We start from the raw sequence: 288358 nt of genomic DNA, 5'->3' as shown, positions 1-288358 counted from the left end.
GGAGACTTGTTACTTCCACTCCTTTACTCCCGAACGTGTTGTCCCCAGCATGTGGTGTCCACTTACCATAGGCTTCAGAGCTGGAGGATGGATAAGCTGCCCATTGTAATCAGGAGAAAACATTCCACCCACAGAATTCACTAATTGGCCTGCTCTATAATGTTTACCCTCTTACTGGCATTGCTAAAAGCACCTACTTTCTCTATACCACCATAGAACAGGTGGATTTTCCCTTGTCTGCCTTTGCTCGCTTGCTTGTCAGTTTATTGGTCCACCTGTGGCTTTATTCACCACTAAACCGAAAACTGAGGGACTCTGTGTGCCAGGCTCTATTCTTGAGGTATACCCCTGCCTCCGTAGTGGTGGTGGGTAATTCTTGACCTCTGGGCTTTCAGCTACTACATCAGGTGGGACTCTCCATCACCTTCTGTTGCTTTTTCATTGTCATTGGGAAAGTGTCTGCCTGTTTCTTCTCTCTAATTATGTACACGGTAGAAATCAGTGCTTTGGGGATATGGATGACTGCAGTGAAAAGACCCCTGGATGTGTCTTTTCCCTTGGGGAATTTGCATATTTGTGCATATTTGTATCTCAAAATGTAGTTTATCCTAGAGGTAGACATTTTAAACAAAGCAAACACAGTCCAGAAAGGGCTCAAGAAACAAAATTGTTGGATGTGTCCCCAAGCCTGGTAGCAATGCAGGTGGGCTAGAGGCCTACAGATGTGGAGCTAGACTGTTGTTGGATGACAGCTTCACTGTGCATCTTCAGCCAGGAAGTGGTATGGCTGGAATGAGAATTCTCCTAGTGTGATTCTTGGCCTGGTGTTTTCCTGCTGACTCACTGGCCTGGGAGGGCTGAGACCTGTTGGAACTTTGTTGCGTTTTGCTGCAGAATCAAACACTAGCTAGGTTTGTCAGGTAGTTATAGAATGGGCTTTTACAGCAAGGTAGAGTTGGGGTCAGGGTTACCTGGCAGGAGGGAGGAAACTGCACAGGCAGGAGAGTGGGACTGACAGAGGCTGTTTTCTTCCATTTTGTTTGGGCAGACCTTAGTGAGGATGTCTAGTCCTGAGTACTGGTGAAGTTTATGTACTGGCCATGGAATTGAGCGGGCACCTTAGAGAGATTCCTGACAGTCTGGGGGAAGTGTGTGTGTGTGTGTGTGTGTGTGTGTGTGTGTGTGTGTGTCAAAGAGAAGGAGAGTGAGAAAGAAAGAGAGAGAGAGAGAGAGAGAGAGAGAGAGAGAGAGAGAGAGAGAGAGAGAGAGAGATGGAGAGAGAAGTCCCAGTAAGGGCATGTGATATTTATTCGGATTGCCTCTTCAATTCATTTTCAAAGGATTCAAATCACAGGGAATTTCTCTTAAAACTAAAAGTATGTACTGAGTTTAATACTAATAACATTAATAAGAAAATAAGATCTAGAATTTGATGTCCATCAATTTATAAATAAATCTTTCTGGGGCAGAGGGGTCAACATGGTGGAGAAGTAGGGGGATCTGTACATCCCATGTCTCTCAAACAAAGTGCTGAAGCCAAAGTATTTTGAACCCCAAAAGTCTGCGAGGAAAACACACTGAATACTCCTGAAGGAAATGAGACAACTTAAGAAATGACAGGTGGCTGATTGTGAACTGGGGTACATAAATTGGGCCAAGTAGGAATGGAGGGAAGAGATCCCCTTCTGCGGAGAGACAAAAGTAAGAGAAAGATTGGCTCCGGGAGTGTAGGGCTGTATGTGGATAAGAGGAGAACTTCGGACTGGGACTGAGAGGGATCTTATCTCTAACTGTGGGGCTTTCTTGGGTCTGGGGCTAGGCTCCATGTTTGCGCACCTGGGGAGGAGAGGAGCCAGCATTGGTTTGAGGGGTAGATCAGGGGCACAGTCCACAGAAGGAGACAGTAGCCCCTCCCTGGAGGGCTGTGCAATAGAACAAAGGCTGCCTGCATCCACCACCCCCCCGGATCAGTGGCTGGGTCTAGGGCGCAGTCTGCAGTAGGAGAAAGTGGCCCCCTCCCTGGGGGCGTCGCTGTGGGACAAAACAATGCCTGCCTGCATCCACCATGCCCAAGCTCAGCAGTGAGGTCAGCAGGGCAGTCCAAGGCAGGAAAAGGCGGGGCTCCCTGAAGCACAGCAGCACAAAGATAGCCAGGAAGACATTTGTAGCAGCACAGAGAGGCACTTCCCCAGTGCCAGAGCACACGGAACGTGTCTGCGAATCCTAGACAAGCGCTATGCCAAAGGAGTCAGCGGAGCAAGAAGGACCACCCTGCGTGTGCCCTCGGCACAATGAGGACAACGGGAACGGAGTACACCAGGTCATGGAGAAGAGGCTGGGCATCACCATTTCCCCACCACCACCACCACCGCCACCACCACCAGCACAAAGGCGGGGCCTCAGGGATCAGTCCGAGGGTCCATAGCGGAGGTGGGACCAGCCTACCCCAAACCACGCCCCTCTGTGCTGGGTACCTGCTTATCTGATGGACCAGGGTAGGCGCTGTGGAACCAGGCAGGTCCGTCATCCGGACCAGTGATGCTGCATAGACTGGATTAATTCCGGGACAACTCTTGTTAGTTAGACATATTCTCCCTTCCTATCTCTTCCCTCTTTTAGGTTGATAACTCTGCTTGTTGGTTCGTTTAAGCGGACATTTATAATCCATTCCCTTGATACATTTCCTACCTATATTTCTATAATTTTCTTTCTCTCTCTCTGGAATAATCAAGCCATCTAGTTTCTCTGTCTGGGTAAACTTATCTTCCTTTTGTTCCCACACCTCCTTCCTTATTTTCCTTTCTCTCTCTCTCTGCATTAAGCCATTTGGCCTCCCATTCTGGTCAATATACATATATATTTTTTTCCTTTTCCCCACTCCTGTCATTTCCCTCTTTATATGTGTTCTTCCAACAGCAACACCTCTACCGTGTTCTTTACTTGTAGCTGGTGTTTCTGGTTTGTTTGTTTTGTTTCGTTTTTGATTTCAGACTGTTTTTCTGTGTGTGAGCGTGTGTGTGTCCATTTATTTCTTTTAGTTGCACGTTTCCTTCCATGTCTCTGTTTCCTGTGTGTTGGTTTGTTTGTTTTCCTTTCCAGGGCTACCTCAAGGGACAAATAAAAGCACACCTTGTGGAGGGTCAAAAACATCATGAGTAGAGAACTCAAAGAGCCAATGCCACAACAGAGAGCAAGTAACACTCTCCAAGAAACACTACGTGCAGGGCTAGAACCTGCACAGGGTGTGACCCCCATTTCATATAGCAATTCTTGCAGGTGCAGAGCAAATAACAAGCTTTTGAACCTCATAAGAGAGAGAAAACTAGCCAAAATAATGAAACAGAAGAATTCCCCTCAAAAGAAGTTCTGGGAAGAAGTGAACAGCTAATGACTTGATCAAGACAGATATAAGCTACATATCAGAATTTAGCATAACAGTCAAAGGATGAATCGTTGGGATTGGCAAAGGCATAGAGGACAGCATGGAATCCATTATTGCAGAGATCAAAGAAGTAAAAAGTAGTCATGATGAATTCAAATGGTATAAATGAGGTGCAATTTAAATGGAGGCAGCCACAGCGCGGATTGAAGAGACAGAGGGGAGACTAAATGAATTAGAAGATAAAAATATGGGGAAAAGGAGGTAAGAAAAAGATAGAGAAAAAATTGAGGATCGAGAGGGGAGAATAAGAGAACTAAGTGATGCAATCAAATGGAACAATATCCATAGCACAGGATTTCCAGAAGAGAGCAAAAAGTGGTGTAAAGATGACCTTGAACAAATCATAGCTGAGAACTTCACAATCTGGGGAAGGAAACCGGCCTTGAAACCAAACGGGCACAGAGAACTCCCTTCTGATGTAACTTGAGTTGATCTTCTGCACAACATATAATAGTGAAACTGGCAAAATACAAGCATGAAGAGAGAATTCTGAAAGCAGCTAGGGATGAATGGACATTAACGTACAAAGGTAGAAATATGGGGATAGGAGCACACCCATCTACTGAAATCAGACAAGCCATAAAGGAATAGGGGAAACTTCAATGCGATGAATAGGAAAAATATGCAACCAAGATTCCTTTATCCAGCCAGCCTGCCATTCAGAATCGAAGGAGAGGTAAAGGTCTTCCCAAACAAACCAAAACTGAAGGAATTCATCACCGCTAAGCCATCCCTGCAAGAGATCCTAAGCGGGATTCTATGAGGGAAATGTCGCAAGTATCACAAACTGCCACAGACACCAGTACAAGCATGAAAAGTACAGACATCACAGTGCCTCAGAACCATAGCTTTCCATAATAACACTGCATGGAAGTGGAATAAATGCTCCAACCAAAAACATGGGGTATCAGAATGGATAATACAAAACAAGACCCATCTATTTGCTGTCTTACAAGAGACTCCTTTCAGACCTGAGGACACCTTACTATTGAAAGTGGGGGATGGAGAACTACCTTTCACGCTACTGCGAGTCAAGAGGAAGCTGTATTAGCCATACTTATATCAGACAAACTTGACCTTCAATTAAAGTGTGTAGCAAGAGATATTTAAGGGCATTATTAAATAATTACTGTGTCTGTCCATCAGGAGGAGCTAACAATTATAATGACTATGCAGTGAATTCAGAAGCACACAAAGATTTAAAACATTTAATCACAAACATTAACAATCTCATTGATAAGAATGTGGTAACTGCAGGGGGCTTTAAGACTCAACTTACAAAAATGGACAGAAAATCTAGACAGAATCAGGAAAGAAACAATGGTCCTGAATGATACATTGGACCAGAAGGATGTGACAGGTATTTTAGAACTCTACATCCCAAAGCAGCAGAGCATACTTGCTTCTGGAGTGCACGTGGAACATTCTCCAAGAGAGACAACATACTGGGTCACAAAAAGCCTTCAGTAAATATAACAGAATTGAGATGACACCATGCACACTTTCAGATCACAATGTTTTGAACTTGAAATAAACTACAGGAAAGAGTCTACTAAACCTCTAAAAGCATACAGGTTAAAAAACATCCTAGTAAAGAACAAATCAGTCAACCAGACAATTAGAAAAGAAATTAAAAGACATAAGGAAACAAATAAAAATGAAAACACAACAATCAACTTTTTGAAAAAAAATTTGCCTAAAAATATGGTAAAATGGTTACTGAAGCTGAGTTTTGCATACTTGGGACAGCATGTAATGCACTAAGGAGTCAGAGTGCTTGGGGTAACGGCCATTTCCATAACTTTCTTAGTCCTGTGACCTTGAGCAATTATAACATCTCCTTCAGCCTCAATTCCTTCTTCTGTACACAGGGTCAATTGAGATGCTTTATCAGGTAATGTGCTTGCCACAGGGAAGTGATGGGTAGCTGTAAGTTCATTGCTTTGCCCCTGGTATTCCCAGGACTCCTGCCAGGGAGCCTGGAGGCCTGTGTGCTGGCCTGAATCTGCAGCATTTTGAGGCCAATTGTTCACTTTGTGATTAAGTCTTCCGTTTCACTGAGCCCTTGATTCACCCCATGTGTTCTGGCATCTGCCGCCCTGCGTGGGTTCCCTCCTCCTTTTTAAGACCCTTACTTGGTTTTGTTGATACAGTGATCACACCACCTGAGCATCAGTTATTCGCAATAAGCGTGACTCCTCTGAGTAGCTATGGTATTCTGATTATTCCCACATAAAGCTAGTTTCTGCAGCTCTGATTATCTGCTAAATTATACCAATGCATATTTTAGAAGACTGTTTTGTTGTTGTTTTTGCTGTTTTTGTTGTTGTTGTTGTTGTTGTTTTTGTTGTTTAGAAATCATTTGCTTCAGGTTCATCTAGTCTATCCAGGAACACCTGCAATAACATTGAGATAAACCTTGGTGTTACCTGTTTTCACTTTTTAACGCCAGTGGATTTTGTTTTTGGTTTTCTTTTTCAGGCTCCCTTTGGGAAGTTCTATTTCTTCCATCTTCTCGCTCATGTTTCCTAAATAGACAACGGATTGTTTGCTAGTTGCTGTCTCTGGGACGTTGTTGCTGTTTGCCAGGTGTTAATATTGGCATGCCAGGCCTGGGGTGTTCATTCTTTCACGGATTTTTGTTGCAGGTCTTCATGACAAAGGCAACAGAATGAAGAAGTTACTGAGTTGAAGCAGTTAGAAATTCACTTCAACTAGGACTGCCGGAGGAAGTGGGCACTGCATTTAGAGCAGGAGACACAGAAATGAACCACAAGTGAGCAAAATGAGTTGGGTATAAGAGAAAAAAAATAATTCCAGCACGATAGTCAAGTTTTCTCTGCCTTTTTTTTTTTTTTAATTTTTTTTTTAACGTTTATTTATTTTTGAGACAGGGAGAGACAGAGCATGAACGGGGGAGGGTCAGAGAGAGAGGGAGACACAGAATCTGAAACAGGCTCCAGGCTCTGAGCCGTCAGCACAGAGCCTGACGCGGGGCTCGAACTCACAGAGTGCGAGATCGTGACCTGAGCCGAAGTCGGCCGCCCAACCGACTGAGCCACCCAGGTGCCCCAAGTTTTCTCTGCTTTTATTTGAACTATAGGATAAATGTGTAACGTACTACAAACCCTTACGATTTGGGCTGCTTATTTTGATTTTAGTGTTTGTTCGTTGGTTGGTTGGTTGCGTGGGGGGGTGGGGGGGGGGGGGTGGGTGGGTGGTTGGTTGATTTGCAGTTTGTGTAAGGAAGGGGAGGGGATGAGAGAGGGGGAAGAGAAAATTCCAAGCAGGCTGTGTGCAGAGTGTGACCTGCGGCTGAAACCACAAATGGCGAAATCACGACCTGAACTGAAACTAAGATTAGGTAACTCAACTGACTGAGCCCCTAGGCTCCCTTGTCTGCTTACTGTATTTGCACTTTGGGTCTTCATGTTACAAATACCATAAGGAGTGGTGTACATACATGCATGATCTAAGGAAGGTGCACCTATTTAGATCCGGCTTATTTTTTTTTTTCCTTATAACACTTTATTCAGGAGTAATATTTCATAAGTTTATTAGAAAGACAGATTGAAGATTGTAATTGGGAGGAAATCGGTAAGGAGTCATTGCAGTTGACCAGGAGAGGTGAACATGACAGGAATTAGTGTGGATGCAGGAAATGGAGACATGAGGACAGATGTGGTATTTTTTTGAAAATGCTTTTTGTTGTGTAATTAACATTATATAAAATAACTCTTTTGGTGCATAGTGCTTTGAGTTTTAAAGATTGTATATACTCATGTAAATGTCACCCCAGTGATAATACAGAAGAGTTCTGTTCCTGGGGCACATAGGTGGCTTAGTCACGTAAGCATCCCACTCTTGATTTCGGCTAAGGTCATGATCTCACTGTTCTTGAGTTTGAGCCCCTGCTCACGAACTTCCCGGAGCCTACTTGGGATTATCCCTCTCTACCTCTTTTTCTGTGCCTCCCCCACTCTCACTCTCTGCCTGCCCCCCAAAAAAATTAGACACAAAGAGAACAATTCCATCAGCTCCCAGAATTCCCTCATGTTGAATCACTCTCACCCCACCCCTGAGGCCTGGCAACCATCTATCTCCAACTTTAATAGCATATAAATGGATCCTTATTGTAGGTAACTTTATGAGACTGGTTTCTTTCATTCAACATCATGCCTTTACAATACATCTGTTTCTTAGTGTTTCCCTGTACGGATATACCAGCGTTTATTTAACCATTCATTTCCTGAAGGAAATTTGTGTTTTTCCATTTTTGTCAGTTATGATTAGAGTTGCTGTAAACATTTGTGTGCATATTTTTTTGTTTTTGTTTTATAAACATAAGTTTTCAGTTCTCTAGAGCAAATGTCTAGGAGTCAGATTTATGGGTCACATGCAAGTATTAGGTATTGTCTTTAAAAAATGTATATATATTTCATGGGCTCCTAGTTGGCTCAGTAGATTGAGTAGCTGACTTCAGCTCGGGTCATGATCTCATGGTTTGTGAGTTCAAGCCCCATGTTTGGCTCTATGCTGACAACTCAGAACCTGGAGCCTGCTTTGGATTCTGTATCTCCTCTCTCTCTGCTCATCCCTGCTCACACTCTGTCTCTCTTTATCCCTCAAAAATAAGTAAAGATTGAAAAAAACATTTTCAATATGTGTATAGCAGTATCTCAGGGCAGTTTTAATGTGTTTCCCTGAAGCCTAGTGTTGTGGAGCATCGTTTTGCGCACTTCAATATATGATATTCTGGACACAAGACCTTTGCTGGATATATGATTTGGGAATATTTTCTCCAAGTCCATAGATTGTCTTTTTGTTCTTTTCACAGAGTCTTTTACCAAGCAAAAGTTTTAGTACTAATGAAGTGCAATTTAGAGATTTTTTTTTCTTTTTTATGAATCCAATTTATACACCTTATAACTTCAGATGTAATTTGTACTCCTTGTTCATATATTTGCTATTCTATACCAGCATCAGAATGTTTTCAGTTTGTTGCTATTTGTTGCACAAGTTGTATACTGCACAGTTCTAGGGGGCATGATTTATATGAACTATAGTGCGAATGGTAACCCTCAAATCTGTAAAATGTACAACTTGTACACACATGTATTATCTCCTGGAGGGTCTTTTCTACTGTACAGATTGCAGTCATTGCTGTGGTTCTGTTTTACTTTCCTTGTCATTTATTTATTATGTGGAGTGTATACTGAAGCCAAATTTAAGAAGGTCCTGTTTGTGAGCTATCTAAAGGTAATTTATTCTCACTGATTCTCAACTAGCTGGGGCCTATCCTTGGGGTACAGCAACATCTGGCTTTCTAGCTTGTTCCCTTAAATGAATCTATTAATTTGCATTCATGGAAACTGGAAACTCTCTTTAGCCAGCCAGTTTCAGCTAGATACCGATGATTTTAAAATTCACCTCTAAACAAATGACTAAAACTTTAATATTTGTAGAATCATCGGGATTTGAAAAAAAAAAGGAACAATATAAAAAAACTGGAAAAAATCAACAGAATATAATATAAAAACAAAAATATCATTTGCAGGGAATACTTTGGCTCCATGTAATTCTGCATTTACTCTGAGTAGCTCTAAGTTGGTGTATGACGTCCCTCTGACAATATGAATGTACATTCAGTGTTACAAGATGTTTGTTTTGTCAATACTTAGTTCCTCTAAAGATGGAATCACAAATTATTAACTGATCAACAGTTAGTGTTGTAGCAGAATCAGGAACAATTCAACAGAACAGGCCTGTTCTGGGTGTGTTCTTATAGAATTATATAATTATGTCCATTATTACTACAGGTGTCTTCTCCTACCTGGCCTCTTCGTAAACAACTACAGTAGCATTTCAGAAAGCATCCAATTCTTCCCCACTGAAATGGTGAAACATTTTTTTTTAATTTTTGTGTCTACATTTATTTATTTTTGAGAAACAGAGTGAGACAAAGTGTGAGTGGGGGAGAGGCAGAGAGAGAAGGAGACAGAATACGAAGCAGGCTCCAGGCTCTGAGCAAGTGGTCAGCACAGAGCCTGATGCAGGGCTCAAACCCATGAACTGTGAGACCATGACCTGAGTTGAAGTCGGACACTCAACCGACTGAGCCACCCAGGCACCCCATGAAATGGTGAAACTTTTGTGATGCTAGTTGTAGGCTTTTTTGGTGGGGATTTATTTTTGTTTGTTTTATAAAAGTCCTTTATCAAGTTGATGAAGTCTCCCTGGACTCATAGTTTGCAGAGAGAATGTTTTCTTTATTATGAATGGAGGTAACAATTGCCTTGTCTGCATCTGTTTTTAAGACCATCTGATCATTGTCCTGTCTTTCTTCTTTAGCCTATTGTTGTGAGGGGTTAAACTAATTGATTTTTGAATATTGAACCAGTCTCCATACTGGTACTAAATCCCTCTTGGTTATGGATGTATAATTCTTTTTACACATTGTTGGATTTGATTTGCTAACATGTATTGGGTATTTTGTGTCTATGAAAATGCAAGACATTGGTCTCCAGTTTCCCTTTCTAATAATGCCTTTACCTTGTTTTGTCAATGCTGGCCTCCTAGAATGAGGAAGTTTTCCCTCTGTTTTTATATTCGGGAAGAGATTATAGGACATTAGCATCATTTTTTCCTGTAAATGTTTGCTAGAATTCTTCAGTGAAACCATGTGGGCCTGATGCTTTCTTTTGGGAAGGTTATTCGTCCTTGACTCTATTTACTTAATAAATATAGGCCTATCCAGATAATCTATGTTTCCTTATGTGGGTTTTAGGAGTGTGTGTCTTTTATTTGTTTTCTATATTTTTCTAAAACGTTTTCATTTATTTCTGAGAGAGAGCTGTAGAGTGGGAGGTGGGAAGGGGCAGAGAGAGAGGGAGACACAGAATCTGAAGCAGGCCCCAGGCTCTGAGATGTTAGCACAGAGCCTGACTCAGGGCTCAAACCCATGGGCCAGGAGATTATGACTTGAGCTGAAGTCAAACATTTACTGACTGAGCCACCCATGTGCCCCATCGTGTGCATCTTTAAATAATTGATCTGTTTCATATAAGTTATGAAATTTGGGGGCATAGAGTCATTCATAATATTTTCCATTATCTCTTGATGTTCATGGAATTGGTAGCGGTTATGTCTCTTTCATTTTTGATATTAGCCATTTGTGCCTACTTTTTTCCTTGGATAACCTAGTTAGGGGTTCTTTGCCTTTATTGATATTTTCAAAGAACCATCTTTTGATTTCTCTATTGATTATCTCCAGTATTTTACTATCTTTTATTTTATTGATTTCTGTTCTAATTATTATTTTTTAATTATTATTATTTCTTTTTTTCTACTTCAGCCTTCAACTGTACCTCCTCCCCTATTTTCCTAAGGTGGAAGTTTAGGCTACTAATTTAAGGTCTTTCTCCTTTTCGATTTTGTTACATTTATTTACTTACTTTGAGAGAGAGAGAGAGAGAGAGAGAGAGAGAGAGAGAGAGAGAGAAAGAGAGAGAGAGAGAAAGAGAGAGAGAGAGAGAGAGAGAGAGAGAGAGAGAGAGAGAGAGAGAGAGAGAGAAAGCATGTACGTGAGCAGGGGCATGGCAGAGAGAGGGAGAGAGAGAATCCCAAGCAGGAACCCAATACAGGGGATTGATCTCATGACCATGATAGCATGACCTGAGTGGAAACTAAGAGTTGCATGCTAAAACGACTGAGCACCCAGATGCCCGAAGATCTTTCTACTTTTCTAATAAATGTATTCAGTGCTGTTCATTTTACTGGAAGCCATGTCTTCAGTGCCCCCCTCACCACGCCCTGCACATTTTGGTAGGTTGTATTTAATTTTCATTGAGTCCAAACTACTTTGAAATTTCTCTCAAGATTCCTTTTTTGTTGTGTTATTTAGAAGTATGTTCTTAAATCTCTAAACATTTGGGGATTTTTTCTGCTATCTTTTTATTATTGCTTTCCATCCAATTCAATTCCAGTGTGGCCTGACAGCATACTTTGTATGGCTTCTAGTCTTTGAAATTTGGTAGGATGTGTTTTATGGCCCAGAACATGTTCTGACTTGGTGCATGTTCTGTGTGAACTTGAGAAACATGTTTATTCAACTACTGTTGGAGAAAATATTCCATACATATCAGTTAGATCTAGGTGATTACTGCTACTGCTTAGTCCAGCTGTAGCCTTACCTATATCCTTCTAGACCTGTCAGTCACTGACAGAAAGGTGTTGAAGTCTCCACTATAATAATGAATTTTTCCCTTTCTCCTTGAAATGCTAAAAGTTTTTCCACCATGTATTTTCATTCTCTGTTGTTAGACATAGAAAATTAGGGATTGTTATGTTTTCTTACAGAACTGACCCTTTTATCTCTCTAGATAATCTCTTTATATAATGACACTCTTTATCTCTCTAGAGTTTCCTTGTTTGGAAGTTTGCTTTGTCTGGAACTAATGCAATTACTCCAACTCTCTTTTGATATGCATTAGCATGATAAATCTTTCTTCATCCTTTTACTTTTAATCTATCTGTACCTTTATATCTCATGTGAAGTTCTTATAGACAATATAGAGTTGCATCTTGTTTTTGGATCTCCTGTGACAATCTCTGAGCTTTAATTGGTATATTTAGACTATTCACATTTGATGTGAGTATTGATATAGTTGGAATAATATCTACCATGTTTGTAACTGTTTTCTATTCACTGCATTTATACTTTGCTTCCTTTCTATCTTCACCTTTTTCTGCCTTCTGGATGTTAATGCCGCAGTGGGTATATTCCATTTTCTTCTTTCTCTTAGCATATTCATTATACTTTTTTATTTTAAAAAGTTGGAGTGGTATCCCCTTTATTTGCATTTGCATTACTCATTTATAACTAGTCAAATTCCTCTTTCAAATCACACTGTACCACTTCACAGGTAGTGCAGCTACCTCATAAAACTTTCTCAATTCCTCCATCCCATGCCTTCTAATATTGAGGTCATCTACCTCCTTATCCATATGCTATGATCAACCGAGTATATTGTTGCTGTTATCACTTTAAACAAATTGTTATCTATCAGATAAGTTGGGAATGAGAAAAATAAAATATTTTATCTTAACTTCCCTTATTCCTACTCTAATCCTCTTCTTTTTTAAACATAGATCTGAATTCCTTATCTATAACCTATATCCATATTCCTTTTTCTAAAGACCTTTCTCTTGAGAGAGAAGGGGGCACAAATGAGCAAGGGGCAGAGAGAGAATCCCACGACAGGCAGAGAGAGGGAGAGATAATGGGATCTCACGCAAAGCATGGCTCATGCTCACTTGCAGTGGGGCTGGAGCTCACTTGATGTGGCACTTGAACTCACAAACTGTGGGACTTGAACTCATGAATGATGAGATCATGACCTGAGCTAAAGTCAGGTATTTAACCACTGAGGTATCCTCCAAGGAAATTTTTTTTTTTAATTTCTTACAACGCAGATCTACTAGTGATAAAGTCCTTCCTTTTTTGTTTGACAACGTATTACTTGTTTTTGGGTTGTTGTTGTTTTTCTTGTTGTTGTTCTTGTTGTTTACAAAGGTGAGGGATTGTAAAATTCAGATGCTTTTGGGAAGAGTAACGCACTCCATGCCTAACGTCTTTTTTTAATGTTTATTTATTTATGTTGAGGGAGAAAGGGGCAGAGGGGGCGGGGGAGAGAGAATTCCAAGCAGACTCCATTCTGATAGCAGAGAGCCCTATGTGGGGCTCAATCTCATTAAACATGAGATCATGACTTGAGCAGAAACCAAGGTCGGATGCTCAACCGACTGAGCCCCACAGACACCCCAAAAAGTCTTTTTTCTTCAGTTTGAAATACACTTTTGCTGGATATAGAATTTTCAATGGGTGTTTTTTTTTTTCCTTTCAACACTATTTTTATTTTTATTTTTATTTATTTTTATTTGTATTTTTATTTATTTTTATTTTTATTTGTTCTTCTACCCTGGCTACGAAGAAAGGGATAGATGGGGTAAGAGGAGAGAGAGTGATGCTGGCTGGTGGAAGGGCATGATCTTAGCCTGGCTGGTGAATTGCTGTCTGACAGACACACTAAATGGAGCATTGAAGCAAACGTGCAGTCATCTGAGGGAAGATGCAGGAAGAGCTGTAAGTGTAAAAGGACAGTGGTATCACTGAGGTATTTGAGAAAGGGGATGATGTGAAACACGCCAGTATTGTGTTGCCTCAAAAAGCACATCTGCAAGCAGTCTTGTATATTCACAAAAACACTTTCTACCTACCTGGCATTGTGGCTCTCTGAAGTTTTATGATGCCTGTAGTTTTCTTTCTTTTTTTTTTTTTTTTTTTTTTTTTTTTTTTTTTTTTTAGTAATGAAAGGAAAATGTTGAATTCTCTAGTTTCCAAACTCATTTCTGGGACATCATTTTTTCTTGGAAGTTTTTGAAAACCACCCAGTACTACTCAAGGGAAGGTGAGACTTTGCTTCTATGGTATAAGGTGAAGGCCCCAAAGCCAGACAGTGGGATGATGTATTTTTTTTTTTTAAGGTAGTATATCAGCTCAGAGGGGGCACATGGCAGAATGGCTGAATATGAGCCTGGAGCCAGATGACCTGGGCTTGAACCCTGGCTGACTAGATGTGTGACCTTGGGTAGGCTATTTAACCTTTCTGTTCCTTAAGTCTCCATTTGCAAAATGAGGCTAGTGATTCTATGTCCAAATGTTCCTGGATTGTGGCCGTGCCTGGCACAACTGCTAATGACTTTCCGCTTTGATTCCCCAAAGTATCTTTATTTGGACAATAAATTATATTGTTGCCCTCATAATAAGCAAACCTGTGTCAGAAGATCCATTTTGACGATTAAAAGCATTAAAAACAATACCTGCTCATAATATGTGCTAAGTAAGTACTAGTTGCTATTATTAGCTGTGACAACCAGAATACACGTTTTAACTATCCAGTTTCATGCATTACCCCAGAGGCAAGGATTGTTACTGTAGACCTTGAACTCTGAAAGTGACATGTTTTGTTGGAAAATGGAGAATCACCACAGTGTGAGCAAATTTAATACAGTTTTGAAAAATTCTCTTCCAGTTTAACCTAGCATGGTGAAACCAGTAGCTTGAAAAAAATGGCCGTTTTCTTTCATTTCACTAACAGGGTAATCACCACCCAGGACATGTTGGTGTTACAGAGAAAATACCATGGGGGTTGTTAATTTGGGTTTTGTGTTTACTGTGCTGTTCTTTCCAGTCTGATCCCTAGTTTTCTTTCTTTGATCTTTCTTTGGGCAATACCTTCCTTTTCCTCCCCTCATGTAATGTCTAAAGTCAATTGCTGTCCCTTCTTCATACATCCTTGTGCTAGGGGATAAAGAAATTATACATAACTGAAAAAGCTTTATTTGCAGTAATGGTTTCATGGGCCTACTCTTAAAATCCTTTGACGTGTTTGAGATTGGGTAGAAAAAAGTGGGTTAATTGGGATATGACTTTTCTTCATATAGGCATCTTGATGAGAGTTTCTGCTAAGCTTGTGAGGTAGTCACGCTAGACAGGCACAGAGGTGGGACGGACCTCGACTCCTGGCCCTGCCACAGGCTAGCTGTGTGACCTTGGGCACTCCATTTGTTTCATCTCTCTGAGTTTCAGTATTTAGCATGCTTAAAAAGGGGGGTAAAGACATGTGCTGCTTCCCAAGGTTAAACATGAGGCTCAAATGAGATGATGAGTTAGTGTGCTCTAAGCAAAGAGTTCCTTTCTTTAAAAATTGGTTCATGTGATTGGGACTCCTTTTGTAAGATCCATGAGCAGAGGCTTGGAGGAAAAGAAGATAAAAATGCTGCTTCTGTTTGTGTGTTTCTGAGTCGCCTGTGGCTGTAGTACTTGGCTATCTAACCAGGTGCTGCTTCAGCATGCATGAAATACTTCAAATGGGTGACAAGATGGTTTTTCTTTTATCCTAAACTTCAGGCTGTTGGAAGCATATCTGTGGAAGCCTGTGTGGTCTGACAGCTTGAAGGCTCCACGAGAAGTCAAGTGTGCAAGGGAGCCCAGATTTGAGTCAACCTGGGAAAGGATGGCTTAGCTCTCAAAGGAACATGCACGTTTCTCAGGTGATAGAGTAGAGGATAAAATGTGTCCCTTTAAACTCCACATTCCCCTGCTTTTCCACTTCTAAGGAAGTCTTTGGCTACTAGCAGTCTGGGCTCTGGAGCCAGCATAGTATTTTTCTTCTTTTAGTTTATCCTGGTTTATGATTTGCTCCCCTTTAACTTAAAAATTGTTTTTATTATAGAAAATGTCACATATGTAAAAGTCAAGAAAATAGTATATTATACCCCCATGTGCTTAGGACCCAGTTTTAAAAATTATCAAAAACTCATGTATAATCTTGTTTCATCTGTCTTTCTACCCATTTTGTCCTTGCTCCCCTCTTCCCCTGGTTTATTTGAAGCAAATCCCACACGTTGCATTTTATTAAAAATATCATCCTGTTTGTTTTTATTTTTAAAAAGTTTTATTGTTGTATAATTGGCATAACTTGCAGGAAGCTAAAGTGTGCTATTTGATAAAATTTATACCTCAGTGTGGATGAGTATACACACAGATCAAAAAGTATATACACACACATATCCATGAAACCACCACAGTCTAGATAGTGACCATATCCATCACCGAAAAGTTTCCTTGTGTCCCTTGGTCATCCTTTCCTCTTGCCCCTCTCTGCCACCCATTACTGATCTGCATTCTGTCACAATATCTTAGTTTCTATTATTTAGAGTTCTTGATGAGTGAGATCATAAAGTAAGTACTTTTTTTTTTGGTCCAGTTTTTTTGTGTTTTCTTTTTGTTTTTGCTTTTGTTTTTGTTTTTGGTTTTTTTTCCTGCCATGGCATAGTCTTTATCTATTCTTCCAATATCATCATGCTGTGACTAGGTACCATTTAGGAAGCTGCACATCTGGGATGCAGACGGGATACCTGATGAGACCTAGACTAGTCTTACAATCAGTGTTAGAGCTGTAACTTGGACCCAGGCAGGTAGTCTGGCTGCAGTGCTCATGCTTTCATTAAGAGATAATATTTTCATTAAGAGATGGTACTCCTGGGTGGCTCAGTTGGTTAAGCCTGCGCGGGATTCTCCTTGCTGCTCCCGTGCTTGTGCTCGCATTCTCTCTCTCTCTCTCTCTCTCTCTCTCTCTCTCTCTCTCTCTCTGTCTCAAAACAAATAAATGTGTTCTTTTTTTAAAAAAATGAGATAATACTTGAGGTGGATCTTGCAAGATAAAGAGAAGCTTAATAGACAGTAGGGAGTGGTGTATAAGGTAGAAAGAATGTAGTATCAATGCGGGGACATGAGAAACTTATTGTCCTGGGGGCTGATGATGAGAAATAATGTTGGTAATGCTGGTATGACCAGAAAGATGTAGGGCCTAAAAAATACCTGTTTTGGTTATCCAGAGCAGCTTTTTCATTGATAATATTAATGAGGTCTTTAAAAAGTCTCCTTGATATGTTGAGTAAGTGCAGGAGATCCCATTTCTGTTTTCTCAGTTCCAAGGATCTCAGATGGGGAGCTTCTGAACAAGCTGATCTCAAAAGCATTTTCTGATTTCAGCCAACCTAGGTTTTGCCATCCAGGAGTAAATTCACTGCTCCCACCTTTTCTGCTCAGCTCTGAGTCCCTTTCGTGTTAAAAGAGATCTGCTTGCTACTTTTAAACTGAATAGTATTTCCAAACCTGTCCCCACTCTCAGTAGTTGAAAAGCTAATAGTCAGGTAGCATCTGAATACCATTGGAGTAGTACCTCACTTATTTGGTTCATAAAAGGATGATGGTTGTAAAAAGGAAAGTGTATGATGTGGTGGTTTAGCCATGTTTTGGAGGCTAACTCTTGTTTCCTGCTTTAAAAATGCATTTTGCTATTTCCTAGTTAAGAATCGATTATAATGAGAAGGTAGTAAATGCAAAATAAAAGGTGCTTTTAGGTTTTAATGCACAGTGCTGTTGCTGAGTATCAGTGCAACAGATTGGTTTTTGTTTTTGTTTTTGCTTTTTAAATGAATAGGTAGTTTGTGGATGTGAATTTCAAAAGGTACAAGTGTTCAAATCCCTTCTTTCCTGCTCAAGCAACTTTAATTTTTCTTTAGTGGCCCCTTTTATAAAGGGAGTCTATGCTTGTATTAGCACGTATGAGTGTGTTATTGTTTCTAGGATTTTGTTATGGAAATGCTAATTAGAAAGAGTAGAGAGAATACTATCTCTTGCCAGTCATGATAGCAACGAGTGTGTGTGTACATGCGTGCCTGCCTGCGCGTGCGCACGCAAGTGAGCAGATAATCTAAATAAGTGTTTACTTTTCACCTAAAAAATAATAAACATGCACATTAACAAAGTTTAACCCATACTGAAGAAAAAGAGTAGTTAAATAGAAACTGACTAGGCCCACCTTTGGATTTAACAAAGACTTCAAGCAGCTACTATATTTAAAGAACTAAAGGAAAATGTATTTGGATTTAACAAAGACTTCCAGCAGCTACTATATTTAAAGAACTAAAGGAACATGTATTCAAAGATACAGTAGGAAACATGATGTGAGTCCACCGAGAATCACAATAGACAAATGGAACTGATTTTTAAAAAAGTGAAATTTATGGAATTGAAAAATACAATAACTCAAATAAAATTTCACTAGATTAACTCAGTAGATTAGAAATAGAAGAAGGAATCTGTGAACTTGAAGGTAAATCAAGGGAAATGTGCCAAGCCAAAGAATAGAGAGGGGAGAAAAATTGGACACCAATCAGTAGAGCACTGTGTGACAATATCAGGTGCTCCAACAGAATTATGTAACACATGTATAATAGGTGCCCCAGATGGAGAGGAGGGAGAAAAAGGGACAAAAATATTACTGAACTAGTTGTTTACATACCAAATTTGATGAAAATTATCTGAAAGATCCAAAAACTTGAAATAACTTCAATTTGGATGAACACAAAGAATAACACACCTAGACAAATCATAGTTACACTATTGAAAAATAAAGATATTATTTTGACAGTAGAAAGGGGAAGCTCCTTATCACATATAGGGCAAGAATAATGTGATTAATGGCTGATTTCTCATCAGAAACAATGGAAGCCCGAAGATGGTGTACTGATAAATCCGAAGTGCTGAAAAAAAAACATCAACTAAGAATGCTGTGCCCAACAAAACTCTCCTTTAAAAATGAAGATGAAGAAATTAGGCTGTTTCGGTCGGCCTGCTACTCTTCGCTGGCTAGGAATTCACCACGTGCGGAGAAATGGTCTTGGCGGCCAGACAGCAGGCCCCAGTTTTCCAAACTGTGGTCGAACTAGGAGGCTGAAGAATTGTACTTCAGGTGTGATATGGCAGCTGTACTGTTGAACTCCATCATGGGGAAACCCGCAGCAATGCACTGGGGAGGCAGTGTGGGGTGCGTCTGTACACTCTGGGAGGAAGCCGGGTGACGTCCCGGAGGAGGAGACTGAGCAGGTACCCCGAGGGTCCGAGCTGACTGTGCTAAATTCTGCCTGCTTGGCTACACACCTGGATTTCACACATTGGTCCTCGGCACATTGAAGCTCTGTGTGGCCAGCGTCATGGGACACCTGGATCAGAAACTGTGGCAGTGGGGACACCCTTCCTGTGCACTTGCCATGTACCGGGCTCTGGGCTGAGCATGGCACAGAGGTGATCCTCACTTTCAAACTGATGATGGGCAAGCTGAGACATCAACTGCCCTCTAACATCACCCATGCACTTGAAAGTCGCTGAGGTGTTGTGCCTCGTCTGAGCATCTGCTTCCCAGATCACTGGCTGTGCCGTCAGGCAGTCTGGGAACAAAGCCTGGTGTGGGCACTAACGGGTGACAGGGGCTTGGACACCTGCTTGTCCTCTCTGCACCTCAGCCTTCTTGCCCACAGGTGACACCATAGGGGTTCCGTTGGGAAACAGAGACGGTGTGAGTCTGTGGGCTCTAAGGGGTCCTTTTTCTTGTCTGCACCCCCACTCCCTTCCTGGGGGTCTTGGCCCTTAAGGAGATCAGGAAGAAATGGAGAGATTTTGCCGTGGGATATGATGGCTTAACAGGGCAGGATTCGGAGACTCGGGAGTTTGGCCCTAAGTTTGGCCACGTGCCGACCAAGGGGTGCAGGCCACCTTTCGAGGTTCTGCCTCTCCCTGCCACCCTGACCACGGTGTGAAATCCAAGAACAGGCACAAAGTCATTATCAGGACTTTCAAAATAAGATCATCAAGGAAGTAAATAAGACTAAGTCTCCAAACAGAAGAACCGCATCCCCTTCTCCACAGCCTTTGGGGTCTTAATGGCCAGGTAAAGGGGTTCGCCTTTGGGCAAGCTTGACCTCCCGCTGCGCATGGACCATCGAAGAGGCACAACCACACAGCTTGGAATCCCTTACCGCCCCTGACACTCCACACTGGGTGCCCCCAGTGACTGGCTAGACAGCCGAGGGTCACCGTGGCCACGGGTTGAACACTTCTCAGTATCGGGCCATTGTTGTGTCTGGGATTGAGCCACCAGACTTAGATAATCTGCTGGAAGTCAGGAAAAGCAGGATGTGCGGCCGAGGGCCTTACACGGAGCCCTGTTACTGCCTTGGAAGACGCGATGAGCTGACATGTCTCAGCACAAAGAAAAGAAAGCCAGGAGAGAGAATGGGCAGAATCTCTTAAAAGAACCAGTGTGGCCCCTGGAAACAGTTTCCAGTAGTGCCACAGTCCTTCAGCCTTGTGTTTTGTCCTTCTGGTTTGTTTATTTCCTTACCTGAAATTACAAAAAAAAAAAAAAAAATTTCCATTTTTGCATGAAAATAGCCTACAATCATCCATTTTTTGCAGAAGGTAATTGTTCTCTCTCTGAGAGAGCACATAATTAGCCCATAAGCTGAAGGAAGATGCAGGATGGTTAACTTCCCTGGGTGAGAGTTCAGGGGCAAGTTTGGGTTTTTTAAGTTTATTTATTTATTTTGAGAGGGGGAGCCAGGATCAGGGACGAGGCAGAGAGATGGAGAGACAGAATCCCAAGCAGGATCCGGGCTGGCAGCACAGAGCCCATCGGCAGGGCTCGAACTCGTGAAGCCGTGAGATCATGACCTGAGACGAAACCAAGAGTTGAATCATCAACCCACTGAGCCACCCCGGTGCCCCCAGGTGAAAGTTTTTAAAACATTTCTTTGCATTTTCCTGTATGGCTTGAATTTTATATAATAAGTTGTATCGTTTTTACCAAAATATTAAAGCCATCATTCTTAAGTGAACAGAATAATTTACAACTATCCAAACATATAATGTACATACCCAGAAACACTTAAAAACCTAGTTACCCCAAAATGTTAATAATGGCTGTCTCTGGGTGACAGGATTATGGATCGGTTTTGGTATCGTTTCACGTTTTTTGGTGAGTGTTCCATACTGTCTGCAATTAGCATGCATTACACTTACATTTAAAACACGAAAATGGTATTTCTTCACAAGAGACTGAGAACTGTTGCCACACTGAGATTCAGGCACAGCCTCTGGGTCTGACCTGGCTGTAAAAGGTGGTGAGCAGGGAAAACTTCTCGGTTCTTTGTTTCCTTTAATGATCCTGCTGATGGCTAAGATGCCCAAGTCGCCCTAAGAACCCATTACTGATTCTAAATGGTCCCACATAGATCAATAAATATGTCCTTTTTACGAAATTTCTTCAGCTTTCTTCCCACCTACCCTCATTTTATTTGGAGAGACCAGAAAGCTTCTGAAGCCGTCCTCCCTCTTGAAGTGAATGTATTCTTTAGTTATTCATTATAATTGCCTTCGGAATGTGCTCACTAATCTTAGTCTCCTAGTTACTTATTGGTTTTGATTGGCTGGAGAACACTTTTATCTGGGTTAATTTACTATTCATAGTACAACGATGGAGTATTCATTTTGCTACCCAGATTACAGCGGTAAATGGAGTTATATATCATCCACAGGAAAGCTACATGGGAGGTTAGTGTTAAAACACCTTTCAGGCATCTTAAAGTAGAAAACAACATTCCTGCCCAAACTTTGTCACGTGCCGCATTTTTGCCCGAACTTGAAGCTGTCCGTGGCCCTTCTGTGAATGCATGTGCTTCTCAACGCCCGGGAAGTACTTGCCCTGACCCCTTAGAGCGTCTCTCTCTGATTCCAGCAGGTGTGGGATCACAGGGAAAGCGTGTCCCGAAGGAGGCAAAGATGGGAGCAGCCAGAACTCCTGGGAATGACCAGGTTTTCTTCAACATATTCCAAATGCCCTTGGAATTTCCTGCAACCCTTGCTCAGAACCTGACCCCCTGCCTACCAGGCTTTCCAGAGTCTGGACCCCCATCCCAGTCCAAAATCTCGTTCCTACCTTCCTGACTTCTGATGTGCAGGCTCTATCTAGGGATTCCATTCTGCCAGCACTTAAGACCTGTCCTGGTCGTATCTAAATGTCATTTTCCCCCCAAACCCCAAAGGACTTGGCCCTCCTGCCTGTGCTCTGAAATCAGAATCCTCTACCTAAAATTCTTTAGAAGAATGGAGACAGACGGTGTGCATAATTTAACCGGTTGAAACCGGCTTTCTCCAATCCCCACCGGAACTCCTAATACTTCCACTGGAGGCCACACCATGAAATTATGACCCCCTTCTGCCTGTCGGGTATATCAAAGTCTGGACCCAGGAACCCTGCCTCCTCCTGGCCCTGGAAGGCTATCTGCTTGATGTTGTGAAGCTAAATAGGAATGGGGAAAGGTCTACTTGCAGAGGTAAACAGAGGCTGGGCATCCAGGAGGGACCTAGACACACTTCTACAGACTGTTCGCCAACATAGAGAGTCAGTCACTCATTCCTGGGGACCTCAGCAAACCGCGGGAGGTACGGCTGATACGGGCTGGGGAGCCAAGAGTAAATGGGATGGGAGCTGAGAGCCTCACACATCTGAGAAGATGACCCCAGGCCTCAGGTGTCTTCTGTGCAATGGGAAGAAACTCTCTTCCAGGACAAGGTGGCAGTGGAGCTGAAAACAGCGTTTGCTTTCCCCAGAGATAGGCTCTGCAAACAACCACTTGCATTCCTTATCAGTGCCTAGAAGCCAGAGTTCACTAGGAGTTAAAGACTGAGCTGGTGCATGAGGATAGGTACGTACATCAAGCACATTGTAGCACTGCTGCCTGGCCAGTAAAACCCCCCACCCCCAAAAACAAAAAGAACTAGAAACTAAGTGGATGTTCGTCACTGGAGCAAAGGTTGCTAAGTTATTATATAGCCACAGAGCAATGAGTGTGCAACAATTTTTGTAAAGGGTCTTGACTTGGAGAGACTCCTAAATGAATACGCTGTCCAGCCCATCCCTCAAAGAAATGGTGGAGAGAAGTGGAAAGAAATAGTAAGTCGAAGGATTTGAATAAAAACGTCGAGTCACCATTTGCCACTGGTTAGACCAGGCCAACAGTGACTCAGGAGACTTTTACTTCCTCCGTGTTATTTTTGTGTGCTCTTATGACTTTTAAGTGATCAACACAAATTATTTATAAACAGAGGACAGCCACTGAGGGTGTGGGAGTAAACACAAGACATATCTAACAAGAGGGCAGAGAGGAGCCCGTGGACGGGGTCTTACACCCCTCAGGCTGGGCCCCCAGAGCTGTGTTGTAGACACAGGTGTATAACCTGTCTGTCGGAGGCTAGGGGGTGGGGGACTCTTCCAGAGTGAGGCTCTCCGGAATTCTGAATATTCAAGAGACAGAGATAAAGGGCCGGAGGCCCATCATGAGAATACAGAATGTTCCCTGACTGCAGAATGACCATTTTCCCATCCAACCTCTTGCCCTGAGCTGTCAGCCTCTCTACCAATGATCTGGGTATGTGGGGGACCTAACATCTTGCACAAACTGAAGTACGGTCTTCATTTTGCAAACGAGAAAGCCTGATTCCCTTCGGGATAGCAATCTGAAGCAAACAGAAACAGCTGTTTGAATAATGAGCTCTGTTGTTGGCATGTTCAGGAGGCAGGAGGCAGCTGGTGATCAGATACGGACATCCCGGACCCTGGCTTGGCCGCCGCAGCCAGTATGGGAGAGCAGTGGGTGGGGGTGGGTTGTGTTGATTGGCATCTGGGAAGCCTGCACACATCTCCCCGAGGCCTTCCAAGGTCCCACGCCATCTCGGTGCCAAGATTAGGTCACCGTGGTGAGAATGATGGTGCTTTCTTGATTTTCAAGAAACCACTACCTCAGACCCGACTTGTCCGAGGTCCCCTAAGCCAGCCCTCCCACCTTGGGGGAGCGATTATGGGTCTGAAGATGCATCTCAGTGGATGTTAACTGAGACAAATGTTCCGCTCTGTGCATTTTCCAATTTTAATCGAAGGAAAGTAACTAATTATCTCGGAGAAGCAGCCATTATACACTGGCTGCAGGCTGACCTTTAACAGGAGATGCCTTAGGGCTTGTGGGGGCAGTCGATATGTTAACCAGTCATTAAAGCTCGAGATTTCCAAGGGAAGCAGAACAGCTCCAACCCAGGATGGGCCCCAGCACTGGCTGCAGCTTGAGGGGAAGAACGAGCCTGTCATATTCCCAGAGAAATTGATCGGACTCAGTGTTGATAGGTAATGACGTACAGCATCTCCCGGGGACCCCATGTACAGCATCTCCCGGGGCCCCCATACCCGAGGGAAGCGGGAAATGTGTCTGTGCCCTGCAGTCAGAGTGGCATGTCAGCTCATTTGCACAGCGGCCTTCGTTGGCCCAAATCAGACAGGTGTGGGGGTATATGGAGAACAAGGCACAGCGTAAACAGATGTCTCTGGCACTTGGAGAGGCTGTGATACTGCGTGTGTGTGCAATACTGTACGCGCACATACATTTGTGATGCAGGTGAAGGGCCAGGCCCTCCTGCCGGGCCCATAAAACACAAGTGAACTCACACAGCCTGGAAACACACCCCCAGGCCAAAATACAGAGTCACTTCTAACACTCATGAGACCAGTATTGCCTAAAATGATTTCCAAAGCAGAATTCCATGATCGCAGCAAAGGACAGCATTAACAACAATAAAAACCGGGGGACTGAACATCAGCAGGGCTCATGTGTCCCCTTGAGTGTTGCGAGCCCTTAAAGGGGGTGACAATGGGTGGGGAATGAAGCAGAGCAGTGCCCGGGCCTGGCTGGTTTGGCAACGGGCGACAAGTTCAAAGGGCACTCTTGCATGGATATGGGATCTACCCAGTGACCAGAGCCACCCACCCCATAGTCAGCAACTCCAAGGGAGGGTCCCCAGGCTTGGCACTTTCTTCTGAATGAGGTGAAATATTTCCCCCTCCTCCACACAGTTAGTGCAGGCCAGACCTTCCATGAGAATCACCTGCTTCTGAACCAAACCAACCAATCAGAATCACCAGAACCCCTCCCCTCCCCCCAGGTCCCTGATCACATGGCCCAAATCAACCAATTAGAATCGTGGGAACCGCTTTCCCCTCTCCTTTAGAGAAGTGATTATATTTTTCTCTCCCTCTTTGCTGTCTGGACAAAAGCCAGTCTCTTTTAGCAGAGAGGGAGAGGCACAGGGTAGGGGGAGTGGAGGGGGTAGATATAAACCCTTATCCGAGGGAGGCACCACACAGGAGCCACAGCCCCTCAGCCCAGCTCCATCTGTAACTGCTGGGGCCGCTGCTCTGTTTTCTGGAGTCAGATGCCCCTGATCCCTGAGCGACAGGACTGGGTCTGTCTCTTACATCCAAACTGACCCCAAGAAGCTGAAAGAAAGTGGAATGTCGTCAGGTTTGTCCTCATCGCTCGCCTGTGCTGCACAAACCCTATCCAGGAGTTTTAATCCAGCTTTTCTTTTCTTTTCTTTTCTTTTCTTTTCTTTTCTTTTCTTTTCTTTTCTTTTCTTTTCTTTTCTTTTCTTTTCTTTTCTTTTCTTTTCTTTTCTTTTCTTTTCTTTTCTTTTCTTTCTTCTTTCCTTTCCTTTCCTTTCCTTTCCTTTCCTTTCCTTTCCTTTCCTTTCCTTTCCTTTCCTTTCTTTTTTTCTTTTCTTTTCTTTTTTTATTTATTTATTGATTTTAAGAGAGAGAGAGCAGGGGAGGGGCAGAGAAAGAGGGAGAGAGAATCCCAAGCAGGCTCCATACTGTCCGCACTGAGCCCAATGCAGGGCCTGAACTCACGAACCCGGAGATCATGACCTGACCCAAAACCAAGAGTCCACCACCTAACGGACCGAGCCACCCAGGCGCCCCTAATGCCGCCTTTCTTGTCCCTGACAAAGCCTCCAGGCCTTACTGTGTTCGCCCCACAAATGAGACCTCCCTCCGAGAAGGGAAAGAAAACACAGGAAATAAAAGACAGCTAGTAGCTGTGGGAAGGGAGCAGGTAAGTGTTTCAACACTGTGGGACCACAGAGGGCCTCCTGCCCTGGGGCTCTGTCAGGTCAGGTGCCAGAACCCCTTGGTTGTGCCATGGGATGCGGGCCACTAGACCTGTCTGCTGGCTGGTTTTCTTCACTGCTCTGAGGGGACTGGACCTTCCTGCTTAGGCCAAGTGCACAGCTTTCCCGAGAGAAGTTCTACCATGACATGGATTCTCAAGTACCAGGAGTTCACGTGGTCTCATTTTTCTCCCCGACCGTTTTACTGAGACAGGCTGTGTATGCCACCCCGACCCTCACCCTGCAGGGGACAGGCAGGATTGTCATCCCCGTCACACCAGAGGGGAAGCAGGCTGGCCCCAGCTGTTGCAGCACTCGGTGTCTTTCCTGGTCACGATGCAGAAATGGTGGTGTCTGCTCTGGCCACTGTCCTGCCCAGATCGGCACCAGCAGGTGTGGCCCCTGCACACAGTGGCCAGAGATGGGAGTCAAGATCCTGTATCTGACATAACGTTATCTCCCCCAAATTAAATCTGTGCATAGCATGCTTGCCCTGGTTGCAAAACTGTTTCTACAAGTGTGCATTCGAATCATGTCTTCCCCTTACAAAATCAAGAGCAGCCTTTCTCTTTCATCAGTAACTAACACTTGTGACCTGAAGCGGTGCACAGTGCTTGGTTAGCTAACTGAAGAGGAAATGAACAATAGTAATATCTGACCTTTAAAGGATATCGGATGCGTCATAAAAAACATTCAGCAAGAAAATACAGCACAAAACTGTCTGCCTACAATTTCACCACTTTGTCTGTCTTTCACTGTCTCCTTCATTTGAAATGCAAAACAAAACAAAATGTTTTCTCGGGTGTGGAAATGTGCCAACAATCTTCCAGATCGGATGTGTTCTGCTGCCTAGGGACAGGCTGGCCGGGGAGACGGGGGCCCGAGGGGTGTGGGCTCCAGGCCCGATGCTGCAGGACTCAGGGACTGTGGTGTATATGTTCCCAGCACAACTGTGGGTTCCTACCCTGTATGGTGATGACCCGGGTGCTTGTGGCTGAGCAGCGTCATTTGCAGAGTGAAATGAGGCCATGCAGAGTCTGGCCCCCTGAAAACATGGAAGCCATGTGGTCTCCGCGACATTCAGACCCCAAACACCCAGGGGAGGGCCCGGGACTCCCAGCTGGAGAGCCAGAGCCCAATCCGTGCCTCTCAGCCCATGGGCTTGGGAAGCAGCTGGGGATCTTATGAAAATGCAGATTTTGAATCAGAGGCCAGGGCTGGACCACAGTGGGATTTCTCATGGCTCCCAGGCGAGGCGGGAGCTGCCCAGCCTCTGGACAGACTGGGAGCAGCTAGGCTGGAGACAAGTTGGAGCAGGCCCTCCTCCATCTCAGGGACACTGGCTGGGCTGCACGGTCCTTGCACTGGAGCTGAGCTGGGGACGCCATGTCCGAGTGAGCCTCAAACACACTATCTCCCCCTCGCTCCCCCCTGCCATGCACCTCCTACTACTTGTTGTCCCATTTCTGTTCCCTTACTTCCCCTCCGCTCCTCACCTCCCAGTCCCACTCAGGTCTGGGGGCCTCTCACACTGCCAGCACCAGTGAAGCTCTGCAGAAGGTTCTGGATGGCACAACAGTAGGCTCAGGTGGTAACGTTCACCATGACCCCAGATCCCCACGTCCCCAGGTGGCTGTTCTCACTGGGATGCCACCACACCATCTGGATCCAAGGTCACAGATGTGACTTCGCAGGGTCACTCTGGTGTGACTCCTGGGGCCCCGGGTGTGCAGCAAGAAACGTGGGACTAGGGTCTCCTAAATGTGGGGACCACCACTAACCCAGCCACTGCCCCGCAGTGCACGCTGTCCCGTTCCAGCCGCCCCATCTCCCCACTCCCCTGCTCCCCCACCCCGCCAGCAGCAGGGCCGGCCAGAAATGCCAAGCAAGGAGGGGACCTGGATCACGCCCCCGCCAGGGATGAGTGGGCATCAGGGACTGTGCACCCCTGCCTCCTCACCCCTGGGATAGCTTGGAGGTGTTTCACAAGGATCCCCGAGTCTGGTAACAAACACACCCTTCGTTGGCCCCTGCCCAAACCCTATGATTCTTCTGGCATCTCCTTGTAAGTGAACTCTTGGACACAAGTCCTTGTCTGAAGGCTTGCGCCTGAGGGCCCCAATCACAGAGCCCCTGGGGCACCTGTCAGCCCCCGAGCTGCAGTGATGCTTTGTCCTGGGTCCCCCAATGGCAGGTGCTTCTTTCTGACAAAGGTTCTCTAGAGAAGCACCTTTGGGCACCTGCTTCTGGCTCATGGAGTCCTCATGTCTCCCAGGGGTGGGGGGCTTCCCTGTAGGCTGATGCAGTCTTCAGGCCCCAGAGCAGCGTGCCAAGATGCAGACAAGAGGAGAGTTTGCATGTCTGCACATCCCCTAATTTCCTCACCAGGGACATGCTGCCCAAACCAATAAACCCATTTGCTCCTTCAACGTGTTGTCACATACGCGGGGCTGGCTGCGGGTTTCAGAGGAAGGGTGTTAAGTCCACGTTTGCAGAGCATGAAAGGGATGTGGAGGCTCCGTGGCAATCAATTTTTTGTAAATAAATACACACGTGCAGCCTCATCATGTATTCAAAGAAGCAGTCAAGTGGTCGGGGAGAATGATCATTTATTCTGTTGGATTTCTTCAGAATGAATTCTGGGACAGATCAAATAAAAAGGTTGTAAAATAGGAATTATAGGAAAATAGGAATTATTGTTGCCCTCACAATAAGCGAACCTGTGTCAAAAGATCCATTTTGAAGATTAAAAGCATTAGAAACAACACCTGCTCATAATATGTGCTCAGTAAGTACTAGTTGCTATTATTAGCTGTGACAACCAGGATACACGTTTTAAATATCCAGTTTCATGCATTATCCCAGAAGCAAGGATTGTTACTGTAGACCTTGAACTCTGAAAGTGACATGTTTTGTTGGAAAATGGAGAATCACCACAGTGTGAGCAAATTTAATACAGTTTTGAAAAATTCTCTTCCAGTTTAACCTAGCATGGGTGAAACCAGTAGCTTGAAAAAAATGGCCGTTTTCTTTCATTTCACTAACAGGGTAATCACCACCCAGGACATGCTGGTGTTACAGAGAAAATACCATGGGGGTCGTTAATTTGGGTTTTGTGTTTACTGTGCTGTTCTTTCCAGTCTGATCCTTAGTTTTCTTTCTTTGATCTTTCTTTGGGCAATACCTTCCTTTTCCTCCCCTCATGTAATGTCTAAAGTCAATTGCTGTCCCTTCTTCATACCTCCTTGTGCTAGCGGATAAAGAAATTATACATAACTGAAAAAGCTTTATTTGCAGTAATGGTTTCATGTGCCTACTCTTAAAATCCTTTGACGTGTTTGAGATTGGGTAGAAAAAAAGTGGGTTAATTGGGATATGACTTTTCTTCATATAGGCATCTTGATGAGAGTTTCTGCTAAGCTTGTGAGGTAGTCACGCTAGACAGGCACAGAAGTGGGACGGACCTCGACTCCTGGCCCTGCCACAGGCTAGCTGTGAGACCTTGGGCACTCCATTTGTTTCATCTCTCTGAGTTTCAGTATTTAGCATGCTTAAAAAGGGGGGTAAAGATACTTGCTTCTTCCCAAGGTTAAACATGAGGCTCAAATGAGATGATGAGTTAGTGTGCTCTAAGCAAATGTTGGCCAAGAGTTCCCTTCTTTACAAATTGGTTGATGTGATTGGGACTCCTTTTGTAAGATGCATGAGCAGAGGCTTGGAGGAAAAGAAGATAAAAATGCTGCTTCTGTTTGTGTGTTTCTGAGTTGCCTGTGGCTGTAGTACTTGGCTATCTAACCAGGTGCTGCTTCAGCATGCATGAAATACTTCAAATGGGTGACAAGATGGTTTTTCTTTTATCCTAAACTTCAGGCTGTTGGAAGCATATCTGTGGAAGCCTGTGTGGTCTGACAGCTTGAAGGCTCCACGAGAAGTCAAGTGTGCAAGGGAGCCCAGCTTTGAGCCAACCAGGGAAAGGATGGCTTAGCTCTCAAAGGAGCGTGCACGTTTCTCAGGTGATAGAGTAGAGAATAAAATGTGTCCCTTTAAACTCCACATTCCCCTGCTCTTCAACTTCTAAGAAAGTCTTTGGCTACTAGCAGTCTGGGCTCTGGAGCCAGCATAGTATTTTTGTTCTTTTAGTTTATCCTGGTTTATGATTTGCTCCCCTTCAACTGAAAAATTGTTTTTATTATAGAAAATTTCAAATATGTAAAAGTCAAGAAAATAGCATATTATACCCCCATGTCCTTAGGACCTAGTTATAAAAATTAACAACTCATGTCCAATCTTGTTGCATCTGTATTTCTACCCGTTTTGTCCTTGCTCCCGTCTTCCCCTGGTTTATTTGAGACAAATCCCACACGTTGCATTTTATTTAAAATATCATCCTGTTTGTTTTTATTTTTAAAAAGTTTTATTGTCGTATAATTGGCATAACTTGCAGGAAACTAAAGTGTGCTATTTGATAAGTTTATACATCAGTGTGGATGAGTATACACACAGATCAAAAACTATATACACACACATATCCATGAAACCACCACAGTCTAGATAGTGAACATATCCATCACCGAAAAGTTTCCTTGTGTCCCTTGGTTATCCTTTCCTCTTGCCCCACTCTGCCACCCATTACTGAATTGCAGTCTGTCACAATATATTAATTTCTTTTTTTTAGAGTTCTAGATGAATGAGATCATAAATGACGTACTTTTGTTTTTGGTCCAGGTTTTTGTTTTTTTTTTTTTTTTTTTTTTTTTTCCCCGCCGTGGCATATTCTTTGTCTATTCTACCAATATCATCATGTGGTGACTAGCTACCATTTAGGAACCTGCACGTCTGGGATGCAGATGGGATACCTGATGAGACCTAGACTAATCTTACAATCAGTGTTACAGCTGTAACTTGGACCCAGGCAGGTCCCAGATGGTACTCCTGGGTGGCCCAGTTGGTTAAGCCTGCTTGGGATTCTCTCTCTGCTGCTCCCCTGCTTGTACACTCTGGGAGGAAGCCGGGTGACATCCTGGAGGAGGAGACTGAGCAGGTGCCCCGAGGGTCCGAGCTGACTGTGCTAAATTCACTAAGAGATAATATTTTCATTAAGAGATGGTACTCCAGGGTGGCTCAGTTGGTTAAGCCTGCTTGGGATTCTCTCTCTGCTGCTCCCCTGCTTGTGCTCGCATTCTCTCTCTCTCTCTCTCTCTCTCTCTCTCTCTCTCTCTGTCTCAAAACAAATAAAAATGTGTTCTTTCTAAAAAAAGAGATAATACTTGAGGTGGATCTTGCAAGACAAAGAGAAGTTTAATGGACAGTATGGAGTGGTGTATAAGGTAGAAAGAATGTAGTATCAATGCGGGGACATGAGAAACCTATTGTCCTGGGGGCTGATGATGAGAAATAATGTTGGTAATGCTGGTATGACCAGAAAGATGTAGGGTGTAAAAAAATACCTGTTTTGGTTATCCAGAGCAGCTTTTTCATTGATAATATTAATGAGGTCTTTAAAAAGTCTCATTGATATGTTGAGTAAGTGCAGGAGATCCCATTTCTGTTTTCTCAGTTCCAAGGATCTCAGATGGGAAGCTTCTGAACAAGCTGATCTCAAAAGCATTTTCTGATTTCAGCCAACCTAGGTTTTGCCATCCAGGAGTAAATTCACTGCTCTCACCTTTTCTGCTCAGCTCTGAGTCCCTTTCGTATTAAAAGAGATCTGCTTGCTACTTTTAAACTGAATAGTATTTCCAAAACTGTCCCCACTGTCAGTAGTTGAAAGGCTAATAGTCAGCTAGCATCTGAATACCATTGGAGTGGTACCTCACTTATTTGGTTCATAAAAGGATGATGGTTGTAAAAAGGAAAGTGAATCATGTGGTAGTTTAGTCATGTTTTGGAGGCTAACTCTTGTTTCCTGCTTTAAAAATGCATTTTGCTATTTCCTAGTTAAGAATCGATTATAATGAGAGGTAGTAAATGCAAAATAAAAGGTGCTTTTAGGTTTTAATGCACAGTGCTGTTGTTGAGAATCAGTGAAACAGATTGGTTTTTGTTTTTGTTTTTGTTTTTTAAATGAATAGGTAGTTTGTGGATGTGAATTTCAAAAGGTACACGTGTTCAAATCCCTTCTTTCCTCCTCAAGCCACTTTAATTGTTCTTTAGTGGCCCCTTTTATAAAGGGAGTCTATGCTTGTATTAGCACATATGAGTGTGTTATTGTTTCTAGGATTTTGTTATGGAAATGCTAATTAGTAAGAGTAGAGAGAATATTATCTCTTGCCAGTCAGGATAGCAACGAGTGTGTGTGTGCATGCGTGCCTGCGCACGTGCCTGCAAGTGAGCAGATAATCTAAATAAGTGTTTACTTTTCACCTAAAAAATAATAAACATGCACATTAACAAAGTTTAACCCATACTGAAGAAAAAGAGTAGTTAAATAGAAACTGACTAGGCCCACCTTTGGATTTAACAAAGACTTCAAGCAGCTACTATATTTAAAGAACTAAAGGAAAATGTATTTGGATTTAACAAAGACTTCCAGCAGCTACTATATTTAAGGAACTAAATATTCAAAGATAGAGTAGGAAACATGATGTGAGTCCACCGAGAATCACAATAGACAAATGGAAGTGATTTTTAAAAAAGTGAAATTTATGGAATTGAAAAATACATTAACTCAAATAAAATTTCACTAGATTAACTCAGTGGATTAGAAATAGAAGAAGGAATATGTGAACTTGAAAGTAAATCAAGGGAAATGTGCCAAGCCAAAGAATAGAGAGGGGAGAAAAATTGGACACCAATCAGTAGAGCACCGTGTGACAATATCAGGTGCTCCAACATAATTATGTAACACATGTATAATAGGTGCCCCAGATGGAGAGGAGGGAGAAAAAGGGACAAAAATATTACTGAACTAGTTGTTTACATACCAAATTTGATGAAAATTATCTGAAAGATCCAAAAAGTTGAAATAACTTCAATTTGGATGAACACAAAGGAGAACACACCTAGACAAATCATAGTTACACTATTGGAAAATAAAGATATTATTTTGAAAGTAGAAAGAGGAAGCTCCTTATCACATAGAGGGCAAGAATAATGTGACTAATGTCTGATTTCTCATCAAACAATGGAAGCCCGAAGATGGTGTACTGATAAACCCGAAGTGCTGAAAAAAACATCAACTAAGAATTCTGTGCCCAACAAAACTCTCCTTTAAAAATGAAGATGAAGTGGGGCGCCTGGGTGGCACAGTCGGTTAAGCGTCCGACTTCAGCCAGGTCACGATCTCGCCGTCCGTGAGTTCAAGCCCCGCGTCGGGCTCTGGGCTGATGGCTCAGAGCCTGGAGCCTGCTTCTGATTCTGTCTCCCTCTCTCTCTGCCCCTCCCCCGTTCATGCTCTGTCTCTCTCTGTCCCAAAAATAAATAAAAAACGTTGGAAAAAAAAAATGAGGATGAAGAATTTAGGCTGTTTCGGTCGCCTTGCTACTCTTCGCTGGCTAGGAATTCACCACGTGCGGAGAAATGGTCTTGGCGGCCAGACAGCAGGCCCCGGTTTTCACAACTGAGGTCGAGCTAGCAGGCTGAAGAATTGTACTTCAGGTGTGAAATGGCATCTGTACTGTTGAACTCCATCACGGGGAAACCCGCAGAAATGCACTGGGGAGGCAGTGTGGGGTGCGTCTGTACACTCTGGGAGGAAGCCGGGTGACGTCCCGGAGGAGGAGACTGAGCAGGTACCTCGAGGGTCCGAGCTGACTGTGCTAAATTCTGCCTAAATTCTGCCTGCTTGGCTGCACACCTGGATTTCACACATTGGTCCTCGGCACATTGAAGCTCTGTGTGGCCAGCGTCATGGGATACCTGGATCAGAAACCGTGGCGGTGGGGACACCCTTCCTGTGCACGTGCCGTTTACCGGGCTCCCAGCTGAGCATGCACAGAGGTCATCCTCAATTTCAAACTGATGATGGGCAAGCTGAGACATCAACTGCCCTCCAACATCACCCATGCACTTGAAAGTGGCTGAGGTGTTGGGCCTCGTCTGGGCACGTGCTTCCCGGATCACTGGCTGTGCCATCAGGCAGTCTGGGAACAAAGCCTGGTGTTGGCACTAACGGGTGACAGGGGTTTGGACACCTGCTTGGCCTCTCTGCACCTCAGCCTTCTTGCCCACAGGTGACACCATAGGGGTTCCGTTTGGAAACAGAGACAATGTGAGTCTGTGGGCTCTAAGGGGTCCTTTTTCTTCTCTGCACCCCCACCCCCTTCCTGGGTGTCTTGGCCCTTAAGGAGATCAGGAAGAAATGGAGAGATTTTGCCATGGGATATGATGGCTTAACAGGGCAGGATTAGGAGACTCGGGAGTTTGGCCCTAAGTTTGGCCATGTGCCGACCAAGGGGTGCAGGCCACCTTTCGAGGTTCTGCCTCTCCCTGCCACCCTGACCGCGGTGTGAAATCCAAGAACAGGCACAAAGTCATTATCAGGACTTTCAAAATAAGATCTTCAAGGAAGTAAATAAGACTGGGTCTCCAAACAGAAGAACCCCATCCCCTTCTCCACAGCCTTTGGGGTCTTAATGGCCAGGTAAAGCGGTTTGCCTTTGGGCAAGCTTGACCGCCCGCTGCCCATGGACCATCGAAGAGGCACAACCACACAGCTTGGAATCCCTTACCGCCCCTGATACGCCACACTGGGTGCCCCCGCTGGCCGTGCTCCTGCCTGACCTCTGCATTCTCAGACGCTCAAAGACGAGGGACGGTGCCGGCCGCTACGAGGACGGAGTGTTTCCTCTCTGCGCCAGACACAGGAGGCCAGGTGCATGCTCTAACCTCAGCTTTGCCACTAACCGTCTGGTCAACCTCCGTGAGTCCTGTTCCCCGGTGAGACAGCTTCCCCGCCCCAGAACTGGGCACAGCGATTGGAGGAGGCCTGGAAAGTTAGAAGTGTGTGTGTTTTGTTCAGCTGTGGGATTCCCAGCACCCAGGCCCGGGGGGCCCAGATGGTCCATAAGCCTCCTTCCACTTTGCTTCCCTGCTTAGGTGCTCCAAGGAGGCAGGGACTACATGTCCCATAGAGGGTGCCCTGGACCACTCCCCCCACCCTTTCATCCATCCGTCTGGGTGTCATGGCTGACTGTGTGCCTACAGTGTCTCCGTCCCTACCCTGGCCCGGAACACCACACTGGCCCCCAAGTTGCTTATAGTTCAGTGCGTGTGGTGATGAGGAGGGACCAAGCCTATCTTAGTTTCTGTGGGCATTACCCATGTCTCCTGGCCTGGCTCACAGAAAAGAGCAGTCTATTGGTTGTCATAGCTCGGAAGTTGAGGGATGGCCTGTCTTCAGGCACAGCTGGGTCCAGGGCTCTCAGTCGTGAAAAATACGCAATCAATAAAGTTCTTTTCTGTCCCGTTCTGCTCTTCTGGTGGGTAGACTGAGCCTCCTCGGCTGTGGGCTCTTAGCAAACACCACACAGCATCTACAAACTCCCCTGCCAGCTGGTGACGTCCTCACGCACAGACTAAGTTCACACACTCCTCAGCAGGAGACGGTGATTCACATCACCCCCCCTTGTCCCCTCATTTCAGCCAAGGTCTCGCTTTGTACCCTGTCACTTGCTGCCCTCCACTTGAAGGTGCCAAGTCAGTTTTAGGGACAGAAAGCCAGTTCAATGCATTAGCTCTATGACCAGAAACACAAGCTGCAGGCATGGCTGGATCCAGGAGCTCTCATGATATCACTGGGGTTCTAGCTCTCTCTGTGTCTTTGCGCCGTTTCCCTCTCCTTCTCCAGATAGGCTGTCTCTCCGTGGAAAGGAAAGATGGCTGTGAGGGACGATGGCCCTGAGGCACCAGGACCAGGGCAGGGCAAATTTGCACAGATTCAAGGAGACGCTCACTCTCAGGGTCATGCCTGAGAGCTACGTCCCCCCTTACACTTTGTGTCCTGGCTACCCCCCTCCCTCGAGCTAGAGCCAGCCCTGTGCTCACTTCAGCAGTGGGGCAGAAAAGAGCTCTTGGTTCAAGCAGTTTCCATAGATGATAAGGGAACTCTGGTAACAAGTTTGACTGGCCCTGCTTGGGCACACGATCCCACTTGCAGTACCGCTGAGCAGACAGGACCCCTGGGCTCCCGGGAGCCAGGTCTTCTGCGTCACGGTCCCTTGGGAACCACAAGTACCGGATGGTCAGCCCCCAAAGCGCAAGCTGGATGGGTAAATGTAACACATGGTCTCTGGGATTCCACACGAACCCGCGAGCACCTAAGTGTACCCTATCTTTTATTACCTGGTACTGCTGCATGCTTACAGATCTCAGCCCTTCAGTCAAACACGGAATCTGTGAGGATGAGAGCTGTGCCTTACGCCCCCACAGCGCTGAACAGAGCGCCTCGTGCCTCCAGGTGCCCACAGAATCTTCCTACTATGACTTGATTCTGCACTGGGGCTGCTGAGGAAGTAGACTCTTGCTGTCTGATGGGAAAGTTTGATGGCTCCCCCTACTGGCTAGGCTAATCCGCATCAGGGATGGGATGACGCTATTTCCACGGATGGCCTCTTATGGGTCACATGTGCATGCAAAACGCGGTCTCCTCGTGGAGCTGCGAGAACCCGACTCTCTCTCTCTCTCTGTGATCCCTGCTTCGGAGAACTCGGGCCAGTGGGGGAGACGCTGTATTCTACCTTTGTGCTTTGGGAACACTAAAACCGGGCCTCATACATCCCGGAGACCCCTGCTTCTTCTAGCCAATGGGAAAACTGGGCGAATGGCAGCGTGGTGGGCCTCTGGGCCTCCACTCCAGAGTGCTTGGATCAATGAAAAAATATCACTGCCTGCCTTTGCTCTCGCTGAGCAGCTTGGGGTCTCGGCTGGGTCCCAGGGAAGGCTCTCCTTCCTAAGGACACCAGGGTCACAGCTTAACAAAGGACGGGTCTTGTCGGTGGGAAGCAAGACCAGACGACAGCATGGTGGGGAGCTTGGCAGATGCTCAAGATGCTTGGCAGATGCTTGGCAGATTCCCACCTACCCTCATTTTCTTTGGAGAGAACAGAAAGCTTCTGAAGCCGTCCGCCCTGTTGAAGTGAATGTACTCTTTAGTTATTCATTATAATTGCCTTCGGAATGTGCTCACTAATCTTAGTCTCCTAGTTACTTAATGGTCTTGATTGGCTGGAGAACACTTTTATCTGGGTTAATTTACTATTCATATTACAACCATCGAGTATTCATTTTGCTACCCAGATTAAAACGGTAAATGGAGTTATATATCATCCACAGGAAAGCTACATGGGAGGTTAGTGTTAAAACGCCTTTCAGGCATCTTAAAGTAGAAAACAACATTCCTGCCCAAACTTTGTCACGCGCCGCATTTCCTGCCCGAACTTGAAGCTGTCCGTGGCCCTTCTGTGAATGCATGTGCTTCTCAACGCCTGGGAAGTACTTGCCCTGACCCTTTAGAGCAGCTGTCTCTGATTCCAGCAGGTGTGGGATCACAGGGAAAGCGTGTCCCGAAGGAGGCAAAGATGGGAGCAGCCAGAACTCCTGGGAATGTCCAGGTTTTCTTCAACATATTCCAAATGCTCTTGGAATTTCCTGCAACCCTTGCTCAGAACTGACCCCCTGCCTACTAGGCTGTCCAGAGTCTGGACCCCCATCCCAGTCCAAAATCTCATTCCTACCTTCCTGACTTCTGATGTGCGGACTCTATTTAGGGATTCCATTCTGCCAGGACTTAAGACCTGTCCTGGTCGTATCTAAATGTCACTTTCCCCCCAAACCCCAAAGGACTTGGCCCTCCTGCCTGTGCTCTGAAATCAGAATCCTCTACCTAAAATTCTTTAGAAGAATGGAGACAGACGGTGTGCATAATTTAACCGGTTGAAACCGGCTTTCTCCACTCCCCACCGGAACTCCTAATACTTACACTGGAGGCCACACCATGAAATTATGACCCCCTTCTGCCTGTCCGCTATATCAATGTCTGGACCCAGGAACCCTGCCTCCTCCTGGCCCTGGAAGGCTATCTGCTTGATGTTGTGAAGCTAAACAGGAATGGGGAGAGGTCTACTTGCAGAGGTAAACAGAGGCTGGGCATCCAGGAGGGACCTAGACACACTTCTACGGACTGTTCTCCAACACAGAGAGTCAGTCACTCATTCCTGGGGACCTCAGCAAACCGCGAGAGGTACGGCTGATACGGGCTGGGGAGCCAAGAGTAAATGGGATGGGAACTGAGAGCCTCGCACATCTGAGAAGATGACCCCAGGCCTGAGGTGTCTTCGGTCCAAAGGGAACAAACTCTCTTCTAGAACAAGGTGGCAGTGGAGCTGAAAACAGCATTTGCTTTCCCAGATATAGGCTCTGCAAACAACCACTTGCATTCCTTATCAGTGCCTAGAAGCCAGAGTTCTCTAGGAGTTAAAGACTGAGCTGGTGCATGATGATAGGTATGTACATAAAGCACATTGTAGCACTGCTGCCTGGCCTGTAAAACCCCCACCCACCAAAAACAAAAAGAACTAGAAACTAAGTGGATGTTCGTCACTGGGGCAAAGGTTGCTAAGTTATTATATAGCCACAGAGCAATGAGTGTGCAACAATTTTTGTAAAGGGTCTTGACTTGGAGAGACTCCTAAATGAATACGCTGTCCAGCCCATCCCTCAAAGAAATGGTGGAGAGAAGTGGAAAGAAATAATAAGTCAAAGGATTTGAATAAAAACGTCAAGTCACCATTTGCCACGGGTTAGACCAGGCCAACAGGGACTCAGGAGAGTTTTACTTCCTTCGTGTTATTTTTGTGTGCTCTTATGACTTTTAAGTGATCAACACAAATTATTTATAAACAGAGGACAGCCACTGAGGGTGTGGGAGTAAACACAAGATGTATCTAACAAGAGGGGAGAGAGGAGCCAATGGACGGGGTCTTATGCCCCTCAGGCTGGGCCCCCAGAACTGTGTTGTAGACACAGGTGTATAACCTGCCTGTCTCTTCCAGAGTGAGGCTCTCCGGAATTCTGAATATTCAAGAGACAGAGATAAAGGGCCGGAGGCCCATCAGGAGAATACAGAATGTTCGCTGACTGCAGAATGACCATTTTCCCATCCAACCTCTTGCCCTGAGCCGTCAGCCTCTCTACCAATGATCTGGGTATTTGGGGGACCTAACATCTTGCACAAACTGAAGTACGGTCTTCATTTTGCAAATGAGAAAGCCCAATTCCCTTCGGGATAGCAATCTGAGGCAAACAGAAACATCTGTTTGAATAATGACAAACATGCCTCTGTTGTTGGCATGTTCAGGAGGAAGGAGGCAGCTGGTGATCAGATACGGACATCCTGGACCCTGGCTTGACCGCCGCAAGCAGTATGGGAGGGCAGTGGGTGGGGGTGTGGGGTGTTGATTGGCATCTGGGAAGCCTGCACACATCTCCCCGAGGCCTTCCAAGGTCCCATGCCATCTCAGTGCCAAGATTAGCTCACCATGGTGAGAATGATGGTGCTTTCTTGATTTTCAAGAAACCGCCACCTCAGACCCGACTTGTCCGAGGTCCCCTAAGCCAGCCCTCCCACCTCGGGGGAGCGATTATGGGTCTGAAGATGCATCTCAGTGGATGTTAACTGAGACAAATGTTCCACTCTGTGCATTTTCCAATTTTAATCGAAGGAAAGTAACTAATTATCTCGGAGAACAGCCATTATACACTGGCTGCAGGCTGACCTTTAGCAGGAGATGCCTTAGGGCTTGTGGGAGCAGTCGATATGTTAACCAGTCATTAAAGCTCGAGATTTCCAAGGGAAGCAGAACATCTGCAACCCAGGATGGGCCCCAGCACTGGCTGCAGCTTGAGGGGAAGAACGAGCCTGTCATATTCCTGGAGAAATTGATCGGACCCAGTGTTGATAGGTAATGACGTACAGCATCTCCCGGGGCCCCCATACCAGGGGGAAGTGGGAAGCGTGTCTGTGCCCTGCGGGCAGAGTGGCATGTCAGCTCATTTGCACAGAGGACTTTGTTGGCCCAAATCAGACAGGTGTGGGGGTATATGGAGAACAAGACACACGTAAACAGATGTCTCTGGCACTTGGAGAGGCTGTGATACTGCGTGTGTGTGCAATACTGTACGCGCACATACATTTGTGACGCAGGTGAAGGGCCAGACCCTCCTGCCGGGCCCATAAAACACAAGTGAACTCACACAGCTTGGAAACACATCCCCAGGCCAAAATACAGAGTCACTTCTAACACTCATGAGACCAGTATTGCCTAAAATGATCTCCAAAGCAGAATTCCATGATCGCAGCAAAGGACAGCATTAACAACAATAAAAACCGGGGGACTGAACATCAACAGGGCTCATGTGTCCCCTTGAGTGATGCGACCCCTCAAAGGGGGTGACAATGGGTGGGGAATGAAACAGAGCAGTGCCCGGGCCTGGCTGGTTTGACAACAGACGACAAGTTCAAAGGGCACTCTTGCCTGGACATGGATCTACCCAGTGACCAGAGCCACCCACCCCATAATCAGCAACTCCAAGGGAGGGTCCCCAGGCTTGGCGCTTTCTTCTGAATGAGGTGAAATATTTCCCCCTCCTCCACACAGGTAATACAGGCCACACCTTCCATGAGAATCACATGCTTCTGAACCAAACCAACCAATCAGAATCACCAGAACTCCTCCCCTCCCCCAGGTCCCTGATCACATGGCCCAAATCAACCAACTAGAATCGTGGGAACCCCTTTCCCCTCTCCTTTAGAGAAGTGATTATATTTTTCTCTCCCTCTTTGCTGTCTGGACAAAAGCCAGTCTCCGTTAGCAGAGAGGGAGAGGCACAGGGTAGGGGGAGTGGAGGGGGTAGATAGAAACCCTTATCCGAGGGAGGCACCACACAGGAGCCACAGCCCCTCAGCCCAGCTCCATCTGTAACTGCTGGGGTCACTGCTCTGTTTTCTGGAGCCGGATGCCCCTGATCCCTGAGCGACAGGACTGGGTCTGTCTCTTACATCCAAACTGACCCCAAGATGCTGAAAGAAAATGGAATGTCGTCAGGTTTGTCCTCATCGCTCGCCTGTGCTGGGCAAACCCTATCCAGGAGTTTTAATCCAGCTTTTCCTTTCCTTTCCTTTCCTTTCCTTTCCTTTCCTTTCCTTTCCTTTCCTTTCCTTTCCTTTCCTTTCCTTTCCTTTCCTTTCCTTTCCTTTCCTTTCCTTTCCTTTCCTTTCCTTTCCTTTCCTTTCCTTTCCTTTCCTTCCCTTCCCTTCCCTTCCCTTCCCTTCCCTTCCCTTCCCTTCCTTTCCCTTCCCTTCCCTTTCCTTTTTCTTTTCTTTCTTATTTATTTATTGATTGATTTTAAGAGAGAGTGAGCAAGGGAGGGGCAGAGAAAGAGGGAGAGAGAATCCCAAGCAGGCTCCATACTGTCCGCACTGAGACCAACGCAGGGCCTGAACTCACGAACCCGGAGATCATGACCTGACCCAAAACCAAGAGTCGACCACCTAACGGACCGAGCCACCCAGGTGCCCCTAATCCAGCCTTTCTTGTCCCTGACAAAGCCTCCAGGCCTTAATGTGTTCACCCCACAAATGAGACCTCCCTCCGAGATGGGAAAGAAAACACAGGAAATAAAAGACAGCTAGTAGCTGTGGGAAGGGAGCAGGTAAGTGTTTCAACACTGTGGAACCACAGAGAGCTTCCTGGCCTGGGGGCTCTGTCAGGTCAGGTGCCAGAACCCCCTGGTTGTGCCATGGGATACGGGCCACTAGACCTCTCTGCTGGCTGGTTTTCTTCACTGCTCTGAGGGGACTGGACCTTCCTGCTTAGGGCAAGTGCACAGCTTTCCCAAGAGAAGTTCTACCATGACGTGGATTCTCAATTACCAGGAGTTCATGTGGTCTCATTTTTCTCACCGACCATTTTACTGAGACAGGCTGTGTATGTCACCCCGCCCCTCACCCTGCAGGGGACAGGCAGGTTCGTCATCCCCATCACACCAGAGGGGAAGCAGGCTGGCCCGAGCTGTTGCAGCACTCGGTGTCTTTCCTTGTCACGATGCAGAAACGGTGGTGTCTGCTCTGGCCACTGTCCTGGCCAGATCGGCACCAGCAGGTGTGGCCCCTGCACACAGTGGCCAGAGATGGGAGTCAAGATCCTGTATCTGACATAACGTTATCTCCCCCAAATTAAATCTGTGCATAGCATGCTTGCCCTGGTTGCAAAACTGTTTCTACAAGCGTGCGTTCGAATCATGTCTTCCCCTTACAAAATCAAGAGCAGGCTTTCTCTTTCATCAGTAACTAACAATTGTGACCTGAAGCGGTGCACAGTGCTTGGTTTGCTAACTGATGAGGAAATGAACAATAGTAATATCTGACCTTTAAAGGGCATCGGATGCGTCATAAAAAAAAACATTCAGCAAGAAAATACAGCACAAAACTGTCTGCCTACAACTTCACCCCTTGGTCTGTCTTTCACTGTCTCCTTCATTTGGAATGCAAAACAAAACAAAATGTTTTCTCGGGTGTGGAAATGTGCCAACAATCTTCCAGATCGGACGTGTTCCACTGCCTAGGGACAGGCCAGCTGGGGAGACGGGGCCCGAGGGGTGTGGGCTCCAGGCCCGATGCTGCAGGACTCAGGGACTGTGGTGTATATGTCCCCAGCACAACTGTGGGTTCCTACCCTGTATGGTGATGAGGACCCGGGTGCTTGTGGCCGAGCAGCGTCATTTGCAGAGTGAAATGAGGCCGTGCAGAGTCTGGACCTCTGAAAACATGGAAGCCATGTGAGCTCCGTGACATTCAGACCCCAAACACCCAGGGGAGGGCCCGGGACTCCCAGCTGGAGAGCCAGAGCCCAATCCGTGCCTCTCAGGCCATGGGTTTGGAAGCAGCTGGGGATCATATGACAATGCAGATTTTGAATCAGAGGCCAGGGCTGGACCACAGGGGGATTTCTCATGGCTCCCAGGCGAGGCGGGAGCTGCCTGGCCGCTGGCCAGACTGGGAGCAGCTAGGCTGGAGACAAGTTGAAGCAGGCCCTCGTCCGTCTCAGGGACACAGGCTGGGCTGCACGGTCCTTGCGCTGGAGCTGAGCTGGGGACGCCATGTACGAGTGAGCCTCAAACACACTGCCTTCCCCCTGCCCCCCCTGCAGTGCACCTCCCACTACTTGCTGTCCCATTTCTGTTCCCTTACTTCCCCTCCGCTCCTCATCTCCCAGTCCCACTCAGGTCTGGGGGCCTCTCACACTGCCAGCACCAGTGAAGCTCTGCAGAAGGTTCTGGATGGCACAACAGTAGGCTCAGGTGGTAACGTTCACCATGACCCCAGATCCCCACGTCCCCAGGTGGCTGTTCTCACTGGGATGCCACCACACCATCTGGATCCAAGGTCACAGATGCGACTTCGCAGTGTCACTCTGGTGTGACTCCTGGGGCCCCGGGTGTGCAGCAAGAAACGTGGGACTAGGGTCTCCTAAACGTGGGGACCACCACTGACCCAGCCACTGCCCCGCAGTGCACGTTCCAGCCACCCCATCTCCCCACTCCCCTGCCCCCCCGCCCCACCACCAGCAGGGCCGGCCAGAAATGCCAAGCAAGGAGGGGGACCTGGATCACATCCCCGCCAGGGATGAGTGGGCCTCAGGGGCTGTGCCCCCCTGCCCCCTCGCCCCTGGGGGAGCTCGGAGGTGTTTCACAAGGATCCCCGAGTCTGGTACAAACAGACTGTGTTTGGGCCCCTGCCCAAACCCTATGATTCTTCTGGCATCTCCTTGTAAGTGAACTCTTGGACCCAAGTCCCTGTCTGAAGGCTTGCGCCCGAGGGCCCCAATTGCAGAGCCCCTGGGGCACCTGTCAGCCCCCGAGCTGCAGTGACACTGTGTCCCGGGTCTCCCACTGGCAGGTGCTTCTTTCTGGCAAAGGTTCTAAGAGAAGCGCCTTCGGGCGCCTGCTTCTGGCTCATGGAGTCCTCATGTCTCCAGGGGTGGGGGGTTTCCCTGTAGGCTGATGCAGTCTTCGGGCCCCAGAGCAGCATGCCGAGATGCAGACAAGAACAGATTTTGCATATCTGCACATCCCCTAATTTCCTCACCGGGGACATGCTGCCCAAACCAATAAATCCATTTGCTCCTTCAACGTGTTGTCACGTATGCGGGGCTGGCTGCGGGTTTCAGAGGAAGTGTGTCAAGTCCACGTTTGCAGAGCATGAAAGGGATGTGGAGGCTCCGTGGCAATCAATTTTTCGTAAATAATACACATGTGCAGCCTCATCACGTATTCAAAGAAGCAATCAAGTGGTCGGGGAGAATGATCATTTATTCTGTTGGATTTCTTCAGAATGAATTCTGGGACAGATCAAACAAAAAGGTTGTAAAATAGGAATTATAGGTAACGAATGCCTGCTTGTTGCCAGAGAATCTGAGCACCTCGTGCATAATTAAAGCAGGTGAGGTCAGGGGCAAGCTTCAGGTGACTTTACGAGCAATCCCTCTGCATTCGTTCATGGGGCAGCAGTGACGTCGGTTTACAGTATAAGGCTTCATCATTTGAAGTGAGCGGAATTCAAAAGCATCATATTAATGTGTTGTGACGAGCACATCGTCAGCACAGGACAGCCGACGGGTGGCCGCGGTCTTCGTGTTTGGATTCCCTGAAGTTTTTCTTCTCTGCCCTCTTCCAGCTCAGGCAGATGGGGCTGGCCTGTGTTCTAAGGTCACCCCTCCCCTTGCGGCAATGACAGAGACTTGCCAGTGTTTGAATGGCATCTGTCTCGTCAGCAGAGAGGGTAAGGACGAGGCGGGAGAGAGCCGAAGGTTCGCGAGGGCTCTTGGATGAACGGTTGGTTCTAAACTACCAGGTAAGTCAGACCATTCAGCCTCTCACCTTCTCATTCCCTACAGGAGCAAACTGTCATGGAGACGTGGGTCTAGGTGCACATCAGTAACGGGCGAGAGTCCAGGCACGTCTGGCATTCAGACTCAGCTGCGTCCAAATTAAAAAAAAAAAAAAAATGTTTTTAACGTTTATGTGTTTTTGAGAAACAGAGAACAAGCAGGGGGAGGGGCAGAGAGAGAGCGAGACACAGAATCCGAAGCAGGCTCCAGGCTCCAAGCTGTCAGCACAGAGCCTGACACAGGGCTCGAACGCATGAACCCTGAGATCGTGACCTGAGGGGAAGTCAGTTGCTTAACCAACTGAGTCCCCCAGGCGTCCCTGGGTCCAAATCTGATCCCACACTCTTCGTGCTGTGTGTCTTGGACAGTTCCTGAACCTCTCTGACCTCTGCCTTCACTTATAAAATGGAGCTAATAGGTCGGTGGGAGGAATAAGTTAGAAGGTGGGGGAAGGACTTAGCACTCTGAAGGCACATGAAGAAAACCCTTACCGAAAAGAAGGTCTCCCTGCAATTCTTGTCATCGTCTGGCCAGGTGCCTCCCAAAGCACTAGGTCCTTCCTGGGTGCCCTGCACTCTGCTCACCACAGAAACACCAATTCAGTTAAACTGCCTGTAACATGGGAAGCCTGCATGGCAAAGTCAGGTAAGCGTCCGACTCTTGATTTCGGTTCAGGTCATGATCTCTCAGTTTGTGGGTTCGAGCCCCACATCGGGTTCTGTGCTGACATCGTGGAGCCTGCCGGGGATTCTCTCTTCTTCTCTCGCTGCCCATCCACTGCTCATACTCGCATGCGCAGGCTCCCGCCAGCCTCTAACCCAAACCTAACTAAATAAACACAAAAATAAATAGCCCGTAACACTGAAGAAGCCGCTGAGCACTGACACAATTCCCATCCCACGGCCTTCCAAACTCGGCCGTGCCTGTGGCCGGAGTTGCCACGTCAGGCTCCCCGGCCTCCAGCACTTCTGCCCACGCTGAGCTGGCGGGGGGAGCAGGACAGCCTGTCAGGAGAGCGGCAAGAGGGCTGTGCAGCTGGGGATGCTCTGCCACTGAAGACCTGGGACCCTCACTCATACAGGCGGAGCCCAGGGGTCCATGCCCAGGGTGGTCTGGGCCGTGCAGAGGCACCAGAAGTGGTGGTGGGCGGTGCAGGGCATCTGGCCCATGAAAAGCCTCCATCACGCAGCTTCCCTGAGGCCTCCAGGGAATGCAGTGGCCTCTGTGTTCCCACTCTGCTGCCTTGCTGGGGTGAACAGGGGTGCGAGGCCCTTCTCCTGGCAGGACGGGGAGAATGACGCCATGCCTGGGTGGCTCCTGCTCCGGGAGCACGAGAAACTTCCACCCAAGGGCCTCCAAAGTCAACAACGACTGAGTAGGCCACCTTGGGATCACCTGGATCCCAGATACGTAGTATGAACAGCTAGCTCTCAGCTTCCAGGGACTCTCTTGCCTGTGAATAAAGAGGCCCCCACTCCAATGGCAGCCATACAGAGGGAGTCACCGGGCCCATCTTCCTGCACATCTGGCTTTGGAGCACCCTTCACCTGTCCCCTGGGCTGGCCTCCACCAGCAAGTGGCTGCAGCATGTCGCTGCCCTGACACACAGCAGAATCCCAAAGCCGAGGCTGGGTGTGAATGTTTGTGGCAGATCCAAGGAGGCCTCGTGACTCCAGGACCCCCGGTGCACACGTGCAGGCATGTGCCTGGCCCCCCAGGTGCGGCTGGCGCCCCTGGAGCCACGTGGACCTCCAGGCAGAGGGGCGGACACAGGGGGAGACTCTGCAGGGAGAGAGAGAAGGGGAGGTGAACGTGGGACAGGTGTCAGCAGTGCCCAACGGCCCCTTTTCACACTCGGCTGTCGGAGTCTGTGTTTGTATTGCGGGTGGTTCAAAGCAAGTGCCTGCTTTCCCTCCACTAAGTCATTTGAAATTAAGTCCACAAAGTGAGTATCAATCTTTGACTTCATCGTGACAGGCTGTCCGTAAATTTAAGGCGTAAACGTGATGGTGATTTCTTTTTGTTGTTGTTGTTCTCATATATATTTTGCTACCTCCTCACAGAAGCATAAAGGATTCTCTATGTACTGGCCCCAGAAGAGCCTTTTTTTCCAAGAGAAATAGAACATCTTGAGGCACCCAGGATTTCCGGTCCCTAGAAAAACCCACCCCAGCATCCTCACAGCACATCAGAGACAGCCAGCCGTGCTCGTGGCCATGACTCTCAGCCACATGTTGAAGAAGATCAACAGTAAAGTGCCACACAGAACTGTGGGGACACTCGTAACCTGTCGCCCAGCAAACCACAAGGACCTGCCACTATCACTCATCACACATTCCTCTTACTTGCTGAACTTGTATTAAAGCTCCTAAGAGCCATGGTCTGGGAACAAGAGACAGAGAGATGGGCCAGGTTTAGGAGTTCCCTAAAACTACTTATAGGGGTCACTGCTTCCTTGAGAGGAGTATTGGCTTTTCAGGAGAAACTCAGACAAATGTTCAGAGAGAGGGAAAACAGGAAACACCGAGGGCAGAGGGTGAGGCTTTGTGCCACACAGGGGGTGTCAGTGACACATCTGTAGCCCGATTCCATGTCCAGTAAAGTGAGTCCCTACCGCTGCTGGCCCCCTCTTTGCAGAAACAGTGTCAGGACCCTGGCCATTCTTTTCTTAAGGTTTGTATTTATTTTTGAGAGACAGAAAGCATGAGCACACGTACGTGAGCAGGGAGGGGGCAGAGAGAGAGGGAGAGAGAGAAACTCAAGCGGGATCCATGTGCTGTCAGCACAGAGCCCAATGGGGGTCTCCACCCCACGAAGCTGAGACCATGACCTGAGCCAAAGTCAGATGCTTAACTGGCGGAACCACCCAGGTGCCCCGACCCTGGCCACGTGGTTAAGGGAAGCAGATAACACTCTTTAGTGATGTTGTTAGCTTGTCACCTAACAGGACACTCTGCAGACCCAAGGTCCCCAAAGCTGGGGTCTGAAAGAGCAAGGGGTCTCCTCACAATCCCGCATCCTGCTCAGCACCAAAGCGGCATTCCAAATCGTGGGCGTGCCCACCCTCTGGTTCCACTCCCCACCTCCTCCGGGTGGCCACCTTCACGGGCTCCTTCCTGCCTGTCCGGCCAGAGAGGCCCTCTCCTGCCCCAGTGTGCATCCTCTAGACCTACGTCCTCCTGTGAGGTCACAGTTGAGCCGTATTTGTCCACTAACTGGCCCAGCATCAGCCCCAAGTTTGGACCAATACATGTTTTTAGAATCCTGTCTTCCTTACGCCTATACCTATCAGCGCAATTTCACGCTTTCAAAATGCATTTTCAGCTCAAGTCTTTCTTGCTCTTAGTAAATCCCTTCCCACCCCCACCTTGTGAACTTGAATTTGCGTTTACATTCTAGCAAGGTGCAATATAATCCATTTCACAGACTGAGTTCCACCAAATTTGAACCCTGGGTCAGTTTCCACCATTTGGTGGGATCACACATCCTCATAAAAACCACTGTAGGTTTCAGCAAATCACAGATGGTGTGCCCACTGGGAGGGGCTGGGGATGGAAGGAATGTCACACAGTTTCCATAAATAAGACCATCAGGGAGACTGGGGGGCTCAGTCAGTTGAGCATCTGACTTTGGCTCAGATCATGATCTTGCTTTCGTGGGTTTGAGCCCCGCATTGGGCTCTGTGCTGACAGTTCAGAGCCTAGAGCCTGCTTCGGCTTGTCTCCCTCCCTCTCGGCTCCTCCCCTGCTCAAGCTCTGTCTCTCTCTCTCAAAATAAATCACGATTGGAGAAAAATTAAAAAAAAATATCTTTGGTGTTGTCTTGCCCATGTTTTGGCCCGCTCCCCATTACCACGGCGAATTGAAAGTCTTTGGAAAGGGTGGGCACTGATGTCATGCAGTTTTGTTCCTTTCCTGGAGAAGCATCACATCAGGCACACTGTGGGGTGGTCCCCGCGTCTGCAGCAGAGGGTCACGTTTGGTTTGTGGGGGGATGAGTGTATTGTACATCCCACAGATGTGCAAGAAGACTATTGTTAACAGGTGCATTTTCTCCTACATATGTTGAAATCAATGGGCCCCACATCTGTACATGGGGCTCGAGGACACCAGCCGGGAAGATTCATTGATGAGGGGGCAATGCTTGGGTTCTCAGGGAGTTCTGAGGTGGAACCAACCCACAGGGGACCATCTTATTCTACAGGTTAATATTTATCAAATAGAAGCACCCAGCTCTATCTGGACCAACACTAATGGGTCTTGATTTTTTTTGCATCTTTCTTGCTATGAGAAAAGGCAATTAGTTTCAATCTGGGAAACACCCCAGGGTGACAATTTTAGGTGCCTTCAACCACCAAGCTCACCCTCCTCCCCATTGTTTCCAAAATGGGGCAGGATTAAGCAGAGTGCTCCCCAGTGGCTCAATGCCAGCCCCTGTGTCCTCCCTTTGGGTTGGATACCGCCTTTGCGCTAAGCAGCAGACCTCCCTGTCTTCGCTCCAATAGGTACATGACATCTGTCAGGGCAGGGGCCCTCCCGTGTAAGGATCTTAGCCACAACAGGCCTGGAGATGTGTGGACACGGACCTTCGTGGTGTGGGCACTATGATCCGGGATCATGTGTTACATCCATAGCCACTGCTATTTCCAGACAGAAAGATGATATTGCCCAGGGCTGGTAAAGCTTCAAAGGCACAATTGGATGTAAATTTCGTCGAAACGTCCATATCCTCTGAATGATAGAACCACTCATGTTGCCTTAAAAAAAAAAAAAAAAAAGACATTCCGAATGCAATGTTCCCAGATTAAAATATATTATCTATCTTTCTTCACAGGATAGTTTATCTCAAAAAAAAAAAAAAAAAATCTCCAAGCTGCATTTTGGGAAGCAGACTCAATGGCAGGCCACAAAATGTATCTCTTAGGAGAAAGACAATGAAAATACAAATAGAAGTTGTCGCCATCAGCACAAAGGAGGAGGGCTTCACAGAAGTGCGGCCATCAGCAGCTTTGAAGTCTGGGCTCCTCCAGGCACCCTGGATGGCTCTCGCACTGCGTGGCTGCACTTGGCAGACAGAACTGCACCCCAACAAACATGCCTTGACTCTCCACTACGCTCACCTCACGCCAGGCACTTTGCCGAGTGCCTCATTGCCCATACCTAACGCAGAAATGACCGGCAGCGTGAAGCGCGCGGGATCGAGAATAGAAACGGCGTCGCTGCCTTAAGTGGAGGCACAAAGCAGCCGGAGACCACTGTGTCTCTGTCTCTGCTGTGCGGTCTGCAGATCTCTGTGAGGAATGATGCTTTTAATCTTCAAAGCCTCTATGGCATGCACACCACGACTGTCCCCATTCTGCATGTAAGAAGCTGAAGCACAGGAAGGTTGAGAAACTTGTCTGAGGTCAAACAGTGGGAGACAGAAACAGGGTTGAGATATTGGGCCAGTGCTCTTCACACTCTGCTAGCATGTCTGGCAGACCCGCACAAGGGTATGAGTGCACCCCCAACACACACACACACACACACACACACACACACACACACACACACACTCTCAGGGCAACAATTTGCATCTCCAAGGCCCAGGTCTGGTAACATCTCTCCCCCTGTGGTCTCTAATCAATCCCTGAATCTTCTTTTAAACAGTGTTGCCAAAGCCAGTGGGGACCACCTGACACTGCTCTAAGAATTTGATGAAAAAGTTAAGGATCCTTTCCCCCCAAAATGCACACACCAGCTGGCTTGGAATCCCATATCCAGGACTACACGGACCCCGTAATGCTGAGCTGTGAGGCCCCAGCTAAGAACTTCTACCCTAAAGGACGCCCTTGTCCAACCTCTCTGGTAAAGGCGTGAAGCCTTTATTGGTTTGATTTAGCTTGCCTTGTGCCAGTTCATCTTAAATGACCCCGAGATCCACCATGGCGAAATTCTGTTGATTGCTATTAGATTTGTTCTGTTTTCATCCTGATTCATATTCAAAACTGAATTAAGTTCTGTGGAAAAACACCCATCAAATGCTTCTCAAGGAGTAGAAAGCCATTACTATGGCCCTGAGATTCCACCCTACTATTTTTCTCCACTCCCCCCACCCCAGCCCACTCAGCTGGAGAAGGGAACATTAACTAATTGGATAATCAGCATGCAAATGAAGGAGACCAGGATTCAAGCAGCCAGCAGGGCTGAGTCTGCACTGGACCCAGGCCTGGGGCGGGACTCCGGTGACCTCACAACTCCCAGAATCTGAGGGAGCAGGGAGATCACTCCACCTCTCCACCTATGGCTTAAATTGCCAACTTGAGAAATTGCACTCCTCATTGCGTTACATCCAGATGAGAGGTCTGATGTGCTCATAAGCCCTGAAGGTGAACGCATGCCCCATGCTGCGTGCCTTCCAGAGAGAATAAAGGAGATGACTGCCCGTGGCAACGAGAGGAAGTGGGTGCAAGCCTGACTCACCCCTGATGCACCGCCAATCACTCTGGGAGCAAATTCCTGAATGGCTTCTGTTCAGGAGCTGAGCTGCTCTCTCCCTCTTTTTAATCTCTATTTTTTTCATCTTTTAATTTATCATCACTGTGTGATCGCTGCCTTGCTGCTAAATTTGTAGTGAGGTGCTGCAGACTTGTGCCCTGTGTCTGAATGGCTTTGTCCCGGCACCCCCCACCGCCCCCACCCCCACATCCCCCGCACGCCCCGAGCCCAGAGAGGAGCCTGGCTGTGCATCCCCGAGAGGTCCCACAACAGCTCGCGTTCTCTCCCCTAACAGACACAGTGCATTCACCATCTAAGGATCTGCCTTCCCTATTCTCAAATAAGAAATGAACAGTGGTTGAAATTCAGCTTTGAATCTCTCTGGTTCGAGTCAGCTGAGCCACTTCAAAAGGCTGTGAGTGCAAAGGAGGTGTGTGATTTGGGGGAAGCTTTGCAACGTTTCAGACTTTGAACTGAAACACTTCTCCAGCAGGCCTCATTAGCCCCCCTCTCCCCACGCCACCAGCCAAGGCACCCCTTAGCCACGGGGGAGCAGGGAACAGGAGGACTGGGGGAAGGTCCCCTGTCCCTAAAGCACCACCCCTCTAAGATTCCTAATGAGGACACCCTTGGGGCTCAGGCTGAGGCTGAGAGAAGGAGCCTGGCTTCCTAAAGGGGAGCATGTGCTGGCAAGGCGCCACGTTGTGGAAGTCCCCGGAGACAGGCACCTCCCTGGGAAGGCAGGGCATCGTCCATGTCCCCGGTGTAGAAGGGGCATCAGGCCACAGCCAGAGGGGGCCGTGCCTCCCTAGCCTACGGTCTCCTTCTGTCCTCTGCCACTAGCAGGCCACAAGCTGTGCCTCTACACCCACCCAGCCTCAACCCTGCAGAGGGACAGATGAATGTGACCCAAGTCTGAATCTTTACATGAAGAGACCAAACATGCTAAACTAAATTCAGTAAGTCCTTGGTGTGTGAGCGTAATTCGTTCCAGAAACACACTTGGAATCCACAGCACTCATAGATCAAGGTGAATTTCAAGAACCATCGGCTCAGTTGTGATCATGGAACGTTCATTGCCACCTACGACTCATATGGCAAGACATCGCTCGTTTATCAAGCTAAAATTTATGACAAGTGTTTGCTCGCCTTGCAGAAGACTCACAGCACAAGTCACTTGCAATCCAAGGTTTTACCAGATGTAAATTATTTCTTCAGACCGAGCTCACTGGGCTGGGCTGAAGGTTCCCCCCACTTGCTACATGGCAAATGGGGAACCCCCGAGGACACTGGAGCAGCCGCTTGCAAAAACAGAGCAACCACATGGTGTGTGCACATCTGAGTGAGGTGTGAGACAGTCTGAGACCCAACACCCACACACCGGCCAGGAGCAGGGCCAGCGGGGACCCCCTTACCGGGAGGGCACAGGCCGGTGGGCATCTGTTCTGGCATGCATGGCTATGCTCGTGTCCCTGGTAACAGTGGAGACAGGGGGCACGGGAGGGGTTGTAGGGTACTTCTCCCCTCTGCCTACTGGGACTTGAGCTTTCTTGGTGCACAATGCACTCTCCCAACTGGAATAGAAAAAGGGAAGAAAGAAACTCATTGAAATCTACATGTGTAGGAGGAATATGTTCATCTTGGCTTTTAGGTTATAGTTAAATTGTAGTAACTTGTAGTAACGTGTGTCCCCCCAGAGTTCCTAGATTGGAGCCCTAATCCCAAATGTCACTGTGTTTGAAGGTAGGGCCTTCAAGGAGGTAATCAAGGTTAGATGAGGTCACGAGGGTGGGGTTCTAATCCAACAAGACTGTGCCAGGAGCACAGGCACCAAGCACAGAGCATGGGCTCTGGGAGGACACTGGGAGCTGATGGGAAGCCACAAGCCAGGAAGGGACTTTCACGGAGACCTACTCTGCAGGCACCTTGACCTTGGACTTCCAGCCTCCAAAACCTTGAGATACAGATTCCCTTTGTCTGAGTGTCCCATCTGTGGTATTTGGTTCTGGCATTCAGAACCGAGACAACGGGCTTTCCTGAAACTTTCTTCTACTCTGTTCTCAAACGAGTTAGAAGCTTCCTTTGGTGCTTGGTATTCGCCATCACCCTGAAGGAGCACCCCACCTCAAGGTGGAGCCCCCAAATACATTTGTTAGTTTTGCGGCAGAAACGCCACCTGCTCTAGACGGAAGAGAGGCAGGGGACAGAATAGGAAGACAGAATGGTGGCCCCAGAGGCTGGGGGTTCGGCATTTTGACTTCAAATGAGCAGTCGATGAGCTTGCTAAGTACATGCACGTACCAGCCAATCAGCACCAAACCTTTCTGGAAGAAATGTCTACACCCTTCTGCAGAGTGAAGGGGCTGATTGGGGACTGGGGCTAGGCACTTCCTGCACGTGTAGGCTATAAGTCATGGAAAGAAAGCTACATTTATACACACACACACACACACACACACACACACACACATATGTACATATATATGGATATATATAGACACACACACACACACATATACTTATATATGTATATATATAATATTACATTTATATATATTTATTATATATTATATATAATATTATATTATATATTTATTATATATATAAAATATATTAATAAGAGACCTTAAAACCCCAAACCAACATTTTCGTCTTTTGTATCTGAGCAACCAGGAAGCTGAGTGTGCATGCGGGTGCCCACGCGTGTACGTGCACACGCACACACGCGCGCGCACACACACACACCCCCCACACACACACTTTCTAACTTGTTATTGTGAAACAACAAGCCCCACCAGGACTCCAGGTGGAGGAGGAGGGGTTGCTAGGTCACATTTGTAAGGAAGCGGCTGTCGTTTTCACTGGGCTGTGGTTTCCCCGGACGTGCACTGTGCTCACCCACCCCAGTCTCCAGCTCAGTGCCAGCAGGGAGACTGCAGGGCGCTTTCCGATTTCCAACCTGCAAAGGCCAACGCTGGTGAGGGCGAGGAGGAGAAGTTCGGGTCAGACTCCGAGGGAGAAGAAACCCAGGCATCTGGGGGGTAAATGGATCAGGATAAGCTTCACCTCCGAGAGCTTTACACCAAGAGCAGTTACGGGGAATAAGGGAATAGAGCTTCCCCGGGCTTTCCAGCAGGGCCAGAAGCAGCCATGTGCTAAAGTAAGTTTGACTCCGGGGGCCACGGGGCCTGGCTGCTGGGGAGATGGGGAGTCATGCGTGGGGAACTCAAATGGAAAGAGAGGGCACTTTCTGTTTTCTCACTATCTTTAGTTATTTTGCAAAGAATGTATCGATACCACCACTTTTCACAGCACAGGTTTGAAGGAGTCAATGTTACTGCTGCATCACACAGCCATGGTTGGGGTCCTGTCTCCTCTGCTTCTGTTCAACTCAGGGCAAGCATCTGGGCCTCTCTGAGCCTGAGTCTCAGCTGTCAAACAGGCACAATAATGACACAGCACTGGCCTCCTAGGGCTGCTTTGAAGATGAAAGGGACAGTGCCCATTATGGTCACTATAGCACATGGCCTCATAGGCCGGGAGTGCTAATCGGGTGTTAGCCCTTGGTACTGATGCCCTTTGCATCGAGTTATCTTGCCTCTTATGTTAGCTTTGGCTTCAAGTTTGCTAAACGGTGTATCTTTGCTCTGGGGAAGTGTTTGGTCTGAAGCCCAGGCAACGAACGAAGAGCCCTCTGTCACCTAGGCTGTCAGGGGACATGTCACTGCCTCTCAGAGCCGAATCCTGCCAGCCCTGCCATGCACTTCTCCAGGGTCCCCGGCAAACGGGTCTTCTACGAGGCCAGCTGTCGACACACACTGTAGAACATTCACTCAGCTCTCAGAAAGGCCTCCTGAGTGGGCTTCTCGGCAAGGGCTCCACTCTGTAAATTCCGGAGCAGATGGAGAGAGCTCTCGTCCTTCAGCCAAGGGTTGGAGGCCATGGAGGCAAACTCATCTGATGGTGTGACTCAGAGAATCGCTCATCCATAAGCACTCTGGGTGCACAAGCAGTCTCTTGGCTGCTTCCAGCCCTGGGCCCATCCTCTACTCCCTGGCCAGGTTCCCGACCGTGAGGGTGGAGGTGCCAAGCCAAGGGCAGCAAGCGTCCCCAGCCAACCCAAAGCCCTCTTCCCCCTAACTTTCTCTGTGGTGACCACAATGCGGTAAGCAGGTGCACCTCTCCTTGTGCCTCATCACACGTCTGGACTTCCGGGAGACCCTCTCTTGCAAAGAAGAAAGATTGAGGGCTGGGTCTAGTGGTCACCAAGAGAATTCGAGCGCCCACAGCTTTAAATACTGAGCTCAATTCCAAGAAATTGTCTGTACCTTTGCCAGATGTGAATGGACTGTTTCTTGGACAATCGTTTCCTTTTGTAAGAAGGGGAGAGCCTTCTGGAATCCTGGAATTCAATCTCTACAAGGAGCCTCAGACCTGGAGAAGGTCCAGTCTCTAAGTTGGCAAAAGACATCATTCAGGACCCCGGGCAGTCACAGGGCTTCCTGCAGCAGCGCTGTTTTACATTTTCCATCTGGTGGCCCAGCAAGTAAAGGGATGAAGGGGAAAATTCTGGAGCAGACATCTGAGGCACGTGCACTCTCTCTCTCTCTCTCTCTCTCTCTCTCTCTCTCTCTCACACACACACACACACACACACACACACACACACATATATATATATATATATATGTATTTTCTCTCTCTTTCTCTCTCACTTCCCACCATGTGCCCATGTGACAGGCAAGTGCCTCATGCTCCTGCTGAAGTTGAATGGGAGCACGTGTCTAGAGGGCAGGAAGCATAACTCAGCATTAGCTCCAGGAAGGATTGCGTTTTATAAAAATTCCACCTTCCCTGTCTTTCACCAGCTTCTTAGAACGTGCAGGAGAGAGAGGAATCTCCCAGAAGTTTCCAGGGCACAAAGCTATGAGGAGTACATTCACTATGAATTTGTTAATTGCATCAGAGATCAAGGCCAGCAAGACAAACTGCATCAGTGTTAGAATACTCCCGACAGCATCCCCCAGGCTCTGCTGTTTGCTCAACTAGACACAGACATGGGCTGAATGGTCTGGCCTGACCTTGCTGACTCACCTAGCCCTCTGCTGACACCATCCATCTGTGCTGCTCTGTGAAGGGTTCTGGCACTGGGACTTGTCACCCCTCACCACCTGGTGCACATCTCTGATGAGAGCCACATAGGACTGGCATCTCTCCATCTGCAGCCATTCCCGGGGCCAGGCACCTTCCTGACAGACCCCAGTATACAACTGTGTATAATACCCCAGCTTCTGAGTATCCCGAACATGCCAGTGAAATCTCAAAATAGATCAATTAAAAGAAGGGCTAAACATTCAAGGAAGTTGACTTCGTTTTAAATAGAAGAAAGCGTTTTGACAGTGAGATAATTGTATGCCATAATCTTTCAGTTTTTCAGGATCATGGACTAAAAAAAAGTTACTTCATGCTCATTCAGGATAAGAAAATAGATTTGCAAGATGAGCATCCTCTACGTTCAGATGCACAATTTCCATGTTCATTATTGGCCAACACGACAGCCCGTTCCCAAGGAAGAGTAATGGTTTGCTTTACTTGACGTTTTGAGCTGTCACATCTGAGGGCCAGGTCCCAGGGGACGCACATTGCCCCATCACTTGGAAACAAACCAGTCTGTCCCCTCAGTCAGTCGGTCACCCCATGAGGCAACACAGCACTGAGGTGGGCTCACACTACAGTGCCCTTCATCCTTTCCAATGGCTCTGGAAAGTGAGGATGTGAGTGTAGGAACATGAAAAAGACAGAGAATTCAAGAGCAGATAGTCACACTTGGCTTGAAAATAGTCCAGTGGTGGCCGGTCCTGCCTCATAATAAGTAAACACTCAGAAAACCAGCATAGACCTCTGCATATAGACCCATATGAGGGGAAATGCGGAAAAATTCTAGCACAGAAAGCTGGCTTTTCTCCCAAACATCAAAATCTGAACATGTTCTCAAATATATACAGTAACCTATTCTCTTCTGTATTCTACTATTACCTTACATTTTAGCCTGAATTTAATTCTTAGTTCAGGATAGCTTATGAACTCAAACATGCTCGTAAACAAATGTTCGAAGGAGAAGGCACAGCAGAGATGGTTTCAGCTATTAAAATTCTACATATAAAGAGCGATTAGTGCATCGAACCTACCCTAACATTTCACTCTCTTAATAGAATTCATGCTGAATTTTGATAGCAAGAAGTAAGAGATTTTATTTTCATGAAAGCCCATTTCTATTTCATGACACTAATAAATGGCTAAATAAACACAGCATCACCAGGAAATAAATCCCAATTTGAAGTCTGAAAGGGGAATCCTATTTCTTGAATATCCTGAATGTCAACTTTTTGATGGGAAAAATAATACATAGCAGTGACTGTACACATAGGTCTATACTGGGTATCTTGGCCGTGTGTCCCGAGTTTCATTTGTTGAATCTCTATGTTTTCTGTTCCAGAGCGTCTCGTGGCATTTATTATGTTCTCCTAAAACCGCAGCTCATGAAGGCGTTGGAAAGGTCACTGTTTCCTGGTTATGTTTTTTTAAAAGAGTTTAAGTTAATATATATGTCCTCCAATAAAAGATGATGTTTCATGTGCATTTGTTTCTGAAATTGTGGCTTATCTGTTTGTGTTCTCCGGGAGCCATTTTTCAGTTTCCGAATGTTTCCTGAAGTTTCCCTACAGCAGGGTGCTCCCCTGCACCTCTGTAATGAGGGCAACTTTGTTCCCACCTTTGTCTATGGACAGGGACACAAGCAGCGAGGCTCAGACAGCACAGGGCTCTCAGGAGACTCTCTTCTGAAGACAATGGTACAAAGACCTAAACATGGAGAAAGACAGAAGGTCATAAAAATTAGTGGCCTTAACACCCTTAGTTAAAAATATAAAGGAAATCATTTATCTTCCCTTAAAGTTTTATACTAGTCCGCCTGTTCTAAAAAAAGAGAACTCTAACACTGAGCTTCGCAGCAACCAGGAAATGTTGCTATTTATTTTATATTTTGGAATTCTGGTAAGATGGCATTTTTACATACTGGTCATTTCAATTTTAATTGTTGGTGAGATTTTTTTTTTCTCACCGTGGAGGAAAATGACCATCTGTCCTCTGGTTTCCCTGAAAAAGGAGCAAGAAAAGGAGGGCTTCATTTCTACAGGCTGGCTTTCTTCCAAAAAGGGAAAGTTCTCCAAAGTTTTGCGCTGCCACTTGGGCAAGAGAAGGCAGGGAAGTGCTGGCAGACACAGGGCAGGGGCCTGGCAGGCTCTGCTATCAAGCAGGGGGACCAGCAGGCCCATACTAGGAAGCTGGTAAGAACATAAATGCGCAGGGGAGCTGAGGGTCAGGGAAGTGTGCAGGAGGTGGGTAAGGGGATCGGGACTAGGACATCAAGACCAGGGAACAAGGTGAGGAATCAGGCCAAAGGCTCGGTCACAGAAAGGACACAGAAGAGCTTACAGAGTCTGACCAGGGAGGGGCAGGAGCAGGTGGGAGGCCAGGTGGGGATGCTGAGAGGGCATGAGATTCAGAATCAGACGGGTCAGGGTCAAATGTGCTGCAGGGCATCTTTCAGGAGACTCCTGGAGCCCCTGCCGCACATCAGCACAATGCAGACTTCCCTGAAGCCTTTCCAGCTTTCCTGATGTTCTTGGTCTCTTGCTCTGAGCTGTGACAGTCCTTCACTCTGCAAAACTCCCCCACAGGCTCACCCATCTCCACCTGGTTTCTTCTTCATTATCCCAAAGCTCTTTGATCCCAAGGTACTACTTTCTTCATGACTTTGTGAGCCCAGGGACTGGTCAGGCGCACGTGCAACTGGATCTTCGGTATGGAAGACAGAGGCAAGAAAGCAACACGGTTCCCTCAGGCCAGGACCCAACTCTGTTTTTACACTTTTATTCACTGAAATTGAAAACACACACAGTACCACTTGACGAATTTTCTCAAATTGAATACATTCACATAACCAGTACCCAGATGAAGAAACAGAATGTGGTCAGCACCACCCAAAAGCTCCCCTTAGTCCGTCCCCTTATGCTGTCACAAGGGTGACTACTGCCCCAGTTCGGGAAGGCTTTGAGCTGAACCTGCAGACATACCCATAGTGCACTGCTCCCAGAACCACAGCTGAACATCCAGGGGACGCTGGGGCTGAGATGCTGACCAGCGAGGATCAAGGTGAGCATCAGCCCCAAGCCCTGAATCAGGCCTCGAGTGGCATCCTCCTTTCATTACGAGGCTCTGGCTCGAAAGGCAGCTATGCAACACCGAGCTTCACAAGTGCAGGGAAGGACAGCGGGGCACTCGGTCTTGCTCAGCGGATCAAGCCAGGGGGCTGGAGAGTGACTTTTTCTTAGGGCTTCCAATTGCTCAAGACACAGCTTACTACAGCTCTTCCTGAGCCAGCAAACACATTCTACCAAGTCTCCTGCATATGACTGTGAGTAGGTTGTTTCTTGGTGAATTAGCCCCTTGGTGTTCACACTGAACAGAGAAGGAAAATGTTCCTTTTTCTCCCCCCAAGCAAAAGGATGTAGAAAGCATCCTCAAGGGCTTGTGCTTAATATCTTCAAGGCAGAGAACAGGTGTACTGCCTTCTAAATGTCAAGGAGCCCTGGACGAGCTGTGTGCCCCCATTGTGCAGCATTCTTTGGTCCAGGGGATGTTTCAGAAATTCTGAAAACAACACCACATTGCAAACAAACACTCTGCACTTGGAGAAGGGAGTTTTGTTCTCCAGGTCAGGGCAGCTCGCACCAGCCCCTTTGTCCTTCAGGGAAGGGATAATCATTACCACGGTTCCTACAAGTCGCCGTGTGTGATTATTTCAAGGGCACTTGACAATTTCACCACCTGTGCATCCCCAAGGACTTTGTGTGCATGAACACGGGCTCCTGTGTTTCCGCAGCCTGTGGATGTGGTCCATTGGAATCAACTGAACAAAATCAGACCTGTGATAGGGGCCCACGATCTGAGCTAGAGTCAACCAGGTGCCAGGGAGGCGGAGGGCCCTGGTGAGGGAGGTCATGTGCAGAGCCACTTGTGAAGGCTGATTCATTTGGCTCGGTGGGCTCTGGGGAACCAGGGCACGTCCAGCCCTCACCTTACCAACAATCCTGCTGTGCCACGAGCGATGTGAGTCTGTAACAGAGCCCAGCAGCTCACCACAACTGTGTTAGGCCCTGGAACGTTGTCTCCTTAACCTCCACAACATCCCTACGAGGAAGAAACTACTGACCCCATAACATATGGGGAAAGTGAGGCTTTGAGGGATCACACAGCAGGAAAGCGCCTCAGCTGGATCCACACTGGACTCATCTGCCTCCAGAGCCCGGGCACTTCACAGCTGTGCTGTCCTTGGGGTGGTAACACCAACGCTGATCCTTGCACCCATGTTGGAAGGACCCACTTTCGTGGACCAGTGTCTGCTCTCAGGCTCCAAGTCACACTCGGCAGTGTCACCACCTGGCCATGTTGCAATGTCACAGGCGGGAACCTTGGGTGGTAGGAAAACGACACAGCTCTTGGGGAGAAGCGTCCTCTGTTGCTCCTGGTGTGTCAGGCTGGTTGGGGACCTGCTTCTCCGATCTCCATTTACTCTTTTCTATTGAGGTGACATTCACATAACTTAAAACCAACCCTGTTCAAGTGTCTAATTCAGCCGCATTTAGTACACTCATAGTGCTGTGCAACCACCACTCCTATCCAGTTCTAAAACATTCTCACCCCAAAAGGAACCCTGACCTATTACACAGCCACGCCATTCTCTCCTCACACAGCCCCTGCCAACCACTCATTCTTCTGTCTCTGTGGATTTTCTATCAGTGGAATCACAGAGCATGTGACTTGGGTCTGACTCCTTTCACTCAGTACTACATTTTCAAGGTCCATGCACGTGGTAGCATGTCGATACTGTCTCTTTTATGGCTGAATAATATTCCATTAGATCATGCCTCTTAAAAGCGAAGTAAGAGGTAATGCGGTCTCAAAGAAAGAGCATTGACTCAAGAATCTGTGAAACTTTCATTCTTCTCATGGGATTATGATTATCCTTCTGCATCAGACAGACCGACCTGGGTGCACATGTCACCTCCTCCGCCATGTGGCCTTACTTGAGACACCTAATTACTCTGAGCACCAGCATCCCTGCCCATTGGATAAGCGTAAGTGACCGTCCCTAACTCACAGAGCTACAGTAGTAGCAAAAGAGGAAAACACATATCCAAAGTTTGTCAAATTGCCTAACGTGCCATCACGGTACCTAAGAAGATACCTAGTTTCTCCACTTATTGGTGGGAAAACTGCCCCACTTATGTATATAAGTTGGGAACTCACCTGTACACGGCAGATGTGTGCCTGAGTTGCCCATGTAAATTAAAAGAATCAAATCCCCTATTCACTAAGCAAAGAAATTCTTTTTTTTTTTAATGTGTATTTATTTTTGAGAGAGAGAGAGAGAGCATGAGCATGGCGGGGGCAGAAAGAGGGGGAGACACAGAATCTGAAGCAGGCTCCAGGCTCCCAGCTGTCAGCACAGAGCCCGACATGGGGCTCGAACTCACAAAATGCAAGATCGTGACCTGAGCCGAAGTTGGTGTTTAACCGACGGCGCCACCTAGGTGCCCCAAAGCAAAGGAATTCTTAGGTGGACAAAAACTATTACTGAAGAAAATCTGCTCTAAGTTCCGTGGGTGGGTTAGCCACCTTTTAAATGAACGTTTTCATCCCAGAGTCCAGCACAATTCTTGGCTCAGAATAGGCACCGAGCATAAGTGTTTGTGTAGGCATCGGCAAAGAAGGAAGAGGTCTTACACCGGACATATTTCGAGGAACGTTCTCCAAAACCCCTGGTTCTCAGACAAATGGTAACTGGCAGCCAAGTTACAGGAATAAGTATCCTTGTAGTCAATCCAACAATAATCCTCTGGGGGTGGGCAGTACTGTGGCTTCTGGCTGCAAAGTCATCATCTCTGAGGAGCAGTGCTGATAATGGGTAGGCAATGGATGGCTCAAATCACAAACTCAGACATGGTGAATGAGGGCTGAGCAGCGTTTACAATGAGGTGAGCCCAGCCATAGGGCTCACTTGGGCCCAGTCCATCCATGTTCTCTCTTCTGTCACTGGAATACTTAAAAAAAAGAAAACAAAAAACAAAAAAAGAAACAAACAAAAAAACAATAACAAAACCAAAACCCTGCCAAACTTAGTTATTGCTCACGCATGAAGGATCCAGAGCAGAGACAGTCTCAATTAGAGGTGACTTTCAAAAAGCCCTTGGGTTCAAAACCAAGGATCTACTGGGACACCTTCTACCATCACCCAACGCTGCAAAACACATTAAAGAATGCTCGAGGCGGTTCTGGAAGATAAGTGGCCTGTATTTCATTCACTCACAGAGCAATGTGATCTGCGGGATTTATACCAGTGATAATCCATGCACAGCGTCACCTTCCCTCCAATCCCAGCACCATAATCCCAGCAAGCAGTGACCGGGTCCCCTTATGGCAGAGCTCAGGTACATAATAAAGGGAAACAGGAATAAGGAAAAGTATCAGTAACTGAAAAGTAAGGAACATGTACCTAGAGGTGCAAAACACACAAAGTACAACAGGAAAAAAGACTTTCTGCAAGCCTACTGCAACAGGAGATGGGTCAGAACTCATCGGAGCGCTGAGGGCAAGAAGTGGAGGGGCTGTTAGTGCTAGGGGCTGATGGGAAGTCCTGGGGGATCGGTGAGGGCTTGTTGATGGACGGGAGGTGTCCGGCATGCGGAGTCCTTCCTGAGTCCACGCATGTCTTCTTGTGTGACTGGGCATCTGTGTTTGACACCTAGAGCCCATCAGCGTCAGGTCCCCACTCTCTCCAGAAGATGCCATCACAAAGGTCCTCCAGCAATTATTTTCCTGGGTTGGAAGGACATCCATCTCCGTGGGGTAGGGAAAGCATTTACAATGATGACCTGTCTGAAGTAAACTCTCTAAGAGAGGTCCAGTGGCTAGCGCCATGAAGAAGCCTGTCCACGGTTCAGTTGAGGTGACCATTACAGCCACGTTGGCCAAGGGCTTCTGAAACCCTGCTCCCGATGCCAGGGGCCTCTCAGAAAAGGGCCTTCTGAGACTTTTCGGCATGGGCAAAAGTGCTGCGGTCTGGAAAGCCCCAACAAAATTTCTGAATTTTGAATTAAATTTTTGAAAGCAAAACATCACTTTACCAAACTGTTTACCTCTCTGACGCCCCCCTGAAAGACTGAGTGGAGACCCAGTTTCTTCATTTCCTGAGATTTAAATAATGCTACAAGCCCGGGCGAAAGAAAGATGTCCAGATACTGACACCAGTGGACACACGGCATCTCTCAGATATTTCAAAATACTTCTAAAGGCTAGTGAACTATATTGGGCAGAATGAATACATAAGCATCGCCTTTGCGGCTGAGAGCCAGCTCCTGAAAGCCTTCTAGCATCATCAGTATTTAGCATTGATGGTCTTTGGTGGGGCTTTCCGGACAGCAATTACCAATTCTGGAAAGCGAGACACACTGCCCCCTAGCCACACTGCGGACAACACAGCTCTGCAAACAGCCACACGAGGGAAATCCTCCGAAGTCACCAGAAGGCAAGAGAAGCAGTGAGTGCCGAGGACAAAAGGCAGGTTTGGGACAGGCTGCGTGTCTTCTGCTGTTTGGACTTCATGCTGAAGGGGCACCAATGGGGCTAATTCCCCGAGGAGCTGCACGTACCCATTGCCATTTGGCGTGGCCACTTCAGTGTTCTCAAAATCAGGAGATTTTGCGTAGAAATCAGGGTTTCCAGGTTCTCGTGGAACAGCACAGGGATCAGAGGGGGTGCACGCTTCGTGGCCTCACGGTCTCTGCACACCTCTGTTTCCCTCACCTGGTCTCCTGTATGCACAGGCTGGATGTTTGCACAATAATCCAGCCCTAACTTGGTGGCATTAAATGACACCAACGATTTATTGCTGTTATTAATTCTCACAGTTCTGGGGATCAGCTGGAACGAGCTGGGTGGTTTTCACTTGGGGTTCCTTAGGCGGCGATGGTCCCACAGTGGCGGGCAGTGGAGAGAAGCTTCCTCACTTACATGTCATGATTGACAGCCATCCTCCACTGCAATCTCAGCAAGGGCTCTTTGGGGGAAGGTCCGCACTTGTGTTCTGCAAAGCCAGGCTTGCAGGAAAGCAACTTGGTTCTAAGAGTGAGTAACCTGATAGACGGCAGGGATGCTCTATTCACTTTCCTAAATGGGCCTCAGTGTCAACCTTGGCTGTATTCCATTAACGACCAACAAGGTCCTCGACCACCCACGTGAAAAGGAAAGGGGCGTCAGACCCCTCCACTGACTAATGGGAGAAATGAAGAATTTGGGGCCTTGTCTCGAAACCCCTGTGGTCGTTCCTCAGGTCACAAATAACATATATTCCTCCCACACGCCAAATCCACGCACTGTCCCCCATACCTGTCGAAAGCTGTTATCATGCATTAGGCTCAAGCTGGAGGCCAGGACCCTGACCTCAAATCAGGTCCAGCTTTGGATGAGGCTGCTCTTGGATCACTCCTCTGGTCCAGCTCTCTTTGCAAAGACCCCTGATCATGCCCACAGGAGGCACGGGGCCACCACCCCCTCTGCTACGTTCCTGTTAATAGGGTGATGTGGCGGGCCATGGAGGCAGGCTGCCCGGTCCTGCTGCCTTCAGTGGCTGTCCCCAGTCCCTGGCTCTGCCTGCGGGCTCCCAGTGCAGACCTCCCAACTGTCCCTCCCTGGCATGAATATATAGCTCACATCTACAGCAGCTGGTTTCTCTGTTTGCTTCCTGAGCCAACATGTTTGGGATTCAAAACCTTCTTTTCTTTTTTTTTCACTGTGTCTTTTCCTGTTAGTCCTCGTGGGCAGCATTTCTGTGCACAGAATGCTCTTCAATACCCTGCACATCTTTTGTGAAACTTATTGGAGTTCATGCCATTTGACAGAAGCCATGCCTGGAAATCTGAGCTGAGGCGGCCTGGTTACGATGCCCTGGGGATGGCTGGGGACACGACAGTCCAACAGGGAGGGCCTGGGAGGCCGTGGTCTGTGCAAAGGGTCTTTAATCTTTCTGCGTCCCCAAGGAAATTTTAAAGTCAGATCCATGGCTGTTTCTTTACACCATGATTTTGAACAACAGACTCCCGGGTTTGGTTTCCCTGGAAGCTATAGCTTGAGTTGAGATTTGTGGGCTCTCTGAGAGGGCTGGGATGAGAAAGTACTGAATCTGGGACGCACCGTGTCCCGATTCCTCTCCATCTGATAAATTATTTTAAAAGCTCATCTCTTCCTTCACTCCTCTGACTACAGTCAGCTGGAAAAAAAACATGAGGGTTCCTGTGAACACACGGCCTGAAAACTCACTTGGTAAAGAACTGCACTAACCATTTTCTGTTTTCTATGAGCAAAGATGCTGGCCACGCTTTCTGGGACAACATAGTAAGGGCCTTCTTCCTGCTTCCAATCTCTCTTTATGCCGCCCTGACAGTCTCCTCTAGGCTCTCTGTCTCCCTCATGCCACACCAGGCTGTTTTATTGAAATACATACTGTACCTTATTTTTAAGGGGTGCACTCTGTTGGTTTAATGCAGGATATATTGTGAAATGATCACCACAGTCAAGGTGGTTAAAAACCCCAACATCTCACGATTAGGATCACGTGTGTGAGGCGAGGACACTTAAGACCTAGTCTCTTAGCAAATTTCAAGTGTACAGTATAGTACCGTTAACTGTAATCACTATGTTGTTCATTAGATTCCTAGAATTTATGCATCTTTTTCTTTAATGCTTTTTTTTAATTTATTTTTGAGATAGAGAGAGAGAGAGAGAGACAGAGTGCAAGTGGGAGGAGGGGCAGAGAGAGAGAGGCACAGAATTTGAAGCAGGTTCATACAAAGAAGGTAACTGTGGTGAAGAGGAAGGTACTTCAGTGTAGAAACAATGACATGGTCCCTGGGTGGCTCACTTGGTTAAGTGTCAGACTTCAGCTCAGGTCATGATCTCAGTTTTGAGTTTGACAGGCTTTGTGCTGACAGCTCAGAGCCTGGAGCCTGCTTTGGTTTCTCTCTCTCTCTCTCTCTCTCTCTCTCTCTCTCTGTCTGTCTCTCTCTCTCTGTAAATACTAAATAAACATTAAAAATGAAGCAATGATACTTTTTGCCACATTCATTATTACGATGTTACAAAGAAACCTTCTCTCTGTCTTAGAAGAACCAGTTGGCTGATTTATTAAGGGGGAACATATGCTTTCAAAGTTAAAGGTTCCGTATTCAGAAGATTACAGGGGAAGGAAGAAAGAAAACTCACATCAAAATGGGCAAGAAAATTGGGTCTCCTTGACCAGACTATGGATTTCATGAAAACAGGGTCAACATGTGACACATGTGTGGGTGGCAAAGTAGATGTCACAGAAGAAAAAAAATTAGTGACCCAGAAGACACAGTGATACCAGCTCTGAAGAATGAAACACAGGGACTAAAAACATTCAAAACATAAAATGGAGTATTTAGCTACCTAATAATTTTAAGAGCCTAGAATAAGAAGCAGTTCGAAGAGAAACATATTTGAAGAAATGATGGTGAAAAATTTCTAAATTGGATGAAAACTATAAACTCCCAGATGGAAGAATCTCAATTGCCCTGAAGCACAAGAAACATGAAAACCACACAAAGGTACAGCATAACTAATTTCTTCAAAACCAGTGATGGAGAGAAAAATCTTAAAAGCAATCAGAGATTCTAGACTAAAAATAGCTCAGAGGTTCATCGTCTAAGTTGTAGTTAACAAAGAGCACAGGTTCAGAGATGGGGATGTTATCTAGGAATGAAAAAGAGAAAACTTCAGATAAATGTACAGATTGTGGTAGAATCTTTAAAAACACACCCAGTTGATGGGACACCTGGGTGGCTCAGTTGGTTGAGCATCCGACTTCAGCTCAGGTCATGATCTCATCATTTGGGAATTCAAGCCCCGTGTCAGGCTCTGTGCCGACAGCTCGGAAACTGAAGCCTGCTTCCTATTCTGTGTCTCCCTCTCTGTCTTCCCATCCCCTGCTCACGCTCTGTCTCTGTCTCTCTCATAAATAAATAAACATTTAAAAACTTAAAAAATAAATAAATAAAAACACACTAAGTTGAGAAAAAGACACAAGATATTTTCAAAAGCAAAAAAAAAAAAAAAAAAAAAAAAAAGCATTCAGGGAACAAAGAAACATTCCATAAACAAGAACAAAGGTAAGTCTAAAGACCCCAGGGAAGAAGACAGCAGAGAGCATCTCCACTGAGGGAAAACAAACACAAGCCTGTCCACTTAGGATACTAATCAAAACAAACGTATATTTCAAAAGTGAAGCTGGAATAAGGACACTTTATGTGTAAAAGGAAGGCTGAAAGGATTTGTGATGAGCAGACCTGGTACACGAAATAGTAAAGGAAGTTCTTCGGGAAAGAGGGAAATGATAATAGATGGAAACAGGGATTTATGTGAAAACCAATGAAGGCCACAAGTGGGGAATAAGTGAGAAAATATATATTTACTCATTATTCAAGTCTCTTTAAGAGACTTTTAGCTCCTTAGAGAAGAATAACAACACTGAGGCGTGGTGTTTGTAACACACGCGGAGGAAAATACACAACAACAATAGCACAGAATCTGAAACTCGACCTGATTCACATCACTTACCCAGAAATGAATAAAAATGAATCGTGGGTAGAAAATATAAGGCACAAAACTAAACTTTGAAGAACTATACTAGGGGAGAAACACTTGGGGATTTAGGGTTAAGCAAAGATCTGGGCACCAGCATAATTTGGTGGACTTCATCCAAATTAACCACTTTGCCCTTCAAAAGGCCCTGTCAAGATAACAAAATGACAAATTAGAGACTGGGACACATATTTTCATATTATATTTCCAACAAAAGCCTTATTTTAAACTATATACAGAATCTGTGAAAATCCAATTGGATTTAAAAAATCCAATTAAAAGCTGAGTAAAAGATAGGAACAGACATCTCACTAAATAGGATACAAAGATGTCATATCAGCCCATGAAACAATGTTCAACCTCTTTTCCACTAGGGAAATGGAAATTAAAAGCATACTGAAATTCACACCATCAACACAACAGAAATTTTAAAAATAGTGAGTACACCAAAAGCTAGTAAAGATTTGGAGAAACTGAATTGTTCCTACATTGCTGGTGGGAATTTAAAATGGTGGAGTTACTCTGGAAAATAATTAGAAAGTTTCTTTTCAAATTAGTGATGGAATTATCAAAGATCGAGCAACAATACTCCCGGGAAATAATTCTAAACTTATGTTCATGTAGATACTTATAGACACAATTCATAGCTTTATTAGCAACAGTCAAAAATGGGAAGTTACCTAAATATCCTTCAGTGGGTTAATTGTTAAACTAACTGTGGTATAGCCATACCATGGAATATTACTGGGAAATAAAAAAAAGGAATACTAGCAACTCCTTGGGATTAATCTCAAGGGATTTACTCTGAGTGCAATAAAGCTCATCTCAAAATAGTTACATACTGTATGATTCCATTTATATAACAGTCTCAAAATAACAAAATTATAGAAATAGAGAACACATTGGTGGTTTCCAGGGTTAAGTTAAGCAGGTGGAGGTAGAAAAAGAAAAGTGCCTGTAGCAACATCAGGGCAACATGAGGGATCCCTGTGGATGTAAATGTTCTGTACCTTGGTTATACCAATGTCAATATCTTGGTGGTTATATTGAAGTATATTTCTGCAAAGTGTTGCCTTTGTGGAAACTCAGTAAAGGGTACACGGGACTTCTCTGTATTATTTCTGACAACTGTGTTATTTCTTACAATCTCAAATGTACATGTATCTCAAATACAGTTTTTAATTTAAAAAGATATATTGGGCTTTATCAGAATTAAGAACATTGCTTTCATAAGACCACTATTAGGAAAATAAAATGTAAGCCAAGCCACAGAGTAGGAGGAAGGATTTCCAAAACTTTTACCTGACAAATTATTTGTTTCCAGAATATGTAAAGAATACTTACAATTCAATAATAACAAGATTAAACAAGCAATAAAGGACACAAACAGGTAATTCACCAAAGAACATGTATATGGTTAAAGACACAGGTAAAAGAACATTCAACAGTATTGATCACTAGAGATAGTGAAAATTAAAACCACAATGAGATACCAGTGCACAACTAACATAATAGCACCAAACAGAAAGACTGAGAATTTCGAATTTTGTAGAGTGTTGGAATACATGAAATTCTTAAATGTTGCCAGTGGAATGGAAAGCATGTCAGCTATGTTAGAAAATTCCTTGTGAATTTAGTATAAACATGCATTCAATCAATGACCCAACAATTCCATTTCTAGGTTTTTAAGAAAAATGAAACTGTGTGTCCACATAAAGAGTTCTACATAAATGCTTTATTCCTTAGAGTCAAAACTGTTAAGCAACCCAAATAGATGAATAAATTGTGGTTTATGTACACAATGAAAAACTACTCAGCAATAGGAAACTATTGACACGTGCAAAACACAGGAAGAATTCAAATGCATATCATTAAGTAAAAGAATCTAATTTCAAAATGCTATATAGTGAATTATTCCATTTATATAATTTTTAAATATATACATTTCAAAAGAATTAAAGCATATAGTGTAGGTTCTCTAGCCACACTGGAATTAGGTGAGAAATTAATGTCAATCATGGATAAAGATGTGGTTTATATACACAAAGGGATACGACTTGGCAGTGAGAAAGAATGAAATCCTGCCATTTGCAGCCACGTGGATGGAACTGGAGGGTATGATGCTGAGTGAAATAAGTCAGTCACAGAAAGCAGCATATGTTTTCACTCATGTGTGGAACTTGAGAAACTTAACAGAAAACCATGGGGGAGGGAAGGGGAAAAATAATTTCAAACAGAGGGAGGCAAACCATAAGAGACTCTTAAATAGAGAGAACAAACTGAGGGTTGCTGGGGAGTGGGGGAGAAAGGGAGAAATGGGTGATGGGCATTGAGGAGGGCACTTGTTGGGATGAGCACTGGGTGTTGTACGTAAGCAACGAATCATGGGAATCTACTCCCGAAGCCAAGAGCACACTGTATATACACTGTATGCTAGCCTAATTGACAATAAATTATATTTAAAACAGAAATTAAAGTCAATCAATAACCTGATAAAAACTCTAAAATCTTATAAATTGGAGAACACACTTTGAAACAAGCCAGAGATCAAGGAATAAATCACAAGTGAAACAGAGTATTTTGAATGAAATAACACTCTACACCCACTAGGATGGCTAAAAGGAAGAAGACAACATCACAAGCTTGGACAAGGATATGGCAAAATTGGAACGATCAGACTTTGCTATGTGATTGTAAAATGGAACCGCTGCCATTTTGGAAAACCTTTTGACATTTTTCTCAAAATGTTAAACATAGAGTTCCTAATGACACAAGCAATTAATTGCACTCCAAAGTATGTCTAAGAAAACGGAAAACATATTTCCACACAAAAACTTGTACACAAATTTTCCTAGAAGCATTATTCATGATCGCCAAAAAGTGGAAACAATCTGAGATGTCCATCAACATATCAGAAGATAAAGTGTGATTTCCATACAGTGGAACATAAAAAGAAATGAAGGGCTAATGAAGGAATGCAGGGCTACAACAACATGGATGGACCCTGAAAAAATTATGTAAAAGAAAAGGCCACAGTTTCTATGACTATCATATGATATGTCCAGAATAAGAAAATCCACAGAAACAGAAAGTAGATTGATTAGTGGTTGCCAAGTGTTGGTGGGAGGGGACGAATGGGGAGTAACTAAAGAAATCAATTGACTTACCTGAGGAAATTATAAGTAGGACAGCAATAATTAGTAAAATAGGAAATAGACAAAAGCAGAAAGAATTTTAACAAATTGAAAAGTTTTTCTTTGGAAAGAGTAATAAAATTGCTAGACCCCCCTAATAATACTGTATTAATTTATTTTAATTTAACTTTTATTTATTTAGTTTTTAATTTTAGAGAGAGAAACAGAGCATGAGTGCAGGAGGGGGGAGAGGAGAGAGGAGAGAGAAAGAAAACCTTAAGCAGGCTCTAGGCTCAGTGTGGAGCTCACTAGGGGTCTTGATCCCACGACCCTGGGATCATGACCCAAGCCAAAATCAAGACTCGGATACTCACCGACTTACCCACCCAAGTGCCCAATACTGTGTTAATTTTAAAAAGAGAGAGAGAAAGAGAACATAAGTTATTGACATAAGGAATAAAAATATGTCCATCCTTACAGACCCTACAGACATTGAAAGGACAAGGAAAGAATCCAAATATCCATCGATGGATGAATGGATAAAGAAGTATTATATATATATATATACACACACACACACACACACACACACATACACACAATGGAACATTACTTGACAGTCAAAAAGAGTGAAATCTTGCCATCTGCAACTACGTGGATGGAACTGGAGAATATTATGCTAAGTGAAATTAGTCAGAGAAAGACAAAAATCATATGACTTCAATCATATGAGGACTTTAAGAGACAAAAGAGATGAACATAAGGGAAGGGAAACAAAAATAATATAAAAACAGGGAGGGGGATAAAACCGAAGAGATTCATAAATATGGAGAACAAACTGAGGGTTACGGGAGGGGCAGTGGGAGGGAGGATGGGCTAAATAGGTAAGGGGTGCCAAGGAATCTACTCCTGAAATCATTGTTGCACTATATGCTAACTAATTTGGATGTAAATTAAAAAAAAATAAAAATAAAAAATAAAACATGTCAATAAAATAAATGAATGAATGAATGAATGAATGAATGAATACATAAATAAATAAATAAATAAATAAATAAATAAATAAATAAATAAATAAATAAATGGACAAGGAAATGTTTAAATGGTTTTATGTCAATAAATTTGACAACTTAGATGAAAAAGAAAACACAACCTACCAAAACTGTCACAAGTAGAAACAGAACGTCTGAATAGTCCAGCAGGACAGCAGTGCTACTTTCCCATCCAGAGGACCTGTGATTCCTCCCATTGAAGGTTTCTACCCAGCAGTGTTGTCAGAGCTGTGCATTTGAATATCCTGGGAAGCTTTCGAAGATACCGAATGTGCGTGTCACCCTTAAAGATTCTGATGCAATTGAGCAGAGTGGGCCCTGACATGGCAATTTTTAAAACATTTCCAAGGTAATTCTCATGTGCAGCCAGGGTTCAGAACTCAAGTGTACAAAAACTTCCATCTTCTAAACAGTTCTGGGTCCCGGCCCCGGCTCTGCCACTAATCACCTGTGATACTGACAACCTCCGTTTCCCCGTTCCCTTGGTTACTCTTCTGCATAAAACAAGGGAGGTGGATTCCATCAGTTTACAAAGTTGTTTGTGCAGTGAGACTTGAAAACATCATGCCCAGGGGACCCCATCGTGGAGGGAGCTAAATTAAGAGTGTCTGTGATTGAGCAGAAACAGCCAGGAACACCCGTCCTCCCCCAATGCTCCCTGGAGGCACTTCTGCAGAGTTCTGGGGCCTTGGGCAAGTCACAGGCTTCCTGCCTCTGATGTGCCCTGTAGCCCAACAGTAAGTCTCCGCCCACCGATGGGGTTGACTTTGTAGAAGGCCAAGGCGCCTCCACCTCTCCCCACACTGCCATCTGCACCTCTCCATAGTGAGACCTTCTGACGCCTCCTTGTAGCTACTTAACTGACAGTCAAAGGGGGTTCCTCTCTTTTACTTCCAGAGGCGCCCACAAGCCATACTCAGAGGGTGCATGTATTTATTTATTTATTTATTTATTTATTTATTTATTTACGTTTTATTTACTTTTGACACAGGGAGAGACAGAGCCTGAACGGGAGGGTCAGAGAGAGGGAGACACAGAATCCGAAACAGGCTCCAGGCTCTGAGCTGTCAGCACAGAGCCCCACGCGGGCCTCGAACTCACTGACTGCGAGATCATGACCTGAGTTGAAGCCGGACGCTCAACCTTCGGAGCCACCCAGGCACCCCTCAGAGGGTGCTTTAAAAAAAAAAGTTTTTGAGGGGCACCCGGATGGCACAGTCCGTCAGGCATCCGACTTTGGCTCAGGTCATGATCTCCAGGTTCCTGGGTGCGAGCCTTGCGTCCAGCTCTGTGCCAACAGCTCGGAGCCTGGAGCCTGCTTCGGATTCTGTGTCTCCTTCTCTCTCTGCCCCTCCCCCACTTCCTCACTCTCTCTCTCTCTCTCTCTCTCTCTCTCTCTCTCTCTCTCTGTCTCTTTCTCTCTCTCAAAAATACATAAACATTAAAAAAAATTAAAAATAGATAAAATAAATTGTTCACTAGAATGCCCTGGAAGAACAAGACGATGAGGTTTCAGGCCAGCGGGGAAATTTGGTTTGGCTCTGGCCAGCAGGGGTCAGGATGAGCTGTTCCACAGGGGCCCACTGAGGCTCCTGATAAGTCCTGTGTACTTCTGCTGCATTCAGAGTAAGTGCGGGCTCTTAGTCAGCAGCTCGGTGTCCAGTCATCTGTCATGCGGAATGCTCACACAAGCGTGCGAAAGACAAGAGAGGCAGGGATGCTCAGGCAGCGTCTGCCGCTATGCCCCTCCCATCACATCACCCACACGGACCGTGACCTTTCCCACCCTCGGCCTCCACTCGTTCTTGGCTGGAGAGCTCTTCTCATTCCTCATCCAGAGAGCATGTGTCACTTTCTCCAGGAAGCCCTCCCTGATATCCCCGACGAGGCCGTATCCACAGACGCATCTAGCCTACAGATAATAGTGGAAGCATTAATATGTGACTCCCCTTCTGGCTAGATGATTAGGAAGGATGCTGCCTCTGGCCAAACATAGCCCTGGGGACTTATGGCTTGGGGAGGGATGGTGGTGCCCCCAGCAGGTGGATACAGCCCTACATTAGGGCATAGGGTTTGGTCAGCAAAGTGTGGGCTAGATTTCAATTCCCTCTCATTATACCCTCTTGAGAAAGCCCTTGGTCAGTACACAGACCACACAACCATGCAGGTGGCTCCCTTCAGAGCTTCCGTGACTCATTCCCATAGCACGCTTTTTGCGTGTGCTATGAACACATATTTGCAGCGTCTTTGCAGGCAAAGACATGTTTAATTTTGCTCATATTCTATTCCTAGCCTAGTTCTCGATTCTTAGTAAGTGCTCAAAGATGGACACTGGACAACCAGCAGACAAGGAGATTTGGAACACGAGGCATGTGGTAGTTTTGTCTGAACGAGCCTCTAACTTGTGGAGGCTGAACGATTTTCAAACCCAAAGGACAGGCTGTGTCCCAGAGGGAAGCCTCATAAAGGAGAGCCTTTTCCTTCAAATATGGAGACAGGCAAGAATCTACTCCATTTTGCTTCCAAAGCCTGCATAGCTCCTCCTTGTAAAAAATACCAACAGAAAGAGCTTCTGGGGAATCTCCTCACTGAGCGTGCACATGGCTTCACATCAGCCCCAACCATCCCCTCGATCTCTGCCATCGGAGAGGTGACTTTAAATTACCTAAGAAGGGGCGCCTGGGTGGCGCAGTCGGTTAAGCGTCCGACTTCAGCCAGGTCACGATCTCACGGTCCGTGAGTTCGAGCCCCGCGTCAGGCTCTGGGCTGATGGCTCAGAGCCTGGAGCCTGTTTCCGATTCTGTGTCTCCCTCTCTCTCTGTCCCTCCCCCGTTCATGCTCTGTCTCTCTCTGTCCCAAAAATAAATAAACGTTGAAAAAAAAAATTAAAAAAAAAAAAATAAATTACCTAAGAAAACTGGACATTCTTACGTTATTACAAGAAAGTAGTGAAAATTTGGAGGGGCTGGCTGGCTTAGTCAGCTAAGCATCTGACTTTGGCTCAGGCCACGTTCTCACGGTTCGTGGGTTTGAGCCCTGTTCAGGCTCTGTGCTGACAACTCAGAGCCTGGAGCCTGCCTCGGATTCTGTGTCTCCCTCCCTCTCTGCCCCTCTCCCACTCGCACTCTGTCTCTGTACCTCTCACAGAAATAAGTAAATAATAACAATTTTTTTAAAGTAGTGGAAATTTCAACAAAAGGATGCGTACCCCCAGCAGCTTTTCAAACATGCAAACGTCCCTTGTTTTCTTTCACAAAGTGATGGGGCTTGGTGATATTCCTGTATTGGCGTCAATGCTTTTGCCTCATCACTGACAGCTTACTTATTTGTACTTATTCATCTCATTTGACCTGGACTTGCCCAGTCTCCTGTGCATCAGGGGGCATGGTGGTGGCTATTACAACCGTGCTACGATAAACATCGTTGACTGCCCATCTTCGCATACATACGTAAGTATCCCTTTAGGACACATAACTAGAAGTAGAATTTCTGCATCTAACTGTGCAGATACCTTTACATTTGAAGCAATAGTAGGCAAGATCTACGGCTTTAAAGCACTAGCTTGACGCATACAATTATGCCGTGTGTGTCTGTGGGTGTCTGTGCACACATGCTCACGCACCTACCTATTTATACACACATTCTTCTTCCTCCTCCCCATCACAGGGCCTGATGCAGGCACCTGACCCCAGCACACTAACAATAGACACTGCCTCTCAGAAATGGGAATGGTGGCCTCTTTCCCTGGGCTCAGGGGACCCATTTCCACCTTCCTAAATGGTCGTAGGCAGCATCTTTCTGCCGCCTCAATCTCCATGGCCTCAGTGTCTTCAAAAGTCACCCTCATTCTTCAAAGATATTCTTGATCTTCAGCTCTCCTGCCCACCTTTACTCCACAGGGTTCACGCTCCAAAGGAGAACAATGTCTCTGCGGGAGAAATGCTCTAAGCAGTTGAGGAGGGAGCAGGTGGAGAGGAGAGGGAAGCCCCAGGGGGCGTCCACTTCAGAGAGCAGGAAAGGAGGGACAGGGGTCGGGCCTAGAGGCACAGCCAGGGCAGGGCTGGGCTTCCAGCACAGGGGAAGGCTGAGCTATTCAAGGCAGAGGGAGGACACAGGAAGAGGGTCTCCGACCCACCAGTGCAGGGCACATGCAGGCACACCTGGGCACAGCTCCCAGGCCGATTTCGGTCTTCCCTCAGGAAAGAGCTCAACTCCGCTCTCCTGGGAAGGCCCCTTGACTCCCTTGGCTGGAATCTGCGAGCTCTGATTAAACTTTGTGCATTCGTTCACTCATTCACTCATTCACTCCTTCACTCATCCTACCAATGCCCACTGAGCACCTCCTGTTTTCTGGGTGTCGACATCATAGATTGAAAACAGAAGTGAACAAATGTGAGGGATTCTTACTCCAGCTGCACCTTCTAGAAGGGAAGGAGGGCAGGGGTGGAGCGGGCAGTGGGAGAAGCCAGGGATTGGGAATCACAAATAACGTGTCCCCCTTTCTCCTTCCTTAGGCACTAAGCAGCACCCACTCACTGCCAGGCACGGCCTGGGCACTGAGGACCCGGATGTGAGCAAGCAATTTGCCCTTCCCCACCCCGCATGGTGTTCCAGTAGCTGACATGTGCAAAACCAAGAAAGCCTATGTACCTGCAAGGACAGATACAGCCAAAGGTTAACAGAGCTGGAGAGTGATGGAGTGAGAGGGACCCACGGAAAATAAAAGTAGGGAGGGCTTCCATGAGGGGTGCCTTTTGAGGTGAGAACAGAACAACTAGAGAGAAAATAACATCTGGGAAAAACATGCTAGTTAGAGAGAAGAGCCAACGCAAAGGCCCTGGGGCAGGAGGAAGCCCCAGGACAAAGTGCTCAAGGAACTGAGTGGAGGGGGGGAGAGGGATGGGCAGCAGTGAGACAGGGGAGAGAGCAGAGAGGTAGAGGATGGGGGGTGGGAAGGAGGAGGAGCTGGTAGGGAAGGGGATAACGTGGGCCCTGCAGGCTGGCATAAGAATGTGGTTTTTGCTCTGAGTGATATCCAGCAGCCGGTGGTTTTAAGCACACAAGTGACTTGTTCCAACCCATTCTGAAGGACACTCAGGCTGCTATGTTGAAATCAGATCACAGGGCAGGTCAAGGATGTACCAAGTTCCTGCCTCCAGGGTGTTCTCAGGCTATGAATGGTGTTGGGTGGTTCCTTACGTCCCCCCTTCCATACAGGGACATCCAAGACAGCCCCGTTTGTCCCAGGCTCCTGGCCCTCTGCACAGTGTTGGGTGAATCCGGGGTAAGTTTTGCTGAGGGAGCGGAGGAGGAGGGAAGGAAGGAGGTGACAGTTCCGCAGTCAGAAGGGGGCCGAGTCCGCAACATCACATTTATTTCCTAGATTCTGTTTGGATCTGCCTCCTGGTTTATCTTGCTTATTTTGCACATGACAAGCTGATAGCCATTTAGCAAACACTCTGCTCTATTTTGGGTGAGACCAGCATATGGCAGCAGGAACAACTGTGCCCAGAACCAGCTCCTGGAAGCCAAGCTCTGGCAAGTCGTGGAGACTCTGTTCCACAAAGAGCCATGTGCTGAGAAACCACAGCTAAGAGCAGACGCAGTCATGGCCCTTTCTGTCAAAGCTCATGACTCCATGGCGGGGGATCGGGGATATGCAGCTGCTACAACTCTCTCAGAGCGTCGACCCACGTCCACTGGCCAGACACACCAGTGGTGCAAACTTCAGGACAGAGAGCATGTCTTCTGTTAGAGAGTCACGATTGTGGGGGGTCACTTACTTACCTACTGTGTTTGATATGAGTGTGTCTGGATGGGGGACAGAGGGACAGTCAGTGGGAAATCATCAGGGATTCTAAAGGATCTGAAAAAGTTTTTGACTCTCCATTAATATCTCTATCTCTATCTCTATCTCTATCTCTATCTCTATCTCTCTCTCTCTCGCTCTATGTCTATCTCTATCTCTATCTCTATCTCTCTCTCTATCATCATCTATCTCTATCTCTATCTCTATCTCTATCTCTATCTCTATCTCTATCTGTATTTCTATCTCTATCTCTATATCTATCTCTCTATCATCATCTATATCTATCTCTATCTCTATCTCTATCTCTATCTCTATCTCTATCTCTATCTCCATCTATCTATCTCTATCTCTATCTCTGTCTCTATCTCTATCTCTATCTCTATCTATCATCTATGTATATCTATATCTAATATATATCTATCCATATCTATATCTATATCTATATCTATATCTATATCTATATCTATATCTATATCTATATCTATATCTATATCTATATCTATATCCATATCCATATCCATATCCATATCCATATCCATATCCATATCCATATCCATATCCATATCCATATCCATATCTATATCTATATCTATATCTATATCTATATATCTATATCTATCTATATCTAATATATATCTATCCATATCTATATCTATATCTATATCTATATCTATATCTATATCTATATCTATATCTATATCTATATCTATATCTATATCTATATCTATATCTATATCTATATCTATATCTATATCTATCTATATCTAATATATATATCTATATCTATATCTATCTATATATCTATATCTATATCTATCTATATCTATCTATCTATTTCTATAATCTATATCTATCTATATCTATCTATAAATATATATCTATCTATATCTATATATCTTTATCTATATCTGTATCTGTATCTGTATCTGTATCTATATCTGTATCTATCATCTATATCTATATCTATAGATATATATATAACGAACACAGAGCTTGCATAAAAATTCAGAAAGTTCCTGAAGCCCTTGCATGATTCTCTGGAGAAGCACTCAGGCCTTCAGGACACCATCCAAGGCAGAAACCCACGGCAGTCAACAAAATCCATGGTGCGAGATGTGGGAACGCGGTGTTTTCCTGCGGGACCTGGGAGAACTTATATGCCTTTGCTAAACCGATCAGCAAATATCAAGTGTGGCTTTGGCTTTATCGCTGTTTTGGAGGGTTGGCCTCTTTGTTTAATGGAGAAATCCTCCCGCTCCCCACTGGGCAGGCTAGAGCACACACCTTACCAGCAGGGTGGAGGTCCCCGGGTGTGGCTGTCTAAATTTCAGCTGCTAAGCTGCGGGCAGGTGAGTACTGTGTGCACACTCTGATGGGCAGATTGAATGGTCCGCGGTGTAAATGGTCAGCAAAGGGAGAGTTCACAGCTCAGATCTGCTGGGGCCAACTTTAAAGCATGGGGAGGCTCAATTTCCATACTGCACACCTGGAAAGATGAGAGGATTTATTTCTGATTCACATGAGGACAGAGTCTGACGAGCACGGAAGGACCAAGAGACAGATCTCTACAAGGAAGTCCCTCCATGTCTGGGCCCTTTGTTCTTGTGAGGACGTCCACAAGAGCCCCTTTGATAACCCTCATGTTAAAAGGTGGGGGTAATTCCTGTCTCCTTAAGCATGGGGTGTACTTAGTGGCTTGCTTGTAATGAACAGAATGTGCTAGAATGTGGATCCTCCTGGAGGTGGCTGTGCGGTGAGGACTGGAGATGCTCAACTATCTTCAATCTCCTCCTTCTTGAGACACAGGCTCAGCAAACATTCACTGTGTACTTACCGTGTTCCAGGGATGCGCTCTAGGGACACAGAATCATGTGAGGCGAGGTCCCCGTGAGATGGGCAGGGAGACATGAGACAGACGCTGTCACTGGGCTAACCCCTCTGGGTCTACTGGGGTTGCATTAGTCAGTGAAACTCCCCTGCTTGTTCCCCTTTTTCCAGGAGCAACACACAAGGACAGCCCAGAAGCAAACAGTGGGCACAAAGGGGACTTTGCCCTCAGGAGCTTGGGGACAACTCCGCGTTAGGACCACTTACCAAGTAACAAGTCCCCTGGTTCCTGGTTGGGGAAAGGCCGGTCCTGCCATAGAGAAGGCGGAAAAATCCTAAGGTCCCAATTGGAAAAGACACTTCACTTGGTGGGAGAAGATCCCCACCTGAGCATTTGGGGCAGAACAGCCCCAAGGGGGAACTTTGCAGCATCCACAGACACACAAACAGAGGCCAGGTGACTGCCTGGCAGAGAAGACTTGATGACATTCTTGCGGGGAAGAGAGAACAACTCCATAGTTGTCCTTTATGGGACACGACGGGATCCATGGCTGCTGACCTTGAGGAGTGGAGCATTGGAAAAGGTCATGGCAACTGGTGACCTGGAGTTCTTTTGAGCCCCAACATTCTATTCAGGTAACGTGGATCTGTGAGTCCACAAGTGGCTGGAGGTGTGCGGGGTGGCTTCGTGCCGAGCTCAGGAAGCAAGAGGAAGGAGGAACACAGGGTCAGTGCATGGGGACGGGGAGGGAAGGGAGGTGTACTTCAAGCAGGGATGGAGGGCCAGCTGGGGAGGCATGGACACTGTCTAGGACATGACGTATAGGGATGAGACTGTGCCGCATGTCCCCAGCACGCCTCTGGAGTGCCCCCGCCTCCCCCAACACGGCACTGCTCTAGGGGATTTTCTCAGCGAGCCCTCCACACACTAGTCCATGTAGCCACTGTACCCAAAGTGCTGAAACCCAAAACCTGGACGTCACGCTTGCAGGCTCTTCCCGCAGCCTCTAAACCCATCAAACGCTGAGTCCAAGGATTCTGACTCCCAGAAGTCTGGGAAATGTGCCTCTTCTCACCACCCGCCCCCCCCCCCCATGGCCACCTTCCAACCCGAGGACCATCACCTCCTCCCCAATGGCACCCAACTTGTGCCTAGCTTCAATCCAGCTCCTGTGAAGCACCCAGGAAGTTTTCAGTCATGGGTTTGGTCATGTCCCTCTGCTGCAGAAACTCCACTGTGCCCTTGCTTGTGGGATCTGAAGAGTGCCATCTGTGGGAGGAAGGGATTAGTGGGGTAGGACAACAAGTCTACATGGGGCTCTCCTCTGATGGAGAAAACCCTGGTCCATCATATCCCGGATGGAGATGCTGGTCAGTGGCGTTGGCCTGTGGCAGCCCAGTAGGGGATTCTGCTCTCGCCAGCCTCACCTCCCACACAGCGGTCTCCTCCCCTGACTCCTCCAGGTATCCTGGACTATCCCCTTCATGGCCACACACTCAGGCCAGGCCCCCATGAGCTCGCTGCATCAGACCATAGTCACCTGTACCTATAGCACCTGCCCTTCTCCATAGCACTTGGTCCAATTATCATTTTTACATGTATTTGCATGATTTCCTCAAAATTAATCCTTTCCCTTGCTCTGGACTGTATACATCAGAAAGGTGGGAGCTGGATCCAATTTGCAACTGGATCCCTGGGCTCCAAATGGACTGGCCAAGGGTCTGGAAGATCACAGAGGGTCTGGGTTGAGCTTTGGAGCCCTGACGTACCCACACACCTGCAGAAGGCTGTGGTTACATGGACGCTGAAGGCATGACAGTCAGGGGAACAGGGTGGGGGTTGGGGTGACTCAGTCACGAGGTCCCTTCTCTTTCTCTCTCCAGCAGGTGGCTGGCTCAGACCTAGAGGAGAAGGCTGTGTGTCTGGGGCTGGGGGCCAGCCCCCTGAGCTCTGAGGACAAAGTGTGACAGCACAGTCCTTAACCAAATGGTGTGATCTCAGAGATGTGCACATAAAAGAATCTGAGGGGCGGCCTGCAGCAGTGATCATGACAGGCATCCGGAGGAGGCACCCAGGACCCCAGTGGGGGGAGACACTGATAATCCTTATCTCTAACCTGTGCCCCCTTCAGGCCCAGAGCCTTTCCAAAGGTCAATAAACCTTTTACATTCTCACTTCAACTGCAATGTGGGGGCATGTGCTCCTTTTCTTTGGCTTTTCAAAGGGAGAAGGACAAGGCTTAAGATAAGGCTTTGGAAGCTGTGAACTTCCTCCAGGATTAGCAATGACCAGCAGTATTTACTGAGCACTTACTAGGAGCCCACCCAGGAGTTACTTTCAGCTCCTGTGGTGACACAGGCATTGCTATTTTCCCAAGGAGGAAAGGGAGGGGTGAGAGTTTAAGCTTTCGGGATGCATGCACATCTGGTAGGCGGCAGGACAGAAGTTGGACCTGCCCAGCGGCTCCCACAGAAACTGCAGACCTGTGATTGGCTGCTTCCGTGGTACCTGCTGTGCTGTACACGAGGATTTTGCCGTCCAGTGAGGGACACAAGTGAAGAAGGGTCACTGAGCTTTCACACCAGATGATTCTCTGTCCTGGGGGTTGGGGACGGGGTGGGGGGAGACTGTCACCATCCTGGGCACTACAGGGTGGTTATCAGCATCCCTGGTCTTTACCCACTAGATGCCAGCACCACCTCCCCTCCAGTTATGACCATGGAAAGTGTCTCCAGACATTGTCACACATCCCCTGGGGCAGGGGCAGGGGCAGAGTCACACCCTGCTGACAGCCCCTGACACTGGGGACATGTGAGTTTTGCAAAGTAGACACAAACTTGTAGAATGTTGTGCAAAGGAAGGCCCTGCCTTCTCATAATGGTGTGCAACAGCACACATTTTAAGAACCCTGAAACCTGAGCTCTCCACGCCGTCCTGGAAATTGACATGAGGGAACAGGATTTGGGGTAAAGAGAGTTTTTCAAAACGCAGATTAGTTTTCTCTCTCTGCAACCACATTCCTAGGTAAGACTCCACACCCTAAATAACTCAAGGTGTGCCCTTCTTCTGTTCCTTGGGGCCTCTTCCCATAATATGACTCCCATATTTAGGTGCCCATGTGTATTTCTTATCAATCCTGGGATTATGTATGCACGCCGGTACCTGTGGGCTTAATGTCTGTGTCTTCTCTCAAAAAGAAAATCCATTGGGAAGAGCCCTTTGTCAAATCCTTTGTGGCCCAGGGTCAAGCCTTGCACTGATCAGCTCCTCAGTAATAATGTTGAGTAGATCTCTGGGCATTGATTATTTCAAATTCTTCCCCAAATCATCAGGATAAGTTAGAAATATCCAAGTGTACACACTCACAAGACACAACGTGGTGAGTATTTGCAGAGAAGGGAGTAAGAACCTCACAAATGTAAAACCTGGGTAAATTTAGCTCCAACCTAATGGCGGTGTCATTGATTTTTGTCACACTTCACATCTTCTATTTTAGAAATAATAGTCATCAGCTCCTGTAATCAAATGTCTCCCTGTAAACTTACTGATTTGGGGGTACTTTTTGTTTTTGAAATAACACCTGCAGAGCAATCATCAGAACCTTGATTAATTCTGTGCGACACAAGGAGAAAAATGAAATACATCTTTTAAAAAGCTGCAGGGTTTTTGGTGTGAATAATTTTCAGAGCGTATTCTAAGAAGGGAATATTCTGCTAAATAGGAAACAGTACAAATATTAGAAGAGGTGGTGCATGCGCTTGTGTGGGGGGTGCTGTGCGTATATAGTGTGTAAATGTATGTGTTCAGAAAAAAAGTAGAGAAACTTGTGGAGAAAAATCAGAAAACTCTTGGTATCTTGCAGAAGATGATCAGGTTGACGTCGGTTTAAAAATTCCCCCAATTCAACAATATGGTGGAGGAAAAACAAGAATGCCCAGGCCTTATGTTTAGATATGACAGAGAATTTGAATTTACTTTGTTCCTTCCAGCTTCTTAAGAAATACCCCAAAGCTAGGAATGAAAGTCATAAGGAGACTCTGTGTACAAAAGAAGTGGAGTCTTGAGTGATGGCTCCACCGGGGAAGCCAGACCATCCCCTGCATAACCACTGGTGAAGGGGCCTCCCGGAGAGCCCCCACACAGAGGGAAGACCCCTCTCCCTCAGGAGGCTGCCCGGAGTGGGGGCTGTCAATGATGCCCCAAATGTGTGTGGAGAGCACTCCTGGCAAGGTGGGAGCACTTCACACTACATGCTCCTGCTGGTCACACACACACACACACACACACACACACACACACACACACACACACATACACACACACACACACACACACACACACACACACACACACACACACACTTTTACTTTGGGTCTATTTTGGCCACTGTAATATTAACAAACTGACAAACTGGGAGAGAAAATCGGAGACTGATTTGTCAGGGGCTCTCTTCCACTGAAGCCCTCCCAACCCATTTCACGATATGCCAGGGATTTCATCAAAGTTAATGAAGAAGCAGCATGAAGGGCCAGCTGGCTTCCGGACTTGGCTTCCACTCCTACCCAAGGAGCTTCAGCCTCTTGAGATCCAAAGGGAATCCTGTTTGGAGCGTCCGACGGGCTGTAGGGCTGCACAGAGATTCAGCTTAATTAAGCCACATTCAGGTTCAATCACAACACCCCTTCTTTACCCATTTCACACACTTTAGAAAAGAAGCTTCTTTTTTAATCACCAGAGGAAGGCTGCACAGAACCAGGGTATGCCCGAAGCATAGAACCTGCTCCCATCTCAGGTGCGACTAGGAGATTTGGGCAACAATGGGGCAGATTCAACACGAGGAGAGCATGTGGCCACCCTGGTGAGAGGTCATGTGTTTACTTACCTGGAGTGAGTTTACACCCCAGCCTGAGCAAGCGGTGTGATGCTCACCCCCATTGGGGACTCAGACTGTTATCCCCTCGTCAGGCAGATTCCCAGGGTCTGAGCCTCTTAGGTGGGAACAACGGACACTTTGTTCATCTGTCCGGTAAGTTAATATTCCACAAAATGAACGTGGGAAGTTAGGCCATCTCACGGGTATTTGAGAAACCTGCCATGCCATGGCTCCGCACTCTTTCCAGTTCGTTCTGGTGCTAACTCAGGGTTTCCCTGCCCGGAGGGAATGCATCTGTCACAGTGACAGCACCGCTAGGTGTGTCCTCTCACTCTGCAAGCCTCAGGGTGCTCCTGCTATGCATGGACTGTCCCCCCCGCCACCCCACACTTGCTCACAGCGTCGTGTTCCCCAACTCACCCTCGGAGTCCATCCAGGCCGACAAATGATGTCAGACGTGGGGATGGCTGCTCCCAAGCTACAGGGATTTGAGTCCCTGATGCTCAAGGACCTCTCTTCCTCCTACTCTTCCTTCTTTTTAAGAATCCACATGTAGGTGATACCATGCAGTATCCATCTTTCTTTTTCTGGCTTATTTCACTGATCATAATGCCTCCAAGTTCATCCATGTGGTCACACACGGCAGGATTTCCTTCCCTGTTATGGCTCCACAAGATTCCATTGTTCATAATGGAATATTACATATGTCATATACAAGAAATATTATATATCTGGAGATGCCCATTCATTCAACAGACACAGGTGGTTCCCTATGCATCCCAACCGCTGTGCACACATATTATCACAGGAACAGAGATTGACTGGTGGATACAAGGGACCAGGGTGAGGGGAGAGGCCGGACAAAGGGTGCAGAGGAGTAAGTTCTGGGGTCGACTGCAGTTAACAATACCATATCCTATACTTGACACTTTTTAACAGAGTAGACCGTAAGCATCCCCATAAAGACAATGCTATGTGAGGGAGGTGATGGATGTGTTCGTTCACACAATAGGTTGTGGTGAATGTTTCTCAGGATGGAACACAGTCATGGATGTTAATGTTAAGAAAGGGCTATCCCCTCCCTGGAAGAAACAACTGCAATGGGAAAGAAAGTCGTGTCCCCCCTGCCCTTGCCCTCTGTCGCCTACCTCTCTTCTCTCTTCTTCGATGTGAGCCTGGGTGCATGAAGCTCTTCCTGGAGTAGGCACAGGGTGCCTGCTGCTAACTGACTAATCTGAATCAGCTACTCCAGGAGAGGAAAACAGTGGGTCAGCACTCCCAGAGGTGGCGCAGGGACCAAGCCCCTGTGCACAGACCCTGCTCCTGAACCTGTCCCTTCCAAGGCTGGATGAGACCCTGATCCAAAAGAAGCAGTGGGCCAGAAATGGCCAACTGTGAGTGCAAACAGCACGAAGCATCCAGCAGGGCTTGAACCCATGAACCGTGAGCCAAAGTCAGATGCTTAACTGACTAAGCCACCCAGGTGCCCCAGGCATTGGCTCATTTTTAAGCACATGACATCAGAGTCCAGAATGCTACTAAAGACAACTGCACAGTGAAAGTTCCAAAACAGAAGAAACTTCTAGAGCCAGGCCTGGTGAGGAGGGCCCTGTTACAGATGAGAAGCCGGAGCGAGCCACTCTTACTGGTATCTGTGGGCACAGTTCATCTGCACGTTCAGCCAGCAGATGCTCACTGATACGCCCCACCGGGCCAGGTCCTTGGCTCTGTGCAGTGGGAGGGACAAAGATGAATGTGACTTAGTGCCAGCCTTAAGATGCCCCCCATCTAACCCAGCAGACACATCCTCAGGGTTCGTGAAACCCTTGCATTAAACTACTCCTTTCTGTGGAGAACGATTTAAATGCTTACTCTATGTGTGGGTGGCGTCCCTGTCCACTGGCTGTCATCTGAAGAGTTCACCATTCTAGAAGAGCCCGCTGTGAAGAGTAATGTGGGTGGGTTTCATTATTCCTATTATATCCCTCCCCAACTTCTCCTCCACCAACAGAATTGTGTTCTGGACACTGATGCTTGGAGAAGCATGACTTTGACACAGCCTGCCCACCAATGTGCAGTCAAACCCCATGTTTCCAAGAGACTGGACAGTGGGCCTGGGGTGGAGCTGTGGCAGGGGGCTAACTTGAGCTACTTTATTGTTTTTTTTAAAATATATCGTCAAGTTAGCTAACATACAGCATATACAGTGTGCTTTTGGTTTGGGGGGTAGATTCCCATGATTCATCGCTTACATACAACACCCAGTGCTTATCCCAACAAGCGCCATCCTCAATGCCCATCACCCATTTCCCCTCTCCCCCACCCTCCCTTCATACTTCAATACCACCTCTCACCAGTCGGAGTGGCTAAAATGAACAAATCAGGAGACTCTAGATGCTGGAGAGGACGTGAAGAAACGGCAACGCTCCTGCACTGCTGGTGGGAATGCAAACTGGATCACCCACTCTGGAAAACAGTGTGGAGGTTCCTCAAAAAATTAAAAATAGAACCACCCTACGACCTAGTAATAGCACTACTAAGAATTTACCCAAGGGATACAGGAGTGCTGATGCACAGGGGCACATGTACCCCAAAGTTTAGAGCAGCATTTTCAACAACAGCCAAATTATGGGAAGAGCCCGAATGTCCATCAACTGATGAGTGGATAAAGAAGATGTGGTTTATATATACAATGGAATAATACTACTTGGCAATGACGAAGAAAGAGCTGCTTTAAACAAAGCCTGGTCTTCAGTGTGTGTGAGTGGTTCTCTGGGACAGGAGGTGTGTAAACGTGGTCTCTGGCCAGACTTCAGCCTCGAGGCAATGAACACCCTCTGGGGTTCCCAGAAGCCCACCAGGCTGTCACAAATGGCTACAGAAAATTAAGTGGTTCTAGATCTCCCAGAAGTTCTCCTTGTGGGTACACAAGAGAAATCAAGTGAAGATAATGTTTTTTTTTTTTCCCAGAGATTCATCATTAGTAGAAATATTCCCTACATTTTATCTTTTAACTTAAATAATTATTTCATGGCCATCAAAGGCTTCTCAAGCACTTTTTAGAGATGATTTTGTCTCAGAACGGAATTTCATGCCCCATTATCTTGCAATGATTGTAACTTTTACATGATCAGTATTCACTATTTTTTTTTTTAATGGGGGCATTGGGGCACAAGCAGCATTGTGAAAACAGTAAGTTGTTTGCCTTACAGATGGGTTCAGAGTTGAGTGCTTCTGAAGGTGCACCTATCCTGTTTCCAACACTGGTAATGAGAATATTGTTAAATAAAGGTAGAAATTAAAAATTCAGAATATATTTTACATAATTAGTATTTTAAACTTGTGTGATTTACGCACCATTTTAAAGAATGCTTTGCCATACTGTAATTCCCACCATAAATCTCGCCCGTAATATATACATTAAAGTACTCTGAGATTGCTCTAGAATGTGAATTACTAGGTGCTGATGAATAATTTTGAATAATGTGACTGCTTTCACCATTGAGTGGAAAATTAAGATTGTGGTATTGCTCTATTTAGAAATGATTGGTTTGCAAGAGTGAAACTCACAGCTCTTGGCCTCCTCTAAATGATGGTGCTTCTTTCCAGAACTTAGGAGCAGAAACTAAGACTCGCTTGCAGGGTTTATCACGTTAAAATGTTCCTACGGCAAAATAATGGTTCCTTCTAGGTGCCCAGACGACCAGTAAATCTTGGACATCTCCAGGGGAAGGCTGGAGAGGCCTTGTCACGGAGTGTGAGGGTGTGAGGGGGAGGCACATCCATGGGTGCCTGCCCACATGAACACCACGACGATTCTCTCTGGTTTGTGATGACAGGAGGTGGGCACTAAAGCGAGGGCATGGCCTCGCATGGCCCAGGGCTCCACTCTGGTCCAGTTGAGTGTTTTCCTGGGACAGAGAGCTTTCCTGGGACCCCAGACTTTCAGTGCTAAAACCAGAGAAGAGTCTGGGTCCATCAGGGACTACTGGTCACCCTAGATGACGATGATGATGTTGGTGCCAAAGACAACAGCACAATGATGGTTTTAATAATACTAGCGACAGCAACTGCTAACACATGCACGGCTCTGGCTATGGGCTGGCCCTGTTCTAACATTCCAGAATGTTAACCACTTCGACTCTCACAATGATCTCATGCAACACATATGACTGTTTCTCACTTTTCCAATGAGGACACTGGGGTTCAGGGAAATTAGGTAACTTCTCTAAAGTTACACCTAATAAATAAAGGGGACTTGGTGCAAACTCTGATGGTCTGGGTCTAATGTCCAGGCTCTTGATCACTTTGCTGATATATACATATACATGAATATATATATATATATATATATATATATATATATATATATATATATATATATATATATATATATATATATATATATATTATTTATTTATTTATTTATTTTTTAATGTTTATTTTTGAGAGAGAGAGAGAGAGAGAGAGAGAGAGAGAGAGAGAGAGACAGAGGGAGATATAGAATCTAAAGCAGGTTGCAGGCTCTGAGCTGTCAGCACAGAGCCTGACACAGACCTCAAATTCACAAGCAGTGAGATCATGACCTGAGTCAAAGTCAGATGCTCAACCAACTGAGTCACCCAGGCACCCCTCCCTTTGTTAATTTTAAACCAGCAAGAACCACCACCAGTTCTCAACTGTTTCATATGAATCGGGTTCTTTGCTGGATATTTGATATACTTTGCATGCTTAATGTTCACAAATGTTGTGTAAGGTGCAAATTTATGTCTCGGCATAGAAAGATGTGCCCAAGGTCACACTCTTGGTGAGCGAGGCCAAAACTGGACCCACATCTCACGGACTCTAACCAGAGGTGATCTGATGTGGCAGGGGCCCCTCCTGATTGCTCTGCCAGCAATCACTCCACATTGCCACACACTCACCGTGCAATGGCACACACAGCTGGTGTCTCTTGAAAATGTTCTTGAAAAAGGAGTAGAGATGATTAGTTTGGGGGTATATTAACTTTATGATATCTCAAAACTTGATTACATACCCTTTTGCTGCCCATGTGACAGAAAGTACGTCTGGAACACATCTGCAGCAATGGCAGCTGTCTAAGAAAACACATTTGTGTGATTGTGTGAGTTGCTAATTAAACCGATGCCTTTTTGGAGAACACTATTCTTACTTGAAAAACAAAAAAAAAATGACTGAGAGACAAATTGTGGTGTTTCAGACCTAGGTCTATGGAACCGATATCAGAATTAGAATTTGGAACATGTCGGGGCACCTGGGTAGCTCAGCTGGTTAAGGGACCAACTTTGGCTCAGGTCATGATCTCGTGGTTCATGAGTTCAAGCCCTGCATCAGGCTCTGTGCTGACAGCTTAGAGCCTGGAGCCTGCTTCGGATTCTGTGTCTCCCTCTCTCCGCCCCTCCCCTACTCACATTCTGTTTCTTTCTCTCTCTCAAAAATAAATAAAAATTTAAAAAATGAAAAAGAGAAGAATTTGGAAAACTTCCATTTTTCTCCATGAACCTTACAGCTTCCCAATACTGAATGATTTTTCTGAATAAGTCAGTGGTGATATTGATGAATATGAGATTTTGATATTGTATAATGGTCTGTGTCCACATTTGGGAGATCTGCCCCAAGACTCACCAGCACTAATGCACACAGTGTCCGACAGACGTCAGCATGTTTAAATATGCCAGGGTACACTTGTGGGTTCATTACAACACCTGAGGTCATCAGTTTGGACACAGTTTGGGAATTGCAAAACCATCCAAATACATAAATGCATACTAGAAGATACGAGCAGCATTAGCAAACACCTTGACTTCATGGATCTTACAGAACACCAACCACACTCAACAACCGCAGAAGGCATGTTCTTTACAAGAGCATGCAGTGAGCTCCCCGAGACAGACCCCACACTGGGCCACAGATTAAGTATCAGTTAACTTAAAAGTACTGAGATATACTGAGTATGTTCTCTGACTCCAACGGAATTAAATTAAAAATCAATAACAAGATTCCTAGAAAACACAATTCCGTATTTGGAAATTAAACAACATATCTCTAATTAATCCACGGGTCAAGGGAAAAATTAGGAAGTATTTCAAAATCAAATGGAAACAAACATACAACCTATCAGATAAGGTGGTACTTGAGGGAAACAGATAGCCTTAATTATTTATATTATTAGAAAAGAAGAAAGGTCTAAAATTGATGACCTAAAATTTTCCACCTGTGGATACCCAGAAAACAGAGTGCTGGGTAAACACAGGAATTATAAGGATAACAATAAAAATCCAGGACGCAGGAACCAGATGAGCAATAGAGACATTTCATAGTGCCCAAATGTGGTTCTTTGAAAAGGTGAACAAAACTGGTCTTACCTAAACTGGTCCACCGAGAAAGAGAGAGACACACGCTCCTGATACCAGAGATAAAGGGAGTGCCATCCTCACTTGTATTCTACAAGTGTACATGGGAAATACGGAATACTGGAAGTAACATTGCATGAATGAAATCTGAAGGCTTAGACGAATTGGACAAAGTCCCTGAAAATGAAAATTTAGCACAATTGAGGCAAGATGCAGCAGAAACTCTGGGTAGATCTCTGTCTTTTAAAAGGAACTGAATTTGTTAGCAAAACCATGTGTACAAAGAAAACCTCAAGACCACATGGTTTCACTGGTGAATTTCATCAAATATTTAAAGAAGAGGGGTGCCCGGGTGGCTCAGTCAGGTAAGTGTCTGACTTCAGCTCAGGTCATGATCTCACGGTTCGTGAGTTTGAGCCCCGTGTCTAGCTCTATGCTGACAGTTCAGAGCCTGGAGCCTGCTTTGGATTCTGTGTCTCCCTCTCTCTCTGCCCCTCCCCTGCTCGCACTCTGTGTGTATGTCTCTCTCTCTCTCTCTCTCTCTCTCTCTCTCTGTCTCTCTCTCTCTCTCTCTCTCTCAAAAATAAACATTTAAAAAAGGTTAAGGGAGAAATATCACAATTTGTACATAATTCTTATAGAAAATAATAATGCGAGGATATTAATTTCCAAATCACGTTATGAGGATAGCACAGCCCTGACATCAAAAATTGATGAAGATGATATAAAAAAGGGAAATTACAGACCGATATCCCTCGTGAACGTAACACTCCTTGGCCAACATGAACACCTTGAATGCAGAAATACACAAACTGGGAGGCATGTCACAACTAAATTTGGTTTATCCCTGGATCACAAATACATCTTCACATTTCAAAGTCAACATAATTTACCCTATTGTATGATAAAGAACAAAACTTTTGACAAAATTCAGTGCTTATTTACGATTAAGAACTGTCAGCAATCTGTCAGAAACAGAAAGGAGTCTCCTTGATCTACCGAAGAGCATCTCAGAAACCCTACTGCCACATCATACCTGTGAGCTATGAAAGGCTAGCACACCTGAGATCAGGAGCAAGGCAGACATACCCACTTCCACTAACTCTGCTCTACATGAGATGGCAGTGTTGGGCCAGTGAGTGGGACAAAGACTGCTTCAGAGACAATCCTATGGAATCTACAAAACAACAACAACAACAACAACAACAACAAACCAAACAAACCGTTAGACCTAATAAGACAGTTTAGCAGAATCACAGGATACAAGCTCACTACAAAAATAAATAAATAAATAAATAAATAAATAAATAAATAAATAAATAAATAAAATCAATTGTACTTAGCAAACAAGTAGAATATTAAGTTTGAAACTTTAAATAACAAACTCACAATATTCCATTTACAATAGAAACATAGTTAGAAATAAATTTGATGAAATCCACATGACATATGCACTGATAGCTTTCAAATATAGCTGACAGAAATGAAGTAAGTCCTAAATAAATGAAAATGTATAGCATGCACATGTACCTTGGAAGACTTGATAATGTTAAGATATCAATTCTTTCTAAACTTATCTATAAATTCAACAAGATTTCAAGCATATCTTAGAAGAATTTTCTGAGAAACTGACCAGCTTATTTAAAAATGTGTGTGCACATCATGTGAATAATTTTAGAATCACCAAAGTAATATCAAAAAATAAGAACAAAATTGAAAGTCACCTGACTTCAAGACTTATTAGAATGAAAAACACAAGAAATAACGTGCTGGTGAAGATATGGAGAATAGAGAGCTTCGTGCATTATTGGTGGGAATGCAAACTGGTGCAGCCACTGTGGCGAACAGCATGGAGGTTCCTTGAACAATTAAAAGTAGAACTACTGTGGAGTGCCTGGGTGGCTCAGTCGGTTGAGTGTCTGACTGGCTCAGGTTTGTGAGTTCGAGCCCCACATCAGGCTCTGTGCAGACAGCACAGAGCCTGGAGGCTGCTTCGGATTCTGTGTCTCCCTCTCTCTCTGCCCCTGCTCACTTTCTCTGTCTCTCTCAAGAATAAATAAATATTAAAGAAAAATAAAAATAAAATAGAACTACCATATGATCTAGTAAATTCTACTGCTGGATATGTACCCAAAGAAAATGAAAAAGATACATGTTTAAGGCAGCATTTACAATAGCCAAGATACAGAAGCAGACCAAGTGTCCATCAATAGAGGAGTGGATACAGAAGACTTGGTCTATGTACATATATGTATACATGGATATATGTGTATATGCTATATATACATACACATAGAATGGAACTTTACTCAGCCATAAAAAAGAATGGAATCTTGCCATTTGCAACAACATGGATGGAGCTAGAAAGTATAATGCTAAGTGAAGTCACTCAGAGAAAGACAAATACCATATGATTCCACTCATGTGGAGTTTAAGAAACAAACGAACAAAGAAAAAAAGAGACAAACAAGAAAACCAGACTCTTAACTTTAGACAACAAACTGACGGTCACCAGAGAGGACTCAGCTAATGGGATTGGTGAGACAGGTGATGGGGATGGAGAGTAAACTTATGATGAGCACGGAGTCATGTACAGAGATGTGAATCACTCACTCTATAGTACACCTGAAACTCCAATGGGAAACGACCACACCCTCTCGAAATGACTACCACTGAAAGAATGGCAACATTAAATGTCGATGTGTGTGTCGAAGGACTGGGGCTCTCACACGTTGTTGGTCAGTGTTTCATCCATCTCTCTCTCTCTCTCTCTCTCTCTCTCTCTCTCTCTCTCTCTATATATATATATATATGTATATATATATATATATATATATATACATATATATATATGTGTGTGTGTGTGTGTGTGTGTGTGTGTGTATATATAGTAAATAAACTTTATATAAAGTTTACTTTATGTAACTTTCTATAAAGTTATATAACTTTCTATAAACTTTCTATACTTTATATACAAACTTTATATATAAACTTTATAAACTTTATATAAACTTTATATAAAGTTTACTATATATAGTAAATAAGTAAATAAACTTAAAGTTTATTTACTTATTTTGAGAGAGAGAGAGAGCACATGATCAGGGGAGGGACAAAGAAACATGGAGACAGAGGACCCAAAGCAGACTATGCCCTGAACAGCAGAGAGACCGACGCGGGGCTCAAACTCAAGAACTGAGAGATCATGACTTGAGCCCAAGTCAGATGCCTCACCGACTGAGCCCCAAGTGCCCCAACTGTCAGTCAGTGTTTCTAACGAAGCTACACATGTACAGCATGACCGGGCAATTCTACGGCCAAGGCGTTTTCCCAAGGGAAAATAAAAACAGGTGTCCACAAAAGACTTACACACCCCATAGCTTTATTCACCAGAGCCAAAAACTAAAAATAATCTTGACATCAGTGAATGGGAGAATGGATAAACAATCTGTGTGTCTATCTACACAATGACTGGGGCTCAGTAACTTAATTGAACAGAGTAGGTACATAACCTGAGTGAATCCTGAAAATCATTATGCCAAGTGAAACAAGTCTACAGAAAACAGCACGCAGTATGGTACCATTTATCCAAAGTTCTAGAACAGGCAAAAACAATCCACGGTGGAAAATAACCAGCAAGCGGCTGCTTCCGGGGAGTGGGAAGGGAGCAGGAGGTGATGGGAGATGGGCAGAAGGGAACGTTCTGTGGTGAGGGGGATGTTCAGCGTCTGGCCAGGAGTCTGGGTTACTTACACACGTGCATTGTCAGAGCGAAATGGGATGATTCACTTAACATGTGTGCGTTTAGTGTTATGCAAATTTTACCTCAAAAGAAAAAAAATCTAAATCGAAACTAAACTCTAGTTTATGACACGTATGTTGAAGAACCCAGGGAAATGTGCACTGACTTGCACAAGTGACTCTGAAATACATAAAAAGCATATGATGGTTTGATGCTTGGAGGGGATAGAGAGATGGACGAAGCTGTGATAAAACAAGAATAGTAAAAGCTCCATGGAGGAATGTCATGCAGGCCTTCACTGTAAAATTCCGTCAGCTCTTCCGTACGTGTGAAGTTTGTACAGTGGAACGTTGGAGGGGAAACAAAGTAGTGGCTGAACGCATACGGGGCTCATGCACTTGTGTCCCGCTCTGCTGGATATAGCTGGCTATGCAGACGGTGGCCCTGAGCCCTGAGCCCACCAGAGATGCCGTGTGGCTAGGCAACCTGCTCGGTGCTCCCTGGCCATCATCCTCCCTCAGAGGGGTGCACAGGCACGGCAGACAGGTGGGGTCCAACACGGACGCCAAGTCATGAGAACATGGGCTCTGAAATCTGGTCTCCGGGGTGCGGACTTAGTTCCATTTCTGATGAGTTATTCAATCTCAATCCAGTGATGTAAACCCTGTGTGCCAGAGTTTCTCTGTCTGCAACGTGTGGGTAATACAGCGCCCTCCTCCTCAGGTTGTCACGAAAAACGTACCAAACCCATGCTTTTAAGTGACTAAGGACAGTGAGTAGCACCATCGTCATTGTCACTGTCGCTCTGTGACTCTCATATCCTCTCTGTTCACCTCCGACACAAGGACACACAAGCACTCCCCAACTCCTTCAGCCAACATCCTAATTCCCCATAACAGTAACCTCAGAAAATGGATGCCTGTCCCAGTAGCCAGCCCACCTCTGCCCTCAACATGCTCAAGCCACAGCATTTATGAGGACACTGGGTATAGCTCCTGGCTTCTCTCTTCCAGTAATCTCACCCTCCATGCCTCAGTCACCCATCCCCACGACTCTCTCCTGACCCTGTGGCTGGTGAGGCCACACCATCTCCATACAATCACGTCGAGCACAGCACTCTCGAAAACCACATGTATCTAGACATGTATCAGAGCGACTCACCCGCGTCCAACGTGGGGCTCGAACCCACCAGCCATGAGATCATGAATGACCTGAGTTAAAGTTGGACAATTATCCTACTGAGCCACCCAGGTGCCCCATTTTACATTTTAGAAGAGACTAGTGAGCTGGCAGGAAGCTGGCTGGGGAGGAGTGTCGGGGGCAGCTGGAGGCTGCAGGGCAGGGAGGGGTATGGTGCAGATGTCCAGGAGACTCATGGTCAGGACGTGGAGAGAATTGTAGGGACCCTGACTTCTGCTTGGGGTGACATGAGAGTCCACGGATGGGTTCTGTGCTGAGATACAACGTGGCCCTCGCTGCTCTGCAGGCTGATGGGACATGAACTTGGGTACAGGGGGTGCATTGAGGATGGCTGGCTGCCATAACCCAGGCAGGAGTGATGTTGGTGGCCCAGGCCAGAGGGGTGGTGCGGTGTGGGGACAGCACGGGGTTCTGGTCCAACCAGATGCGTTGAAGAATCAGCCATGGGAACCTCAGGGGCGTGTTTATTCTCAGCATCCCGGTCAGCATCCTGGATCGCCCCTGATTGGCCCATATTACCTCCAATCCAAATATCTGCCTTTATCCATCAATCTAGATTAATTTCACAAAAATAATCTACCCCCAAAAAAGAAAACTGCAGAACAACAGAGGATTCCATGTGTGTAAAAGAAAATATTGAGTTTTTTGGGGGGAGATGTATGCATATGTCATGAATTATAAGAAAAGCAAAGAAATAATTATAGCATTTGGGGTAACAGGAGAAGGGGTACAGTTGATGGGTGTTCATGGGCTTCTTTGTGTTACCTGAGTAGGGTAGAGAATCCATTCATTGCCATTCTTTAAGGAATGCACCCAGTATATGTACTCTTCTGTACATATGAAATATTCAAGATCGGATAAGGAAAAAGGTGCATTTAGAATGGGAAACGTTCATCTAAATCAGGCTTCTCAAATGTGCATATGTATACATGTGGAGATGCCTTATAAGTACCACAGAGATGTATTATATAGATGACATTGTGGTAAATGCATACGTATTTCTATAAAGGTACATAAGAAATAAAGTAGCTAAAAGCTAAAAATACTACTTCTAGAAAATAAACTTACATTGCTTCTCACCCTTTTGGCTAAGATCAAGTGTAGAAAATGAGTACACTGTGGAAGGTCAAGTGTAGAAAACGAGCACACAGTGGAAGGGGTGGAGAGAACCCTAACGTAGGTTTCTACTGTGCGGGCAGAACAGTGCTCCCCACAAAGATGGCTAGTCTGTGGACCGTAGGATATGGAGAGTACACTGGGTCACCCAAGTGGGTCAGCCCTGAAAGTGGGAAAGGGAGCAGAGAAAGACTGGCGGGTGCACCGTCATGGGTCTGAACCAAGGAGCAGGCGGACTCCAGCCCAGGAGGGCCGCTAGTGGCTGGAAGAGGCCAGGAGGTGGGAGTCTCCCTGGGAGCCTCCAAGAGGAACACGGCGTGTGGGCATCGTGACTTCAGCCCCGTGAGACCACAGGTGAGCCCGGAGCTGGGAAGAACAGTGTTGCTTGAAGCCAATGTTTTCCGTCATGTACATCAGCTGATGCCACTCCCTGCTTAACAGGCCACAGCACTTTCTCACTGCTGTTGCAAAAATATCAGCTCCTTGCTGAGCTCAGTGACCCCAGATTGGGGCACCTACCTGACACCAAATCCCCTGTGTGTCACGTCCCTCCTCCCCTCTCACTGGACACAGGCTCAGGGCCCCTGGTGTTATGATCGAGTTGTTCCTACCTCGGGGACTTTGCACTCGATGCCCCTCCCTGAAATACTCTGCCCCCTTCCTCTCCTCCAGGCCTCAATTTCCACGTCCCCTTCTCCAAGTGTCCTATGCACCGGCAGCAGCAGCTCCAGGGATTGCTGCAAATGCACATTCTCAAACCCCGTGGCATGCCTGCCTGATCAGAGACTCTGGAGATGGTGGGTCCAGGTGCACTAGTTGACTGAGCTTCCTTTCCTCCACTCGTTCCCCAGGGGGTGGCAGCCTCACCTATCTCCATCTCTGGTACCTAGAATGAGGCAAGCTGCACAGCAGGAGCTCAGTAAATATTTGTGGGATGCATTACTGAAAGTATTTTCTAGAAGCCGCCAAGAAGGCACCACGCTATGTATAAAAAGATCAAAAGAGCATGGCTCTGCCCTGCAGAACTTACAGTGGAGTGGAAGAGGTCTTTTCTCATACAGCGTGGTGCACACCATGACAAATGCCTATGACAGCCCGAATGAGGGCCCCTGAACCCATGTGATGCCTGGCTTGTGCCAAGCACAGGACAGATTGTGTGTGATGCATGTCCTCGTCCATGAAACGTATACTGTCTCCCCTGCTTAGAACATGATCCCCCCATATGGCTCATTCAGAGACACACCTATACCTGGTGCCTCCCATCCAGAGGAAGTCATCAAAAAAATGGGTTGGCTGTGGAATGCCTGGGTGGCTCAGTCAGTTGGGTGTCCGCTCTTGATATTGGCTAAGGTTGTGATCTCACGGTTCATGGGTTCGAGCTCTGTGTGGGGCTCTGCACTGGCAGCGTGGCGCCTGCTTGGGGTTCCCCCTCTCTGCCTCATCCCCACTCATGTGCACTCTGATTGTTCGCTCTTGCTCTCTCCCTCTCTCTTAAAATAAATAAACTTTAAAAAATATGTGTTGGGGTACCTGGGTGGCTCAATCAGTTGTCTGACTTCAGGTTAGTTCATAATCTCATGGTTTCTGAGTTCGAGCCCCGCATCAGGCTGTGTGCTGTCAGCTCAGAGCCTGGAGCTTGCTTCCAATTCTGTGTCCCCCTCTCTCTCCGCCCCTCCCTGCTAGTGCTCTCTCTCTCTCTCCCTGTCTCTCTCTCTCTCAAAAATAAACGTTATAAGTATATGAATGAATGAATGAATGAATGGTCATAGATTCAGAAGATAGAAAGATCTTAGAGGAATGTGGACAAGGCAACCAGGCTTGGGGTGTTCCAGCTAAAAGGTGCAGTCAGAGCAAAAGCCCTGAGGGGTGGGCAGCTTGAAGAAAGGCCAGAGGGGTGGTGGCGGGGGTGCCTCCAGTGACCGTGGGGTTGGCAAAGCTGTGGTCCCAGCTGAGGCATGCTGACCCACACCAGGCAGAAGTCTGCAGGGGATGGGGTAGAGGGCTTTACCACAACCCCCACGGAGAGTATTCCTGTCCAGGATTCTCCACCCAGGTGAGGGGTTCCCGGTACAGGATGGGGTCCTATAGCAAGGGAGTCACTGGCCGACCCAGCCTCGGAGGCAGATGGACTGTGTTCCCTGCCCAGCAGCTGAAGACGCTGCTGGAAGGGGAGAAGAGACTCAGCCCAGAAGGCAAGTGGAAACTTCTCACCTGAACTCTTAAAATAAGGAATGGGTGGTTTGAACTCTGCTTGAAACTATGCATTGGGAGACAGTTAGTCCTTTCAAGGCCATGGGCTAAATAATCTGAGGCATTTTCACAGAGCAGTGACTCATCTGAGATAGACTCACCACTTCACCTCACAGCTGGCCTTGTGGGGACTAATTTGATGACGTGTCTCCCTTCAGTGAATTTCCAAGAAAGGGTTTTGTGCGCCTCTATCTATTTAAGATGAAAAACACAATAAAGCTCTTTATTATCAAACCTATCCTGATTCAGTCGAAGCCCCACAGGTAAAATCTTCATGTGCCCCTGTGTGTAAACAAACACGGACACTGTGCGCGGGGACAGACACTTCTGCACACACAGGACACTGAGCATGCAACGTCGGCATATATAAAATTACACCAAAACCCAGGGTCCTTTTTTTCTCCTTGTCAAAAATGTACTGGGCTATAGCTCTGTGAATATACTTGGTGATCTAAGCTATTCATTAAAGGTAATAGAACAGAAAAATAACTTTTGATACACAGCCACTCCAACATGTTATGTTTTAGAGTCTTTGCTAAATCACATTGTCAGAGTTCACTATATTTTACTATTGAGTCAATGTGAAAGAATTAACCCTCTCTCTCAGAAATGTCTCTCCTTAATGCTCAGGACCTGCTCTGCTAAGTTTAATACAGTGACAGTTCCAGGCTTAATTTACTCCTTGGAACAAGCCATTAAGTATGCATTGCAGCTCTGTGCCTGCTCTGTGAACTGTCCCCTTTCCTTAAATACACAGCGACATAGTAAAGGTCCCCCAGGAGGGGATTTGAAGTAGGTTTAGTAGTTAGCAGAAAATCAGGCATAATGTGCACGCGTCCAGAATCTTTCATGTGACACCAGGAATTTTTCAATCATCATCAAGAATCATAAAATACTTAGGAATAAGCCTAACCAAAGATGTAAAGGATCTGTACACTAAAAACTATAGAAAGCTTATGAAGGAAATTGAAAAAAAAAAAAAAAAAACAAATGGAAAAACATTCCATGCTCATGGATTGGAAGAATAAGTACTGCTAAAATGCCAATACTACCCAAATCAATCTACACGTTCAACACAATCCCAAACAAAATTGCACCAGCTTTCTTCTAGAAGCTAGAACTATCAATCCTAAAATGTATATGGAACCACAAAAGACTTCAAATAGCCAAAGTAATATTGAAGAACAAGACCAAAGCAGGAGGCATCACAATGCCAGACTTTGGCCTTTACTACAAACTTGTAATCGTCAAGACAGCATAGTATTGGCACAAAAACAGTCACATAGACCAATGGAATAGAATAGAGACTCCAGAATTGGACCCACACAAGTACGGCCAAGTAATCTTTGACAAAGCAGGAAAGAATATCCAATGGAAAAAAGATAGTCTCTTTAACAAAGGGTGCTGGGAGAACTGGACAGCAACATGCAAAAGAATGAAACTAGGCCATTTTCTTACACCATTCACAAAAATAAACTCAAAATGGATAAAGGACCTGAATGTGAGACAGGAAACCGTCAATCCCTAGAGGAGAGAGCAGGAGAAAACCTCTCTGACCTCAGCTGCAGCAATTTCTTACTTGACACATCTCCAAAAGCGAGGGGATTAAAAGCAAAAATGAACTATTGGGACCTCATCAAGATAAAAATCTTCTTCACTGCAAAGGAAACAATCAACAGAACTAAAAGGCAACCGACAGAATGGGAAAAGATATTTGCAAATGACATATCGGACAAAGGGCTAGTATCCAAAATCTATGAAGAACACACCAAACTCCACACCCAAAAAACAAATAATCCAGTGAAGAAATGGGCAGAAGACATGAATAGACACTTTCCGAACGAAGACATCCAGATGGCCAACAGGCACATGAAAAGATGCTCCACATCACTCCATATCAGGGAAGTACAAATCAAAAACCACACTGATATATCACCTCACGCTGATCAAAGTGGCTATAATGAACAAATCAGGAGACTCTAGATGCTGGCGAGGATGTGGAGAAATAGGAACCCTCTCACACTGCTGGTGGGAATGCAAACTGGTGCAGTCGCTCTGGAAAACAGTGTGGAGGTTCCTCAAAAAAACAAAAATAGAACTACCCTACAACCTAGCAAGAGCACTACTAGGAATTTACCCAAGGGATACAGGAGTGCTGATGCATAAGGACCGTTGTATCCCAATGTTTATAGCAGCACTGTCAACAATAGCCAAATTATGAAAAGAGCCTGAATGTCCATTGATTGATGAATGGATAAAGACATTGTGGTTTATACACAAAATGGAATAGTACTTGGCAATGAGAAATCTGGCCTTTTGTAGCAACGTGGATGGAACTGGAGGGTATTATGTTAAGTGAAATAAGTCAGGCAGAGAAAGACAGATATCATATGTTTTCACTCATATGTGGATCCAGAGAAACTTAACAGAAGACCATGGGGGAGGAGAAGGAAAAAAAAAAAAAAAAGAGGGAGAGAACCAAACCATGAGAGACTCTTAAAAACTTAGAATAAACTGAGGGTTGATGGGGGTGGAGGGGAGAGGAAGGTGGGTGATGGGCATTGAGGAGACCACCTGTTGGGATGAGCACTGGGTGTTGCATGGAAACCAATTTGACAATAAATTTCATAAAAGAAAAAAAAGGAATTTTGCAGTCATTAAAAAGTCAACTGTATGGGGGCGCCTGGGTGACTCGCTTGATTAAGTGTCTGACTTCAGCTCAGGTCATGGTCTCACAGTTTGTGGGTTTGAGCCTCGTGTCAGGCTCTGTGCTGACAGCTCAGAGCCTGGGGCCTGCTTCTATTCTGTGTTTCCCTCTTAGCGCCCCCGCCCACTTACGCTCTGTCTCTCTCTTTCTCTCTCTAAAAATAAATAAACATTATTTTTTTTTAAAGTCAACCATATGCCTGTTCAGGTATTTTCTCCTGCATAGATGGACTGAGAATTAATAACAGTGACTACATTATTTAACAGACGCAGTAAAGAGATCATCACCAGGTGAGGACCATCCCTGCCACCAACGGCTTCCCCAGCCAGATATGGGGACATATGGTGCCTTCTGAGAATGTGCAAACGCAGAGTATACTGTGCATACTGTGGCATACTGGGGCATACTGGGGGAGGCACAGGCTGGCAACTCCCATTCCCCTTTGCAAACAACGAACCTGTGCGTTCTGACTCCAGGAATGCCTGGAATACAGACTGGCTCTAATTAACAACCGAGAGAAACGCAGTGGTATAAAATTGATAGAAGAAATGTAAAATTGAACAAATGAATAATGATTAAATGGAAAAGCTATCTGTAACTCCCAGTAAATTATATTTTATGGCATCAAAAACATGCAATTTTTTTTTTCCCAGAAGAAAGGATCTAGAATTTCCAAGGTAAAGAAATTTGGCATAAAATATGAGAGGAAGAGGGTATTGAATTTAGAAGCATGTCAGGCCCAACAGGAACAGATGCTAAACTAAACAGTCAGGAAAGGCCTCAAATCCCAAATCAGAGCACACCCTCCAGCATGCTAAGGGCGGAGGCGCAACAGCGTGAGCTTCAGCCACCCGGCTAGCTTTCCTTCCTTCCTTCCTTCCTTCCTTCCTTCCTTCCTTCCTTCCTTCCTTCCTTCCTTCCTTCCTTCCTTCCTTCCTTCCTTCCTTCCTTCTTTCTTTCCCCAAATGCCCCTACGACAGAACCTGTGACGGACGGCAGGATTCTGTCCTGAGGATGTAAGAAGCAGTCTCTATTCCCACATTGCTCACAGGCCAGCGGGATCGTGGCTCAAAGACAAAGTAACACCCCACCTCAGAGCGGTTTCCCCAACTCAAAACGCAGCCAGAATTCGTCAGTGCCCCTGGGGTGAGATCCAGGGTCCCCAGCCCTCCTCTCTGGCACTCCCCCACCTGCCCCACCCCCGATCTTCCTTCTGGGCTCCCAACCAGCTTCACTCCAGCCTCAGGGCTTGCACCTGTGCCCTCCACCAGAAATGTTCTTGTGCTCCGTCACTGAGTGGCCGGCTCTCTGTCTGTCACCTGCCCTTCCTTGACTTCACGGCAGGTGAGCTCCAGTAAAGGCAAACAGACAGCCTCGTAGACAGAGGCGTCCAAGCAACTGCAGGACACGTATGGTGAGGGCAGTGCTCTGCGGAGGAGGTTTCAGCGAGCCCCGGCTGTGTTCACCCTTTGGGTGACACTGCTGGTGCTCAAGGTCACCCAGAGTTGCAGAGCAGGAGCGATATGGGGAAAGTCAGAATTCTCACCGTTCTTAACAAAATTCAACTGATTTTCCTCGAAACAACAACGGAAAACCAGAACACAGAAAAAATTATGTTCCTGGAAGACTTTGATTAATTTCTAGAGTTGTGGAAAAGCTTCTTCTGACCATTTCGGCCATCTTTTCTTAAGGGGAGAGTGACATGCAGAGGTCGTTACTCTGTTGTTTCCCTTCTCTCTGTCTCTGTCTCTGTCTCTGTCTCTGTCTCTGTCTCTGTCTCTCTCTCCCCCCTCCTCTCTCTCGTTCACATTTAAACTCCCCTCTTGGCTGCATCAACCTGTAGGCAGCTTCAGTACTTCCCTTTGAAAACTCCTCCCTCTTCTCTCCAGTGCTCCCCCAGCTACAGACTCTGGAGGCATCTGAGGGCGCCAGGCCAGCTTCTCATGCGCATCCACTGCTGCGTCCACTCCACACTGCTCCTACCCCTCGGCTGGCCCAGGAACCTCCCCAGGGTCTCCTGAGGCCTCCACCCGCCCACACCCAACCGCCATCCTCCATACCCTTGCTGGACCTCCCAGTGCTGACTTCCTTCCAGAAACACTCCTCCCTTGGCTATAGTCTCCAGTGTCCTTCCCGCTGCTCCTCAGCCTGCTGGTAAGGCATAGTCTCTTCTACCCAGCTGGCAGCCATGGCATTCATCAGAGACAGAAGGCGGGAGAGAGAGGAGAGACAGAGGGAGACAAAAGAGAGAGAGAGACAGAAGACAGAGACATGGAGAGACAGGGGGGAGACAGAGACAGAGAGAAGAGTGGAGTGAGAGACAGAGAGATGGTGGGCCTCACTCCCTCATGGGTGACATCCTCACTGTTGCTCTGGAACCTCACCCAGGCCCTGACCTCATACACACAGGAATGTGTGATTCTCACATGATTTTCTCCAGTCCAGCCCCCTCCTCTGATCTGCAGCTCGCATCTCCCACTGTGCCCTTGACCCATCCTCTAAACACAGGACCAGGGTGTCCCAGGTAAGTACTGACCTCCTGAAAGCATTGACACATGACCTGGACTGACAGACCGTCCACTCAGGCCCTGAGACCCTCTGGGACTGCTAGTCCCTACAACTTTTTCCAAATCCCCTGTAATTCCCCTTGGAGTGTGTCTGTGAGCAGTTGCAACATCCATCCCATTTGAAAGACAGGACCCCAGCAATAACCCCCGGAACACTGCTCACCTACACTGTCCTTGCCAGGCCCTTGCAACATGCTACCTGCTGACCATCCTGTCAGGGCACCTGCTCAGAACTGCTGACCATCCCAGTGGGTCACCTGCTCACACCTGCTGACCAACCTGACAGAGTCCTGCTCAAACCAGCCCCCTGGAGCTGGCTGGGCATAATTTGTCTGAATCTGCTATCAGTGAAGTCAACCTGTAGGTGAAATGAGCAAATACTACAACCACTGTTGTTACACCCGAGAAGAGGTAGTTGGTACTTCCCTGTTGCCATCATTTCCCAAGCACCTTCAAATGTAAAGATGCTTCCTCGAGCTGACATAGCCATGCTGAGCACCTGCCTGGTTTCAACTCCGGAAGTCAGGCAGGAGAACCTCCCCTCTCTGGTCCAGAAGTCAGTCAGGAGAAACTCCCCACTCTCTCATCCAGAAGTAAGACAGGAGAACCTCCCCTGTCAGGTCAAGAAATCAGTCAGGAGAACCTCCCCTCTCTCTCTCCTGGATGTCAGTCAGGAGAATCTCCCCTCTCTCTCCTGCAAGAGAACCTCCACTCTCTGATCCAGAATTCAGTCAGGAGTACCTCCCCTCTTTCATCCAGAAGTCAATCAGGAGAACCTCCCCTCTCTCTCATCTGGAAGTCGGTCAGCAGAACATCCACTCTCTGGTCCAGAAGTCAGTTAAGAGAAGCTCCAGTCTCTCTTCCAGAAGCCACTCAGGAGAACCTCCCCACTCTCATCCAGAAGTCAGTCAGGAGAACCTCCCCTGTCCCTCATCTGGAGGTCATTCAGGAGAGCCTCCCCTCTCTCTCATTCAAGAACCTTCCCTCTCTGGTCCAGAGGTCATTCAGGAGAACCTCCCTTCTCCCTCATCCAGAAGTAAGACAGGAGAAACTCTCTGTCTGGTCCGGAAATCAGTCAGGAAAACTTCCCCTCTCTCTCGCCTCGAAGTAAGTCAGGAAAATCTCCCCTCTCTCTCATCTGACATGGGTCAGGAGAACCTCCACTCTCTGGTCCGGAAGTCAGTCAGAAGAACCTCCGCTGTCTCTATTCTGGAAGTCAGTTGGGGCAACCTCCCCTCTCTCTCGTCCTAAAATCATTCAGGAGATCTTCCCCTCACTCTCGTTCAAGAACCTCCCCTCTCTGGTCCAGAAGTCACTCAGGGAAACCTCCCCTGTCTCTCATTCAGAAGTCAGTCAGGAGAACCTCCCCTCTCTCATCCAGAAGTCAGTCAGGAGAAACACCCCTCTCTCTCGTCCAGAAGTAAGACAGGAGAAACTCCCCTGTGTAGTCCAGAAATCTGTCAACAGAACCTCCCCTCTCTCTCGCCTGAAAATCAATCATGAGAACCTCCCCTCTCTATCCTGCAAGAGAACCTCCCCTCTCTCATCCAGAAATCTGTCAGCAGAACCTCCCCTCTCTGATCCAGAAGTCAGTCAGGAGAACCTCCCCTCTCTCTCATCCAGAATTCATTCAGAGAACCTCCCCTCTCTCTTGTTCGAGAAACTCCTCTCTCTGGTCCAGAAGTCAGTAAGGAAAATCTCCCCTCGCTCTCATCCAAAAGTCAGTCAGGAGAAACTCCCCTCTCTCATCCAGAAGTCATTCAGGACCACCTCCCCTCTGTCACATCCAGAAGTCGGTCAGGAGAAGCTCCCCTCTCTCGTCCAGAAGTCAGTCAGGAGAATCTCACCTCTCTCTCTCCGGAAGTCATTCAGGACTACTTACACTCTCTCCTGCTCAAGAACCTCCCCTCTCTGGTACAGAATTCAGTGTGGAGAACCTCCCTTCTCTCTCGTCTAAAGTTAAGACAGGGGAACCTCCCCTGACTGCTCCGGAAGTCAGTCAGGAGTACCTCCCCTCTCTCTTGCCTGAAGTCAGTCAGGAGAATCGCCCCTCTCTTTCCATCAAGAGAACCTCCACTCTCTGGTCCAGAATTCTGTCAGGAGAACCTCACCTCTCTCTCATCCGGAAGTCATTCAGAAGAATGTCTCCTCTCTCTCTTCAACAACCTCCCCTCTCTGGTCCAGAAGTCACTCAACAGAACCTCCCCTCTCTTCCATCCAGAAGTCAGTCAGGAGAACCTCCACTCTCTGGTCCAGAATTCAGACAGGAGAACCTCCCCTCTCTCATCCTGATGTCGGTCAGCAGAACCTCCATCTCTGGTCCAGAAGTCAGTCAGGAGAACCTCCCCCTCTCTCTCACCTAGAAGCCAGTAAGGATCATCTCCCCTCTCTCTCCTTCAAGAGAACCTCCATCTCTGGTCCAGAATTCGGTCAGGAGAACCTCCCCTCACTCTCATTCAAGAACCGTTGAACTCTGGTCCAGAAGTCCATCAGGAAAACCTCCCCCTCTCTCTTCCAAAGTCACTCAGGAGAACGTCCACTATATCGCCCAGAAATCGGACAGGATACCTCCCCTCTCTCTCATCCGGAAGTCGGTCAGCAGAACCTCCACTCTCTGGTCCAGAAGTCAGTCAGGAGAAACAACTTTCTCTGGCATCTGGAGGTTGGTCAGTAGAACCTCCCCTCTCTCGCGCCTGGAAACCAGTCAGGAGATTCTCCCCTCTCTCTCCTTAAAGAGAACCTCCACTCTGTTCCAGAATTCAGTCAGGAGAATCTCCCCTCACTCATCCAGAAGCCAGTCAGGAGAATGTCCCCTCTCTCTCATAAAAGAACCTCCACTCTCTGGTCCAGAAGTCACTCAGGAAAACCTTCTTTCTTTCTCGTCCAAAAGTCAGTCAGGAGAACATCCCCTCTCTGGTCCAGTAGTCAACCAGGAGAACCTCCCCTCTCTCTCATCCAGAAGTCAGTCAGGAAACCTCCCCTCTCTCTTGTTCAGGAACCTCCCCTCCCTCTCTGGTCCAGATGTCAGTCAGGAAAACCTCTCCTCTCTTTTGTCCAGAAGTCAGTCAGCAAAACCTCCTTTCTCTGTCATTCATGAGAACTTCCACTCTCTTTTCCAGAAGTCAGTCAAGAGAAACTCCCATCTCTCTCACTCAATGAAGATCGTCCACTCTCTGGTCCGGAAGTCAGTCAGGAGAAACTCCATTCTCTCACCCAGAAGTCACTCAGGAGAAATTCCCCTCTCTTGTCCAGAAGTCCGTCAGGAGAACCTCCCATCTCTCGTCCAGAAGTCAGTCAGGAGAACCTCCCCTCTCTCTCATCCGGACTGTGGTCAGCAGAACCTCCCCTCTCTCATCCAGAAATCATTCCGGAGAACCTCCAGTCTCTCTCATTCAAGAACCTCCACTCTCTGGTTCAGAAGCCAGTCAGGAAACCCTCTGCTCGCTCCCGTCCATGAGTCAGTCAGGAAAACCTCCCCTCTCTCATCCAGAAGTCAGTCAGGAGAATCTCCCCTCTCTCTCATCCAGAAGTCAGTCAGCAGAACCTCAACTCTGTGGTCCAGATGTCAGTCAGGAGAATCTCCCATCTCTCGCCCAGAAGTCAGGCAGGAAAACCTCCACTCTCTCTTGTCCAGAAGTCAGTCTGGAGAACCTTCCCTCTCTCTCTCATCTGGAAGTTGGTCAGGAGAACCTCCCATCTCTGGTCCAGAATTCATTCAGAAGAAACTCCCCTCCCTCTCGTCCAGAAGTAAGACAGGAGAACCTCCCCTGTCTGGTCCAGAAATCAGTCAAGAGAACCTCCCGCCTCTCTCGCCTGGAAGTCAGTCATGAGAATCACCCCTCTGTCTCCTGCCAGAAACCCTCCCCCCTCATCCAGCAGTCGGTCAGCAGAACCTCCCCTCTCTCATCCAGAAGTCAGTCAGGAGAACCTCCCCTCCCTCTTGTTCAAGACCCTCCTCTCTCTGGTCCAGAAGTCAGTAAGGAAAACCTCCCCTCTCTCTCATCCAAAAGTCAGTCAGGAGAAACTCCCCTCTCTCATCCAGAAGTCATTCAGGACCACCTCCGCTCTCTCACATCTGGAAGTCGATCAGGAGAACCTCCCCTCTCTCATCCAGAAGTCAGTCAGGAAAACCTCCCATCTCTCTGTCCAGAATTAAGACAGCAGAACATCCCAGCTCTGGTCCAGAAATCAGTCAGGAGAATATTCCCTCTCTCTCATCTGGAAGACTGCCAGCAGAACCTGTACTCTCTGGTCCAGAAGTCAGTCAGGAAAACCTCCCCTCTGTCGTCCAGAAGTCACTCAGGAGAACCTCCCCACTCTCTCATCCGCAAGTTGGTCAGCAGAACATCCCATCTCTGGTCCCCAAGTCAGTCAGGAGAAGCTCCAGTCTCTCGTCCATAAGTCACTCAGGAGAACCTCCCCTCTTTCATCCAGAAGTCAGTCAGGAGAACCTCCCCTCTCTCGTCCGGAAGTCAGTCAGCAGGCCCTCCCCTCTCTCATCCAGAAGTCAGTTAGAGAACCTCCCCTCTCTCTCGTTGGGAAGTCATTCAGGAGAACCTCCCCTCTCTCTCATTCAAGAACCTCCCCTCTCTGGTCCAGAAGTCATTCAGGAGAACCTCTCCTCTCTCTTGTCCAGAAGTAAGACAGGAGAACCTCCCCTGTCTGGTCAAGAAATCAGTCAGGAGAACCTCCCCTCTCTCTCGCCTGGAAGTCAGTCAGGAGAATCACCCCTTTTTCTCCTCCAAGAGAGCCTCCACTCTGTGGTCCAGAAGTCAGTCAGGAGAACCTCCATTCTCTCATACAGAGAGAATCTTGTCAATCAGGGGAACATCCCCTGTCTCTCATCCGGAAGTCGGTCAGCCAAACCTCCGGTCTCTGGTCCAGATGTCAGCCAGGAGAATCTCCCCTCTCTCTCATAGGGAAGTTGGTCACCAGAACCTCCAGTCTCTGGTCCAGAAGTCAGTCAGCAGAACTTCCCCTCTCTCGTTCAGAAGTCATTCAGGAGAACCTCCCATCTCTCATCCAGAAGTCAGGCAGGAAAACCTCTCTCTCTTGCCCAGAAGTCAGTCAGGAGAACCCTCCCTCTCTCTCATCTGGAAGTTGGTCAGGAATGCCTCCCCTCTCTGGTCCAGAAGTCAATCAGGAGAAACTCCCCTCTCTCTTGTTCAGCAACCTCCCCTCTCTTGTCCAGAAGTCAGTGAGGAGAACCTCTCCTCTCTCTTGTCCAGAAGTTACAACAGGGGAACCTCCCCCTGTCTGCTCCAGAAAACAGTCAGGAGTACCTCTCCTCTCTCTTGCCTGAAGTCAGTCATGAGAACCTCCCCCCTCTCTCCTTCAAGAGAAACTCCACACTCTGGTCCAGAGTTCAGTCAGCAGAAACCCCCCTCTCTGGTCTAGAAGTGAATAAGGAGAATCTCCCCTCTCTCTCTTCCCAAAGTAAGACAGGAGACCTCCCTTGTATCGTCCAGAAGTCGGTCAGGTGAACCATCCCGCTCTCTTGTCCAGAAGTCGATCAGCAGAACCTCCACTCTCTGGTCCAGAAGTCAGTCAGGAGAACTTACCCTCTCTCCCGCCTGGAAGTCAGTCAGGAAAATCTCACCTCTCTCTCCTTCAAGAGAATCTCCACTCTCTGGTCCAGAATTCAGTCAGGAGCCCTCCTCTCCTTCCATTGGTCCTGAAGTCAGTCAGGGAAATCTCCCTTCTATCTCGTCCAAAAGTCAGTCAGGAGAACCTACCCTCTCTGGTCCAGAAGTCAGTCAAGAGAACCTCCCCTCTCTCTCATCCAGAAGTCAATCAGCAGAACATACACTCTCTGGTCAAGATATCAGTCAGAAGAACCTCCACTCTCTCGCCCAGAAGTCACTCAGGACAACCTTCCCCCCTCTCATCCAGAAGTCTGTCAGTAGAACCTCCCCTCTCTCTCATCCGGAAGTCGGTGGGCAGAAACTCCCATCTATTGTCCAGAAGTCAGTCAGGATAACCTCCCCTCTCTCTCGTCCGGAAGTCATTCAGGAGATCCTCCCCTCTCTCCCATTGAAAAGTAAGACAGGAGAACCTCCCCTGTCTGGTCCAGAAATCAGTCAGGAGGACCTCCCCTATCTCTCGCCTGGAAGTCAGTCAGGAGAATCTTCCCTCTCTCTCATCCGGACGTTGGTCAGCAGAAAATCCACTCTCCAGTCTGGAAGTCAGTCAGGAGAACCTCCCCTTTCTCATTCAGAAGTCAGTCAGGAGAACCTCCTGTCTCTTGTCCAGAAGTCAGTCAGGAAAACCTCCCCTCTCTCTCATCCAGAAGTCAGTCAGGGGAACCTCCCCTCTCAGGTGAAGAAATCAGTCAGAGGACCTACCCACTCTCTCGTCTGGAAGTCGGGCAAAAGAACCTCCACTCTCTGGTCCAGATGTCAGTCAGGAGAACCTCCCTCTCTCTCATCTGGACGTCTGCCAGGAGAACCTCCCCTCGCTTGTCCAGAAGTCAGTCAAACAACCTCCCCCCTCTCTCTTTCAAGAACCTCCACTCTCTGGTCGAGAAGTCATTCAGGAGAAGCTCCCCTCTCTCTCGTCCGAAGTAAGACAGGAGAACCTCCTCTGTCTGGTCCAGAAATCAGTCAGGAGAAACTCACCTCAATCTCGCCTGGAAATCAGTCATGAGAATCACCCTTCTCTCTCCTGTAAGAGAACCTCCACTCTGTGGTCCAGAATTCAGTCAGGAGAACCTCCCCTCTCTCATGCAGAATGCAGTCAGGAGAACCTCCCCTCTCTCATGCAGAAGTCAGTCAGGAGAACCTCAGGTCTCTAATCCAAAAGTCATGTAGGAGAACCTCCCCTCTCTCATCCAGAAGTCAGTCCGGAGAACTTCCCATCTCTCGCATCCGGAAGTCGATCAGCAGAACCTCCGCTCTCTGGTCCAGAAGTCACTCAGGAGAACCTAGCCTCTCTCGTCGAGGAAACATTCAGGAAAACCTCCCCTCGCTCTAGTCCGAAAGGCAATCAGGAGAACCTCCCCTCTCTCATCCAGAAGTCAGTCAGGAGAAGCTACCCCATCTCTCATCCGGAAGTCAGTCAGCAGAACCTCCACTCTCTCGTCCAGAAATTAGTCAGGAAAACCTCCCCTCTCTCGTCCAGAAGTCAGGCAGGAAAACCTCCCTTCTCTCGTCCAGAAGTCATTCAGGACAGAAGTCAGTCAGGAGAACCTCCCCTGTCTCTCATCTGGATGTTGCTCAGGAGAACCTCTCATCTCTGGTCCAGAAGTCAGTCAGGAGAACCTCCCCTGGCTCTTGTCGGGAAGTCATTCAGAGAGCCTCCCCACCCTCTCGCTCAAGAACCTCCCCTCTCTGGTCCAGAAGTCATTCAGGAGAAACACCCCTCTCTCTCACCCAGAAGTAAGGCAGGAGAACCTCCCGTGTCTAGTCCAGAAATCTGTCAACAGAACCTCCCCTCTCTCTCGCCTGGAAGTCAGTCCTGAGCATCACCCCTCTCTCTCCTGCAAGAGAACTTCTGCTCTCTGTTCCAGAAGTCAGTCAGGAGAACCTCCAGGCTCTCGTCCAGAACTCAATCAGGACAACCTCCCCTCTCTCTCTTCCAGAATTCGGTCAGCATAACCTGCCCTCTCTTGTCCACCAATCAGGAAGGAGCACCTCCACTCTCTCTCTTTCGGAAGTCATTCAGAGATACTCCCCTCTCTCTTGTTCAAGAACCTCCTCTCTCTGGTTCAGAAGTCAGTCAGAGGAACGTCTCCTCTCTCATTCAGAAGTCAGTCAGGAGAACTTCCCCTCTCTTATCCATAAGTCAGTCAGGAAAACCTCCCCTCCTTCTCATCGAGAAGTCAATCAGGAGAACCTCCCCTCTCCCTCATCTGGAAGTTGATCAGGAGCACCTCAATTCTATGGTCCAGAAGTCACTCAGGAGAACCTCCCCTCTGTCTCGTCCAGAAATCAGTCAGGAGAACCTCCCCTCTCTCTTATCCGGAAGTCGGTCAGGAAAACCTCCCCTCTCTCTCGTTCAAGAACCTCCCCTCTCTGGTCCAGACATCAGTCAGGAAGAACCTCTCCTCTTTCTAACCCAGAAGTCAGTCAGCAGAACCTCCCTTCTCTGTCATTCATGAGAACTTCCACTCTCTTGTCCAGATGTCAGTCAACAGAACCTCCCATCTCTCTAACTCAAGAACCTCCACTCTCTGGTCCAGAAGTCAGTCAAGAGAACCTCCCATCTCTCTCATTCAACAACCTCCACTCTCTGGTCCAGACGTCAGGAAAACCTGCCCACTCTTTCGTGTAAAAGTCAGTTAGGACAACCTACCCTCTCTCGTCCAGAAGTCAGTCAAGAGAACCTCCCTTCTGTCTCATCCGGAAGTCGGTCAGTACAACCTCCACTCTTTGGTCGAGAAGTCAGTCAGGAGAACCTCCCTTCTCTCGTCAAGAACTCAGTCAGGGGAACCTCCCCTCTCGTGTCCAGATGTCAGTCAGGAGAACCTCCCCTCTCTCATCCAGAAATCAGTCACCAGAACCTCCCCTCTCTCTTATCCGGGAGTCACTCAGGAGAAACTCCCCTCTCACGTATTCAAGAACCTCCCCTCTCTGGTCCGGAAGTCAGGAGATCTTCCCCTCTTGCTTGTCGAGAAATAAGACAGGAGAACTTCCCCTGGTCTGGGCCAGAAATCAGTCAGGAGAACCTTCTCCTCACTCTTGTCCAGAGGTGAGTGAGCAGACCCTCCACTCTCTGGTCCAGAATTCAGGCAGGAGAACCCCTCACCCCCACCCCCTTCTCTCTCATCTGGAAGTTGGTCAGGAGAACCTCCCCTCTCTTGCCTGGAAGTCAGACTGGAGACATCCCCTCTTTTCTTTCAAGAGAACCTCCACTCTCTGGTCCAGAATTGTGTCAGGAGAACCTCCTTTCTCTTGTCCAGAGTCAGTCAGGAGAAGCCCCCCTGTCTCTCATTCAAGCAACTCCACTCTCTGGTCCAGAAGTCAGTCAGGAGAACCTTCCCTCTCTCGTCCCAAACTCACTCAGCAGAATCTCCCCTCTCTCGTCCAAAACTCAGTCAGCAGAACCTACCCTCTCTCTCATACATGAGAACCCTCCTCTCTTGTCCAGAAGTCAGTCAGGAGAACCACCCCTCTCTCTCATCCGGAAGTCGGTCTGGAGAACCACCACTCTCTCATCCAGAAGACAGTGAGGTGAACTACCCATGTCTCCCATCTGGAAGTCAGTCAGAAGGACCTCCTCTCTCTCTCATGAGCCCCCACAATGAAGCCAGAGTGTCTTAACCAAGAACAAATCAGACCATAGCCTGTTCCTGATCTGTATTCCCACTAACTTGCAAAAACTTCTCCATATTGGCCACTGGATTCCCACATGGGTCATTTCATTCTCACAGTTCCAAGGCGACAGGTGTTTGGAAAAGGAGGAATGGCCAACATCGTTAATTGTGGTAAAGGCATCTAGTGTGGTGAGTACTAGAATGTGTGGAGTGAATTTACAGGATGGAAGCCCTCTGCATCCTGGGGCAGAACAAGTTCAGCCGCCGTCCCCTCTTAGGAAGGGAGGAAATGATCTGTTCACTGATTTCCTCTCAGCACCTATGTCACATATGGCATGCAGCTGGTGCCCAATAAGTGCATCAAATGAAAGACTGAATGTCAGGTGTGAAGGGCACCGTCCCAGGGAGGACGCCAGCTGCCCAGAAGGACCTTTACCTCCGTGCCCTCTGTGGGCAAGGATGACACCACGCCGAGCATCCCACGTCTATGTACATTGGGTGAGTCAATTCAGAGAGTGTGTGATGTGTCTGCAGCTCCCCGTGAACAGCCCGTTTGCCTCTTGGTTGGCCTCACGTTCACAGGTCTTGCGGTGCCTTGATGTGAAGGACTGTGCTATAAGCTTCACCGTAAGCTCATGATGCTTTGGAGACTTCACTGTGAGTCTGCTCCAGGGGCAGGAGGCATGACACTCACCTCATGACACACAGTTTCTTCTGCGTCTTTTGATGCAACAGTGAAACACTACTCGTTTATTCTTGTTTTTAAAAATTCCCGGGTTATAAATTAAGAAATGAGTCCTGGAATCAGGAGTAGGCTCCTGCGTGAGGTCTTGTGATTCTTCCACCCTCACCTTCCATGGTTCAGGATGAATACAGCCAATCCTGGCGCGGAATGGGAGAGTACTGGAGGGTATCCAACTGCTGTGGAGAGTGGAAGCTGTGATTCTGAAATCATTGTTCCAGGGCTTACTGCAACAAAGGGTCAATCAGCAATCTCCAAAAGCGGCCACAGGTGAGCTGGGGAGACCCTCGCTGCTGGCAGACTGGGTCTCAGCTTCCTGCTGAGACAGGGGCCCTGCCCTCAGCGCCCTGCCACCTTGGCTCCCTGGGGGCAGCGGGGCGTTCTTCAACACAGCGCACAAGGGACAGCCTCCTCACCAGACAGATGTCACAATCTTTTGAAGGGCAATACCAGAAACGACATTCCAAACTTTGCCACATTCAGTGGCTGAAAGCAAGCCACGGATCACGTCCACACTAGAGGGAAGGGAATTCCAGGGACATGAGTTCTGGGAGGTCATCTTACTCTGCCTGTCACGCCTCTACACCCCAGTCCCCAGCAAAGGGTGTGAGGAAGAAGAACCCACAGTCCTCACAGTAAAACACGCATTCTCCTGCACCTTGCACGCCAACGTCAGTTTTAGGAAGACACGGCGAGGCAAACGTTGTTAGCCAGTGCCTAATTCATCCAGGCATTGTTAGCCAAGTGGAAAGCTACTTATTTACCGAGTAAGAAAGAATCAATCCCGGCCCTTGTGAAGTCTTCAGCTCAGTGCCAAGCAGCATGCTTCAGTGTAGCGATGAGAACACTAAATAACAGAAACACAAAACAGCAGCAACAGCCATTTTTTAAAGGAATTTTGTCAATTTGAAGTCCAATATAGACGCTAATAATTGTTGTATTTACTCTGAATAACTCATCATAATGCCAAAGGTCTGGCTCATTTTTCCTGTGTGTTCGATAAAGCATGTGTTTATAAATACATGTTGAGGTTCCCAGAGGGCTGTGTGCTCCATTCTTCATTCTGAGAGACAACTGATTACCAGTACCTTGCAGTCATTTTTCAAGGAAAAACCACCAATATTGACAGCTGCCAGTCTTTTCCATTTATAATCAGCTAAAAACAGTTCTTGCCCATGGGGAAAATATTTACATTTCCAACCTGGGGTTACTTTCTAACTCCCAGGGTAGGAATCAGGCATTATGTTGTGTTTCCTTAGAGATTCGGCTGTCCAAACAGCAGCTGACACAGAGAGCTGTGTGCACATTTGGAAGGGGGCTGATTAGCATGTGCACCTGCAGAGCACATACACTCCTTGCAACCTTGTTCTCCAGCACCGGCATTCTGCACAGGGCTGGACCCCAGTGGGGCAGGGCAGAAGACACCCATGACTCGGGGTCAGAAGGACCTGAGCTTGAATTCCTACCTCCCCTCCCCCACTAAATTACTCCTGTCCCCAGGCAATCGCTTCATCACTGAGTCTCAGCTCCCCTGGGCGGCGAAGCCCCCAGCCCCTCAGTTTCATAGTCATTTGATAGGGACTGAGCTCGAACCGCACACACCCTGAAAACCATAGAGCACAGGCGTGGTTTGCAAGGTAACTGGCAACTCCGGGGCACGTTCCCTGTACTAGATTCAGTTCTTTAAAAGTACTGGATACAAGGTTTTGCAACAGAAAAATGGGTTTGTACGTTGTGTTTTACTGGTGGAAAGAGAATTGTTTTCTCTTAGCCCCCCTACCCCGACCCCACCTGCCCAGCTAGTCTGGTGACAGCCGAGACAAACGAGTAAAGAAGGGGCCCACACGACCTCACCTGTGGGAAGAGCATCCTCATGGCAGCCCTGGAGAGATGACAACCAAGTGAGGAGATCACTGCCATGTGCTCTCCCCATCCCCACCCCCGCCCCCATCCCCAGCCACCAGCAGGAAGGTGGCAGCTCACTTTGGGGGACGGGAGCCACGCTGGCCAAAGGTGACACACACTGTGTTCAGAACACTTGTGTGATGGTCACACCTGCCTCTTTGGGGCTCCACAAATATGCCACCAGCCATCACCAAGACCGTCCCCATCCGGCCTGCGTGTCATGAAACTAGACGACCTTCATTCAGGATCAAGATCTGGAGACTGGTGGAGATGATGGCAGGACCCCTTAGTCTTCCGGGGCCCAGATTTGACTGGTATGTGAGAGTCAGCCCAAAGCAGGCTTCTCTGTCCCCTGAGTAGGAGTTCATCCTTCTATGGGAGGCTCGTGAGAACATCCCGGTGTATGTGTGTGCACACACACTCACACACACCTCTCAGGGATACTACAACACTGTCAGCTCTGAGCACGCGATGCATGAACTCTAGGCAAACGTGTGTAACAAACTGCAGGATTTTGAATGGGGGGAAAGGATACTGGTGCTATCTCTGCCCCAAACTGGTTTAAGATCACCAGTAAAGGTAAGAAAGAGTGGTCTCAAACACCAATCACCCCTGAAATACTGAGAGATTTGCCAAACTCATAGTGAACAAGAAACACAAGAGCAGAGACTATCACAGAGATATTCCTGATGTACCGAGAACCCGGAACGGCACTCTGTGCCGCCCATCCTTCATCATGGCCATGAATCTCCACAACCATTTCAAGAACTAAGCATCAGCACTGCTCCCTTCTCACAGATGAGAAAACAAAGGCTTGAAATCATCCACCCATATTTCCTTGGTCTGACAGCTAAGAAGGAGCGTGACGGGTGCTTAGTTCTCCAATTCCACTTTCCCAATCTCATTTAATAGTGAGTATTGCTTCCGGAACATGCACAAGAAAGTAGCCACCAGGCCTTTCATGATAGACGGTGCTTGTAAGATAAACATCGATTCGGTTGGATTGACGCCCTCCACCCCCCCCCCCGCCCCGTAGATATATAGGGTTTTGCTTTTAGCGTATCCTCTCCTTTACCTGGAAAACACACACACACACACACACACACACACACATTGACATATCATTTGAAAAGCTTACAAATGACTCTTGCAAGTATAATAACACCACTGATCAGTAGACTTGGAGATGAGGCACGCGCTGGGATAAAAGTATTTTTCTCCCAAAGGGACAACACACTTAGTGATAAAGTGCCCATCAGCAGATCCTGCCCAGCAGTGAAAACACAGACTGTGGACACATAACTAGGGAGGGTGTGCACAGCACTCTCAGCTGGAACACAGAATTATTTTATTTATGAAAAAGCACTTGCGCAATTTTGCTGACAGAGGGGCTTACTTGGGAAGGAGAGTGTGTTCTGCTCAGATTTCTTTATTGCTATGCCACGGAACTCCAAGCGCTGCCCAAAAAACTGTCATCATCAAGTCTGCATTTCGGGGATCAGGAGTGAGCCATAAAAACTGACCCCTGGCAGGCTGCAACTTGATAACCATCCTCTAAATGAATAACCAGCTTCTTCTGTCACTCCTCATGGTAGCTTAGACTTGAAAACTCTTTGGAGTCCCAGATGTTCAAGAGAAGCCAGTGCAGTGTCACGGGGATGGAGGGAGGGTGTCCAGAGATGGGAGACACTTCTGTGGATTATGACAGCAGTGCCTTGTTTCCATATAGTTCCTGCTTTCAGACTGAACAGATGGAATCTTCACTCCCTGCACAGTATGAGATATTCTTCCTCAAATGATCATCCTTGGTGCCATCTCCCAGGGCAGCTTTGGGCCATCGCAGTTACCCACAAGCCTGTTCCATGAAGTCTCAGGGAGGGGGAGTGAGCAGAGAGGTGCTTCTTTCTAATGCACCCTGACCTTCTCAAGCCACACGATCCCCAGTGTCAGAGAACAAGTCCTGATGGGACCAAGTCTTTCGTTTTCAAAGCATGGTCCTCAGACACCCACGGCACCACATCTTCAGAACTGCTGTGTTTTCCACCTCTAATTAAGGATTTGGGGGTACAGTATGGAGCCCCAGGGAGTCTGGACACGGCTTATTTGCAACAGTAAAGAATGAGCTCCGACCACTCAGGATAAGATGTGAAGGCTTGTGGTATCTCTCTACTGATGCTTCTCCATGCTTCTCCCCACCCATCCCACACCCTGCGGGGGCAGGCAGTATGGCAGGGACTAACTGGATGGAGGGACCATGGGGATTTACATGGTCTTGGAACTTACAAAACTTGCTCAGAGTTTTTCCTCCTGGCTCAGGCCGGGTCCAGGACATGGCTCAGTCCCCACATGGCCATAAAACCAGCTCTGAGGCCACAGGCCAAATGGTTTCCATCTTTTTTTTTTTAATGGTTATTTATTTTTGAGACAGACAGAGACAGAGCATGAATGGGGGAGGGTCAGAGAGAGTGGGAGACAGAACCTGAAACAGGCTCCAGGCTCCCAGCTGTCAGCCCAGAGCCTGACACGGGGCTCGAACTCAAGGACCGCGAGATTATGACTTGAGCTGAAGTCGGATGCTTAACTGACTAAGCAACCCAGACCCTCCCAAACAGTTTCCATCTTAATTCACCCAGCTCCGGGGTCCACCACTGAGCTGTGGAGGCATCTGCATCCCACAACTTGGCTTCCTTCTTGCACTTTGCTTCATGAAGCCCCAGAACACAGGAGCTGGACTGTTCCCCAATTCCCTGCTGGCAAAGTGAGCTCTTCTCCACTCCTCGTTGCATTGAAATTGTGGTGAGGCGGGGGACCCCGGAACCCTGTTCTGGCCCCCAGGCCTGTCTGTCGACAAGAATGTGAAGTAGGAACCGGTTTTCCTGCCCAGCAGAGGGGTTTGTTTTCCTACTGTGTATAATGAAGACTCTTGCTCAGACTCGTCCATCCCCATCACACTGTTCCAGCAAGGCACAGTAAGTATTTCATCCTGTTAGACATCGGATGGGCCCATTACATGGACACAGCATAGCAACGGGGCTCGTCCTGTCCTCTGGGAGATAAAACAGTTCTCCCATGAATTCACTAACACACTCATTGAGCATTCACTATGTAAACGGCCAAATGGGGTTTACTGAGAAGCCAGAGGTGGGGCCCTTGTCCTCACAGCTGACAAGTAGCTGTGGATAGTACCGCTGAGCTCCGAGAGTCGGCAGACAAAGACCTGGCTTAGCGTAGCACTAGGTGATCCGTCCAGACAGGGAAGGCCACTCACATGCAGGGGAAGACACTTCTCCAGGTGGGGGAGGGCTCAAAGGAGGAGGTCCTGGAGAGAAGGGGGATATGAGCAGGGTTGGGCAGGGGTCCAGGTGGGGAACTGCAGCTGGAGTCACAAGACAGGCTGCATCTGCCCCCTTGCGGCACACAGAGGGCGCTTGGTGGCCCCAGCATTTGGTGACGTGAAGGCGTGGGCAGGGTAGGGAGGCAGTTGGTCCCCATCGCTCTGCCCTATGAGTCTGGCCCATGTTGACTCTCCCAGACCCCCAACCAAAGATGGCTCAGTGGCCTCCACCTCCCTTCAGCCGGTGAATTATGATGTAAGTGGTGGGCCCAGGGCCCAGGGGACATCCCTCTGTAGGAGGAAAGGAAGGAGACAGATGTGGTGTCAATTCTGGGCAGCAAATTATCCAGCAGGCGACGGTGGGCCAGGAAAATTCACATTCGTGCATATTCACGGAGCCTTGCACACAACATGGAAACACAAGACTCTAGCAGAGAGGAATATGTTCCTTAAAGGGGAATTTGTTCATTCGCGGACGAAAAGCTTCACAGTTGGTAGAAAGAAAGTGGACTAAGTCATAGATTCAGAGGAACAGGACGGGCCAGTGGAAACTTAAAGGGAAACCAGCCAGACAAGGAGGGGCTGGCACAAACTTGCAGAAATGTCTTGAAGACCAAAGCGGGGAGGAGAGCAAAGGGCACTCAGCTGGGGCCAGACTTCCTTCTCTCTCAGTTACCTGGCGACCAACCCCTTCAGGATGGAAATGATTTAACGGTGAGCAAACCCACATGTTCATGGATGAAAATACCAGCTAGGCAGGACCACCCTGGAGGCCCTGAGGGAGGCATTTAGAGAGGGCTGTTCACCAGGCAGGGCAGCCTGGGGGTCCGCACTGGGTTAAGTCGGGGGCCACCCACAGGCAGACCTGTTCTTCTGCTTAACTGTAACAACTTCCTGCACAGGCTGTCCGCACACTCTCATCTTCGTGTTTGCTGGACCTGGCACTGGAGACTGGCAGGACCCGCTCACCCGGTGCCCACTTCTTGTTGTGGGATGGCACTAGCAAGACCCCCTATTTCTCTGACCTACCCGAGGGTTCCATCAGCAGCAGGATGTGACGGTCACAGGGGAAGGGAGGCCCACCGGCAGTCATGATGACTGCGTGGCACATCTTCAACTCTCTGTGGTTTCAAGCCAGTTGCTGGCAAAGGTACTCCCGGGTGAACTCGATCTTCCCCTGGAGCCTCCCTCCCGCACCTGGAGGGAGGGTCCTTCGGCACAGTCTACATCCCCTCGGACGTTAGACTCTCCCCATGTCCACCTCTAAGCCACGACCTGGGGAACAGAGAGGATACACTCTGTAGCCACGAGCCACCCAGCAACCCAGGAAGGGCAGTATGGCACATGCTCCCGAAATCATTATTAGTCTTGCAACAATCCCAACTTCTAATCCCACCGATGAGGCCCTAGCCCCCGAAACAGCCGGATGCGCGCAGAAAGACAGAGGTAAATCAGTGCACTTGGTGGCGCGACGACACATTTTCTGTTGGCACTGCTGGGGGTGGACGCTGCTGGAATCTGCTGGGTGGAGGCCAGGGATGCTGGCAGATATCCTGCAGCGGCCAGAAAATCTCCCGTGGCAAAACGTAATCCTGCCTAAAGTGTCAACAGTGCTGTTGTGAGAAACCGTGATGCAAAATTGTGTTCATTGCAACGATTTCACAGTTGAGGCACAGGAAAAAAAAAAAAAAAAAAAAGGAAACGGCCTAACTTTCCCAACATAGAGACTTGCTTTAAATGCATTTAATAACTGGAGAATGTCAAATTAAAATACCTTTTAAAAAGTTCACTTTTTAGGAAAATTTAATGGCATGAGAAAATGTTCCTGGTATATTGCCGAGCAAACTGGTCAGTGATTCCCAAGGGTTCTGGAGGAAAGATGGACAGGCGAGCCTCAAGGGAAATACTCCAAGTGACACTGTAATGGTGGATGGATGTCACTGCACGTCTGTGGAAGTCCGCAGATGTACAACACCGAAAATGAACACTAAGGCCAAGTGCAAGCTTTACGGTTAATGACAGAGGATCCCCACCGACCCAGCGCCCATACCTCCTGCACCCTCCCAGGCAAGCTGCCAATGGGAGGAATGGGGGAGCAGGAGGGAGAACATACAGGGGGAGACTTCACACTCCCCACGTGTTTCTCTGTGAAACTAAAACTGCTCGATGAGTCCATTACTTAAAATAATGATAAAGGAGGTTACGGATATCACGCTGCCTGTTCCACTGTCGCCTTGATGACATCAAGACTCCTCACTCAACCCCCCACCACCCTCACCTTCCAGGAGGATGATCCAGGACTGAGGACAGACATGCCGCCGGAAATTTGGAAGCAATCACCTAAGTGCAGGAGTGACGGCCGGGTGCCTCTTCAGATGGGGAACTCACAGCACTGGCTTCCCTCTGTGTCTTCTACCGCCAAGGTGAGAAACGTGTGTCTCTCTCTCCCTCTGAGTGTTCAGCCTCTGGGGAGGGGTGGCGCTGGGCCTCCCGCCCCTCCAGGAGGACGCGGGGCTCTACCACATGCATACTGCCTAGCCAGGGGCCAGGCCGCCATTGGCCTCCTCAGATGGTGGGGGCCCGGGTTATTCACGGGGGAGCTGGGCATTCCAGGGGACCTGCACGAAGGGGAGACTCCCTCACCCTCCCGCGCCAGCTCACTGGTGCTCTGCGCCTGGGCTTCTGGACACGAGTGCCTGGGCTCGGGGAGGGTTTGGGCAACCCAGGGTCCTGTGTGCAAACCACATCTTAATCCCTGAACCAACTCCCCAGGCTAACAGAGACTCCCGATGCATCTTGCAAGCACGTGCCTGGACACATGTGCCCGCAGCTGCGAGGAAAGAACCACAGACTGAAACATTAACAGGACTCACACAGTGTTTAGTTTGGGAAGGTGGAATTGTGGTTCACTTTCTCCCCAACATTTTGTTTTAAAAATTTCAAGCCTATAGAAGAGTGAAAAGTACAACACTCACTTGCATCTTTCGCGTGTGTTTTATGTATCTACGTGGATATATAGATATGGGACATTTATAAGTATGTATATAGAAACACACAAATATTATATATGAATATATATAAATTATGTAAATGTAATATATAAATATTTATAAAATAATTACGTAGGGATTTTTAACTGAAGAATCACGTGTATGTGTGTATACATAAAGGCACGTTTCTTCTTTTAGGCTGAGGTGTTAGAAAGCTCCTTACAGACACCACATCCTCTAACCCTGTTACTTAAGCATAGAGCACCTTCCGAGACCCAGGGCATTCTCCAGTGAAATCCCTGGCCTTGATGTTGACAGGTCTTGTCCCTTGCACTTGGGGCCCACTTGTGGGGTCAGGAAGGGTTCCTCTTCCCTCCCTTCCCACCCCGCCCGGCCCAGCCCCTCCCCCTGCTCCTGCCAATCTCCCCAGGATCACTTTCCTACTGAAGCACCTGCTCATGGATCCTCTGCTCAGAGTGTGCTTCCGGACACCCTGACCCAAGATGCAGCTTCACCAAGAGAGAGGTCACTCCACAAATGAGTCCTTGCAAATGCAAGACATGCTTTTCTTTCAGGTCTTCTATTTCCTTCTTGCGTTGTTATCTAGGCTGAATTTATGAAAGGAAAGCACACCCAGGGCTTCTCATGGCAAATAAGAAACATTCCCAATGTCCTCAAATATTTGAAGGCAGCTTAGGAACCGTGGAGTTCAGCGCCAACAGCTTCTGGAGGCAGCTAGGCTCGTCACTGAGGAACTCACACAGAGAGAACGTGTCGCTATTTCACGCTCGAAGTGTAGAGACTTGCCCCTGGAGACCACACAGGACAAGCCCCCATCTGAGGCGTGAGTACATCTGCAGTAACCCACGGGGGCCCCTGCCTCTGGAGACAGCCTAACGTTTGCTGAGCTACTGCTGACTGCTGGAGATGCTTTTCTCCCTCCTGGCTGAACTCCTCTTCAGTGCCAACTCCACCCTTGGACCACAGCTCTGGTTTCCTTTTTTTTTTTTTTTTTCTTTTTAATGTTTGTATTTTTTTTTTTTTATTTTGGAGGGGGAGGAGAGGGGCAGAGAGAGAGGGAGACACAGAATCCGAAGCAGGCTCCAGGCCCCGAGCTGTCAGCACAGAGCCTGACACGGGGCTTGAACCCACGAACCGTGAGATCATGACCTGAGCCACAGTCAGACACTCAACCGACTGAGCCAGCTAGATGCCCCAACTCCAGCTCTGTTTTCTAAAGCCACAAGGGGAACAAATAATCCCTCCTTTCACACACAAGACTTTCAGAGGTGGCAGAAAGCAAGCTCTCCGGCTCCACCTTGTCCCCATGCTGGGTGTATGTGACCTCGACAACACACTGTTCATTCCCTCATTCGGCAAACGCTTCAAGGGCCCACCACCCATCATACAGGCGGTCAGTACCGGAGACAGAGTGGTGAACCAGACAGGCAACCTGAAGCTTATGAACCAGTGTGTAGACAATGAGCATCTGTTCCTCATACCGCGGGGTCCAGTCCCACAAAGTCACCCTGCAGAACTTCCAAGCCAAAGGCAGGGAGAAGACTCTTGCACCTTTCTCCTTAAAATGTTCCCCAGGAGTCTTCTGCAGAACACAAGATCCCAAGAGATGCTCCCCAAACAGAGGTCCTAGGAAAACGTGAGATTAGCAAAGGCAGTCACATACTCTTCTGGGGTCACAGCACGTGGTGTGTTAGCAATTCAGCATCTTCCTGTTGTGCAACATCTACTTGACTGCTTTTAAACATTTTTTTAACACTTATTTGTATTAAGAGACAGAGCATGAGCAGGGAAGGGGCAGAAAGAGGAGGAGACACGGAATCCAAAGCAGGTTCCAGGCTCTGAGCTGTGAGCACAGAGCCTGACGCAGGGATTGAATTAACCGAGAGATCATGACCTAAGCCAAAGTCGGACGCTTAACCAGCTGAGCCACCCAGGCGCCCCTATTTGACTTCTTTTAAACCAGTGTCTCCCCAACCTATTAGAACCACACAACTCAGTCTTTTTTTGGAAGAGAAGTTTTCCTGTTTTATCTTTTGCAACTAGAATGCCTTGAAGCATTCTTGCTTTGCCCTATCCTTAAAACTGGAGACAATGTAAAACCTGGGTAGGCACTTTCCCTTCCCCCTCCCCACCTCAGGGGAGGAGACAGGAAGTTGTGTGCTGGAGCCAGGGTCTGCATGATCAGCAGGAAATGAGCGGCAGGCCCTCTGGGCACATCATGAAGGCCTCCAAGCAGGAGTCAATGTGTCCTCGGGAAGCAACAGGAGATTGGGCAGACAGATTGGTCTATCCTAGGGTCAGGGTCTTGGCTCAGAGGGGACCTGTACCATCATCCACTGAGACAAAGCAACCACCTGTGTGTGACGGTCCCCGGTGATGCGTTTGGCATCAAGAGTCGCTTGGCCTGATTGTCACTGGAATCAGGCCCTGCAGGAATGCCCATCACCTCCTGACAATACCACTGCCAGCTCACAGCCCCTGGCCAAGCATCCCAGGCATTTGCGGAAACGGGATGGGGAGGGGGCTGCCCCAGCATTACCAGGACCCTTCTGGTTGTAAGTGACAGAAACTAAACACAGGCAGGTTTATTAAAGACAAGAACATTATTGGTTCCCATGACCTGGCGAATAAGCACCAGGCCGGCTGCAGGGGGCCAACCTCTGCTGTCGGGTTTATGTTCACCTCCATGGACTACACTCTGGGGAAGCTCCCCTGGTGGTGACACAGTGCACTGGCTCCTGTCCACGTGAAGACAGAAGCCTTTCCTGGGTGCTGAGCAAAAGTCCCAGGGCCCACTCAACAGGCCAATGAGTGGAAGAAGCTGACTGGCTAGGCCTGGGCCAAGTGGGCTCTCTGTGGCTGAGGTGGAATTAGCCCCACCCAAACCACGCAGACAAAGTGTGGGCACAGAGTGGTCCCCCAAATGAAATTGTGAGTACCCTTACCCCAACACCCAGGAGCGGTGTCCACTGTAGGGGAACGCAATACCTACCCGCTGACCCAACCGTGTCAAAGACACTGGAGGATAAATCAGATCTTTACTGTCACTCCCACACCTCGGCTTCTTCCTCAATACCGAGTCCCATCTCGCCCTGCTTCCCCCAGTCGCCTAATGATTACCTTACAGAGAAGAAAGATGGGCCCAGGACTATGCATGCTTAACAATCACTTCGATGGTGTCCAATTCAGGGCGGGAGCAGACCTCCTCCTGGAGGGGACCCCTCAACATGCCCAGAACCAGGGCCCCAACTCTGCAGGAGGTCCGCAGGACAAGGCAGGAATCTGAGTGTGCAGCCAAGGTCCCACATAATGCTGACGCACGTGACCCTTGAACAGTGCTTTGAAAAAGCCAGGCTGAATCCATGGAGAAGTAACCAGGGCCTGGGAATTTGTTTCATATCTTTAGAAGAACAAAACAGCCCGAGGATATGCATGCAATGCACAGAATCAGAGGAAAAGAAGGGTGTGATGCAAGATGAAGGAGGGGTCTGTTACTGAGGAGAAATGAAGACGTCTGAAATACCTCCGATGCCATGCTCCGAGGTAAAACAATGGAAAACCCCCATCACTGGGAGAAACTGAGAAATGATAGAAATGGTTAGGTGGGCGGTTCGGTCTTCTCTGGGGAGTCAGAAGATCTACTTTGGGGCCCAGGCAGCTCTGTTCCTCAGTGCAGACACCTTCAGTGCATGAAGACCTTGCCTTGTGCTCAGATGTGCCCACTTGTTAGGGTTGGAAGACCAGGAAGTAGAAGCACTGAGCGTGATGATAGAGTCCAGCATATAGACACACAGACGTGTCTCCCTGCCTCATATGGTGTGTGTACACACACACACACACACACACACACACACACACACACACACACGCACCCTGGAAGAGTTCCACTAATTCCTGTGATATGAGAATTTGAATGTTGTACTTTATTTTTATATAAATAAAAAACACAAAAAAACTGCAAGTCAGGACGGACCAGGCTGTTAACTACATGCCATAGTAACAAACGGTTTCCTGAATATAGTGGCTTAAAACAGCAAAGGTTTGTGTCTGAGGAAGCAACACGCTGTCTGGGGGTGGGTGGAAGTTCTGCTCTGCTCCCCAGTGGGACACCGTTCCGGCACCTCTGCTGCTCAAGGCAGTGGAGCGAGGGAGGGCCTCGTGGATGTCACACCAGCAGTGGAAGTGACATGTGCCGACTCCACTCACAACTCCCGGGCCACCTGGGGTGGTCATCTGACCCCTCCCCCCACAACAGGGGACATGCCAGGAAAGGTAACTCTACCAGATACACAGAGAGGGACCATATACATAGATGTATTTCTACCATCTACAGAAATATTGCTTCGTACTAACGACTAGTGCACTCATAATCAATAATAATATGTAGTGTATGTATACATATCATATTGCCTGTGTTTACAGATAATATTACATGTACATATACTTACGTGCACAGGTGTACGTGCACACACACACTCCCCTCTATGCATATGTGTGGTGTGTGTGCACATGTATGTGAGAGTAGGAGTCAATTCACATGGCTTAGTCCACAATAAGCACTTTAAAAAACTAAAAATGAATTATGATCTCAAGCCACGTGTCCTTCTGCAGACATTGGGCAGTGTCTAACGCCCTTGCACTGCCCTCTCCACACTCACTTTCTTGAAGAGGGGTTGGGTGGCAGGACATCCTGTCCCTGGGTCCGCTAGAGAACCGCTCCAAGAGCTACGCACACATTAGCGGGCCTGGCGCCGTGCCAGGTACCAGATGTGGGGCTGTGGCAATGTGAGCTAGCCCCCCGCCTTCTCGAAGTTTATGTCACACTACGGGGACAGATAATGTGTGAACAAACCCTCAGGTAAGACACTCTCCAATGGTGATAAATGCTCTGAAGAAAATCAACCAGGGACTGGGGGAGGGGGAGGGGTGGTGGCAGCAGGTTCTTTACGTGGACAGGCAAGAGGGCTCTCTGAGGAGCTGGTGCACGAAGGAGGTGCCATCGCAAAGAGGCGTGAAGGGGCGCTTGGGGACCTGCATCGCTTGCCGGGCAGGGGATCCCGGAGGATGTGTTCGCAGGGCCGGTTGGGGGCAGGCGACCTGCCAGAAGCCGTCTACCAGGGAATTCTGCCCAAGTGGGGCTGCGAGTGCTTCCTGGCCATCTTTGTCTCCCCCCCACCCTTGCTCCTTTAGACTCCTGCCCAAACATATGCGGGACCGTGCAGTTGGCCATGAAGGATCTTCACTAAACAGCTCCCACCACCCTGAGTGATTGCTTTCCATTTGAGACAAATAACCACATAGTTCAGCTCTTTCCCAGGCAGCTCCCCATTCCGAAGAGCCGCCTGCACATTAAGGCTTTCGATGCATGGTGGCCAGCCTGCTTAGGCCATCTTTATGGCCTCATCAGCAGTAACTGGACGATTACAAAGGCTTCTTCTGTTTTTACAAACAATGATTTATTGGACCCCTTCAACTCTTTTTTCCCAAATCTGGGTATTACATGGGCATGTTTTGCTATAATTAAATTCCTAGATTACTGTCAAGCCAATTGTTTTACCCATCCAATCTGTAACAATGCGTTTTTATTGTCTCTTGTTTTTTTTTTTTTTTATTAAGCTGGAAATAGATGTATTCTATGAGATCCAGAAAAGAAATAAAAACAGCCCTATTCTCTAGTCAATCCACCCCAATCAGAGGGACTCTGCAGGAGGGAGGTAGGAATCGTCAGTGAGCTCTACTTAGCGTGGAAGAAGCCAGACATCCTGGGTTTGTCCACCCCATACTCAACAGGTATTTATTGAGCAACTACTAAATGCTGGCCACTGAGAAGGACACAGTGGTGAACAGGACAGGATGAGACTATCCTCAAATACTTACATTCTGCTGGGACGGACTTGTAACAAAGAAGTAAGTTTAAAACAGTAAGATGGCAGTGTCCTTTATAAAGACAAGCCAACAGCATGCCTGATAGGAAGTGACAATGACTGAAGGCTATGAAAATCAAGTGACCACGGAAGCCCTTTGGAAAATCATATTGAGATGAGATCAGAATTAGGAGGGCAGAGCTAAACCAAGGAAAACAGCACTGATGACAGAAAGAAATAGCAGGTTCAAAGGCTCCGGGGCAGGTGATAGAACCTCAGCAAGTGTTAGAAGTGGCAGAGAGCAGGGAGAATACAAGATGAGGTGGAGAAGCTTAAATGGAGTTGAATTTGCAGGAAAAAGGAAAAGAAGTGTCTTCTGGGAGCAGAAAGTGAGGGATGAGGGGACTAGGGAGGCTCTGGAAGTAGCCCCAGCCTTGGCTGTATCTTAGGGGCACACCTGTTCAGTACGCCTGCTTCACACCCCAGACTTCTTGGCCAAAGACTCTTGCGGTCCAGGATGGGCATAAAACAGCATGGACCTTCATGCTGGGACGCAGGCACTCTGGCCTAGTGACAAGTGGCCAGAGCAGTTTCCTCCACACCTGACTACGGCCTCCAACAAGGGAAGTTCTCCAAAACCCTGACAGAAGCTGACCCCCAAGAACAAGTGTGGCTGAATTTTCCTCTCACCAGGAAGGATGAAGGCTCAGCTTGTTCATTCCTTTGATGGCCAGAAAGTAAGGGTATTAGGTATTCCGTGCACTTCAGAGTTGGGAACCTGATGAATCCCTGATGCATTTGTAGCCTTGATACTAGGATGGTACCCTGTGTATCTAGGTGCTCAATAATGATTAGTAGAAAGACCTGCCAGGATTGAAGACGTGGCTGCTTCTCCCATCCCCTCAAGGTGGCCGATGCATCCAACGTTCCTTCTCACGTCCACCCTGCACCCACGGCTCACCCACATTCGAGCACACCCACTGCCCCTACCTGGGCATCTCCCTACAGAGATGGCGACCACACGCTTGGGCCCTGGGCAGCATGAAGCCTGATCACCTTCCTCCCTCTACAACCCCTTTCTCGGGCCCTCCTGCCCCTTGTTTCTCACTAAGCCCTTGGAAGTGAGCTGCATTCTCTGACCTTGGCCCAAGGCAGGGTCTGTAAATCTTGCCAGGCTGCTCAGAGATTTGGTCCTGGCCTCAGTATTTGACTTATTTCCTACTTGCAACTTTTCTTCTTTGCAGGTATGCTGTGACCAAAGTAGTGCCCTGAACATCCTGTCATTTAAATCAGGGTCCACCTAGCATGTCTAATCAAACATATGGAAGCACTGTGTCAGCAAAGCCAGGTTCCAGCTGTGGCTCCAAGGCCTGGGGTCTGGGAGGCCAGAGCTCATCAAGCTAGGAAACAGGGCCACGGCCAGCACCCCCTGGGGCCACCCTCCAAATGATCCCCGTCTTCTGTTTTGGTCTCTGTCTGTTACTGGATAGGAGGCCAGGGAAGTGAGCGGCTTCAGAATCCAAAGATCCCAGGGTGATGAGGGTTCAGGCAGAACATCTCAAAGTCCGTGGGTGTCACGCACACCCTCTTCCCAAAGACTGTCTGTCTCCCTTCCTTCTGTCACCTTCCAGCATCATAGATTGAGTAAGTGCCAGCTTCCAGAGGGCACAGGAAAGAAGCCTGTCCATTCTACATGCATGCACCTCAGGTGTCCAGTCCTCCTGGTATCCTCTTAGCTACTCAAACCAAAACGTGTGTGGGTCTCCAATGCCTCATTGCTGGCCTCTTCAATCCACCTCCCTGCCTGAGGTGCCTCCTGCTAACCAGTGCCAGACATGCAGCTGGACTGTGCACACGGCTTCCTGACTCCACGTTCAGTGACATCACCCAGGCAGCTTGCAATCAGCCAGCGGTGAAGTTGTTTATGTCATGGAATTGTAACACTCATCGTGTTTGTTTTTAAGACTGTTGGCTTACCACTTACCAACACACCACTTCTACATCCCAAATTAGTTTGCCTCTCCCCGTCGCCACCATGACCACCTGACTTCAAGTTATCAACTCTCACTGCAAAAACGGCCTTCTCCCATTCCTGCTCCTTCCAGCACACTCTCTTCACTGCAGCTAAAAAGGAATTTTAAACCTAGATTGGGCTGTCATATCCAATCCTTGCTTAACTTCCTACTAAACTTAAAAGAAGAGTCTGAGGGGGTTCCGGAAGATGGCGGCGTAGGAGGACGTGGGGCTCACAGCGCGTCCTGCCGATCACTTAGATTCCACCTACATCTGCCTAAAGAACCCAGAAAACCCCCAGAGGATTAGCAGAAGGGAGTCTCCGGAGTCAAGCGCAGACTAGAGGCCCACGGAAGAGGGTAGGAAGGGCGGCGAGGCGGTGCGCGCTCCACGGACTGGCGGGAGGGAGCCGGGGCGGAGGGTGGCTCCCTGGCCAAACAGAGCCCCTGAGTCTGGCTGGCAAAAGCGGAGGGGCCGGACAGACTGTGTTCCGACAGCAAGCGCGACTTAGCGTCTGGGAGGTCATAAGTTAACAGCTCTGCTCGGAAAGCATGAAGGCTGGAGGACAAAGGGAGGGAGAGCTGCTGAGCCCCCGGATGGCAGAGCTCAGCTTGGCGGGGAACAAAGGCGCCAGCGCCATCTCCCCCGCCCATCTCCCAGCCAAAATCCCAAAGGGAACCAGTTCCTGCCAGGGAACTTGCTCGCTCCGTGCAAACACCCAACTCTGTGCTTCTGCGGAGCCAAACCTCCGGCAGCGGATCTGACTCCCTCCCGCTGCCACAGGGCTCCTCCTGAAGTGGATCACCTAAGGAGAAGCGAGCTAAGCCTGCCCCTCCAGCCCCCGTGCACCTTGCCTACCCACCCCAGCTAATACGCCAGATCCCCAGCAACACAAGCCTGGCAGTGTGCAAGTAGCCCAGACGGGACACGCCACCCCACAGTGAATCCCGCCCCTAGGAGAGGGGAAGAGAAGGCACACACCAGTCTGACTGTGGCCCCAGCAGTGGGCTGGGGGCAGACATCGGGTCGGACTGCGGCCCCGCCCACTAACTCCAGTTATACACCACAGCACAGGGGAAGTGCCCTGCAGGTCCTCACCACGCCAGGGACTCTCCAAAATGACCAAACGGAAGAATTCCCCTCAGAAGAATCTCCAGGAAATAACAACAGCTAATGAACTGATCAAAAAGGATTTAAATAATATAACAGAAAGTGAATTTAGAATAATAGTCATAAAATTAATCGCTGGGCTTGAAAACAGTATAGAGGACAGCAGAGAATCTCTTGCCACAAAGATCGAGGGACTAAGGAACAGTCACGAGGAGTTGAAAAACGCTTTAAACGAATTGCAAAACAAAATGGAATCCACGATGGCTCAGCTTGAAGAGGCAGAGGAGAGAATAGGTGAACTAGAAGATAAAGTTATGGAGAAAGAGGAAGCTGAAAGAAAGAGAGATAAAAAAATCCAGGAGTATGAGGGGAAAATTAGAGAACTAAGTGATACACTAAAAAAAAATAATATACGCATAATTGGTATCCCAGAGGAGGAAGAGAGAGGGAAGGGTGCTGAAGGGGTACTTGAACAAATTATAGCTGAGAACTTCCCTGAACTGGGGAAGGAAAAAGGCATTGAAATCCAAGAGGCACAGAGAACTCCCTTCAGACGTAACTTGAATCGATCTTCTGCACGACATATCATAGTGAAACTGGCAAAATACAAGGATAAAGAGAAAATTCTGAAAGCAGCAAGGGATAAACGTGCCCTCACATATAAAGGGAGACCTATAAGACTCGTGACTGATCTCTCCTTTGAAACTTGGCAGGCCAGAAAGGCTTGGCACGATATCTACAGTGTGCTAAACAGAAAAAATATGCAGCCGAGAATCCTTTATCCAGCAAGTCTGTCATTTAGAATAGAAGGAGAGATAAAGGTCTTCCCAAACAAACAAAAACTGAAGGAATTTGTCACCACGAAACCAGCCCTACAAGAGATCCTAAGGGGGATCCTGTGAGACAAAGTACCAGAGACATCACTACAAGCATAAAACATACAGACATCACAATGACTCTAAACCCATATCTTGCTATAATAACACTGAATGTAAATGGATTAAATGCGCCAACTAAAAGACATAGGGTATCAGAATGGATAAAAAAACAAGACCCATCTATTTGCTGTCTACAAGAGACTCATTTTAGATCTGAGGACACCTTTAGATTGAGAGTGAGGGGATGGAGAACTATTTATCATGCTCCTGGAAGCCAAAAGAAAGCTGGAGTAGCCATACTTATATCAGACAAACTAGACTTTAAATTAAAGGCTGTAACAAGAGATGAAGAAGGGCATTATATAATAATCACAGGGTCTATCCACCAGGAAGAGCTAACTAGTATAAATGTCTATGCGCCAAATACCCGAGCCCCCAGATATATAAAACAATTACTCATAAACATAAGCAACCTTATTGATAAGAATGTGGTCATTGCAGGGGACTTTAACACCCCACTTACAGAAATGGATAGATCATCTAGACACACAGTCAATAAAGAAACAAGGGCCCTGAATGATACATTGGATCAGATGGACTTGACAGATATATTTAGAACTCTGCATCCCAAAGCAACAGAATATACTTTCTTCTCGAGTGCACATGGAACATTCTCCAAGATAGATCATATACTGGGTCACAAAACAGCCCTTCATAAGTTTACAAGAATTGAAATTATGCCATGCATACTTTCAGACCACAATGCTATGAAGCTTGAAATCAACCACAGGAAAAAGTCTGGAAAACCTCCAAAAGCATGGAGGTTAAAGAACACCCTACTAACAAATGAGTGGGTCAACCAGGCAATTAGAGAAGAAATTAAAAAATATATGGAAACAAACGAAAATGAAAATACAACAATCCAAATGCTTTGGGATGCAGCGAAGGCAGTCCTGAGAGGAAAATACATTGCAATCCAGGCCTATCTCAAGAAACAAGAAAAATCCCAAATACAAAATCTAACAGCACACCTAAAGGAAATAGAAGCAGAACAGCAAAGGCAGCCTAAACCCAGCAGAAGAAGAGAAATAATAAAGATCAGAGCAGAAATAAACAATATAGAATCTAAAAAAACTGTAGAGCAGATCAACGAAACCAAGAGTTGGTTTTTTGAAAAAATAAACAAAATTGACAAACCTCTACCCAGGCTTCTCAAAAAGAAAAGGGAGATGACCCAAATAGATAAAACCATGAATGAAAATGGAATGATTACAACCAATCCCTCAGAGATACAAACAATTATCAGGGAATACTATGAAAAATTATATGCCAGCAAATTGGACAACCTGGAAGAAATGGACAAATTTCTAAACACCCACACTCTTCCAAAACTCAATCAGGAGGAAATAGAAAGCTTGAACAGACCCATAACCAGCGAAGAAATTGAATCGGTTATCAAAAATCTCCCAACAAATAAGAGTCCAGGACCAGATGGCTTCCCAGGGGAGTTCTACCAGACATTTAAAGCAGAGATAATACCTATCCTTCTCAAGCTATTCCAAGAAATAGAAAGGGAAGGAAAACTTCCAGACTCATTCTATGAAGCCAGTATTACTTTGATTCCTAAACCAGACAGAGACCCAGTAAAAAAAGAGAACTACAGGCCAATATCCCTGATGAATATGGATGCAAAAATTCTTAATAAGATACTAGCAATTCGAATTCAACAGCATATCAAAAGAATTATTCACCATGATCAAGTGGGATTCATTCCTGGGATGCAGGGCTGGTTCAACATTCACAAATCGATCAACGTGATACATCACATTAACAAAAAAAAAAAAGAGAAGAACCATATGATCCTGTCAATCGATGCAGAAAAGGCCTTTGACAAAATCCAGCACCCTTTCTTAATAAAACCCTTGAGAAAGTCGGGATAGAAGGAACATACTTAAAGATCATAAAGGCCTTTTATGAAAAGCCCACAGCTAACATCATCCTCAACGGGGAAAAACTGAGAGCTTTTTCCCTGAGATCAGGAACATGACAGGGATGCCCACTGTCACCGCTGTTGTTTAACATAGTGCTGGAAGTTCTAGCATCAGCAATCAGACAACAAAAGGAAATCAAAGGCATCAAAATTGGCAAAGATGAAGTCAAGCTTTCGCTTTTTGCAGATGACATGATATTATACATGGAAAATCCGATAGACTCCACCAAAAGTCTGCTAGAACTGATACATGAATTCAGCAAAGTTGCAGGATACAAAATCAATGTGCAGAAATCAGTTGCATTCTTATACACTAACAATGAAGCAACAGAAAGACAAATGAAGAAACTGATCCCATTCACAATTGCACCAAGAAGCATAAAATACCTAGGAATAAATCTAACCAAAGATGTAAAAGATCTGTATGCTGAAAACTATAGAAAGCTTGTGCAGGTAATTGAAGAAGATATAAAGGAATGGAAAGACATTCCCTGCTCATGGATTGGAAGAATAAATATTGTCAAAATGTCAATACTACCCAAAGCTATCTACACATTCAATGCAATCCCAATCAAAATGGCACCAGCATTCTTCTCGAAACTAGAACAAGCAATCCTAAAATTCATATGGAACCACAAAAGGCCCCGAATAGCCAAAGTAATTTTGAAGAAGAAGACCAAAGCAGGAGGCATCACAATCCCAGACTTTAGCCTCTACTACAAAGCTGTCATCATCAAGACAGCATGGTATTGGCATAAAAACAGACACATAGACCAATGGAATAGAATAGAAACCCCAGAACTAGACCCACAAACGTATGGCCAACTCATCTTTGACAAAGCAGGAAAGAACATCCAATGGAAAAATGACAGTCTCTTTAACAAATGGTGCTGGGAGAACTGGACAGCAACATGCAGAAGATTGAAACTAGACCACTTTCTCACACCATTCACAAAAATAAACTCAAAATGGATAAAGGACCTGAATGTGAGACGAACCCATCAAAACCTTAGAGGAGAAAGCAGGAAAAGACCTCTCTGACCTCAGCCGTAGCAATCTCTTACTCGGCACATCCCCAAAGGCAAGGGAATTAAAAGCAAAAGTGAATTACTGGGACCTTATGAAGATAAAAAGCTTCTGCACAGCAAAGGAAACAACCAACAAAACTAAAAGGCAACCAACGGAATGGGAAAAGATATTTGCAAATGACACATCGGACAAAGGGCTAGTATCCAAAATCTATAAAGAGCTCATCAAACTCCACACCCGAAAAACAAATAACCCAGTGAAGAAATGGGCAGAAAACATGAATAGACACTTCTCTAAAGAAGACATCCGGATGGCCAACAGGCACATGAAAAGATGTTCAACGTCGCTCCTTATCAGGGAAATACAAATCAAAACCACACTCAGATACCACCTCATGCCAGTGAGAGTGGCCAAAATGAACAAATCAGGAGACTATAGATGCTGGAGAGGATGTGGAGAAACAGGAACCCTCTTGCACTGTTGGTGGGAATGCAAATTGGTGCAGCCGCTCTGGAAAGCAGTGTGGAGGTTCCTCAGAAAATTAAAAATAGACCTACCCTATGACCCAGCAATAGCACTGCTAGGAATTTATCCAAGGGATACAGGAGTACTGATGCATAGGGGCACCTGTACCCCAATGTTTATAGCGGCACTCTCAACAATAGCCAAATTATGGAAAGAGCCTAAATGTCCATCAACTGATGAATGGATAAAGAAATTATGGTTTATATACACAATGGAATACTACGTGGCAATGAGAAAAAATGAAATATGGCCTTTTGTAGCAACATGGATGGAACTGGAGAGTGTGATGCTAAGTGAAATAAGCCATACAGAGAAAGACAGATACCATATGGTTTCACTCTTATGTGGATCCTGAGAAACATAACAGAAACCCATGGGGGAGGGGAAGGAAAAAAAAAAAAAAGAGGTTAGAGTGGGAGAGAGCCAAAGCATAAGAGACTGTTAAAAACTGAGAACAAACTGAGGGTTGATGGGGGGTGGGAGGGAGGGCAGGGTGGGTGATGGGTATTGAGGAGGGCACCTTTTGGGATGAGCACTGGGTGTTGTATGGAAACCAATTTGACAGTAAATTTCATATATTAAAAATAAATAAATAAATAAATAAATAAATAAATAAATAAATAAATAAATAAATAAATAAATAAATAAATAAAAGAAGAATCTGAGCTCCTACCTGTGCCACAAGACCTGAGGGATCCGATCCTGTTTATCTCTTCCCTCCCCCTGTGGTCCCTGGACTTGCACCATGCTGGCCTCCATTCTGTGCTGGACCAAACTGACTACCCCCTTATCTCAGGGCCTTTGCACATGTTCTATCTCTGTCTAGAACGTGCTCACCAGCACTTTGCCTGCATGGCTTAAATGCTACATCTTCACAAGGTACTTCCTGGACCAGGTTTCTACTGGATGACCACACACATCCAATGCCAATTCACTCTATTACTGTTGATTTGGGTTTGCTTATAGCACCTTCACCAGTCATAACTCTTTATTTGCTTCTTTATTTTGCCTATAGTCTGGAAACTCCCTCAAAATTATAAGCCCTCAAAGGATAGCAACTATGTCTATTTTATTCTGCTAGGTATCACTATAGCCTGTTACCTAATAGACACCCAAAACAACATTTATTGGATGGATGGATGGATGGATGGATGGATGGATGGATGGATGGATGAACATGTCCTCAGAGCAGCTGAGAGACTAGGGGATCTGAACCTGGAAGCCAAGGTGAGGCTTTAAGAAGGCTAGAGCCCTTCTGAAATCATGGAAAATCTTACATATCTATAGATTTTCTTTCTCAGACCCTTCCAACTGTGATCCAAAAACAGCATCCTGTATTGAAAATCATGGGAGGAGAGAGATTTCCCTGGACAATGATCACCTTAGAATCGGATTCTGCCTTTCACTTAGCTGCTCACTGGGTCTGGGCTCAGTATCATGAATAGAAAGTCAATAACTCTCCAACAAAGAGTGCTCACCAGAGAGTTCTTTGGCTGTCTACTGGGACCTATGGCTGTGCACAAAGAGCAGGGACCCAGGAGGAACTTCTGAAATGGTTTGAGGCAGACCCGTGCCCTTGCTGAAAGCATCACAGCCTCCCAGTGTGCTCAGCAGAACCCAGAGCTGGGGACGATCAGATGCTGGCACTGTGCGGCCTCGACAGGAGGCAGGCTGGAGGTCCTGGCATCTTGGGGAGGAATCGGGAGTTGGGGTGGGGGGACACTGCATTGACATGGTAGCAGCTGGAGGTCTGTACCACGGATTTCCCCCACTTGTAGATCAATACTTCACGCCCATATTGATCTCAATTGTTTTCCTCACTGACAATCAGTAGTTCCAGAGGAAGTGGTAACCTTCCCCAAATAAAAGAGACAACAAGGAAATCTGAGCATAGGCACATTAAAAAAAAGAAGAGGAAAGATTTTCTTTAAAATCATAAAATGATGGGGCGCCTATGTGGTGCAGTCGGTTAAGCATCTGACTTCAGCCAGGTCACGATCTCGCAGTCCGTGAGTTCGAGCCCCGCGTCAGGCTCTGGGCTGATGGCTCAGAGCCTGGAGCCTGCTTCCGATTCTGTGCCTCCCTCTCTCTCTGCCCCTCCCCCATTCGTGCTGTGTCTCTCTCTGTCCCAAAAATAAAAAAAAAAGGTTGAAAAAAAAATAAAATCATAAAATGTTTATAACAATAACAGATAATGGAGTAGCATTATCTTCAGAATGCAAAGGTAGCAATTAAATCTCTGTCGGGCAAAATGTCCCCTAATTCCAGAGATGCACGCCCAACCTCAGAACAAAATCTCCTCTGTTTTGATCTCCTACCTCTGTGATTATGGAAGCTGCAAGGACTTGGCTGGGGGTGGCAGAGAACTCATCTATTAGAAACCTTAAAAACAAAAGAAAAGAAAACATGAGAACGGGACTCAGGAGGGACTGATTACAAGGTAGCTCCAGATGTGGGTAGAGGAAAAAAGAATGCATTTTGCCAAACTGACAGAGCTCCTGACCTGTAGCTCCCTGAGGTCCAGCTATGATTCCCTATGGATAGGGAAAATTGTGGTGTCTCTCTAGAATTTTCCCCCTTGACACATGGCAGGTCAACTTTTCCCAGCAGGAAGCAGATTTTTGCAATAAAGCATTTTGATTTTAATGTATCCTTGTGTAAATTGGATACTCTGAGTCTAGACCCTCATATTTTTTAATACTTGATGGCTGGGAGTGGGGACATGCTGCTATTTTAAATCTCTCAGCAATTTTCTGAACCATCTTTGGAAAGGAAGACTGCTCTTTTATTTCCAAAACAAAACAAAACAAAACAAAGCATTTCAAGGAGCCCTTTGACTTTACAAAGGAGAAGCCAAACCCCTATTTGGGAATGGAGAGGTTCTAAATAAGGAGATGTGAAATAGCCTTGCGTGATAATGTGAAGTGTGTCACTGCTGTGCATGGAACTCACCTTTGAATTGGGAGTGTAATGTGGGAGATGAGTCTAGGACTTTGTGTGGGGGGCTAGGGGGAAGCGGGCAGCATTCTTTCTGCTGATCCCAAAATGCTGTGGTTGATGGCAGGCAAGAGGTGGGTCCTGGGACTGGTGCACTGGATGCAGAAGCATGGTATCAGGTTGAGGGTTAAAGAGAAGCACATCTAGCAGGGACCCGCGGCTATGGTGGACCTGGCTTCAGATCACAGCCTTCTTTCAACTTTGGTCCCTCCAAGCTTTCCGTGAAGTTTTGATAAACATGAAAGGAGCCTGATTTAATCCCACTTTAAGGAAACAGAGGAGGTCCTTAACCCTTCCGGGGAATGTAACTGCAAAATGCTGGTGATGTGTGGAGGGCAGAGCATTGGTCTGTCTGAGAAGAACAAGTACAGTGGATGTCAATGGATATAATCCTCCTCGGTTCCCTTCCCTGTCTTAATTCTTCTGGCATTAGAACTTCTCTTTCTAGCCTGAAGCTCTTTGCACACCAGACTTAGCCACTCAGAATGTGGTCTCCTACTGGCTCAATTCTGGCCAATTCAAAGCTTCCCTGGGACTTTCACTGGAACCATCAGATGTTGGCTGAGAATTTTGCTGGGGAGGTGCTGTAAGTACAGAGGGGCTGGTAGCTGGCTTTGGTCCATGTACGAGAGAGCCCAGCTGAAGAGGAGGAATGGTTGAGTTATTTATTCCTCTGGTTTCCTCTCTGCTCCACTGTTGCAAGCTGGCTTCGTCCTCCTTCTGAAGCTCTCACTTCTGCCGTGGCTCCCTACAGCTCTCCTCCATGGAGCCCTGTAACTGCCCCCTCCCCCACTCCTTCAGGTCCTGGGATGGAAATTGTTCTCCCATTATCACTAGCCAAGGGTTTCCTTGATGTGCCGCTCTCTGGACAATATCTCTGTTGATTCTTCTGTTTTGCCAGTTTGTGGTCTATTTCCTTCCTGAAGCCTGATCTAGTAAAGATTGGCCTCTGTGGTCAAACAAGAAACAGGCGCTTCTATTGTAGCTGGACAATAATGGGAGTTAGTGAGCCCTAAAGAATGGAGCAGTTAGGAGCCACTTGTGTTATATTCATGACAAACACAAGTTATGAAGCCTGGTCTTTGTTCACAGAACCTCCTGAATTCTGGGAAGTAACTACATCTATCTGAAGTTGCCTCTAAACTTCCCTTAGCATGCTTATCTAGGGCTTGCCAGTGCTGACTCTTAAAAACCAGGCTGAGAGAATGACATCAGCAAGATGGTAGCACAGGAGGTCCCCTGTTCATATCCACACCCCCCCACCCCCCGCTCAGCAATAAAAACCTGGCATCTATCCACAGACAACAGTGCTTTTCTGGGAGCTTTGGGATCCAGGTAGGAAATTCTGAAACCCTATGCAGTCCAAGCGCTATTTTGAGAATGGAAGCCCATAGCCAGGTGGCTGACTCACTGACTGCAGTCTCAACTATATACCCAGAAACAGGTCCATGCCCCTGCAGGCTCAGCTATAGCGCCATCTGCCATCTCTCCTGTCACCATCCCCATACGTCAAGGGCTCTGGGAGAAGTTATACACATATCTGCACTGGCTCAGAGGCCCATAGACCTCAGTCCCAGGTGTGTACCTTGAAATGGCCAGCCCTTCTCAGCCATACACCAAGATCAAGTGGGGATTATCCTTGGGAGACAACGATGGTTCACTATGTACAAATCGACAAAGGTGTTACACTGTATTAACAGGATAAAGGATTAAAGCCATATGCTCATCTCAACAGACACAGATGAAGCATTTGACAAGATTCAACATCCCTTCATGATAAAAACTCTCAACAAATTAGATTTGGAGAGAATGAACTTCATCGAAATAAAAGCCATATATGATAAACCCACATCTAACATCATACAATGGTGAAAAGCTGAAAGCTTTTCCCTAAGATCAGGAACAAGACAAAGATGCTTACATTAAACCTAGTACTGAAATCCTAGCCAGAGCAATTAGTCAAGAAAAAGAAATACAATGTTTATAAATCAGAAGTTAGTTTGTCTCTGCAGATAACATCATCTTACCTATAGGAAACCCTGAAGACTCCATCAAAAATCTCTTCAAACTAAATTCAGTAAAGTTGAAGGATACAAAATTGACACACACAAATCAATTACATTTTTATACACTAACAACAATGTGTCTGAAAAAGAAAATAATCCCATTTATAATAGGATCAAACACAATAAAGTACATAGGAATAAACTTAACCAAAGAGGTGAAAGATCTGTGTACTGGAAACTATAAGATATTGGTGAAAGAGACTGAAGAAAACATGAAGAAATGGAAAGATAGCCCATGTTCATGGATGGGAAGAATATTGTTAGTGCCCATAGTACTTAAAACAATCTGCAGATTCACTGATATTCCTACCAAAATTCCAATGACATTTTTCACAGAAATAAAGAAAACAATCCTAAATTCACATAGAATCACAAACACCCAGAAAGCCAAAGCCATCTTGAGAAAGAAAAAAAAAAAAATGGAGTCATCACACTTCCTTATTTCAAACTATTACAAAGCTATAGTAATCAATACGGTATCATACTGGCAAAACAAAAACAAAACAAAATCAGACACAGAGACCAACAGAACAGAATTGAGAGCCCATGGGGTGCCTGAGTGGCTCAGTCGGTTAAGCGCCTGACTCTTGGTTTCGGCTTGGGTCACGATCGGCTCGGGTTTTGTAAGTTTGAGCCACGCACTGGGTTCTGTACTGACAGTGTTGTGGGGGCTCCTTGGGATTCTCCCTCACTCTCCCTCTCTCTCTTCCCCTCCCCAATTCGTGCTTCCTCTGTCTTAAAATAAATAAATAACCTTCAAAGAAAAAAAAAAAGAATTGAGAGTCTAAGAATAGACCCATGCATATACTGTCAAGTAATAATATGTGACAAGGGAGCAAAGAATACTCAATGGAGAAAGATAGCATCTTCAATAAGTGGTATTAAGAAAACCGGATATTTTCATGCAAAAGAATGAAGTTAGGATTCCTATCTTATCCCATTCACAAAAAGTAGCTGGAAATAGATTACAAAGATTTCAGTGTAAGATCTGAAACCATAAACTCCTAGAAGAAAACATAAGAGAAAAGCTCCTTGACATTGGTCTTGGCAAGGCTATTTTGCATGTGACACCAAAAGCATAAGCAACAAAAGCAAAAATTTAAAAAAGCTGCACCATATCAAACTAAAAAAGTTTTTGCACAGCAATAGAAATGATCAACAAAATGAAAAGGCAACGTACAGAATGGGAGAAAATAGTTGCAAACCATGTCCCAAATAAGGGGTTAATATCCAAAATATTTAAGAAACTCATAACCCAATAGCAAAATCTTCATCATCCTCATCATCAATATCCCCTTTAAAAATGGGTAAAGGACCTGAATGGATATTTTTACAAAGAAGCCCTGCAAATAACCAACAGATGCATAAAACAGTGGTCACTACCACCTAACATCAGGGAAATGCACATCGTGGGAAACCACAATGAGATATCACCTCACACTGAGTAGACTGACCATCATCAAAATTACAAGAGATAACGAGTGTTGGCAAAGGTGTAGAGAAATGGGAAGAACCCTCGTGCACTACTGGTGGAAATATAGATTGGTATAGCCGTTACCATGGAGCCATTACCAGTACAACATGGAGTTTCCTCAGAAAGTTAAAAATAGTATTTCCACATGATCCAGAAATTCGACTTCTGGGTATATACCCAAAGGAAACAGAATCACTATCTGGAAGAGATATCTGCACCCCATATTCGCTGCAGCATTATTCACAATAGTCAAGACATGGAAGCAATCTAAGTGCCTATAAATGCATGAGTAGATGAAGAAAATATGCTCCACAGGCAGACACACAATCTCTCTGTCTCTCTGTCATTCTGTCTCTTTCTCTCTCAAGCATTACACACACACTCACACACACAGACACACACACAGACACACACACACACACACACACACACTCAAAGTGGAATATTATTCGGCCACGAAAAGGAAGAAAACCTTGCCAGTTGCAACAACATGGATGCACCTTGAGGGCATTATCCTAACTAAAATAAGTTGCATGGAGAAAAGCAGATACTGTGTGATCTCATTTATTTGTGGAATCTGAAAAATCCAAACTCCTAGAAGCAAAGTAGGCTGGCAGTTGCCAGGAGCTAGAGGCTGGTTACATGGAGAGATGCTGGTCAAAGAGCATACATTTCCAGGTGTTCGATGAATAAGTTCTGGGGATCTAACATACAGCATGGTGGCTATGGTTAACAACACTACATTGTACACTGAAATGTTGCCATGGGAACAAATCTTAGATGTTCTCACCATAACAAACAAGGGAAGTCTGTGAAGTGATGGATGTGTTAACTAACTTTATTGTGGTTATCATTCCACAATATGTAGGCATATCAAATTATCACAGTGTACACCTTAAGTCTGCACAATTGTATAGACCAATTATATCTCAACAAACGTGAGGAAAAAAAGAAAAATAAAACCAGACCTGCCTGCTGAGCTCTCATTTATTAGCAAACAGTACCTGACGGGTAGGAAAGCTGCTTCGTCTCTCAAAGCTGAAAAAATGGCAAACACGTGCAGACTCTTGTCGTGCACACGCACTGACTCAGCTCATCCCCTTCACCCCCATCCTACAGATGAGCAAACGGAGAGACTGAACGACTGCGCATGCGGACTCAGCGGGTGCTGAACAGAAGCAGGATGTTTTGAGCCTGGCACTCTCCAGCATGCTGGTGGTCTCCTCTGCCTGTGTGGACATCCCTGTTTTTTCTACAAGGAACCAGCTGGTTTAAGAGGCTGGCAGGTGGCTGAAAGAGTTCATTCCCAATGCCTCTTGAACACCTTCATTTAACTAGATTTGGGACCGGGAACAGTTTGCAAACTGGGTTCAACACCAGAATTTTTTTTTCATTCATTCTTTGAAGTGAAAGTCACAAAATGTACAATTAATCATTGTAAAAATGAGCAATTCAGTGGCATTTAGTACTTTCATAATGCTGTGCAATCCGAACTCTATCTAGTTCCAAATATTTCTGTCAACTCCAGAGTAAAACCTGTACCGTTTAAGCAGCGTCTATCCATTCCCCTGCTGGTCTTTGTCAATAAAGTTTTATTGGAACACAGCCACACTTACTGGCTTACTTGGCAACTACCACCATTCTTGTGCTACAGTAGCAGAGATGACAAGATAACAGTAGAGACCTAATGGCCCACCAAGCCGAAAATATTACTGTCTGGTCCTTTACAAGAAATGTGTGAAGCCTCTGAGCAGTGACTTAGAGCACTAGCTTTGATGTGGGTCGTCATCCTCACTCATCGCTTTGCCGTATGACTTTGGGCACCTCATTCGCACTCTGTGCCCCACTGTGCTCCTACACAAAGCAGGCAGCCAATCTATGTTCTGTGCTCTGCATGGAAAGCACTTAGCACAGAGCCCGGCATTAGGCAGGCAATCAGTGATGATCAGTACTATTATCTTGACATTTGTGCCCTTATTTGATGTTCCAAATGACCCTGGGAGCCCAGAAAGGAGATATCTTTGTCTCCATTGTGCTGAGGGGGAATGAGGGTTTGAAACGGATCGGAACTTACTCAGGTCGTGAAACAGTGACAGCCACAGCCACAGCCACAGTCACAGCCACAGCCACAGCCACAGCCACAGCAAGGGCCTTGGGCTCATTCTCCTGCCGCCTGCACCCACTGGTCACCTTGTGCAGGGGCGGGAAGCAGAGAGAAAGAGCATCAAACCCAAAGATCCAACTCGGATGTGTCCCAGCCCTGCCAGGCTCTGGGAATGGCGTGTGCCAGTTTGGGCATCTCAAGAACGTGCTGTGCACCCGAGAGTGGCTTCACCTCATTTCCCAAGTTCACGGATGTTGCTGACAGAGCACCCACCTTGCAGAACCCCTGGCTGCCTCGATGTGGAGGAGATGAAAGAAAACAACGTGTTTCTATTTCATCAGTGCCCTGCTCTCCTGAGCCTTCCTTCCTCTGGTCACACTTGCAAATTAAAATTAAACCCCACCAGGAAAGGGCTCCTCTCCCAGGCTTCCTGCTGAGCTGGCTTTGCTCTCTTTGAGGTTTTCAAAGCTTCTCTTAAGCAAATTCTTTAAATCCTCTTCCAGAGCCTTGATGTGTTCACAGGGCAACTGCTCCTGGCTCTGGGGTGAATCCAGCACTTTGTAAAGTTTGGGGGTGGGGTGGGGGGGATGACAGTTCAGCTGGCCCTGCAAAAAGCCATTTTACAAACAGTCAGCATATCCCTGCAGCCAGAGACCTGATTCCTCACCAGCCAACAGAGGGAACTGGGAATCTGCCAGATGATAGATGGCAATACTCATTTCCTGGCACTTGAGCTATGACGAGGGATGGAGGGGACACTGGGGAATCTGCCCTAAGAGGTGAGCAAACAGCGAAATTCAGTCCTGCCTCTAACCCCTGCCTGGGGGTGTTTGCACAAAGGCAGGCAGGAGTGGTAATACTTTTAAAAGTTTGCCAGAAGCCAGAGGTGCTGGGTTTGATTGAAACTCCACGAGCCTCTTACTTAGCAAGTGATTTCTCATCCCCCCAAACACGCGTGCACCTCCTTGTCCAGGAGCCTCACGGGTAAGTGGCCGGCCAGTTCGCGCTTGGAGTGGATTCAAGCGCTTTCGTCGTGCCAGTTATAAAAACCGTAATTTTGATTCTCTGACGAAGAGAAGCACACAGAGCCGAGGGGAGGCACAGGGGCTTAGAGACACCGCCCAGCCCCCTGGCCCACTCTCTGCCTCCAGCCCTCCACTCAGCTCAGGAGGGCCTCCACCAGGCTTGGCTGCACCGGGAGCTCGCGGGGCAAGAGTGGACACCAATGTGTCTAATCCAGAATGCCCTTGATGGCCGAGACACATTCATTACCCCAAAGAAATTGGGGGTACCACTGTCCAGACTGTCCAGAGAAGAGGACTCAGTGTGGAAAGGGTAAGAAGGAAATATCCACCATGAAAATCAAGTCAAAGTTCTCTCACAACACTGGTTTCCCAGCAATTCTCAATAGGATCTTGACACAGGGCTATAAAATAATATCCAGGCAACAATTTTACACCTTCCGTATTTCTCCTATTTCAGATCTAATTGATGTTTCAGAAAAGACAATCTCTTTTAAGGGGTGGTGTCGGACAGGCGCTTTCCTAGGAGAAACAGAAGAAACTCCACCAGGATCTAGGCACAGGGACACATCCCTGGGCAGGAAGGGACCTCAGATGCTGCACAGACAGCAGTCACACTTGGCAGCATAAAAAATGAGAAATTTTACATAGCAAATGCCTTTGCAAACACATCAACAGGTAAATGAAAGCCTTGTGGGTTTTATTTTGTTTTAATTTTTTAATACTTATTTATTTATTTTTGAGAGAGAGAGACAGAGTGTGAGCAAGGGAGGGGCAGAGAGAGGTGGAGACACAGAATGTGAAGCAGGCTCCAGGCTCTGAGCTGTCAGCACAGAGCACAACGCGGGGCTCAAACCCACCAGCTGTGAGATCACGCATGGCCTGAGCCCCCAGGTGCCCCTAAATGAAGTCTTTGTAAAAAAAATAAATACATATCTTCCTGGACTCACGATGGGGTTGTATCCCTATCAACCCATCCTTCGTTGAAAACATCATTAAGTCTAAAATGCATGCATACGCCTGACCTCCCACACCTCAGAGCTCAGTCCAGCCTGCCTTCCATATGCAAGAACAGTCGTGTGAGCCCACGGCTGGGCAGGACCGTTCATCCTAAATCCTATTGGATCAAGGAGTGCTGACTGCTTCGTGGAATGTACCAAATACTGTCCTGAAGTGGGAGCCAGAGGGACGCCTGGGTGCAGAGTGGCCACCAGCGTATGGGTTGGTGACACTTGTGGTCATGTGGCTAACGGGAGCCCGCGCTGTCCCACATCATAGGAGATGATCGGACCACACATCACTAACCCAGGAAGAGGTCCAAATCCGCAATCACAAAGACGCTTTCCACTTTGTGTATGTTGCCTTCACGCCACGGAAAAGATGAAAAACGGTTAGGTCAAACCAGCGACAGTCTGGAGCCATCCACATTTGCAGCAGATAAGAAGCAATGGGTGAACAGCTCCAACACGCACAGACCTTTGACAGAAAGGACAAGAAGAAACAACCCAGCCATTAGTCAATCAACAAAAGGATGTGCACAGTCAGTAAATCTCAAGAGCATCGCCAACCGACCGGCAAACGTGAAAACAATTCTTAAACTCACTGGTCTTCAGGAAACGCTCATTAAAGCCACAGGAGTCATCACTGTACCCTCATCACACCGGCAAGGATTTAGTGGAGTAGCCGCACCCAGAGCCGAAGGAGACCCAGAGGGAAAGATCACCAAGGGCTCTGCGTGGCTGGGGGCAGGTGCGCCCTGGTCCCTGCAAGAACCTGCGGCTATTGGCTCCACAAGACGAGTGTGACGGTGGAAAGGACCCTTCCCACCGCCCCACCAGCAACGCGGACAGCTCATCTCTTAACCTTTCATTCAGGAGAGCCTTCTTCGGCATATTTTGGGCACTCACGCAAACCTGTCGAATGACACACATGGCATGTCACAGGCTATAAGCTGCTCGGTGACACCGAGGAAGGTTCCAGAAGAAAGTCATCCCCGCTCGCCGCTGATGCCACCACGCTCCCCATCTTGTAAGCAGTCGTGCAGGAGCACTGGATGGTTGCTCAGGGCCTCCCTCTGACTTAAGGAACCTGGGAGTCTAGCCAAAGACGGGCCCCCCAAGGTCCTCCCAAGAACTCTCACCTCCTCGCCACCTCTGCCAGCAGGACACAAGGAGATGAAATATGTGTCGTCGTCGAGGCACCTGGAGGTCTCAGTTGGTTGAGCGTCCGCCTCTTGGCTTTGGCTCCGGTCACGATCCCAGGGTCGTGTGATCCAGCCCTGTTATCGGGCTCCATGACCTGCTTAAGATTCTCGCCTTCTGTCTGCCCTCTTCCCCACTCGAAGTCTCTAAACATAAAAAGTGAAATTAAAATTTTTTTATAAGATGATGTGTAGCAGGCTCTCTTTCTCTCCACTGGCTGTTCCTCATCCACTTGGAATACGGTGATTTCAATCCCCGGGCTTCTAACCCTGCTTTGTCCTCACAACCTTCGGCTTCTCCTCACCTTCAAATTTCTCAAAGACACAGCACCAGCTTACTGTCTGAGTTCTTTCTGTTCACGCGTCCACCACTCTTCGTGCCCCGGCTTCCTCTCTCTGTAACTCAGGGAGGCTCCTTGGAATACTGCCAGAAACTCCTTGTGGGCCTCAGCCAATGCTATCCCTGGTTGGTTTCTTTGACCTTCAAAGCATCTGATCTAATAGGAAGGGTTCTTTATCACACATCACACCTGGAGCTTGGTGGGTGCCAGACCCGTGTCTGTGGGCCAGATGAACAACTGAACAGAGCAGTAAGTATGTGGATGGGAAGAAGTCGGGAAGTCCCCCAAGAAGGCCCTAGCTGTATTTCCTTGATTTAAGGCAGAACAGAGGGGAATATGTGGCGTCTCTCTTTTTTAAAATTGATGTTAAAAAAAATATCTTTACAATCCTTCCCATGGCTCCCCCAAAAGGGGGGAATGGGGAGAACTGTGCGCTCAGCTTTACAGAAAGTACAAGTGTCCCTGTTACACACCACTGGAGATTTCACAACTAGGCTTGGGCACATTTGCTCTGGCTACCATTTACCGGAAGAAAAGCTGCTCCAGGAGAAGCCATAAAGACCGAGTGGATGGCGAGGTCCCTGCGGCCCAACTGGACCCATGCACGCCTCCCCCTCCAGACACCGTAAGCTGGCCGTGTGATCTAGCCTGCACAAGACGTCCATGCGGCATGTGGCCACCTGTCAGCCATGCAAGAAACATGTGTCCTGGACTCACAAGGTGCCCGGCACTGGGAACCGGACAATGAGCTCTCCCGCCCAGACCCCAATGGGCAGAACCACACGACGGACGAAAGAATGAAGTACAACGTAAGATTGGATGGTGGCAGCAGCCAGAAGAACGAGTCAGCAGGGAAGGGGGTGGGCTGGGCATATACAGTATTAGACCAGGTGCCCAGAACTGAAGAGGAAAAGGAAGAGGGCAGAGGGGAGGCCCCAGCCCCTCTGGTGACAGGCCTGAGCTCTTGGCTTGCTCCCTCAGGTTCAGAGATGTTGTACCTGGTGTGCCGGTGGCACCTGGGCTTTGGGCCACACTGGTGTAATCACCCCCTCTCCTCCCACGTCACGCTGTCTTGATGACCGCGGCATCACTGTGCAGCTCTCCAGTGTCCATGCGAACTGTTGCCTCACCTAAAGCTCAGGCAGTGCCTGGGACCTGTCAACTTGCCAGGTGCTTGCCAACTCCTTCCTCCGGGTGACCGACCCTGCCACTCTGTGTTCCACAGAGGGCAGACCGACCACAAGGGATCGTGACACAGACCATTGGACTCTGGTCTCTATTGCTTCCAGAACCTTCTCAGACAAGAGAGCCAGGCCCCCTGGGCCATGCCCATGTAGACACTTTACTCCCCATGGCTCAGTTCTGCACACGGGACTTAGATGCAGTGGGTCCCATTTCTATCTTCCCATACACACAACGCCAAAAAGGGGAGGAAAGAGGCCTCAAGTGTCCCGGTCCTGACCTCCCTGAAACCATACATACTTTCCTCAATATAGAAATACCCAGTCGTCACAGCCACAGAATGGAAGGTAAGCTTCCAGAGGGGATGCAGGGGACGGAGAGAGCCTGCCACCCAGAGTGCACGGATGGGAAGTGTGGGTGCAGACAGCCCGCACTCCAGGTCTATGCTCCGCTCTTAGACAAGGTGCCCTGTAGCCTAATAGAAGCAGAAACCAGGGCCGTGTAGCCATCCCGAGTGGTGGAGCGCCTGGCACGCTATCAACAGGTGTCGAACAGAAGGAGGGAGGATGCAGAACAAGGAGCTGGAGGAGTGTCAATCTTCCTGCTGACAACAGCTGACCCAGAAAACCAGGACAGACGCTCGCGGGTCTGCCAATACGTTAGTCATATGCATAACTCAGACATAACTTATCCTCGAGTCGTGAAAGCGGGGGGGCCGCTCCTTCCATGGCCATGGATAATAAGCCCTGCCAGATGCTCACAGGTGAGGGACTTCCAGCATCCACCTACCTGGAGACAACAGGTCACTTCCCCAGGTCACTGGTAAGAAAGTCCTCCCACTGCCTGGGCACGCATGCCACTCCCTCTCGTATATCCTTTGCTGCTGAGAAATTTAAAAGGAACCCTGGGGCTGCAGAGAACCTCTCTGAGAAACCAACTCCTGGTGTGGGCCCAATCTTTCCAGGTGTCGAGCATTAATGGGGCAGGCTGAGATGTTGTGAACCTGATCCTCTGAACCTGAGCATTAATGTCGAGCATTAATGGGGAGCTCTGCTCTGGGGGAAAGGTCACCCGCATCACTTCCTGATTGCCCCCGAGACACATGACAGAGAAGAGCGCTTAGGAAGTTTAGGGCCCTTCCCAGAGGATCCAACCCAACCCAGCTGCGGATGGTCCACTCACACAGAAGTCTATCTGCGCTTTGGGTCAGAGAGTCACCCAAAGGTGAGGTAGATGACCAGCCTGGCCTCAGAGGTGTGCTGCCTTGAGCCCTCCAGGACCGACACATGCCTTGGGGGCACTCTTCCCTGCCAGTCTGATGCCGGGGGCTGGGAGCCTTGAGACGGAACTGCCCCCTCTCCCCGACGCGAGGAATGCGATGTTTGTGAGCATGAGACCTGAGGGCCAGGATGCTGGGTTCAGGTCCTGGCTCCACTGCCTTGCCAAGCCTCAATTTCCCCTCTTTAAACTGGCAATAGTAACATCTGCTCCAGAATATAACTAAATCCGAGAAGAAGGAAGAGTGTGAACCCACCACTGTCCTACTGGTATCGACCGAGCTGACACACGCAGCAGAGGCTCTTCAGCTCTTCCGATAAAGAGGAATGCCTCGTTCCATGGTGCTCTAGCCTTGACACCTCACATACACTCATGTATCTTTTCAATAAAGAAAATAGATCTGGGGCTCTGACCCTTTGTTAATTGATGATATCTAGCCAAAACGTATTCGCTTTTTATTATATTCATCCCATTATCCCCCATTAATATAAATGATACTAGTTTTCCATGAGTGGTACTGATTCCCTTTAAAATAAATTCACTTCAGTTTAATAAGTTACCTTAAGGAAACTTAAGTGTGTATTACCACATGAAAGAAGTCAATCTGACTCCAATCTATGATGTTCTGGGAAAGGCGACACTACAGAGACAGTAAACAGATCGGTGGTTTCCAGGGATTTGCGAGGCGGATGACAAGGGGGGAGCACGGAGGACTTTCAGGACCGAGAAACCAGTGTGTGGTGCTGTGTTGGCGGGCCGTGCCACCGCACATCAGTCCAGACCCACAGAATGCACACAGCACCAAGAGTGAACCCTCAGGTGAACGATGGACTTTGGGTGATAATGACTCGTCCACGTGGTTCATGGACTGTAACAAATCCCGTGGGCACGGTGACGACGAGGGAGGCCATGTCAGTGCGGGGAGGGCGGCATATGGAAACGTTTTTGGACCTTCCTCTTGCTCTCGATTTTGCTGTGGACCTAAAACGGCTCTAAAAAATAAAGTCTATTTTTTAAAATGGCAACTAAGAGGAGACAATGAATAAATAATAAAAAAGGAAATATTTCAAAGTGGAAAACGGTGAAGATGGGCCGTGGTGGCAGGAGACGTGGCCAAACAAACCAGAGTAAGGAAGTAAATGACTGAGGTTGGTAAAACACTGCCATGGCACCTGGCACGTGTGACCCAGTGCTGCCCATACACGCGTGAAGGGTGGGAGGGCAGGAGAGAAGGACCTTGAACCACCACCAGGGCACCGCACCAGGTGGAGGCAACCTCCTGCAGGGCCTCCCGACACTGTACACATGCACAAAGCCCCCTGGCGGACCCCTAGAAGGTTCTGGGTGCAGCGTGGCTGGAGGCTGGGTGGGGATGGCAGCACTGTCACCCCCGGCTGCTGGGCCATGTCCATTTTCCTAAGGGCAGCATGTCAAGGAGGTGCTGGTTTTTACTCGGCAACCATCCAACCTCCAGGAACCTGTCTGGGGTGTTAAGAGACAGTGCGGTGGTGGCCTCAGAAGCAACACCAGGGACTTTCTCCTTCTGGATGACAGCTAAGGGAGGGGCTTCCTATGGGCACAATGTCCAGAGGTGGCCTCTCAGCCTGAGCTCTGGAGCCTTCCAGGCCACATTGGTTGGCACTGGCCAGGCAGGCAGCCGTATGGTGCTCGGGGAGATGTCCCCCAGTGTAAGCATCTAGGATCCCAGCCTTGACACTCCTCCCACCTCAACCAGCAGAGGGGCTCAGTCTGGTCCTTGAATCCTCAGGGGCGTAGCCTCACCCCCAGCCTTGGGCATGATGGGCAGATGCAAAGACACACTCTTGCACGATGCATCTGTTCAGGGCAAGGAGCGCTGGGTGACTGACGACACCTGACCTATCCTTCCTCTGCCCCTCCGGAGCTCCCTGCGTACGTTCTCTTAGCCTTCCCAGATCTGTCCTCCAGGCAAACCCATGCCCATAAAACCCCCAGGGGCCTTGTCCTCAACCACACGCTTGTCCAGGTAAAATGGCACTATCTGTGTTCTCCTGCCAGCCCTGTGGGTGGAGTGGAGGAGAACATGGGAGCCACTGGACCTCCCCTCGCAATCCCTGTCCTGCCCTCTGCACTTCCCTAAGAAACTGTAAGGCCCCTCTCACCAATTCAAGGATGAAACTGTTCTCACACTGAAAAGACACGAATAGACACGGTTTCCATAGGAGAGAGAGAGGGAGAGAGAAATGAGCCTGGATTGCAAAGGGCCAACTGGAATTTAATTGTTTTTAACGCTATTAGGATAACCTTAGCTCTCCCCATCTCCACTTCACTCTGATTAACTTTTCTGGGACAAATACATGGAAAGGGCCCACTCCAGGCCCCGCGTAGCCGATCCATTTTCCTGCGGCCACTGAGGCACTGGCTTCAAAGGTCAGGTGCATAATTGTGTCTCCTGAGCCGGGGCCTCTGCTGCTGCTGCAGATGCATTTGTCAAGCGACTCGATGTTACTTATTTCAACTGCCATTTGTCTCTCGCTGCAATTTTCATTGGGAACGAGCGCCTGACTGTCCACTTTGGTGGGGAACTCAATATACAGTCAATTACTGGAAAGAAAGAAAACGAGGAGCTTCGTGCCTCTCCAGGCCATTTCTTCAAGAAGGCACTTCCAGGCTCCTGGTGCCACATGGAGTGCTGGCAGACCCCAACACTGCCTCCAACCAGGGGGCAGCCCACAGGGGCTGCCAGAACCAGCATACCCTGTGCTCCTGGGAGACCCACACAAGACGGGACAAGCAGCAAGAACCTGAATGGCTCCTCCTCAGACTCCCATCCTTAAAACCCTGTAGCAATTTTATTATTCTATTCTAGTCTAGTCTCGTCTACTCTAGTCTACTTGAGTCCATTCTATTCTATTCTATTCTATTCTATTCTATTCTATTCTATTCTATTCTATTCTATTCCATTCCATTCTATTCTATTCTATATTATTTTTCTATTCTATTCTATTCTATTCTATTCTATTCTATTCTATTCTATTCTATTCTATTCTATTCTATTCCAGTCCAGTCCAGTCTAGTCTAGTCTAGTCTACTCTAGTCTAGTCTAGTCTAGTCTCGTCTACTCTAGTCTGAGTCTAGTCTATTCTATTCTATTCTATTCTATTCTATTCTATTCTATTCTATTCTATTCTATTCTATTCTATTCTATTCTTTTATTTTCTATTCTATTCCAGTCTAGTCTAGTCTAGTCTAGTCTGTTCTAATCTAGTCTAGTTTATTCTAGCCTAGTCTAGTTTATTTTACTCCTATTCTATTCTGTTCTATTCTGTTCCATTCCATTCCGTTCTGTTCCGTTCCATTCCATTCCATTCTATTTTATCAGTCTATTTGTTCCTTCTCTTCACACTCAGGGAACACATGGGCAGAGAAACACAGGTATTGGTTTTCAACATAATTGGACCTGGTTATGGTATGTGCGTAATACCCTCCTCCCCAGCTCTGGGAGGTGTATCTCGAGCTGACCACTGTCTGGTGTAGCCACTGGGAGCTATGCAAATACATTTTCTCACCAGAGAAGCAGCATACTTGTGAAGGGCTTAATAACAGATACAAAAGGCTGGGCAATCTAGGAAGGAGACATTCACGGATTGGCTCAGCCTTCCTTCCACTTCTTCTGGATAATGTGACGGGTTTAAATAGTGCTGGCAAGTCCACGTTGCTCGAGTTTTCATTTTAAGGCAGCTTCTTCAGGTAGCAAGCAATTATCCCATCAAAAGGGACCTAATTGTTCTCCATATTTGTCACATAAAAAGGGAACTGTGCAGATACCAGGAGTGAAAGACGGTCCCTGTATTTTTTTGTTGCTCTGACTGGATATCCCTGATGCTTTAATGCCTCCCCACATAAATCCCTGATGCCCTGGGTAAACATACAACAGAGATGTGGTGTGCGTGGGGGCAGCTGCACAGGGCGGCCTTCCAGACATCCTTGTGCAAGATGGCTCTGTGACAGGGTCCTCCAGGAGCCCTGGTGCTGGGACACTCTTGGTTTGCTTCATGGTCTCGCTGGGCTCACCACCCCCAGTGGCTGACCCAGCGCCTGGCATACAACAGGTGTGCAGTGAATGTGTGTGAATGAATGAATCAGTCAACAATCCATCACCTGGGCCCCTGGTTTCATTTCAGACGAGGGCCTTAAATGCCATGTGCAATCTGACTGGATGACACACAGAGAAACCAGACTCAGTCTGCAGAGCGTCATGTGATGCCAGTGAGCTCTCTTGGCTGATGTCGGTCAGTTCAGACCCTCTTGGGGACTTTAGACAGGTATTCCAGACTGTACACTCTGCGAGAGCAGGGACGTCCCTTGCCTGGGGCACTCTCCCGGGGAAGTACTAGGGTTGTGTGCCAAAACCTAGTTGTGGCACACAACCTAGGGTTGATCCCACAGGGTCATACCTGGGCTTTGGTTATTCCAGCCACTCTGTATTATCATCTCTGCCTCCTTCTCCTCCTCTCCCTCCCCTCCCCCACCCCTCAGCCTCCTCCTCCTTCTCCTTCCCCTCTTCCTCCCCCTTCCCCACTCCCCTCCTCCTTCCCCTCTTCCTCCTCCTCCCTCTCTCCTCCTCCTTCTTCCTTTTATTAAAATTTTTTAACATTTATTCAATTTTGAGAAACAGGCAGAGCATGTGCAGGGGAGGGGCAGAGAGAGGGGGAGACACAGAATCCAAAGCAGCTTCCAGGCTCCAAGCAATCATCACAGAGCCCGACGTGGGGCCTGAACTCATGAAGTGTGAGATCATGACCTGAGCCGAACTTGGTTGCTTAACTGACGGAGCCACTTAGGCACCTCCTTCCCCTTCCTCTTCCCCTTCCCCTCCTCCTTCTCCTTTCCCTTTTCCTCTCCCTCCTCCATTTTTGAGACAGTGAGAGGAAGCAGGAAAGGGAGAGAGAGAGGGAGAGAGAGAATGGCAATCAGCCTCCTCGTCAATGAAGAGCCTGACACAGGGCTCGATCCATGAACTGTGAGATCATGACCTAAGATGATTTCAAGAGTCAAGACGGTCAACTGACTGAGACACAAGGGTGCCCCACTCACTATCTTTGAGGCGTAAGTTACTTCCCTAAACCAGAATGGAATCGTAGACATTTCATCCATCTGGTATTCTCTCCCTCCTGGCAATCTTCCTTCACATCCACCAAGGTCCTAGCCTAGGAGGCCTTCCCCAGTGACGATGACGTGATACAGGGATGTGCCTGCTCTGGCATCAGAGGGACAGGGCCAGAACACTAAGAACCTGCTTTGTCCGTGGGGCTTGCTCCGTTTGTGAGGGTGCCTGCTCGCATTCACCACCCCCGGCTCTCAGTGTCTCCAGCTGCAGGAGCCCCTGTCACCACACGGCGGAATGGCTCCTCACTCACACAGTCACATGACCGGCCGAGGGAGAAAAGAGCCCTCAGAGGATTGGAAGCAGGGTGACATCGCCCTACTGGGCGTTAGCAGGTTCCCACTGGCCGTCGTGTAGACACGGAAATGGGGTAAGGATGGGCAGGATGGAAGTTCAGCAGCCACGGCAGTTCCTCAGGCGCCCACGTGGTGTTGGCTACAAGCTACCTATCTATGTCAGCTGGCTTCTGGATGTATTTGGAAGGTGTTGCTGAAAGGCACGGTGATGGATTATGTGTGAGGTGTAGGAAAAGAGGAGCCGGGATGACACGGTGATCCGGCTGGAGCACCTGAACGGACACTGTTGAAATCCACGAGGATGGGAAAGACTTCGCAGAGAAAGCTTCGTAGGCGGGAGCTGAGCTCCCCATGCATCAAGTGTGAGATGGGCTTCTGACGTCCAAGTAGAGACATGCCGGTGGCACTCAACTCTGGAGCGAGGGAGTGAGTGCAGAGACAGGAGTTCCTCAGGCTTAGCACAAGGCCCTCCCCACCCAATGCTCAGGGACGGGGATGCCTGACCATCTGAAAGGCCCTGTGGCTCCTTCCCTGAACTCAGCTGCTCTCACAAAGGCACCACAAAGTCACCCAAAGGAGAGGAAACAAGCCTCATGAAAATGCATCCTTTCCTCTGCTGCCACATCTCTAAATTAAATTTCAAGGACTCACCAAGAAAATGTGCTCCTTTATATGTTTCCATAAATCGCTCATTTCGATGCTGTATGCCTCTTTTTATTATTATAGAAGGAGCTAAAAAAAAAGTTAAATAATCTACATGAGCAATATTTTACCTTTTAAAAGATATTGCCTTCTAACTAGACGGAGTGCAATGAGCTTTGCAAGCAAAGCATCCCCACGCTTGGTGTGTGAGCATCCAGGTGGCCGCTGTATGAGACCCTGCGTCTTCGTGTCGAGGGGCCAGCTGACAGCTCTCTGGGACCCTAAGGAGACCTGACCGGCAGGTAACTGCTGCTTATGCCTCAGTTTCTGTCTACACTTCTTTTTCTCTCTTGGAAGTGAGTTCCCATGTTTTCAGGATTATTTTGTGTACGCTGACCGAACCGAAAGTCACGTTTAGAGTTACCATCTTTGGAACAGAGAGAGAAATACAGACGCGTGTGCGTATGTGTGACAAAAGTAAGCCCTCTTTTACACGCTTCCTCCACTGAAGAGTAACAACAAAACTGGAGTGCTTCCTCCTGAGGATGTGTCAGGCGCTGTGGAGACTCTGACATGCCATCCCACAGGTATCACTGTTCTGGGATCTCTGGTCTGGGGATGACATCCTGGATGTTGGAGAGACCTGGGTCCCTGTGAGCTCCCGCCATCACAGTGCCTCCCAGAAGACTCCCTCTCAAACGGGACCAAAAACATCCTGTGAAGTGGACCATTTTTTTTTTTTTAATTTGGAAAGAGGGAGCATGAGCAGAAGAGGGGTGGAGGGGGAAGGAAGAGAGAAGGAGAGACAGGGAGAGAGAGGAGGGAGAGAAAGAGAGAGGAAGAGGGAGAGAGAGGGAGGGAGAAGGAGGGGAGAGGGACAGAGAGAAAGAGAGAGAGAGAGAGAGGGAGGGAGGGAGGGAGAGAGAGAGAGAGAGAGAGAGAGAGAGAGAGAGAGGGAGGGAGAGAGAGAGAGAGAGAGAGAGAGAGAGAGAGAGAGAGAGAGAGAACGAGAATCCCAAGCAGGATCCACAGTAAGGGCAGAGCCTGACGCAGGCCTCGATTTCACAGTCCTGGGATCATGACCTGAGCCAAAGTCAAGAAGAGTCAGATGCTAAACTGACTGAGCCACACAGGCTCAGTCTTGTGAAGTGGACAGTCATTACCACCGATGATGCCTTAAACATCTCAACACAAAATGCTTAGACATATGCTCACTTACTGTCTGCTCACCACTGGGAAAACACCCCCCCTCTGCCCTCTGGTTTCTGGCTCACAGCTACCATCCCCGCAGCGCACATCCCACCCACCAAACGTGCTGTGAGGACGCAGGCAATTTGAAGCGCCTGCAGGTATCACCATCAGTCAGAATTGTGACTCCTTCCTTCAATCCTTTATTGCAGATTCATGGAAACTGAATTTGAAAGAAAAATGTTACTACCTTGCCCATTTTAAGTCTTTCCAAAAATTCGACTGTTTTTATAGAAACAAACGCCTTCTTCCTGTTCGCACTGAAATGCCATTGTTTTATGTAATATTTAGTCACGTGATGTAATTACACAAACTGGTGCAATTGGCATAAACAGATGTGGGAACAGACTTAATTGGCTCTTAGCGCACACACAAGGCCAGAGTCGGAGACGCACCTGAGGACCGCAGGGGGAGGTGGCTTGCAGCCTGCAGGTGTTCAACGGTCACCGCCTGGACAGAATCTGTTCATCCCACAAATCGGTAAATGGGGGCAGACACAGACAGATGGCTTTTCTCTGGCCAGTGCTCCCTCCAAGGCTGCAGCGTCCACCTAGCACCTCACCTGGCATAAAGTGGGCCCGTGATCCCCAGAAGGCAAGAGAACATGGAAGGGCATGAGTGCCTGCGGGCCACCCATGGGATCGGAGAGGTCAGGCGGGGGTGAGGGGGCCGCTGTGCAGGGCTCGGGACAGAGACCTGTCCGAGAGCCCCAGCCTCAAGCAAGGAGCTCCGAGCCCCTCAGTCCTGGTGCTCTGGTGGGTGAACGTCCCAGGTCAGGTGCATGGGTTCCTCCCCTGGGAAGAGAGGAAGATTCTCCTGCTTCCTCCAGTCTGGCATCCGAGCAGCTCCACTGAGGCCGCAGATGATAGAGGAGGCCAGTGGTGCATTCGTCCCCAGGTACAATCCTCCTGGGCTCTGCCCACCTCTCTGCTGACAGCAGGTGGTGGTTAGCTCTGAGACTTGGTGCTGCAGGAGCACACTGGCCAGGGGCAGGACAGCCGAGCCTCTCCAGAGGGAAAGCATACTCTACCCAGGAAAACTTCTGCTCCCGAGAAACCCACAATGCAGATGCCAAAAGAAAAGTTCAACCCAGGCTGAGGGGACTGAGGCAGGGAGCCCCGTGTTCGCTTGGCAGGCCCGGCGGCAGTGCGCCTGGCCCCTTCTCGCCTGCCCCGTTATGAAGACTCTCTTTTCCATCTGTTCTGTTTTAAACAAAGGGCCAGAGGGCTTCCCAAACCCTCTCCCAGGAAACAATAGTTACCATACAGGAACAGATAATATTCCTCGAGCACTCAGTGGTGCCAGGCATTGTGCTGAGAGATTTGACTGAAGGCTCTCTGCAGAGGGTGAACGGTGCCCCCTCGCCCCCAATTACATTTGCATCCTGGAAGCTATGAATGTCACCTCCTCTGGAAAAGGGTCTTTGCAGATGGAGTTATGTGAAGGGTCTCGAGATGAGCTCATGCCAGATGTGACACAGTGGTGTCCTTATAAAAGACCAAAGAGGAGACGACGTACAGCGGAGGTGATGTGAAGAGGAGGCAGAGGTCAGAGTGACGCCACAATCTGAGGATGGCCGAGGCAAACAGAATCACTCTGCAAATCACCTTGTGCACGAAGGGCTGGCTCACAGCTATGGTCTTACCATCACTTGTCTCCCATCAGGGACCTCAGCTGCTTCTGAGACCCAGGCCTGGCCCTTGCTCATTAGGGATCAAAGTCGCAGCAGGAATAGTGGGATAATGCCCAGCACTGGGGTTGGGGACTGGTGGTGAGCCAAACGCCCACCAACCACCAAACCTCTGAGTGCTTTCTTTTTGCTTATTAGTTCGGACTTTTCTTTCCATAACGACTGAATCAAGCTCAGTCAACAGTTATGCTTTTTCAGGATATTTATCTTAACACACCCTGAGAGAAAAGGCACGGGGTCTGCACCACACGCTTAGGTCTTTGCACAGATGGCGGGGGGCTCCAGTCTGAGCTGCTGTCATGCTGCCTCCATTGCTTTCTCAGTAAATTTGCTTCCATGGGAGTAGGTGTGAGCGCCAGGAGTCCCACTCCGAGTGAAATGTCCCTAAGTGTGCTCTTTGCTCTCAGCTCGTGTTCACAGCCACCTGTTGTTCTCACGTGAGTATTCAAGGTCACGCACCCACACTTCTGCATTTTTGGTGGATGTGTGCAAACAGCTGAGAGCCTCCTGATGGCTGCAGGAATGAACGGCAGGTCTGTTGATTGCAAAGATACATCTTTTTGCGAAACCAGGTCTGTGGTTCTTTTAAGGCCGTTACTGAATGGAGATGTGTTTGCCATTCACTAGGGTGTCAGACGCGGAACGTGCGACAGCAATCAGTTAACATGTTTATCTCACTTGAGAGTACACAAAAGAATTAAGAACGGCCATTTTTTCAGGAGGAACAAATGGCATTAGTGCTCCTAAATACAATCATAAGGGTGGCCCCTGGGTGGCTCAATAGGCTAAGCGTCTGACTCTTGATTTCAGCTCAGGTCGTGGTCTCTTGGTTGTGACACGGAGTCCGTGTGGGCGTTACGCTGAGCGTGAATCCTGCCTGGGATTCCCTCTCTCTCTCTCTGCCCCTCGCCTGCTCACATGCCTGTGTGCTCTCTCTCCCTCTCTCAAATACATACATACATACATACATACATACATACATACATACATACAAACATACATACATACATACATACATACATACATACATACATACAGTAAAATAAAATAATTAAATAAAATGAAGTAAAAAAATAAAATAAAAACTACAGTAATAACAGTTACAACGTCTGGGGTACACTGAGTCCTCAGTTGGTGCTGGACGCTGTGAACACAGCCCCTCAGCTCCTCTTGTGAAACCACAGTCCAAGGAGCCACTGTATCTGCCTGAGTCGCCTGCTCACAGACATGGCCTGGGTCCACGGGCCCAGCTTGGGCTGACCCATGGTCAACTCTCCCATGCCTGCTGCACCATCTGGCTGTTTTCAGACATGGTCAACTGTGATTGAACGGAACACCCTACATAAATACTTAGTCATGGGACTTTAAGTTCAATTTTTGTTGGTGATTTTCCCCTGCTCGATGCATTTTTCAGTATTTTGCCCTTAGACACGTGTACGCCTTGTTGTTGAACAATTAAATGTGCTTACGAATTTATGACTCCTCGCAGGAACATGTGTTGAGAGCCGTGTGTGTGTGTGCTATTTCTAGAGGTTGAGTGCAGCATGCCAAACCCGCATGCTTCTCTCCTACGAGATTCTTGTGACCAAAGTCCAGAAACTCAGATGCAGGACAGCGCAGCCAGAGAGGAATCCCGTCGGGCCAGCGTGCTGGCCCCAGGGCTCTCCTCTGTGCCTGAGCCGGCCCAGCCCTCCCGCAGCTCAGGAAACTGCCCGCTGGGGTAACAGGAGGAACATGCTCATGGGCTCACCGAGCTCCCCCTGCGCACCCCTTCCTGGGAGGGCTCTGGGGGCATAAACAGCTCCTGAGACATGACCCCTTCCGCAGAGAGCACACACAGCAGCTGAGGGGTAAGACGCAGACAAAGGGTAGGGCTGAGCCATGCGGGGCTAGGAGATCAATGACACAAAGACCTGTTAGCCTCCAATTGTTTGCTGCGTGATGAGCCCCGCACTCCATGTCACCTCCCTTTATCTCACTTTGACCTCAGAACAACCCCATTAGGAGGTGATTAGTTGTGCCCCTTTCACAGCTGAGGACACGAGGCTTAGAGAGCTAAGCAACCTGCTCCAGATCTGCTATCCAGCTTCCCCGCTGCATAGCCGAATTCAGACACGGGCCTGAGCAAAGGGGCCACATACGGCCCACAACACGCCATGCAGCCAAGGGGTCACACGGCCAGGCAGGGCAGTGCAGAGAGACGCGGTCCCTCTGGGTCTGGCAGAGCATCTCAGCGAACACCGAAGATGGGATGAGTGACCCCGAACGACAATACCGCACACCAGTCCTCTCCCTACTCACGGGCCGTCTAGCCCTTGCCTTGCGGATGCCCTCAAAATCCTTCATCATTTCTCTGTAACCGGCCACCCCAGATAACGCCATAATCCTCCCTAGGCCGGTTGCCCAGCTCCCCCCTGGATCTCTCTGACTCTAGTTCTCCAAGAGTAAACCTTCCCCAAGCCTGCTTTTCAACCACGTGGCTAATGCAGAACTTTCTGGGTCCTTCTAGGCCTCTGCACCCACCATTCTGGTTCCCACACCCAGGCTGGGGCCCAAGAAGGCAGAGGTCACCCCCAGAAGCCTGAGCAGGGGCCTGTCAGGTCCACAAACAGATTTCTCGTGAGGGATCCAGCAGAAAATGGGTGTCAAACTCAGCACCTGCCTTCCCTTTCTGCCTGTCCCGTCCTGACCACAGTGCTGGGAGCAGCGGATGAGGGGCCTGAAGGGTGGTGGTGGCCAGAGGCGCAATCACTGCAGCCCAGGGCCAGCCCTGGACGCTTCCCAGAGGAGGGAGCCTGGAGTTCACGTGCACAGGGTGGGCAGCATTTAGGTACGAATAATAAATAAATGCAGCAAGGCAGTGAGCCAAGGAACTGGCTGGCACACTACACTCCGCCTTTAACTAGCCAGGGTCCGGCCAATGAGATTTTCATCACTGACCCGAGCCTGGAGAGAACTTACTGGTGAGACTGCGTTGGCGTTTCCATCAGGGGCTGCTGTTGTTATCAGAAGTACCTATTACCCATCGTGAAACAGCAAGCTCAAATTGGATGGGAAAATGAGTTTCTACTTCATAAATGTATAATGTGAGCAGCTTCTTTTCTTTTTTTTCAAATTGACTTATCTCAGCAAATTTTGTCTCCTTTCATGTTAAAAACCTATGAGCTGATTCTAATTTAATGTTTGCAAGTTCTTATTAGACTTATTGACAGAATTCATAAGCAGAAGGTGAAACACCTGTTTAATCCTGCGTGGGGTGTGGAACCAGGGGCCACATCTATCACCACATGAGCCTTTCACCCCCACGCGCACGCGGTTTACCGTAACCGCAGGCGGCGGATGACTGCGGGTAACGGACGGACAGGAGGCTGCCTGCCGATTCCAGGTGCTAAGAAATGTTACTGCCTCCACCAAAATGTCTAATTTCTAGGGACCCGGAGGCCAGGGCTGTGGCAGAGAAGCCGGCCCCTGGAGGATGGCGCAGGTGACCGCAAGCCACCGGGACAGGGGCACCAGGTGCTGCCAGCAACGAGGTGAGAACGAGACCAGCAGGGGAACCCAGGCCCCAAGCTGCTGAAACATATTAAGATTCAAGGACTGGATAAAAGGTAGAATTGTCATATCTGGGCCAGAAGCAGGGGCCAGGCTGGGGGCCACAGATGCCGAAAGTCAGAGATAGCCCAGGGGCGACAGAGGTGGTGAGAGGTGGGGACACGGAGGGCTTGAGGAAGACCGAGGGCAGCCAAGCAGCCAGTGCCCAGGAAGGTGGGCGAGCGGCTGCCACAGCCTACCACACAGTGGCAGCCATGCATGCTTCCTTTTCCTCTCTACCTCCATCCCTCCTCTTCCCTCCTCCTCCTTCCCTCCTTTCGCCTCCTCCCTCCCCTCCTTCTTCTTCCTCTGTCAGTCCTCCTACCCCTCCCTCCTTCTCAAGGAGGCCCCTCATGGGGCCCCCATGCCTCACCCCACACCCCCGCCCTGTGACTTCCCCCATTCCCTCAGCACCTGAAACTGCCTGTCTGTTCCCTGACCTGCCTCTGTCTCCCCACCTCCACATGCGGACCCTGGAGAGCAGGACCCGTGTTTTGACCAGCCCTGTTTCCCCAACGCTGAGCTCAGAAGCACAGATGCTCAGAAAAAGAGGGTAAGAAAGATAAGGGGTGTGTCCTACCCTTGCCCCACACCAGAACAGAACAAGACACCTACACATCAAGTTCATGTCTATTGTGAAAATCCAGGCTTTTTCCACCTGGTATCCTGCTTGGAATTCTTTCTCACAGGAAGGTGCCCAGGACCCTGAGTTGGGCACAGCTCTCCTGACACTGTCCCAGGCAGCTTACTAGGGTGGCTGGAGCTCAAAATGCCTGTGGTTCTCGGGCGCTTGGGTGGCTCAATCGGTTAAGCACCGGACTTTGGCTCAGGTCATGATCTCACAGTTTGTGGGTTCGAGCCCCGCGTCGGGCTCTGTGCTGACAGCTCAGAGCCTGGAGCCTGCCTTTGTTTCTGTGTCTCCCTCTCTCTCTGCCTCTTCTCTCTCTCTCTCTCTCTCTCTCTCTCTCTCTCTCTCTCTCTCTCTCTCCCTCTCTCCCTCTCTCCCTCTCTCCCTCTCCCTCTCTCTCTGTCTCTCCTTCTCTCTTTCTCAAAAATAAATAAACATTAAAAAAAAATTTTTTTAATGCCTGTGGTTCTGACACAGTGAAGCTGGTAGTATGACTGGGTCCCCAGTTAGGTCAAACAGACGTTAAATGCAATGCGCCCACAATAATATATTCTGGGTAAAATGCACACCCCATTTAACGTCCTCACACGTGCCTCCTCATGTCCTCTCATCACCTGAACAAACCAGGAAACGTGCCTTTGCTGTCCTCCCCACGACAGGTGAAATATGGCCCCATGGCGCCTGTGCTTCCTGTGGCTGATTTTTTGTTCCTGCCATGTCACCTTGACTCTTCTGTCCCTTGTGATTTAGAAGCATGTGCTTGGCTCAGCATAAACGAATTTTCAAGGCAGACAGAGTCTTCTGTGCTGTGAGGGCCAGGTGGGGTTTTTATTGACTTGTGCCACCATTGAGCATATTTAGGCACAGGCAAGAAAAAATAGCCACCGAGGAGGCCAGGCTGGCGTTGTGGGGGCTGGGGCTGGCCCGCCCCAGAGAGAGGGCCTCGTGGATGCCCTGACCTGAGGCCGGGCAAGTCTGCACACCCCCATATGCCCTCAGTTGCAGGGGGACAGCGAGCGAAGGCAGGAAAGCCCAACGGCCGCTCTGTTAGGGCCGCTCCCAGACACTGCGCTGAAGCTGAACCAAGAGCCCCCAGCTGTTCCCACCTACGGTTCCTCTGCCTAGGCATGACAGACTTCTAGCCTGAGTGATTCTCTGTGATGGGGGCTGTGCACCGTGGGATGGTCAGCAGCCTCCCTGGCCTTCACCCCCTAGATGCCTGCAGACATCCCCAGGTGTCCCATTGGGAGGGGACAGCCCCCTGGTCGAGAACCACTGGTCTAAACTAGTGTTATGTGTTCATCGGCCCCAGCGAGAGAGTCTGGCCAGGGTGAATGCAGAGCTGAGACCATACTTACTTGAAGGCTCTTGGAGGCTGGGGAGGAAATTAATTCGGCAGGGAGCAGATTCCACACATCGGGTGGGTTGAAGCGTCTACAGCACTGTCAAAGATCTCTGGAGGATGCGGGAGGCTTGCGTCCACGCTGATGTGACAGGCTCTAAAACAAAAAGATGTCGAGGGAGTGGGCGGTGACCCTGAAGATCGGGATGCAAATGAAGTCTGCCGGCCGCAAGGAAAGGAGAGAAGGACGTGATGTGTCAGAAGACACTACGTCAGAGACTGAGAGAAGGAAAGGTTGGGAAGAGACTGATGTCCAAACACAGACGGAGAGAAGCACAGTGCTGTCCCGTCAAGGGGAAGGGCAGGATCCTGAGCATACAGCCAACGGCATGTGACCGGAAAACCAGAACTAAGGTAGAGCTGACTTCCACAGGTACTTACCTGAGAGACACACGTGCTTATAAATACCTGTGGCCGAGTGGCCTCACACGGAGCTCTCAGGATGAGAAGTGTGGTGTCCCAAACTTACCTGCAGCCACCCAGGGCTGATGGCCAGCACTAGCCCAGCACCTCACCTTGACCGGAGAGGGGCCCAGAGGAGCAGGTGGTCAGGACTCCCCATGAGCCGACACCCTTGACCCGCTACCCGGCCCTGGGCCACCCACCCCACCCACACACCGGGACCAGTGTCTCTGAGCTCCAGAAGCACCAGCTTCTTGCCCACTGGGAGCCCCGTGCTCAGACGCCTGCCCAGCCCTCAAGTTCAGCCTGCACCTGGATTCCAGAGGAAAAGTGGTCAAGCCCAGCACCCCAGCATCGGCCGCTCTCTCTGAATGTTTTCTTTCAGTGTCAAAGCGAAAGCGACTCCTTCTTTTCCAGTGAATTTTCCAGGAAAGAGTCACCATTTTCCTGGCTCCTCTCTCCTCTGTGGAAGCCTGGGAGCTCTTTACCTTTCTTGGCGGAACCCAGTGCTATTTATTCCTTCCAAGCAAGTGTTACACAAACAGTTCCCTCCAGCTGTATTTACAGTGCTCACAAGCCCTTGCTTGGACTGGGGAAATCTGAACTTATGAATTGGCTTTGCAAAGCAGACGGGTGTAATAGTTACACTGTTCCTGCCTCTGACGGAAATGTTTAGCTTAAATAAGAGAATGAGGCTGGCAGAGTTTCCACGTGAATGGACCAGGACCACCAACTGGTTTTTGGTGGAAAAGAAGCCACCGCTGGTAAGAGCTGGTGTCGCCAGGGCAGGGTGCCGTGTTTGAGTTAAGAAGGACAGATGTCGGAGGAAATCTTCCAGGGGGAGAAAGAGCTGTGACTTGGGCCCTTCTCTGCAGTCCCTACAAGGCCGCACTTCCATCTGCCGTGACCGCACCACTGACTCAGGGCAGACGCGACCCAATGAACACGGTGCAATCATACCCCTACTATTTTTCTGTATCTCCAATTTATTCAGGGAGCAGGAGAGATATTTAACAATTACGTAGCAGCCTTCTTTACAAAACGAGAGGACGAATACAGCTAACACTGGAAAAGATTGTTGAGAGCAGAATATTGAATTATCTGCAGATGGGAGCGAGTGCATGAATAATGCATTCACCGCACCTCAGGGTATCAGGGGCATCAGCCCCTCGCGGGTGTCCAAGGCCAGGCTGCTGGGCGGAGCATGGGCAGGGGACAGCAGGGCAAAATGCTGACATCTCGGCTCTCCCCGTTTTGCAAAGAGCGCAGAGCTGCACACAGAACGTGCCATGCAGAAGCGTTGCACGTCAACCTCTGCTTCTCTGCAGAGCGTATTTAATTTCTGCATGGCTGTGGACGGTACTCAGTAATGAAGTCATTCAGTGCAAGAGGGGTGGAGAGAGATCTGTCTTCCAACCTTCTCCATTAAATTCAGGTACTTTGGCACATCTCTAATTAAGATCGGGAGGCTTGAGTTCCAACTGACGAAGCACTCCAACCCCATGAGACGCAGTCAAGAGTGCTCGAGGGCAGAGCTAATACAGTGAGCGGGTAATGGCCTGGGTAATTCCAATAAAGATTTCCAGTTACACTAGATTCTGGAGGTTAACCGGCACTACCCACAGAAGGAGACCGTTTCTGGGTGAGTGGCCAGGTGCCTCACAGACTGCATGGCTCAGAAAGCTGCCTGGAACCCGAAGACACCGCCCTAGAACCCTTGTGCTCAGGACCCCCTCTTTCCAAAGGGGCAGTGCCTCTCCTCAGAGCTCAGAGATCTATAGCATTAAATATTCCCAACTGGATTCACTCAGGGGAACAGAAGATAGCCTTGTCAAATCTGTGGCAAAACGGTGGCCAGGTAATTCCTGAGGGAGGGGGAATTACGTTGTTTTATTTTCCATTCATTTAGAAATTTGGAGAAAACATTTTGACATTTGCTGATTATCCCACTTTTCCCCAAGGAACGAGCTCGAGAGCATTAATTTTAGATCCGTGTCTAAGAAACACATGTGACGTATCAGTGGGGGATCCGGGGGTGGGAACGAGGCAGAGGACGTGGGGTGTTCTGGCTATTGTAGCTTCAAGGAAGCACTCCTATTTGGGACCGGGAGAGGCACAGAGCCCTGGAGAAGGGGGGGGTGGGGAGGCCTGTGAACACAGGAAGGTTCCTCCGCCACCAGGCATTGCTCTCCACACCCATTGGTTTCCACCCATAGGTGCCCTGCCTCCCAAGGCCAGCAAGCCAACTTACCTGCCCACCTGCAAGAGGCAGACACCTGTCCAGGTGAGAAACTAACTCATGGTGGGCACCAAATGAGTCCTGCCCTGACAGTCCTTTTTCAAAAGACCAGGCACCATGTAAGTCACAAAAGGCCGGGTTTTCATAAATTGTCCTTCTAGATAGATGGTTTCCGGTGATGGCCGACATGGAAGTCATTTGCTGGCATTAAGTCTCGCTCCACAGTGTGAATACAGCTTGTCTCTCTCTGCACCTTTGGATACTCCAACAGAACCCAGACAGATTGTCACTTGGGCTGTAAACTGCAGTTAGGCCAAGTGGCCTTAAAAATCTCCATTAAAGCATATTCCTGAATTCTGTGCAACTTTGATAGCCACATTATTCTCACTGGAGGGATTGCCATCTGTCAATTTTTTAAAGGTGGAGTCCTCGAAGTGTATTTCACAAAAGACTTGTTACATTTCTATATCTGCCGACTGCTTTTAACATAAATTTATAAGACAATTTAAAAATTAACATTACCACGTCCAGAAGTCTTTTTTCACTGCTTAAAGCAATTCAGTGAAATAGTCTGTGATGAGTATCAATAGTAAAAACCATTCACAAACGTTTAGAGCGAACAGGTGAGAGCCTTCCCTGGCCCATGTCCCCAGCAGGCCCTGTCCCACCCCCCAGGGGCAGGGGGGAGGGGCAAGAAGCACCTGGTTTGCAAATTTTTTCAAGCCAAGTTTAAAAGTTATACTTTTGTCATGAGAAAAGAAGTGATTTTAATAAGACATTTTAGAATTTAATAAAGTAACCAAGAAAGCCAGTAATAAAAGCAACAGAAAGAAAATCTTGATAAAATTATCCCAGTGAACATGACCACAGCAGGAATTAATCTCAAACCTACAAAGGAGGCACCGAATCCACAACCCCTCTCTGGCAAAGACTAATGAATCCCCACTCCAAGGAACAATGGACGTCAGTTTCTGCGAGAAGCATCGGTATGTTAAATAGACAGTGAGATGAAACTCTTACCACATGGGGGAGAAAGCATTAACGGGATAGAAGAAAATGCAAAATGAACAAGAAGCAAATAAAAATGGATCGGCGGCTGGTTCTGCCATTCTGGCAAACCGAGTCCTCTCTGCTTTCGGTGGCGGCTGAATTTACAAGGAACTGCCAACTTTAGGCATAATTTCCCAAGAAGGTTCTGGGGGAAACACCAGGCACATTCTTTGTCTGACGGAAAAAATGGATGCTGCTGGGCTCTCCTCGGGACACACCTGCTGTGTGTGTGAGGACCCTGGCTCACGAGGAGATGGACACGGAGCCCAGGCCTCCAGCCCCCGCACCTCAGCGCTGCTCTGCAACCTGGCACTGGTCATAAGACACAACTGGAGGTCAGCCAGATTTGGGTTCAAATCCCAGCTATTCCTCACAGAAGCTACAACACTCGGCAACATACTTAAAGTCTATGACACTTGATTTTCACACACACACACACACACACACACACACACACACACACACACACACACACACTAAGGATTAAGTATGGCATTCTGGGGAAGGCAACTAGAATAAATACCCAACAACTAGTAGATAATGTTGTTAAGGAAGAACACTGAGGTATGAAAATATGGTAGAACAGAGATTCTTAAAAGAAAATCCCAAACGCTATTCCCCCCTGTGCCTATGCACCGGCAAAGCACTAAGGAACAGTCTGGCTTTATGGTTTAGCGATTGATTCATCAGTTGATTGCTAATGAGCAAGGTGATGCCACCCTAACAGCCAAGCATTAACTGAGCACTTGCTGTGAGCTAGACTGTGTCCTCCACACCTGACAAGCATTACCTCCAACCCTATGGGAGAGGCACCTTCATCAATCCTACCTCCTGAGAAGAAAGCCAAGGGTAAGAGAGGTCAGTTTACCCAAGTTAAGCTGCTTCGGGGATTCCAGGGCCCAAATGCTTCCCCTTGACCCCAAACCACCCCATGTACGTATCAACTTTATCCAAGGACAGCCATGAGCTTGAACCAGGCACACGGGCCTTGATCCTGGCAATGCAGATATCAGAGCTGGCACACTTGGCTGTGCCCAGATGGCAGGAGCGGCCACAGGTGAGCTTAGCTGGCACCACCACAGGGAGGCGCCCTGGACCCCGTCTGGGGAAGGCCCATCACTACCTCCAATTTTTTCCCTTCCAGCAAAATTATTGTGATGTTTCTGTTCCCCTGGTTTGGCCCATCTTTCCCATGAGACCACACCTACCCCTGCCCCTGGTGCTCCCACCCTGTGGCACACTGCAGGTCTCCACTTATGGCCATGAGACGGACCAGTGGCTGCCTGAGCCCCTTCTCAGTCCATGGCTCTGCCCTGCTCCTCAGCCTCGGTCTTGGGTCCTCACCTCATGCTGGATTTGCGGGGCCATGCATCTGTCCTAGCTGCAGGACGTGTGACCTGGCCCCATCCATGGCAGTAGCATGGCCCACAGTAGCTGGGGCAGGGGGCATCGCCAGGCCTGGGTGGGCTCCTGTGTGCATGACCTGTGATCGCAAGACTCAGACTGTCCCAGGGGATTCTGTGAGCTCACCAGAGTCCTTCAACGGGCTCTGTCCACATTGAAATGAGCCACGAGCTAGAGCGGGGTCTGTTGTTTGCAACCAAGAACCATGAGCAAGATGGGGAAGGAAAGGAGATGTTTCTTAAAGATAACAGGGAACTAGTTGGGGTGGAGAAGGAGGGAGGGAGGGAGGGAAAGTCGCCAGTCTTTGTCAGAAAAAATCTAGTTGTTAAACCTTTCCTGTGATCCTGTGTGTGTGATTCCTTTCACCAAACCCTCACATCTTTCCTGGTATATTTTTCATAGGAGGCTGCTGTCCAGGCTTAACCCTGATTTTTGTCCTCAACAAAAACAGAAGTTTACAATGAACGCATGGACTTTCTTGGCAATAAGAATTCTTGGCAATGGCAAGAAAGAGGTTTTATTTTTCCCCTGGGCTGTGCTTGGGCACGTAGGAAGGGAAGCAGGTGAGTCTCCCAGAGAGACTGAGCAAGGAAAAGGGAAGATTTCAGCACCACTGGAGGGTGCCCTCTGACCCCACATCACATAACGCACCTGCCACTCTGGCTAAGCCGGTCCCGGCCTTCCCGCTCCAGGGACAGAATCTGTTGGAATCAAGTTGCCCTATTTAAGGAAATGGTGTTTGACTACAGAGACCTCCAGGTAACAAAGAGGTGGCTGTGGCAGGGCTCTTCAGCAGGGGTGAGGGCAAGGGCTGAAGCAGATGAGGGGGATAAGGAGGGCACAGAGGTCGACACCCCTTCCAGGGCGGCCCTTCCCACCCAGCCACGGGAAGGATGAGAGGTAAAACCTTCCACACAGCCTGCTGGTGGCACAAGGAAGCTGTCACTCTGAAGGTGAGGTTGTGCCCCACTGAGCTTCCAGAATCACAGCAAGGGCAGGGAGTCCTGCCCTCAGGACTGAAGACTAATTTGTTAATGGAGCGCCACGCATGGGGTCTGCCCTCTGGACGGGTGCACACAATTAGTCACTGTGCAGGTAGCAACTATCAAACACTTATTAAAATGTGGCTCTGCACCACACCCGCCCCAAGCGCCCCCGACTACACGTGCCCAGAAGGCCAGCTCTCAGGGACACCCCAGCTCATTTATCCTCCAAGTCAAAGCAGCAGGTGGGGGCAGGAGGCAGGATGTGCTGGGGCAACGCGATTGTGGGCCGGGGAGACGACACTGGACGTTGTAAAAACAGATTAGTTCCAGGTTTCATTTTTGTCGCTGCAGAAAATCTTCATTATCCTTTTGTCCGAGGCCCTGGTGGTTTCCAGAAGGATCCTGAGGTGGGGAGGGTTTCTCCCCTAAGGCAGGAGGACGAGTGTATGTTGAGAATCCCAACAATGAGCCTTGGAGTCCACACTTGGCTCTTGACACTGTAACCTGCCCACGTGCACCCCAGACTCATGGCAACAAAGTCTTGACCCTGAGCCTCTGATGTGGGTGAGGCCAATGCCCAGATACCCGGGATCAGTGCCTTCTGCAGGAAAGGCTGCTGCACACAGACCCATGGTTTCCCTCCACACCCTGCACTTGCCCCGCACACCACGCCAGTTCCTCCTCTGCCCCTCAGCACACAGCGCCAGGCCTGCAGCACAGAAGGGCCCACCCACAGCCAGCTCACAGCCAGGCTGAGGAGCACATCCAGAGGCCTCTACCCAGAGGGCAGGGCATGGAGGCCCCAGGGAAAAGGATGGGTAATGGGTGCAGAAAGGGCTCTGGAGGCCAGGTGCCTGGAGGCCACACCTGCCAGCAATATTCAGCTGAGGGCAAGAGAGGGGACAGGAGCAGCCAAGAGTAGCCCTGGAAGGCAGGCAGGTGAACAGAGCAGTTACAAGAGCCAGGGGCCCTGCACTGATATAATTACTATACATGGGGCTCTTTTAACCCCCCCACAGCAGCCAGGTGGCCCTCAAATCCCTCAGAACATCTTCCCAAGGGTCTGGGAGCACACCACCCTCCCCCTGCCTGGCCCACTCATTCGACCCAGAAAATGAAGTTGTGCCATGCATCATGCCATAGGGCTGGACAGACCAGATCTGGACAATACGGCTGGGAAAATATGGCTTAAAAGAGGGCAGGGCGGGACACTCCTGATCTGTCTGGGGACCCTGGGGGTGCACCAAGGGTCGGCGTTGGCACAGCTAGCGGAAAACAAGGCCATGTGAATGAAGAGGAAACAAACGCCTGTGCATGGTTCCAAGCATGAGTCCCAAGGGGGTGGAGCGCAAGGCGGGTGTTGGAGACTGGGCTTCGTGGACAATGTAAGCACTCTGCCAGGTGGGGGTGGGGCAGCAGACTGGGCAGGAGGGGTGGGGGATCTGGTCTCCCATGGGATGCAGGGGACACTGTGTGTGAGTGCTCCCGAGCCTCACTAACTGGTCACTAACTTCCTTTTCCTTTTATCTTGCAATCACTGTCAAAGCTACAAAAGACTGCGAGAATAGTAAAGGAACCCCCATATACCTTTTAGCCCATTTCACTAATACTTCACTTGGCCAGGATTTACATATGTACAGACGTATGCGCGCGCACTCGTACATAAAGTAAAACCTTGGTTTTCGAGCATACCTCATTCCAGAAACATGTTTGTAATCCAAAACACTCATGTATCAAAGCAAATTTCAAGAACCACTGGCTCAGTTGTGACCACATGACATTCGGAGTCACGTACGACTCATACTGCAAGACATCGCTCCTTCATCAAGTTAAAGTTTATTAGAAATGTTTGCTCGTCTCGTGGAACACTCGCGGAGCAGATTACTCGCAATCCAAGGTTTTACTGTATTTCTAAATCATTTCCAAGTCGGTTGCACATACCGTGCCCCTTTGTCGGTTCTGCTCAGGGTCTACACCCTGAGGACAAAACCATCCTCTCACATATTCACAAGTCAGTGACCAGCCTCAGGAAATTGAACACCAGTACAACACCGTAATCTAAACCATGGGTCATATTCCAATGTCATCAACTGTCCCAAAAATGTCCTTATTAAACTTCGTTCCTGCACAGAATGCATTCCAAGGTCACTAACTGTATTCTGTGGTCACATCTGTTTATTTACCTTCTATTCTGGAACATTCCTCGGCCTTGGTCATTCATGCCACAGAAATTTCGAGGAACAGAGGCCTGTGTGTTACTTTCAGGCTGTGCATCAGTTTGGGTTTCCCTGTTGTTCCTTCATGTTCACATGATGGTGCATAGACACCCCTCCAGTGGCCTTAGTGACCGAGTCAAAACCCCCCAAAACACCCAGGCATTTCTGAGTCTCAAAAGGGCTTCTTCCCGTGTGCCCGTCTACCACGTCCTGTCACTGCTGGACTTCTGTCCGTCTTGGGTCCCCCCTGACCATGCTGGTGGCCTAGGAATCCACTTGGAGAAGCCAAAAGGGCTACCATGGCCCCCGAGAGGATGCAGAGACCTGCTCTCTTCCATCGGCCTCTTTGGGGAGGCTCGGCTCCTGACAGAGGTGAGGCGGTGAGGGGAGAGTCTTGCCCTTGCCAGTGTCTGGGCCTGAAGCTCCAACGCTTGGGCTGAACAGAGGGTAGGCTCCTCGGGCTTGATCCCACCGGCTGCTCCCACAGAGGCTCCTGGCTGGTCTGAGGGCTGGGGCCAGCTCACAGACAGAGCCCTCTTCTTCCCTCCCGTGCTCTCCCAAGCGGTCAGCTTTTATAGGACACTCTCATACTCCTCCACCAGGGCTCCCCTTAGGGGGTGCAGACATTCCACTATCAACACTACGGTCAGGACTTCTGGTCCCCAAGTGGCAGGGAGGCCGGGAAGAGAGGCAGGAGCAGCCCACAGGGTGCCCCACCCACACCCCCTCCTGCCAAGGCTGCTGCCTGCAAGGCATCTCTGCCCCAGCATCAACCATGGAGGGTGGGCTCACTGCACGCCCATGCCCCAGTCCTCTGCCCCCACTAGGCAACGCTGAGGCGTTTCCTACACTGTCCCCACACTGTCCCCACGGTCTCTCAGAGGAGCCGCACACCCTTTATTGGCCCCCATCCTGCCCTGCTCCCTTAGGAGCATTAACATCACTCAAACTTGTCTCAGGATAAGTCCCAAACTCAGAGCCCCTCCGTCCCGAGAAAGGTCCCTCAGGGTCTTCGGTGGCCATGCCTGACAGGGCCTAAGCCTCAGAGAGACACCGGCTGAGCCTTCTTGCGCAGACTGCCAGACAACAAAAATGCAACTGAGCAGATTTTAAAGATCTGATTGGCTTTAGGACTCATGAATTGGGTAGCACCCCAAGCGGCAAGCAGAAGGGGCTCCAAGGAGCTGGACAGAAAGGAAGGTCCATCTAGAAGGAGGGCTGGGTAAGAAAGTTACTAGCAACAGCGAAGGGCTGTTGCAGGGAGGCTGCTGTCCAGGGGGAAAGCAAGGGGTCCCTGGATCCAGGAGATGTCTTCTTTCTTTGGGGGGGGGGGTGGTGGAGAGGCCCCTGTGGCAGAGGCACTGGCACTGATGGAACATTCCTGGCTGGTTCAGACTACGTCTCTGAGGGGGGCTGAAATGCAGTTGGATTAGGACTTAAGCCCCAGTTTGGGAACTTCAGCGAAGTGACACTATTTGGGGCCTGTGGTTTTCATTCTAACGACACCCACAACACACCCACCGCCACCCTGCCACCCTGCTCACCTCCAGCTCACTGACCTTGGGGCTGACCCCGCCCTTCAGAAGGGAGGCGGTGTCAGGTCAAACAAAACTTGCAGGCAGGTCTGAGATGCCTGAGAATTATCAGAGGCCACAAGACAGGAGGGAGGGGGCAGTTTAGGGGTCAAACTGAAACTCACAAGGGTGTCATCAAGGACACCCACACCCTGGATGGGCTCAGAGGAGGGGTCCCTGAAGCCACATCAGTCCCCTAGATGCTCCTGCTGTACTGCTGTATGTGGATGACCCAGGGCTCATCGGAGTGGATGACAAGCATCCCTCATGAGTTATTAACAGCATCGGTAACGGTGAGACAAAGCGATCACTGGAACACTGTGAGGCACCTCAAATTGTATTTCAATCAGAAAAATCATTTTTATTGTAACAGTGAGTTAGAAAACTCACAACATCTATTCAGGCTGCATTTCTTTGTGACCTAGTTGGTCTACTTAAGAAAGGAAGGACAATCTCAAAGTATGTATGGGGATGTCTCTCCCTCTCCTGTGTTATTCTGCATCAATCAAGCAGTTACTGAGCACGGAGTCGGGTAGGTGCTCTGCTAACTGCCATAAAAGAACAATCTTAACCAACAAGCACAGGCCCCAGGAGGCACGGGCACTTTCCCTCTACATGAAAGGCCAGGAACAGAGCCTCTGGGAGGCCAGGTCCCCATGCGGCTGGCGCGCACTGAGCCAGTCTGCAGGGCACCGCCTCTGTCCTGATTGGATAGCATGTGGGTCTTTTTCTACACTAATTTTCTGTTGCTACTGCAACAAGTTATCACAAATGGTGGCTTAGACGACCTCAGTGGATTCTGGAGGTCAGAAGTGGCTGACACCAAGTACGGGCAGGTTGTGCCCCACCACCCCGGGGGCCCTGTGGGGTGGGGCCTCTCCTGTTCCATCACTCTGTGGGCACAGTGCACCGCTGGCCAGCTGGCCACTGAGGCCCGTCCTGTCTGCAGGGTCCCCTGCATTTCACGACTCCGCACCCTTCCTGCATCTTCAAGGTGCACTGAGTCCTTCTTGCCCCTCTCACCCCCTCTTTCCCTTTGGCCTCATCTCTCCCACCTCTCTTGTGCCTCCTTCTTCCACGTTTAAGGGTCCATGAGGCAATGGTGTGCCTGTCCAGACAGTCCAGGAGGGCTTCCCATCCCCAGGCCCTTATTTAATCCATCCTCGGTGCTCCTTGGGCCACAGCAGAGGACACATCCACAGGCCCAACGGGTTACAGTGGACATCTTTGGGGGCCATTTCTCCGCCTCCCATAGGCTTCTCACTGGCCTGTTCTTTACCACCCTTTCAACTCCTTTTCTGAAACATCCAAGCTGCTGGGATAACGCTGAAATCCATTCATCTCTTCTCTGATGATCCATCCACCCCTTGCTACTCTGCCCGGTCCTCATTTTACAACAGGAGTCCACAGAAAACACTTCCTCTTTGGAAGTAACAACTGTTTCCTGGCTTTATCTCATGTTTTTCAAGCTCTCTCCTTTTATTTCTGGTTAAAGATCAGCCTCACCCCACACCAGCACTACTGAGATGGTCTCACGCCCAAGGTCTGCTCCTTCAGAACCTCCATACTGGTTCCTGTCTGTTGGAAGTTTGCAGGAAGACTGTGTCTCCCCATGACATGGGATGGGGCACGGCATGAATCTTATGGTTCTGACCTCCAAGGAGGAGACCTGGTCACTACCCACCCCAATGACCTCACAGAAAGACTCCTGGTCTGGTCACATAGCCAGTTGGGAGTCACGTGCCCAGCAGGAAACAAGTCACTGTGTCCACATCCCCCACCCTGCCCCATGGTAAGGGAAGGGGGCAGTTAGCCTCACTCACCTCAAACCCACAAATGGCTTTCTACCAGAACTGGGCAGATTATGGTAAATAAAAGAAACCTGACACGTGTCACATTTTTCAGCACATGAGTCCATCGCTACGACGTCACTGCCATCATCACTGCTACTCATTCTCAGTACTAAATGGAACCGGAAATCTCTAAAATTTCTGATAAGGAAAATGTCTTTTTTGGAGGGATGGAGGGACAACAGTCTTTTGCAAAGGCATGCCGATGAATAAAGCTCATGCCTGAGGTGAGAACTGGACAAATAACAGAAAAAAAAAACAAAAACACAAAACCCACGGCATCTGGAGGACTTTTCCCCAGGGGTTGAGGACCTTGGTTAAGCCCACACCAAAACAGAGTGATGAGGCCAATTACATTTTTAGTCATTTTAAAAAATAATAAATGATAAATCAACAAAAGGGCCCGAGCAACAGAGGAGCTTCCTTTCCCCTCCTCCTGGGAGAAGGCAGATGTGCAGGTAAAGACTGGTGTGTGTGTGTGTGTGTGTGTGTGTGTGTGTGTGTGTGTGTGTGCGCACGCGCGCGCGTGCTCACACACATATTGGTTACTCTGTCCCAAACACCGTGACTCAAAATTCCGAGAATCTGAATTCTTGTGTTCTATGTCCTGCTCATCCCCATAAATGTGTTCTGAGAAGAAAAAACACTTAAAACTCATCAATGTATGTTAAACTGAGATCACTACCCTAGAAAAATAGTCTGGGGAAATTAGTGTCAAAAAATAATAGTTTATGGTTCAGTGCCTTATTTTCTTCAAAGGGGCAGAGTTCAACCCCAAGCTCACTGCAAGTAGTCAGGGTAAAAGAAAGGAATTTGTTCAAAACCCATTCTGCATTCAAATACGAACTGTCTGAAATGTGAGTAACTTGGCAGAAGCCTGAAATGTGTCTCTTCCTAAGCGGCGCTGGGCTATTTTTTCCAGGAAGTCATGTTCTGCAGGAGCTTCGTGGCCGGCTGCTTGTATCTAACATCAGCCCTGAAGTTGATGTGCAAGAATTTGGAGTACAGCCCCTCCTCCTACTTGAGAAAGTTTCCGGCATTGCTCCTTTGTACCTCCCCTTTACGACTAACATTTCCGGCAGTAATGGAGTGGGTTTGCCTCTAAGAGAACTGACTTCATCTACACAGGTGCCGAATGCATCGGATGTTCTTCCCACCTCCGTTTTGTAGACAACCAAGATGGGACTCAGGAAGATGGATGTATTGAGTGTTCCGATTCCCACCTTTCCAACATCACCTACCTGACTCTGGTGACAATCTCAGCAACCTCCCAAGATCACGTGGCAACTAGGTGGGAGAGAACCAGGTCTGGCTGGCTCTAGAGCACACATTCCACTCCACCGAGGAATCTGGGGTACGTAACGGTCAAAATTTTACAACCGATATGACAGCTACTATTTGTCGCTGGAGCACACGTGGACCTTTTGTTACCCTTTTCTCTGCTGCAAGAAGAGAGGTGGCTTCTAGTCTGCCTAGTGTCCCATCCTGGCTTTCTGGCCTCCTCACCAATACAGCCAACATGCACCCCACCAGATTCCTCCAACTCTCCGCCCCTGACAGCGTGCCGCGTGTCCTAACGGGATCTGTGAGTGTGTCCCCTTCACAAATCCCATCGCGCTATCTGAAAAAACAGTGTGAAATCTACCAGAGTCTTTGCAAGAAAAGTGAAATGTGATTCACCGTTGGCTGTTCCCTGCAAGTCAGGCCATTTCACATGTGACTCTGGAGCAGATGGGAGGTGGAGGCGTTCCCTTGTTTCCTGCCCACCCACCCTCTCCACCTCAGGCGTGGCTCAGAATTACTCCCCTCTGTGTGTCTTCCACCACAGCGGAGACGCTGCTAAGACATCGCCTTCTCCAGAGCAGCATGTCCTTCGTCAGACCCTGTGACCTGCCAGGTCGGCACCTTGCCCCTGCTGGGACCCCATCACATCAGCTCTCCTCTCCCACTCCAAACTCTCCTCCACACCAGGGACAAACCTCAACAACGCACGTTGGGTGCATTCTGTGGCTCCCCCTTTCATCCCGAATGAAGTCCCAGCTCCACGCTTCTGGCCCTCACTTCAGCCGCATCTCACGCGACCTCTCCTTTACACACCTGGACTGTTTTCCAAACGGCACGCCTGACACTTACCCCCACGGACACCATTCTGCCTCATGTCCAGTGTCACTGTGAAGATGCCACTTAACTTTCTGGATGTTAGCTTCAAACTAGAAAAAAACGGAGGTCTCCTCAACTCCCTCACAAGGTTGCTTTGAAGATGAAGTCACATTATATATGCAGTGCAGACCTCGAAATACATGTTACTTGGAGATGTTAACAATGAGGAGCCCAGGGCATCTGGTGACTGTGTAAGACAGGGCCAGTTATGTGATTCTCCCCAGTGCCTCCTCCCCCTGGCTGAAACACGGGAACAAGAGTAGGACCTACATCACAGCCTTGCAGTGAGAACTGAGTGGTTTAGACTTTCGCCGAGCACCTGATGCCTGACGGACAACGAGGAAGCTTAGCCGCCATCATCATCATTGACAAGGAGAACAAAGGCAAAAGACAGGAAGGTAAAATTAAACTGCCTTAGAACTCGCATCCTCCTTGAGGCAGGCAGAGCACAGGAACTCAGGACCGCATGAAGTATAATGCGTAAAGAATTACCGTTAATGCTTTGCTAGAGGCAAAAAGCCACCTTAGCTTCACAAAAGCCAGACCTCCAGGATCCCGCAAGACCTCTTCGACATGCAAACACCGTCATTTTGCAAAATGCCTTGATTTCTACCTGCCCCCAAGTTGAAAGCTCCTCACAATCCCAGTGCATCTCTTTCTGCCCAGGGGTCCTGTCCCTGTGCCTTTGATAAAACCACCTTTTCCAACTCAAAATGTGTCAAGAATTCTTTCTTGACTGCTCACTCTGAGCCCATATCACGTCACATCACACCACCTGCCATCCACCACCACAAGCACCATCATCAAGATCATCCCTGGTGCACCAGGGGGACGTGTGACCCCCTCGAATCTCCCTGGGCTCAGCCTCATGAGCAGCCGCGTCAGCGCTTGTCCAATCTGTGTTCCGGCACAGTCCTCGCACCCATCTGCTGTACAAAACGAGTAAGTAACTGCGGCCACTACTTTTAGCACTCCCCGTGTACCAAGCACCGCCCTGTGACTCTGACACACACGAAGCAGACTATTCTCTCCCCCCCAGGCAAGTAGGAGACTTGGAGCCGCCTTGTCTCCTCCCAGACAGCGGCAAAGCCTTTCTGTTCTCTGCATCGCCAAGCAGCTACCTCCATTCCGGGAGCGTGGCGGCATCTACAGGAGGTGGGCTGGAAGGAGGTCTGTGCAGAGTCCCAGGCACAGATGAGTGACCTTGCAGCTGGATGAACAGTGGTCAACCTCCTGACCCCAGCTGAGAGGCAGTTCCCACCACAGAGAAACAAGTTATTGGTGCTACAGTTCCTACTGCTCCCTAATAATGAACACTGAGACTTAGCTCTTCAAAGATAGTAACACCTGTTATCCCTTTTTGGGGAGAGGGAGTCATGGGAAGGGGACTCGGGAGCAGCTGTGCCTGGCAGTTCTCACTCAGGGTCTCTCGCAAGACTGCAGTCAGATGGCGGCTGCCATGAGAGTCGCCTTCCATCACATGCCTGGAGTCTACACTGGGGAGACTCAGAGACAGCTGGGGCTTCGGCAACATCTCCTTTCCTATGCAACTCCCCCAGCATAGTGACTTCATGCTCCCTGGTGTGGCAGCTCTGAGCCCCAAAAGGGGTATGTTCAGTGAGAGACACAACCAAGAAGACACTGCCTTTTGGACACCTTTTCCAAACGAGTCCCAGAAGCCATGCATCATCACTTCTGCCACATTCCCCACCCAGCTGTCACAGAGGCCGACCCAATTTCAAAAGGAAGGGACTTTTTATTTTCTTTCCTACTTACTTTAGGGGCAACCCGGGTGGCTCAGTCAGTTGAGCATCTGACTTTGGCTCAGGTCATGAGCTCACAGTTTGTGAGTTTGAGCCCTGCGTTGCGCTCTGTGTTGATAGCTGGGAGCCTGGAGCCTGCTTTGGATTCTGTGTCTCCCTGTCTCTCTGCCCATCCCTCACTCATCTCTCTCAAGTTTATGTATTTTTGAGAGAGAGCTTGAGGGAGGGAAGGGAAGAGAAGGGAAGGGAAGGGAAGGGAAGGGAAAGGAAGGAAAGGGAAAGGAAGGGAAGGGAAGGGAAGGGGGAAGGGGAAGGGGAAGGGGAAGGGGAAGGGGAAGGGGAAGGGGGAGTGAAGGCAAGGGAAGGCAAGGGAAGCGAAGGGAAGGGAAGGGAAAGAGAGAGAGAGAGAGAGAGAGAGAGAGAGAGAGAGAGAGAGAGAGACACACAGAGAGAGAGAGGGAGAATCCCAAGCAGGCTCTGTGTTATCAGCACAGAGCCTGACACGGGGCTCAAACCCACTAACCATGACATCATGATGTGAGCTGAAGTCAAGAATTGGACGCTTAACCGACCGAGTCCCCCAGGAGCCCCAAGACTGACTTTCAGTGAGGCAGGGGCAGAGTTCGGTAAGAACACATGGACAAAGGGGCGCCTGGGTGGCTCAGTTGGTTAAGCGGCCCACTTCGGCTCAGGTCATGATCTCACAGTCCATGAATTCCAGCCCCGCGTTGGGCTCTGTGCTGACAGCTCAGAGCCTGGAGCCTGTTTCAGATTCTGTGTCTCCCTCTCTCAGACCCTCCACCATTTATGCTCTGTCTCTCTCTGTCTCAAAACTAAATAAACGTTAAAAAATTTTTTTTAAAGGACACGTGGGACAGGGAATGTCAGCATGGCCATTTGTGGAATACGCAATCTGCCATGATCTGGTTCCCAGACTGCCTCCTGAACCTCATTCCCAAGAAGCCTCACATCACTTCCCCTCTCTTGCCTGACTTTGAGACCTTTCCATTCCTCCATTCTTGCTGAGGATTTGATCCGGTTTCTGGGGCAGTAAACTCACTCTGCGAACAGTCATCCACATCTCTCATTTACACTTAGGCCAACAGCTTCCGAACGTTATTTGCCGACATGTGAAAACAGTGGTTTTCTTTGCCTGGAATGTACGTCAGATCTGTCTGGCTGGGTGGGGTGGTGGGAAGGGGAGCCCTCTGGGTTAAATGAAGAATGGGAAGGGGAGCCCTCTGGGTTAAATGAAGAATTCATGAGCAATTGAAAATGCTCCCCCCACACACACCTGACCCTCACTATAAACATGCTCCCATTTTAAGGTTTACTCTGTGGTCACAGAGCTAAGAGATAGAGGCGGTGAATCTGGGTTTTGAACCCAGGCAATCTGAGACCAAACAATGTTTTAACCCCTATCCAACTGTGACCCTAACAAGGAAGTGGCCTCTGTCTCTAAAGCCCTCATCAATCACCAGGATGACGAGCATGGTTAACACAGGTTGCTGGTCCCCAACACTCAGGTCCAGGGAGGGGACTAAGAATGTGCATTTCTTATGTTTTTAAAAAGATTTCATTTTGGGGGTGCCTGGGTGGCTCAGTCAGTTCAGTCTCTGACTTCAGCTCGGGTCACGATCTCACCATTTGTGAGTTCAAGCCCCATGTTGGGCTCTGTGCTGACAGCTCAGGGCCTGGAGCCTCTTTTGGGTTCTGTGTCTTCCTCTCCCTCTGCACCACCCCTGCTCACTCTTACTATCTCTCTCTCCCTCCCTCTCTCTCTCTCTCTCTGTCTCTCTCTCTCTCTCTCTCAAAAATGAACAAACATTAAAAAAAAGATTCTATTTTTAAGTAATCTCTACATCCAACGTGATGTTGAGATCAAGAGTCACGTGCTCTACCTACTGAGCCCCAGCCAGGCACCCCACGAATCTTCATTTCCAGTGAGCTTCCGAGTGCCTGCCTAGGTAAGCTGGTCCACAGGCCTCACTGACAACACTTCTGAACTCTTATACCTGAACAGCAATGCTGAGAACTAAAAAAGAAAATGTATTTCTTCTTACTCTGATTGCGGCAGGAAATAACTGCAAGAAGAATGAACATAAGAAACCCACACATTTGTTAATACTTAAAACTCCGGATGTTTTACGTATGCCTATGTTCAAGTGTATATTTTTTCAGTTCACAAAATTAGTTTCCCTTTTAATAAAAATTGGATGCGATTTTAAATAATCCAAGGATGTAGACTATGATTCTGAAAAGTAATCAGCTTTATGAAAAAGTAAAACATGAATCATCCCTGTTATTAACATCACATCACCTTAGCGGTCTGGCCAGCGGCCGTCTTCTCTCAGAAGTGGGCCAGGATCCCTGCACTACAAGCTGGAAACCAAAGTGAAGGAGTCCCAGGCCACATCTTTCTGGGAGCCTGTTCTCACCATTATTATTATAATAAGAAATGCTAATTGGCATCAAAAGGAAATCACATGAATTGTCTGTGCAAAAGGACTACAAAAAAAGTTTTTATTATTGTTATTTCAATTTCTAGATATTTCATTGAAATGAGAGAAATCACAGGCCTGGCTGAGAGTTACTCTGGTATTTTGTGGTGCCGTGAGGAATATTTTTCCCTCCTAATCTCTGCTTAAAGTGTAAGTAAGAGTGCCTCTATCCACTGCCGTGAACAAAAAGCACAAAAGGATTCAGAAAGTAATAACAAAGATAAACAACTTTGCAATAAAATTTCAGCTCCAGTAATTTCCCATCTATGTCTTCTCACTGAATCATGTAGTCCTGAGCTTTGCACTTTGCACGTGCGTGCTGCACTGTGCAGCTGTTTCATATCCGAGGCTTCCCAGTGAGCCCAGTCGACACCTGCTCGGTGTGCCCATGCAGTCACTGAGTTCGACAGTCGCCCCATAACAGGCCTTCCTGTGTGATTTCCTGGTCTTTCTCAGGCAATCAATCTTAGTGTCTGAGACAGAATGAGTTGTCAGTCAACCCCTTCCATCAAAGGGGGCTTCAGATGTGATTACTTAAATCCGCTCACTCTTGGAAGCAAATGCTGAATATGGTTTTCCCAGCTGAAACCACTGACGTGGTTTTCAGCCAGCGAGTGTGGGCCTCACCAGCAGAGCGACCGCCAAGTGCATCAGGGCACCTCAGGGAACATCCCAGAGACAGAAAGGAGGTAGAAGGCGGGAGGATGGGGGCCAGGAGCAGGGGGAGAGGGCTCCTCAGGTGGCATATAGGAACAACACTTCTGTTCTGTTGAAACAATGCCCTCAAACCCAAGACAGATTTCACCATGTATTATCACATTATATTATTTGCAATTCCCATTCATAAGTTGATGGACATAGGAGGTATGTCCACTTCTATGCAACGCTGCTCGGAACAATCTACGGGTTAAGTTTCATCAGCCTTGGAGAAGGGTGGCGGGGGGGGGGGAGGCTGTGGAAAACAAACCTCAGAGGACAGAAGGGCAGCATGGATGCACCACGGCCTTCAGCAGAACCCCAGGGCTGAAGGAGCCCAGCCTGGCCTGAGCAAGGCCACTGTGCACCGAGCTCTTGCACGGATGACCCCACTCACTCCCCCCCACAACTTGTGATGATTTCCTCATTTCACAGATGGATAAATTGAGGCTTGCCCAAGGTCACATGCTCGGACTGAAATCCAAGCTTTTCCAGCCACAAAGACTAGGTTTTCAGCTAGGATGCTATGGAGATCCCGGGGTGGCTCATGGGGCGGGGGGGTGGTGTGAACCCCTCAGTGCTCGTCTCTAGCTAGCCACCCTCTGCGGGATCACCCGCCCAGTGGCTCTGTCCCCCGACACACACCATCCAGTGTAGCCCAAATAACTGACAACAGCTGCCGAGTCCCTTGTCACCGAGCCCCAGCCAGCTCTTCAAACTGCCTTCCAAGGCAGAGTTTTCATTCCCCCACATGATCTCCCTGAACCAAATCTCATTAATAAAAGACGAGAAATACGTTTTAACAAAGGTCTTGCCGAGATGCCTCTGCAGCAGCACACGCTGTCAAAAACTTCCCCCTGCTCCTTGAGCGAGAAGAATTTTTCTCCACAGGGAAAGCAATCTCCCTTCCTTCCAGCAGGTCCTTGGATCGCCAGCCCAGAAGCAGCCTGAGTATGAACTCGTATTTCTATGTGTGCTGTTGCTTCCTCCCTTGTTGAAAAATGCAAATCTCCCTGGTGTACTTAAAATATGCCATTAATTACCGAACATTGTGTGGGTTTGGAAAGAAAAGAAAAAAAAAAATAGTACATATTTGGAGACTCCCTTTCACTCTGAAGATGTTTTGGGCAACATGGAAGGAAGTCACTGGAGTGTGACTGGCTGTCACCAGGAGCCGGCTTGTGACAGTGGCTGCGAGTGCCACACAGCAGAATGCTGTAGCCTTGGGAGGCATAGCTCCCAAGCCTTGGAAGCCTTGGGAGTCGTGGCTCCAAAGCCTTGGAAGCCTTGGGAGGGCAGAGATGCTGCCCCTGCTCAAGGAGACCGTGGGTGGGCCCCGAGGAAGCGGCTTTGTTTGACCTCATGGTCTGAAAACCTGCAGGGCCCAGCCCACACTGCACATGTCCAGCAGGAGACACAGGAGTCTGCTCTGGCAGAAAAGGCACAAAGACAACTCCCTCTAAGCCAAACCTTCAAAGAGGCGCCTGGTGTCCTCCCGCTCAAAGGTCTGCAATGGCCCTGCCTTGTGCATGCCTTGCCTCTAGAGTCTCCTGCTTTCCGTTCAAGTTTTCTTATGCTTGTTTCCCACGTCATCATGCTCAACAGACAGGAGCGCTGGCTAGGAGCCCTCCAGCCTCAGGTCAGAGACGAACAACAGGAAGGCATGTGTCCTGGCTGCACCTTGTGGGCTGGCGGTTTCAAAGGCCAGAGACGGTGCTGGGGCCCCAGCCAGGCACGGCAGGTAGTCACAGGCTGCTTCTAGTCCACTCCACTGCCTTTGTGTTTTGCATCTCAGGAGCCTGAGTTCTGTGCAGTGCCCTGCAAAGCCGGGCTTAGACACAGCCCCGTGGAGCGCTCAGGAAGAGAAGGAAGCCGAGGAAAGAGAACCCGCGGGCTCCCTGCCAACAGCTCTGAATGATAGCGTGGAGCAGCGTGGGCCACACGCAGCTTAGACCCAGTAGAAGCCGTGTTCTTGCTCCTCCTCCATCAAGACAGCAGCCTGCGCGTCCCTGGCTATCAGGCTTTGACTCTGTGCCGAGTGACCATCCTCCAGGAATGGCGTGCTGTGTCCACGGGGCAGAGGCTGTGGGCAGAGGTCGCGTTCGCGCCACCAACCGGAGCAGTGGAAACCCGAGTAAAGGGAGAAGGGCCCGCAATGGCCACCCCCCACTTCCTGGCTGAACACAAACAGGCCCATCGGGCGACCTGCCTCAAAACAGCCATGAGCCCTGCCTGCTCACCTTCCTCCTGGAAGACAGCCCCGCACCTCCACTGCATGACACATGGCCTCTCCCTCCCCCATTGTCCAGACCCAAGACTCCAATAAACATCTGTCTCCTTTTTTCTGCCCCTGGTGAATCTGTCACCATATATATACATATATGTGTGTGTGTATATATATATATATATATATATATACACACATATATAAAATATATATATATTTATGTGTATGTGTATGTATATGTATATGTGTATGTGTATGTGTATATGTATACATGTATATACGTGTGTGTGTGTATATATATATATATATATATATATATATATATATATATATATATATATGTTTTTTATACACACACACACACACACACACACACACACACACACACACACACACACACACTACACCTTTATCCATTCACGCATCGATGGACGTTTGGACTCTTTCCATACTTTGGCTATTGTTGATAGTGCTGCTATAAACATTGGGGAGCATGTGCCCCTTCGAAACAGCATATTCGTATCCCTTGGATATCGTAATTGGTGGCTCACAGGGTAGTTCTACTTTAGTTTTTGAGGAACCTCCATACTGTTCTCCAGAATGGCTGCACCATCTTGCATTCCCACCAATGATGCAACAGAGATCCTCTTTCTCTGCATCCTCACCAACATCTGTTGTTGCCTGACTTGCGAATGTTAGCCATTCTGACAGGTGTAAGGTCGTATCTCATTGTGGTTTTGACTTGTATTTCACTGATGATGAATGAAATTGAGCATTTTTTCATGTGTCAGTTGGCCATCTGGATGTCTTCTTTGGAGAAGGGTCTATTCATGTCTTTTGCCCACTTCTTCAGTGGATCGTTTGCTTTTTGGGGGGTTTGAGTTTGATAAGTTCTTTATAGATTTTGGATACGAGCCCTTTATCTGATATGTCGCTTGCAAATATCTTCTCCCATTCTTTCACTAGCCTTTTAGTTTTGCTGATTGTTTCCTACGCTGTGCAGACGTTTTTATTTTGATGAGGTCCCAGAAGTTCACTTTTGTTGTTTCCCTTCTCTCTAGAGGACATGTTGAGTAAGCAGTTGTTGGGGCCAAGATCAAAGAGACTTTTGCCTGCTGCTCCTCGAGGATTTGGTGGCTTCCTGTCTTACATTTAGGTCTTTCATCATTTTGAGTTTATTTTTGTGTATGGAGTAAGAAAGTGGTCCAGCTTCTTTCTTCTGCATGTCGCTGTCCACTTTTCCCAGCAACACTTGCTGAAGAGACAGTCTTTATTCCATTGGATATTCTTTCGTCTTTGTCAAAGATTAGTTGGACATATGTTTGCTGGTCCATTTCTGGTTCTCCATTCTGTTCCATTGATCTGAGTGTCTGTTGTTGTGCCAGTATCATACTGTCGTGATGATGATTACAGCTTTGTATCATCAACGATAGCTTGAAGTCTGGGATTGTGAGGCATCCTGCTTTGTTTTTTTTTTTCAAGATTGCTTTGGGTATTCGGGGTCTTTTCTGGTTCCAAAAAAACTTTAGGGTCATTTGTTCTAGCTCTGTGAAGAATGTTGGTGTTAGTTTGATAGGGATTACGTTGAATAAGTAGATTGCTTTGGGTGGTATCGACATTTTAATAATAGATGTCCTTCCTATCCAGGAGCATGGAATCTTTTTCCATTTCTTTGTGTGTCTTCTTCAATTTCTTTCATAAGCTTTTTATGGTTTTCAGTGTATGGATTTTCCACCTCTTTGGTTAGATTTATTCCTAGGTATCTTAGGGGTTTTTGTGCAACTGTAAATGGGATCAATTCCTTGATTTCTCTTTCTGTGGCTTCATTGTTGGTGTATAGTAATGCAACCTATTTCTGCACATTGATTTTATATCCTGCAACTTTGTTGAATCCATGGATCAGTTCTAGCAGTTTTTGGGTAGAATCTTTTGGGTTTTCCATATCGAGTATCATGTCATCTGTGAAGAGTGAATGTTTGACCTCCTCCTGGCTGATTTGGATGCCTTTTATTTCTTTGTGTTGCCTGATTGCAGAGGCTAAGACTTCCAGTTAATTCTCTGTTGAATAATCGTGGAGATAGTGAACATCTCTGTCTTGTACCTGACCTTAGGGGGAACGTTCTCAGTTTTTCCCTCTTGAGGATGATATTAGCGTTGGGTCGTTCAATATGGCTTTTATGATCTCGAGTTAGGCTCCTTCTATCCCGACTTTCTTGAGAGCTTTTATCAAGAAACGTTGCTGTATTTATTCAAAAGCTTTCTCTGCACCTATTGAGAAGATCATATGGTTCTTGTCCTTTCTTTTATTGATGTGATGAATCACGTTAATTATTTTGTGGATATTGAACCAGCCTTGCATCCCAGGTATAAATCACACTTGGTTGTGGTGAATAACCTTTTTTTTTTTTAACATTGTTGGATCCGGTTGGCTAATACCTTGTTGAGGTACTTTGCATCCATGTTCATCAGGGAATTTGGTCTATAGTTCTCTTTGTTAGTGGGGTCTCTGTCTGGCTTTGGAATCAAGGGAACGCTGGCTTCATAGAAAGAGTTTGGAAGTTTTCTGTCCATTCCTATTTTTTTGGAACAGTTTCAAGAGAATAGGTGTTAACTCTTCTTTAAGTGTTTGGTAGAATTCCTCTGGAAAACCATCTGGCCCTGGAATCATTTTTTTTTTTTTTTTGGCAGATTTTTTTTTATTACTAATTCGATTTCCTTACTGACTATGGGTTTGTTCACATTTTCTATTTATTCCTGTTTCAGCTTTGGTAGTGTATATATTTCTAGGAATTTGTCCATTTCTTCCAGATAGTCCATTTTAGTGGCATATAATTGTTCATAATATTCTCTTATTATTGTTTGTATTTCTGTTGTGTTGGTTGTGATTTCACCTCTTTCATTCTTGATTTTGCTTATTTGGTTCCTTTCCTTTTTCTTCTTGGTCAAACTGACTAGTGGTTTATCAATTTTGTTAATTCTTTCAAAGAACCAGCTTCTGGTTTCATTGATCTGTTCTACTGTTTTTTTTGTTTGTTTGTTTGTTTGTTTTTGGTTTTGATAACATTAATTTCTGCTCAAATGTTTGTCATTTCCTGTCTTGTGGTGTTTTTGGGTTTTACTTGCTGTTTTTTTTTTCCAGCTCCTTAAGGCATAAAGTTAGGTTGTGTCTCTGAGATCTTTCTTCCTTTTTTAGGAAGCCCTGCGTTGCTATATACGTTCCTCTTATGACCACCTTTGCTGCATCGCAGATGTTTCGGTTGTGGTGCTATCATTTTCTTTGACTTCCATATACTTAATTTCCTCTTTCCCTTCTGTGTTAGCCCATTCAATGTTTGGTAGGATGTTCTTCAGTCTCCAAGAATGTGTTACCTTTACAAATTGTTTCTTGTGGTTGATTTGAGTTTCATACCATTGTGGTCTGAGAACATGCACGGTATGATCTTGATCATTTTGTACTTATTTAGGGCAGATTTGTTTCCCAGTATATGGTCTATTCTGGAGAATGTTCCATGCACACTGGACAAGAATGTATATTCTGATGCTTGAGGATGAGCTATTCTGAATATATCTGTGAAGTCCATCTGGTCCAGTGTGTCATTCAAAGCCTTTGTTTCTGTGTTGATTTTTTGATGAGATGATCTGTCCATTGCTGCTAGTGGGGTGTTAAAGACTCCTCCTATTGTGGTATTACTATTGATGCGTTTCTTTATGTTTGTTTTTAATTGATTTATATATTTGGGTGGTCCCCACATTTGGCACATAACTGTTTACAATTTTTAGGTCTTGTTGGTGGATAGACCCCTTGATTATGATATATGCCCTTCTGCATCTCTTGATACAGTTTTTATTTTAAAGTCTAGATTGTCTGATGGACGTATGGCTATTCCTGCGTTCTCCACCTCCTTATTTTAAATCTGAAGGGATCTTTCGGTCTAAAGGGGGTCCTTTGTAAATAACATATAGATAGATCTTGTTTTCTTATCCATCATATCTTTTGATTGGAGTATTGAGTCCTTTGACGTTTAGAGTGAGTACTGAAAGATATGCATTTATTGCCATTATGATGCTTGTAGAGTTGGAGTATCTGGTGGTGTTCTATGGTCCTTTCTAGTCTTTGGTTCCTTTTGGTGTGTGTATATATATGTAAACACACACATATATATGTGTATATACATATATATGTACATATATACATATATACATATATGTATACATATATATATGTATGTATATGTATACATATTTTTGCATTTATATTATATTATATTATATTATATTATGTTATGTTATGTTATGTTATGTTATGTTATGTTATGTTATGTTATGTTATATTATATTATATTATATATTATATCATTCATATCATATTATTATATTTTATTATATTATATATTATAATTTATATGTATGTATATATAATTTTCATCTTTTCTCCCCTCAGAGTGTCACCCTTAAGATTCCTTGCCGGGCTGGTTTACTGTCACAAACTCCTTTAATTTTTGTTTGTATGGGAATCTTTTTCTCTCTCCTTCTATTTTTGAATGACAACCTTGCTGGGTAAAGAATTCCTGGCTGTGTATTTTTCTATTTCAGCCGTATTCAGTTCAGCCAACGGAATATATTTCGCCACTCCTTTGTGGCCTGCCAAGTTTCTGTGGATATGTGTGCTGAAAACCTGATCTGTCTTCCCTTCTAGGTTAGCGACTTTTTTTCCCCACCTTGCTGCTTTCATTATTCTCTCCTTGCCTGAGTATTTTGTGAATTTCAGTATGATATGGCTTGTTGATGGTCAGTTTTTGTTGAATCTAATGGGAGTCCTCTGTGATTGCTGGATTTTGATGTCTGTATCTTTCCACAGTTTAGGAAAGTTTCTGCCATGATTTGCTCACATAACTTTACTACCCCTATTTCTCTCTCTTCCTCCTCTGGGTCCTCTATGACTCTGATGTTTTTCCTTTTTAATGAGTCACTGATTTCTCTACTTCTTAAATCATGCTCTTTTGTCTTAATCTCCCTCTTTGTTTCTGCTTCTGTATTCTCTATAAGCTTGTGCACTATGTTCTCAGAAAACTGATTCTCTGTTCTGCCTTGTTCATCCTTACCGCCACTGCATCCATCTGTGACTGCAGCACCGTTATAGCATTTTAAATTTAATTCTGGATATTTTTTACTTCTCTTATCCCTGCAGAAGGGGATTCTAATCTATGTTTGACTCCAGCTAGTATTCTTGTTATCATGATTCTAAATTCTGGTTCAGACATGGTTCTTGTATCTGTGTTGGTTAAATCCCTGGCTGTCATTTCTTTGACTTTCTTTGGGGTGAAATCCTTTATTTTGTCATTTGAAGGGAGAAAAGGAATTAAAGAAGTAGGAAAATTGAAATTAAAAAAAATTAAAATTAAATAACATAAAAATCAAAAATTACACACACACACACACACACGCACACACACACACACACACACACACACACACACACACTTCGAATAGATGATGCTAGACCCTAGGTGTGTTTTGGTCTGGGTGTTAACGTGGTTTGACAGATTAGAGAAATGAAAACAAAGGGGGGGAGGGTGAAAAAAGATGGAAATCGTTTGAGATTTTGAGAAAATGATTACACTTAAGTAGACTAAAATGAGAAGATGTGGGTAAAATAGAATTTGAAAAAATTATACACAATAGTAGAGAATATAGTATAAAAATTATAGAAAAATAATTTTAATTAAAGTTAATAAGAAATATGAATGTTTTAGTTTTCTGTATTTAAGAAAAAAGAAAGAAATGAATCAGAGTAAAAGGATAAAAAAAAAGAAATAGTTTGAAAATTTGTAAAAGTGAATACACTGTAGTAGTTGAAATAAAATGATGGGAGTAAGATAGAATTTGAAAAAGAAAATATAAAAGCAAAAAATATAGTAATAAAAATTAAATAAAATATTTTAAAAGAATTTTAAAGTACAAATGAAGTTTTTCTGTTTTTCTGCATTCAAGAAAAAAAGACATGAAAAAGAGAAAAAAGAAAAAGAAAGAAAAAAAGGAAATTGCTTGAAAATTTGAAAAGGTGAGTACACTGAAGTAGATTAAAATAAAATGATGGAAGTAAAGTAGATTTTGAAAAAAATTACACAAGGAAAAAAATTTACTAATAAAAACTAAAGACAGATATATTTAATAAAAATTGAAAATAAAATGACTTTTTTTCTTTCTGTATTGAAGAAAAAGAAAAGAATTCTAAAAAAGAAAAAGGAAAAGAGAGAAAAAAAGAAAAGAAATGAATAGATAAAACTGTTCACAGATTGAAGTAGGACTGAAATGGCTTCATTTTCCCCTACAGATCAGTCCATGTAGCTCTTTGTAGTCCATAAATTAAGCTGGGGATGAGGTTTTTGTTTTTGAAGAGGAAAGTTGGCCCAGTTGGGCGGGGCTTCGTGTAACACCTCTGCTCTCCACTAGATGGCGCTGCTAGGCTACTGTGGTTGATTGTTCCAGGGCTGTTAGGTGCGCATAGGCATCCTACTAGTGGTGAAAAAGGCGCCACCCAGTTACCCAGTCTGTACTCATGGATCTTCAATCGCTCACCGGTCCTCCATCTTCAGCTCTCATCCACTCCCCACTTTTGCACTCTCCGTGACCAGGCCCCAGGCAGTACTCTGTCCCAAGTTTTGTCTCAGATGCAGCTGTTTTCCCCAGCCCCTTACTTCTGACAGATTGCAGCTTTGATCTGTTGCACCCCTCTGTGGGAGGGTCTCACCGAGCAATGGCCAAATGAGCAATAGCGGAGGTTGGCTGCACCCAGGAATTCCCGCCGGACTCTGCTGTTGCCAGTGTCCCGACACTGCGGCCAGGTGCCAGCCCGCCCCCAGAAAAGATCGCGAGACAGTGTAGCATCAGCTTTTCAGGGATTACGGAAAATCGCAACACAGATCTGGCACCAGGCTTCACCCTCAACAACCTTGCCCCAGCACCAGCGAATGTGGCTGTCTTTCAGGGTCAGCTGGGAACAGGTGATGTCAACAGTCTCTAACAAATGGTCTTCCAACAGTGAAACCAGTTTTCCCCGTGTGGCCCAAGAACCTCCCAGACCCCACTCTGTTCCTGGGCATTCACCTTTCCCACCAGAGCACTGCCAGGTATCGAGCTGAGGAGTTGCAGCCTTTGCAACTCCCCTTGTCTACAGTCTTCATGGAATTTAAACCCTCTGCTTTCTCCTTGGTCCTTTCTCCCTTTTTACGTTAGTTCCTGTGGGTGTTTCCAATTTTCTACTTTCTCTCCAGCTGCTTTTGGGGAGGTGTCCTTTTCCCGTATGTTTTCTCCCTCCCCCAGTCTCTTGCTCCCCAAGTTCAGCTCTTTGTGTAGCATACTTGCTGAATAGTGTGGTTCAGGTTGTGCAGATTGTTGTGTTAAACTTCCAATCAGTTTCTAGGTGTGTAGGATGGTTTACTGTTGGTCTGGCTGTATTTCATGGATGTGAGACACACAAAAAACGTCCATGCTGTTCTGCCCTTCTGGCTCCTCCCCCAGGATATCATTTATCTTAGCTGAGAGTGCAGTATCCTTCATTATACCTGGGAGTGTGAATACATTCAATCTGCCTGGATGTGCTGTCTACATTTTCCTGCCCTGGAGAACAATATTCATTACGTTCCCTTGGTTGCTGTGTCTCTTATACTGCCTGAGAGCATGATCTGTTTAATTATGTCTAGAGTAAGGTTTCTGATTTATTGCCTTGAGGAGGAATCCCAGTCTCCTAACATGGGAGTGTCACCTTTTTCTCCTTTGGGAAAATGGTTTCCATCATTTCCATAAATTTTCCTGGGAGCATGATCTCCAACATTTCTCCCTATAGGGCAGTCTACAATTCCTGCCTGGACGTGTCATCTCTGTCATACTTAGTGGGTGTGAGAAACCATAATTCTGCATAGAAAGGCCATCTCTTTCATCCTGCCATTGAGCACAGTCTGCATAATCCTGACTACAGGTGACTCTCCCTCTTCCAGCCTGGGAGAGTGACGTACTTCATCATGCTTAGCAACACGAACTATCTCATTCTGTCTGGAATTCAAGTTCTCAGACATACCGTCGGGAACATGATGTTGGTCAACCTGCCTGGGATTGCTGTTTTATTCATCCTACCTGGTAGCACATATCTTGCATCCTGCTTCAGAGAACCCTATGGTCATTTACCTTGCTAGAACAGTCATCGTCATCCTGCTTGGGAGCATCATCTCTTTCATCCTATATCAGGGTCTGGAAGAAGCACCTCTTTCATCAGTACGCTGGAGTACCACCTACAAATTCTACTTGGGACTGCATATCTGTCACCCTTCCTCAGAGCACAATCTCCAGCATCCTGCCTATGAAGACTGTCTTCATCATCCAACCAGGGAGCATCTTCTCCAACATTTTCCCTGGAGCACATCTCCTTATCCTGCCTGGAAGAGTGGTTACCTTCATCCTGCATGGGACATCCATCTCCGTCGTCCTGTCTTGGTGCCTGGGAGAATGGTTTTTCTTTTCATCCTGCACTTGAGTGCCGTCTAAGAAACCTGCCTGGTAGCACTTATTTGTCATCCATCATGGGGACATGATCTTCACCATCCTGCCTCATAAGACCATATCCTTCATCCTGCCAGGGAGCATGTTCTCCAACATCTTGCCTATGAACATGTCTCTCTCACCATGCCTGGAATAGTGGTCCCCTTCATCTCTAGGACCTCTACCTCTGTCATGCTTCCCAGGAGCGCCAACTCTGTCATCGTGGCAGGAAGCACAAACTCACTTTTGTCATGGGGAACCATTTCTCTCATCCTCTCTGGTAGGGCAGTATCCCTCATCCTGTCATGGAGGGCCTTATCTCTCTTTTTGTCTGGGAGCACCATATCCATCATCCTGCCTAGGTGTGTGGTCTCCCTGTCCCTCTTTTCCTGAAAAAGGATGGTATCCTTCTTCATGCCTTGGATCATGATCTCTGTCATGCTGCCTGGGTGTGGATCCATGTCATCCTGTTTAGATGGCCATCTCAGAAATCCAGTCTGGGAGCATGTTTTCAGACATTCTACCTGGGAGTGAGATGTCCTTCATCCTGCATGGGAGAGGACTCTCCATCATCCACATGTGGAATGCAATTTCTATTGTTTTGCCTGAGTAGCGAGCTCTGTCACCCCGCCTGGGGACATGGTCTCCTTCCTTCAAGGTGGAAACACCATCTGTCATTGAAGCAGGGAGCGTGGAAGCCACATAGTTCCTGGTTATACTATATCCACCATCACCTGGGGACATGAACTCCATCTTCCTGAATAAAAGTGCTCTTACGCCAACCTGTCTAGGAGCACAATATGCCTTATCTTGCGTGGGAAAGCCTCCTCTTCATCTTTTTTGCAAGCACAGTCTCAGTCATCATGTCTTGAAGCATGATATTACTCACCCTACTTGAGAGTGTCCCGCCCTTCATTGTACCTGAATGTGTGATTACCTTCAAACAGACTGGGAGTGCCTTCTCAATTATCTCATCTCAGAGCACGATCTCCATTATGCTCTTGTGGTGTATCATGTCTATCGTACGTCCAGGGAAGGCTATGTCTCTCATCATGCCTGGATGCACAATATCCTTCAACCTACATGGATACCCAGTGTATGACATCCTGTCTCAGAGTGCCTTCTATGTCACACTTCCTGTTATCATTTTCCCCATCCTCCTGTCTTGGAACACTATCTCTATCATCTTACCTTGGATCATTGTCTCTATCTTTTTTTTCCCCTGGGAGCACAATATCTATCCTCCTGCCTGCCTAGGAAACCTGTGTCCATCCTCCTATCTGGAGGTATGATCTATGTCATCCACCCTGGAAGTGCTATCTCCATCCTCCTTGCCATTACCCTGCCTGTGAGTGCATTCTTTGTCATCCAAATGGGAGGACATCCTTCCTGGGTGGGTACTACCCTGCATCCTGTGTAGGTAAGCTCATCTCTTTCATCCCGCCAAGGAGCATTTTCTCCATACCTTGCCTGGGAGTGCATCTCCCTCATCCTGCCTGGACGAATGGTCCCCTTCATCTTACCTGGGAGTGCCATTTCTGTCATCCTGCTTGGGAGTGCCAAGTCCTTCGCCCTTGCAGAATGCATGATCTCCCTTTTTCTGCCGTGGAGCACCATTTATGTCATCCACCATAGTTGTGCAGTATCATATTCCTACCTTAGAGGGCCTAATCCATCATTTTTCCTGGGAGGGCCATTGTGGTCCTCATGTCTGGGACTACCTTCTTTGTCTTTCTTCTTGGAGCAATGTCTCCATCATCCTGCCAGGATGCATGATCTCGCTTAACCACCTGAGGTGGAAGTCTCATTCATCCTGATTTGGAGAAAGATCTACGTTATCCTGTTCTGAGCATGATTTTTTTTTTTTTTACTGAGAACTTGAGAGCTTTATTTCAGACATCCTACATGGAAGCGCGATTTCTTTAATCCTTCTGGAGAGTGTCCTCTCCAACATCCATTTGGAAAAACTATTTCTTTTGTTTTAACTGGAAATGCCATCTCCATTACCATGACTGAGAATAATATCTCTGTCCTTCAGGTTGGAAAGGCCATCTCTGTCATCCTGATTGAGAGAGTGGTGTTCACATCACTCATAGGAACATGACATCCACCATCGTCTGGAGTCATGAACTCCATCATCCTCCTGGGAAGCACCGTTTTGTCATCTTGGCCAGGAGAGCAATATCTCTTATCCTGTGTGGGAGTGCCTTCTCCGTCATCCTTCCTGCTAGCGCATCTCTGTTACCCTTCTTGAGAACAGGATATCATTCATCATACTTGAGAGTGCTGCGCACTTCATTATAACCGGGAGTGTGATTACCTTCAACTTGCTTGGGTGTGCCGTTTACCTTATCTTGTCTTGGAGAGCGATTTCCATCATGCTCCCTTGGTTGCTATGCCTGTCATCCTGCCTGACAGCACAATCTCTGTAATTGTGCCTAGAGGAAGATCTTGGATTTACTGCCTTGGAGAGCTATCTAGGTGTTCCTGCATCATCTCCATTCCCTCTTCACGAACCTGATTCCCATCATTTTTTCCCCCCTGGGAGCTCCTGCTTTGTCATCTTTTCAGGGTGCATGATCTCCTGATTTCTGTGCTGGAGTGCAGTCTACAATTCCTGCCTGAGAGCGTCTCTCTGTCATACTTACTGGGAGTGGGACATCATGATTCTGCATAGAAAGGTCATCTCTGTCATCCTGCCTAGGAGCACAGTCTCCATAATCCTGCCTAGGAGTGATTCTTCCTCATATGGCCTGGGAGAACAATGTCCTTCGTCATGCTTAGGAGGGCCAACTGCACCATTCTGTAAGGAAGTGAGTTCTCAGACATCCTGTGTAGAATATGGTCATCATCATCCTGCCCAGAACTGTCCTTTATTCATCCCACCTGGAGGCACAGTACCCCTCACTGACCAAACATGCCTGGAAGTGCTTGTCTGTCACACTTCTGGGAGCATGATGTACATCACCCTGTCTCAGAAGGCTGTCTCCATTGTTCTTCAAGGGAGAAACTTCTCCAGAATTTCCCTGGGAATACATTTCCCTCATCCTGACTGGAAGAGTAGTCCCCTTCCTCTTTACTGGGACAACCATCTCTGTCATCGTGCCTGGAAGGCAAACACCATCACGTTTACAGGAAGCATGATCTCCCTTGTTCTGCCTTGGAACACCGTTTTTCTCATCCTGCCTGGTAGCCCAATATCCCTCATCGTGTCTTGCAGGGTCTTTTCTGTGATTTTGCTTGGGAGTGCCATTGTAATCATCATGCCTGGGAGCACCTTCTTTGTCATCCTCCTGGGAGCAACGTATCTGTCATCCTACTGGGTCCATGGTCTCCCTGATCATCCTGAGAGAACTATTTTCTTCATCCTGCTTTGCACATGATCTCTGTCCCCCTGTGTGGGAGGACGATTTCTGTCATCCCGTTTAGAGAATGATCTCTTACATCCATCATGGGAGCACGGTTTCCTTCATCTTACTTGGGATCATTCTGTCTATGATGCTTTCTTCTGTTTTTTTGCCTGAGAGTGTCACCTCTCTCATCCTGACTCGGGGAAAGGTCTAAGTTCTTCAGGTCGCAAACGTCATTTCTATATTGTGGCTATGCAAATCCCATGCCCACTAACCCATTTTTTAAATCTAGAAATAAACGGCATTTCACTAAAATTACAATCAATCCAATGCATGATTGTGTACGAGTAAAGAAAAGGAATGCCTTCTTCACCTATACTGAAAGTTATTTCTCATGCAGTAAACCCACATGCATCAGCAATGTGATAATACGTACTGAATTCACAGCACATTACAAGTATAGATCCTCACGATAAACTGAAATCAGGTGATGTGAATCCAAATTTAGGGACATAAAAAAAAAACACACGAAGATCATAAACATAAAAAATCTCAATTGCTAAAGACAAAACGCCACTTGATAAAACAATTGTATTATGGATACCTAAGAAAATTAATTTTAATTGTATCTTACCCTAATAAAGCCCTGATAATAAAAGCACTCCACATTGTCAAGGGTGAATGACAGCCAAATACACCCCAGGGTGGAAAGTAGTAGATCATGGTTCCAGAAACGATGACAAAAACTGAGGTCCCAGGATAAATGATGTATACAGCAATCCTAGGCAGGCATGATGAAGGATAAGGTGCTCTAAGGAAGGAGGACATGGGGAGAGTGCTCCATATCAACATTATGGAGACGGTATTCCAAGGCAGAATGATGGGGGACACGATGGCAGAAGGATGATGTACAAGGTTCTCGTAGGCAGGAATTTAGAATCTGAGATTCCCAAACAGGTTTAAGGAGATAATGCCCCTAGGCATGCTGAAAGATGCTGTGCTCGCCAGCAGTATGACAGACATGGGATGCCAAGGGAGCATAATGGAGATCATGCTCTGGGGCAAGAGTAGGTAGACCACGCTCCAAGGAAGCTTGAAGGAGGTCATACTCTCAGGAAAAATGAAAGACATGGTGCTCTCATGTAGAAACAATATGTCCTCCCATGAAGGAAGATGACGACTGCTGCTCAAAGGAATGATGACGGAGGAGCACTCCCACATAGGACAAGGAATACTTGTCGGGGAAAGGTCTAAGTCCGTCAGGTCGCAAACATCATTTCTATATTGTGCCTTTGCAAATCCCATGCCCACTAACCCATTTTTCAAATCTAGAAATAAATGACATTTCACTAAAACTACAATCAAAGCGATGCATGATTGTGTAGGAGTTTAAAGAAACGGAATGCCTTCTTCACCTAAACTGAAAGTTATTTCTCATCCAGTATACCCACATGCATCAGCAATGTGATAATACATACTGAATTCACAGCACATTACAAGTATAACTCCTCAGGATAAATCGTCACTTATCCTGAAAAGCAGGATGACAATATGGCATTTTCAAGCAGGATTATGGAACCTGTGTCCCCATGCAATGATGGACATAGTATTACCGGCAGGAGGTAGTTAGCCCATTCCCTGCCATGGAGCCATAAATGTTGCTTCCAACCAGTGGGGCAGAGATGGTGACCACAACCAGGGTGATGGATATGGAACTCCAAGGAAAACAAGGTAAATCTCATTTCCAAAAAGGATGATGGAGAGGATGCTCCCAATTTGAATGAAGGAAATTGCACTCCCAGGTAGAATGAACAAAACCACACTCTCAGTCTTAATATCAGTGATCATCCTCTAAACAGGAAGGCTTAGGTAATTCTCTCAGGTAGGATGATAGAGATCATGCTACAGAGCAGGGTGAAGGAGGCTACCCTCCCAGCAGGAGTATGGAGACCATGCACCCAGGCATGATAATGGATATGGCACTCCCAGGAGGATGACAAAGAAGGTGTTCTCAGGCGAGAAGGTGGCAATGGCTCTCCCAGACAAAGTGACAGATAAGCCTCTCCAAACCAGCAGGAGGGATTTTGCTCTACAATGCAGGATGAGGGAAATGATGCACCAAGTAAGAATGAGGGAGGTTTTCAGGGAGAAAGCAGGAAAAAACATCTTTGATCTTGGCTGCAGCAACTTCTTACTCAACATATTTCCAGAGGCAAGGGGAACAAAAGCAAAAATGAACTAATAGGACCATGTAAAAAACAAAAACAGAAACAAACAAACAAAAAAGAAACAAAGAAAAAAACCTTCTGCACAGCAAAGGAAACAATCGGCAAAACTAAAAGGCAACTGACAGAATGGGAGAAGACATTTACAAGCAACATATCAGAGAAAGATTAGTATCCAAAATCTATAAGAACTTATCAAACTCAACATGCATAAAACAAATAATCCAGTGAGGAAATGGGCAAAAGACATGAATAGACACTTCTCTAAACAAGACATCCAGATGGCCAACGGACACATGAAAAAATGTTCAACTTCACTCATCATCAGGGAAATACAAATCAAAACCACAATGATATACCACCTTACACCTGTCAGAATAGCTAACATTAACAACTCAAGCAACAACAGATGTTGGTGAGGATGCACAGAAAGAGGATCTCTTTTGTATTGTTGGTGGGAATTCAAGCTGGTGCAACAATTCTGGAAAACAGTATGGAGGTTCCTAAGAAAACAAAATAGAACTACCCTATGACCCAGCAATTGTACTAGTAGGCATTTATCCAAGGGATACAGGGGTGCTGTTTCGAAGGGACACATGAATCCCAATGTTTATAGCAGCACTATGAACAGTAGCTAAAGTAAGGAAAGAGCTCAACTATTCATTAATGGATGAATGGATAAAAAAGATTAGAGATAGAGATAGAGATAGAGATAGAGATAGAGATAGAGATAGAGATAGAGATAGAGATAGATAGAGATAGAGATAGAGATAGAGATAGAGATAGAGATAGAGATAGAGATAGAGATAGAGATAGAGGTAGATATAGATGATATAGATAGATATAGATATAGATATAGATATAGATATAGATATAGATATAGATATAGATATAGATATAGATATAGATATAGATATAGATATAGATATAGATGTAGATGTAGATGTAGATGTAGATATAGATATAGATATAGATATATAGATATATAAATATAGATATATACAGATATATATAGATATATATAGATATAGATATACATATACACATACTTATCTATATATATGTGTGTGTGTATATATATATGTATACATACATACATACATACATACATACATACATACATACGTACATACAAACATACTTACATACATACACACACAATGGAGTATTACTCGGCTATCAAAACGAATGAAATCTTGCCATTTGCAACTATGTGGATGGGATTGGATGGCATTAGGCTAAGTGAAATTTGTCACAGAAAGACAAAAGTCATATGATTCACGCATAGGATGACTTTAAGAGACAAAACAGGTGAACACAAGATAAGGGAAACAAAAATAATATACAAACATGGGGGGACAAAACATAAGAGACTCATAAATATGGAGAACCAACTGAGGATTACTGGAGGGGTTGTAGGGGGGGTGAGCTAAATGGGTAAAGGGGCACTATGGAATCTAGTACTGAAATCATTGTTGTACCACATGCTAACTAATTTGGATGTAAATTAAAAAAAATAATAATAATAAAAAGAACGAGGGATATTATGTTTCCTGCTACGATGATGGATTGGTGTTCCCAGGCAAGATTATGGGGACCACTCTTCCAGGGAGAATGAGGGAGACATGCCCCCAGGCAAGATTCTGAAGAAGACGCTCCTTTTCAGGATAATGGAGATGGTCTTCCTAGTCAAGATGATGGATATATGTTCTCAGGGAGGATGACGGATAAGTGCTCCCAGGAGGATTCATACAGAGCACTCCATGGCAAGATAAAAGGGATATTTCTTGCAGGCACTGAGACAGTATCTCAGGATCTGATGTATCTCAGATGGAGACAGGATCTCAGGCAAGAAGACAATGATGGCTCTACTGGGGTAAATGACAGTAAGGCATTTGAGGCGGGAAGAGGGTTACTGCATTACCAGAGAGGATGACAAATACATTGTTCCCAGGTGGGCTGATGCAAATCATGTTCCCTACAATAGGTTGGAGAACATGCTTCCTGTCAGGATGATGGAGATGTCTCTCTCAGGTATGATGAAGGAGATCCCTCTTCCAGGCATGAGAGAGGGATGCACTTGTAGGCAGCATGATATAGAGATGGTGCTCCTTGGGAAGATGATATCCATGGCCTTTCAAAACAGAATATGGTTTCTTGGTCCCAGTCAGTATGACAGAGAATGTGTTCACACGCTGGAATTGTAGTAGAGCCTCCAAGGCCGGCAGATGGAGATCATGATCCCAGACAGAATGATGGAAAGGGTGCTCCCAGTAAAATGATGTAAATAACCTTCCCGAAAGGAGATCAGAGATTACACTCCCAGACAGGAAGGGAGAGAGTGATATCCCGGGGGGGGGGGGGGAATTGGACATTCTATACATGGCAAATGTGAAAGATTGTATTCCCTGGCATGATGAGGGGGCTTGTGTTCCTGGGTATTATGATGAAAATGTCCCTTCCAGACTGCAGGAAGGAGATGGAACTACCAAGGAAGATTTACAGAGATTGGAACTCCACACGGGAGGATGGACACAGCACTCCATGGCAGGCAGGAGGACGGCTAAGTACTTCCAGGCAAAAAGACACCAATGGTGCTCCAAAGGAAGATGAGGGAGACTAGGTCCAAACAGGAGGACAGGAAAAATGATAGCAGGAAGGAGGAAGAAAACACTTTCCGAGGCAGGAAGTTGGAGACTTAGTATCCAGGTAGCTTGAGGGAGGTCATGTAACCAGGCAGGATGAGGGTCACGGTGCTCCCTGGAAGTAAAACAGACACAGCACACCAAGAAATCATGATGAAGATTGTGCTCCTAGAGGAGCTAACGTAGATGGCATTTGAAGGTGGGTGGAAGGAAATCACATTCCGAGGTATAATAGAAGACATGGTGTTCTTGGGTAGGAGGAAGGATATCATGGTCTCAGGCAGGATGATGGAAACTGCACTTGCAAAAAGGAAGACAGAGAAGGTGCTCTGACACAGGATAAGCCATATTGTGCTACTAGGCAAGAGAACGGCCCTTTCCGGGATCATGGAGTCTGTGTACCCAGGTTATGGTGCATATAATGTTCCCAGGCAGGATGTGGACACCATGCTCCCTGCCATGATGGTGAAGATGGCGCGTCCATCCTGAAGGACGGAGCTCATGTCCCCGGCAGGCTGAAGGAGATGGAAATCCAGGTAAAACAATACAAATAACGTTCCCAAAAAGATTATGGAGAATATGCTCCAAAGTTGAATGAAGGAAATAACACTCTTAGGTAGGATGACTAAAAACATGTTCTGAGGCTGGATAGTGGAGATCGTCCATGAAACAGGATGACATAGATCATGCTCACAACGGAATCACAGAGATCAATCCGCAAAGCCGGATGAAGGAGACTTCCCTCCTTCAGGTCAGGAGGAACAGGGAGACCATGCACCCAGGCAAGATTATTAATATGGTGCTCTTGGGGGAAATGAAAGATTAGGCCCTCACAGGGATGAGGAATATTTTAATACCAGGCAGGATGGGAGAAACAAGTGAGATCTTCTAGGATGCTGGAGTTGGCGTCCTTGGGCATAATGACAAAGATGGCGGGTCCGTGGCAAGATGAAGGTAATGACTCTTACAGGCAGGATAAGAGTGGTGCTCTCTTAGGCAAGATGTTGGAGAATATGCTCCCTGGCAGGATGAAGGAGATGGTCTTCTGAGGCAGGATGTTGGACACGGTGGTTCCAGGAAGGAAGATAGATAACCACTCGCAGGAGGTTTTGGTATACCATGCCCCAGGACAGGGTAAAAGAGACCATTCTCCCAGGCACTGAGGTAGTGTGATGGAGAAGCCAGCCAAAGGAAAGGCGAAGGAGACCACTCTTCCAGGCAGGATTGAGGGAGATGAGCACCCAATCAAGATGTTGTAGAACATGCACCCTGGCAGGATGACAGACACTGCCTTCCTAGGCAGGATGATGGAGATCATGCTCCCAGGAAGAAGACAAATAAGTGCTCCCAGGCAGTATTCCGAGAAGGTGCTTGCGGGCAAGATGAAAGAGATTCTTCTCCCAGTCACCGAAACAGGATGGTGGAGGTGGCTGTCCAGAAATGATGATGATGATGATGATGATGATGATGATGATGATGATGATGATGATGATTGTTCTGACGGGGTAAATGACTGTAAGGTGCTCTGAGGCAAGATGAGGGATATTGTGCTACAAAGAAGGGTCATCTCTCAGGATGAATGAAACATTTTCAGGCAGGCTAATGAGGATCATGTTCCAGACAGTGTGTCTACGAACTTGCTTCCAGGGAGGGTGATGCAGTTGGTGCTGCTAACTATGATGAAGTACATCACTCTCCCAGGCAGAAAGGAGAGTGAGAATCGCTCCTAGGCAGGATGATGGACACTGTGTTCCCTGACAGGATGACAGAGACAGCCTTTCTAGGCAGAATGATATTTTTTTTTTTCTTGCTCGCATTCAGGATGGCAAAGAAAGCAATCTCAGCAAGGAATCCTAGACTGTGCCCCAGGGCAAGAAGTAGGGGATCGTATTATCAGGCAGAGTGACAAAGAGGTTGCCCCAGAACAAATTATGGAAATCACATTCCCAGAAGGTGAATAGAGGTGATGATCCCATGCGGGAAGAACACGATTGCTCTCCAAGGATAAGTCGAAGATCTTCCTCTAGGCCGAGTGAAGGAGATCACGCTCACATATAGGATGATGGGGATTGCATTCCCAGGCATCATGAAAGAGGTGGCCCTCTAGGCAGGAGATTGCACAGAGCATCCATAGGCATGCAGGATGACCGATATTGTGCTGCCAAGCTGGAAGACTGAGGTGCTCTCCATGGCAAAGTGGTAGGGATGGTGTTCCATGGCAGGAGGACAGGGAACATGATACCAGGAAGAATGAGGGAGAAGACACTACAAGGCATGAGTCAGAGACCGAGTTCCAAGGCAGGTGAAGGAGAACATGCTCCCAAGAAACATGAAGGACATAGCGCTTGCAGGCAGTTCAGCAGATCCCGCACACCACGGAAGGATGATGGAGATCTCATTCCAAGGCAAGATAAATCAGGTGCTGTTCCCAGGAAAGCTGAATAAAATACACTCACAGGCATAATGAAGGACACAGCGCTCTCAGGTAGGATGAAAGGTATTGTGGTCCTAGAAAGGATGACAGTGACTGCTCTAGCAGGAAGGATGACAGAGCAGATGCTCCTACACAGGATAAGGGATATTGGACTCCTTGGCAACATAAAAGAATGGCTCTTTGAAGTAGGATGATGTAGTTTGTGTCCCCAGGCAATGGTGCATATCGTGTTCACTGGCAGGCTGCCTTTACAATGCTTCCTGCCACAAAGATGGAGATATTGCTTCCCCCCTGAAGGACGGAGATGATGCCGCCAAGCAAAGTGATGGAGAGCATTCCCAGGTAAAACAAAAGAAATCACTTTACCATAAAGCGTGATGGAGAGGACACTCCCAAATAGGATGAAGGAAATCATGCTCTGAAATAAGATGACCAAAACCACTGTCCCAGGCTGGCTTTTGGAGTTCATGCTCTAAACAGGATAACGTTTATCACACTCCTAGGCAGGGTGACGGATATCATGCTGTAAAGCAGGATTAAGGAGACTACTTGCCCAAGTGGATCAAGGAGACCATGCCCCCAGGCAGGATGATGGAAACAGGGCTACAAAGAGACTGACAAAGTAGGCACTCCCAGGCATGAGGATGACAATAATGCTTCCAGGCAAATTAACAGATTCGGCCTTCCAAGGCAGGATGGCTGATATTGCATTACCAGACAGGAGGACAGAAATGGTACTCCAAGGCAGAATAAGGGAGATTATTCATCCTGCCAAAAGGAAGCAGTTGGCACTCCCAGGCATAATGACAGAGATGGTGGTTCCAGGCAAGAGGAGGAGGGCCATACTTCCAGGCAAGATGAGGGAGACAACACTCACAGGTAAGATTCTGGAAAAGATGCTCCCAGGTAAAATGACTGATACAGACTTCCTAGGCAGGATGCTAGTGATTGTGCTCTGAGGCTGGATTACCATGATTGCTCCACAAGGGTAAATGACTGTACGTCACTCCGTGGCAGGATGTGAGATATGGTGCTATCAGGTAGTATGAGGAAAACGCTGCCAGACAGGTTGACAGAGATCATGTTCCAGACAGTATGTCTCATACCTCGTTTCCACGCTGGATTACCCTGTAGTTCCAAAATAGGATGAAGGACATCACTCTCCAAGGCAGGACAAGGGAGAAGCACTCCTAAGCCAGATGAAAGAGATAGTGCCCCCTGGCAGGATGATAGAGGTGGCCTTTCTAGTCATGATGACAATTTCTTTCTCCCTGACAGTATGAGGCAGAAGGCACTGTCAGGCAAGAGTTGTAGTCTTCACTCCAAGGTGGGAAGTAGGAGATCATGATCCCGGTCAGGGTGCCAAAGTGGGTGCTCACAGGCAAAAGGATGGAAATCACATTCCCAAAAGGAGAAAATGCTCCCAGGCATGAAGACCAGGATTGCTCTGCCAATTAATATGTTGGAGATCCTCTTCTAGGTAGAATGACAGAGATCACGCTCCCAGGCATGTTGAGGGAAACTACATTTCAAGGCATCAAGAAACAAATCCCCCTTACAGGCAGGAAGACAGAGCCAGCACTTCCACGGACGATGGAAGAAATAAGGCCTCCAGGCAGGGGGACCTCCACAATACTCCTCGCCAGGCAAAACGGTGGATATAGTGCTCCCAGGGAGTAAACCCGAGACGGCACCTAATGGCCAGGTTGATGAATATGGTGTTCCAAGGCAGGGTGACATGTAACACGATACCAGAAATGGAGACGTTGAAGGAGTTCCCAGGCAGGATTTCGAGACTGAGTTCCCCCAACAGGTTGAAGGAGATGATGGTCCCAGGCAGAAAGCAGGACATAGGGCTTCTGGGAAGTATGAAAGAAATGACACACCAAGGGAGCATGATGGAGTTCACAACTGACAGGAGAAGATAGTCAGTGCTCCTAGTCAGTTTGAAGGAAATAGGACGCCCAGGCCTAATGAAGAACTTGTAGCTCTCAGGTAGGGTGAATGATACCTTGCTCTCAGAAGGGATGATGGAGACTAAATCTCAAAAAGGATGGTGGAGAAATGGTCCCTACAGTGACATTGCGCTCCTCGGCAAAATAACAGAATGGCACTTTCAGACAGGATGATGGGGTTTGTGTCCCTAGGTAAGAGTGGATATCGTGTTCCCATTCAGTACGCAGATGCCATGCTCCCCACCACAATGACGGAGCTTGAGCTCCTACCCTGAAGGATGGAGGTCATGCCCCAGTAAGCACTCCCAGGTAAAAGAACAGAAAACATGTTCCCACAAAGTATGAGGGAGAGGATGCTCCTAAGTAGATGAAAGAAATAGCACTCCTAGGAAGGATGACAAAAAACACAGTTCCATGGTGGATGTTGGGGATCGTCATCTGAACAGGATGAAGAGCATGCTTCCAGACAGGATGACAGATCATGCTATAAGGCATGATGAAGGACACTGAACTCCTTCAGGTCAAGAGGGAGAGGGAGACCATCCACCCAGGCAGGATGACAGATATGGCTCTCCCAGGGCGAAATGTCGATAAAGACCTCTGAAGCAGGATGAGGGACATTGCACTGCCAGGCAAGATGAGAGAAATGGTGCCCTAAGGTAGAACGCGGGAGATGGTGGTTTCTGCCAGGATGAAAAGGATTTGGTCCTCCTGGGCAGAATGACAGAGTTGGCGGTTCCTTGCAAGATGAAGGGGACCATTCTTCCAGGCAAGATCAAGGAGACGTGTTCCCAGGCAAGGTGTTGGGGAAGATGCCCTCTGGTGGGATGATGCAGACGGCAATCTGAGGCAGGATGGTGGAGACTGCATTTTCTGGAAGGACGAATAAGCACCCCCATGCAGGATTCGTAGATGACTCTCCATGGCAGGATGAAAGAGATCATTGTCCCAGGTACAGAGGCAAGAAGAGGCTGATGGTGTTCCCAGGCAGGATGATGGTGATTGCTCTACCAGGATCAATGACCACAAGACACTCTGAGGCATGATTAGGGATTTTATGCTACCAGGTAGGGTGGCCACAACAGCACTCCCAGGAAGGTTGATGGAGATTGTGTTACATACAGTACATCGGAGAATTACTACCAGGCACGATGATTGTTGGTGCTCCTAAGCATGATGACTGGTCATATTTCTCCCAGGCAGGAAGAAGGAGAATGCTCCCAGGCAAGAAGACATGGATTGGTGCCCCCGTAAAGAGGACAGAGACAGTGTTTCTAGGTATGGAGATGGTTTTGCACTCCCAGTAAGTATGATGGAGTAGGGACTTTCAGGCAGGAATCATAGTGTGTTACACAACAGGAAGTAGGAGATTCTGCTCCCAGATGGGATGACAAAGAGGGCACTACCAGGCAAAATAATGGAAGTCAATTTCCCAAAAGGATAAGAGAAATGACTTTCCCTACAGGGACACTGAGATCCATGCCCAGGAACTACGTTGGAAATCTTCCCTGAGGCAGAATGACAAGATTGTGCTCCCAGGCATGATGAGGGAGGTTGCAATCCCAGGCACGATGAAGGAGATCACCAATCCAGGCAGGCAGAAGGAGAGGGCACTTTGAAGGAGGATGAGAGATCACCCATGGAGGAAGGATGACGTACAAATGATTTCTAGGCATACAGGATGACAGATATAGTGCTTCCAGGTCGGGTTACTGAGATGGTCCTCCATGGCATGTTCATGGAGAAGTCGTTCCAAGATAGAATTACAGGGACTATGATAACAGGAAGGATGACATAGAAGGCTCTCACAGCCAGAATGTCAAAAGCAGAATTCCCAGGCTGGTTGAAGGAAATCATATTCTTAGACAGGAGGAGGTACGTGGTGTTCCCAGAAAACAGGACAGACATGGCACACTAAGGGAACACGATAGGTTCACACTCTGACAAACTAAGTTAGATGGCACTCCCAGGCAGGTAGGAGGAAATCACCCACCCAGGCAAAATGAAGGACACAGCGCTTTCAAGTAGGATGAATGATATGCTCCCAGGCAGGGTAACAGAGACTGCACATGCAGGATACAGGACGGTAAAGGCATTCCCACAGAGGATAAGGGATATTGCGCTCCTAGGCAGGATGCCAAAAAACGACACTTGGAGGTCGGGTGGCAGAGGTTGTGACCCCAGGAAATGGTGGATATCATGGTCCTGAACAGGATTCAGATACCATGCTCCCCACCACGATGACAGAAATGACTCCTCCAACCTGAGAGATGGAGGTCGTGTCACCAGGAAAGATGAAGGAAAAGTCCCTCCAAGGTAAAACAACAGAAATTGCACTCCCCAAAAGAATGGTGGGTCAGGATGCTCCCAGGTACGATGAAGTACATGACGCTCTCAGATAGGATTGCCTGAAGTCACACTCCCAGGCCGGATGTCAAAAATCGTCTCAACGGACTGATGTAGATCATGCTTCCAGGAAGGGTGATAGAGCCCACACAGCGTGGCAGGAAGAAGGAGTCTGCAAGGCAGGAAGATCAAGATCACATACTCATGCAAGATGAAGGATGCCGCATTCCAAGGCAAAATGACAGAAAATACCCTCCAAGGCAGGATGAGGGGTATTGTGCTAAAAGCCAGGATAAGAGAAGATTTTCTCCAAGGAAAAGAAGGGGGATGGTGCCTCCTGCCAGGATGACAGATATGGTGCTGCCAGGTAGGGTGATTAAGATGGCAGTCACAGGCAAGATAAAGTGGAGTTATCCACTCAAGGCAGGATGAGGGATACACGCTCCTAGGGAAGATGTTGGAAAAGATGCTCCCTGGAAGGATAACGGACATGGCTCTCTGTGACATGATATGGAGATTTCACTACTAGGAGGAATTACAGATACACACTTCCAGGTAGGATTCGTAGATGGCACTCAAAGGCAGGATTAAAAGAGCAATCTCCCAGGCACTGAAGTAGGGTGTAGGAGATGGTGCTCCCAGGCAGGATGAGGATGATTGTTCTAACAGCTTGAATGACTGTAAGGTGCTCTGAGGAAAATGAGGGATATTTCACTACCAGGTAGGTAGGATGGCTGAAATGGCGTTTCCAAGGCAGGGTCGCTTACATCATGTTCCAGGCAGTATGCTTGAGAACTTGTTTCCAGGCAGGATGATGCAGCTGGTGCTCCAAAGCATGAAGAAGGCCATCGTTCCCCGAGGCAGGAGGAGGTAGAAGCCCTCCTAGCAGGATGACAAAGATAGTGCTTGCTGGCAGGATAACAACACAGCCTTTCTAGGCAGTGTGATGGTTTCTTGCCCCCAGTCAGTATGAGGGAGAAAGTCCTCTCAGGTAAGAAGCATCGACTGCACTCCAGAAAGGAAACTAGGAATTCATGTTGCGAAAAGAGGGCATGAAAAGAGGGCACTCCCAGTCAAGATATTGGAAATCACCTTCCCTAAAGTAGAATGGACATGACTATCCCAGGAAGGAAGACTGAGATGGCTCTCTCAGGCATTTGTCAGAGATCTTCCTCTCGTCAGAACAGCAGAGACTGTGCTACTGGACGTGATGAGAGAGACTGTGTTCTCAGGCATCCTGAAGGAGATGCGTCTTCTAGTCAGGAGGACCGAGGCAGTACTTACAGCAGGATGAGTAACATCAAGCCTCCAGGCAGGAAGACATACAAAGCACTCCCAGGCAGGCGTGATGACAGATACAGTACTGCCAGGCAGGTGTACCGAGATGGCGCTCCATGCTAAAATGATGGAGATGGTGTTCCAAGGCAGGGTGATGGCAAATATGATATCAGGAGAATGATGTAGGGGGCACGCCCAGGCAGGCAGGAGATCAGAGACTGGGTTCCCAAGCCAATTGAAGGAGATCATGCTCCCAGGAATGATGGATTCTGTGCTCCAAAGGAGGATGAGGATTGCACTCCTCGGCAAGGTAAATGACACAAATCTCCCAGGTATGATGAAAGAGAAGGTGGCCCAGTCATGTTGAAGGAGATAATGCTCCCAGGGAGGAGGAGGATGGAGATCCTGGTCCATGGCAAGATGATGGGGCAGTGTTCAAAGTCAGTGTGGTGGGGAACACGATAGCAGTAAAGGTGAGGTGAAATGCACCCCGAGGCAGGACATCGGATGCTTGGTTCCCAGGAAGGTTGACGGAGGTTTTGCTCGGAGGTAGGCTGAAGCATACTGTGCTCCCAGGAAGCGCAACAGACACAGCAGACCAAGAGAGCATGATGAAGAGCCTGCTCCAAGGCAGGATATGGTAGACTGCCCTCCAAGCAGCTCTAAGGAAATCATCCAGCCAAGCATGATGGAAGACACAGCACCCTGAAGTAGAGTGAATGAAATTGTGCTGCCAGCCAGGATGATGAAGAAAGCGCTCCAACACAGGAAAAGGGATAGTGAGCTCTAAGGAAGGATGACAAAATTGTGTTCCTGGGCAGGATGATGGAGTTATTGTCCCCAGGCAACGTTGGATATCATGTTCCCTGGCAGAATGCGGATACCTGGCACCTTGCCAGGATGATGGAGATGGCACTTCCAACCTGTCAGGCGGAGATGGTGTCCAAATCCAGGGTGATGGGGATGGAACTGCAAGATACAACAACACATATCACATTCCCAAAAGACTTATGGAGGAGACACTCCCATGTAGGATTAAGGAAGTCTCACTTCCAGGTATTATGATCAAAATAACACTCCCAGGCTGGATGTCAGAGATCTTCCTGTAATCAGGATAACGTACATCGTGCTCCAAGGCAGGGTGACAGAGAACACGCTGTAAAGCAGGATGGTGGAGACTGCCCTCCCAGGAGGAGCAGAGGGACCACACACACAGGGAGGATGATGGATTTGTCACCCCCAGAAGGATGACAAAGAAGGTGCTCCCAGTGAGGATGATGGTAATGGAGCTCCCAGACAAAAGGACAGAAAATATCCCTTATCCAAGCCAGGATAAGGGATAATGCACTCCCAGGCATGATGAGAGAAACACCGCTCCAAGGAAGAAAGAGATAGGTTGTGTTTCCTACCGGGATGACAGAGTTGGTGCTACCAGACCTGATGACAGAGATGGGGGTGCCAGGCAAGAAGAAGGGGATCACACGTCCAGGCAGGATGAGAGAGATGTGCTCCCAGGCAAGGTGGTAGAGAAGATGATCTCTGGCAGGATGACAGAGGTGGTCGTCCTAGGCAGGGTGATGGTAACATTGCTCACAGGCAGGACAACGACGATTACTCTACCAGGGTAAGAGACCATAAGGTGTTTGTTCCAAGACAGGCTGAGTGATATTGTGCTACCAGGGAGAATTACTGAAACAGTGATCCCAGGAAGGATGAAAGAGACCATGTTCCAGGAAGCATGTCAGAGAACATGCTTCTAGGCGGGATGATGGACTTGGAGTCCCCAGGCATGTGAAAGACAATCACTATAACAGGCAAGATGAGGGGGAAATTCTCCTAGGCGAGATGACAGAGATAGTGCTTCCTGAGCGGATGCCATATACAGCCTTTCAAGGCAGGACAAGGGTTTATCACTCCCAGTCACTATGACACCGAAGTGACTCTCCGGCAGGAACTGGACTGTGCTGCATGGTGCGGATTGGGAGTTTATACGCCCATAAAGGATGACCATGATGATGTTCCCAGACAAAATGACGTGAATTAGATTTCCAAAAGGAGAACAGAGATGATATTCTCCCAGGCAAAAGACTGAGATCACTCTCCCAGAACTATGTCAGAGATCTTCCTCAGGCCACAATGACAGAACACATGCTTCCAATCATGAGAGGGACATTGATTTCCATGGCATGATAAAGGATATGGCCTTTCCCAGAAGGAGGACGTACTCAGCACTTTTAGGAAGACAGGATGACAGGCATACTGCTCCCAAGGCAGTAGGACGCATACAGACTTAATGGCAGGATGATGGAGATGGCATTCCAAGGCAGCATGATGGAGAAAAGGATACTAGGAGGGATGATGTAGAAGGTGCTCCCACACAGGATGTCAGAGACTGAGTCCAAGACAGGGGAAGGTGATGGGGCAACCGGTGATCCCTGGCAACAGATGGAGATGGCGTTCTGAGGCAGGATGACAGGGAACAGCATACCAGGAAGGATGACTTAAAAGGTGCTCCTAGGCAGGATGTTGATGACTGAGACCAAGGCAGGTTGAAGGAGATCATATGACCAGGCAAGATAAAGGACATGGTGCACCAAGGGAGCATGACAGAGATTGGGCTCTGAGGCAGGAAAAGGTAGAAGGCACTCCCAGGCAGGTGGAAGGAAATCACACTCTCAGGATCATGAGGACACTGCTCTCTCAGGTAGGATGAAGGATATGCTTCTCTAGGCAGGATTATGCGGATGACACTCACAAAAAGGATGATGGACAAGGTGCTCCTACACAGGATAAGGGATATTGCTCTACTATGCATGTAGCAAAAGGGCGCTTTCAGGAAGGATGGTGGAGTTTGTGTCCCAAGTTGTTGGTGGATATCCTGTTCCCTGGCAGGATGCAGAGACCAAACACCCTGTCACAATGACAGAATGGCATTTCCACCCTGAAGGATGGAGATCGTGCCCCATGCAGGCTAGTGGAGATGGCACTCCCAGGTAAAACAAAACAAATCATGTGCCTCTCCCACGCCAAAAAAAAAAAAAAAAAAAAAAAAAAAGACGATGGAGAGGGCACTCCAAAATACGATAAAGGAAATCATGCTCTCAGGTAAGATGACTGAAAAGAGGCTCCCAGACTGGAAGTTGGAGATGATCCTATAAATAGGATGATGTACATTTTGCTCCCAGGAAGGGAGACAGAGAGCATGCCGAAAAACAGGATGAAGGTGACTACCCTCACTCGTGGCCACACAACCAGGAAGATTGATGGATATGGTGCTGTCAGGCAAAAAGGCATATAAGGACTTCCAAGCAGGATGAGTATATTGCACTACAAGGCAAGATGAAAGAAACGGTGCTCCAAATGAGATTCAGCTTCCTGCCAGCATGACATATTTGGCGCTCCTGGACAGGATGACAGAGTTGGAGGTCCCAGGAAAGATGGAGGCGACTCTTCTTCCAGGCACGATGAGGGAGACAGGCTCCCAGGGAAGATGTTGGCAGAAATGTTCGCTGGAAGGATGACAGAGTTGGCATTCTGAGGCAAGATGATGGAGATCACACTCCCAGGAAGGGTGAGGGATACGTGCTCCAGGCTGGGCTGTAAGAAAATGTCCCAGGGCAAGAAGAAAGAGATTATCCTAAATTCAACCAAGGCAGAATGAGACAGATGTGCTCCCAGGCAAGATGCTGGAGAAGATGCTCCCTGGCAGGATGTCAGAGATGACCTTCCTAGGCAAGATGTGGGGATAAACCTCCAAGGAAGGATGACAAAAGAACTCCCAGGCAGGAACCATAGACAGAACTCCAGGTCAGGATGAAACACATCCTTCTCCCTGGCACCCAGACAGGATGATGGAGGCAGATCTCCCAGGCAGTATGAGGATGATTGCTCTAGCAGTGTAAACGACCATAAGGCGCTTTGAGGCAAGATGAAAGGTATTGTGTTACCAGGTAGGACGACTGAAATGGAGCTCCTGGGCAGGATGATAAGGATTGTGTTCCAGACAGTATGTCTCAGAACTTGCTTTCAGATAGGATGATGCATTTGGAGCTCTTAATTATGACTGGCATTGCTATTTCAAGCAGAATGAGGTAGAACTGCTCCTAGGCAGGCTGGTGGAGACTGTGTTCCCTGGCAGGATGACAGAGGCAGCCTTTCTAGGCATAACGATGGTTTCTTGCTCTCGGTCAGTATTAAGGAGATGGCACTTTCAGGTAGGAATTGTGGACTGTGCTCCAGGGTGGGAATGAGGAGAACATGCTACTAGGTACGATTAGAAAGAGGGAGCTCCAAGGCAAGATGATGGAGATCTGTTCCCAAAAGGATAAAGGAGACAATGATCCCATTCAGGACGACCAAGAATGCTCTCCAAGATAATAAATTGGAGGTATTCCTTCAGACAGAATTACAGAGATCGTGCTTGTAAGAAGGATTATGGGATTGCATTCCCAGGCATCATGAAGGAGAGGACCCTTCAAGGCAGGAGGTTGGATACAGGACTCCTAGGCAGGCAGGATGTCAGATATTGTGCTGCCAGACCAGAGTATAGACATGGTGCTCCATGGAAAGATGATGGAGACTGTATCCCAAGCCGTGATGATGGGGAACATGATACCAGCAAATATGACGTAGAAGGCACTCCCAGGCAGGATGTCAGCGACTGACTTCCCAGGCAGGTTTAAGGAGATTGTGCTCCCAGATAGGATGAAGGAAGGGTACAGCACTCAGAGGCAGTACAGCAGAGACAGCAATGCAGGGGAGAATGATGTGGATCATGATCAGAGGCTGGCTAAGGTAGATGGTGCTCCCAGGAAAATTGAAGCAAATCACACTGCAAAGTATAATGAAGGGCAAGGCACTTTTAGGTACGATGAATGATTTCATGCTCTCAGGCAGGATAATAAGGATGAGCTCACAGAAAGAATGTTGGAGAATGCACCGCCACACAGGATAAGAGATTTTGCACTCCTACACAGGATGACAACATGGTGATTTCAGGCAGGATGAGGTAGTTCATATCCCCAGGCAATGGTGGATAACGTGATCTCAGGCAGGTTGAAGATACCATGCGCGCCACCATTATGATGTACATGGTGCTTCCAACATGAAAGACAGAGATCATAGCTGCAGGCATGGTGACAGAGATGGCACCCCAAGGTAAAACAACAAAAATCGCATTCAAAAAAAAAAAAAAAAAAAAAAAAGACTAGGGACAGGAAGCTCCCAATTAGGATGAAAGAAATCAGGCTACCAGGCTGTATGCCAGACTTCATCCCCTATAGAAGATATCATAGGTTGTACTCCCAGGAAGTATGACAGAGATCACACTGGAAAGCAGAATGAAGGAGACTGTCCTCCCAGGAGGATCAGGGATACCTCACATTCATGCAGGATGAAGGATACAGTGCTCCCAGGATGATGACGTAGACAGTGCCAGCAAACATGACAACCACAATGCTGCTCCCAGGAAAAATGGTGGAAATGGCCTTCAAGGCCATTCAACGTGAGTGATGGATACTGTGCTACCAGGCAGAATGAGAGAAACAGTGGCTGAGAGCAGAATGAGGGAGGCCTTGCTTCCTCTCTGAATGATGGAGTTGGCACTCCCAGGCAGGATGACAGAAATTTAGGTCCCAGGAAAGATGTAGGGGACCACTATTCCAGGAAGGATTAGGGAGTTGCATTCCTAGGCAAAATGCTGGAGAAGATGCTTTCTGGAAGGATGTCCCAAGGTGTCCTTCCTAGGCAGGATGATGGAGATCGGGCTCCCAGCGAGATGGAAAGATAAATATTCCCAGCAAGATTTGGTAGACGATGCTCCAGGGGAAGATGAAAGAGAATCTTCTTGCAGGTACCAAGGCAGGAATAGGGAGATGGTGGTCCGATGTAAGATAAAGGATTTAAATTACGTGTTTCTCATTCAATTAGCAGATATGGATTTTCCACAGATTGCCAGATGCACAGATGGCTACCAACGTGTGACAGGTGAGTTGGGGTGATTCATTATTTCCAGCTGGGCTCATTTCAGTAGGAGTGTCTCTATTATTGCCTAATAACTAAGAATCAGAACACCCAAATCAAGCAAACATAAATAAAATTATATGGCCAGTCACATCAGTGGTGTTACCCACGTTCATCATTTGTTTCAAGCTTGCATTGGTCTTCACTCCCTACCTCTTTTGTACTGTTCATGCAGTATCCTTCTAAGACAGAACACTGATTTGATTCAAGAGCAAGGAACACTTTGTATTCAATAATTAATTCAAAATAAACAGTTTTAAGCACGGTATAAAGAGTATACTGGAATTGTGTTTTCTCTGTAAAACAACATTTGACAATTTCCCTGTCACTTATAAATTAATGAGACCAGAAGTTTTTTTTTTTTTAGAAGACTTTTATTTCCTTTTAGAGAGACACAGACAGCGTGTGTGTGGAAAAGGCAGAGAGGGAAGAGAAAGAGAGAATCCCAAGCAGCCGCTATGCTGTGAGCACAGAGCCTGATGCAGGTCTTGAACTCATGAAACCATGATCTCATGACCTGATCCAAAATCAAAAGTTGGAGGCCTAACCAACTGAGCCACCCAGGAGCCCAATACCAGAGTTTTTTGTTTTTTGTTTTTTGTTTTTTCTGGCTTGTATGTAAACTTCACGTTAAGTAACACTCAGTAACCAATTTATATGGACTTTGACTCTAATATGTACTATCAGTATGTGCTAGTGCAGCTTTGGGGAAACAGATTTTGTAAGACTAATCTAATTCTCCCCAGTACTGTACCATTCAAAACCACAAACAAACCTTGGAGGAGCCATGAAACTTGTCTAATCTCCATGAACTTGAGGTAATATGATGTGAAAGATTTCATCAGCATGGTTGGAAGCATGGCATCAAAGACAAGATACTCAGTTTTGCCAATGCTAGAAATGTAGAGAAAAACTCAAATAAGGCCAGATGGCAAAAAAAAAAGAAAAAAAAAAAAAAAAAAAAAAAAAAAAAAGGTCGCAGGACAAAATAATGGTTCCATAGGAAGAATCTAGTGGAGGGTTGCTATAAAGATAATTGATCAGATGAGAAAATAATCTATTTACTTTTATTGATTGAGAGCTAAACAAGGGCAAAGTGAGAACATTTTAAGAAAGTAAACCGGATACTGTAAAAATCCATTCTAACTTTGATACGGTGGTGATTAGTTCAAAACATTCTGATGGACAAATTTATTCATCACACATATGTGTGAAGATTAGATTGCCATCTCTCTGTTAATTTGGCTTGTTTGAAAGCAGATAGATAAATACACTTATTTGAGGATGCTTCCTGGATGGTTAAGCTTTCATCTTCAGCTCAAATCATGATCTCATGGTCCATGAGTTCAAGCCCCATATCTGACCCTTGCTGACAGGTCAAAGTCTGGACCTTACTTTAGATTATGTATTTCCTGCTCTTCTGCCCTTCCCCCATTCATTCTGTCTCGCTCCACTGTCTCTCTCTCTTTCTCTCTCCCTGTCTCCCGCAATCTCTCTCCCCTCTCTCTCTCTCTCTCTCTCTCTCTCTCTCTCTCTCTCTCTCTCTCACACACACACACACACACACACACACACACAGATGGAGACACACACGCACACGCACACACACACACACCAAAAATTAATTTTAAAAATAAATAAATAAATAAATAAACATTTAAAAAAGAAAGAAAGAAACTAGGTGCAAGTTTGGCTGGGTCAGTTAAGCATCTAACTTCAGCTCAGGTTATGATCTTATGGTTCATGAGTTCTAGATCAGCATCAGGGTCTGCGTTGCAGCTCAGGGTTTGAATCTTGCTTGGGTTCTGTGTATCCATGTCTCTCTGCACCATCCGACCTTGTGCTCTCTTACTCTCTCTCTCCCTCTTTCTATCTTTCTATATTTCAAAAATAAATAAGCATAAAACTCTCTTAAAATGTTTTTATTGTTTATTCATTTTGCACAGAGAGACAGAGACACAGCATGAGCAGGGAAGGGGCAGAGCGAGAGACAGAGAGAGAGAGAGAGAGAGTGAGAGAGAGAGAGAGAGAGAGAGAGAGTGAGAGAGAGGGAATCTGAGGTAGGCTTCATGCTCTGAGCTGTCAACACAGAGCCTGACGTGGGGCTCGAATTCACAGACCATATGATCATGACCTGAGCCAAAGTCGGACACTCAACCACTGAGCCACCCAGGCTCCCCAAAACAGAAAACCCTTTTAACAATAAATAATTTAAGACAGGAAACATAAAACAATCTTCTGTTTTTTACTTGATTTCACAGGGCAGTGACTGGATATACATTGGATTTTCATGGTTTTATCTATGGCCAGTATCAGCAGCTCATTTCGGGGAAACTAAAAATTTCAGGCACAAAATATTTTTTAAGAGTAAAAGGGAAACTTGGAAACCTAAAGTTGTTTTCCTAAAGTTGTATATTTGCTTAAAATTCGTGGATATCAAATAATATTACGTGATAGCCATAGTAACACATGTAAAGTTCACCATTTCTACCTTTGCTCTTCTAAATGTGGAATAATAAGTTATCGGGCCTTACAGAACAACTGCTGTTTATTTGGGGTGCTTTCCCTTATCTGTCTTCCATATCACTGATATGTCCTTCCACATGCAGTCTTCTACAGGTGATTCCCTCTAGTGTTTTTTTTTTTACTTTTCAGCTATTATCTTCTTGAACTCTGATTTTGTGTGTGTTTGCTATCTCTTAATTAAGGGTCTCACTTATTTCTTCCCTTTTCTCTGCAGCCCGGCAAGCATCTTGACCATCATTAATTTATATTCTTTATTTAATTGAGGCACAATGCTTACCTGCATTTCAGCTCTTTTCTGGGTTTTTTATTGTTCTTTCTTTTGGAGCATATTTCCCTGTCTCTCCATTTTGCTTACCTTTCTGCATTTGTTTCTATAGATGAGGCAGAGCAGCTACTCCTCCTACACTTGAAGGAATTGTCTTATATATGATTGTCCCCCTAGGTAGACTCTGTGTGCTAGTTGGTGACATTGGCTGGCTGGCTGAAGCCATGGCTTGCATGGACTGGGGATCCTGGGGCTTTCTACATAGCAGGTGCCCTGTCAGGATAGTTAAAGCTGAAGTAAATGCAGACTGGGGTGTCCCAGGATTCTGTGTGTTGAGGGTACCCTGGCAGGACAGCTGAAGCTGAAATGATTGCAAGGTGAGGCATGCTGGGGTGCTGTGTATAGGTGCCCTGTACAGGGTGGCTAGAACGTAAGCAGTCTGGGGGTCAGGTTGTCCTTGATCTCTCTATGCAGACGGTTCCTGGGCAAGATAGGTGAAGCTAAAGTGGGTACAAGCTGAAGGCACTGGGGGCTGTACATGCAGAGGATACCTTGCCAATATAGTTGAAGCTGAAGTGGATACAAACTAGGGTGTACCAGGACTTTCCACTGAGAGGGTGCCCTGAAGGGGCCGTGGGAGCTGAGGTGGGTTACAGTCCAGGAATGGCTCTTTTTATATGCTAGTTCCTCTTTAAAGTGTATTGTTTAAGGGGGGAAAGCATGTCATGGGTGTGGTGTGTCCAGTGCAATTGGGGCTGGTGTGTATTGTGTGCCTGGAACTTACTGAGGCAGCAGGCCAGCTACAGCAACTGGACCCTGCTGTGGTCTATGCTTTTAAGGTGGATGGAGAATGTGGACAGCTGGGTGGCTCAGTGGATGGAGTATCTGACTTCAGCTCAGGTCATGATTTCACAGTTCATGAATTTGAGAACCACATTGGGCTTGATGCTGTCAGTGTAGAGCCTTTCCTGAATCTTCTGTCCCTCTCTTTCAGCCCCTGCTCTGCTTGTATTCTCTGCTTCTCAAAAAGAAGTAAACATTAAAAAATGTGGATGTAAAATGTAACCCTGCCATTCTCCCGTCTCTATGACCCAGAGAGAACTCCTGTGGCTCCTCTGTCGTTGACAGAGTTCTAATGCTCTCTTTATTATGACAGTTGCTCTTTTCAAACTGCAGTGTTGTGTTTTTTTTTTTTTTCTTTCTTTCTTTGTTCTGCCCAAAGACAGAGTAGTCTGTTCCTGTCCTTCCCCAACTGTCCTTGGCAACGTTAGGGGTGAGTGTTCCCTTTGTTACTGTCTCTCTGTCTTGCTGTTTTCTTTCTTGTCTGTCTTTCAATTTTCTATGTTTTGTTAGGCACAATCTGTGCAGTCAATCCTCAGCTCCTCAGGAGGAATTGTTATATCAATGGGTGCAATCCCTAGGGAGCTGGACAAACTGGAAGTACACCTTCTGGCTGGTTCAACAGAAACGTAGTCAGGGAGTTCAGGAACAAGAGCACCTAGCTCCAGGGGACCCAAAAAAGGTGAGGTTTGGCTACCCATTACTGACAAGATCGCAATTCAAAGGAACTAGTGGAGGTGAAACAAATGGGAAATTTATTCAGAAGCTGACACAAGAAATGCAGCAGACTCACATCAAAGACTCTCTCTAACGTGCTGAAAATACTTCCAGGTTTATGGAAGGAAAATGTGGGACAAAAAGAGGTAGGTATACACAGGTGGTCACTAAGGTCAGGTTGGTCATTGTCTTGGGCTTGAGGGTGGAGTCTTATTGGCTCAGGCAGTCCTTATTGCTAGAGCGGTAGATTCAGTTCCCATTAAGTGATACTTTGCTTTCAGGATCCTGAATTAAGAGATAAGCTGAGGGTGGGGAGGGGGCGCCTGGGTGGCTTGGCTAATTACGCATCCTATTTCAGTTCAAGTCATGATATGATGGTTCATGGGTTCATGCCCCGCATTGGGCTCTGTGCTGACAGCTCAGAGCCTGGAGCCTGTTTCAGATTCTATGTCCCCTGCTATCCCTGCCCGTCCCCCCCCTTGCGCTCTGTCTCCCTCTGTATCAAAAATAAAGAATCATAAAGAAGGAGAGAAGCTGGAAAGAAAAAGTTAATCAATTGGAAAGTTTAAGGTCAATCTGGAGGTAGTTGGAATCTTCTTTCACCTTGGAGGAGTTGAGTTCAAGGCTTTCCTACACAGCCATCTTGAACCGAAACTAGAATAGGGTCCCTCTGAATCCTATTTTGATTGGGGAAAGTTTGGGAGAAATCCAAGGAAGGAGACAATACAAGCAAGGAATCTGCCAGTTCTGTGTACAAATCGACATACACACCAGTACCTCCCCTGATTACAAGTGTGGCATGCTCACAAAAAGGCATAGAAAAGGCCTTCAGATTGGAAAAAGTAAAAATAAAAACTATCTCGATTCTTTTATTTATTTATTTTTCAATTTGTATTTTGGAAAGAGAGAATGAGCAGAGACGGGGAGAGAAAGAGACAGAGAGAAAGACAGAGAGAGAAGCTTAAGCAGGCTCCATGCTTAGCACAGAGTCCCACACGGGGCTCAATCCCCTGACCATGGGACCATGACTTGAGCTGCTGAACCCAGCAGTCTGGTAGTCAACTGATGGAGCCATCAAGGTGCCCTGAAAACTGCCACGACTCTTAAATCATGGGGTTATCAACATGAAACAAATTCTAAGGGGTATACGTCAGTTTTCTAGAACTCAAAGATAATTAAATAAGCCCCAGAATACACGCTCAATATATACAACTCAGTTGTATTTTTATACATAAGCCATGAACAATTAGAATAGGAAATGCTTTTGAAGAACCATTTATTATCACACCAAACATTGAAATACTTACATTTAAATCTAACAGCCATGCACAGGATCTGTATGCTAAAAGCCACAGAAGGCTGATTGGATCAATCAAGGAAGATATAAATAAATGGAGAGATATGCCATATCTACCCATGGAAGCCTCGCTAGTAAGATGTCAATTATCAACTTGATCTAGAGATTCAACATAATACCAGTCGAAATCCCAGGATTGTTTTGTGGATATCAGCAAGCTGATTCTAAAATGTGTGTGAAAAGACAAAGGAACTAGAACAGCCAAACAGCTCTGAAAAATAACCAAGTTGGAGAACTCATGTTGCACAATTTTAAGACTCAATATAAACCTCCCGTAATCAAGGCAGTGTGATATTGAAGAAAGATGGAGACACAGGTCACAAGATAGAACGGAGAATCCAGAAACTGACCCCATACACAGGCATCCTCACCCAACTTCTGATAATGACATATAGCCAACCTAACAGAAAAAGGGATATAGTCTTTCATCCAGTGTTACTGGAACAATTAAGTGTTCGTATGCAATAGTAATCAATGAACTAAGTGATTAATTGTTTAATTAATCGGTTCATTGTTTAATTAATTAAGAGAAGCCTTGACCTAAATTCATAACTTATACAAAAATTCACTCAAATGGATCATAGATATAAGTGTAAAGTACAAAATTATAAAACTTTCATAAGAAAGAAGGAGTGATGTTGATTCATTGAATCATTCAATAAAAACTTTTGGAGCATGTAGAGTGAGACAACACAGTCTACGCCCTGAGGATCCACTAGTGAACAAAAGGAGCCAGGATCACTGTGATCTTGGTGCTTAATAGTCCAGTGGGGGGACTGACAAAGATAATGGAAATAGAAACTATGGTAGAGAATAATGAATGGGGAAAAAAAGGAAATACATCTTTGAGAGGATATAAGAATTGGGGGAAGGGGTGTGAAATACTAGACAGGGTGAAATACTAGACACAGAGGGTCCTGCTGAAAAAGGTGTCAGTTCAATAAATACCTCAAAGAAATGAGAGAACTACCTGCTGACAGGAAGGTGATCTAGGCAGAGAGACCCATGAATTCCCCAAGGCAGGATTGTGAACGTGTGTACTGATGGGAAGCAAGGAGGCCAGTATAGACAGAGAAAGGAGGATGAGAAGAAGGAGCAATAAAGAGGTGAGGGTTGTGGGTCAAGGAGGAGAAAAAGAGGATGAGGGAGAGAAGGATGTAAAGACTGCCACCAATAGACAAGGTGAAGCCAAATCTGGTCATACCTGTTCCTCCGCCTCACATTACCGGCTGCAGATCTTTTTATTTTTTAATTGACATTTACTAAACTGTGTCTAGACCATGAAAAGCTAATTCTACTTGTAGCAACTAATTGAAGCAGGAAAATGGAACACCCTCAATGATCAATAGCAGTGTTTAAATAGGTTATGGCATGCTATGTGGCCTTTAAAATTCATAGCCCTGCAGAACATTTATGACCTAGTGAAATGCTCGTATCACTAGATGACCAGAAATGGGATTCACAGCTACGTAGCTAATTTTGGTTAATGCATGTACATATACCTCTTCCGTGGCGATTATACCACAGTGTTAGAGGTGCTTACCTCCAGGGGCACCTGAATGGCTCAGTCGGTTAAGCATCTGGCTCTAGATTCCAGCTCAGTTATGATTCCACAGTCTATGGGACCAAGCTGCATATTAGGCTCTGCACTGACAGCGTGGAGCCTGCTTATGATTCTATCTCTCTCTCTCCTCCCATCCCTCACTCTTGCTCATCTGTCTCTCATTCTCTCTCTCTCTGCCAAAAATACATAAACATAAAAAAAGGTGTTTAGATATGCTTATCACCAGGTGTTTGACTTATGACCATTTTTCTTTCTTTTTTATTTTTAATTTTCTAACTTTTCTGCAATACACTTTAAGACTACCATAATCATAAAATCACGTTTCAAATAAATGATTCAGTCTAGTATCATTTAAATAAATAAAATATTTCAATTCATAAATTTATTAGGTACATTAAACATATCAAGGATAGTTTCAAATAGTCCAGTGTTAACATTGCTAAGGTCTAGATTACAATGGGAGTCAAGGGATACCTGGGTAGCTGAGTCAGCTGAGTGTCCAACCTCTGCTCAGGTCATGATCTCACAATTTGTGAATACAAGCACCACACCAGACTCAGTGCTATCAGCATAAAACTCACTTTGGATCATCTGTGTCCTCTGTTTGCCCCTTTTCTGTTTGTGCTCTCTCTGTCTCAAAATCAACATTATTTTTTTATTTTTTATTGTTTTAATTTTTTTAATGTTGATCTATTTTTAAGAGAGAGAGAAAGTTTAAAAGCTGGGCCAGAGAGAGAGAGAGAGAGAGAGAGAGGGAGAGAGATAGAGAGAGAGAGAGAGAGACAGAGAGAGAATCCAAAATCTAAATCCGATTCCGGGCTCAAACTGACAGACTGTGAGATCATGACCTGACCTGAAGTCAGAAGCTTGACCAATTGAGCCACACAGGAGTCCATAAAAACTGTGAGTTTATAAGATATTACATTTGTTTGAAAATCATACAATTGGCTTTACACCATATGCTATTGGCTTTAGGAAAGACTTTAGTGAACAGATCATCAACCCACTTACTCTAATTAATATATTAACTTCCAAAATATAATCTTCAGTGGGTCTGCTCCAGGACCACATCATATTAAACACGAAAAACAAGCAAGCAAGCAAACAAACAGACAGACAAAGAAACAAACAAAACAAGAACTAGTAGCAAATCATGACGCATAATGATCCATCCCACTGTCAAATTTGTTACTATTTTTTTGGCCAAAGAGCTTATTTCAAAGGATTCTATTGCTTTTAATACAGATGAACTTCTGCAATTAGTTCAGCATATAGATTTGAGGACATACTGAAAATGTAAAGTAAATACATAATTTTATATTGTATAACCTTAGGCCTCTAACTTCCATGAAACTCCAAAAGGAGGACATTAACAGCACCATGAATTCTCTCCCTGCAATCACTCCCCATTCCTGCTCCATCTCCCTTCCCCAACGTAATCAATATCCTGACTTTGAGCAACAGAGATTAAATTAATCCATGTTTGAATTTTATAAAAATATAATGGAATAATATGTATTTCTTTAGATCTGGCTTCTTCCGTTCAACATTATAACGCTCATCGAAGTTGTTTTGGATAGGTGTAACTCAGGGATTGGTACTTCCACATTGTATTCCATTACATGATTATTTAACAATTTGCTTATCCATTCTACTGTTGATTCAGGTTTGGAATGTATGTTTCCATACTGTACTTATTATACGGAAGACTGCTATGAACATTTCCCTATTACTGTGCTCAGCATGAAGCGTATCTACTACAGCGCGTTAATGTTTAGTTAGCTGCCTTAGCCTTAAACCCTGGCTGTACATCAGAATCACCCTGATGTCTGGATGTCAGTTCCCCAGATCATTCTAATTTGAGCTTGGATTAAGAACCACTAGGGTAGATGTTGAAATCCCCAGACAAAAGGAGGAGATGAATCCAGTTTAAGGAATTCTCAATGGGTTCCTCTTTCTGGACAATAAAATGCAATGTAAAAATTATTTTGTGGCCATATTGACATCTCTTTCCTCCCCCTCCCCCTCCCCCTCCCCCTCCCCCTCCTCCTCCTCCTCCTCTTTCTTCTTCTTCTTCTTCTTCTTCTTCTTCTTCTTCTTCTTCTTCTTCTTCTTCTTCTTCTTCTTCTACTTCTTCTTCTTCTTCTTTTTTCATAAAGCTCCTACACAAAAAGACTACCTATAGGCTTTAAGAGACTCTGCATGGCTTCCATAATATGTGGAAAATTCCCCAAATTCTCAAAGGAAATGTCTTTAGACATGTTTTAAAAATATGTGTTCCATGATACGGCACACTTGAGTGGGAGATTAGGGTATCAAATATCTAGACATACCCTAGTTTGGTATACCAGCTCCATAAATACTGAGACTGGAAAAGGCAAGAGTTAATTTTCCATGGTCCAGATAAAGACAGAATTAAATGAGATCTCCTTAGTAGTAACTGTTACAACTGAAAATTTAGTTGGTGCTCTTTAATTTTCTAGTTTCCTGAAACTGCTTTTTGGATTCATGCCCAGAATCTGTCTCGATGAATATATGTCAGAGAATGAAAGCCAAAAACGAACAATGTGACTCTAGAAAGTACTGCAACAGTTAACATTGAGGTATCACAAAACTCTGAAAACACGTTCTTCAAGTTCAGTCTCCAATATGCATTGAGAGGTAGGAGAAAACCGAGGTCATGATACAACTCTTTTGTGAAACGTGAAGATATGTGCAGTAACTTATTATTTTTTTGAAGTTAGGTAATTGCCTCTGGTTTGTGATGTAAACGTTGTTTCAAGGTTGCACTTGAATCCGAAAATTCCTTCAGCAGACTCCCCTCCCACCTGATTTGACGTTGACTCAACCACTTCACCTAGAAAGATTTCTAAACTTTGACCATGTTTGAGTGTTTATAAAAGTTTCTGGAAGCATGGAAGACCTCATCTTTGCCTCCAAGAAACTTATAATATTTGAGGGTAGAAAAAACCCAAATACCATACAAAGCACAGTAAGACTTCAAGGTCAAGTTTCATGTATCAGGAGAAGTCCACTGAGCGAGTGGATCAGTAAAGGCATCTCAGAGTCATAGCACAAAGAATCTTAAAGGATGACCAAGTTTCTAGCTGGCAGGCAGAAAGGAGAAGGACAAAGGAAACAAAAGCAAATGTGTGGGACAAAAGGAGGGGCAGGCATTCCAAGAACAGTGAGAACAACCCTGTTGGAGTTTGAGGTTCTTCTACAACAGTGGCCATTAAGTATTTTTGAGGATGACCAAGACTGGGTAGAAGATGAGGTACCTACATCACCCATCAATTCCATAATCTTATGAAAGAAGGTCTTGTTGACAGAGAAGAATTGGAGACCATCAGTTAGAATCTGAAGATGATAATAACAAAGCAATTTGGTAGACACAAAACAACGAAAAGTTAAAATTCTAAGCAAACTTCTGTAAGTATGTGAATTAATACCCAATCAATAAACAATTGAAATCCATGACCAACTTAAGACCCCTCCTGTGTCTCTCTGTTAATGGGACATTGTCTTCAGTTACTCAAGAGGGAAAGAGACTCATTGTCAGTCATTCCCTCCTCAACGTCTTTGTCGTGATCCATTCAGCAGCAGGGGTTCTCAACTCCACCTCCAACGTATGCCAAGCCACCTAGTTTCTCACCACCTTCTGCCTACTCTCCATTTTCGTTCTTAGCCCCATGCTGTCTTTCCCTTCCCACCAAAATCCCAGTCCATTCTTTTCACTGCATCAGGAATGCAATCCAAAAATCCTGAATCTGAGCAGTTCATTCCTCTGCTTAAAACAACCCTCTAATCTCCACTGTACTCAAAATGACACACAGAATCTGTAACGTGACCACCAGACGTTGGCAGTCCTGCCTTGCACCCCTCTAATGCCATCTTTCCTCATTCTCCTTTCTTTAGGTGATTGGGACCGTCTCTTCTCCTGGTTTCTCAAACTAGACCCACGTAGGTGCCGCTTAGAATGCATTTTGTGTTTGCTAGTTTTCTTACCGTTCTTGCTACGGGTCCAAGTTTGAATAAAGGACTTTTCTCCCCAAGAAACCTTTGTTGGCCAATCCTCTAATCGACATTTTGTCCCCTGTGTCATTCCTTCTCATAATATTTAGTCTTTTATTTAACAGCATTTTGCCACAAGTTGTAATTACACATGTACCTTTTGTAGCTAAGGTTTGAAACATCCTGAATATATGGAGTGTGCATGTTTGATTATCACTGTGTACTTGAACCTAATAGCACCTGACACCTAAGGTGCTCGATATGTATATCCACAGTGCCTGAAATAGGGCACTTTTAACTATCTCCCGGTGTGCTGGACTGCAATATACATTCAAGTCTTCAATAATCTCTACCACCAAAGTTAATATTCATATTCAAAAAAAGGGATGGGTCACCTCCTCAAGAATAGGAAAAAGAGTTTGCCTTGTTGATAGCTTCTATGGTGTAGCTTACATTTTGACCTACGAAAGACCCCACCCTGGAGATACAGTTTGCATGGATGTAGTGACAACTATGAGGAAATCAAAAAAATACAGTGTTTATTGAGTGTAATGTGCCAGGATTTTTTCCACACGTTTTACAGCATTACCAATAATCTCACAACTATACTGAACATAGGCGTTATACTTCCCCTTTACAAATTGGAAAAGCAAACTGTGAGGTATCATTTGCATACAATCTAAGATCTGGCTGGTAGAAGAAATTGATGGGGCCAGATAATTTAAAAATCCACAATTTTGTCCAAGGTAACCTCTGGGAAATCAGAAAATGAGCAGCTTTCATAAGTGCAACTGCCCAGAGCCTTTCGGGGGAGCCGTCTGTGTGGGGCCCGGGCTTTGGCGCCATCACATCTCCAGGATCTCACTACCAGGAGAAACCCCCATTGTTGGGAAGGGCAAGAACATCCATCCATGGCAACTTAAGGTGTTTTAACCCCTGTCAAGATAGTGCAAACCTCCAATTACTTCATTCGGTACTTCAAGGAGCAAATCAAAGCACACCTCATGGGATTATCAAAAATCACTCTGAGATGAGAAATCAAACAACGAAAGTCATAGCAACGCAAAGCAAGTAACACTTTCCAAAACACACCCCCAGAAGGGCCAGGCCATGGAGAGGGGATGAGCCCACTTTAATGTAGCAGTGCTCTCAGGTGCAGAGCACGTAAAACAAAACAAAACTAAACAAAACAACAACAGCAACAGCAACAGCAACAACAACAACAACAACAACAACAACAACAACAACAACAACAACGTTGAAACACATAAGGAATAGAAAACTATACACAATGATGAAACGGAAGAATTACCGTCAGACGAAATTTCAGGAGAAGTGACCGTTAAAGAATTGATCAAAATAGATAAAAGCAGTATAACAGCAAGAATTTAGAATAATTGTCATAAGATTAATCACTGGGCTTGAAAAAAGGCATAGAAGACAGCAGAAAATTTAGTATTGCAGTGATAAAAGAACTAAAAAAAATAGCCATGGTTAATTAAAAAGGCAATAACATAGGGATTGACTTTAATCACTGATACAAAAACAGATAAGCTGGAAACTTGGATGTCTATTACCCAAGTTAATAGTTATGCGATTGTAGCAAAAGCTAATTCTAAAAAACTATTAAATAATGAAAAGCAGAAAGCTAAAATATGTCAAGTTTTAAATACCTAGCATGAGTCGTGCAGCTGTATAGTTGTTTAAAATTCTAGGATATCAAATAATATCATGTAATAGCCTTTGTAACACATGCAAAGTTCACCATTTCTGCCTTTGCTCTTCTACATGTGGAGTAAGATGTGATTGGGCCTTATAGAATATCTGAAAAGATTAATACTAAAAATTAAAAAGTTTTTGAAAGTATATGTTGCTAGTGAGTTTGTCATGTCAAACAAAGTTATAAATAGGTGTTATTTCCAAACCTTATTCACGTGCACTCTTATTATGGCTAGAGTCCATAAAAAGTTATTGCACAATTGCATAAACATGATTACCAGTGCAATCTTTTTTTTTAAGTCCATTTGTTCATTTATTTGAAAGCCAGGATAGAGCATGGAGAATGTACCCTGTAGGTTCTGGATTCTCTCCTTGCTTCCAAATATCTTATTTGGGCTGCTACCATAAAGATGGTAAAACAATATTACCTGTACCATGAACGTGTAAAATATGGTACAACTCACTAGTATCACAATTTTGCTGATTAGCATATGTGTTTACAAATACACTCGTGTGCACTGGGTGAAGTTAGATGTTTCATACTTCTATCCATAACATGAGGAATTCAATATATTTTAAAGAGTTAGATTCCAGTTACCAAATCTAATGTGGGATAACATGCACAGTTCTTATTTCTCACTTATTGTGCAATTATGAAGTAAACATAGAGCCCAAAGAGTAAATTCTTTTTATCTACACTTAACTGAACATATATCACTGAAAGTTCAACTTTGGCCTTTCAAAGATGACGAGAGACTGAACGCGGAAAACCCAAAAGACTCCATGAAAACGCTGCTAGATCTGATACATGAATTGACCAAACTCACAGGATACAAAATCAGTGTAAAGAAACTGGTTGCATTTCTATACACCAATAAGGAAGCAACAGAAAGAGAAGTCAAGAAATCACTGCCAGTTACAATTTCACCAAGAACCGTAAAATACCTAGCAAGAAACCTAACCAAAGATGTAAAAGATCTGTACAGTGAAAAGTATAGAAAATGTATGAAGGAAAATGATGAAGACACAACAAAATCAGGAAAAAAAAAAAAAAAAACAATCCATGCCTATAGAGTGGAAGAATGAATAGTGTTAAAATGTCAATACTACCCAAAGCAATCTACACTTTTAATGCAATACCAATCAAAATTGTACCAACATTCTTCTCCAGACTGGAGCAAGCAATCTGAAAATTGGCACGGAACAACCAAAGAACCTGAGTAGCCAAAGTTATGTTGAAAAAAGAAAGCCAAAGTGGGAGGCAGCCCAGACTTTCGACTCTCCTACGAAGCTGTAATCATCAAGATAGTATGACATTGGCACAGAAACAGGCACATTAACCAATGAAACAGAATAGAGAACCCAGAAGGGGCCCCACAAATGTATGGTGAACTAATCTTTGACAAAGCTGGAAAGAGAATCCAATGGATAGAAGACAGTCTCTTTCCAAATGGTGCTGGGAGAACTGAACAGCAACATGATGAAGAATCAACTAGATGACTTTCTTACAACGTGCACAAAAATAAATGCAAAATGGATGAAAGACTTAAATGTAGACAGGAAACCATCAAAACACTAGAGGAGAAAAGAGGAAAAAAAACCCTTTGACCTCAACTGCAGCAATTTCTTCCTTGGCAAGTCTCAAAAGCCAAGGGAATGAAAAGCAAAAATGAATTATCAGGACCTGGTCTAGATAAAAATCTTCTGCCCTGCAAAGGAAACAATCAGCCAAATTAAAAGGCAACCGATGGAAGGAGTGAAGATATTTGCGAATGACATATTGGTAAAGGGTTAGTGTACAAAATGTATAAAGAACTTACCCAAGTCACACTGGAAAATGTAATACAGTGAAAAAATGGGCAGAAGACATGAATAGACACTTTTCCAAAGGAGACATCCAGATGGCCCACAGACACATGAAAAGATGCTCAACATCACTCATCATCAGGAAAATACAAATCAAAGCCACACTGAGACACCACCTCACACTAGTCAGTGTGGCTAAAATGAGCAACTCAGGAAACCACAGATGCTGGCGAGCATATGGAGAAAGAGTAACCCTCTCTCCCTGTTGGTGGGAAAGGAAACTGGTGCACCACTGTAAGCATGAAACCTACGGACATCACAATGACTCTAAACACATATCTTTCCCTAATAACACTGAATTTCAATGGATTAAATGCTCCAACCAAACAACATAGCGTATCAGAATGGATAGAAAAAACAAAAACAAAAAACAAAACAAGACCCATGTCTTTGCTGTCTACAAGAGACTGTTTTTAGACATGAGGACACCTTCAGATTGAAAGGGAGGGGATGGAGAACTATCTATCATGCTACTGGAGGTCAAAAGAAACCTGGAGTAGCCAACTTATATCATGCAAAGTAGAGTTTAAATTAAAGGCTGTAACAAGAGATGACGAAGAGCTTTTTATTTTAATTTCAGGGTCTCTCCATCAGGAAGTGCTCAACATTTTAAATGTCTACACACCAAATTCGGAGACACACACATATATAAAACAATTAATTAAAAACATACAGAAACTTGTTGATAAGAATGAGGTAATTGAAGGGACATTAAATTAACCACAGAAAAAAGGATGGAAAATCTCCAAAAGCATGGAGGTTAAAAAACATCCCACTAATGAATAAATGGGTCAACCAGGCAATTTGAGAAGAAATTAAAAGATATAAGGAAACAAATGGAAACGAAATACAACAATGCAAACCCTTCGGGATGCAGCAAGGGCAGTCCTGACAGGGAACAACAAAACAAAACAAAACAAAACAACAATAGCAATAACAACAAACATTGCTATCCAGGCCTATCTCAAGAAACAAGAAAAATCCCCAATACAAAATCTAACAGCACACCTAAAGGAACTGGCAGCAGAACAGCAAGGCACCTCAAACCGAGCAGAAGAAGAGAAATAATAAAGATCAGAGCAGAAATAAACAATATGGAGTCTAAAGGAAAACAGTAGAGCACATCAATGAAACCAAGAGTTGTGTTTTTGAGAATATACACAAAAGTGATAAACGTCTAGCCTAGCTTCTCAACAAGAAAAGAGAGGGGACCCATATAGGTAAAATCACGAATGAAAATGGAATTATTACAACGAATCCCTCAGAAATTCAAGCAATCATCAGGAAACACTATAAAATCTTCTATGGCAACAAACTGCACAACCTGGAAGAAATGGACAAATGCCTCCATACCCACACACTTGCAAAACTCAAACCGGAAGAAAAAGAAAATGTGTACAGACCCATACTAGTGAGGAAATTGAATCAGTTATCAAAAATATCGCAATAAACAAGAGTCCTAGACCAGGTGGCTTCCCTGGCGAATTCTAGCAGACATTTAAGGTAGAGATAATAGCTATCCTTCCCAAGCTGTTCCAAAAAATGGAAATGAAAGGAAAACTTCCAGACTCATTGTATGAAGCCAGCATTACTTTGCTTCCCAAACGGGAAACACAGAAAAAAAGGAGAATTACAGGCCAATATCCCTGATGAATAGGGGTGCAAAAATTCTCAACAAGATACTAACAAATCACATTCAATAGCATATAGAGAGTATTATTCAACACGATCAAGCGGGATTCATTCCTGGCCTGCAGGGCTAGTGCAATATTCACAAATCAATCAATGTGCTACATCACATTAATAAAAGAAAAGATAAGAACCATAGTGCACTGTCAATAGATGCAGAAAAAGTATTTGAGAAAATACTGCTTCCTTACTTAATACAAACCCTCAAGAAAGTTAGGATAGAAGGAACATACCTTAAACATCATAAAAGCCATTTATGAGAAGCCCACAGTAAATATCGTCCTCAATGGGGAAAAAGTGAAACCATTCCCCCTGAGATCAGGAACAAGACAGAGATGTCCACTCTCACTCCGGTTGTTGAACATAGTGTTGGAAGTTTTAGCATCAGTAATCAGACAGTAAATGAAATTGAAGGTATCATCATTTGCAAAGATGAAGTCAAACTTCCACTTTTTGCAGATGACATGACACTATACATGGAATATCGGACAAACTCCGCCAAAAGTCCTCTAGCACTGATACAGGAATTTAGCAATGTTGCAGGGTACAAAATCAATGTACAGAAATTGGTTGCGTTTTATACACCAATAATGAAGCAACAGAAAGAGAAATAAAGAAACGGATCCAATTTACAATGCTCCAAGAGTCAAAAAATACCTAGGAATAAACCTAACCAAAGATGTAAAAGATCTGTATGCTGAAAACTACAGAAAGCTTGTGAAGGAAATTGAAGAAGATACAGAGAAAGCGAAAAACATCCCATGCTCGTGGATTGGAAGAATAAATATTGACGAAATGTCAATATGACCCAAGGCAGTCCTCACATTATATGCAGCCCCAATCACATTGCACCAGCATTCTTCTCCAAGCTGGAACAAGCAATCATAAAATGTGTATGGAAACACAAAAAACCCTGAATAGCCAAAGTAATACTGAAGAAGAAAACCAAAGTGAGAGGCACCACAATGCCAGACTTTAGCCACTACCACAAAGCTATAACCATCAAGACAGCATGGTATTTGCACAGAAACAAATACGTAGACTTAATGGCATAGAATAGAGATCCCAGAATTGGACCCACATACCTATGGCCAACTAACCTTTGAAAGAGCAGGAAAGAATATCCAATGGAAAAAAAAGACAGTCTCTTTAACAAATGGTGCTGAGAGAAGTGGACAGCAACATGCAGAAGAATGAAACTAGACCACTTTCTTACACCACTCTCAAAAATAAACTCACAATAGATGAAGGACATGAATGTGAGACAGGAAATCATCAAACACTTGAGGAGAAAGCAGGAAAAATCATCTCTGACCTCAGCATCAGCAAGTTCTTAGTAGACACATCTCCGAAGGCAAGGGAACTAAAAGCAAAAATGAACCATTGGACCTCATCGAAATAAAAATCTTCTCCACAATGAAGGAAACAATCAACAAAACTAAAAGGCAACTGACTGAATGGGAAAACATGTGTGCAAAAGTCATACTGGATAATTGGCTAGTATCCAAAACCTATCAAAAGAACTCACCAACTCCACACCCGGGAAACAAATAATCCAGTGAAGAAACGGGCAGAAGACTTGAACAGACACTGTTCTAAAAAAGACATCCAGATTGTCAAGAGACACATGAAAAGATGCTCAACAGCACTCCCCATCAGGGAAATCCAAATCAAAACCGCACTGAGATACCACCTCATGCCAGTCAGAGTGCCTACAATGAGCAAATTAGAAGACTATAGATGCTGGTGAGGATGTGGAGAAACAGGAACCCTCTTGCACTGTTGGTGGGAATGCAACCTGGTGCAGCCTCTCTGGAAAACATTGTGGAGGTTCCTCAAATCATTAAAAATAGACCTACCCGAAGACCCAGCAACAGCACTGCTAGGAATTTACCCAAGGGGTACAGGAGTGCTGATACATAGGGGCACATGTACCCCAATGTTTATAGCACTACTTTCAACAACAGCCAAACTATGGAAAGAGCCTAGCTGTCCATCAACTGACAAGTGGATAAAGAAGTTGTGGTTTATGTATATACAATGGAATACTACTTGGCCATGAGAAAGAATGAAATCTGGCCATTTGTGGCAACGTGGATGGAACTGGGGGGTATTATGCTACGTGAAATAAGGCAGGCAGAGAAAGACAGATACCATATGTTTTCATCCATGTGTGGATCCGGAGAAACTCAGCGGAAGACCATGGGGAAGGTGATGGGGGGAAAAAGTTATAGAGAGGGAGGGAGGCAAACCATAAGAGACTCTTCAATACTGATAACAGACTGAGGGTTGACCTGGGGTTGGGGAGAGGGGAAAGTGGGGGACGGGCATTGAGGAGGGCAACTGTTCGGATGAACACTGAGTGTTGCGTGGAAACCAATTTGAAAATAAATTACATTTAATAAAAAAAAATCCAGGGGTTGCTCTTACTGAATATGAGGATAGCTTTCCATTTTCAGCACTTTATGAGCGTGAGGTAGTAGTAGCTTAAGCTGCGTAGATGAAAGTTTTGTTTGTGTGTTTAAGAAAAGGAGCTGAATAAAGACAGAGGCCTCTCACATGTATCACATTGACCTTGGCAAGTTTCTCTTCTGATTGTTACCATGACTTATCACTCTTAGTGATTCACATAGTTTGGAGTCATCCTTTCATGGGGAAGTGGATTTCAGTTGATCATGGTAGGTGGTCCTTGTAGTATTTTGTGAATGAATTGTGTATGTGGTGATGATGGATGGACTATGCTGGTTGCTTTCAAAAGCACTTACACGGACGGTGTAACACGTTTTCTACCCTTGGAATCCCATACGTTCTCTTACTACCTTGTGTATGCCTTACCTGAAATATTCATGAATTGGTAGGTAGTGAATAGGTTTTAGTGGCACTGAATGCCCTACTGGCCACTCACACAGAATTCGTTGACGCTTTGCTCTTAAGCACACAATGACTCGGTCTTCCCTACACTGCATGAAAGTGAGCATGGATACTAACTAGGCAAACTGTTTGCTGCTGCTGTGAAGAACAGCTTCGTGAACTGTGAGCTGTACCAACACAGGTATGGAACCCTAAGCAAGGCACAGTATATCGGTATTCTTTGAAAGGGTAGAGTAGTTATTTCAATTTGGCTTTCAGTGCGTTGCATGACAAGGCATTTAATTAGCTAAAACCCTCTTAGAGTCGTGTTTGATTGCAAGTTGTGTGTACTGTCCACCGCTAAGTGTCATTTCATGTTAGATGGAATTAATGGAGGCTGAAGCACCCGTGCATTCACCTCTAAGACAACCCTCTTGAACTCGTGAAGAATTATGGGCCTTCTCAGGTAAGACTAGGTACAGGTCTTTCTCAAGGGCATAATCTTAAACACAGCCAAACCTAAGGCAGCTTTGGGCAGCCCACCGTGATAAGATATGCAGACATTGTGACCTCACAAAGCGCCTGGTCTCCTAGCAACTGCGGTGTAACTCTCACAGCCTGCCGCCTGATTTGGCTTCATGGTAGGAAATTCATCAGGGCCCTGCGGCGGCCTCGAGACCTGGCAAGCGCGGGCGGCCCCTAGCGGCCTCACATCCTGAGCAGCATGAAGAGGAGATGGCGCTGGCCCAGGGAGGCCCTGGCCCCGGCCGCCTGGGGAGGAGCCTCTAGCGCTGCAGGAGGGGCCGCGCTGGAGGCGCCTGAGGAGAAGGTGGTGTACATGCGGTGGCAACCGTCGCGACTGTCGCTGGCCAACAGCACCAAGGCGCTGATCGACGCTTTCAAGCTATTCCTGCCCCGCAGCACGGAGTTCATGAGCTCAGACGCGGAGCTCCGGAGCTACCTCTGCAGCCTCAAGCACCAGTTCTCCCCCCACATCCTGCGCAGCAAGGACGTCTACGGCTACTCCTCCCTCCTGGCCCTGGTCCCGGACCCCCGGCACCAGCCACCCGAGGCCCGCCTCCAGACGCGCCGGCCAGCTGCCAGGCGGAGGCGCCACGGAGCCCGGACGGTGGCGGTCGGCCAGAGGAAGGTGCCGCCCCCGCCGCCACCGTCCCGCGAGGACAGCAGCCCCCGTAAGCCCGCGGCACCCGGGCCCTGCTCCAGGGGCCGCACCCTGGAGGAGAGTGGGAGGGCGGCCACCCCGACGTTGACCACCTTCCCCACCATTCGCGTACCGGGCGACGTGTGGGTCGAGAGCAGCCTGGCAGAAGCGCGGCGCCAGGCGCGCCAAGTCCCGGGAGTTAACCTGGAACCCGTGGTGAGACTCCGCCGCTTCCCAGTGCCTGGGCGTGAGATGCAGGCCACCGCCGCGCGACCTCTCAGCCCCGGGACGGGTTGTGCCTGGAGGGATGAACCAGGGACAGCCTGGACCGCGTCCCCTAGTGTACTTTATGGGCGAAGAAGCACCAGATGGTCCAGGCCCGCGCCCCCGGGATGCGGCGCCGTCTTCTTGGACTCCCGGGCAGCAGTGCCCTCTGCTGCCTCCCAGCACCGGGTCTGCGGAGGGAGGAGACCCCTGGACCGCAAGGGAGGTCCCCTTTCTTCCTAACCCCAGATTGAGATGTCTCCAGGACTGTAGGGGCAGATCCATGTTCTCTCTTGTTCCCTCGTTGGTCTGAAGTCGTCAGACTTCCACCCCCACCCCCTCCAAAGGAATTTGGTTCCATGCTTGTGTAATAAAGCTAGAATTTCCTTGCTGTTCACCCACCTCCAGGCTCCTCCCGCCCCATTTGTTTTTCCTTTCTTTCTTTCTTTCTTTCTTTCTTTCTTTCTTTCTTTCTTTCTTTCTTTCTTTCTTTCTTTCTTTCTTTCTTTCCTTCCTTCCTTCCTTCCTTCCTTCCTTCCTTCCTTCCTTCCTTCCTTCCTTCCTTCTTTCTTTCTTTCTTTCTTTCTTTCTTTCTTTCTTTCTTTCTTTCTTTCTTTCTTTCTTTCTTTCTTTCCTTTTTTGACTGCCACTCTTTCTGGACGAATATGTGTGGAATATTCCATATATTCTGTGGAATATGTGTGGAAGATCGAATATGTGTGGAAAGTTGTTGTAATAGTTGGTATTCTCAAAACCAATTGCAATAGTGGGTATTCTCAATCCCACACCTTTCTGAGTTTTAACTGGATTCCAAAGCTTTGACCAAGGATATTGTCTAAGAAATTCAAGCGTATCACTGTTAATAATGTAAGGATTTGTATGGCTTTGAATGTCATGGGCTCGGTGATTACAAACCAAAAGATTCAAAGTTCAACTGTGTACACATTCTTAAGACGTTTCTAAAGATTTTATATTGAAATGTAATGTTTATGTTTACTGAGCTCCTAAAGGAAATGGTAGACACTTGGAAGGTTTTGTTTAGTAAAATTAACTTGGGAAATTCTTTATAAGTGGGTAAAATTGAAAGTGCATTGAGAAACCACACAGTTTCTATTACAAACCAATGAGTGAATTTCAAAAAATAAATGAATAAAAAACTGGTGCTGGTTATGGACATGGATGGAATCCACTCGGAAATGACTTGGCCTTGTACCAATCTCACATACTGATCTGGGAATCTTTCCAGGATAATTTATTTTAAAATAGAAATCACATAGTGTAAATGAGTATGGGTAAGGGTGGTGACTAAACCTGCATACATAATAGCCGTTGGAATTCTCTGAAGTATTACTGATCTAGAGCGGTGGTACATTTTTTTTTTGGCACCAAATAACTGGTTGAGGTTATCTTTGGGCAAAATAGATTTTCCTCACTTGTTTTTGTCGTTGTTGGATAACAGGAAATATCCACATTACCATGTATTACTCTTATCAATATCATGGCAGTTGGTTAACAGTTTTGCTCCAGGATTTCCTTTATTATCTTATGTCGATGCACAGTTATGTTAGCAGGTATTGGTCTTTTGTTTGACAATCAAAGACCACAGGGATCAAACAGGAGAGCCACACAGAGTACTTTTCACTTTTATGATAGTGTTTATATCCTGTGGCCCAGCATGGAATTCTTGATTATCCAAGTGACCTCAGTTATTGGTGGCAGCAAGACTTAATGGTGTTTAGTCAGTGGTGCCGCAGCCAGATTTTACTGCGATATCGGAAAGGCCAAGGAGTTATTGTGTACCATTATTCTTTCAAGTTTAAGTATTTTGCAATAGAACCATCCATCCCAGGCTGAAACATGACCTATTAAATCTTCAATACTACGGTTTCTCTCTGCTTGGCAGCTTTTTAGGGGAATAATGAGAGTTGTGGTTTTTTTTTAAATTTTCTTTTAATGTTTATTTATTTTTGAGACAGAGAGAGACAGAGCATGAATGGGGGAGGGTCAGAGAGAGAGGGAGACACAGAATCTGAAGCAGGCTCCAGGCTCCGAGCTGTCAGCACAGAGCCCGATGTGGGGCTCGAACCCACGGACCGTGAGATCATGACCTGAGCCAAAGTCGGACGCTTAACCGACTGAGCCACCCAGGCACTCCGAGAGTTCTGATTCTGACTCTTGGGCTTGTAGAGTTCAAATGGCATAGCTTCCTAATATACAGTTTCCCAGTAAGCCTCATATTCTTTTTTTCACTACTCAATGATAATGTGTTGTTACAAATACTGCCACATGAGTAAATAAAAGTGAATAATTATTTAAAAGATGCAGAGGGTTAAATTATACTCGTTTCATAGGAAGCTTATATAAATTTTCGTTACTAGCTTCCATTGCCAATGGTATTTCAAATACAGAGGTTTTTCTCCCCCACCCTTCCCAAATTAACTGTTTTAGCTAATTAGCCCCTAAGGGAAAGATACATATTTGTACAACTTCCCTATTGTATATAAATGTATAATAATTAAAAATGAATCCAATGACCATATTAGAATGTAATTTCAACATATAGCTTACCGAGGTAGCTTCCCAGAGGGTTTTGAAATTAGATGTAGCTGGGAGGATAACTTTGCTCAGCACAGCTTTGAAACACAACCATTGACACCATGCAGTTATTTGAACTTAACTGAGAATCTTAGTTTTTCCCTGCTATACCTTGTTACTTTATTGCACTTGAACTTGCATTCATGCTTTGGGTTATCTGGGCTATCTGATTTCGGTTTGGATCTGAATGTCCATCCTGAATTCAATATGTTGTTTAGCTGGTCCCTTAAAAAATATTGCCATTTCTAATTTAAAAAACAGGATGTTAAAAAAAAATCTTTGTTTTTGCTAAGTTTTTAGCAAAACCTTGCTGAAGTTTTGTTTTACAACTTATAAAATGTGAAGAAACAACTAATATAGTTGATTCATATATTAATAGGAAAATGAAAGTATTTTATGTATCCTTTTGGGCAGACCGTGAAAAGGAACTTGACACGGTGGCCTTTCTGGTGAGGCATTCATTTACTGTCTTCTAAAACGAGTCTGTGCTTAGGTTGTACAGATTTTTGAAATAAATCCCATAGTCTTTATTCATTCTCGTACCTTTATATCTCATATGGCACAAGTAAGGAGGAAGTTTATGACCTTGTTAAGCTTGAGTGCCTATATGTGGTGACTGGCACCTCAAATAAGCTTTTGAATTCCTGATGTCATTTTTATCCCCCTTCTACTTGTCACCCAGCAACTTAATTTTCCTTACAGAACCAGTAATGTTATAATTGTGGAGAGCAAGCTTCATTGTTGTTTACTGTCACTGTTGTGCTGTGTGTTTTGTCCAAGTTTGAGTACACAATTTTTCCAGTATAATTTAAACCGGTGGCTGACACATATTGATTTGCTGTGGACAAACAATAGTACTAGTGTTCTGAACACTGTTGAATAAAAATGCATGAAACATATTTGAATACAAAGAAATCTGAGCAATTTTCAACTCATAGTTTTTTGGTGTTCCAAGGATTGCCACGGAGCTCGTAAAATGAGTGTTTTTAGTGCATATATAATTTATATATATAATATTTATATTATTTAGTGGATATATATATAAAATTTGCTTTATTGGTGTGTTTAAAATATTTTTGGTAGATAGTCATGTCTTATGGGAATTAGAACTCAGTTGTTTGTCATGGAATTGAATTGTGTTCTGGGACAGTTTAATGTGCACATATGATTAAGATTAAAAATCTGCTTGTACTTTTCTTTTTAATGTATTAACTGTACATACGTGTTAGAGAATATGCAGTATCTGTCTATTTTCATGATGTTAGAAAGTTTTTGAAATGGAATCTTATGTTTGCATGTGAATCGCAAAACAATGTGAGAAATTTTTATTTCTTTTGTTAACGGCAACACCCTGGAAGCCTGGAGATATGATTTTTATGCTATTTTGGGAGTCAACAGTTTGTCAATATCAAGTCTGATTATCTAGTGAATCTCTGAGACAATGCTTCATGCCAGAGTCCAAACCAGTACCCAGTTTGCCACAATAAAGACTTTAAAACTGCATCAAAGTTCATTTTGAGTCCTGACTCCAACCCCCTTCTAGTAGCGATAGAAAGCCTAACACTCACGTATTTTTATATTATAAAAGAACGTAAGTGTGCTGCATAAGAGTAGCAGCAGTAAAGGCTGTCCTAGAGAATAAAGTAAAGCCAGAATTTTCATTACAGCCTAGCGGGTGGACGTAGAGTGCTAGCAAGGGCAGGATTCATAGTATTATGTGTCCTGGATTTGTCTTTGTGTCTGAGTTCCTATTAATAATTGGAGGCAGCAGCGTACTAACTGTGGATCACATTGCCTGCAGTGGGATGAAAGATTGACCACTGGAAACCATTAGAACTGTACGTAAGTTACAGAAATACTCTGTGCTTTAGCTTCCTGAAGAATCAGATGTGGTTAGTAAAATAAACTATTGGACAACTATAAGGATTAAAAAAGGATGTTAATGGGTGAACACATAGAAAATGCTTCATAAATGCTATTAATTGGAGGCATATGGGCTGAAAATAAATATATATATATATGCTGAGAGGTACTTGCGAGTTTAACATCTTGAAAATAGAGTGTGGTCTGAGAAAGCCAAAAGACAAATGATGAGAAGGTAATGTATGAGTGGGTTTAGTTGAAGAAAGAGACAGCAGGTGGTGAGGTTAAGTTGATTTATTAGGTAGTTTTCACTGTTGGAGGTTTTCTAGACTTCCTTAGATATTTGGGGTCTTTTTGTCCTTTGTTCCAAAATATATTTAAAAGATACTGTTATGTATATTAAATTATCTGAGAATTTATACAAATAATAAGAGTTACCGATCACGAACTTGCCAAATGTCAACACGAAATTTTCATTTTGGGTAAGCTCGGTATTGTTTGCTTTAAATCCGTGTGAGTTTACATGTACAAAACTAAATTTGAAGCAATATGTGTGAGTTTTGTACTTCCTGTGTTAAAGGAAACAAGTAAGTGCAGTAGTTAGATTTGAAATAGCAGAACGTTGTTACCATAGGGAATAGATAGCCTCACAGTTGAAGCATGGACACACTCATCTTTAGATTTGGGTCTAATGCCTGTGACTTAGCTCTCTTTCCACTCCCACCTGCAGAAGGAATAACAACATATTCTAGGTTGGGGAGCAAGTCAAAGTTACAGTAGCTGAAATTAACAATAAAAGAATTTCCCTAGATGGAATTTCTCCGGTGGCAAGAAGATCAAAACTGAGCCTGGCTGGAGATTTTGCAAGAGCAATGACTTATCGTCAGCACTCCCTGTCTGGGCAATGTCACCTTACACTGAAATTTATAACATGCGGGACATATCCAGAGCCCAAAAGGAAAGCAGTGCTCAGAAAAGATGGGACAGTATGGCTCCCAAGCAAATTTGAATAAATATTCTAGGGGACTCAAAACTGAACTTCTCTTACTTTGAAAGGTATTCATAGAAATGTTAATGTTGAGATTCTTCCAACTACTGAAATAAGTTATGTAAAATGTGTATGTATATATATGTGTATATAATATATATATACATACATACATATATATATATACACACATATATACACATATGTATATATACATATACAAATATATATACATATATACATATATGTTTATATACATATACACATATACATATACACATATGTATATATATACATACATACACATATACATATACGTATATGTATATATACATATATATAAATATATATATACATATATATACATACATATATTTCTCTCTTCTAGGATGTTTTAAAGTACATATTCTTTAAATGTTTAGTAGAGACAGTAGAGAAAAAAAGGGTGTGATTTAGGGGTCTGCACTCAGATTAAAATAAGATTACGGAAGTATAGTATACATTCAAAAGGACATATATTATTTTTTTCATGTTTGTTTATTTTTGAGAGAGAGACACCGTGTGAGCAGGGGAGGGCCAGATAGGAAGCCACAGGATCGAAGCCGGCTCCAGGCTCTGAGCTGTCAGCACACAACCTGATGTGGGGCTCGAACTCACAAACCGTGAGATCATGACCTGAGCCAAAGTTGGACACTTAACGACTGAGCCACCCAGGCACCCAAAAAGGACATATATTATTAAAAGTATTCTGAGCACAGCTTGATGAAGTTAAGTTCAATATACTTGTGGAACCTGCACTCATTAAATAAGGTATCAGTACCCCAAGGGACCACCTGTGCCTCTTTCAGTCACGGTCTATCTCTCCTTTGGGACAGCAATTATTCTGACTTCTTACAGAATATACAACTTTTGCTTGTTTTGGGACTATATAGAAATGGAATTATGTGTCCTACACCTAGCTTCTTTCACTCAAACTTATGTTAGTGATATTCATGTTATTGTGTGTATAGATCCTTTATGCTCATTGGTGTATAGAATTTCCTTATATGAATAGTTTACAATATTTCTGCAACTCTTGGTGGACATTTAGGTAGGTTATGCCTTAGGGTAATTATGAATGAAACTTCAGTGAATATTATAGGACATGTCGTTTGGTGAACATGTTTTAGAATAGTATTTATTTATCTAGGAGGGAATTTGCTGGGTCGCATGTCATCCAACTTATCAGCTGTGGTAAGATTCCTCCAAACTGTTTCTATAATGGTTATACCAATGTACATGAACTTCTTTCTATAGTAGTGCCTGCATAGTGTCTGTGAGAACTGAATACTTGATAGCCTTGCCAACACTTGCTAATATGGTCTTTTTCATGTTATCTATGCTGGCAGGTGTACAGATTTTTTTTTTTATTTGAGAAATTTCAATCCAGGTATTGTATACAAATAGTTAAAAAAAATACCCATAACATCCAAATTGCAGATCAGGACTTGCAATAAACAAAACAAAAGCTTTGTTTCCCCCACGAACACCTCTTCCCCAGGGACAACACTCTCTTTTGTTTTCTTTTTTCTTTTTTTTTTTTTAATCAGGGTTTTTTTTAAACAGACCATTTTGTATTAACAATTTTAGATTTAGAGACAAACTGCACAAAAAGTACAGTTTCCTCACCCCCACTAGTTTCTATAGTACCTTGCACTAATGTGGATACATTAATTATAAGTGGTGGATGAGCCATCACTGATTGACACAATATCATTAGACACATTATCATTAACAGTTAGGGTTTATTTTGTGTTATATAGATGCATAAGTTTTGAGAAATGTAAAATGGTATGTACCTACTATTGCAGTATCATACAGAATAGTTACACCACCCTAAAGTGCCCTGTACTCCACCTACTACCACTTCCTCTCTCCCCCTAAACCCTAATAGCCACTGGTCTTTTTACTGTCTCCGAAGGTGTTTTGTTGTTGTTGTTGTTGTTGTTGTTGTTGTTGTTGTTGTCATTGTTGTTGTCGTTTGTTTTGTTTTGTTTTTCCAGAATGTTATCATAGTTGGAAATGTAAAGCATATGACTTTTTCGGATTGGATCCCTTCACTTTGTAATCCACATTTAAGTTTCCTCCATGACTTTTAAGTAGCTCCCTTTCTCCCTCTTTTCTTCCCTCCTCTTCTGTCTCTCTGCCTTCCTTTCATTAAGGGAGTTTATTTTTTAAAACAGCTTTTGGTTTACAGAAGAAGACTGGAAAGGGCAGAGTTCCCCTGTTCTCCCTCCTACCCCCCAAAACATAGTGTTGCCTATTGTAAACTTCTTGTGTCAGTGTAGTGCATTTGTTACAACGGATGAGCCAATATGGAAACTATTATTAACGAAAGTCCCAAGTTTACCTTAGCATTCACTGTGGTGTGCAGTTCTGTGAGTTATGACAAATGCACAATGCCATGATTCAAAGCATTTCACTGTCTTACAAGATGTTTCACTGCCGTAAATATTCCCTGTGCTTCATCTATTATTCATCTGTCCCTTCCCCCCTGAGTTCCTGGCAAACACAGGTCTCTTTACTGCCTCCATTATTTGAGGCAACCCTTTTAACTGTTCCAGGTTTATATTCTTTTCTTAGGTATCTTCATGAATATAAGTAATGTAGCATACTGCTGCTTATTGATTTGCCAGTTTTAAGCACCGTCTACTGGCTTCCTATGTGAAGATGACATATATAGGTCGCTTAAGCCACCTGTCTTCTCTCTCCTCACCTTCCCATATATTCCTGAACTTCTATCTTTGTACTGTTTCAGTCAGGTCCCGCCAGCCGGTGAGTCACTATCGGTATTTTAAAGAGTTACACACGTGATGGGAAATCCCAGAAGCCAAACAAAGGATGGCGAAGCAATCAGGAATTAGTATCATCAGAAAGCTGTTTCCACCCCCAGGGCTAGAGAAACTCAGAACCATACCTAGCAGGAACTGAGAACATGGGAGAAGAGGCTCTTGGAAAGAAGCTAGAATTTGGAGGAGATAAAATCACTGGTAGCAAGTGGAGTGGGAGAGAGAAAAACCTCTGGGCTTATACCTTCCTCCCTTTCTCCCATCAAACACCCATTGGTCAAACCCCTCTGGAAGCCAGGTGGCAAGGAACCAGGAAACACAGTCTGTGGGAGAAGTGCAGGAACTGGATCTGAGGGCAAAAAGACATAATGGCTGAAGTTACATATATGTACCAGTTAGGGTTCTCCAGAGACTCAGTATCAATAGGAATTGGTTCACAGGATTATGGAGGCTGAGAAGGGAAGACCCAGGAGATCCTGTAGTTTAGTTCCAGGCAGACTCCAAAAGCCTAAGAATCAGGAGAGCTGATGATGTATGTTCCACTCCAAGTCTGAGTCTGAAGTCAGGAGACCAATATCGCAGCTTGAAGACACTCAGATACACAACAGTGGATTCTCTCTTACTCTGCCTTTTGTTCCATTCAGGTCTTCAATCGATTGGTTGAGCCCACCCAGTGTTTGTCAAGGCAATATGTTTTGCTTAGTCTCCTGATATACAGATGTTCATTGTACTAAGAAATGTCCTCAGAGACTCACTAGAAATAATGTTTAACCATATATCTGGGTACCCTGTGGCTTAGCCCAGTTAAAACATGAAATTAACCATCATAAGATATAATTTTATGTGTGTATGTATGTATGTATGTATGTATGTATGTATGTATGTATGTATGCATGTGTGAATGAATATATGTTATTTGAGAGAGCGAGAGAGCGAGCATATGCTCAAGCAGGATAGGGGCAGAGAGAGAGAATTCTGAGAATTCTGTCAGTGCAGAACCTAATGTTCATCTTAGTCTTATGAACTGTGAGATCATAATCTGAGCCAAAATCAAGAGTTGGATTCTGAACTCACCGAGCCACTCAGGTTCCCCACAAGATGTAATTTTAAAATAGAGACCTATTTCCCTTGCCTGTACTGTCATTTTTCATTCCTTACATTGTAAGATAAATGTCTTCCTTAACCTTGCTGCACTTTTTCTCGGTCTCCCATCAGCTTTGGACTTCTGTTTGTCATTGTTGTTAACACTGGTATTATGCTCTGCAATCAAGTCTCTTTAGATTGTTCAAGGTTGATTCTAAAACTTGAAAACTAATAAATGGTTTAAATTATTGGGATTATTAAATAATATGCAAACATTAGAATTACTACTCTTTTCCTGGAGTCCTTGGACCTGCTGAATGAGGACATCTCTGGGATCAAGGTGAAATGGGTCCTTTTTCTTTGTATTCCATCAGTGCTTTAAACCACGCCATGTTTCACTTGTCTCATTCATACTAAGACCATCTTACGGATATTTTCTCGCTCTCCTTAGTTTTCTAATTGCACTTCTTTGTTTTCTTGCACTCTTTCAGTGTTCTCAAATCATGCCACTTATGACATCTTCCTGTTAACCTCTTAGAGGTCACTTATGGACCCTTCTCTTTTCCTGCCTCATTTAGTTGGTGACTCAGTAGGTCTGCTTCATAGCTTCCTTCCTGTGATTTTCCTCTGCTACAGTCCCCGTTTGTTTCCATGGTTTCATGGTAATATGGCTATCTGGGGAGTGAGGGAGCATTTAAAAGCCTGGACTCTAGAGCCAGACGGCCTGGACTTAGTCTTTACTTGTTCCACTTACCAACTGTGTAACTTGGATGTTGGATGAGTTATTTGACTTCTTTATAACCCTATTTCCTCCTCTAGAAGATAATAATCGTAATTGTATGTACTTTATAAGTTTGTTGTGTGGTTAATATGTAATAATATGTGAAAATAACCCATAACAGTGTCTGGCACAAAAATAAACACTGTTAATGTTGGCTATTAAGTATAATTTTTCTTTATTTTTTTCTCTCCTTGTTTTGCTGGAATACACCTTCAGATAACTTCCTAATGAAGAATGAATAGAATCAAATGTTCTGAGTCTTTGCACATCTGAAGATATCTTGAGTCCACTCTCAAATTTAATTGATAATTTTGATAGGTGTACAATTGTAGCTTCTTTTTTTATTTTATTTATTTTTAATTTTTAAAGTTTACCTCCACATTAGTTAGCATGTAGTGCAACAATGATTTCAGGAGTAGATTCCTGAGTTCCCCTTACCCATTTAGCCCATCCCCCCTCCCATAACCCCTCCAGTGACCCTCAGTTTGTTCTCCATATTTATGAGTCTCTTATGTTTTGCCCCTCCCTGATTTTATATTATTTTTGTTTCTCTTCCCTTATGTTCATCTCTTCCACTCATAGAATTCTAGCGTCTAATGGCCAGTTGCCCCTTCCATCCATTATCCCCTGATCACAACACCATTGGAACTACAATATCTGCTTTTTAGAGTGTTTTTGACTCACCGTCACTTTCACCTTCTTGTATTTTTCAAAACCATTCAGTACGTCTGACGTATGCTTAAGGAAAAGGGAATGGAGGTCCACCTTTTGAAGGGCTTAAAAGAGAATTTATGAACATATGTTAGACTGCCACAGCCTGTCTGCTGGCCTCCTATTATTCACTTTCATCCTGCATGAAAAATACCCTCACCCTACCCCAAGAATCCTCCCTCTTAAAGACCCAACCCTTGTAACATCAGCTCAAAGTCCAGGATTTTTTTATCTAAATTAGGTCCAGGTGTGAATGAGTCTCCTTGTGTGCACTGGTACTCGATTCCACTTTCAATCTGAAGACCTATCAATGAAGACCTATGAATTAAGCATACAACCAAAACGGGCACACACAAAACACACACAGACACACACACACACACACACACACACACACACACACACACACACACACACAACACGCACACACACACACACACAGAGAAAAAACTAACAAACAAACCAACAAAACACAAACATTTCTGTTCCAAAAGAAAGGAAGGAGGTTATCATGAGTCACTGGTCCATAACAATTCTGAAGTTCATCTGGCCCAGGTAGGCAGTCCTTTCATTGTGTCTTAAGGCTTGGGAATGATTTTCCATGGCTCTAGCTCCTCCGGGGTTCTGGCTTTCAACCTCCAAGTCATTCTTCCCTTCTCATGAAAGGTAGCCTGTGTCTACAGCCTTATGGTTGTCTCAGCCTACTTACTGATTTTAGGAGTTTGTGGGTCCAAAGCCTTCTTTCATTTTACTCTCTGGGATTAAGTAAACTCTTCTCTACCATGGACTTTTTCAAACCTTTATAAGGAAAAACACTCCTAAACTTCAAGTTATATTGTAACAGAGAGAACCCTGTGCCCCACCGTTCAGTCTGCGAGGGTATGCTTAAGAGAGAGAACACTGGTATTCTCCAAGACCCTTCTTCATTTAGGACACTTTTCTACCATCTTTTCCCCAACATCATCTGCTGAGTGAGGTTGGTAATAATTTCTCCTTCAATAATAGTGACATTATTGATGTTATCTGTGCTAAAAAAACATGAAATTGTATTTGAATGGCATTGAGTAAGGGCAAGTAGTATCGGTTAGGGACGTGTTCAGCTGTCACAGAAAGGCTGCCACCAGTGGCATGAACAAAGAGAGTTATACTTACAAAGAGGCTGTAGGCTGTGTCCCATTAAGGCAGCAATGTCATCTGCAGCAGGCTGCATGGAATGGGAGAGCTGCCAATTTCTTTACAACCTACTACACAATTTTGGAAAAAAGGGTAGCAGACATTAATATAATAATACCAATATTTTTACCACTTACCATCATCAAGATGCATCACATGTGTGAGCATTTCAAGCTCACAGCACATCTGTGAGGTAGAATTGTTGATGTCTTTTGGAGGTCATTCGTTTTCTTCTTACGTCAAAAATTAGCTGTCATATTTCTAGGGCATGTGGCTTCACCAAATCCCCTCCTAGGTTTCCTTTGCTTATCAATGCATCAAGAAAACTCATAGGAATTCTAGAATTTAATAGTTGTGAGTCATGGAGAAACCAGTTCTGCCTTATCAAATCACATTAAATAATCATGCCATTCAGTATACTCTCAGATGAACCATTGGAAGGTGCTCCTGTATTAGCGTTGTATTTCTGTTGGCAAGAACCTTGCCTCCTAGGAGGCACTATAACTTTCATATCTATTAGTAATTGCCAATGAAGTAAAAACCAAGAGTGTTCTTTGTCTTCTTGTTGACACGTTAAAATGTATACTAAGTTACCCCGTTTCCTTGTTTAATTTCTTCGCATCATATACCAACTGCAATATCATCACGGAACAATGGTGGCCCCGAATGTAGCATCATCAGCTCTGGAAACTTCAGATATGGCCACAGTAACAGGTATGGCCACGGTAACAGTTAGGGTGGACCCCATCCAGTTCTTGGCCTCTTCGGCTTCTCTGATTCTCTCCGTTTATCTACCTCCCCTCCATACCCCCAGCCCCAGCAGCAGTGAGAATATGGTTAGTCAGTGAATCTACAGCAGATACAGATGCAGATCATTTCTCTGGATAATCTTTATGGTTGACTGTGGCCTGGGTAGCAGGACTGGTTCAGACAGAAACACCTGATTAGGGTGCCATCAAGCAGTATCTGTGCCCTCCCTCAGAAATGGGACAGTATGCATTTCAAACCCTTCAAGTCTCCACTTCTCCCTGCAGACTTCTGTGTTTTGTTGCTTTCATCCACCTACCAAAGCAATCCAAACTTTATGCTAAAGAGAGTGGGCCTCGTGTGTCCTTTGCAGATTGGAATGCTGTTACTAGTTTGGGTTATCTTAACAACAACTGGAAAATTATCTAAAAATGTAGAATTCGGTGTGAATTCGGAATCCGTACCTGTAGTAAGCCCTCCATGGTTCCGTTGATTAAGGAGAGGTATCAGACCATATTGTAAGAAACCCTGCCTTCGAATGCTACAGCTCTATGGACTTTCAAAGCACTATTTCTAACCTGGTTATCAAAAGTCGTTAAGTCTTTGTGAGTATACATTCAGAGCTTATTTAAGATCTGGATCATAGTCTCCAATTTTTCATTACCTTCCTAACCCATTTATTCCCAGAGTTCTCTTCATTTATGAATCTTTCTGTTGAGCCTTTGACACCTGTCAAATAAAAAATTTCCTCAAATTGAATATATGAACATTTAAGAGCAGTCACATGTTCAGTGCCCAAATATTTTATGATTTCCGTTAGGAGTTTATTCGGTCTGTGGACGGTGAATAAACAAATGTCTTTTTTTTCTTTATTCCCCACATAAGTAAGTAGATGTGCAAGGCAGGATGCTAGGTACCTGTCAAGGGTAATAGGACGTTCAGGAGTGTAAATAAGATTTCTGTCATCAAAAAAAGAAAAATAAACATTATTTGATGAACTCAGATAAGCTAAAAAGCTTAAAGAACTTGATGAACTAAGATAAGCTAAAAAGCTCTACTGACACGATGATAAAGCTCATCTTTAAAGCTTGCTTAGTGTACTGATATTATTCCTTTTTTCTTGAAATCTAAAGAAGCTTTTCTCTCTGGCTCTTAACATGAAAGGAAAAGACATTTTCCCCCTATATGTTCTTCTGCCGTTTTTAGGCTGAGCTTTTCCAAAAGGCTTTTATAGATTCATTGCTTTTTCTCTTCATCCTTTGTCCAAAACAAGCCTTGAGATGGGGAATGATGTGGACTATTTCTAACCCAAGCTCAGAGGACTTAACTTCGCATAAAACCCATTAATTGAGGAGGCATTGAACTCATATCATGGAGTTCCTTGTGCAGCCCATGGGCAGGATTCCACTGAAGTAATCGATAGCATCGTGGAGACCCTGTCTCAGGAAGGAACTAACAACAAATAAGGATTTGACCTTATAGGCAGATTTTCCTAGAAATCTAGGAATCAACAGGGCCAGAAGTGGGATGGTGGGAGAGGGACACTGGAGAAGTGCTGAATACCCAGGTTCACTTGAAGCCAACTGAGCAGAGGAAGGTTCTGTCCTGGAGGAGCTTGGATCAGCAGGGATCAGCTCCCAGTTGTTATGGACTTAGTGAAAAATACACTCATGAGAGCCTACATGAAGAATGCCTCCAGAACTGTAAGAGGATTCATTCCTTTCTTATGTCTTTTTTTATGGAAAGTGTCTTGGCGGTGCTATAACCATCAAGACAGCATGGTATTGGCACAGAAACAAATACATAGACTTAATGGCATAGAATAGAGACCCCAGAATTGGATCCACATACCTATGGCCAACTAATCTTTGACAGAGCAGGAAAGAATATCCAATGGATAAAAAGACAGTCTCTTTAACAAATGGTGCTGAGAGAAGTGGACAGCAACATGCACAAGAATGAAACTAGACCACTTTCTTACACCACTCACAAAAATAAACTCACAATGGATGAAGGACGTGAATGTGAGACAGAAAAGCATCAAACCCTTGAGGAGAAAGCAGGAAAAATCGTCTTTGACCTCAGCGTCAGCAAGTTCTCAGTTGACACATCTCCAAAGGCAAGGGAACTAAACGAAAAATGAACCATCGAGACCTCATCGAAATAAAAATCTTCTCCACAGTGAAGGAAACAATCAACAAAACTAAAAGGCAACTGACCGAATGGGAAAAGATGTGTGCAAAAGTCATACTGGATAATTGGCGAGTATCCAAAACCTATCAAAAGAACTCACCAACTCCACACCCGGGAAGCAAATAATCCAGTGAAGAAACAGGCAGAAGACTTGAACAGACACTGTTCTAAAAAAGACATCCAGGGGCGCCTGGGTGGCGCAGTCGGTTGAGCGTCCGACTTCAGCCAGGTCACGATCTCGCGGTCCTTGAGTTCAAGCCCCGCGTCAGGCTCTGGGCTGAGTTCGAGCCCCGCGTCAGGCTCTGGGCTGATGGCTCGGAGCCTGGAGCCTGTTTCTGATTCTGTGTCTCCCTCTCTCTCTCCCTTTCCGCCGTTCATGCTCTGTCTCTCTCTGTCCCAAAAATAAATAAAAAATGTTGAAAAAAAAAATTAAAAAAAAAAAAAAAAAGACATCCTGACTGTCAAGAGACACATGAAAAGATGCTCAACAGCACTCCTCTTCAGGGAAATCGAAATCAAAACCGCACTGAGATACCACCTCATGCCAGTCAGAGTGGCTACAATGAGCAAATTAGAAGACTATAGATGCAGGTGAGGATGTGGAGGAATAGGAACCCTCTTGCACTGTTGGTGGTAATGCAACCTGGTGTAGCCACTCTGGAAAACAGTGTGGAGGTTCCTCAAATCATTAAAAATAGATCTACCCGAAGACCCAGCAACAGCACTGCTAGGAATTTACCCACGGAGTACCGGAGTGCTGATACATAGGGGCACATGTACCCCAATGTTTATAGCTCTACTTTCAACAACAGCCAAACTATGGAAAAAGCCTAGCTGTCCATCAACTGACAAGTGGATAAAGAAGTTGTGGTTTATGTGTATACAATGGAATACTACTTGGCCATGAGAAAGAATGAAATCTGGCCATTTGTGGCAACATGGATGGAACTGGGGGGGGGGGTATTATGCTACGTGAAATAAGTCAGGCAGAGAAAGACAGATACCATATGTTTTCATCTATGTGTGGATCCTGAGAAACTTAGCAGAAGACCATGGTGGAGGTGATGGGGGAAAAATTATAGAGAGGGAGGGAGGAAAACCATAAGAGACTCTTCAATACTGATAACAGACTGAGGGTTGACGTGGGGTTGAGGAGAGGGAAAAGTGGGTGACGGGCATTGAGGAGGGCACCTGTTGGGATGAACACTGGGTGTTGCTTGGAAACCAATTTGAAAATAAATTACATTGAATGAAAATGGAAATCCAGGGGTGGCTCTTACTGAATATGAGGATAGCTTTCCATTTTCAGCACTTTATGAGCGTGAGGTAGTAGTAGCTTAAGCTGCGTAGATGAAAGTTTTGTTTGTGTGTTTAAGAAAAGGAGCTGAATAAAGACAGAGGCCTGTCACGTGTATCACGTTGACCTTGGCAAGTTTCTCTTCTGATTGTTACCATGACTTATCACTCTTAGTGATTCACATAGTTTGGAGTCATCCTTTCATGGGGAAGTGGATTTCAGTTGATCATGGTAGGTGGTCCTTGTAGTATTTTGTGAATGAATTGTGTATGTGGTGATGATGGATGGACTATGCTGGTTGCTTTCAAAAGCACTTACACGGACGGTGTAACACGTTTTCTACCCTTGGAATCCCATACATTCTCTTACTACCTTGTGTATGCCTTACCTGAAATATTCATGAATTGGTAGGTAGTGAATAGGTTTTAGTGGCACTGAATGCCCTACTGGCCACTCACACAGAATTCGTTGACGCTTTGCTCTTAAGCACACAATGACTCGGTCTTCCCTACGCTGCATGAAAGTGAGCATGGATACTAACTAGGCAAACTGTTTGCTGCTGCTGTGAAGAACAGCTTCGTGAACTGTGAGCTGTACCAACACAGGTATGGAACCCTAAGCAAGGCACAGTATATCGGTATTCTTTGAAAGGGTAGAGTAGTTATTTCAATTTGGCTTTCAGTGCGTTGCATGACAAGGCATTTAATTAGCTAAAACCCTCTTAGAGTCGTGTTTGATTGCAAGTTGTGTGTACTGTCCACCGCTAAGTGTCATTTCATGTTAGATGGAATTAATGGAGGCTGAAGCACCCGTGCATTCACCTCTAAGACAACCCTCTTGAACTCGTGAAGAATTATGGGCCTTCTCAGGTAAGATTAGGTACAGGTCTTTTTCAAGGGCATAATCTTAAACACAGCCAAACCTAAGGCAGCTTTGGGCAGCCCACTGTGATAAGATATGCAGACATTGTGACCTCACAAAGCGCCTGGTCTCCTAGCAACTGCGGTGTAACTCTCACAGCCTGCCTCCTGATTTGGCTTCCCGGTAGAAAATTCATCAGGGCCCTGCCGCGGCCGCGAGACCTGGCAAGCGCGGGCGGCCCCTAGCGGCCTCACATCCTGAGCAGCAGGAAGAGGAGGTGGCGCTGGCCCGGGGAGGCCCTGGCCCCGGCCGCCTGGGGAGGAGCCTCTAGCGCTGCAGGAGCACACAATGACTCGGTCTTCCCTAAGCTGCATGAAAGTGAGCATGGATACTAACTAGGCAAAGTGTTAACAATATGTTGTTTAGCTGGTCCCTTAAAAAATATTGCCATTTCTGGTTTAAAAAACAGGATGTTAAAAAAAAAATCTTTGTTTTTGCCAAGTTTTGACAAAACCTTGCTGAAGTTTTGTTTTACAACTTATAAAATGTGAAGAAATAACTAATACAGTTGATTCATATATTAATAGGAAAATGAAAGTATTTTATATATCCTTTTGGGCAGACCGTGAAAAGGAACCTGACACGGTTGGCTTTCTGGTGAGGCATTCATTTACTGTCTTGTAAAATGAGTCTGTGCTTAGGTTGTACAGATTTTTGAAATAAATCCCACATTCTTTATTCATTCTCATACCTTTATATCTCATATGGCACAAGTAAGGAGGAAGTTTGTGACCTTGCTATGCTTAAGTGCCTATATGTGGTGACTGGCACCTCAAGTAAGCTTTTGAATTCCTGATGTCATTTTTATCCCCCTTCTACTTGCCACCCAGCAACTTAATTTTCCTTACAGAACCAGTAATGTTATAATTGTGGAGAGCAAGCTTCATTGTTGTTTACTGTACTGACCATGGAGTTGGGCGGACACCTTAGAGAGATTCCCGACAGTCTGTGGGAAGTGTGTGTGTGTGTGTGTGTGTGTGTGTGTGTGTGTGTGTGTGTGTGCATGTGTGTGTGTGTGTGTATGTGTGTCAAAGAGAGAGAGAGAGTGAGAGAGAAAAAGAGAGAGAGAGAGAGAGAGAGAGATGGAGAGAGAGAAGTCCCAGTAAGGAAATGTGATATTTATTCAGATTGCCTCTTCAATTCATTTTCAAAGGATTCAAATCACAGGGAATTTTTCTTAAAATGAAAAGTATGTACTGAGGTTAATCCTAATAACATTAATCAGAAAATAAGACCTAGAATTTGATGTCCATCAAATTATAAATAAATCCGTCTTGGGCAGAGTGGTCAACATGGTGGAGAAGGAGGGGGATCTGTACATCCCATGTCTCTCAAACAAAGTGCTGAGCCAAAGTATTTTGAATCCCAAAAGTCTGTGAGGAAAACACACTGAATACTCCTGAAGGAAATGAGACAACTTAAGAAATGACAGGTGGCTGATTTTGAACTGGGGTACATAAATTGGGCCAAGTAGGAATGGAGGGAAGAGATCCCCTTCTGCGGAGAGACAAAAGTAAGAGAAAGAGTGGCTCCAGAAGTGTAGGGCTGTATGTGGATAAGAGGAGAACCTCGGACTGGGACCAAGAGGGATCTTATCTCTAACTGTGGGGCTTTCTTGGGTCTGGGGCTAGGCTCCCTGTTTGCGCACCTGGGGAGGAGAGGAGCCAGCACTGGTTTCAGGGGTAGATCAGGGGCACAGTCCACAGAAGGAGACAGTAGCCCCTCCCTGGAGGGCTGTGCAATAGAACAAAGCCTGCCTGCATCCACCACCCCCCGGATCAGTGGCTGGGTCTAGGGCGCAGTCTGCAGTTGGAGAAAGTGGCCCCCTCCCTGGGGGCGTCGCTGTGGGACAAAACAATGCCTGCCTGCATCCACCATGCCCAAGCTCAGCAGTGAGGTCAGCAGGGCAGTCCAAGGCAGGAAAAGGCAGGGGTCCCTGAAGCACAGCAGCACAAAGATAGCCAGGAAGACATTTGTAGCAGCACAGAGAGGCACTTCCCCAGTGCCAGAGCACACGGAACGGGTCTGCGAATCCTAGACAAGCGCTATGCCAAAGGAGTCAGCGGAGCAAGAAGGACCACCCTGCGTGTGCCCTGGGCACAATGAGGACAACTGGAACGGAGTGCACCAGGTCATGGAGAAGAGGCTGGGCATCACCACGTAAACTGCGAGATTGTGACCCAAGATGAGATCAAGAGTTGGACACCCAACCGAGTGACCCACCCTTTCTTACATTTATTTTATTTGTAGTGTCCAGAGTTTTAGTTATATTTAGTGGGAGGAAGAGGGAAATGTATGTTTACTCCACTTTCCCAGAACCAGAAGAGAAACCTCCTTCATCTTCATTTTTAAAGGAGAGTTTTGTTGGACAGAGAATTCTTAGTTGATGGTTTTTTCAGCACTTGAGATCTATCACTACACCATCTTCGGGCTTCCATTGTTTCTGATGAGAATTCAGCCATTAGTCACATTATTCTTGACATATATGTGATAAGGAGCTTCCTCTTTCTACTTTCAAAATAATATCTTTATTTTCCAATAGTGTAACTATGATATCTCTAGGTGTGTTCTTCTTTGTGTTCATCCAAATTGAAGTTATTTCAAGTTTTTGGATCTTTCAGATAATTTTCATCAAATCTGGTATTTAAACAATTTCTTCAGTAATATTTTGTCCCATTTTCTCCCTCCTCTCCATCTGGGACTCCTATTATACACGTGTTACATAATTATGTTGGAGCACCTGATATTGTCACACAGTGCTCTACTGATTTGTGTCCAATTCCCCCCCCCCCCTCTCTATTCTTTGGCTTGGGACATTTCTCTTGATTTACCTTCAGGTTCACTGATTCCTTCTTCTATTTCTAACCTACTGAGTTAATCTAGTGAAATTTTATTTGAGTTATTGTGTTTTTCAATTCCATAAATTTCACTTTTTTAAAAATCACTTCCATTTGTCTATTGTGATTCTCGGTGGACTCACATCATGTTTCCTACTGTATCTTTGAATACATGTTCCTTTAGTTCCTTAAATATAGTAGCTGCTGGAAGTCTTTAAGTCCAAATACATTTTCCTTTAGTTCTTTAAATATAGTAGCTGCTTGAAGTCTTTGTTAAATCCAAAGGTGGGCCTAGTCAGTTTCTATTTAATCTTTTTCCTTAGTATGGGTTAAACGTTGTTAATGTACATGTTTCTTTTTTTATGGTGAAAAGTAAACACTTGTTTAGATTATCTGCTCATTTGCTCGTGTGCACACGCATGCATGCAGGCACACACACACACACAAACACACACACACACTGGTTGCTATCATGACTGGCAAGAGATAACATTCTCTCTATTCTTACTAATTAGCATTTCCATAACAAAATCCTAGAAACAATAACACACTCATACATGCTAATACAAGCATAGACTCCGTTTATAAAAGGGGCCACTAAAGAACACTTAAAGTTGCTTGAGGAGGAAAGAAGGGATTTGAGATACAGGATGAACACGTGTACCTTTTGAAACTCACATCCACAAACTACTTATTCATTTAAAAAACAAAAAACAAAAACAAAAACAAAAACAAATCTGTTTCACTGATACTCAGCAACAGCACTGTGCATTAAAACCTAAAAGCACCTTTTATTTTGTATTTGCTACCTTCTCAGCTAGAATCCTCAGGAGAAATTTTGGATGCCACCCCCACTCCCACCCCTGCCCTAATCCCTAAATCCAGCCGATCTGATCAGCTCTACCTCCAAAGCAGATCTCTAATTGTGGCAGCTATCATCTCCATGGTAACCACGCTGGTCCAAACCACCATTTCTCACCGGGACTACTATAATATCTGCTAAAGGGTCGTGCACCTTCCTAAATGCTACCTAGTCACAGCATGACGATATTGGTAGAATAGACAAAGACTATGACTCTGCGGGGGGTGGGGGGATCTGGTGGGGGGATCTGGATCAAAAAAAAAGTACTTACTTTATGATCTCACTCATCAAGAACTCAAAAAATAGACACTAATATATTGTGACAGAAGGCAGATCAGTAATGGGTGGCAGAGAGGGGCAAGAGGAAAGGATGACCAAGGGACACAAGGAAACTTTTCAGTGATGGATATGGTCACTGTCTAGACTAGTGGTTTCATGGATATGTGTGTGTATATACTTTATGATCTGTGTGTATACTCATCCACACTGATGTATAAACTTATCAAATAGCACACTTTAGTTTCCTGCAAGTTATGCCAATTATACGACAATAAAACTTTTTAAAAATAAAAACAAACAGGATGATATTTTAAATAAAGTGCAACGTGTGGGATTTGTCTCAAATAAACCAGGGGAAGACGGGAGCAAGGACAAAACGGGTAGAAAGACAGATGAAACAAGATTAGACATGAGTTTTTGATAATTTTTAAAACTACATCCTAAGCACATGGGGGTATAATATACTATTTTCTTGACTTTTACATTTTTGACATTTTCTATAATAAAAACAATTTTTCAGTTGAAGGGGAGCAAATCATAAACCAGGATAAACTAAAAGAATAAAAATACTATGCTGGCTCCAGAGTCCAGACTGCTAGTAGCCAAAGACATTCTTAGAAGATGAAGAGCAGGGGAATGTGGAGTTTAAAGGGACACATTTTATTCTCTACTCTATCACCTGAGAAACGTGCACGCTCCTTTGAGAGCTAAGCCATCCTTTCCCTGGTTGGCTCAAAGCTGGGCTCCCTTGCACACTTGACTTCTCATGGAGCCTTCAAGCTGTCAGACCACACAGGCTTCCACAGATATGCTTCCAACAGCCTGAAGTTTAGGATAAAAGAAAAACCATCTTGTCACCCATTTGAAGTATTTCATGCATGCTGAAGCAGCACCTGGTTAGATAGCCAAGTACTACAGCCACAGGCAACTCAAAACACACAAACAGAAGCAGCATTTTTATCTTCTTTTCCTCCAAGCCTCTGCTCATGCATCTTACAAAAGGAGTCCCAATCACATCAACCAATTTTTAAAGAAAGGAACTCTTTGCCAACATTTGCTTAGAGCACACTAACTCATCATCTCATTTGAGCCTCATGTTTAACCTTGGGAAGCAGCACATGTCTTTACCCCCCTTTTTAAGCATGCTAAATACTGAAACTCAGAGAGATGAAACAAATGGAGTGCCCAAGCTCACACAACTAGCCTGTGGCAGGGCCAGGAGTCGAGGTCCGTCCCACCTCTGTGCCTGTCTAGCGTGACTACCTCACAAGCTTAGCAGAAACTCTCATCAAGATGCCTATGTGAAGTCATATCCCAATTAACCCACTTTTTTCTACCCAATCTCAAACACGTCAAAGGATTTTAAGAGTAGGCACATGAAACCATTACTGCAAATAAAGCTTTTTCAGTTATGTATAATTTCTTTATCCTCTAGCACAAGGATGTAAGAAGAAGGGACAGCAATTGACTTTAGACATTACATGAGGGGAGGAAAAGGAAGGTATTGCACAAAGAATGATCAAAGAAAGAAAACTAGGGATCAGACTGGAAAGAACAGCACATTAAACACAAAACCCAAATTAACAACCCCCATGGTATTTTCTCTGTAACACCAGCATGTCCTGGGTGGTGATTACCCTGTTAGTGAAATGAAAGAAAACGGCCATTTTTTTCAAGCTACTGGTTTCACCATGCTAGGTTAAACTGGAAGAGAATTTTTCAAAACTGTATTAAATTTGCTCACACTGTGGTGATTCTCCATTTTCCAACAAAACATGTCACTTTCAGAGTTCAAGATCTACAGTAACAATCCTTGCCTCTGGGGTAATGCATGAAACTGGATAGTTAAAACGTGTATTCTGGTTGTCAGAGCTAATAATAGCAACTAGAACTTACTGAGCACATATTATGAGCAGGTGTTGTTTTTAATGCTTTTAATCTTCAAAATGGATCTTCTGACACAGGTTCGCTTATTGTTAGGGCAACAATATAATATATTGTCCAAATAAAGATACTTTGGGGAATCAAAGCAGAAAGCCATTAACAATTGTGCCAGGCACGACCACAATCCAGGAACATTTGGACATAGAATCACTAGCCTCATTTTGCAAATGGAGACTTAAGGAACAGAAAGGTTAAATAGCCTACCCAAGGTCACACATCTAGTCAGCCAGGGTTCAAGCCCAGGTCATCCGGCTCCAGGCTCATATTCAGCCATTCTGCCATGTGCCCCCTCTGAGCTGATATACTACCTTAAAAAAAAAATACATCACCCCACTGTTCCCTTTGAAGCACACAAACCTCTCTGTATTTCAGAATACATTTGCTACAAGAAAATGGCTAAAACCCAAGGAGAACTATGACTCAAGAGTTCATATGTTTAAAAAATAAAGACAGGGCGCCTGAGTGGCTCAGTCAGTTACTATCGGACACTTGATTTCAGCTCAGGTCATGATCTCATGGTTAGTGACATGGAGCCCTGCGACAGGCTCTGCACTGCAAGGTTCTCTCTCTTCCTCTCTCTCTCTCTCTCTCTCTCTCTCTCTCTGTCTCTCCTCTCTCTCTCTCTCTCTCTCTCTCTCTCTCCCCCCTTCCCCTGCTTGCATTCTTTCTCTCTGTCTCTGTCTCACACAGAATAAATAAAAACTTTAAACACACACACACACACACACACACACACACACACACATACACACACACATACATACACACATACATACATTTGCTATTGGATATGCAACTGAAACATGTCCCTTGTTACACATGTTTTTCTTAATTACTTTTCTCCACATACAGTATCCCCTCATTTCATTCAGGAATAAATCCACAGCTAAAGTAGCAACAGCTACCATTCAGACATGCATATTTAGATTGATACCACAGATACATTCAGTGGTTTCACTGGCTCAAACCACACTGGGCTTTGTGGCCTTCACCTTATACCATAGAAGCAAAGTCTCACCTTCCCTTGAGTAGTACTGGATGGTTTTCAAAAACTTCCAAGAAAAAATGATGTCCCAGAAATGAGTTTGGAAACTAGAGAATTCAACATTTTCCTTTCATTACTAAAAAAAAAAAAAAAAAAAAAGAAAACTACAGGCATCATAAAACTTCAGAGAGCCACAATGCCAGGTAGGTAGAAAGTGTTTTTGTGAATATACAAGACTGCTTGCAGATGTGCTTTTTGAGGCAACACAATACTGGCGTGTGTCACATCATCCCCTTTCTCAAATACCTCAGTGATACCACTGTCCTTTTACACTTACAGCTCTTCCTGCATCTTCCCTCAGATGACTGCACGTTTGCTTCAATGCTCCATTTAGTGTGTCTGTCAGACAGCAATTCACCAGCCAGGCTAAGATCATGCCCTTCCACCAGCCAGCGTCACTCTCCCTCCTCTTACCCCATCTATCCCTTTCTTCGTAGCCAGGGTAGAAGAACAAATAAAAATAAAATAAATAAAAATAAAAATAAAAAAATAAAAATAAAAATAAAAATAGTGTTGAAAGGGAAAAAAATACCCATTGAAAATTCTATATCCAGCAAAAGTGTATTTCAAACTGAAGAAAAAAGACTTTTTGGGGTGCCTGTGTGGCTCAGTCGGTTGAGCATCCGACCTTCGTTTCTGCTCAAGTCATGATCTCAGGTTTAATGAGATTGACCCCCACATAGGGCTCTCTGCTATCAAAATGGAGTCTGCTTGGAATTCTCTCTCTCTCCACCCCCCTCTCTCTCTGCCCCTTTCTCCCTCAACATAAATGTATAAACATTAAAAAAGATGTTAGGCATGGAGTGCCTTACTCTTCCCAAAAGCATCTGAAGTTTACAATCCCTCACCTTTGGAAACAACAAGAACAACAACAAGAAAAACAACAACAACCCAAAAACAAGTAATACGTTGTGAAACAAAAAAGGAAGGACTTTATCACTAGTAGATCTGCCTTGCAAGAAAAAAAAATTTCCTTGGAGGATACCTCAGTGGTTAAATACCTGACTTTAGCTCAGGTCATGATCTCATCATTCATGAGTTCAAGTCCCACAGTTTGTGAGTTCAAGTGCCACATCAAGTGAGCTCCAGCCCCACTGCAAGTGAGCATGAGCCATACTTTGCGTGAGATCCCATTATCTCTCCCTCTCTCTCTGCCTGTCGTGGGATTCTCTCTCTGCCCCTTGCTCATTTGTGCCCCCTGTCTCTCTCAAGAGAAAGGTCTTTAGAAAAAGGAATATGGATATAGGTTATAGATAAGGAATTCAGATCTATGTTTAAAAAAGAAGAGGATTAGAGTAGGAATAAGGGAAGGTAAGATAAAATATTTTATTTTTCTCATTCCCAACTTATCTGATAGATAACAATTTGTTTAAAGTGATAACAGCAGCAATATACTCGGTTGATCATAGCACATGGATAAGGAGGTAGATGACCTCAATATTAGAAGGCATGGGATGGAGGAATTGAGAGAGTTTTATGAGGTAGCTGCACTACCTGTGAAGTGGTACAGTGTGATTTGAAAGAGGAATTTGACTAGTTATAAATGAGTAATGCAAATGCAAATAAAGGGGATACCACTCCAACTTTTTAAAATAAAAAAGTATAATGAATATGCTAAGAGAGAGAAGAAAATGGAATATACCCACTGCTGCATTAACATCCAGAAGGCAGAAAAAGGTGAAGATAGAAAGGAAGCAAAGTATAAATGCAGTGAATAGAAAACAGTTACAAACATGGTAGATATTATTCCAACTATATCAATACTCACATCAAATGTGAATAGTCTAAATATACCAATTAAAGCTCAGAGATTGTCACAGGAGATCCAAAAACAAGATGCAACTCTATATTGTCTATAAGAACTTCACATGAGATATAAAGGTACAGATAGATTAAAAGTAAAAGGATGAAGAAAGATTTGTCATGCTAATGCTTATCAAAAGAGAGTTGGAGTAATTGCATTAATTCCAGAGAAAGCAAACTTCCAAACAAGGAAACTCTAGAGAGATAAAGGGTGTCATGTAATTGCATTAATTCCAGAGAAAGCAAACTTCCAAACAAGGAAACTCTAGAGAGATAAAGGGTGTCATTATATAAAGAGATTATCTAGAGAGATAAAAGGGTCAGTTCTGTAAGAAAACATAACAATCCCTAATTTTCTATGTCTCACAACAGAGAATGAAAATACATGGTGGAAAAACTTTTCACATTTCAAGGAAAAAGGGAAAAATTCATTATTATAGTGGAGACTTCAACACCTTTCTGTCAGTGACTGACAGGTCTAGAAGGATATAGGTAAGGCTACAGCTGGACTAAGCAGTAGCAGTAATCACCTAGATCTAACTGATATGTATGGAATATTTTATCCAACAGTAGTTGAATAAACATGTTTCTCAAGTTCACACAGAACATGCACCAAGTCAGAACATGTTCTGGGCCATAAAACACATCCTACCAAATTTCAAAGACTAGAAGCCATACAAAGTATGCTGTCAGGCCACACTGGAATTGAACTGGATGGAAAGCAATAATAAAAAGATAACAGAAAAAATCCCCAAATGTTTAGAGATTTAAGAACATACTTCTAAATAACACATCAAAGAAGGAATCTTGAGAGAAATTTCAAAGTAGTTTGGACTCAATGAAAATTAAATACAACCTACCAAAATGTGCAGGGCGGGGTGAGGGGGGCACTGAAGACATGGCTTCCAGTAAAATGAACAGCACTGAGTGCATTTATTAGAAAAGTAGAAAGATCTTCGGGCATCTGGGTGCTCAGTCGTTTTAGCATGCAACTCTTAGTTTCCGCTCAGGTCATGCTATCATGGTCATGAGATCAATCCCCTGTATTGGGTTCCTGCTTGGGATTCTCTCTCTCCCTCTCTATGCCATGCCGCTGCTCAGGTACATGCTTTCTCTCTCTCTCTCTCAAAGTAAGTAAATAAATGTAACAAAATCGAAAAGGAGAAAGACCTTAAATTAGTAGCCTAAACTTCCACCTTAGCAAAATAGGGGAGGAGGTACAGTTGAAGGCTGCGTAGAAGAAAAGAAATAATAATAATTAAAAAAATAATAATTAGAACAGATATCAATAAAATAAAAGATAGTAAAATACTGGAGATAATCAATAGAGAAATCAAAAGATGGTTCTTTGAAAATATCAATAAAGGCAATGAACCCCTAACTAGGTTATCCAAGGAAAAAAGTAGGCACAAATGGCTAATATCAAAAATGAAAGAGACATAACCGCTACCAATTCCATGAACATCAAGAGGATAATGGAAAATATTATGAATGACTCTATGCCCCCAAATTTCATAACTTATATGAAACAGATCAATTATTTAAAAGATGCACACGATGGGGCACATGGGTGGCTCAGTCAGTAAATGTTTGACTTCAGCTCAGGTCATAATCTCCTGGCCCATGAGTTTGAGCCCTGTGTCAGGCTCTGTGCTAACATCTCAGAGCCTGGGGCCTGCTTCAGATTCTGCGTCTCCCTCTCTCTCTGCCCCTTCCCACCTCCCACTCTACAGATCTCTCTCAGAAATAAATGAAAACGTTTTAGAAAAATATAGAAAACAAATAAAAGACACACACTCCTAAAACCCACATAAGGAAACATAGATTATCTGGATAGGCCTATATTTATTAAGTAAATAGAGTCAAGGACGAATAACCTTCCCAAAAGAAAGCATCAGGCCCACATGGTTTCACTGAAGAATTCTAGCAAACATTTACAGGAAAAAATGATGCTAATGTCTTATAATCTCTTCCCGAAAATAAAAACAGAGGGAAAACTTCCTCATTCTAGGAGGCCAGCATTGACAAAACAAGGTAAAGTCATTATAAGAAATTAAAACTGGAGACCAGTGTCTTGCATTTTCATAGACACAAAATACCCAATACATGTTAGCAAATCAAATCCAACAATGTGTAAAAAGAATTATACATCCATAACCAAGAGGGATTTAGTACCAGTATGGAGACTGGTTCAATATTCAAAAATCAATTAGTTTAACCCCTCACAACAATAGGCTAAAGAAGAAAGACAGGACAATGATCAGATGGTCTTAAAAACAGATGCAGACAAGGCAATTGTTACCTCCATTCAAAATAAATAAAACATTCTCTCCGCAAACTATGAGTCCAGGGAGACTTCATCAACTTGATAAAGGACTTTTATAAAACAAACAAAAACAAATCCCCACCAAAAAAGCCTACAACTAGCATCACAAAAGTTTCACCATTTCATGGGGTGCCTGGGTGGCTCAGTCAGTTGAGTGTCCGACTTCAGCTCAGGTCATGGTCTCACAGTTCATGGGTTTGAGCCCTGCATCAGGCTCTGTGCTGACCACTTGCTCAGAGCCTGGAGCCTGCTTCGTATTCTGTCTCCTTCTCTCTCTGCCTCTCCCCCACTCACACTTTGTCTCACTGTTTCTCAAAAATAAATAAATGTAGACACAAAAATTAAAAAAAAATGTTTCACCATTTCAGTGGGGAAGAATGGGATGCTTTCTGAAATGCTACTGTAGCTGATTACGAAGAGGCCAGGTAGGTGAAGACACCTGTAGTAATAATGGACATAATTATATAATTCTATAAGAACACACCCAGAACAGGCCTGTTCTGTTGAATTGTTCCTGATTCTGCTACAACACTAACTGTTGATCAGTTAATACTTTGTGATTCCATCTTTAGAGGAACTAAGTATTGACAAACAAACATCTCATAACACTGAATGTATATTTATATTGTCAGAGGGACGTCATACACCAACGTAGAGCTACTCAGAGTAAATAAAGAATTACATGGAGCCAAAGTATTCCCTGCAAATGATATTTTTGTTTTTATATTATATTCTGTTGATTTTTTCCAGTTTTTTTTTATATTGTTCCTTTTTTTTTTTTCAAATCCCGATGATTCTACAAATATTAAAGTTTTAGTCATTTGTTTAGAGGTGAATTTTAAAATCATCGGTATCTAGCTAAAACTGGCTGGCTGAAGAGAGTTTCTAGTTTCCATGAATGCAAATTAATAGATTCAATTAAGGGAACAAGCTTGAAAGCCAGATGTTGCTGTACCCCAAGGATAGGCCCCAGCTAGTTGAGAATCAGTGAGAATATATTACCTTTAGATAGCTCACAAACAGGAGCTTCTTAAATTTGGCTTTAGTATACACTCCACATAATAAATAAATGACAAGGAAAGTAAAACAGAACCACAGCAATGACTGCAATCTGTACAGTAGAAAAGACCCTCCAGGAGATAATACATGTGTGTACAAGTTGTACATTTTACAGATTTGAGGGTTACCATTCGCACTATAGTTCATATAAATCATGCCTCCTAGAACTGTGCAGTATACAGCTTGTGCAACCAATAGCAACAAACTGAAAACATTCTGATGCTGGTATAGAATAGCAAATATATGAACAAGGAGTACAAAGTACATCTGAAGTTATAAGGTGTATAAATTGGATTCATATAAAAGAAAAAAAATCTCTAAATTGCCCTTCATTAGTACTAAAACTTTTGCTTGGTAAAAGACTCTGTGAAAAGAACAAAAAGACAATCTATGGACTTGGAGAAAATATTCCCAAATCATATATCCAGCAAAGGTCTTGTGTCCAGAATGTCATATATTGAAGTGCGCAAAACGATGGTCCACAACACTAGGCTTCAGGGAAACACATTAAAACTGCCCTGAGATACTGCTATACACATATTGAAACCGTTTTTTTCAATCTTTACTTATTTTTGAGGGATAAAGAGAGACAGAGTGTGAGCAGGGAGGGACAGAGAGAGAGGAGATACAGAATCCAAAGCAGGCTCCAGGTTCCGAGTTGTCAGCATAGAGCCAAACATGGGGCTTGAACTCACAAACCGTGAGATCATGACCCGAGCTGAAGTCAGCTACTCAATCTACTGAGCCAACTAGGAGCCCATGAAATATATCTATTTTTAAAGACAATACCTAATACTTGCATGTGACCCATAAATCTGACTCCTAGACATTTGCTCTAGAGAAGTGAAAACTTATGTTTATAAAACAAAAACAAAAACAAAAAAAACATGCACACAAATGTTTACAGCAACTCTAATCATAACTGACAAAAATGGAAAAACACAAATTTCCTCCAGGAAATGAATGGTTAAACAAACCCTGGTATATCCGTACAGGGAAACACTAAGAAACAGATGTATTGTAAAGGCATGATGTTGAATGAAAGAAACCAGTCTCATATAGTTACCTACAATAAGGATCCATTTATATGATATTAAAGTTGGAGATAGATGGTTGCCAGGCCTCAGGGGTGGGGTGACAGTGATTCAACATGAGGGAATTCTGGGAGCTGATGGAATTGTTCTCTTTGTGTCTAATTTTTTTTGGGGGAGGAGACAGAGAGTGAGAGTGGGGGAGGCACAGAAAGAGAGGTAGAGAGGGATAATCGCAAGTAGGCTCCGGGAAGTTCGTGAGCAGGGGCTCAAACTCAAGAACAGTGAGATCATGACCTTAGCCGAAATCAAGAGTGGGATGCTTACGTGACTAAGCCATCTATGTGCCCCAGGAACAGAACTCTTCTGTATTATCACTGGGGTGACATTTACATGAGTATATACTATCTTTAAAACTCAAAGCACTATGCACCAAAAGAGTTATTTTATATGATGTTAATTACACAACAAAAAGCATTTTCAAAAAAATACCACATCTGTCCTCATCTCTCCATTTCCTGCATCCATCCTAATTTCTGTCATGTTCACCTCTCCTGGTCAACTGCAATGACTCCTTACCTGATTTCCTCCCAATTACCTTCTTCAATCTGTCTTTCTAATAAACTTATGAAATATTACTCCTGAATAAAGTGTTATAAGGAAAAAAAAATAAGCCAGATCTAAATAGCTGCACCTTCCTTAGATCATGCATGTACACCACTCCCTATTGTATTTCTAACACGAAGACCCAATGTGCAAATACAATAAGCAGCCAAGGGGAGCCTAGTGGCTCAGTTAGTTGAGTGACCTAATCTTAGTTTCAGTTTAGGTCATGATTTTGCCATTTGTGGTTTCAAGCCCCAGGTCACACTCTGCACAGAGCCTGCTTGGAATTTTCTCTTCCCCTTCTCTCATCCCCTCCCCTTCCTCACACACACTGTAAATCAACCAACCACCCACCCACGCAACCAACCAACAAACATTAAAATAAAAATAAGCAGCCCAAATAGTAAGGGTTTGTAGTCTGTTACACATTTCTCCCATAGTTCAAATAAAAGCAAAGAAAACTTGACTATCGTGCTGGAATTATTTTTCTTTCTTATACCCAACTCATTTTGCTCACTTGTGGTTCATTTCTGTGTCTCCTCCTCTAAATGCAGTGCCCACTTCCTCCGGCAGTCCTAGTTGAAGTGAATTTCTAACTGCTTCAGCTCAGTACCTTCTTCATTCTGTTGCCTTTGTCATGAAGACCTGGAACAAAAATCCTTGAAAGAATGAACACCCCAGGCCTGGCATGCCAATACTAATACCTGGCAAACAGCAACAACGTCCCAGAGACAGCAACTAGCAAACAATCCGTTGTCTATGTAGGAAACATGAGCGAGAAGATGGAAGAAATAGAACTTCCCAAAGGGAGCCTGAAAAAGAAAACCAAAAACAAAATCCACTGGCGTTAAAAAGTGAAAACAGGTAACACCAAGGTTTATCTCAATGTTATTGCAGGTGTTCCTGGATAGACTAGATGAACCTGAATCAAATGATTTCTAAACAACAAAAACAACAACAGCAGTAGCAGCAGCAACAACAACAACGAAAGAGTCTTCTAAAATATGCATTGGTGTAATTTAGCAGATAATCAGAGCTGCAGAAACTAGCTTTATGTGGGAATGATCAGAATACCATAGCTACTCAGAGGAGTCACGCTTATTGAGAATAATTGATGCTCAGGTGGTGTGATCACTGTATCACACAAAACCAAGTAAGGGTGTTAAAAAGGAGGAGGGAACCCACGCAGGGCAGCAGATGCCAGAACACATGGGGTGAATCAAGGGCTCAGTGAAACGGAAGACTTAATCACAAAGTGAACAATTGGCCTCAAAATGCTGCAGATTCAGGCCAGCACACAGGCCTCCAGGCTCCCTGGTATGAGTCCTGGGAATACCAGGGGCAAAGCAATGAACTTACAGCTACCAATCACTTCCCTTTGGCAAGCACGTTACCTGATAAAGCATCTCAATTGACCCTGTGTACAGAAGAAGGAATTGAGGCTGAAGGAGATGTTATAATTGCTCAAGGTCACAGAACTAAGAAAGTTATGGAAATGGCCGTTACCCCAAGCACTCTGACTTCTTAGTGCATTACATGCTGTCTCAAGTATGCAAAACTCAGCTTCAGTAACTCTTTTACCATCTTTTTAAGTAAATGTTTTCAAAAAGTTTTGATTGTTGTATTTTCATTTTTATTTGTTTCCTTATGTCTTTTAATTTCTTTTCTAATTGTCTGGTTGACTGATTTGTTCTTTAGTAGGATGTTTTTTAACCTGTATGCTTTTAGAGGTTTAGCAGACTTTTTCCAGTAGTTTATTTCAAGTTCTAAACATTGTGATCTGAAAGTTTGCATGGTGTCATCTCAATTCTGTTATATATATTGAAGGCTTTTTGTGACCCAGTGTATGGTCTCTCTTGGAGAATGTTCCACGTGCACTCCAGAAGAAAGTATGCTCTGCTGCTTTGGGATGTAGAGTTCTAAAATATCTGACACGTCCTTCTGGTCCAATGTATCATTCAGGACCATTGTTTCTTTCCTGATTCTGTCTAGATTTTCTGTCCGTTGTTGTAAGTTGAGTCTTAAAGCCCCCTGCAATTACCACATTCTTATGAATGAGATTGTTAATGTTTGTGATTAAATGTTTTAAATCTTTGTGTGCTTCCGAATTCACTGCATAGTCATTATAATTGTTAGCTCCTCCTGATGGACAGACACAGTAATTATTTAATAATGCCCTTAAACATCTCTTGCTACAAACTTTAATTTAAAGTCAAGTTTGTCTGATATAAGTATGGCTAACACAGCTTCCTCTTGACTCCCAGTAGCATGAAAGGTAGTTCTCAATTCCCTCACTTTCAATAGTAATGTGTCCTCAGGTCTGAAAGGAGTCTCTTGTAAGACAGCAAATAGATGGGTCTTGTTTTGTATTATCCATTATGATACCCTATGTCTTTTGGTTGGAGCATTTATTCCACTTCCATGCAGTGTTATTATGGAGAGCTATGGTTCCGAGGCAGTGTGATGTCTGTACTTTTCATGCTTGTACTGGTGTCTGTGGCACTTTGTGATACTTGCGACATTTTCCTCATAGAATCCCGCTTAGGATCTCTTGCAGGGATGGTTTAGCGGTGATGAATTCCTTCAGTTTTGGTTTGTTTGGGAAGACCTTTACCTCTTCTTCGATTCTGAATGGCAGGCTGGCTGGATAAAAGTTTCTTGGTTGCATATTTTTCCTATTCATCACATTGAAGATTCCCTATTCCTTTATGGCTTGTCTGATTTCAGTAGATGGGTCTGCTCATATCCCAATACTTCTACCTTTGTACGTTAAGGTTCACTCATCCCTAGCTGCTTTCAGAATTCTTTCTTCATGCTTGTATTTTGCCAGTTTCACTATTATATGTTGTACAGGAGATCAACTCAAGTTACATCTGAAGGGAGTTATCTGTGCCCGTTTGGTTTCAATGCCGGTTTCCTTCCCCAGATTGTGGAAGTTCTCAGCTATGATTTGTTCAAGGTCATCTTCACACCCCTTTTTGTTCTCTTCTGGAAATCCTGTGCTATGGATATTGTTCCATTTGATTGCATCACTTAGTTCTAATTCTCCCCTCTTGATCCTCAATTTTTTCTCTATCTTTTTCTCACCTCCTTTCCCCCATGTTTTTATCTTCTAACTCATTTAGTCTCCCCTCTGTCTCTTCAATCCGCGCTGTGGCTGCCTCCATTTTAAATTGCCCCTCATTTATACCGTTTGAATTCATCATGACTACTTTTTATTTCCTTGATCTGTGCAATAATGGATTCCATGCTGTCTTCTATGCCTTTGCCAATCCCAACGATTCATCCTTTGACTGTTATGCTAGATTCTGATAGTAGCTTATATCTGTTTTGATCAAGTCGTTAGCTTTCCACTTCTTCCTGGAACTTCTTTTGAGGGGAATGCTTCTGTTTCATTATTTTGGCTAGTTTTCTCTCTCTTATGAGATTTACAAGCTTGTTATTTGCTCTGCACTTGCAAGAATTGTTATATGAAATGGGGGTCACGCCCTGTGCAGGTTCTAGCCCTGCAGGTAGTGTTTCCTGGAGAGTGGTACTGGCTCTCTGTTGTTGTGGCATTGGCTCTTTGAGTTCTCTACTCGTCATGATGTTTTTGACCCTCCACAAGGTGTGCTTTTATTTGTCCCTGGAAGTAGCCCTGGAAAGGAAAACAAACAAAGCAACACATAGGAAACAGAAAAAATGGAAGGAAACGTGCAACTAAAATAAATAAATGGACACACACGCTCACACACACAGAAAAACAGTCAGAAATCAAAAACGAAACAAAACAAACAAACCAGAAAAACCAGCTACAAGTAAAGAACAAGGTAGAGGCGTTGCTGTTGGAAGAACACATATAAAGAGGGAAATGACAGGAGTGGGGAAAAGGAAAAAATATATATATTGATCAGACTAGGAGGCTAAATGGCTTAATGCAGAGAGAGAGAGAGAAAGGAAAATAAGGAAGGAGGTGTGGGAACAAAAGGAAGATAAGTTTACCCAGGCAGAGAAACTAGGTGGCTTGATTATTCCAGAGAGAGAGAAAGGAAAGTATACAAATATAGGTAGGAAATGTATCAAGGGAGTGGATTATAAATGTCCGCTTAAACGAACCAACAAGCAGAGTTATCAACCTAAAAGAGGGAAGAGATAGGGAGGGAGAATATGTCTAACTAACAAGAGTTGTCCCGGAATTAATCCAGTCTATGCAGCATCATTGGTCCGGATGATGGACCTGCCTGGTTCCACAGCGCTTACCCTGCTCCATCAGATAAGCAGGTACCTAGCACAGAGGGGCGTGGTTTGGGGTAGGCTGGTCCCACCTCCGCTATGGACCCTCGACTGATCCCTGAGGCCCCGCCTTGGTGGTGGTGGTGGTGGTGGTGGTGATGGTGGTGGGGAAATGGTGATGTCCAGCCTCGTCTCCATGACCTGGTGTACTCCGTTCCAGTTGTCCTCATTGTGCCCAGGGCACACGCAGGGTGGTCCTTCTTGCTCCGCTGACTCCTTTGGCATAGCGCTTGTCTAGGATTCGCAGACCCGTTCCGTGTGCTCTGGCACTGGGGAAGTGCCTCTCTGTACTGCTACAAATGTCTTCCTGGCTATCTTTGTGCTGCTGTGCTTCAGGGACCCCTGCCTTTTCCTGCCGTGGACTGCGCTGCTGAACTCACTGCTGAGCTTGGGCATGGTGGATGCAGGCAGGCATTGTTTTGTCCCACAGCGACGCCCCCAGGGAGGGGGCCACTTTCTCCTACTGCAGACTGCGCCCTAGACCCAGCCACTGATCCGGAGGGTGGTGGATGCAGGCAGGCTTTGTTCTATTGCACAGCCCTCCAGGGAGGGGCTACTGTCTCCTTCTGTGGACTGTGCCCCTGATCTACCCCTGAAACCAGTGCTGGCTCCTCTCCTCCCCAGGTGCGCAAACAGGGAGCCTAGCCCCAGACCCAAGAAAGCCCCACAGTTAGAGATAAGATCCCTCTTGGTCCCAGTCCGAGGTTCTCCTCTTATCCACATACAGCCCTACACTTCCGGAGCCTCTCTTTCTCTTACTTTTGTCTCTCCTCAGAAGGGAATTTCTTCCCTCCATTCCTACTTGGCCCAATTTATGTACCCCAGTTCAAAATCAGCCACCTGTCATTTCTTAAGTTGTCTCATTTCCTTCAGGAGTATTCAGTGTGTTTTCCTCGCAGACTTTTGGGGTTGAAAATACTTTGGCTTCAGCACTTTGTTTGAGAGACATGGGATGTACAGATCCCCCTACTTCTCCACCATGTTGACCCCTCTGCCCCAGAAGGATTTATTTATAAATTGATGGACATCAAATTCTAGATCTTATTTTCTGATTAATGTTATTAGGATTAACCTCAGTACATACTTTTCATTTTAAGAAAAATTCCCTGTGATTTGAATCCTTTGAAAATGAATTGAAGAGGCAATCCGATAAAATATCACATTCCCATACTGGGACTTCTCTCTCTCCATCTCTCTCTCTCTCTCTCTCTCTCTCTCTCTCTCTCTCTCTCTCTGACACACACACACACACACACACACACACACACACACACACACACACACTTCCCCCAGACTGTGGGAATCTCTCTAAGGTGCCCGCCCAACTCCATGGCCAGTACAGAAATTTCACCAGTACTCAGGAATAGACATCCTCACTAAGGTCTGCCCAGAACAAAATGGAAGAAAACAGCCTCTGTCAGTCCCACTCTCCTGCCTGTTCAGTTTCCTCCCTCCTGCCAGGTCTCGCTGACCCCCACCCCACCTTGCTGTCAAAGCCCATTCTATAACTACCTGACAAACCTAGCTAGTGTTTGATTCTGCAGCAAAACGCAACAAAGTTTCAAAAGGTCTCAGCCCTCCCAGGCCAATGAGTCAGCAGGAAAACACCAGGCCAAGAATCACAATAGGAGAATTCTCATTCCAGCTGTACCACTTCCTGGCTGAAGATGCACAGTGAAGCTGTCTTCCAACAACAGTCTAGCTCCACATCTATAGGCCTCTAGCCCACCTGCATTGCTACCAGGCTCGGGGACACATCCAACAATTTTGTTTCTTGAGCCCCTTCTGGACTGTGTTTGCTTTGTTTAAAATGTCTACCTCTAGGATAAACTACATTTTGAGATACAAATATGCACAAATATGCAAATTCCCCAAGGGAAAAGACACGTCCAGCAGTCTGTTCTTGCAGTCATTCATGTTCCCAAAGCACTGATTTCTACCGTGTACATAATTAGAGAGAAGAAGCAGGCAGACACCTGCCCAATGACAATGAAAAAGCAACAGAAGGTGATGGAGAGCCCCCCTGATGTAGTAGCTGGAAGCCCAGAAGTCAAGAATTACCCACAACCACCACGGAGGCAGGGGTATACCTCGAGAACAGAGCCTGCCACACAGAGTCCCTCAGTAAGTTTTCGGTTTAGTGGTGAATAAAGCCACAGGTGGACCAATAAACCGACAAGCAAGCGAGCAAAGTCTGACAAGGGAAAATCCACCTGTTCTATGGTGGTATAGACAAAGTAGGTGCTTTTAGCAATGACAGTAAGAGGGTAAACATTATAGAACAGGCCAATTAGTGAAAACTGTGGGTGGAATGTTTTCTCCTAATTACAATGGGCAGCTTATCCATCCTCCATCTCTGAAGCATATGGTAAGTGGACACCACATGCTGGGGACAACAAGTTCTGGAGTAAAGGAGTGGAAGTAACAAGTCTCCACCTTTGCTAGCATGCCAGTTTCCATTTACAGACCCTCCATCTGGCCCCTGGCCCTTTCTTCCTCCCACCCACCCCGATTACTCCCACATATTATGTCCTTACTGCAATCTTGCAATCCTTGGTTTTGAACCATCCTTCTAATCTTTTTGTTGTTGTTTGTAAGATCTGTCATTTATCTACGTAAAAACCTGGGAATTTTAAACAACTATACAACTGCACGGCTCATGCTAGGTATTTAAACCTTGACATATTTTACCTTTCTCCTTTTCATTATTTAATATAGTTTTGAGAATTACCTTTTGCTACAATCACATAACTATTAACTTGGGTAATGGACATCCAAGTTTCCAGCTTATCTGTTTTTGTATCAGTGATTAAAATCAATCCCTATGTCATTGCCTTTGTAATTAACCATGGCTATGTTTTAGTTCTTTTATCACTGAAATACTAGATTCTCTGTTGTCTTCTATGCCTTTTTTCAAGCCCAGTGATTAATCTTATGACAATTATTCTAAATTCTTGCTGTTATACTGCTTTTATCTATGTTGATCAATTCTTTAATGGTCACTTCTCCTGGAATTTCGTCTGAGGGGAATTCTTCCGTTTCATCATTGTGGATAGTTTTCTATTCCTTATGTGTTTTAACTTTGTTGTTGTTGTTGTTGTTGTTGTTGTTGTTGTTGTTGTTGTTGTTGTTTGGTTCTGTTTTGTTTTGTTTTGTTTTGTTTTATGTGCTCTGCACCTGAGAGCACTGCTACATTAAAGTGGGCTCATCTCCTCTCCATGGCCTGGCCCTTCTGGGGGTGTGTTTTGGAAAGTGTTACTTGCTTTGCATTGCTATGACTTTCGTTGTTTGATTTCTCATCTCAGAGTGAGTTTTGAAAATTTTGAAAATCAAAACACTCACAGGTGTGCTGTGATTTGCTCCTTGAAGTACCGAATGAAGTAATTGGAGGTTTGCACTACCTTGACAGGGGTTAAAACACCTTAAGTTGCCATGGATGGATGTTCTTGCCCTTCCCAACAATGGGGGTTTCTCCTGGTAGTGAGATCCTGGCGATGTGATGGCGCCAAAGCCTCAGCTCCACACAGATGGCTCCTCCGAAAGGCTCTGGGCAGCTGCACTTATGAAAGCCACTCATTTTCTGATTTCCCAGAGGTTACCTTGGGCAAAATTGTGGATTTTTTGAATTACCTGGCCCCATCAATTTCTTCTACCAGCCAGGTCTTTGATTGTAGGCAAATGATACCTCAGAGTTTGCTTTTCCAATTTGTAAAGGGCAAGTATACTGCCTATGTTCAGTATAGTTGTGAGATTATTGGTAATGCCTGTAAAACGTGTGGAAAAAATCCTGGCACATTACACTCAATAAACATTGTATTGTGTTTTGATTTCTTCATAGTTGTCACTACATCCATGCAAACTGTATCTCCAGGGTGGGATCTTTTGTAGGTCAAAATGTAAGCTACACCATAGAAGCTATCAACGAGGCAAACTCTTTTTCCTATTCTTGAGGAGGTGACCCTTCCCTTTCTTGTATATGAATATTAACTTTGGTGGTAGAGATTATTGAAGACTTGAATGTATATTGCAGTCCAGCACACCAGGAGATAGTTAAAAGTGCCCTATTTCAGGCACTGTGGATATACATATCGAGCACCTTAGGTGTCAGGTGCTATTAGGTTCAAGTACACAGTGATAATCAAACATGCACACTCCATATATTCAGGATGTTTCAAACCTTAGCTACAAAAGGTACATGTGTAATTACAACTTGTGGCAAGTGCTGTTAAATAAAAGACTAAATATTATGAGAAGGAATGACACAGGGGACAAAATGTCGATTAGAGGATTGGCCAACAAAGGTTTCTTGGGGGGAAAAGTCCTTTATTCAAACTTGGACCCGTAGCAAGAACAGTAAGGAAACTAGCAAACACAAAATGCATTCTAAGCGGCACCTACGTGGGTCTAGTTTGAGAAACCAGGAGAAGAGACGGTCCCAATCACCTAAAGAAAGGAGAATGAGGAAAGATGGCATTAGAGGGGTGCAAGGCAGGACTGCCAACGTCTGGTGGTCACGTTACAGATTCTGTGTGTCATTTTGAGTACAGTGGAGATTAGAGGGTTGTTTTAAGCAGAGGAATGAACTGCTCAGATTCAGGATTTTTGGATTGCATTCCTGATGCAGTGAAAAGAATGGACTGGGAATTTGGTGGGAAGGGAAAGACAGCATGGGGCTAAGAACGAAAATGGAGAGTAGGCAGAAGGTGGTGAGAAAATAGCTGGCTTGGCATATGTTGGAGGTGGAGTTGAGAACCCCTGCTGCTGAATGGATCACAGGAAAGACGTTGAGGAGGAGACGACTGACAATGAGTCTCTTTCCCTCCTGAGCAACTGAAGACAATGTCCCATTAACAGAGAGACACAAGAGGGGTCTTAAGTTGGTCATGGATTTCAATTGCTTATTGATTAGGTATTAATTCACATACTTACAGAAGTTTGCTTAGAATTTTAAATTTTCGTTGTTTTGTGTCTACCAAATTGCTTTGTTATTACCATCTTGAGGTTCTAACTGATGGTCTCCAATTCTTCTCTGTCAACAAGACCTTCTTACATAAGATTATGGAATTGATGGGTGATGTAGGTACCTCATCTTCTACCCAGTCTTGGTCATCGTCACAAATACTTAATGGCCACTGTTGTAGAAGAACCTCAAGCTCCAACAGGGTTGTTCTCACTGTTCTTGGAATGCCTGCCCCTCCTTTTCCCACACATTTGCTTTTGTCTCCTTTGTCCTTCTCCTTTCTGCCTGCCACCTAGAAATTTGGTCATCCTTTAAGGTTCTTTGTGCTATGCCTCTGAGATGCCTTTACTGATCAACTCAGCTCAGTGGACTTCTCCTGATACATGAAACTTGACCTTGAAGTCTTACTGTGCTTTGTATGGTGTTTGGGTTTTTTCTACCCTCAAATATTGTAAGTTTCTTGAAGGCAAAGATGAGATCTTCCATGCTTCCAGAAACTTTTATAAACACTCAAACATGGTCATACTTTAGAAATCATTCTTGGTGAAGTGGTGGAGTCAATGTCATATCAGGTGGGAGGGGAGTCTGCTGAAGGAATTTTCGGATTCAAGCGCAACCTTGAAACAACGTTTACATCACAAACTAAAGGCAATTACCTAACTTCACAAAAATAATAAGTTACTGCACATATCTTCACGTTTCACAAAAGAGTTCTATCATGACCTCGGTTTTCTCCTACCTCTCAATGCATATTGGAGACTGAACTTGAAGAATGTGCTTTCAGAGTTTTGTGATACCTCAATGTTAACTGTTGCAGTACTTTCTAGAGTCACATTGTTTGTTTTTGGCTTTCATTCTCTGACATATATTCATCAAGACAGATTCTGGGCATGAATCCAAAAAGCAGTTTCAGGAAACTAGAAAATTAAAGAGCACCAACTAAATTTTCAGTTGTAACAGTTACTACTAAGGAGATCTCATTTCATTCTGTCTTTATCTGGACCATGGAAAATTAACTCTTGCCTTTTCCAGTCTCAGTATTTATGGAGCTGGGATACCAAACTAGGTCATGTCTAGATATTTGATACCCTAATCTCCCACTCAAGTGTGCTGTATCATGGAACACATATTTGTCAAACATGTCTAAAGACGTTTCTTTTGAGAATTTGGGGAAATTTCAACATATTATGGAAGCCATGCAGATTCTCTTAAAGCCTATAGGTAGTCTTTTTGTGTAAGAGCTTTATGAAAAAGAGGAAGAAGAAGAAGAAGAAGAAGAAGAAGAAGAAGAAGAAGAAGAAGAAGAAGAAGAAGAAGAAGAAGAAGAAGAAAGGGGAGGGGGAGGGGGAGGGGGGGAGGGCGAGGGCGAGGGCGAGGGCGAGGGCGAGGAAAGTGATGTCAATATGGCCACAAAATATTTTTTGCATTGCATTTTATTGTCCAGAAAGAGGAACCCATTGAGAATTCCTTAAACTGGATTCATCTCCTCCTTTTGTCTGGGGATTTCAACATCTACCCTAGTGGTTCTTAACCCAAGCTCAAATGAGAGTGATCTGTGGAACTGCCATCCAGACATCAGGGTGATTCTGATGTACAGCCAGGGTTTAAGGCTAAGGCAGCTAACTAAACATTAACGCGCTGTAGTAGATACGCTTCATGCTGAGCACAGTAAAAGGGAAATGTTCATAGCAGTCTTCCATATAATAAGTACAGTATGGAAACATACATTCCAAACGTATATCAACAGTAGAAGGGATAAGCAAAATTGTTAAATAATCATGTAATGGAATACAATGTGGAAGTACCAATCCCTGAGTTACACCTATGCAAAACAACATCGATGAGCGTTATAATGTTGAACGGAAGAAGCCAGATCTAAAGAAATGCATATTATTCCATTATATTTTTATAAAATTCAAACACGGACTAATTTAATCTCTGTTGCTCAAAGTCAGGATATTGATTACGTTGGGGAAGGGAGATGGAGCAGGAATGGGGAGTGATCGCAGGGAGAGAATTCATGGTGCTGGTAATGTTCTCCTTTTGGAGTTTCATGGAAGTTAGAGGCCTAAGGTTATACAATATAAAATTATGTATTTCCTTTACATTTTCAGTATGTCCTCAAACCTATATGCTGAACTAATTGCAGAAGTTCATCTGTATTAAAAGCAATAGAATCCTTTGAAATAAGCTCTTTGGCCAAAAAAATAGTAACAAATTTGACAGTGGGATGGATCATTATGCGTCATGATTTGCTAATAGTTCTTATTTTGTTTGTTTCTTTGCCTGTCTGTTTGTTGGCTTGCTTGCTTGTTTGTTCGTGTTTAATATGATGTGGTCCTGGAGCAGACCCACTGAAGATGATATTTTTGAAGTTAATATATTAATTAGAGTAAGTGTATTGATGAATCTGTTCACTAAAGTCTTTACTAAAGCCAATAGCATATGGTGTAAAGCCAATTATATGATTTTCAAACAAATGTAATTTCTTATAAACTCAGTTTTTATGGACTCCTGTGTGGCTCAATTAGTCAAGCATCTGACTTCAGGTCAGGTCATGATCTCATAGTCTGTTAGTTTGAGCCCGGAATCTGATTTGGATTTTGGATTTTCTCTCTCTCTCCCTCTCTCTCCCTCTCTCTCTCTCTGGCCCGGTTTTTACTCTTTCTCTCTCTCTTAAAAATAGATCAACATTTAAAAAATTAAAACAATGAAAAAAATAATAATGTTGATTTTGAGACAGAGAGAGCACAAACAGAGAAGGGGCAACAGAGGGGACAGATAATCCAAAGTGAGTTTTATGCTGATAGCACTGAGTCTGGTGTGGTGCTTGTATTCACAAATTGTGAGATCATGACCTGAGCAGAGGTTGGACACTCAGCTGACTCAGCTACCCAGGTATCCCTAGACTCCCATTTTAATCTAGACCTTAGCAACGTTAACACTGGACTATTTGAAACTATCCTTGATATGTTGAATGTACCTAATAAATGTATGAAATTGAAACACTTTATTTATTTAAATGATACTAGACTGAATCATTTATTTGAAATGTTATTTTATGACTATGGTACTCTTAAAGTTTATTGCAGAAAAGCTAGAAAATTTAAAATAAAAAAGAAAGAAAAATGGTCATAAGTCAAACACCTGGAGATAAGCATATCTAAACACCGTTTTTATGTTTATGTATTTTTGGCAGAGAGAGAGAATGAGAGAGAGATGAGCAAGAGTGCGGGATGGGAGGAGAGAGAGAGATAGAATCTAAGCAGGCTCCACGCTGTCAGTGCAGAGCCTAATATGCAGCTTGGTCCCACACACTGTGGAATCATAACTGAGCTGGAATCTAGAGCCAGATGCTTAACCGACTGAGCCATTCAGGTGCCCCTGGAGGTAAGCACCTCTAACACTGTGGTATAATCGCCAGGGAAGAGGTATATGTACATGCATTAACCAAAATTAGCTATGTAGCTGTGAATCCCATTTCTGGTCATCTAGTGATACGAGCATTTCGCTAGGTCATGAATGTTCTGCAGGGCTATGAATTTTAAAGGCCACATAGCATGCCATAACCTATTTAAACACTGCTATTGATCATTGAGGGTGTTCCATTTTCTTGCTTCAATTAGTTGCTACAAGTAGAATTAGCTTTTCATGGTCTAGACACAGTTTAGTAAATGTCAATTAAAAAATAAAAAGAACTGCAGCCGGTAATGTGAGGCGGAGGAACAGGTATGACCAGATGTGGCTTCACCTTGTCTATTGCTGGCAGTGTTTACATCCTTCTCTCCCTCATCCTCTTTTTCTCCTCCTTGACCCACAACCTCACCTCTTTATTCCTCCGTCTTCTCATCCTCCTTTCTCTGTCTATACTGGCCTCCTTGCTTCCCATCAGTACACACGTTCACACTCCTCCCTTGGGGAATTCATGGGTCCTTCTGCCTAGATCACCTCCTGTCAGCAGGTAGTTCTCTCATTTGCTTGAAGTATTTATTGAACTGAAACCTTTTTCAGCAAGATCCTCTGTGTCTAGTATTTCACCCTGTCTAGTATTTCACACCCCCTCCCCCAATTCTTCTATCCTCTCCAAGATGTATTTCCTTTTTTTCCCCATTCATTATTCTCTACCATAGTTTCTATTTCCATTATCTTTGTCAGTCCCCCCACTGGACTATTAAGCACCAAGATCACAGTGATCCTTGCTCCTTTTGTTCACTAGTGGATCCTCAGGGCGTAGACTGTGTTGTCTCACTCTAAATGCTCCAAAAGTTTTTATTGAATGATTCAATGAATCAACATCACTCCTTCTTTCTTATGAAAGTTTTATAATTTTGTACTTTACACTTACATCTATGATCCATTTGAGTGAATTTTTATATAAGTTATGAATTTAGGTCAAGGCTTCTCTTAATTAATTAAACAATGAACCGATTAATTAAACAATTAATCACTTAGTTCATTGATTACTATTGCATACGAACACTTAATTGTTCCAGTAACACTTGATGAAAGACTATATCCCTTTTTCTGTTAGGTTGGTTATATGTCATTATCAGAAGTTGGGTGAGGATGCCTGTGTATGGGGTCAGTTTCTGGATTCTCCGTTCTATCTTGTGACCTGTGTCTCCATCTTTCTTCAATATCACACTGCCTTGATTACGGGAGGTTTATATTGAGTCTTAAAATTGTGCAACATGAGTTCTCCAACTTGGTTATTTTTCAGAGCTGTTTGGCTGTTCTAGTTCCTTTGTCTTTTCACACACATTTTAGAATCAGCTTGCTGATATCCACAAAACAATCCTGGGATTTCGACTGGTATTATGTTGAATCTCTAGATCAAGTTGATAATTGACATCTTACTAGCGAGGCTTCCATGGGTAGATATGGCATATCTCTCCATTTATTTATATCTTCCTTGATTGATCCAATCAGCCTTCTGTGGCTTTTAGCATACAGATCCTGTGCATGGCTGTTAGATTTAAATGTAAGTATTTCAATGTTTGGTGTGATAATAAATGGTTCTTCAAAAGCATTTCCTATTCTAATTGTTCATGGCTTATGTATAAAAATACAACTGAGTTGTATATATTGAGCGTGTATTCTGGGGCTTATTTAATTATCTTTGAGTTCTAGAAAACTGACGTATACCCCTTAGAATTTGTTTCATGTTGATAACCCCATGATTTAAGAGTCGCGGCAGTTTTCAGGGCACCTTGATGGCTCCATCAGTTGACTACCAGACTGCTGGGTTCAGCAGCTCAAGTCATGGTCCCATGGTCAGGGGATTGAGCCCCGTGTGGGACTCTGTGCTAAGCATGGAGCCTGCTTAAGCTTCTCTCTCTGTCTTTCTCTCTGTCTCTTTCTCTCCCCGTCTCTGCTCATTCTCTCTTTCCAAAATACAAATTGAAAAATAAATAAATAAAAGAATCGAGATAGTTTTTATTTTTACTTTTTCCAATCTGAAGGCCTTTTCTATGCCTTTTTGTGAACATGCCACACTTGTAATCAGGGGAGGTACTGGTGTTTATGTCGATTTGTACACAGAACTGGCAGATTCCTTGCTTGTATTGTCTCCTTCCTTGGATTTCTCCCAAACTTTCCCCAATCAAAATAGGATTCAGAGGGACCCTATTCTAGTTTCGGTTCAAGATGGCTGTGTAGGAAAGCCTTGAACTCAACTCCTCCAAGGTGAAAGAAGATTCCAACTACCTCCAGATTGACCTTAAACTTTCCAATTGATTAACTTTTTCTTTCCAGCTTCTCTCCTTCTTTATGATTCTTTATTTTTGAGACAGAGGGAGACAGAGCGCAAGGGGGGGGGACGGGCAGGGATAGCAGGGGACATAGAATCTGAAACAGGCTCCAGGCTCTGAGCTGTCAGCACAGAGCCCAATGCGGGGCATGAACCCATGAACCATCATATCATGACTTGAACTGAAGTAGGATGCGTAATTAGCCAAGCCACCCAGGCGCCCCCTCCCCACCCTCAGCTTATCTCTTAATTCAGGATCCTGAAAGCAAAGTATCACTTAATGGGAACTGAATCTACCGCTCTAGCAATAAGTACTGCCTGAGCCAATAAGACTCCACCCTCAAGCCCAAGACAATGACCAACCTGACCTTAGTGACCACCTGTGTATACCTACCTCTTTTTGTCCCACATTTTCCTTCCATAAACCTGGAAGTATTTTCAGCACGTTAGAGAGAGTCTTTGATGTGAGTCTGCTGCATTTCTTGTGTCAGCTTCTGAATAAATTTCCCATTTGTTTCACCTCCACTAGTTCCTTTGAATTGCGATCTTGTCAGTAATGGGTAGCCAAACCTCACCTTTTTTGGGTCCCCTGGAGCTAGGTGCTCTTGTTCCTGAACTCCCTGACTACGTTTCTGTTGAACCAGCCAGAAGGTGTACTTCCAGTTTGTCCAGCTCCCTAGGGATTGCACCCATTGATATAACAATTCCTCCTGAGGAGCTGAGGATTGACTGCACAGATTGTGCCTAACAAAACATAGAAAATTGAAAGACAGACAAGAAAGAAAACAGCAAGACAGAGAGGCAGTAACAAAGGGAACACTCACCCCTAACGTTGCCAAGGACAGTTGGGGAAGGACAGGAACAGACTACTCTGTCTTTGGGCAGAACAAAGAAAGAAAGAAAAAAAAAAAAAAAACACAACACTGCAGTTTGAAAAGAGCAACTGTCATAATAAAGAGAGCATTAGAACTCTGTCAACGACAGAGGAGCCACAGGAGTTCTCTCTGGGTCATAGAGACGGGAGAATGGCAGGGTTACATTTTACATCCACATTTTTTAATGTTTACTTCTTTTTGAGAAGCAGAGAATACAAGCAGAGCAGGGGCAGAAAGAGAGGGACAGAAGATTCAGGAAAGGCTCTACACTGACAGCATCAAGCCCAATGTGGTTCTCAAATTCATGAACTGTGAAATCATGACCTGAGCTGAAGTCAGATACTCCATCCACTGAGCCACCCAGCTGTCCACATTCTCCATCCACCTTAAAAGCATAGACCACAGCAGGGTCCAGTTGCTGTAGCTGGCCTGCTGCCTCAGTAAGTTCCAGGCACACAATACACACCAGCCCCAATTGCACTGGACACACACACACCCATGACATGCTTTCCCCCCTTAAACAATACACTTAAAGAGGAACTAGCATATAAAAAGAGCCATTCCTGGACTGTAACCCACCTCAGCTCCCACGGCCCCTTCAGGGCACCCTCTCAGTGGAAAGTCCTGGTACACCCTAGTTTATATCCACTTCAGCTTCAACTATATTGGCAAGGTATCCTCTGCATGTACAGCCCCCAGTGCCTTCAGCTTGTACCCACTTTAGCTTCACCTATCTTGCCCAGGAACCGTCTGCATAGAGAGATCAAGGACAACCTGACCCCCAGACTGCTTACGTTCTAGCCACCCTGTACAGGGCACCTATACACAGCACCCCAGCATGCCTCACCTTGCAATCATTTCAGCTTCAGCTGTCCTGCCAGGGTACCCTCAACACACAGAATCCTGGGACACCCCAGTCTGCATTTACTTCAGCTTTAACTATCCTGACAGGGCACCTGCTATGTAGAAAGCCCCAGGATCCCCAGTCCATGCAAGCCATGGCTTCAGCCAGCCAGCCAATGTCACCAACTAGCACACAGAGTCTACCTAGGGGGACAATCATATATAAGACAATTCCTTCAAGTGTAGGAGGAGTAGCTGCTCTGCCTCATCTATAGAAACAAATGCAGAAAGGTAAGCAAAATGGAGAGACAGGGAAATATGCTCCAAAAGAAAGAACAATAAAAAACCCAGAAAAGAGCTGAAATGCAGGTAAGCATTGTGCCTCAATTAAATAAAGAATATAAATTAATGATGGTCAAGATGCTTGCCGGGCTGCAGAGAAAAGGGAAGAAATAAGTGAGACCCTTAATTAAGAGATAGCAAACACACACAAAATCAGAGTTCAAGAAGATAATAGCTGAAAAGTAAAAAAAAAAACACTAGAGGGAATCACCTGTAGAAGACTGCATGTGGAAGGACATATCAGTGATATGGAAGACAGATAAGGGAAAGCACCCCAAATAAACAGCAGTTGTTCTGTAAGGCCCGATAACTTATTATTCCACATTTAGAAGAGCAAAGGTAGAAATGGTGAACTTTACATGTGTTACTATGGCTATCACGTAATATTATTTGATATCCACGAATTTTAAGCAAATATACAACTTTAGGAAAACAACTTTAGGTTTCCAAGTTTCCCTTTTACTCTTAAAAAATATTTTGTGCCTGAAATTTTTAGTTTCCCCGAAATGAGCTGCTGATACTGGCCATAGATAAAACCATGAAAATCCAATGTATATCCAGTCACTGCCCTGTGAAATCAAGTAAAAAACAGAAGATTGTTTTATGTTTCCTGTCTTAAATTATTTATTGTTAAAAGGGTTTTCTGTTTTGGGGAGCCTGGGTGGCTCAGTGGTTGAGTGTCCGACTTTGGCTCAGGTCATGATCATATGGTCTGTGAATTCGAGCCCCACGTCAGGCTCTGTGTTGACAGCTCAGAGCATGAAGCCTACCTCAGATTCCCTCTCTCTCTCTCTCTCTCTCTCTCTCTCTCTCACTCTCTCTCTCTCTCTCTCTGTCTCTCGCTCTGCCCCTTCCCTGCTCATGCTGTGTCTCTGTCTCTCTGTGCAAAATGAATAAACAATAAAAACATTTTAAGAGAGTTTTATGCTTATTTATTTTTGAAATATAGAAAGATAGAAAGAGGGAGAGAGAGAGTAAGAGAGCACAAGGTCGGATGGTGCAGAGAGACATGGATACACAGAACCCAAGCAAGATTCAAACCCTGAGCTGCAACGCAGACCCTGATGCTGATCTAGAACTCATGAACCATAAGATCATAACCTGAGCTGAAGTTAGATGCTTAACTGACCCAGCCAAACTTGCACCTAGTTTCTTTCTTTCTTTTTTAAATGTTTATTTATTTATTTATTTATTTTTAAAATTAATTTTTGGTGTGTGTGTGTGTGCGTGTGCGTGTGTGTCTCCATCTGTGTGTGTGTGTGTGTGTGTGTGTGAGAGAGAGAGAGAGAGAGAGAGAGAGAGAGAGAGAGAGAGAGAGGAGAGAGATTGCGGGAGACAGGGAGAGAGAAAGAGAGAGAGACAGTGGAGCGAGACAGAATGAATGGGGGAAGGGCAGAAGAGCAGGAAATACATAATCTAAAGTAAGGTCCAGACTTTGACCTGTCAGCAAGGGTCAGATATGGGGCTTGAACTCATGGACCATGAGATCATGATTTGAGCTGAAGATGAAAGCTTAACCATCCAGGAAGCATCCTCAAATAAGTGTATTTATCTATCTGCTTTCAAACAAGCCAAATTAACAGAGAGATGGCAATCTAATCTTCACACATATGTGTGATGAATAAATTTGTCCATCAGAATGTTTTGAACTAATCACCACCGTATCAAAGTTAGAATGGATTTTTACAGTATCCGGTTTACTTTCTTAAAATGTTCTCACTTTGCCCTTGTTTAGCTCTCAATCAATAAAAGTAAATAGATTATTTTCTCATCTGATCAATTATCTTTATAGCAACCCTCCACTAGATTCTTCCTATGGAACCATTATTTTGTCCTGCGACCTTTTTTTTTTTTTTTTTTTTTTTTCTTTTTTTTTTGCCATCTGGCCTTATTTGAGTTTTTCTCTACATTTCTAGCATTGGCAAAACTGAGTATCTTGTCTTTGATGCCATGCTTCCAACCATGCTGATGAAATCTTTCACATCATATTACCTCAAGTTCA

General features: G+C 45.7%; 1 protein-coding gene across 1 annotated transcript; it reads left to right on the top strand.

Moving 5' to 3' along the window:
• Nucleotides 1–63304: 63304 nt before the first annotated feature.
• Nucleotides 63305–251194, top strand: LOC145715274 (coiled-coil domain-containing protein 71L-like). Its single transcript, XM_081794939.1, has 3 exons — nt 63305–63334; nt 237621–238421; nt 251180–251194. Exons 1-3 carry the CDS (start codon nt 63305–63307, stop codon nt 251192–251194), a joined length of 846 nt encoding a protein of 281 aa, XP_081651065.1.
• The last annotated feature ends 37164 nt before the right edge of the window (nt 251195–288358 follow it).

This window comes from Panthera onca (genome assembly GCF_046562875.1).
Source record: "Panthera onca isolate mPanOnc1 chromosome Y unlocalized genomic scaffold, mPanOnc1 haplotype 2 h2.ChrY_unloc_4, whole genome shotgun sequence".
Lineage (NCBI taxonomy): Eukaryota > Metazoa > Chordata > Mammalia > Carnivora > Felidae > Panthera > Panthera onca.
This window is presented reverse-complemented; position numbering and strand designations above follow the sequence as displayed.

Bases quoted from the DNA above. Each gene is read 5' to 3' on its own strand.
- LOC145715274 (XM_081794939.1), top strand. From the start codon at position 63,305: ATGAAGAAGCCTGTCCACGGTTCAGTTGAG. The intron at 63,335-237,620 runs GTGACCATTACA...GGCGGCCCCTAG, and splicing joins CTGTCCACGGTTCAGTTGAG to CGGCCTCACATCCTGAGCAG.